Here is a 258,238-nt window from a genome sequence, read left to right on the forward strand (position 1 = left end):
ACTGAGTGAGCTGGTAGTGAAGTTTTAAGACCAGAATTTTCCCCAGTTATAGTTGAGTAACCAGTTTCTTATCTCTTCACCTCTTAGCTACCTGTCCAGGGAAAAGTTTACCAGCTCAGCTTACACCACAATGGTGTCCATTGAACTGTTTTAACATTGCCCTGGAGGGACTGGACGTGTCAACATAATCAATTACTGCATCTCGGGAAGCAATCGCAGAGAAGCTTTCTAGGTTATCTCGGTACTGAGGTGTTCAGGGTAAAGCCTCTGTCCATTCCCTGTGCACCCACCCAGCAAGAACAGCATGTTCCAGAGTGTTGTAATGTCACATGGTAATCTTCTGGTAATACTGCTGTATCCAGAAACATCAGGATCTCTTATGATAGGGGTGTTGGTCTTTGGCAACATGAAGAACTTATTTCCCATTTTTCTTTTTTCACCTTGTGGCTTGGTAACCCTGCTTCTAAGAGGAGAATGATGATAGACTCTCTTCCAGTGCAGAATAAAGAAACCTGATTTCCTTATTGCCGCATAGTTTTATTGGAGTGTTGTGATGACAATACTGGTATGTCTTATTTGGAGGTGATTTGGCTCATGTGGACAGCGTTGGCATTACTGCCATTTCGCATGGAGCTGAAAGGCCTAAAAAGCTGATTATGCTGAAGTGTTTGAAGAAGGGATTCGGGACACAGCCCTGAGAGCATTATAATCCTGCTCAAGCACAATGTGACTTAAAAGCCCACTGTTCCATTTCAGTTGTTTCCTCCTTGTGTCTGGAAACCTTCTTTATCCTTCAGACCAAAGTGTACTTCTTATTTTGAATAGGGTGATATGAGGTCTGAAAGAAATATTGTTTTCACCTGAGCTTACTCCACAAATTAGCTTTTTAAAGAGCTACAGAATCAGAGCAAGTCTCTGTTGGTTCCGCTGGCAAAGAGTAAAATGAGTAGTATTTAGGTCTTGAGAATATAATTCCATCTGAGCTGGTTCTTCAGCCAGGTCTGTAATGTTTAGTAAGATGAGTTCAAATGGGTCACATTACCTTGGGTGAGCTGGCTCACAGGGGGGCCCTGTTCTGGTACAAGCTCTGCAATCTATCCACAGAGGAGGATGAATGCTTGAAATGGTCAGCTACTTTATAACAGACTTTGATCTGCTATGAGGGGGAGGTGAGGGTCACAGTGGGAAGAAAATGGTGAAGATGATTTATGGTGCAGTAGGTTTTAGAGATCTATATTATCTTCAAGGCCCTAGAGCAATGGGTGTGATAAGACACACATCCAGATACTATCTTGCCCTGAAGACCTTGTCTGCTTTAAGTCCCTTAACATGAAGTTAAGGATATAAGACAAACACCCTAAAGCAGAAGCTTCACGGTGTGTCACTGAAAGCACCATCCTACTCTCATTAGTGCTCCATAGTGCTCCCTTGGGGAATCTGGTGAAGAAGCTTAGGGTTGCTCCTTGAGCTGCCACCTCCCCTCACTGCTAAACAGGGGTTGTGGGATGTGTTCAAAGGCACCAAAGGAATTAGGGTCTAAGCTCCAGTTGTTGGTTTTCTTGGAACTCTGTTTTCATTCCATTGCCTTTTGTTATATTAGTATCTTTTAGATCATTTTACTTATCTGACGGGCTGTCACGTATAATGGTGCACTTCTGGGTTGAGTTATTTCTTTTCTGAAAGGTTCCAGGACATTGTTTCAAGAAAAATCCTTTCCTGGTTCCTCTGTTATCATAAAGAGTCTTTTTGAAAATTTCTGCTTTGCCATGTATACAGGGCCATGGCACAGGATGAGGAGACCATCAGGGCTCTCACGTCAGCATTGCTATTGCCTCTTTCTGCGGAAACAGATGTTAGAGCACTTGTGCGCTCCCAGGGCCAGGCCTGGAAGAAAGACAGCATGAAAAGAGGTGGGGTGGGAGAAAACTTAGGCAAGCGCAGCTGGGGAAGATTTACTACCCAGTAATCTGGGTGCTTCCCAGACTGCTGAAGGGATTTGTATGCCAAAAACATACATGTCTAACAGGGTCAGGAAGCACCTGATATCCCTGTTTCACAAACCTGTCACTATTAGAGCTATTGTCAGCGCAGCTACTGGACCCAAAGTGAGTCCTTCATGCAAAAGAATGACAAGAAAAAATATTTATATCAATTCTATTTTAATTTTACCAGGTCTGTGATAATTTTCATAAAATTTTTCTTTTCAATACCTCCCAGCTGTTTGAAGGAGGTCTGAGAGGGCTTCTGTTTTGGTTCTGATCTTAGACACCAGGACTACCAGTTCTGATCCAAGCTCCTAGTTCTGTGACTGTATTTCATCCAATGACTTAAATAGAAAATGCATGAGGACTCCTGGAAGCAGAGATGGGACTGGGTCTTAGTCAACGGGACTGGGTCTTAGTCAACAGGACTGGGACTTAAGCATGGATAAGTCAGTACTCTTCTTATTCAGGCTCTTTTTACCCCTTCACATCTTGCATTCCTATCTGCACAGTGGCCTGGCTTAAAAAATGGAGCTGAAAAATAACCCCATAACAATCATATCATTAGAGCCACCACCCACAGTCAGGAGGTGGACTGGAAACTATTTACGTTGAGGAATACCTAGAATAGAGCTCTCTCCAGGCCAAATATTTATCCTACCAGGCTGAGTGATTTCTGTCTCCTATCCTCTAATTTATTCCTAGTTTGGCACCTATTTCCCCAAGAGATCAGATACGAGCCTGTTCAGACGCAGCCTGAGCCTGGGGTTTCCTGTGGGTTAGTCCTTGGCACCTCCCTGCACAACATTCAGGATCACTCCATCATGCAAGTTATTCAGCACCCTACAGAGTTAGGAGAAGGAGCTAAAGATGCCATCTGAGGTACCTCTCTGTTTGTTGCACTGAAGTGTTTGTCTTTTAATCATTTCAACATCTGAATTGGAAGGCGAGGGTTGGATTCATCTCACCCACGTTAGACCATCTGGAAGATAGATGCTTGGTCCTGACTAATCATTTCAGCTCTCTCTATGTGCAGTGATGGCATATAGGTACCTCCAGGGATCAGTTCTTTTCATGTATCTCAGATACCTGTTTTAGTGTGATCAGAGTCTGCCTCTGCAACCGCCTGTCTCTCTGCAGTGAGTTCTTAGGGAGATTGTATCATTAATTCACACTGGATCTCCACTTCTAGGTGGGTTAAGGTTGGTGGGATATCATTCATTTCTACAGTACTCCATCAGAATATGGTCCATTGGAGTCCATACATGATCCACAGTGGACAGTATTCAGCGCCGGTTGACAGTGTACACGGAACAAGTGTACAAAACAGCTGCTAATTCTTCTGAGGAGCTCACCATTGAAAATCTACCAGAACGGGTTCCATATAGATATTGGATAATAAAATACTGAGCCCTGCCAGCATGTTCACATTCACATTATATTGGAGTTGAAAGGAGAAAATGGTGGTCCAAGATCTACACGTTAGCACACACGGCACAACAAACAGATTCCCAAAGGAGGAATGATGTGGTTGTAGCTTTTGCAGTGTCTGAAGTTTAAAAGAGAGTCTTTTACAACACTCTCCAGGCATAACTATGCATCTATACATATGTAGGGCACTGAAAGAATACAATGATTCACTCAAGGGCAAAATGATATCCCACTTGCATAAGCTGTTCATCCCTTAGGCACTGTGAGATTATGCTGTCTTTTCCACCGAAGCCTCACTTGTGGCATTTAACCAGATCTAATGCACTTGATATTAGACAAACACTGGGAGTTACAGTACCATAAAGATGCAGAGAAGGCAGCTTAAAGCAGAGGGATCTTACCATATTAGGAAAAGTTGTATTTACTGCAGTGTAGCACTTTGGATAGTATTTGATATTATTAACAGATAGTTTCTGATATCTTTAAAGGATATGCAAAGGTACTTAAAAAGGGCATGTTTAGTGTCTGGGGGAAAGGGGTCATGCACACAGTTTGTGTTGAAACAGTTGCTTTCAAACGTGTCTAATTTAAAACAGTGTTTTTAAGAATTCTGATGTTTAAGACTGGGAAGTTTATCTATTAACCAGCTTGATTATCTCAGAATAGGAGCTAATGGCCCAAATCTTCTAGTACCTGAAGGGCAAAAGTATAATTCAGGAACAGTTTGCAGTGGTGGCTGAAAGCCATGTCAGTACTGCTTGGTCCTAGACCAGCTGTGTGGTGATCTACTTTCCAGTTTCAACACAGTAGCCTTAGGGCTGCTCTTGTTTGCACCAGTTTCCCAAATCCCCAGCATTGCTGCTGCAATTGCCAAGAGCACAGGGAGACACATGGGAGGCATGGCGGCGGGGAAGGTGCCCTCACCAGAAAAGCCCGCTTTCTGGAGCATTCCTCCAAGACCTATGTAAAGTAACAAAGTCATATGTTGAATTAGACTGGCAAAAGATGCTTATATTTTACAGGTTTTTCATTTTGCCTTTGGAGTACCCCTAGAGGCTTTTTGTATTAATTTTTCGTAACGCTATTTTGTTTTGTATGTTTTTGTGCTCAGTGGGGTTGTACTAATTAATATGGATGACTGCGTTTTCACATAGTATTCCATTGCAATGGAGAAGCTGGGACATGAATAGTTTTCAATCATTAATTGGATATCTTATATATGAGGTACTTTTAAAATATTGCTGTGACGTCATTTAAAAAAATCATAGAAACAGAAGTTTTATTTTCCTTCTCTGAACCACTCCTTTTTTCTCTGACAAACATTGATTTAGCTCCCTGCATTTTGCAACAAGAGGTGAAATGACTGTTCTGTCTTCAGAGAGGATGGGCACTGCAAAATCCTCATGCTCCTGGGCAAGTATCACTGATGTTAGTGCAGGTCTTGGAACAGGGCATGTATGTACATTAAGTGTGGATGGGAGATGTTTAATGCAGTGTAGAGGAAATTCTTTATCTTTTGGTAGTATCTATGAAGCAAATTTGTATTAGAACTGTCTGGGACATTTCTGAATAAATGACAATTTATCAAATGCATATTTTTGCAAAGGTGTATCAACACAATTTTAAACAAAAAAGAGAGAGAGAAAAAGATTTTAACGGTATGGTCACTAAAGTACTGGACCTAGGAAGTAGGAGGTGCCCAGCTGAGGACTTTTAATTGCTTCAAGATTACCTGTGGTAAAAAGCTTTCACTCACTGCATGCAGATCTAGATTTGAAGCTTTGTCCCATATCCTGGGCAGTGTCCTAACCATTTAGACATCCACCTTCTTGGTGGAATTGTCAAAATTTTCACTCAGTTATGCTTTAATGAATCTCTTTGAAAGGTTTTAGTTTCATCCTACTGTGTAGTGGAACTAAGCTGTAAAACCCCAGTAGATGCCACACAACAGATTTGTCTTCTTTGAGTTTGTTCTGTTAGGAGTGGATGTAGGTGGGTCTACATATGGGAATAATTTTAAAAGTCCTTCATGGTGTCATTCCAAAGATGTATACCTGTAAGTGTAAAACATATACGCTTACATTGCAGCCTTAGTAAATATGAGAATCAAACATGTAGCCACACATATTTTAGTTTGTTTCTGGTATTAGTTAACAACAGCTCTTTCCAGAGCAAATGCTTTTCCCTACAAACACATGTAAAAAAGATACTCAGCAAACATCATAATCTTAGTAGCAAATTTTCTGCACACAAAACCAGTTTTTCCATGAATAAAGTGTAATATCTTATGCCGTTACAGGCCCAGAAATAGAAGCTTTAACCTTTTGAGTACAAGAAATCTGCAGCCTATCAATGGAACCCATAGCTAGTTGTCTGCCTAGCTCTCAAGGTAATGCATGTGGAAGGCATAAGGTAGGTTATTTTTAGATATTTTATGCAGTACTGTTACAGATAAAGCATCTCAATTTATAAGGAGAAGGATATGAAAATTAGCTCTGGCAGCATTTTTAAAAATCCCCTTAAATATTGCGCTTCCCCCCCCTCCCCGGTAATGTATGTGACAATTCCCAAATTCATATGTTCTGCAGAGGGTGTGAGAATTTTGCAGACACAAGTTTTGTATGAATTGTGTAACTGATTCATGGTTTGCCACCTACATGTAGATCACTGTCCAAAATCCTGCTGATATTACTTCTATGTGTCATCAGATAATTTTACATTGAACTACAGATAGTTTTATATTGAATCACAAAGACCCTAATAACTTCTTTGAAAAAATAACTGTGATGTATAAACATATCTGCATGTGTTTATCTCTTGTTTTAGGCTTTAGTGTTGTTCACAAATGTCCCTTGATAGTCACTGCATGAACATCTATCAGTAAAAGTTCTGCTCCAGGTCACACAGAACACAATGTGGGAAACTTCCACAGTGGAACTGAGCAATTTGTATGAAGATTAATACTCATGTCTAAATCTTGACAGTAGCCTTTTAATCACATTTGGAACAAAACCATCCACAGGATGAGAAAAAGGGTTAATGACACATCTTCCCTGGAAACAGCTCGGACAAACATGGTTCACCCCATAATTTCATTTTTAAAAACCAGATTTATAGATTACATCTCACTGAATCAATTGTTCCTGTAAATAGAGAGAAAATAGCTATCTTTCCAACAAGAAGCAGCTGTGTTTTTCCAATACTATTAAAATTTGAATTAATACTAAAAGGAACAAAAAAATGAAAGGAGTAAGTGGATTATAGGCATTACTTGTTCCAAATGACATAATTCCACCACAGGCTCCGCACTAAGTATTTATGGTAAAATGATACTTCAGCTTTAAACTATTATTGCTGAGCTCTTATTCATATTTACTGTAAACTCTTCTCTATGGAATTGGTAATCTCTCTCATGAACAAAAGAAAAAAGCAAAACTCACCATGAATAAAAAGATTCTGGTTTAAAAATGTGATTAATTAAATCTCAGCTCTGCTCTTCACAAATTTCTTTCATGGAGGTGAAGGCGAGTGGGGACCAGTATAATCAGCTGGTCTGACCTTCTCTGTCTGCAGACTTTTGCTCAGAAGCTGGATTGAAGCACATTTTATAGGAAGACACATAATCATTTCTTGAAGACCTAAGGTTGTGATTAACTTACAGCCTCCTGATAAGCTGACGTTTAACTACCTTCACAGCTAGGAAATTACATCTCATTTTAGGGTTCAAAGTTGTATTTTTCTCCCTTTATCTTCAGTTCCAGCTATTGGATGTTCCGATGCCTTTGTCTGCAAGACTGGAAAACCCACCACCATGTGAACAAAAGCTTTGCTCATGAATCAGATCTTTAAAAAGTCTAGTACTACTCTCTAGTCTCCGCAACATAAATTGTGTTTTTCATGACCGGAATTATTTGTGGGCCCTTTTGTACGCTCTGCAGTTTCCACATTTTTACTCAAATGGGACTGTTGAGAGTCAGATACAGGGTTCTGGTAATGGTCCTAGCAATGCTGTGTTCAAAGGCAAAGTGCCTTCCCATCTTGTTCTAATGTTACCTTCGATGCATATGCAAGCACCTCATTAAATGCCATGACCACAACATTGAAACAGGTCAGTGAAAAGGCACTTGGGTTTTTCCAGTGACTACTACTTCAACAAGTCTCTTTCCCTGTAAGCACAGCTGGTGTTCTTTGTACCCAAGTACACTACACAGCACTTGCCTGTATTAGAGTACATTTTGCAGGACTGTGATCAATAACTTGTCCCTAATCTCATTATTCACTGCCTCACCCATCTTGGTGGGATCTTTATTCTACAGCTATGAACTGTATGTTTTATGGTTCATTGATAAAAACATCAAATAACATTGGAAAAAACTCTTCTAGGAGGTTTAAGGAGACAGCGTGGGTGCGGGATCTAGGACTAAGTATGAGGTGAAACTATTTCATTAATATCTTAATATGCAGTCCTGAATGGAGATCAGCTTTTTATCTCTCCATCGGCTTACACTGCACTTTCAAGTCTTTGCTCCTGTTAGCTTTTGTTGAAGTTTTTGAAAAAACTTTTGGCTTCCTCTTGACTTATCTGCACAAAGGTGGCAGATGGATTGAATCTTTGAACCTACCTTAATAAATAGGTTAGATATTTTCAGGTAATGGTATACACTACAGAAGGCTTAATTGTTTAAATCCTTACTTCAGTGCAAGTTTCAGCAATATAGCTATTGCATCTGGAGGAAAATATGAGAGCAAAAGTCCAGGGAATGACACCATATCCCAACTACCTTTATACCATTCAAATAATCTCCAAATGCTATGAGACACGACTGAATATTTTCACACTCTATTTACATATTTACAATGATTTTTTAAAAGTCTGTTAGGACCTTATATATTGTAAGGACTGTAGAAGAGTTAAGATGAAACCTGTGAGCTTTGCTGTACACTCCTGGGGATGGGCAGTTGTACCAGAGTGACTTAAGTAAATGAGCTTAGGACAAAAGAAAAAAAAATATTGGTGAAGATGAAATGCAGAAGAAAGAACAATAAAAGAGGGACTCTTTAAAAGCAGTAGCGATTAAACTTCTCCAGAACATGAAATAGCCAGTAAGTGGTCAAACAATGTGATCAAACTCCACATGGGTTTAGCTTGTCTGTGGTTCCATAAAGAAGCATAAGAATCAGGCAAGGCGCTTTCACAAGCCTCCTGTACAAGGGTGGAGGAAGAGGATGAAACTATAAGAACAGCTGAAAACTCAGGCTCGTGAAGGCCAGAGGATTCAGTTTGTTGGGAAGAGTTTTGTAAAGGTCTGCAGGAAAAGATGGAGTACTGCTTGGTGAGTGGGGTAAGGACAGTCACTGAATACGAACAGCAGTACCAACTTTTGTGAGGGTAAGCAGAGCAGGGAGAGAGTGCCCAATAAGCACAGTAATTGCCCCATGATGCTGTGGGAAAGTCCAAGAGGTATGAGTAGTATTGCAGTTTATTGTACATGGAGTATGCTACTGTTGAACTTCAGACCCTTGCTAAGTCAAGATGCATGTTTTATGATTAGCTGTGCACTGTCCTGCAACGATCAGATTTAGAATAATGTTTTCCCTAGCATGTCAGTTCTCCTTGTTGCTGGTCTTACCAGTAATCAAGCAAAATCTCTCATGAGGTGAAGACTGCAGAGTACTGCTGTGAGAAAGTGCACTGACTTATCAAACAGCCAAAAGAAATAGGTGCATGATGGGTGATGAGAAAGAAAATGTGAGCAAGGATCTAACCTAATTTGAATGCTTGCTGGAGTACCTCTCCGGTCTGTTTTAGTAATGTGTGGTTTAGACTATTCTTCACACGTGCTACATAGACTAAAACCTACCTCTCTTTCTAATACTTTGTGCTACACAGATTGACCAAAGGGAGGGATTTAGACATGATGTTGTCCCTGAGACAGTGATTTTGCAGCCAGAAATGCTTCTCCTCCCCTTTAATATAGAATAATATAGAAGACCAACACAGAAGCCTATGAGGCATTTTTCTCCTTTACCTCTAATGACACAGATGCCTAAGGTTCTTAGCCTGAAAACCTGAATTTACCTCTGCTTCTCTCTCCATGTAGGATGAATGATTCATTTTGTTCTCTGATGCTGTTTCCAGCTGTAAAACTGTTACATAAAGGTATTGAGGCCTTCTGCATTTTATTCAGCTTTGGGAATTTCCCATGCTCGCCACCAAGACCTACGTAGAGTGAACTTCAGGATGATTTTGAGTCAATTGTCAGAAATGCACACAGAACATTTTTTTTTATATCTATCTGTGCTATTTTTCCTTAATAGTGGGCCTTCTGATATTTAACAGAGTCATCCCACTTCAAAATTCAATATGTTTAAACTAAATACTGCTTCATCTTGTTCATGAAAGATCTAATTTCGTATCAACATGACATTTACTCCAACCCAGTTCAAGAAGACTGTCCTGTTCAGGAGGGAACCCAGGCATCTGTTTAAATCACAAGACCATCAATGGGAAGAAGGTACAAAGGTTTAACTAATGAATAGGAATGGACCACACTGGGAATAGGCTAATCCCCAAAATAATTAGATTTCTTCTTCTTGTCTATTTTTAAAAACAGAAGTGTATATATTTCTTTTAGTTGTGAGGTTCTTTGTGTTAGTTATCTTCCTGGTTCTCATCAATATTTTTTATTTCTATTTGTGAGTCTTATACTTGTCTATGGACTCAAAGGTACTTAAATATGTACCCCCTGACCAGGCAGGCCCCACACACAGGCAGCATCTGTTCAACACAGTGAGTCTTCACAGAGCTGAGGGTTGACCTGTGTAGAGACAGGTAATGGGCAACTGAGGTCATCTTTTGCTTCCTGACCCAGGTTTCCTTTCTTTGTAATAGACTAGGATGTTGCTTTGCTCCTACCACAATGATGAACCATTTCTGACAAGGTGATTTCCAGTAGGTGAAGCTTTCCAGTTTATTAACATTGTTTTGACTTTGGAAAACTGATAATTAGGATATGCTGAGATGGTATACCTGACACTTTCTACCATTGCCTCTAAAGCAGGAGAAAAAAAGCCAGGAGTTATGGAACACTATTAAATTTAGTTCAGAAAGTGTTAATAATAGACTTTATATAAAACCAAAAAGGTATTTCAGTGCACTGTAAGCTGTTATTGAAACAGATTAAAGGCACTCACCACAGCATTCTAGATATCATACTATTCTCTGTCAATGTGTTATTAAATAGCATTGTGTATATGACAAATGTGCTCTCTAAGCATTGAAATGCTTTGTTTTGTTTGGGGAGGAGGGGATATGCAGCAACACAGCACTATTGGGCCATATTTTTAGCTGCTACAAATTAACATAGCTCCACTGGGAGTAGTGCCAGGAATTTAAAATGAATGTTAAACTTACAGTAGAATCAGCTACTGTGGTACTTCAATGATATGGAGGGCTGGGGTGTAGGAAACATTTGAAAGAAAGCATAATAGATTATCCGGGGATAAGCTTTGCTTCAGTGCCAGGTGAACTGAATAAAATATTTCAAGCTGCGAAATATTGAATGTCTGTAATATGTTTCAGTACTTGCATTATAAATGTCCTATAGAGGAATAGCTGGTGCATACAAAAATCATACCTTTCTAATACAGTAGAATTCCCTGTGTGCAGACTCTGAAGTTATGGCTAAAAGCCCTGTTGTTTATAATCAGCATGAGGATTCACATACTCTGTAATGAAATCCCTGTTAAATAAGCCATATGGTCATTACACTCTTGTTTAAAGCAAGAGGAAAAGTCTTATCCTGAATCAGAAATCAGATAAGAGGTATAAGATTAATCAGTTAACAAATTTCCTTTTTCAGATAGCAAAATGAGATAGCAAAACTCGTGTTTTAAAATTAGGTAATAGAAAAAAAAAGTTTGGAGCCATAATATTTTTTAAAAGCTAGGAAGTAAAATGCAATATACATTGAAAGAAAGGTACTTAGCTATTCATACAGTGTAGCTGAATATTAAATGAATTGTATCAGCACTGAAAAAAGCATTTGGCACCATGGAGGACAGATCAGCAGAGTCACTGCCATCCAATGTGAGGTCCTAAAAGCAGACAAGGTTAGAATGTTGAAGGAACAGAGTAGAAAATACAATTGAAAGTAATCTAATATTGTGTAAATCAATCTTTCCTGGAATGCTGTGTTCAGTTCTGCACAGCTTGCCTCAGTGGAGATATAAACAGGAAGAAGAGGGGTTCAAAACTGGGTCAGTGACACCAAAAACACCAGTGGAACTCATCACCACCAGTCATCACTAAAATCAAGACTAAAAATAAAGAAAAGAATTAATCTTATGGTAAATGAATGATGAAACCATCCACAGTTTTAGCAAACAAGGCACTGTCACAACTCTGACAGAGCTTTGCAGGGGAAAACCAAGTAAGGAATTATCATGGCCAGCTAGCGTTCTTTTCAAAGGTCATAAGTAATTTGCCCCAGCTGCTTTCAGTTCACTGGATGCCCCAGCAGTTGGGTGGACAAGACCCATCTCTGTAAACCAGGCACAGGGTTCAGGTCCTTGGTAACAATACTAATTTGGCTGTAAATCTCAAAATGCTGGAAGAAAATTATTACCAAAGGGAAACTGAGGCACTGAAGTAATCCCTTGATTTGTAAAGGGGAGGTTTCTTAGAAAAAAAACCAAACATGGAGGGCATGATACCTGTCAAATAGCCTAGAATAAAAGAAAAGCAAAACAAAATCGTAATCCTGAAAGAAGAAACAAAGCCTACAGCCCACTAGCTGGTTCAAGTGCTTCTGGGTTGGTGCGCAAAATCCACTCCTACATGAACTCATCCCAGGCGTTGCTGGGAGCAGGATCCCAGTAGTGAAACACAAAAGGTTTTTTATTCATTCTTCCTCCCCCCGCCCCAAATTATGTCCATGCCTTAGAGTTCTGGTTTTAGCCCTTTAGAGAGTAGAAGTGAAACGAGGCATTTCACTCATTTAAGATGTAACACTAATGTGCAGTCTTTGCTGGTTTCTTTTAACATACAATTATGTCTTCCTTGATAAGATTCAGTTAATTGGTGAGATAATGAAGTAGCTATTCCCCAGGAATTATTATGTAACCTATGTTATCTTGTCTTAATACAATGGGAGATGCTAAAGTCAGAAACCTTTTGTGTCTTTGCTGTTTTCAGCTCTTTTGCATGTTTATTTTCCATACTAAATGTTCAGTATTATAAAAAACTCTTAAACCTCAGGCGTGTGGTGTTTTAACAGCACATCACTTCACTGATTTGCTCAGTGAATGTTTGTTTTGTTCTTATTAATTACAAGTATGCATGTAATGATACACTGGTTTGATTTCATTACGTTACAAAGGCTTTCTAAAGCCATTGCCTAAGGAGTATAATACAATCTGCTGAGCCCTGGGCAGAGTGATTTACAGACTGCTCTACATTAACCTGTAGTTCACGCATCACTGAGTGTTTTCCTCCCCTAATTAGAGACTAGCCAATTGCACTATTTATAATTACTTAATATGACGAGGATTTATGTAGAGAGATATTAAATAAAGAGAGATTTAACAAAAACACAGAGCACAGACTAAACAATTAGCAGAGCAGTAAGTTTCAGGATACTAGGGTCTTCAAAATGTACTTTCTATTAGTTTGTTCTTTTGTTGTTTGAGACTGCTTTCTCCAGGTAGAAAACACATTGGCATAGTTACAGAAACCCTCAGAGTCTTCTATAGAAAACACTGACAGAAAATCTTCTTGATATGAATAAATATGTTGATGCAGATAACAGTATTTCAAGCTCTACCTCTTAGGAAATAGGAGTGATTGTCCCATATTCAAAGCTGTCACTAAATTCTGCTACAATACAGGATTATTGGGGGGTGGTGATGGCATAACTCCCCTTCAGATTTCTTTACATCAGTTTCTGTGAAGGTAAGTTAATTATTTAGTCATACTGAAATTTGAAAACAAACAAACAAAAAAACACCTGAAAAAAAACAGGTTTAGTGTTATGAGATCAGATGATCAGACGCGCTCTTGCTACTTTCCTGTGGAGCAAAACTATTTCTAACCTAGTCCAGATCAGAGCTGAGCACTTCAACTTACTCAGCTTTTTTATAGCCTTCTTGCCTCCAACAGATTTCCTGTTGCAGGGGCTAGAGCAACTCACATTGGGTCAATAAGCCCAGATGCTTGAATGATTCCTTCTGCAGAAAGCTTGGATTAAGCAGTTAATGATATGATTATGCAAGGAGTTGTTCCCTTGCTCTCTGATGCAGTCTATCTATCTGGATGATCCAGGTGAAAAAAAAAAAAAAAAAGTGCTTAAATATAGTGTTTCCCCTAACCCAAGCCATACTGACAGAACCAGGGTGCAACTGCCTGTGACGTTATGCCAACAGATCAGAGCTGAGCATCTGTGAGTGTGTGAGGGGAGAGATGATATCCTGATCAGCTGCAGTTGGTTCAACATGTCTTACCAAAGCAAAGGACCTAGCAAAGGAAAATATTTCTGTTCTGTTTTCAAAATATTTCTAACTTTTCTGGGCAAATCATATCTGCAAAGTATATCAGAGGATAAAAGCTGTTTTGCATAAAATCTGATCTGGAAGTATCTTGGGAAGGACAGAATAAGATCTACGTTCAATGGCAGAAACATGATATATAAACAAAGCTATGAAATTTTAAATCCTAGCAAAAGTAAGAAGAAGAAGAAAAACATTTTGGAAGAGCCAAGACAACAAACATAAAGCACTATTACATTTCCAAAATGAGAAACAAGAAGCTCTGGACGTTTTTGAAATAGCTAAGCAATAAAAAACATAGTTCATCATTTGCCAGCACCTTTTTGGAGTGATTTCAAACACTCCTCTTTAACGTTGCTCAACTCCTAACATTTACACAAATACAAATGGATAAAAATGTACCACCACGAAACTAGGGGCTGAAATCTCCCACATGTCATAGCTAATCTGTGCTACGGCTTTCCAGAGACGAGAGAGAGACAAGGCCCTGAGCAAGCGGCTTCAGATGAAGGAGCATAAGGGTTCCTTGTGACCTCCATCTTTATGCTGATTCTGTACAGTGCCATTTGCTCCCCAAGACACTACTGTTCGCTGAGACACCAATATATGTTACAAGTGAGCAGTGGCTGTATATCAATTGTCCAGCATAAAGGAGCAGCAGAGGCGAAAACCCGTATTCAGCAAAGGCATGGGTAATCCAGAAGAAGTACAAATTAAGCTGTAGCAGCATATGTAGTGTATTTAATTTTGAAAAATGCGTATATAGGTCTCAAGAGAAGAGATGAAGCTTTAAGGAGTAGTGGGCAGACTGTGGCTGCGTGTGGGCAGCATGTACCCTTCAGTTTTGTCAAAAAGAAGGTGTGGCATTGTCCCTCTTCAGGAGGGTGACTGAGAAAAGAAACAAGGCATCCAACTAACAACTGTGTCATCTGCCACAAGTTATTGAGAAATGGATATATGTATGTTTGTTGCCACATTTATGTTTTTAAAAAGATAAGGCTGTATGTTTAGCTTCAAAGACAAAGTTACACTGCCATCTAATCAGCGTATTTCCTAATACTATCCAGCGCAATCTCTGTTGAGTATTTCTAATCTGCCAATGCAAAGCACTGTGAAAAACACTGACATACTCTGGCCTAATTCAATATACTGGGACAGTGGACTTCTTTCAAACCCTGTAATGCACATTCAGTTAAGAAAATATACAAAATCAGCAGAGACTTGCTACCAACACAGTTCTGTTGCAAAGCAAAATGAGGGGACAAAGCCAAGACAGTTGGGTTATGTCGGTCCTGTGGACTGATGGGGGGTGTTGGAAGGACACACAGCAGGGAGGAAGTGAGGGATTCTCGTGTTCAGACTGCTGACTTCCAGATGTCTCAACAGCTGGCCTCTCAAATGGTATGACTGACCTGAAAGGAAGGTCCAACACTGGCTGGGACAGGTAGCACTGCTGGAGTTCATTGACATATGCTTTCAAAATAAACACTTGTATTTGTGAGCCCTAGAATAACATCATAGTGGCAAAAGATTAGGGAAGAAACAAAAGCTCTGAGCCCTGCTATATGCTACTCTTCTCCTCAACAAGGTGTTCTTATGAATTCTTTAACTTGTTTTTGCCATTCTCTGTCTCTCTGTACACAAAATGAGGCTAGATAACTTAGCTATTGTACAGATGCTATGAAAGACTGATGAAAGTTGCTACATTAAGGAAAACTACTAGTTTCATAAGCTGTTGTACAAGGTATGCCAAAGAGTTTGGGCTAATCACTGCTCCTATTTTTATATCATACTTCTAAAGTCTGTAATGTTTCACAAGGGTAACCAAGATCAACATACAGTTTCTTTGCTTCATGCTGTGTGAAATGCTTATGCTAGAAAGCCAAGGGTTTATTTCATATATTACAAATATCACAGTGATCACATGAATACTGCCTTTGATACAGAGGATTTTCCTTAATAAAGGGTGATGTGTTTGGAGTGTTACTTTTGTCACCTAAATCGGTCTCTTGCAAAACATCATATGTCTTCCTAAATGTGCTCAGAGAATTTGTGCCAGATATTCCATGGTTATTATTCTAAAAAGCAAGTCTCCTTTCTGAAAAGATAATTTCTTTTTTAGAAGATAAACAATGGAAGGGTAAAGTTATCCCAAAGGTAAAGTAAGGTCAAAGCTGTTCAGAGCCGTCAAATAATTTACCCTGGAAAAAGAATACTGGCAGGCTGAGCTAATCGAAGAGTTTGGTTGACTGAACATTGGCTAACACACTATAGCGCTCTATTGACTTTCCAGAACTTGTCGATCCCTTCAGCCTCCCCTGCCTTACTGTAACCATGAAAGAATGACACACATCAGGAGCTCTGCTACAGTTCTAACTGCAAACAAGGCAAATATTTCTGAAATACTGCTCAGTGCCCTTTAAACCTTAGCACTTCCTCAAGCTGACAAAAAGCTTTCTAAGACTAGTAAACTACTTGGAAAAAAAGTTTCTTTGCTTTCCCAGAGCAGCTCTGGAAAGTCATGTGGTCTTGACGTGCCTGTGAAATAACATCTGTTGTAAAAAATCCTTTTTTTTCCCTTTCTCTTAATCCTGCCAGTTGTGTAGTCTTGATTATATGTTTGCAAAAAAGGGAATAGTATTTGTGATTTAGGTTACATGTGATCTATACAGCTATGTTTTTCCAAAAAGGGAGTGCCCATTATTAGCAATTGTTATTGCTATACTCTAATGCTCCCCTGATGGTTTACAATCAAGAATTTCAATCTCAGCTTGTGTTTCACCTTTACTCTCAGAGACCTTCCTTTGCTAGCATTTCCTGGCTGCCACAAATCTTTCTCCCATTCTGCTGAACGAAGATCTTGTGGCTTTGCTTCCTTCTCTTCACACGAGCTGCAATCAGCTCAACCTTTTATATAGTCTCTTCAATTTAATCAAGTAACATGCAGTCAAGTGCTGTACAGCTCATGAAGTAATTAAAATTTGTAAGAAAGGGATCATTGCGGTCAGTGGCAGATATGGGGAAAGAAATAACTAGCCATATTCAATTAGAGCCAGAAAGAACTCCCTGAAAATCTCCTGTGCTCTCAGAGAAACCAGATGATTCAGGACTTACATGGTGTGTATAGCTGTCCTGCTATGCTGAAAAGTAGGGAAATTATAGAGTTGCTGGGCCAAATCCTGCACTCACCAGACCATAAATCTACAATCATTTCATTAGCCTTTGTGGATTTATGTCACTGCAAGGGAAATCACAATCTGACTTTCTGTTTTCCCTGCTTTATGTGATGAATAATGTGCTCATCATAAATACCGAGTGTCGGGAAAACCTAAGTGTTGCATCACAGGGATTAGAATAGAAGTCCTTTAAAGTGACTGGGCAGCAATTAAGACAAATAGCTGTTCCTGATGAATACACACCCTAATGTCTAGCTCCCACTCTTAGCAAAGTAGAATGCAACACTTCTTTCAAACTTTACTTTAATCGGAACAAAAAGAAACTCCGGTTATTTGCCTGTCTGCTTTTCCTAAGGGACTTGCCCTAGGCAGTTTTGAAATGACAGCATAGAGATTGTGGAGAGAAATAAAGAATTTAAGATGACATTTTTAATTTCCTTTAGCTAGATTTCAGAATTTTATGAGACTAAAATGTTGTAATCCAAGGATCCAACTTCAGGTGTTTTAAGCTTAAATGAAGGCAAAGACATAATAAAAAGTGGGACATTATATTGACCCTTGTTCATCTTTGTCACAGTTCTGGATATTAAGTGATTTTTTTTAAGGTAAAGAAACAAAGTATTTTATATATGTGAACTCTGGATGACCTCTGATACTGTATACCACTAATACTAATACCAGTACTAAATACTAAATAGCTATGTACTGGACAGTGTTTACAGGAGAAGTCCAGGGTCAGTCACCTGCAGTTTGGCCATTTGAAGGCTGAACTGTGGTATGAAGGTCACTAGGGTGGTCTCCAAGGAAGGAGCAGCTTGATGCAGCGAAGTTTGGAAGAGGATCCACGAAAGGATTCAGCACTGGTGGTGGTGGGTGCATCAGACCTGAGTTCATGCCTAGTCTACCTAGGCTCACAGGTCTCCAGTTTCTGACCAGTCCTGTCCTGGGAGCAAAGCAGGTCATCCTGAGACTGTATGTGCTGAAAGCAATACTTCGGTTCACCGTCTGAAGCGTGGCACAGACAGTGTTATTCGGCGCTTAGTCTCACTGTGCTGCTTGTAGAGCTCTGTGACCTGGTTCAGGGAGGAGCAGGGAATTAAGGAGGGATGCACCTACTGCATTTTTTAAAAATTATTTTAGAACATCCCAAAACACGTAAGAGTTGTTTTTACCGCCAGATTACTCTGGTCTCTGGTTTTTGTGTCCAAATGTGCAGGAGCTGTGAGTCATTAGAAATCAGTTCATAAACCACTGTAAGTTCTTGTTTACCTAACAGTCAATTATTCCTATTAATCACTTTGGATAAACACTTTTAGTGCTAATGACATATTTCCATAAATAGTATACCTAGCAGCCATTACAAGGCCAGCGACTAGTCATGGTAATAGCATCCTAAAATATCATGGATAATATCTACTATCAGCCAGGCATGGATTTACTGGGCAAATGCAGATTTATAGCCCCTTATTAGCACAGCATGGTGTACCACATACTCTGCTACACACTGCGGAGCAGGCAGTGCCAGGCTTACCACCCATTTTAGAAAACTCAGGAACAGAAAAGGAGATGCATTGCAGGTCATCATGGTTTACTAAAAGATGACAGGTTGTGGCAAATAGCGTTTTGAAAGGCAAACTTCTGCCATAGCAAAGCTGGGGATAGGGATGTTGCAGCACCTAAAGGAGGAAAAATTGTCTTCACATCTCACACTGCGCTGACCTTATGAGAAAGGGAGTAGAGGTTCCTGTTCCCTGCCAGACCAGCCTGCAGGTTCTTGCCATAACTGTCAGGCTCCAAGGGAAATCTTTTGGGGTTTCTAATCTAAGGCATATTTCTAAAAGCATATGGCTCATTGCTGTTACAGTCAACCCTTCCTTTTGATGTCACGCTGGGCGCTAGTGTCAAAGGTTCAGGTCACTGTTCTAAAATGCCTTTCTGCACTGTGATATTAAGTAACTAAGTGACTGAGACTGATTTTATATCTCATGTCATGGCTGAAACAAAACTAGGGTAGTGCTGTTGGTAGTGTGTGTAAGTTTCCATTTTTTCCCAATAAGAGGTATGCACCTTTCTTTATGAAATCAAAAGATGCCTCATACTTTTACAGAATTCATTAAAAATGAGAATAAAAGTAGTTAGAATCTGGATGATGCAAAATCCATACCTTGATGAAGCTCAAAAGTGCCATGGACTTCTAGCTTTTACTAAACATGTCTACTTAATGTGCTGATTTATATTTGAGATCATCTGCAACTCCAATGACATAACAGCAAACATGCATTTCAAAGTGCCTGATGTTAATTATTCTAATCCTCTGTTAAAAGACTTTTAAAAATATAACACGTTCACCCAATTGACGGAATTTGTATGAGCATTAGCTGCAGAAAGCAGACAATGACTGGTGTCCCAGCCAGAGACTGCACAGGATTGGTATTAGCAGAAATCTCTGTTTATCTGGAATAAAAGTTATTTCTTCATTTAACTGAATTTACTTGAAATATTTCTAGACTTGACAAAAATTCAGAATAAGATTGTGAATGAAAAATAGGCATGTTTATCAAGCAAAAACATCACAGAAAGATCTTATTTTCAGACTGATTCTAGCTGTTACCTTATGTATTCAAAATCGGGGCTTTTGCATGCCGAAAATCCACACGTACTAAATACCTTTTGATCAGCTACGTTGCCATTCTGTTGTACTGAATTTCCAAGGGGGAAATCTTCCTTAAGCTGAAAAAACACAGTACAGAGCTGTAAGTGCATGCACAAGAGGATTACAAACCAGATAAGCTTATTTTGAACAGGCCAAGGATCTCACATTTCACATACCAGTTTTTTTCTTTGCAAATTATAAAAGTCCATTCTATTTGCTAGGTGCATCTCATATAATTCAGAAACACACTTTAAAAGAATTGACTGGATTAAATGTGAAGTCTCAACAAATCTGAACATGCCTTCAGATGTTTCTTAACTGCTTGGATGCCTCATCTGATATAGTGCTCATGGCCATTTGTTCAGAGAAATGTCTTTCAATCACTCTATGTAATAAACTGATAGAAAGGTGATCAGCTTGGCTATTGGAGTTACATTCTCATGCCTTGAAAAACTGATCATCATTTTGTATCTATGTATGGAAAGCCTGAATTCTGCTCTGCCACACACATGTGTAATAAATGGATCTAAAGTGATTTGTGATGATGGTGCTGCAAGCTGGCTTCAACTTCTACAGGAACATCAGCCTGAAATGGCAACCTAGGTCAACACATCCATTTCCCTGTACTCGCAGGCAGCTGAGTCCTGAATGGGCTAAAAAAATCTAGTTCCTGTTATAATACTGCCCAAGCTTTTATAGGGAACAAACAATATCTATGGGGCGGGGGACGGGACACACCAAACCAAAATATCTATAATGACCTACAGAAAGGAAGCAGGATGAATAAAAGATATTGATGATATTGTAGGTTCCAGCATAGCAGGATTTTTTTTTCTTCATATTCACGGGGCATCTAGGACAAAGCCTGTGTCCCTCAATGTAGAGGAACACTATAAAACAAGCAAAAACACCCTACCCATTCCACTCGGATTAGGGGAAAAATTCTTACAAATACTAAAGCTGGCTACCGGTTTAACTATAAGCTTACTTCAGGTGGCACCAGGAGCAGTGCAGCACTGTACTTTTACATCCTGTCTAGACACGTGGCCTATTTCCAGTTGGCTGGCCATTAGAGGAGCAGAACAAAAGTCAAACCAAAAAATCTAGGAGCCAATTTATACATCAAGAGAGAAAATAATAAAAAAAAAATCCTTCTTGGCCCAAAGGCAGCCAGTGAATGCCCTGAAGCACATGATTAATACAATATGATACTTGTCGTGAGCAAGCAGTGATCCAATTTCCTTTCAAAACTGCTTGGAGACTTGGACCCAAAGATTCATGTCTGTCCAAGACTGCGTTGGGTACTGGAAGGCATAACTTTCAAAAGAGTTTTCTGCAAGTATAACTTCTCTCTCTAGAAACAAGAGAAGCTTTTATCTCTGCAGAACTAAATACTGATCTAAAGAGATGTTTCAAAACCTGAAGTCAGCAAAATAACTACCCTGTGCCCAGAACTACCTGGTAGCTGGTCACCTGGGAAATGCAGTCAGAGAGCAGAGGTGCAGGCAAAGGAACTGGGAGGAAACACTTCATAGCATCATGTACAGTGCTCTGTAAAAGCCCTCCACAAAAGCCCCGTGCCCTCCTGTCTCCATATCACATCTTAACATTCATCGCTTCGGCATGCTTTTACTCATAAGACCAGGACACAAGATGTATGAGTAGGATGGGGTAGGTTACTGGCTTTCTAGGAAGTCTCATTTCATGTTCTACCACATTTAAATTCTGTGGTGAGAGGCATTTTACATCGGCAGAAAGAGATAAAATTGGCAGTGGAGATCATAGCAAAATGTGATCGATATGTATTTGGGCACATATGAGTGGTTATTTTATTTCTGTAGCATCCTGAGCACTTTTTTCTGACGTGTTTACTTTGCTTTTATGATTTATTAAGGTTGTCCTTTCCTATCTGATTACAGAAGTGAATCAAATATAGAACCTATGGAAGATGAAGGTATTACCCTCATCTAGACTAATGTGTTTGGGCATGTGGGTGTATTTGTGTGTGTGCGCACTTGTGGGCAGAAAAAAAAAAGAATGAATTGTTTCTCTTTCTTCTAGCTTGGGAAGAAAATATCCATTATTTTTATTAGAGTTAATATTTGTTTCAAAGAACACTGTTTATGTTGCAGTGGTGCCTACAATTCCAATTGGAGATGAGGGCCTATACTCGGCAGGCACCGTACACATCTATAACAAAAAGGATGCCCTATCCCAAACCCTTACCATCTGCACAGTTAATGGGAGATAACACTGGATACAATAGATCAGAGCAGAATGAAGAAATGGAGATGCTGTTTAATCAATGTTTAATCAACATAATAAGTAACAACCTTAAATGAGCCAAAGACTGACCTTGCAGTGCCTACTCAGGGCAAGGGGTTATACACATACACCCCTGTTTCATACTGTGTAGAAGGAATTCTCTTCAGAAATGTCATTTCCCTTTCTGGCCATTATTTGTTGTCAGTGATGTCAGTGACAAAAAGAAGAACTATTACTACTTTAGTAATTACATCTTACGAAGAGAAGAGAATGATTTACCCTGACCCATATGATCATAATTATTTTTTTTTAGAAATGGAGTCTTCCTGTATAAATAACATTTTTTATTTCAAAAGATGGTAATGCGAATGGCAGTAGAAAAGCAAAGGTGTTCCAAAGGAAAGGGGATGTACAGTCAGATTTGCTAGAAAATTTATACATGTTCATTTTCTCTAGATAGGACTAGATAGTTCAGGAAAATGGTAATTTTCTTTATACATCCTTAATACTGTCAACTTGAATACAGCTTAGATTGGTTATAGCTAAAAGTCTCATTCAGTGCATGAGATGTGTGGGAAATACTGACTTTATGGTACATTTTTATTCACTTCCTTTTGATGGCAGAAATTGTTGCCTCAAACCAATTTCTAGCAGATGATTTTCACGCTACCAAAATCACAATGACTGAGCAGAAGTAGTCCCTTACGTTGTCTTTTCAGGCATTTTGGCAGTTGCCAACCTGTTGGAAGCTGCAGAAATTAATATATTTTGTGGTAAAAATTCTTTCTAGACAGGAAAAAATCATTTGCCATAATTCACAAGCTAACACACACCTTTAATTTTGAATGTGTTGCATTCTTGAAAATTTAAAAAAAAACCCAAACTTTTATCAAAAAATAGGCAGCTTCTTCAGTTTTATAAATTAGAAGTATCTTTCTCCAAATATATATTAATAAAAGAGATTTTTCCTGTACATTTCATACATAGCTAGTGACTCATGAGTTATAGCTCTTAAGTACCGTCTTGGATAGCCAACATCCCAAAATAGAGAGGCAAGCCATAGAGAGAGAAAATGCCTTCCATCTCCTTCTGGACAACCTTTTCCAAGGAATTCCTGACAAATGAGAAGAAAAAGGTTTCAGAAAATGTAGTTTTTCCCAGGGGTCAGGGGGTAGATTTTCATTGAATTAATTATTTCCTTATTTCATATGCCATAATGAACCACAGATTTCTCTAGCAGTAGTACCACAGGAGCTGAGGTCGGGTACTTCATGCTCCCCTTGTCTATCCTTCTGCTCAGCCTGCTTCTCCTGAGGGTCCCCACTCATGGAGTCCCATCAGGGATGGACCTCATGGAAATATACTTGGAGAAGTGATGAGGATATATATAAGAATGAACACGGTGTCAAACTTAATGTTTCTTTTATTTACTGAATGTAGGAAAATATAACTATATTGCAGCTATATATGTATGTAGCAAATTCAAAACATCATGTAATCATGTAATCATGTAATCCAATACTTGGAGTGCATAATACCACAGTATGATGCAGGGGCTAATTTAGGTCCAAACGTGGGTGAGGTTTGCCTGAGGACATACACGTGACTGCAGAAAGACACTGCTTTCTGGCTATTTTTTGAACTTGAAAACAATCCTTTCCAAAATATATAGGCTTGCATATGTACTGGGGAAAGGAAGACATGTGTCATTCATTGGATAAAAAGATAGACTAATTATCAGGCAGTCAGATGGCAAAATACAAACTAAAATCCACAGGCGAGCATTCAGCACAGATCAACACCTCCCGTATGGCTCCCACACCCCAACAGCAGTAAAAACAGAGCTACAGAAATGAAATGCTGCAAGGGTCTCAAAAAACCATCTAATCCATCTTCTTGCATTGAGCAAGGAAATTTTGGGACAGTGCAATACAACCTTATTCCACTGAAAGACTGTATGGACAAATGGTTTCAATAATTTAAAATTCCTTTATATGCAAAATGAGCAACAACAACAACAACAACAACAAAAAAAACAAACCCAGAGCAAAACCCTAAGAAATTCACTGAAACCCAAACCACAAAAACCTCAGAAGAGAGAATAACCACAACACACATCCTGACTGCTGCAGACACATGTGGCTCTTTAATGTGGTTACAAGTAGAGCATGCGATGAGAACCTTTTATTGTTTTATTGCACATGGGATCATTCACACACATACTGAGCAAACCAAAAAGTACATTTCCATAGCATGTGCAAAAAACCCAGCATCTGACACAGACTGTAAAATAAGCTTTGCAGTAATGGGCTCACAGAAAGCAATATGATGGACAAGTTTTGAGAACCTGAACAGAATAGAACAACATTCATGACAAATCAGTGCCAAGAAAAGGCAACTGATGAATCTGCACAGGCAGGGATGCAGCTGCCATGGGCTGGGCGTATGTGGGGCGATGCAGGTGCTCCTGCCCTGCCACAGCACACAGACCACGAGCTGTCCTGGGCACTGGCAACAAGGAAGGGGTCCCAAACCCTGTGAATGCTTGTAAGTCTGATCCTCATAGACATTGATCTGAAACTCCTTTAAAGGACTGTAACTCCTACACTTGCTGAGGACTCAGACACCTGTAAGTCAAGGGTCTTCCTTGCGTAACGTTTGATTTGCACGGGCACACCCGAGGAACATTGCTGTGGCACCCTACAGTCTGGGGGTAAGTTTCGAGTTGTCCGCCTTTGCACCACAGGGCTGAGCATACGACATACCACCTGCTGACTGCTGAGGACAAATGGGAGAAGATGGCATTACTGTACTTTATGGTTTTTAATTAATTCCAGATTTCTGCACTAGGTCCTATAAGACCCAATAGGCTGGGGTGGAAGCCTTCTCATGCATTTGCAATTGTCAGCAGAGAATATATTTGGGGTTGTCTGCTCTGTGTCCAAAAAGAAAATGAGTCAGTATGTATGTACTTAATTAGTGCTGTTTCTGAACAAAATTCCTAATTAACATACATGGCAGTCTGATTTAAAGTACGGCTGTTGTTTCTGCTTCTTTATTTTTTTTTTACCTCCCTGAATAAGAGAAAGGAAGAATCTTGAGTTTCTTTCCCTTAAAAATGTTACTGGTGAACACTGACCAGAGCCACTTCTGCGCTGATGCTGTCAGCAGACAGGAGGTCCAGTTTTCAAAGAGCGCTGGCCTCTTCGGCAGCTCTCCAAGGATGCCCATCGAGAATGGCACCGTTTGCATTCTCAAGGGCTTCACCTGTGCAGCTTTTTGGTGCCCTCCCATGTGAACTGTGCGTGATGAAGTCTGCTCTGAATTTGCCACAGCTCAGCCTCCTGAAAACTCGACATTCATGGGGGATGTGAAGCCAGAATGAGAATGGTGAGGACTGGGGGGGTACCTTCGACTGCAGGCATCAGCTGCCTGGTTCTGCAAGCTAGTGGGTTTTGCCTGTCCCCTTCAGATCCAAATCCAGTTCAGTTACCTGGTCAAATGCCTGATACGGGTACAGTAGCAGAGCATTGCAACTAGATCTTTACTTAGGACAGTTTATGAGGGAAGGGAAAGCTTTCTACCTTTGAAATCTAGCTTTCATGCATTTGCACAACTCCTGTGGCCATCAGTGGGTGTTAAGGGTTTTTCTCCTGGCTGGTGCTTTGAAATTTAACTCTCTGTATGTACTGGCAATGTAATAGGCATGTACCTTTCCTTTACATTTACATTTACAAACTGACATGTTTGGAATATTATGTGACCTAGTTATATAAGGCAAAAGCAAAGTATATCAATGAACTGAGCACATAAAATGTGGGAAATATGTTTGTGCACATATATATAGTGTGAACAGCAAATTTAACTACATTCTCTACAAGAATTACTGAACTGCTGGTAGCAAATTTATTTAAATTAACCCGGCTACTTGAGATTTAACATTGGGAAGCAATAAGGATGGGATTGTCATTTTCTCAGCTGATATATAACTATCTTTCATATTCAGATTCTGCTGGAATGTTAACTTGAAATTTGAATTTCAGGCCCTTTTTTATAGACTAGACTCTGAGAGGTACCTCTATAACAACACTTTCCCTCCTCCTCGGTTCCTTCAGTTGGAGATGATCTCTGCCTGAGTTCTGCTCTTTCTACAATACCTCAGATGCATCTGGATGGCCCAGAGAAAGGTTGCAGAACCCAGAGGAACTGAAGTGGCTTTGTTGTATAACGTGAAAACACTTAGGAAGCCTGTGAAGTGGGTGCTGTGCACTTAGTTTTACCGGAGTTTCATTTTCACAAGATTACAGAACACTGTATTTCAAATGATAGACCAGACGGGCTGTGTTTCAGTGACTGCACAGATTCCCTGCTCAGATGTTCCCAATGGCTCTACTTTCTAAATGGGAAGGATTTTACCCCTCTCACCATGAACTGTCACTGCCTACCGCTATACATGCAAAATCTTTTTGAGGATTCATATTTTTTTGTCGCAATATTTACATAGTGTTTGACATCTGCAAACTACTTTCATAATCTTAAGAAATATATTCAGAAAACCATATATTTCTAGGCACTTTCTTCTGCAAGAAGCCCTGTATAAATCAAAGGGTGGGGTTTTTTTTTTGCAAAATAAAGTACCACCCAATGTAGTAACAGTATCAGAGTCACGTAGAGCAAATGACCTAAATACTCCAGGATGAGGGTGGTTGTTCCTGGCATGCAATACTTACCCCAGGAGTCCTTGATTTACATCTGAGGACAACACTACATTTCGAGAACAAATTAAAGATTTCTGGGGTCTTTGTAAATTGTCATTGTAACTACTGCGACTACAGAAGATATTTTAAAATATTGAAACAAGAGGCTTCTCCTTCTTCTGAGCAAGGTTTGGTCCTTACTGGAAAAGTAAGCCAGAAGACGAAGGGTAGTATACCCCTTGCAGCTGACCACTTTGCTGAGCATAAAATAGAAAGTATATACCATAGCGATGTATTAATGGCACTCAGAGTCTGGTACTGATCTCAGACACAGGGATAATTTACTGTGAAATCATCTCCTCTGGAGGGGCATAAGCAAGAACTGATTTTGTAAAACCTTTTCTATGTATTTACCCAGGATTAAACCTGATTCTCACTGTGAAACTATCTTGATAAAGCAAAGGATCCTAAAAGGTTAAAACAAACATGGTTTGAGACAGGATATTTTTTGTCCAGAACACCCATATCCACATGAATTGTCAGCTACAAGCACATGCAATATGTGCTACAATCAGAGTCATGACCACAGTGGGGCAAGAGGGGCACCAGATGGTGACAGACATGAGGTCCACCACCTCGGGGTGCTCCGTAGGTCTGGGGCACACTCTGGAAGAAGCATCTGGCAGCTGAGAGGAGCACAGAGGGCAGCGAGACCAGCAGGGAGGGAGCTCTGGAGAAAAGAGTGCTGGGGGAATAAAGCAAACGTGTGCGGTGTACCAACATGTCCTGCCCTGTCTGAATACAATAAACAGCTTTGTGCATGGATCTGCAAGCCCTGTGTATAATCAGCACTCGCTTAACTTTATCTTATTAAAATAATTTTATCTGGGGAGAGAGGAAAATCCATGAGTGTTTACTGCATCTGCAATTCACTTGCATGAACAAAACCTCTAGTATTGCTTTACACGCCATTTCACTTACCTCTGTTTTACACTATTGCAATCCCAGTCATTTCAGCAGACATTTTACACCGTAACATCTGAGGCCAGAGTGGGTCCTGTACAACAGACTTTAAGTATCATGCTCTTGGAGGGAATCTTTCATCTTGTGGGATGAAAATTTTTACTGGGAATATGCAGACCATAGTTTTTGTACACATTTTAAATGCTGTGTATAATGGCATCACAGCATCTGTGGAAATGCAAGTTTGAAATCGCTATGCTGAAAGTTTCAAATATTTGTGAGATTCACCATTCAGAGATTCATTCGATGTAAATTCCATGAGCAAAATGGCTTGTTCTCTGCAGATTACCTAGATTTCTTATTTATGCATACCCCTTCTCACACTGTGTGCATTATACTTAGTCTTTTGTCTAATGTGTAGGTCAGTAATGTATTGTTTTGAGATTTTCTTTTTTAATTTCTCAGTCCACAGTATTTGACATTCAACCAAGATTAGTTTTTGCATATTTCAGTGTGGGTGATGATTGTATCAGAATCTTAATTAAGAGGTTCCAAGATGAAATTTTAACCTCTGTCATGCTTGGCTTGTAGCATTCATGGACAAAGTCGGTGTAAGCTGTGCATCTTTATAAGGGAACTTCTTTTCCTTAAACTTTTTGCGTTAGCAACATGGTCCTCTGTTAAAACAAAAGTTTGCACAGGAAAAGTGAATTGTGTAACTCCACTAGCACCATCCCTCCCTCGCTCAGCACTGCAGCCTGCTGCTCTTCATTCCACATCCTTAACTGCATGCTGCAGGGTGGCGGTCATTCTTCTGCTAAGAAATGTCCTCTGTAATGCTCAAATGTTGTTAAAATGTGGGGAATGTGTCTAAAACCACTGCAGCCAGCTGTAATGAAGGGAAGTCCACTACAAACATTTCTTTTACACCATGCTCCTCACTGTAGCACATACATTTATGAGACCCCCCCAGGCACTGCATGACATTGTGAGGACATAGTGACTGAAATAATGAGTAGCCACTGTGCAGTAACATGTCATTTTACAGCAGGGAACCTGTGCATGGTAGGCATGGTGCCACACAAAGATCGATTAGAACCAGATGGTAAAAAATGCATTGCCGCTGGCACCCTGAGGAGCTGGAGTGATTATTAAAATGGTAGACCAGTCCTCCTGAAGCATACACACGTTCCCTAAGGCACTTCCTGGTGTGGTCCAAGTTCCAGATGTAGGTATTGGGATGGAAATGGTTGTAGTTGATCACACTGCTGTATAAATCATATTGGTGGTGTACAGTGCAGTACAGAGGTCACATGCCTACCAAACTCCAATCCAGGTAAGTGTTCTTATGGTCCCTTTTCTGGTCCAGAATTCAGAAAAGCTGTGTTCAGTTCCTGTCTCTACTACATACTGCCTGTACCACTGCTGTATCATTCTTGTGGGTAAAGGCCTAATCCAGTGGCAGTCACTGGCAAAATTCCCACTGACCTGCACAGAGAGAGATTTTAATCCTTAATCTTCATGTTCCTCACCCAGTATATAAAGAAGATATTTCATTTCTCCTAGTACATCTGTCTATTGTTTCTTTATTTAGACTATAATCCTTTCGGACAAAGACTCTTGCTAATTTTGGCTTTTCTGTAAAATTAATGTCAGTAATAACCTGTGTCATTCCCAATTCAAGTAACATCAGCATGTGACAGCCCAAACATCACTACCACAGGTTTCTGAAAATCAAGCGTGCTTACCAATGGGTAGAAAAATACAGCTAAAAATTTTTCAGAGGTTTATGTGATCATGCTGTGGCATGCAAGCTGTCCTGTCCTATGGTTAGCCCCCTGGTGCTTTTCCCACACCTTCATGGTCAGCACTACATTGGGTGCCCAGAAAGAATAAAGATGTTTTCCTGCAGTTCACTGGGAAGTTAGAGCGGCTCAGCTGCCCCAAGGACATAGAACAATTAGATCATTCTCTATAAACTACTCTCACAAAAGTCTGATCATTGCAGCACAGCTGATGCTTTGTAAAGTGGCCATTCTCAGTTGAGCTAGATTAATGTGCTTAAGAATATTAAACTTAATCTTAGATAATATCTAGCACAAAGGCCCTCAGTCTCAGCTGAAATCTCTCTGGGTTACAGTGATATAAATAATACTTAAATAATTACTGTGGGAATTAACTGATATTTAGCAATTTCAGTTTTATTACAGCACTTGCCCTTTGAAATCTGAAGATGAAGTGATAGATTCTATAGGAACATTTGATGCTTGTGGAAACACAACTGTAATTAATGATAACGGCAAGATCTATTGAGACAAAAACGTGATGAAATCTCATAGTAAGTTTACAATTAAAAAAGATTTGCAACTTTAACACATTTTAAAAGCATTTATTTTGTTCATTCTAGACATTCAGCTAAAGTTTTAAATATGTAGGTACTGAAAGCATTCTCTTTTTTTGTCCAGAACTGCTGAATTTTAAATCACATTTGTAGTTCTCCCTTCAGTGAGACAATCCATTCTACTAGTGAGACCATGTATTTCTCCAGTCTAGTAATATCTTCTTCCAGTGTGATAGATTTTGTCTTACACTACAGTACAGAGTGAATAATTTTCCATTGTAAGTAGGACTGTTTTCTCACTTCAGCAGAAAAAAAATGCTTCATTTTCATCCCACCAGCATTTAATTCACTTTGGGTCTATTTTTCATTCTAGCTAGTTGTGTAATTCATGCCCATCTGTTTCTCTGCAAATCCAGTGATCACTTTTATATTTGAAATGTGTTCTTTTTGTATACTGCAAGAAAATGTGCTAATAGAATAATAGAATAATATTCTAATGTGCATGATAAAATAATCAGACATAATAGAATACTTTACTGACCAACTGACTATTCCAACTTGTTACAGAAGGCATCTAAAAAGGAGCACTAAAGAGTTTTCTTAACACCCATGAGGTTCACAGTAAGTGCAAAAATTTTCTTTGGTCACAGCAAAAATGAAAGCACTTGTCAGGAGTGCCAGGTTCATGCTATGCATTCACAGTCAAAGGCAAACTCTAGTTTCTAAATGCAAATGATTTGATATAGTCTCTCAGTTCTAGAAGAATATATAAGAACAAGGAACAGAAAAAATCATAGCTTAAATATGTTTTGAGCACTAGAACAGGCTGCCCAGGGAGGTTGTGGAGTCTCCTTCCCTGGAGACAATCAAAACCCACCTGGATGCGTTCCTGTGCCCCCTGCTCTGGGTGTGCCTGCTCAAGCAGGGGGGTTGGACGAGATGATCTCCAGAGTTCCCTTCCAACCCCTACTGTTCTGTGATTCTGTGAAATCCACATGGCAGCATTCTGCTCAGATCATGAATAGCGGGAAGCAAAATACACAAAGAAGGAAAAGCAAAACAAAGGAAAAAGGAGATACAGTTATTCAGCAGTAAAAATAGATAAATGATTCTTGGGGTCACTTAAAATGGAAAATTAGATCCTTTAGTTTCAGATGAAAATATGAATGTAACTTGAGATGTTGCAGAACATCTTTATTATCATATATTATACTGTGTTGACCCAACTTGCCCTAGCTCTTGTCCACACCAATGGGAAAAGACTTCTTTCTGATCTTAGAAGCACTTCTCAGCTTGGGCTCCAGCTGCTGAGCAAGAGTAAGATCTCCTTACCTCGTTCCCTTCCCACGTGAGAGTGACCAGAACAGCTAATAGCTACAGATGTTTGCGATCATTTTTTCTGTCCCATATTCAAGGGGAAGAAGGAGAGCATGGTGTGTCAGAGACGTACCACCTCCAGGGGCTGGTCCTGGAAGGAGTCGGTTACGCAGCACACTTTGCCCAGAGCTACCACTGAAGACACAGCCTAACCTTTGGTTTTTTGGCTCCTGTGGCAGTTAGGTAGTTAGGCTTTCTCTTTTCAAACTTACAGGAAAAATCAGCTGCTTTATTGAGATACTTCAACTAACATCACATGCTGGCAAATAGTTCTTTTGGGAGCAGGCTACCACTTCACTGTCCTTCCATAAATATAAAAGATATAGAGGAGTTCTGCTCTCAGCCCTCTCTTTCATTCAGCAATAAGCTATTGGCTCCCTAGATTCATGTTTTCTACTGCACAGCTCCTGGAGCAAAGCCAAAGAATCATTCCTAAGCAACTTTGAACATACAGTAGACTTAGTTTTGCCTGTTTTGAGGCACCCTTACTTTTTTTTCTTAGCCCATTTTTCCAAGGACACAAAGCTTACAAAATGACATCTTTTCTTTCTTCTTTTAGCTGGCTAGCAGTCAGTTTTCCCCCTCTTCCTTCTCATTATTTTTGGTACTCCTTGACCAATTTCAGCCCAATATGATTCTGCCATATATTATACATATGCAATATATACTACGAATGTCTACATTGAAATCTAGATGCTGATTAAAGAGGAAAGACCTACTGGTGCTTCCTCTGAAGTAAAGGCAGGGAGAATCTAATGTGATCCCTTTAGCAGCAGGCATGTCCCAACTGGCCAGTTAGCATGCACATTTTACCAGGCTATGCAATTAAAAGCTGAAAAAAGAGCTTGGACTCATAAGAAGTGCTTATGAGGGGAGAGCTCTGTTAACACCAGCAGGCTGGAGGACTACTGCAGTGTGAAGAGAGGGTATGGCACTTCGGGAGGAGGCTGCATGTACTGCAGGGGAAGCTAGGAGGACAATATGTATCAAGGCAGCAAGGCAAAGGAACGTAAGGATGAGCTGAGTGTATTATGGTGAGGGTATTTTAATATGTATAATACATAGACCCGTAAGAAACCCAGCTTCACCAGTTCCATTGGCTGTGGATTAACTGCTTTGGCGTAGTTACCTCACCAGGACTTCAGCAGTGAAAAAGAGACCATGGCCTGGAGATGTCAACAGAACTTAGGCAATTGAGTCTGCAGTATGGGCCTTCCAGGACCAAGAAAGACCACTAACAACTTCAGGAGCAGCCCCAACCATTCTGATTCAAAGGGATCCCAGAAACCTCAAATAAAACAATGAGTTTTTATTTTCCCTGTTCAGACAAGTCAATCTGGGACTAGATTGTGTACCTTTTATGTTGTGAAACTAAATTTTACCTGGCTCGTTGCTTTTCCATTTTGATTTCATGGCTTGATTCTCTGCCACCTCCATTTGTGTAATTACATTGCTTCTTAATTTGCATGGATCTGAACTGAGAACACAGAACAGCAGAACAGGAAATGATTTCGCAGTCTTGCAGGATTCTCAGGCTTCCCTCACACCTTATCTGACCGAAATTGAAGTTTTTCAAAAACATCAGAGGAAACAAGACAAAACCTATAACTTCATGCTGGAGTAGCCCTGCGATGTGGGCATTCACACAGGATCTGCATCACCACCTGAACATCCAGAGGAGTTAATTTAGAGGGATTCAGATCCAAGCTTACAATAGTTTATGAATGCTAGATCTTTATATATAGTGTGTGCATGTAAACGTACAAAATGCACAAACACGTATCTATGGATCACTTATCTGTATGGTGCGTGATACAGAAAAATCTGCAAAAACCGTCTTCCCATCAAAAGCAAGCTTTTTAAATTTTCAGATTTTTTATGTATACATGTATTACATGCAGGTTTGTTTGTGTGTGTCTGTACATACATACATGCATAAGTATGTACAAGATATGTGCATATACAAAAACCTGAAAGTGTTGTCATGCTTGCAAGTATGATTACCAAACAGCCAAGTCAAACTGAGTGCTTTTGCATGCAACCCCCAGTGCAGTGAGGTTGGACGCCTGTTCACCTCAGCCATTGGGGAAGCCACAGGACTGGGACAAGTGTAGCCCCATGCAGATAAGGTGCTTTACTGTTCATGACCTATTTTATTTTTCCAGCGAAGGTAATCTGTCAGGGTAGCTGATTTATAGGATGAGACGGTGATTGCCTGTCTGAGCAGGTCCAGCGTCCTAGCAGGCTGTAGCAGCCCTTGGTTGGATTCTTCAGCCAAAAGGGAAAGCAGCACAGAACAATTAGAGAGAGTTATATTCCTGCTGAGTTGAACTGATGGGCAGATAAGCTGCTGCATTACACACGTGTCCTTTAATAGATTAAATAATTAAGCAATAGGTGGACATCTCTTCCTTAGAGTTTAAGATCATTAAACAAATTTACTTGGAAGCATTCCTAGACTTGCAATTATTCTTATTAGATTTAATAGCATCGTAGGATGGTGTGGGCAGTCAACATCTTTCCTGATGCATTTCAAGTGATGGGCTTCATGCTGTGTAATTTGAAGTCAAGTCACATTACTACTTGTCATTATTTTTTTTCCACACTGAAATATTTTGCTCTCAGCACCATACATACATGATATCTTAGTGCTGGGAAGCATTTGTGCTATCTGCCTTTCAACAAGCACTCCTTATTCACCAACAATTCACTTGAAAATTAAATAGATCAATAAAGCAACAAAACAGTTGATCAGAGGAGTGGCCCTTGCACACTTCTGTTCTTTAGTAATGGTCATCAGGCAAATATATAGGTGTGACTTTTCTACACGGGAATAAAAAGAAAGCTAATTGTACAGAATACCTATATTAAAGGTAGAGGTCTTCCTGTCTCCTTTGGAAGAGAACTCAGGCTATAATGAAATAATCACACTTTATCTCCAAAATGACAATATTCTATGCAGTGCCTTAGCAATTTCATAATATTGTTGTTACATCAAATTAGATGATATAATAGGATTCTTTTTTTCTCTACCAGTACTCACTTCACATTTAGCCAGAACTTCGCTGAGATCCACCTTTATTGCAAGGTGAAGTATGGTCCAGCACAGTATCTTTCCTTAACCTCTCTGAAACTACTCCTTTGTGTCTGCTAAACCTTCTCATAAGGATATTTTGGCCCACATGCCCTAGGGCTCCAAAGCTATTGTGGCTACCACTGACTATCCAGCTGCTTTCCCTTTCTAAAAGTTTCTTCTGATCGAGACCCTGATTTACAACTGACCTTTACTTGGCACTTAAAATAAAACAACAAAATGCTGGGATGTATTTCTGTTCCTCAGTTTCTTCCTCAGAGTAAGCATTGTCTAAGCTTAGATCAGATTCCTTTTCTGTTTCTAATATAGGGCTCTAGTCAGTCCATACACTTCCCTCTATATTGTGCTGATTAAGCTTCCTCTGAAGCAATCTGTTGAAAATCTACTTTGTATATTTGCTAAGCCTCTATTTCAGGTGGTTTTTATGATCAGCCAGATGAGATGATCAAAACTGTCAGGAAAAAATCCAGTGCTCCGTTCAGATTTGAAAAATCTGTCTTGAGTAGCCACTGTTTCTTTCACTCAGGGATATCCCATTTGATCCCATCGAAGGGGTATCCCATCAAAGAAGTTCAGAGGCTACATCTTTTCATCACCATACAGGAAACAGGATTTTTCCCATTACCTCATTTGACGAGGAAGCACAGGAGACTGAGGGTTCCATGTTCAAAGTGGAACCTATGGTTTAACACAGAGGTATACGGAGGAACCACAGAAACTTCTCCAGATGGTCATATGAGGTTTACAATACCCGCTTTGTGGCAGTAGAGCTGGAATAAATATAGAAGGGTAAGTGACTGTAATTCCAACATGAAAAGTTTTACCTCCTTTGGTTCCACCCATGAGGAGCAACAGGAACCACAAACATTGGTATGGCATTTTAAGTGGCGGGAATCCTTACTGCCTTATCAGTAGGAGCATTGGCAGCTGTTTTCCCTCTCCTCTCTTGCACTCACAGACTTTGTGCCTCTCTTCAGTTGATTAGCATTTTGCATTTTGCCACAAGATCATTCTGTTTCTATAGTGATCTTGGCACCACTAGTGTAGGCTCATTTCCTATCAGTCATGGTTTACTTACGTCAATGAGTGCATTATTTTCAACTGCTTTTCTTTCATTCCTGCATCATGTAGGTCATTATATTTATACGCAGCCAGTAAGACCAACAAGTTTCTAAAATTGCCAGAATATTTAGAACACTCTGAAAAACTGTACTATGTTCCTGCCTATTAATGTGCCATTATGTTGGGAAAACAGAGCATAAGTAAACACTAATTAGGAAAATCAGTAGAAAAAATTAGACAATTCCAGTACAGCACTCAGAAACAAAAATCTAAAAGATATGGAAGTTAAAAAGTCAGAACATGCTAGTTTTAGAGAGACAGAAGTATTGAGTCCTAAAAGCTACACCAGGAGCTTAGCAAGAACAAAGAAAGAAGGCTAAGAAAGTCTTCAGAAAATCCATTATTGTTGTTTCTGCTTAGCTGAGGTTCTGGCTATTATTCACCGTAACATGCATATGGCAAAGGGCAGATCTCATGTTCTGATCTACCTTTTAAGAAGGCAGCTGTAAATCAGATAAATGAGCCTTTCTAATTCTATGTACTGAAAACACTTCACAACTGTCTGCATCAATCTGTCTTTTTAGCCTTCAGTAGCCGCTATAATGATTTTTTGTTCTTTTGGATTATGAGTGTGTATGATGAAGGAGGCCTCTGTTTCCAAACAAGGAGGGAATTCAAGAATTTGTCACTGAATGGGACAGCTAGTGGATAAAGGCAAAACTTTCCCTAGAAATGATCTATTGTTCTTCTAGCACAACTAATACAAAATGTACGGATGTAGCTTAGCTATGACTAAGTATGAAAACAAGGATGTTGTTTAGACAGTTTATTTAAGTATGTATTAATTTCTCTTATTTTAGATCATGTTTTCTATAAAAGTATTGGAATTCTATATTATCTTGAGGCAAACCTTTGCAAAGGAAATTAAAGCATGTAGCAAAAATTTCCAGTTCAATGGAAGACAACTAGAAAAATGTGAAGTTCTGTAGTGAGGATGGGTAGATATGAAAGCAAGCATATTCCTTAATGACCACTGTGCTTTACTTTTCAGTAACATGCATAGGAGGGAAAAGGCTAATGAGAATGAGTTTGCAGGGGTAGAAATAGAGGTATAGGTACTGAATGTCAGGTTTATGTCACTTCAGTTATAGCTACTGAAAGTTAGGTTTATATCATTTCAGTTAATATGAACCTGTGAAATCAACTTGAAACCCCAGAGAAGGTTATTTGACTTTGAACCTGAGTCCATCTCTAACTGGCCACAAATGCTGCCAGCTGTTTTATTGAAGGTACATCTGTTGGAAGCAGACTTAAGGACTTTACAAAGCCTCTCCCAAAGCAGCATCTGTGGGAGGAGAAAGGTTTCTTTTAGCATTTTCAGGCCAGGGACCAGTCATCGTTTGCATTTGTGTTTCTCTCAGTTCTTGGAAAAAGTTATTTCTTTCCTGTTGTAATCTTGCTGGCTAAACTGTGCAAGAACAGTTCTTTTTGTTAAGTAGTAATATAACCTTCAGCAAAGCTGTAAGAAAAAGTGAACCAGAGGGGACAAGCAGCTTAAGCTCTTATTTTCTAGCACTGTGGAACCCTGAATTGAATTTTTTATAGGCCTTTTTTTTTTTTTTTTAATAGGTCACTGAAAAATACTATACTGGGCTTAAATTGGAGGTTGGGGTCAGGTCTGCACTTGATGTGCATTGGCACTGTTTTGTTCTTTTGTCTGTTCATTTCGTACAACAGCTAAGAATCTGGTTTCCAATAGATAAGAAATTTTATTATGTTAGCTCTGACAAAGTTCAAGTATACAAAACAAGGTGAAATCACTCTACACCTAGAACAGCTTGTGTTCAGATTCTCTAAACTTCATATTGACAAGGTGGGACTGAGGCTTCAGAATCTTAAAAAGCCTTGAAAAAAGCCCTGCCACTGCTGCCTCTTTTCCAAAATAACCAATTTCATAAATGTAAATTCCCAACCCAAGGTGATTTTGCTGTTGGAATCAAGTACCTCCAAAGCTAGCTTCTAGCCTGCTTGGCAATGAGACACAGGTCTCCTTGCAGATCTGGGCCTGAGAGAAAACATTGCTGAAGACAACTGGATTAAGCATAACGATATCACAGACAGACCCTGAAGTGGAAATGAGATACAGATTTTAGGCAGAGTCTGTAACTAGATATAATACCTGATTCAAGGAAACTTCTCATGAAAGAATCATAAAACAAATCTGAGCTATTTCTAATGAGAAAAATGAAGGAAGTAAAGGAGGTACACAATAGTAAATAAATAAATCTCAACCTGAGACCCAGAGCTCACTATGTCAAATGACTAGCAACGCTGCAGAATAATTCAAAGTAATATAGTTACACCCTGAAATTTAAGAAGAATAGAGAACATCAATACACAGTTCATTTCCATTTTTATCTAGTGCTTTCAAACCAGACAAGTGAGAGAAAAGACAAACATGTTGATCAGGAAAAGAGGAGCAGGCTTTTATGAAGATTGATAAGATTGTAGCAGGTAGACAAAAATCAGTATTGAAATAAGGCAGGATGTGAGTCACACTTATTCGTAGGTTGCTGTGCGAGTTCTGTGACATAAACAAATTGCATTGGTCAGGCCCTATACAGACACGCATCCTGAGCCAGCCTGAAATTTGTGGTTGCCATCATGCGGTACATCCTGGCTCCTCAGAACTAGACAGTGACAGCAAATCCACCTGCTTTGGAAGCACTACCAAAGGAAAATCTCTGCTAGCTGATAGAAAGATATTCCATATGACAAATGTTTGAGCAATATGATGTTATCAACATATGCATTCACATTCATTACAAAATTACAGTATGTTAGTTTTCTTTTTCAAGAAGACTAATTTGATTCCCATGTTCCTCTGCCTGTAGCATGTCTTTGTGGAACAATCTTTTAATTTTTTTAAGTAACTGATTTCCCTGAAATACCACTTCATCAAAAAGTATACATGCTATTGTTAAGATGCTATACTTGAAAAAACAGTGTCCAAAATAATGTTCTTATAGCTTGCATGGAAGATCATTTTTCACTATGGAAGGTCAAAAATGGCCATTTTTGTTTCATTTCTGTATCCAACAAAATGGTGAACAAAATGTCTGCTCCTCATACCTTTCCGGTTGGAAGCTGTGTACAGAAAAACAGCCAGTAGCCTCAAAAACAGTTGTCCCAACAGTTGGGGCAGTCATGTTTGGAGCTGAGAACTGCTATGGATAGCCATGGAATTTTCAGGCCTTCTGCCCCCATTTGATTGAAATTGAATGTTGGACTCTTCACTGCCTCCTGGAAGAAGGCAGGTTCAGACTTCTGATTTTATAATTTTTGTTGCCTGCCTGATAATTTCACTTGCTAGCGTGCTCTGTGGGCATTTGAAGCAGCATGCTATCAGTCTGACTAGTGTTCCAATGTCTGAAGCATCCCGAGGCAAATTATCAGACATCAGTATTCATGACAGTTTTCTGCCACATATCCATCTAAAGACACATAACTCAGGAAACAGAATGGGAGCTTTACCCTCTGTCATGTGCTTCATTTACAGGTGGGACAAACCAAAGTGCTTCCTGTTCCCTTTGTTGCATTTCACTCTCCCTCTGCACAAATATTAGTGTATTCAAGATGTGGGAGAAGGCATCCTTGTGCAATACAAAGGTTTTTAGCCACAAAACCTCTTATTAGTGTCGCCTTGAGCATCTCCCATCCACAGTCTCAACTTCTTTCTTCAACCGGAAAATAATTAGCACTTTTTCTCTTGCAGTAATTGATAAAAGTCTAATAATTTCTTTCTCTAATTTTCTTGTTACTCAGTTCATGTGCTGAGACGGTAATTTATTTGCTTTGATATTGGTTACTTTTTGTCACTGTCACTTCACAGGAGTTTCCAATACGCTGCTGGTTATGTTTTTACCTTTGGTAATGACTTGCTTTAGCGTGAATTCCATTTTTCTTTGCACTAACTGGAGTCTCTTCTTGGCTGTCCCAATTCTTTTCAGAGGGTATAAACTGTCTCACACAATGGATAAACATGCCCTTAAAAGTGGAATATACCATGTACACGTCCCATTATGCTAGTGATGATTAGCTAGGTGGGCAATGCTATGCAAGGAAGAGCAGCTCTCCTTTCTCTTAAATACAAGCCAGTGTCATAAATGATATGAAGAAACTTATCTCAAGGACAACCCTACCAGACTAAACTGTGCCTCTTTCACAACATTTAATTTGTTGTTTGTTTCTACTTCTGTGTTGCAACATGAAGCTGTTACTAAATATTTTATTTTATAGCTTTCATTTTCATATTCATATTCTAAGGCCTCCTTTTTTTGCCCAACTACTGACCTGAACTACTCAAAATGAAGTGCTGGTAAAGATCAGTTTAGGGCTAGGCACTTTAATAGGGAAACAAATGAAGCAATATTATATTCTAGCTCAGAACCTTTGAACAGCTTACTGTAACCATATTGTTGCTCAAGTCCCCTTGCTGCAATTACAAAAAAACCCAGCACAACAAAAAGAAAATATTAGGCTTGGCACAGTCAATCACCTTTGAACAATTTGTTGAATTCTGAATTTTCTGCAGGTTAATAATGCTTGTCCATCAGAATGCGAAATGACTTATCCTGTGACATGTCTAATTGCATATTTTCAGGATCTTCTGTGGAAAAGGCCCATGATAATAATTAACACCTAATGCTATAAACACCATCGCTTTGGGCGTTGCCTAGCAACCAGCATCCCGTAGGCTTCCTAAGGGGCCTCAAATAAAGGCAGGAGAGGGAACCTTTTGTTCTGCCACGGGTGAGAAGCAGCTTTGTTCTAGGCTGCTGCTCTGTTCTGGTTGTTTCTAGAGTGATCTCTGCAAAACAAATCTCCCTTAAGAGGCTGCATGTTGAAAAGCCTTTTCAAAGGCTAAACAGAAGCCAAATGCTGGACATGCTGATTTTTTTATACTTTGGGATATCTTTTACTGTCAGAAATCAACCACTATCCCCTTGTTATCAAGCCTTGTTTCCAGAGGAAGTGTTTCTGTGGTTTCATTTCTACTTCTAATTGGAACTTTCCCCTCCATGACAGGGCTGATTTTTTTCCAACCAACTGTTTTTTTGGACAAACCATACATTAAATTTAAAAGAGGACTTGGGCTGTGAGGCGTTTTTATACACATACTGTTGTATCTCAGCAATACTGCTGAGATACAACGCAGAGTAGAACAATCTTCACTGAAATGCAGTCTTTCCCAGCTGTCAAAGCATTCCTTTTTGATAGTGCCATTTTTTTTAAGTACTAGTTCATTTCCAGTGCAATCTCTTTATCCTGGCACAGGGACATCTAAATCTTATTTCATTAAATGTATATATTTACTCAGATGGTCACTTCAGTAAGAGCAAGAGGCTGGAAACCACTATTCCAGGGGTTTTTTTCTCAGTTACAGTTTCTAAACTGTTCTGTGGTCCTTAGCAAGTCACTGAGCTTTCCTTCATGTTTGATTTTACATTGAAATAACTGCCTAAATGTCTTCAAACTCCAAAAGATATTGTGGTGCTTAATTAGTAGCTACTATGTTATTTGATAGCCCTTAAGGAAAAGTCACCAGTACCAGGACATATTTAATTTTCTCATAAATAATGCAGAATTTATATAGTTTTAAACTAACACATGCAGCACTATTTGAATAGAAAAGATACGGCAAAAATTCTGATTTTAAAGTAATAACTTTATTGACAGGACTGTGTAATATGTTTGCTAGGATCTGGAAGAGGTTAGACTAACTGATTAGTAATCCAGTCCTGTGTGTCTGTGAATCATATTTTTCAGTTGTTTTAAAATAACAAAGATCAAATATTACGTAAATATTCCTCATTCCAAATCCACTGACTTTTGTTTTTTTCTGTCTTTGTCCTGCAGCAAGATTATTCAGTCTTTTGAGATATTTTGTATAGTCATTATATTCATACAGATTCCTGGCTGCAGCAGATCTTCTGACAAGCTTTGGTTTTAAATTCATGCCCAGTCTTGAAATCTCAGAGGAAATTGTCAAGGCACAGAAGGCAGGAGAGTCCCCAGCATCCATTGAGAGCTGATGAAACTAGGGAGCCTAAACACCCTTTTCGTTTTTGCAACACAGCTAGTTCATACTCATTTTTTGAATTTCATTCCCACTTAATTCCCAGTAAGGTAGGCAAATGACACATTGGGGACCAAAGTCCCATACAATCTAACTGATGGTGTAAAACATCTCAGTGTTGAGGGACATGCTGAGCAAAATTCTAATGAAAGATAATCTTATGGATATCCAGAATCTAAACGGCATAGCAAAGGCAGACTCCCTAATCCCTGACTTAAAGGTTTTGGTGCAGTTTACGTTGAAAGATGATTGTGCTTGACAGGAAAGACTAGACAGGGTTATCTCTCTCCTGCTCATTGCTTTTCCTCTGCCTGCCTCATTTACATGTAAATAAGTGAATTTTGCACACATGCTGAATGCCACATGAATTGTAATTTCACCTTTTTTTCACTTGTGATTTCACAGTGAAAGTCTGTCTTGCTGTTGTTTTTTTTTTTTCCTGATTAAAACATTCATCAGCACTTGTGCTACCCATAAACTTGAATCACAGACTTGCACCAGCCACCTGTCTTTAGGTCACTATGAGTCTTGGCAATATGATGACATTAGTTCACTTTATGGAACACACACACTCTCAGCTCTCTTGTCTTTTCACAGAATTATTTTTCAACTTTGAGAGTATAAATAAAGTCACGTTGCAAAAGTTGAATTGCATCAGCGAGTAAGCGCATCACTTTCCTACAGGCAAGTAAATTTGTTCCTTTTTTCTAGCAAATGCTTGTTTTCCAGAAGGGAGTTAACTCCTCAGCACAATGATTTCTGTTCTGTGTCAGCAGCACAGGAGCTAATTCTCCTGGGCTGTGGTTCTACAGTGTCAGTGATGGAGCTAACAACCTATTGAAGCAGTTTTGTTTCATTAGCAAGGGAATTTCTCCCTAGTGGAGCATTTCAATACAAACAACATTTCATTACCAAGTCCCCATACAGGAGTTCAATCCAAGTGGTAGGGTAGTTACCACCTTACCGAGACTGATCTTTCTTGGCAGTGAACTGATTAACCTCCCTTGAGATTTTATTTCTACAATTGCAGAGTAAAGGTCCTCTCGAAGCTGTTTCATGTGCTGAATGCCCGCATACAGTGCCTGCACTCACACAGTGAACCCTCAGAGCAATAGCTGAGCTTTGGCACAGAGGACAGCCTCCACTGTGTGCACTATCATTTCAATTCCAGCTGAGTTTCTTTTAAGATACAGTGGTCCATTTTGGCAGTGGTACAGCTTCATCCCTACAGGGGGGGCATTTAGCAATCCAATTTTGTTCATAGGATGTCAGCAGCATAAGAAATTTTCAAAATTAACCTTTTGCATAATGAAAAGGGAGAAATGCCAAAATAGTGAGGATAGCAATCAATGGATTCCTTCTAAAAAAAAAATCTAAAAAGGAAAAAAAGAAAAAAAAAAAGAAAAAAGAAAATAAAGAAAAAAGAGAAAAAAAAGGAGATTCTGCAATAAAGTGATTTAACAATCACTGATTAAATTAATTTCATGGTGTGGTGATTTGTGGGCTAAGAGTTAAATTCCAAAATGAGGTAGTGTACTTCCCAGCACTGCAGATCACTGCATAACTCCTGCCAGTGAAGGAACAAACTCTTCCACGTCTGGCAGTTGCAGCATGAATTCCCCCGACTCCTGCCACTACAGCCAATGTGATCACAGCAGCATGCATTGCTCCTATGTCCAGAAAAAAAAAAAAACGAAGTGTTTTTTTGCTTGGAAGTGCTGATGCCTGTAAAAGTACATTAGTCATCATGCCTGCTTGGGGAAACTGCTTCTGAGAATTCTTGATTCCTGCACTTTTACTGCTTCAGTTAGCAATCTCTTGTGGATCTACTTCACATTCCTTACCGGTACCCATGAGAAGATGAGTGAAAGGAAGAAAGAAGATAGGGCTTTTAGCTTTTCTGAATATTTTCATACATTTTCAGTCCGATAATTTTAACTGTCCTATACCTTCCAGTATTTAAAAAGCTGTACACTCTTTTTTACCTAGACAGCAAATGAATTATTATTTTCTTCCTCATAGGAAGATACATTCAAAACAAGCAAACGTTGAACTTTTTCAGACATTCCAGCATAGACTTGAAATATATTGATGCTCTAGTATAATCTTATGGATTTCAGCTCTAGGGAGATCAGTGTGTGATCTTTTCTTTTTGCATAACACAGACTGCAAGACCTCTCTAAAATAAATGTTTCAAATTCATAGGCTGTACCCATTTTTAGCTTCTGGATTCCATTCTAGGCTCAGATTTCCAAAAGTTAGGCATAGCAAATGCCCAAATTTTAGATTCTAGTTGGAGCTAGCTTTCCCTCTTCATGTGTATAAATGAGGTCTTATTTAGAAACCTCCTGCTCAAGGTTACCTTTTTGAATTGTCACCTGTAATTTTTAGACATTTTCAGGATGTTACAGTATTGGCAGAATGATGTCATTCAAGATGAAGCCTCAGAGTTTTCTCTTTCTATGCAATAGATACTAAAGGATCTTGTAATTTTGTTCTTTAGTACAACATGAGGCTTGCAGTAGGCACTATCTAATACTTCGTTTTATGTTTTAAACATTAAAACACAATTTATAACATTCAAATAACCTTTCCTGAGATGTCAGTAATACTGACACACAGAACGCTCTATTTTGACAGTGTTTTTCCCCTCTGTTTGTCCATTTGTGCCTTTCTAAGCAGATTATAGCCAGTTTTCAACATTCGAATCATGTGAATTACATCACTAGCTTATAGTAATATGCAGCACTGTTGAATTTATGCACATAAATCAACAATTCTAACACTACTTATTTATTAGCTATGCTCCTTGTGCATAGTCAATTAAAGTGTCTGTTGTGTTGATGCCTACTGGAGATTCCATTTTGTTCTCAACAGTTTGATTTTTATCTCCTTTTCACCTTTCTTTTTGATGCTAGTTTAACATCTCCAGAAACAGCCAGCATGCCTTCTAGAATATTGATTCTTTTTCTACTGAATTTCCCCCAGACAGTGGTGTGCCATCTTCCAGAGAAAGCAACCCCTTCTTCACAAAACCCAAGCTAATGGTTCTGTTATCAGAGTGCCAGTCCCCAGGACCAAAGTTTCCTGAAGAAGTAATCAGTGCACTATTTGAATCATGTTGCTTGGCATGGCTTGATGAGTCCTAGATGAGGTTGATGGCAGAAATGCCTTAAGTTAGCACTAGGGTGACCTTTGAAAAGATTGTGATCATACAATGATTAATTACTTTTTCTCATATATCAAATATTCTGTAAAAATTTATTTTGGGACTTCAGAGTCTACTGTTTGCTTTAAATTCAGACACAGGCTTATTTTGTATGAAAGGGTGAATAAAATACCATTTTATGTTTTTCTGTTTCATACAAGGCGGTAAAGCCTCAATACACTGTATGATTTAGATACATAGCAGTCTGCCTCCCTGCCAATGTAAAGCCAGGGCATGCATTTTCTATCACAGCAGTTGTGTGCTAATGGAGGGAATGAGCACCATTTAGTCCAGCAGCTGCATCCTGTAAGGTGTGGACATTCCATCACTGCGTGCCAGCTCTCTAATCATAGGAAAGAAATATATTTAAAGCTCAGTTGTAAGGCCTGCTCCTAGGCTTGGCCTTTCCTTTATGTCACTCAAGCCAAATAAAACTGGAACAACAGAAAAAGTTAATTGCATTCTGTTTGCCAGCTACGTGCTAGTAGTAAAACAGTGAGCACCTTCCTCAGAGAAAAGCAACTCCTTTGTCTTACTGTAGTGATAAAATTATCTGTAAAAGCACAGGCAATTTCTTCTCCTAGAAGGCCTCCGGCTTAGCCATGCATTAAAGAGGTGTTTTACCCTGTGTAATACAGGGATAGCAATGACTGTGCACTATTGGAGCAGTCACAAAGTCGCATGTGTCTCTCTCTCTGAACTAATTTATTATGTGTGTAGATGCTTTATTACTGAGGGTTTAAAACCAGTTCTGAGAAGGACATCAATAGCATAAACAGAGTAACCAGAGAATAGGACCTTGTCCAGTGATGCAGTACTAACAAACAGGAAAAAAACCATTTCCTACTTTGAAGATGATTCCAAGTCCAAATGTCTTCTTCATGCAGCAAAACCTCAAAGACATTTGAGCCCTACCACCATCACTGACGATGCAGCAACAATTGCTATGCAGCATGAGAATCTACTCCCAGTAGCAACTGGTAATATCTAATACAGATTTTAGTGCTCTCATGCCAACAGTAAGCCTTGTTACTGTCATTAGGGGAAAGAGTGAAGAAACACAAACATGCAGCATAGCCTCATACAATTACAACAATTGGTAATATTTTCAAAATGTTGTGACAATTCATTTCATGGCATAAAAAAGGAATATAGAGCATTCCTTCTCCAACACCGTGCCTGTCATCTTTTTGACCACAACAGCAGGTCAAACTGCTTCCAATGCTTGGATGATGTGCTTGGTATTAGTTGTCGGGGGGTGGGCTTTTAACTGAAGTGTTGCTGGTCCACCACCTATCCTATCAATTTTTTGCTGGCTGAGATCTGAGCACCCCCATCTCTCTCAGAAATCATTCTATATTTATCTTCAGATGAGGAAAAAAAGATCGGTTCTCAAGTCTGAGATGGAAAGCTATGACTAATCTAATATTCATTTTTATTTTGACAGATGTACACTTGGTAATGGATAAAATATCAACTAAACTAGAGTTTATGATCTCAGCAGAGCAAGAGATAAATGGTGCAACCTTTGCTACATCATTGCTATGATGGGGATGGAGTTAAAAAAAACAGTACTTACACCGTATGTTGTGCGCATGCTTTGTACCAACTCAGTTAGAAAGACACATAAATAACTGTGATGGTCAGCAGACGATTCTAACACAACAGGGAAATACTTGCAATGGTAACAGCAGACAGGAATCAATAAGAGAAAAGATATTCTCAAACCAGTTAAAAAACTTCAGTGTTTAAAACTGTTTTAGAGAGGAGTAAGTATGACAGAGTCTATTGGAAACAAATGACTTTTCATTGAGTTTCTCGATGGCAAAGCACCACATACTCTTCAAAATTTATATAAATAATAATTAGGAGTAAAGTATGGTAATTTGCTGCCAATAAAGCAAGCAAACAACAATATATCCTAAAACCAATAAAATGGTATTAGAATTCTGGAAACTTAGAAAAACAAGTTGTTTTAGGCTCTGTGTCATCAATGGAGTTTCTCAGCTTCGTCAGTGGAAAGGATGCAAGCACTCAGTATAGTTATAAAAAGTATAAAGCATGAGTAGTAGGAGAGCTGGGTGATTTTTAAGGAAAAATTAAAACAAACCCTAAACCCAGAAAGCATCTGTTTGACTGGATTTTATGTGCCCTGTAACGGATCCTACACACTGCCTTCTGCTCCCTTTGTTTAGTGTACATTTACATTACAGTTACAGTTTATTCTACTAATCTCCCGTCCTCGGTTACCCTTCCAGTAAAGGGGGGAAAAGTTCATGCATGTTTTTACTTACATCCCTAGGTACAGCATGCTTACAAGAACATTTGCTGTCTTTGATCAAGGCAAGGCATTGGCCCGTTTCTGCCTGGTCATGATGCCAAGGGAGTTTAACATGAACCTGGCATGAGACTGGCAAGGCTCCGAGGAGCCTGGTGTTAGTGGAAGTTGTGTGTGGCTGCAGAGTAAACAGTTGCAAATTCAGCTTAAAATAGATGTAAGTTGGTTCTAGAGGAGGGTACATTTGGATTTGGCTTCAGTGTCTAGCTCACCAGGTAGGTTCCCATTGCAGGGGGAAAGCAGTGGGAAGACCCATCCCCTGGAGGCAGACAGTGCGGCACAGACGGACAGGTGCTCCTGGGAGGAGACATTTAGCCTGTGTGGTAGTGGGTTCAGCTCAAGAGCCCAAACCTTCATCTGGAGGAGCTAGAACAGGCTCCGGCTGCGGTACCGGCCTGGAACCAGCCCGAGGCCAGGGTGGGCTCCAGGGCTGGGGCTGAGAGGCACTGACATGCTGGGCCTGACACACTGGGCCTGGGTAAAGGTCCATCCTCACACAGGCTCTGAAGCCACCCTGCCTTGAAAATAAGCCAGAGGCAAGGGCTGGTGGCAGAAATGTCCTCCCCCAGCCCTCCACGGGGATGGGGAGAGAGAGGTGGCACCCTCTGTCAGCACCCCCAGAAGGAAAGAAGCAAAGAGATGCCCTTCCCTCAAAGGTTTCAGCTGGTTTACGGATCTTGCCGATCAGGTGAGCCAAGCCCACTGCAAAAAAACCTTTTTTTTTCTCCCCATCCACAACCTTTCCTTCCATTCTCCTGCTCCCAAGCCGCGGGGGAGGGAAGGGAGGAGAGCGGTGCCTGCGTGGGGCGCGGGCAGGGCGGTGGTGGGGGCACTCCCCTCAGCCACCATTGCGCGCCGGCAGCCCGCTGCGGGGTCCCGCTCCCCCTCCTCCGCCTGGCTCTGGGCCGCCTTATGGCGGACGGGGACGGGGTGGGTGGGGAAAGCCGAGCGCCCGCCGGCGGGAGTCGCTCGCCTGGGCCGGCGAAAGGGGCGGCTCGGCTTGGGCAGCCCCGCCTAGCGCGGCGCCGGAGGGGTTAAGCGCCCCCGCTGCCGGTGGGCTCGCTGCCGGCGGGGAAGGGGTTAAGCGCCTGGCGGCGGCGGCGGCGGCGGCTGCCGCCACTCGGCTCCGCGCCGCTCTCCGCGCCGGAGCCGTTACAGCGGGAAGATGGCGACGGAGGGTGCAAGCGGCGAGCCGGGCTCCGGAGAACGGGAGGACTCAGCGGCCACGGCAGCGGTAACCAGCTTGGCGGGAGAGGGGGGCTCGACCCAGTCCGGGCGAGGAGGGTTCCCTGTGGAGATGGGACGAAGCGGCGCTTGGTGACCTGCCTCCCCCGCTCCGTCCCTCCGCCCTCCTTCTCCCCCGGGGCGGGACGGGGCTCGGCTGCGGCGGGACCCGCCGCAGCCGAGCCCCGTCCCGCCCCGGGGGAGAAGAGAGAGGAGCGCGGGGTCTCCCTCCCCGCCTGCCTCCCTCACCCCCACAACGGGGGGCGGCGGGTTCTCTTCCCCCATTGTTCCTTCGGGGTCGGCGTGCGGCGCCGGTGAGGGGACACGGAACGAGGCTCCGCTCCCCGCTCTCGCCTCTCTCACACCCACCCCGCTTTTCCCGCCGCTTGCCACGGCGGGGGGCGGCTGCTCCTCGTCTCTTCGGGCGGGCTGAGGTGGTGACAGCGGCGGTGGGACCTGTCAGACCGGGGCGGGAGGGAAATGCTGATCTTTAACCCTTCGCGGGGGTCTTGCGTTCTCCTGCCTGCCTGCCTGCCTTCCTCCCGTGTGGCGCTTTGGGCGCCGGGGCAGCGTCCTTTCCCTCCCGCCCGGTGTGAGGGGACGCCTCCGCTCTCCTAGTCTGGCTCCCCGATTTAAAATATCCCCAAAAGCCGAGCAGAACCCCCACCCCGGCAGTGGCAGACCTCCCTCAGCTCTCCCTCGGGCGGCGCATCCCGGACCCGCCTGGGGACCGGGCGGGCTGATCCAGCCCGTGTCAGTCTCCTGGGTGACAGCCGCCGTGAGAGAGGGGTGGCCGGGTCCAAAACCGGGCTGTAAGTGCTCGGCCTCCCGGCGACGTGCAAAGTTTAGGGCAGTAAAACGGCTGTGGTGCTCGTTTTGCTTGGGATCGTCGCTGAAGGTGATGACCCCCGAAGGGAGGGGACACTAGCTTCTGTGAAATTGAGGTTATTGCTGGCATTTTTTTTTATTATTTTGTTTTCTTTCAAACAGGCACTAATTCTTATCTGAAACCCTGTTCCAACTGTGCACTTAATCTTCTTTGCGTGTTTTAACTTCTGCAGTCTTGTGGAAATTGAGTTTTACTTTAAAAAAGTAAGCCTTACACAGTGAATATTTATAACGTCACTGTCTTTTCAAACAATGACATAACCATGACATAAGTGAATATTAAGGTAAGAATTCATAAAAGCAGACTATTAAATACTTTAAAGCCCTAGTTTTGAGTAAAAAATATTTATACTAAATTCTTTAGTGTACTCACACTATTACTGCCTTAAGCTTCAGTTTTAAAAGCTCAAACAAGTAGCTCGTAATCAAGTAGCACTCCAATATTGTCCTGTTTGGCAGTGCAGCGCAACCCACTCGTGCAATTTGGTGTTCTCATTGTGGAAGGTAGGAGCGGTAGATCTACACTGCACACTGCTTTTAAAATATTTTTATTAAATGGAAGAGATGCGAGGAAGTAACCTGTGTGTTGCTCCCTAGCAAAAGTAATAGCTATACTTAAGCAATAACAAAATATTCTTTATATTACTTTTCTTTTTAATTTGCTTTCAGTCATCAAATATTTAATATCCCTTTTCTCCTTTTTTCCTTGCCAATATAAATGTTATATTGTTGATTTCATCTTATCTCTCATACAGGAAAATAAAAAGAACTCGTCTGTGCATTGAAAAGATTTAAAAATATATTTATACAGTACTCCTTTTGAAGGGTTAGTATAAATAGCGTATTTTCTGTCTTTAAACTCAAGATACAGAATTATGAATCGAATCGTCTTGCTCATCTTACTTTTAGGATGAGAGTAAGCAGGTCTATCTTGTAAGTCATGCTAAACTTCAACTTGTAACAAAATATTGTTTTCAGTACAGTTTCAGATTTTTTTCTTTTTTTTTTTTTTTTAGTCCTCAGAATCCTGATTGCACAAGTGGTGCAGTAAAAAACTGTTACAACAGTATGTGTAATAGTAATAAGTTAATGTGTAAATTTAATGGTGTAAGCAGGAGATATATAACACAGGACAGTGTAGTAGGGTTTCTTGATACTAAATGCTGTCATTGTGTCTTGGTACACTATCAGTGACATCACTGGAAAAAAAAAGACTTTTTTTGCTGCTTTTAGAAGCACTGTAGAAAAGGATTAAAAGTGCCCCTCTCCCTCCATTTTTCACATTTACCAAGGAATTTGACTGAAAAAGTCTAGACTGTTCCGTAGTGTGTTACATTTAGGAGCAAAGCCGATGATCTTGTCATTCTGAGTTTCCTTGGATGGAGCACAGCATTTGGTAAGCCCACAATTTCTGTCCCGCAAAATATTGGTATTTTTATGGTGGTAAGGATGACAGGGAAAAATGGCAGGGGAGTGGTTCTGGTCGTTTTTCATACCTGCATGACTTGATTGCACTGAAGCCAGTGAAACTGTGTTGGTGCAATTTGTACTAGAATTGAGAGAAAACATATGTGTGTGTTTTTTTAAAACATCTGAATGACTTCCATCTGCATAATGTCTACCAATAATGATTATATAATAGCAAGAAATAATCTAATTTGACAGTCTTTTTGTTGAAACATTGAACATCAGCCTGCTGTGCATAGAGGGCTGGCTTGTCACACGTTACAGTTTCAGTGTAGCTTTAACAAAGCCTATGAAAAGCCTGTTATATTGAACACAAAGTTTGTTAAAATCATTCAGTAAAATTTCTGGGTCTGATTTTGCTTGACCAGTGGTCAACAGCATAAACGTTATTTTCCTCTGAAAGACAGTATCTTCCACTGTTTGTAAAGCTGTACATATAGAGGATGATGGTAGAGTGGAAGCTTGGCTCTTCTACAGTGAGTAGGGATTTTGCTGCTGCCTTCATCGGTTAAAATTCTGTTGAGAATGATGTGTGCATACCCAAGAGGATCAGTCTGGGTTGCTGTGGGTCACATAACAGTACCAAAAAGTTGCACTACAGAAAAAGACTGTTAATATTTAAAAAATTGATAAATGGAGAGAAATTCCGTGATACTTCATGGTGACATTGTGTAGGATTTTATGCTTAGCTTGGTGTATTGACTATCTATCGATCTTCAAGATGGCAGTTCTACTACAAGCATTCTGGTCAATATAGTGAAATACTAAATAATGGTTTGATCAGATCAATTATACAGGCTGCTTTAGATCATTTGGAAAGATTCTTACCTCAAAAATATTGTAAGTAGCAGAAAATAAGACCATAACCCTTGAAAAGAAAAGACTGTATCTTATTAGGGACTACATCCTGGAAAATGGTCGCTTGCAAAAGGACTTGGATAAACTACCACTGTCCTCATCTGAATACAAGTTCTCAGTGTAGCGTTATTGTTCAGGAAAGGTATTTCCATCTAGACAGATGCGCGATGCTGTTGTGTTGCAACACATAGGTGAGATGCAGAGACAGCACAGTTCTGTTTGGTTTAGTCCTGCTGCTCCTCTGTTATTGAGAGATTGGTCTTGATCCATTTTGCAGTGATATACTTCAAACCTTTCTGCCTCTCCTCTCCCTACCCCAAACTACAGCATTTCTGTGCCTTCTACTCCATGACCTGCAGCACAGCCTCTCTTTCCTTGTTGTGAAGGTCCCTGGGGGATGAGAAGAGAAAGCTCTTGAATGTAATCCACTTTGTAAACGTTCCTTTCTCTTCCAAATGCGGACTTGTCACACTGTCTGTCCTTAAAGGTGAAGTGCAGAGGGGCGATTCTGTGAGCCGGATGTGTTAAAGTGACATGGAGGTGCAAATATGTAGGATGCGGTGTGTCCTCTTGTTTTCTCAACTGCTCTGATTTAATTTGTGTAAGCTTGCTTTGGCCTCAGAGGTGATATAGCAAGATAGGAATAGAGATGGAAATGGCGACGGGAAGGAAAGAGCTTGGGAAGACAACTGTTTGAGGTCTGCCTCAGCACCCACTCCTACCCAAGAAAGGGATCAGTTGATTTACAATACCTGTGTAATCCTTGAATATGTAAATGGGAGGGTATCGGGTAGGCCCAGGGAAGAGGCACTGCCTCTACAGTATGTGAATTAAAGCTTTCTTGGGCATTGATTTTTGGTTCTATTATAACTCAGGGCAAGGTGTAAAATTCTGGAAGGCTTAAAGTTAGCTTCTGGAAAACTTCTAAAGATAGCTTCAACAACATGTACCTCTATCTGGATCTAATCTTATATGATTTGCCTTAGAAGTGACTTATATGAAAGCACCTTTCTGAATAGAAATTACCTGTTAAATTTAAGTAAGTGTTTAAATATGGTTATTGAAGGGTTGTGGGCCTAGATCCATAAAAAAGGCTTAGTTAGCTAACTTGCACTGAAATAAAAGATGACTAAGTACCTTTGTGCCTGTTAATAGATTGCAAACATGTTTTAACAGCTATGACAATATCTGGGTATGTGTAAAGGTCAGTGTCTTACTAATTTTGGAGGGGTCGGGGGCTGGGTTTTTTATTTCCAAAATAAATTTCCCAGTTTTGAGGTATATTTATGGTTAATGTTGAAGCTGTTAAAAGTTTTGCAGTTAGCTCAAGCCAAAAAAAAAAAACAAAACCAACCAACCAACCCACAGCAACTAAATGAAATCTCCCCCATATCTTTTAAAGAAAACCTTTGAAAAACATAGAAAGGAAGGGAGCTATGCTTGGGAAAGAGGAGGGCAGAATAAGCCAGTAACTTCATGTGGTGAACAATTCAATAAAAGCCATTGAGCTAATGGGTGGTCATAATTAAATGCATGTACATTTCCCTCATGGTCATGGTCCCTCGGGTATGATTATATGAAATTTTATATAAGTCCTGGATGTTAACATCAGATGATATTCTCTTCAGCAAGAAAATCAGTCTTGTTTGAGGAGCAAGTTCCACAGCATTGCTTTTCCTTGAAAGATATTTCTCTGCTTTCATGTTTGTTTCTGTTGCCAAAAACATTCCTATAGATCACATCAAATGGCCATGTGTTTCTGTGTCAGATAATTTCTGGAGAAGCATAGGGTCGTGGACTCTTACCCTAGTTTCAGACTAAAGAACAAGCCTTCCACAACCAAAACAATAAACTGTGGTTTTCCCTGAAATATTAATGAATACTGCATGGATATTATATCCACTTCTTTTAATACTCTCTCTGTTTGCAGAGCTTTCTTTATTAGGAAAGGGTTAGGATTCATTTGACCACATACCCATGTTTATGTTGAGCTAGGTCTTGAAACTTCCTTTTGTAGTTGATGGAGTAAAGCAAATAGTTAGGAGGAATAACCTGTTATAGAAACAGGTTTGTGAGCTTCTCTGTTTTCGAGTGAAGTGACTTAGACAACTGACTCTTGAAGGAATGGATGGGGTTCAAGACACTTAAATTTAGTCATCTACATGTATGCACAGCGTTTAATATCCTGTTACAGTCAGTGGAAATCTGTCTGATATGTCAGTGGAGCCATGAGCAAATGGTTCTAGTGGCTGGTTAGCTTTCTTGGTTCGTTTGACTAGGCTGATCAGTTCTCAGTTGAATATAAAGGGATGTTAGGTACCTAGCTTATATAGCTGACACCTCCCTTTAGGTGTCTTAGTCCTATCTTGAGGGCTTCCTTTAGTGGTCCATATGTGATGCTCTGGGGTATCCCAGCTGGCCTTCTGCTACCAGTCCAGATGGCATGGATGATTTTCCTAAGTCCTGCATCACATCTACTTATCCCCAAAAGATATCACTGATCCCCTGGATGTTTCAGATCACACTAAATACTTCTATGTAGGCAACTAAATAGAATTAGCCAAAACAGATCTTTATATTTGGTCAGGTGAGTTGTACCTGGGGGATGTACTTGATGTTGTAAAATGTATGGAATCAGGGGTGTTTCCCTGCCTGGTGCAGTTGTTTCATGGGTCTGACAGGTGTGAGGCCATCATGATATTAAAAGTTTACTTTGTATAGCCTAATAAGTAATACCAAACCTTTTTATGTTTAAAACCTCATCTCGGAAGTCTTTGTGAATCCTCAAGAGGATTCTTGTGTGTATTTAGTGGAACTCAATATAAAATATGTAACAAATGCAGATACGTACCTTTCCCTTGCCCTCTGAAAGGGCTCTTTTTTTCCCTCTTTTTTGACAGCTTTTACCTATGTGTTTTCCAGTACACCATTTCTATACTTCTCCCCCACTGTCTTTCCATTTCAGCCCACAATTATGCTCCACAGGTTTCTTTCTCAAGCCCTGGGTTATTACCCAGCTCCATCTTTAAAAAGACTATGTAGTTGCTTTCTGAGCAGGAAGGAGCTTGTTATCCATGGTCATTTGTGATTAATCTACAGCTAACTTGTTTTTTGCCTCTGTTCTGCTTAGGGAAAGTACAAAGCTGTGGCTTTTATACTTTACCTATTCGGCCTTCTGAAGGCAGCAGAGTTTATAGCAGCTGCTGTGGTAACACAGTAAACAGCACTCTTCACTCCTGAAGTTGCCAGTATGATCACCTGGGCTAGGTCAGCAAAACCAAACTATTGGCACTGCCAACCCTCACAAGCTTTTTTTTTCCCCCCCGAGGGAGGGTGGTGGGATAAGTATAACCGTAAAGACTTTTTTACCATCTCTGATCTAAATAGCTATGCATGTGGGAAAGAGACCCCTCAGTGCCTCTTGGTGACCGTCCAATTTCCTCCTCTTTCTGCCTTTTCCAAAGACGACTGAGGTGGGAAAACGCCTGTCCAGTTTGATCACTGCTGTCCTAAGTCATCCTTCTCTTGCTCAGAAGAGGTGCTTTTGTCTTCTTTTTAGTTCATTGCAGAGCTTCATTTCATTTTTAGCAATGCGGGTTGCCTGTAGTCTTTTTGTGATGCATACACAGGTAGCTGAACGAGTTTTAGCTAATGAGCGCTTTGCTCTATTGTCAGTAGATGTGCTGCCAGGCAACCCACACCCCTTACAAAACTGATCTGAAAAATAACATGGAGTTTTAGGGACATAGAGGGCTGAAGTTGTAGTCTTTTTCAGGTACTTTGTTCTAATAAATCAAATAAACCAGACATTTTAAAATCCAAAAGAAGTAGAGAAAAATATTCTCTTGTGTTTTGGTTGTGTATGCCAAATGTGACCCTGGGGCAACATATTCATGTATCTCTGTTATAAAACCAATATAATGGATGGCTCGGTTACACAGTTGTTAAATTGTTGGTTAAATTGTTACAGCTTGGCTCTCTACCAGAGGTATTGCAGCTAAACCCCAGATGACGCATAAGCCATGAGCTACTAATGCAGTCTTTATTTTCTGGAGATCTAAGACTCCACCGGAAGATGTTAGGAAGATTACTTTCCTAGATCTAAACAACAGTTTTCTCTATGATTTAGGCAAACAGTGCTCCATCTGAATAAAAACATCAGGCAAGCCTGCCGTGACTGACATCTTGATCCCCAGAAGATGGCAGGGAGTGTTTAAGAGGAAGGGTACTTTTATTTCATCATATGCTTTATCTACTCAAATCTTAAAAATATCTTTACAACTATGCTTAAGAATATATTAAATCTCATATATATTAAACGATATATTTTGGTCCAGTTTGGGTAAGTTACATTGTAGCTTCATAAGTGCTAATGCAGAGATGTGCATGGGGAGAAGGTGTGGTAGCTTCTTCAGCAACTGCCATGCACACTCTTACCCTCTGCGAGGGGATTCAAGGTTGCTTATCCATAGTGAACAAATCTAAGATGTCCTTAAAGTACTGGAAAAAAGTGGTCGTTCCAGTTTCAGAATTTGTCAGAGCAAGTTATGATAAGAAAGCATCAGTGGGCATAGAATTATTGATAAACAAGACTTGAAAAATTATGGCCTTCCCTTTCATCCTAAAAACCTCTTAAATTCTTTATTTCTCTTTTTCTATTTATATGTCTTTTCTGGTTGATTTTGTACATCAGTTTTGGGAAATTTTGTTTGTTCTTAGTACGTATGTGAAGACTTGTTGATAGAGTGTGGGTAATAGATTATGTTTTCTGTGCTTAATAAATCAGAAGGCATCAAACAAAAGTAGCTGATGGCAAATTGACAGCAAAGGTGGTGATTCTTCGTTAAATGTGTAGTCGTGATGTGGGAGGTTGCGGACGCTAAAATTACACAGAAATTCAAAAAGGAACCAGGCAAACTCACAACAGGTATGTCAGCCAGGGGCTACTATGTGCAAGATCACAATTTGTGGCTCAGAAGGTACATAAGTTGAAAATTGCTGGAGGCTGGGAGAGTGTTTCTGGGAAGTATCATTATGTGCTTGTCCTGCTCTGGTACTGATTTCAAGGCATCCATTATTGGCTCCTTTTGGAGACAGGATGCTCAGCTAAGTGGGCTTTTAGTCTGATATGCTAGAACTGTTCATATATGAAGTGGTTTTGCTAGTTCTTATTTCAAGTTTTTCAAATGAAAAATATAAAAACTAAGTTGCATATCTTGTTGGTATGTCTATTAACATTTTTTTGTGTTTATTTATATCTAACTATAAAGTACCAGAGAGCACTTTTAATTGTTTGTTATTGCTGTCTTTTCATATGTTCTAGTTCAGGGTGTGTACCTGAGCAAAATTTACTTTAATTGCTTGATCAGACGCTTAGTTAAAAAAGCTCATCACTGCATCACATATGTTGAAGAATGCCTCTGGTTTGTTAAAAATGTAAGAATGTTTTCATTTATGTCTGTGAAACTGCAGAAATGAAAAGTCTCACCTGTGATGTACAATCAGTCTTTTGACAAGGAGCTGTTGTGTGTTATACCTCCTGACAAGCTGAATTCACACTGGAGAAAAGAGTAGGATCATGTTTCTTGCACTGTGCTTTTGTGGATGCCCCTCTTAATTTTGTCCCTGTCCAGCAGAAACCTTGGGTGCCTTTTTTGTCAGAGGAGGCAAGCGTATTTTAGAAAGGGAAGAGAATGTGGTGGTTAAACTGCTGAATGGAGACTTAAAAGACTGTTACCGAATATTGTGTTTTATACTCCTCGCTTTCTGCATTGTTTGGAAAAAAAAATCTCTGCATCAGTTTTCCATCTGAAAAATGGAGACAGTTTTTCTCTATTATAAAGGAAGTTGCGGTCCTTGAGCTATTAGATATTTTGAAGTGGTTCATAGAAGAAGTAGGGTGGATAAGTGGGTCTGGCTATCTGACTGAATTAAATTTAGTAGCCAGAAGTGCTGAGAGTAAAATCTGCTGCAGCCTATCAGGTAAAATCTAGTCTACTGACACTAGATGTCATGAGGAACTGTATATGTTTAGTAACATCTCACTTTATATTTGCCTATAGATTGGTCATCTCTGTATAGAATTGTGAGGAGCTCTGTGAGAGGCTGCTGCAGTGTATGCTGGGAAAAAGCCTTCAGAAAAACCATTTGTTTTTCTTGATCCATTGGCATGGAGTGCAAGAGGTATTTTTTGCATTAGAAGAATAGCTGCTAGGCAGCAAAAATAGAGGATAACTATTGTTCAGTCTAGAAATATTGGTTAGAGTGGATGTCCCTGTCCCTGAAATGGTTACACTTAAGAGAAATCATTGCTCTTCTTGTTGATCCACGTTGTTCACGTAAAGGAAGAAGCTCAACCCAATGTACTTCAAATGCAAATAGGTAGAGTTCTGGCATTCAGTTCTCACCAGCCATTTGTGAACCTCTGTGTTTTAACTACAAAGTAAAAATGGAACACAGAGTAAATCTAATACAGTTATATAGCTTTTAGGTAGTTTTGATCTATGGCCTTCTAGCCTGAGGGAAGAAAAACTGTTTTGCCCTCCTCTTGCCTTGAGAAAGCAGAAATGGTACTTGCTTTAATTTTTATTGGATTTTCCTGCGACAGCATTAAGCTCCTGGGTAGCTGAACTCTTAGGTTTTACATCCTTCAGGGAAAACAGATAGTATATCTAGATACACAGTTCAACTAATTTGGCAACTGGTTACTTCATAATGAAGATAGCTGAATGTCTGTGTCTCAGAGCTTTGTTAGGAGACATATCTACGTCATAGCAAGGACTCTGGACTCTTATATTTCCCTTGCAGTGAACAGTGTATTGGAAATCAAGCTTGTCAGCTGAATCTAGCACATGGAATAAACATTGTTTTCTCTCTCTTAAAATGATCCCTGTGTAATTTCACTTAGCGTCTACTAGTGTTAGCATTGTGGATACTGGTGAACAAGAGATTTGTATCAATCTTATCTTCTCACTTTGATTTTGTAAATATTAATAGCATTCCCCCAACCCTACCTCCAAAATCAAGACTTCCAGCCTTGTAGTCTTTCCTCATACAGTAGTTACTCCTTCTCTCTTCATCCTTTTAGTTGGCCAGTTCTATACCCTGAGATGAGGGCGGTACTTAAAGACGCGGGTTTACCATGGTTTTTATATAGTGGCAAAATGAGGATGTTAACCTTTTTTGTGAGAAATTATGTGCCAGCTCCTGCATGCAGTAGATGTCCCTGCCACTTCTCTGTCCTTTTTCCAGGTTATTGGTGAAGAAGTGGAATAAAGCTGGACCCGGAGGTGCCCCACTGCTTACCTGTCTCCATCTTGAAGAGTGGTTCTTAACCATAGTGTTTGCTTCCTATCCATGAAGTGTCTTTTCATCCAATACTGTTGGATAGGAGCTTCTATAATAATATTTGATACATAACCTTGTCCAAAAATTCTTGAAAATCCAAATATATTAGTGTCCAGTAGATCCCCTTTATCCATTTGTCTATTGACATTGTTACAGAACTGTAGCAGTTTGTGAAGTGGATTTGTTTTTACAGAAGCCATACTGATATTACCTGCATACAGTGTTTCTGCATATGCTCAGTGATCTTATTGGTCAGTATAAACTCATTCTCCTGCTGTGCTGGTGCTGGAAGTCAGACTTACACTGATCTTGGTAACTGTAGAGTGAGAAGATAGTTTTTGCTCTGAACTGTTGTTTGTCAGTGCCTCTTAAACCTGAACTTACCCTTCAGACAAACAAATGGGACTGCAAATAAAGCATACGGATAAGATTTAATGTCTTTTCACGAGTTGTGCTCCAAAACTTCACAATCAGCCCAGCATACTGTGATGACTTGGTAGTTGTTTGCAAGCAAGGCAAAAGTTACAGCGGATTAGGTGCGCTATGGTTTAGGTTCTTTTTCCCTTTCTTGCCTTCATCCCTGACGTGCTATTTCAGGACTGCTGAATTGTTTTGGTGTCTGTGAGGCTGCATATGGGAACCGTTAGTCACAAAGCTAGTTTCCTTACCATTCATCCTCATCGTTCACAAGACTTTGCAGGATCTATTCCTTGCAACAGAATAGGATTTGAAACAGTATCATACTGGAGGGCTTTTTGTTTCTTCACTTTAAATACAAAAAATCAGATGATTTGCTATTAATTTTGACTTTATATACTACAAATGAAGTGTCATGGTTCAGCCCCAGCCCGCAACTAAACACCGCACAGCCGCTCACTCACTCCCCCTACCTCTGTGGGATGGCGGAGAGAATCAGAAGAGCAAAAGCAAAAAAAAATCTTGTGGGTTGAGATAAGAACAGCTTAATAATTACAATAAAATAATAATGGTTATAATAATAATAATAATGATAATATAATAAAAAGGAAAAGGGAAAAAGGAAAAAAAAACCCAAAACACAAATGATACAACCCCTCACCACCCGCCAGCCAATGCTGCCGGTCCCCAAGGTGCAATTGCTGCCTACCTCCCCCCGGCCAGCTCCTCCCAGGTAACATACTGGGCATGACGTTACATGATATGGAATATCCCTTTGGCCAGTTTGAATCCACTCTCTTAGCTGTGCCCCCTCCCCTCCCGGTTTCTTGTGCACCTGGCAGAGCATGGGAAGCTAGAAAAGTCCTTGACTAGTATAAGCACTACCTAGCAACAACTAAAACATTGGTGTGTTATCAATATTATTTTCATACTAAGTCCAAAGCACAGCACTGTGCCAGCTGCAGTGAAGAAAAATAACTCTATCCCAGCTAAAACCATGACATGAAGCCACCTCAACTTTTGATGGTTATAGATGGTTTGAGGAACCCATACTTAGGATGCTGGCATGTCTTATGTTTCAGATCTACAGTAACTATGGCAATCAGTTAGTTAGTGTGTTCATCAATGTTTTGTTTCTTACAGAAAAGAGAGTTTGATGTGGATAACTTGAGCAAGCCAGAACTGCGAATGCTTTTGAGTATAATGGAAGGAGAACTAGAAGCACGAGACCTTGTAATTGAAGCCTTGCGGGTAAGTTACTGGGTTGTTGTGGTTTGCTTTCTTTCTTTAGTTCTCTTTTGCCACTTCCTTTATTCTGTGCATAGAATATTATTACTGGAAGAGTAAATTGTGATTTTTTAAAAATTTAGGTTGACTAAATCTCAGTAATCACAAAATATGTTCTTGTTTAATTGTTGCCATTCAGTAATGCTGTGTAATTTTGGTATAAATACCAACAAAATTTCAAAGAAGTTAAGTGTGAAAGCTGCAGAATTACTTCCTCTTTAAATTCGTTTATATTGTACAGTCTATTATTTGTGAAAGGAAGGAATAACTTCAAAGGAAAATTCAGTCCATTTGTCATTTATTCTAATGGACTATATATTTGTGCATCTAGTCTATTCAGTGCACTCATTTTCTGTGAGACGGAAGGAGGGACAAATTGGATGGTCATATGCACTTAAGGAAAAGTTTTTGTGGTGTTTGTTTGCTTTTTTTTTTTTAATAAAAGGTGAAGTACAGGACATATACTCTTAAGAACACTCACAAGTACTTCATTAGATTTTTGCTGTGCTAGACACATGTGAGGGTTGGTTTTCTGCTTCAGAAGGTTGCAGTCTGAAAGGCAACTTGGAAAGTTGACTAGAAATGTACAAACAAAACTGTATTTTAAGCAAAAGATGATAAATTTTTATGACTGTAATGACTTTAAAATTGATCCGGAACAGAATAAAATTTAACAGAGCTGCCAAACAGGCTGCAGGTTTAAGGGAGAAAACAGCCTTACATGGTTTGAAAATATTTGTAGCATCATAGCTGGATAGAGGGAAATTATGCCCTTTAAGGTTTCTTAAAGCAAAACTTCAATTTAATAAAATAAAACTAATACTGCTAAAAATTAGTATGTGTAATGATTGTCAAGTAGTTTGGGAACATATTCCACTTGTAATGTCACAGTAACAATTGTAAATGCATTTTTATTCTATTTTAATTTGTTTTGTGATGGCTTCAGATCACTTGATGCAAATGGAGCTTTTAAGTAGCTGTCATTGATGTACCTGCATTAATAACTAAAGACTTTATAGGTATAAACCTCTCTTATGAAATACAATTTTCATTTTGTAATCACAATAAGACACTGGAAGCAATATGTTTTGAGGGGATTACTGCGCTTTGAAGTTATTTGGTGTTTGGCCTTCAGGTATAGGCATATGTGGAAATGTACTGCCTTTTCATCTAGCTGTTTTACAACTTCACATCTCATTTGCCTGGACTAGGACTTGTTATTTTCCCTGACTGCTGGTTAAGGTTTTGTAAAAGGGGAAACAATGTGCACACCACATCCAGAATCTCTTTTTTTGACACTTCTAACTTTGGAGGAATGCAAATAGAATACTCAGACAATTTTCTCTAATACATATTCATGAACAGGCAACTACACTACATACCAAATAATGGATGTAGTCTACATCAGATTCCCATGCACCTGCTAAAATGGATGGCATGTACACAGTGTTTTTTGATAACTCATATAGATCGATACGAGAAAAAGGTCAGTTTCACCTAAGGTATATAAAAGTTGAAAATTGGTTTTGTTTTGTTTTTTTTTTCTTCTCCTGCATCTCAATTTCCAGTTCCTATATTTTGTAGTAAAAGGTCTAAACAAAACCCACGTAGAACTCTGATCTTCCATGCTGCCTTCCTGGTTAGCTGTACTAGTACTGGAAAACTGAAGAAATGCAGCCTGATATCTCGGAATATGATACTTTCACATCTTCTGGCTTCTTACTTGGGAAGCCACAAGTCAGCAGTGTTAGCAGCTGGAGTCTCCAAGCAGTGCACAAAATAAGCCACTAGATAGCCAAATATAGGTCTTCTATAAAAGGGAATAACCAGAGAATTCAATTGGAATTTTGTCAGATTTGGTACTTTGGTTTGTTTCAACAAATTAGCATAGATACTTTGTGTATCCTTAAAGCAAGAAGGAAATGGTTTTCATATAAGGGAAAAGACTTCTTATGTTATTTCTAAAGCCGATCAAGCTCTGTTTCAAAATTAGGAAAGTTTGTGAGTGTGTATTTACGTGTGTTTGGGGCATTTGTTATAGGTTTTTTTTAATCCTACTAGTACTGCAGGGCTGTTTCAAAGCCTAATTTCTCTGATAGGTCAAAGCCTGATAATTTCCAGCCCTATACTAAATATGTGTGTTGTCTTTTCCTCTTAAGTGATCTTCCTGTCAGTTTTCAGTCACTGTGTTATATGCATTTATTAAGCAGTTTTATATGTTCTTGAGCTTTTTGTAAGACAATAGAATTGGACCTTTTAATCTTCTCTTAGAAAGTAACTTAATTCTTGTGGCTGTCATCTCAGATTTTTCTCTATAATCACTTCAGTTTACCTACATCATTCCTAAACGTGTGTGCCCTTATCTGTACTAATTTTGCAGGGTTTCACTGAGCATTTGTAAAAATTGTGTGATAAATAGTACTTATGTATCTACTGGAAATATCTCTCCTGGAAAGTTCTGGCATTGAAGTGAATCAGTCTTGACTGATCACAAAAGAACTGATAATTCTGAATATAATTAAAGACTGACTCACATGGTGCTACTCTTAATCTGCACCTAACATGAAGTTTCTCCTTGTAACAAGACCTGTTTGATGCTTCTGTTAGCCTGTCCTTTTCCCATAGCATAAATTCTTACACTGACCTCTCATTTCCCACCTCAGTAATTTTGCTTGAAGCCACATCATGTGTTTTACTGAAGATCTGAGATAGATGTGGTTGATTTTTCTCTATCTGTAAAGCCAGTTTTGCAAAAAACCCCACACCTACCTTCAATGTCCATAAGTAGGATTTCTTTTCAGGCTGGCTCTTACAGGAGTATGGTTCTCACAGTGCCAAATGTTTTTTCTTTTGGTATATGTGTTGTATCATCATAATCCACAGCTTATCCATGGTATTCCCTGGTAGAATGGAACAGAGATTTCTGAGAGAGTTAAGGGGTAAGAACTAGGGGGCAGGAACAGTATTTTTGGATAAGATATGGAGCTGGAACTTGTGCCTTACTGGTTTTGGTTTTTTTTTTTTTCCTATGCCACGTTTATAGTGTATGTATATGTATTATGGAGTTCTCACTTAAATAATTATTTAAATTGTGTTTTAAATTAATTCTTTTAACTTATTTTAGAAATTTGAAATTAGAAATTTAGAATTTAGAAAAATGAGAATTTTTCAGGATTGCAGTTTGATGCTTCTTGATACATTGTAAAGGTGTAATTGCCTGTGTGGGTTCTGATGGATTAAGCAGAAAACACTTATGATGTCTTTGTTTTTGAGGTTTGAGCCTTAGTTGAGCAAGCTCTACTACTCAATTGCCCATAGAAATAGAAAATTAATAATCTGAATGTGTTGTGGTTTTGTCTTCTGCTTTTTTTCATTCTCTTATTTTAAAAATAGCTGTAAAATTATGCAGTTTCTGTGTCACAGGTGCCAGTGAAAGAAATGAAACTCCAGAATAATACCATGTATCAGTGCTGCTGTGATACTGCTTTTCAGAGAGGGAGACGATATCCTTGGCTTTCAGAATTGTGTTGTCTTCAGATGCTTGTCTTCCGGTGGTCCATTTACAATGTATTCATTGTATCATTTTGTATTTTATGACTTTCAGTCAGAGAAGATGGTTACTAACTCCTCATTTAGTACTTTTTATGATGTTGCATAACTTCTGCTTATTTAAAGCATATTTTCAAAAAGGTACAGTCCAATGAGAAAAAAGAAGGGCTTCAGAGTTTCTTACTCTGCTTTGAAAAGATTGAACTAGGGAATTTTAAGTCTGTCCACTGGATATTGTTCTAACTGCAAAGTGTCCATTCTGTCTATTCCGTGTAAATGAAAAAATAAAAATTAAAAGTGAGAAAGGCCAGTAGTTCAGGATTATGTGAAGAAATCTTGTTAAATTAACTAGTCATCCTGGGGGGCAGGGGAAAATAAGTTTAGTTAGTAAAGTTAATAGTGTTGATGTAATAGATTTTTATCAAGGCACTTGAATTTGTGCCACATGATAAATTAGAACCAAACCCAAGGTGTCATATATAACAATTAACTCTTTTAATTGCATCTTTGTGCATAAGGCATTGTAGAGTTTCCATATTTTTTTAATTATACAAAGTTTTGATACCCTAAAGTCTTCTTTTGAAACAAGAACAAAACTTCAAATCCAAACTGCAGTTATAAGAAATATGCAGGTGACATCTATATTACTTTCATGTTTTCACAATACATTGTTGTTGTTCCTTTATAACATGCACAACCGCAGATACATAAGGACACATAGCACTCCTATTTCTAAAAAAAGGCTGTTGCTTCCTGCTTCAGCGATTGAAACTTTATCTAACTGGGTCAATGTCTCCTACTATTGCTGTGAAAGTAGTATGGTGCTTTGATATAAACAGAGAAAGCTGAGGGGTTTTTTGCCCTTAGCATGTATAAATTTGTTATAGTGTACTCTGGCTTGTACAGTACAGAATTCAGTATTTTGCTGAATTAATCTCCATCCGAACACTGTTTCTTTTTCGGGGAACATTGGCTGTCTGGGATTTGGAAGTCGGAGAAAGTCAGATTTGGAGAAAGTTACAGTAATTATCAACCAGAGCAATTTAAGTTGCTGGATGAGTTAAGTCCTGTGAGGACCTTGGAAGAGCAGACCTTTGTCATGCTTAGGGTCAAATTTCCGGATTCATTTTCCCAGTGAACAGTTAATTCGATGTGGAGAGCAGCACCAGGATTCACCTCAAAGAAGATGATATTTGTGTAAATCTTTCTCATTAGCACTCTGATTTTGTATAACTGCTATGCCAAATGACTTAAGATGGTTCTTTCTGAATCTGTAGCTTCTTTATTTTAGTAGATCCATGATCAGGGTTGCACTGCATGTGAAATTAAATTCAGATTAGCGTTTAAATCATTAATTTCATTAATGAGAAATAACATGCCGTTTAATTGCTGTTGGGAATGCATATAGTTAAAAAAGGAGGGAGACTTAACTATAGCTACCTCCATCTGTCTCAATTATCCAGATAAACTGTCTGCCTGTAATAAGGGGATAATATATTCCTAATGTGGAGGTCATGTGGCCACATAATCAAAGCATAGGTCTGGCCTTCCACAACTGTGTTCTCAAATTCATTTGTTGTTTTTCTTCTCCAGCTGTAAAGTGGTTGCCCTATCTGCTGGCTTTCTAGAGGATTTTTTAAAGTGTGTTGACCGTCATGATGAATTGAAGTGCTAGTGTTAGCTGTCAAGCATGGAATTACAAATACTAAATGATGGTTTTAGTGGTGATTCTCTCATAAAGCTAAATCATCAGTAGGTTATTTCTCTTCTAAAATGTTACACCCAAATTATTTGGGATTTTTGTTTATTTTAAAAATAATGTTATTTGCCTATATAAATTTCATTAGGTAGTAAATGCTAAAATGAAAATTTCTAATATACTTGCTTCTAATGCAAATTCTTATCATACTGGATCCTTTAATATACCACACTGAATAGACTTAGAACAACTTCGGATTGTTGGGAAAAACTACCAAGGAAAACAAAAAAATGGCTAAAAGAATTGTCAGTACCAACAAGGGATATATTTTAATTTAATTAAGATTGACTACAGTATCAATGACATTGCTGTGGAGCAATGCCTTTTCTCTGAGCTTACGTGAGCTCCAAATTAACAAATTCTGTGTATGGGATGGCCAGGTCAGGAGGACGCTATGAGAATGGCAAGATGAATTTGCGTGTAGGTGTTTCTTCAGTGTTGTAAAGCCCTACTGTATTTAATTTTTACCATAACTACCTACGGCAGGAAAGCTTATCTTCTGTGTATGTCCTTGTACTAATGTCTGTTGAATCTTTTAGCTGGTTTCTGCAAAATCTGACAAAATGCTAAGCATTTCAGAAATAGATAGTGTCATATAACCAGGCAGCTGGGTAAGAAAAGCTATACTGTTGTTAGGGCCTTGCTTGAAGGAAGGGCAGAGATTTGTGGTGTCTGTTATTGAGCACTGTATATGAACTGTATAATACAGAGTTAGGGAAAATCAGACTTCATTAATTTAGCTGCTCAGAGAATTTAAGTTAGGCTATCTTAGCTTATAAAAAGATGAGAAGAAAAAGATTTCTGCTGTGGGAATTAGTTCTGCCCAAATTGTAAATACAGTCTATCTCCCTGAATCTAAGCATTTTGACAGGCCTGCAGGCTAATCAATAGAGCTGGGAGTGAATCATACTTTCCATATTACGTCCACATAGAAAATCCATACAAGATAATTTCTGACTTCCCCTAGCAAGGCATGTGATTTCTTGAAGAGCGGTGGTTGAATTTTGTAATGATGGTGTGGATATTAATGTAATGAAAGAGGTAGGCCAAAAGACAGAAATTAATGCATCGTGTAATAATGCCTTATAGCTACATTTAAGTTTAAGAACGTATTCTATTGGCTTTACCTTAAAAAGCTTCCAGTCTAAGACAGTTTTAAAATAAGGATAAACAGCTTTTAGGAAGTGTAGTGATTACTGTGTAGATTACACAATGTTTCTTTAAAATAGATAGCGCATAGTATGTTGAATGCCAGTTTTCAGGTTCCAACTCTCCTGCTAATCATTTTAGAACTACCAGGATATCAGTATTCAAGTCCATGAGAAATTCAATAGTTTAAAGCAAGTCATAAAAAAAAAAGACTTTCAGTATTTGTTAGGAGGATCTTTTGTTTTGAAACTATTTGATTGTTTCAGAAATTTCTTAAATAACTAGTTGCAATGAAAAGACACTCCATTTCCAAGGCTATAATGGTATAATCCAACATTACTTCAAAACTCTGCTCCATTTTCCCCAGAAGTGTATAATAATCAAATTGAATGTTGTTTTGCAAAGTGTTGCATTTTAGAACAACAACAACAAAATGTTTCTGTGTACTAACATTCTATTAGAAAATTCTGGTGATATGAGTAGCTTATAAGATGTTGGGGTTCATTATGATAAAGGCCATTGTTTACACATCTATGTAATATGTGTGTGTGAATGAACTACTTGAGCGAACCTACCTTAGCATTCAGACCAAGAGTGCACTTTTGAAAAACTCTCCCCTTGGTCCCCACGTAACTTTGCTTTGATTTTACACTCTCAGACTGTGTAAACTGAACTGAGAGCAGAGCTAGCCCTAAGTAACATCTCCTTCCAAATGCCAGGGCCACGGGCACATTCCCAGTACTGACTGTGTTGCTCTACAGACTTGTTCCCGTTGTGCAGCACTACCTGCTAATGTTGACATAGCCACTATATACCTATAAATGCCCTTTTCCAGGGTTGTTTCTGTAAATATAGTAGGAAATACGAGGTGATTTGGCCTACCTTTAAAAAAAAAATTACCTTTATAACCCTATGTTCACTTTCTAGAACCAGAAATTCCCCAATGCTTTCTACCATTATGATCATTCTTAGATTTAAGACAGACGGACCTTTCTTGTGAAATTGCCAGATGGGTCATTGTAAAATGCACTTCTGGAGTCCCTTTCTCCCCAAAGGGCAGAATGCATTTTCTGCTCAAGCTAGTTTGTTTTCAAGTCCTGAGCTGTGCATTGTGGAATGCTATTATTGGTAAACTTGTCTTTCAGTTTCGGCCGACAATGATTAAGCACTGAACAATACAGTTTTATTTTAATCTCATTGAAAACATGAAGTACTTTGATAACTGTATGTGTACATATGTCTGTACTGCTTCTGCAATTCTTTAAGTGTATGTGAAGATCAATCAATATTTAAAAAAAATCTGACTGTATCATAGTTTTCATGACAGTATACTACATAATAACGTTAGGTTTTTGGTGGGTAACAGAGAATGATACTGGAATAACTATGCAGAATGCAAAGCCTTTCATGCATTTTCAGTAATCATTTAGCTGTTCCTTGAAAAAAATTTCAGGTATATATTAAGTAAAATATTTGGCTAGAGAGCTGTAGATACTCGCAAGGTTTCCTTGCCTAATTTGACCTTCCCAGTGAGTTCTGTCTAGCAAAAGAAGTTTCCTTCACTTGGCCAAGGCAGACTTTTGACTACTGCAGGTTGAGATTTTAGTTAAAAAATTTTGATTTATCAGTTAAGAGTTTTCATGTCCTTTTTAAGTTATTTACTGTCTTCTGCATCTTGTGATGAGGCAATACTTGGTTTTATGTGTATTCTGTAAGTTACATGTTAAAATAGAATTGTTGCCAACACCATAATTGTCAGTTGTGTATGGATAAAGTTTTTATCCTGAATTATTGCACAAAATCAACAAGAATTGTGCTATAAGACTTAGTACTTCTAGAACAGACTTCGGGGTTAGAGGGGAAGAAACCTGGGAGCTATCGGGAAAAGGGAAGGGATCCATGTAGGTAGGATAATTACATGTATGTTAAGCGTAATCTGTCAAAGGAAGCTACACCACCTATAAATTATGAAGACCCTTACCTGCAGTAATTGTGAGTTGTAGTGAATTTAAAAAGCAAATCTGAACATTTCCTATATGTATGAATACCATGGCACTCTTGTACCGAAGAATGGAGCTAAGAGCATGCAGAAGGCGGCTTCAGAGGTTTCTGGCAGCCAGTAAGACAGCCTGTTTTGTAGCAGGTGTCTTTGAAAAATGGTGATTATGTAGAAGGAGGAGCAGAAGATGTTAAACTGTATGTAACAGAAGGTTATTGTTGTAGACAATATGATGGCAGTTGTTGGCCTTGGTGGCAGAAGTGAACCATGAAATAGAAGGCAGAAAATGCCTTGTTTGCAGCATTGGCATTTTTGCAGGTTGCAATTTCTTTGCACAAACTTATTTTTTACTGAATTTTTGGAAGGTAATGATCTGCAATTTGTGTCCTTGCTCATCTGATCACTGCTTTTTATTTGTTTACTTCAAGTATGATTGGATACGCATTTTCTCTGCTCTTAAATATAGCTTATCTTTATCTGTCCAATGATTCTGGTTATGACTAAAGCTTTTACTTTCTTAATATTAGTTTATTGTAATTTTCTCGACATGGCTGTCAAAAAGTATTATTTCACTATTGCAAGCTATTTAAAATTGATTGCAAGGAAACTATGAAATATGAATAAACCTCAGACAGTTTAGTAGATTAAATGATTTTTCAGTGCTTAGTTTGCAATGATTTTTTTTTGTCGTTTATTTAAAGTTTTAAAAGTAATGTAGCATGCTAATTGAAAAAGCATTGTTAGACACAGCCTTAAAGAATGTCCAAATTTAGATTTTTCTTTTCTTCCATGTCAATCATGTTTTATGTATTGTAATTTTTTTTAGCTTATATTAAGTCAGCTAAATTTATTTTTATAAAATTACTTGACATGTTTTGGTACACTGCTTTATTGCCGAACAATTCAAGAAACTAACACTATTCCAGTAAATATCTGTATGGACCTCAACTTTTGGGAATTGCATGACTGGTTACAATGTAAGAAAATAGCTTTTGTTGCATGACAGCAAAACCCAACACTGTATTGTGAAATTAAAGGACAGTCTTATACCTTCTCCTTGATACTGCCAGATTCCATGTTGTAATAATTTGGAAATACTGTTAGTAGTATTGGTGGGTTGGCTTTATATGTAGTATCTTATTTAAAAGGTCATTTGAGATGCCTGTGAAAGCATTTACTTTTCTTATATTTAGTGGGTTTTTTTGTAGTAGTAGTTCTATAAGTGTGGATAACTAACAATAAATACTTTTCTTTGCATGATGAAAGGTATCAAGTGAACTGTATTTGGATTTTCCTTCAAGTAACACCTTTATTTCTTGCACTTTGTTATGAACAGAACCAAGTCTCACCTTTTCCAATACATGTTGGGGATGTAGCAGCAGCAGTCTGTGGATGGATGAACTTTGTTCATCTGTGGGATCCTGGTAGTTTGACACACTTAAAGGCCTCTTCTAGAAGCTACTGACAAAATAAGTTTTCAGTAGCATTACATCACTTCTTGTGGTAGTTGTTTCCTATTTGCCAAACGGAGATACTAGGCACTGAGCAAAGCAAAACTTTTGGTAAACCATATTAAGAGTCCTGTATATGTGTGGTTTTACTAAGCTTAAGCTTCACTGCTCGGGAAAATACCCTTCTTCCAGGTTCTTCTAAAATGGGAGACTACAAGTATGAAACTATGAGACTAGTTTTCTAATACGAAAACTCTATGTCCTTGCATTGTAAGCATCCTTTTCACTCTGTCCTTCGCAGCAGTGACCATTAAACTGATAACAGTATCTTTTTGTTTTTCACATAAGATCTGAACATCTGTATTGTTGCGAAGCATGTGACTGCTAATTTAGCTCAAAGTATTCTGGTGGTTTCTTATTTGGAAAATTGCTTTGCCTTTCCCCCTTGACTCCTTCTACCCTTGTTTGATCTTTCTGCATAATCCAACATAAACTAGTGAGTAGAGATACACTAATTGTAAAAATAATAATAAAAAATTCCAACATCATGTTGATGTAACTGTTTCTTGGTTTCTGCGATCTTTATGAGTAATACAGCTGTGACTTCATTGTTAGAGTGCCTTACTTCAAATGTTTTATCTGTTTGCCATTGTTACTCACATTGCTGACAATGAGAAATGTAACTGGGTAATCCTATCTGTATTATTTTAACTAAAATTTTCCATTTTTAGTTAAGGGAACGTATACAAGGTATTTCCTCTGTGCCAATAAATGGTACAGTTAATTTTGCTGATGGTAACACTAAAGTACAACTGATAGCAACGCTTCTTTCTTTGTTTGTGTATCTCTTCAAGTTACCGTTGCTGAAGAAAAAATATGTAAGGTTTGTTCTTGGTTTTTTCCAAATAAATTATGATAATAATTTATAAAAAAAAATTCTGAATAAGAGATTTGATTGGGGTCCTTTCAAATCCAACATTGTGAAAATACTCACATAGCAGCAATTACTTTTGTTATGCTTGGGTGCATGTCTTCCCATCCTTTTCTCCCTCCCACTCTGTTTTGATGCTGTTCTGACTGGCAGATAGGTCTTTCCACCTGCAGCTCTTCCAGAGGGAGGCATCTGTCTTAGCAGCTCTCGCAGTGTACTAAAAATACTTAGCCGTAGGCCTTTTATAAAAGCCAACATTCCATTTGTACAAATAAATGGAAAATTTGAGAAAATAGAGCAACAATGATTATAGTGAGTTCTCTCTGAAATAGCAGAGTAAAATTTTAACTAGCTATTGTGGAAATATAAGCTGTTATATGACAATTTTTAAATTGGTAACTTTTAAGTAATGGTATCAGTAGAGAGAGTTCTATCTGGAAAATTGCTTTAAAGTTTTAATAAAGAGCATAAAATCCAGAATACACAATGTGGATGATTATTCTGTTTATTTAAAATGTTCCATTCTAGAAATCAAATTTATTTAGTTAAATCTATTAATTCATTCAGCTTCTTCATTAGGGGTAGTAGCGAGAATAAAATTCTTCTTGGAGGTAATATGTAATACTCTCACAATTTACTGTTCATTGAATACTGTAAATCATTTGAAAACATTGAATTCTCTTACTATACCTCAAATAAATCTGTATTGTTAATAGACTATTTCAGCTGGAAGGGACCTATAACAATCATCTAGTCCAACTGCCTGAACAATTTGTGGCTGACAAATTAAAAGCATGTTATTAAGGGCATTGTCCAAATGCCTCTTAAACACTGCCAGGCTTGGGGCATCGACCACCTCTCTGGGAACCTGTTCCAGTGTTTGACCACCCTCTTGGTAAAGAAATGCTTCCTAATGTCCGTCTAAACCTCCCCTGGGGCAGCTTTGAACCATTCCCATGTGTCCTATCACTGGATCCCAGAGATAAGAGGTCAGCACCTCTTTCTCCACCTCCCCTCCTCAGGAAGCTGTAGAGAGCAATGACGGTGCCCCTCAGCCTCCTTTTCTCCAAACTAGACAAGCCCAGAGTCCTCAGCCGCTCCTCACAGGATGTGCCTTCCAGCCCTTTCACCAGCTTTGTTGCCCTTCCGTGGATGCATTCAAAGACCTTCTCACCCTTCTCTAAATTGCGGGGCCCAGAACTGCACACAGTACTCCAGGTGAGGCCACACCAGTGCTGAATACAGCGGGATAATCGTGGCTTTTGACCAGCTGGTTATGCTGCTGTTTGCCCTCTTGGCTGCCAGGGCACACCGCTGACTCACACTGAGCCTGTTGTTGACCGGCACCCCCAGATGCCTTTCTGCAGGGCCACTCTCTAGCCGCTCTTCTCCCAGTTTATCCTTGTGCCTGGCATTACTCCATCCTAGGTGCAGAATCTGGCATTTGGACTTGTTAAATTTCATCCCATTAATCATTGCCCAATGCTCCAATCTATCTAGACCCCTCTGCAAGGCCTCTTGTCCCTCAAGAGAGTGAAGAGTACCTCCCAGTTTGGCATTTGCATTTGGCAGATGCAAACTTGCTCGTGGCATATTCAACTCCTGCATCCAGATCGTTGATGAATACACTGAACAGAACTGGCTCTAGAATTGAACCCTAAGGAGCAACCACTGGTGACCGACCACCAGCCAGATGTAGCCCCATTCACTACAACCCTTTGAGCTGTGCCCTTCAGCCAGTTCCTCGCCCAGCACGCCGTGAACCTGCTCATCCCACAGTTGGACAACTTGTCCAGAAGGGTGCTGTGAGGGACAGTATCAAAAGCCTTACTAAAATCCAGAAAAATGACATCCACCATCTTCCCTTCATCCAGGAGGAGGGTGACCTTATCATAGAGGGATATTCAATGAGTTGAACAGGCCTTTTTTTTTGTGAACCCATGTTGACTGGGCCTGATGATTGTGTTATAGACTCATAATCTGCATACCTTTTCATTAAAGTTATTAAAGTTTGGTAATCATGTAATTGCCATGCAATAATATGAGATGGTAATTTAACTGACAATTTGATAACTTAAAAATATGAAAATCTAAATGCTGTAAATGAAAAAGAAATGCAGATTGATTTAATTGAAGCTTTTCTGTTATGCCTTTGGTAGTTTTTGTCTCCTACTGACCTGAAGAAACTTTTAAACTGCTAAGCATAGAGGTTAACATGGTCTTTTTGGTTGGAGGTAAAGTCAGATTTCATTTAGTACTTCAGAAGAATGGCTGACAGATTTCCATGCAAAGAATCCTGAACTGATTTGCATGAATTTGAACTATAAATTTGAACATGTGAAAAAGTCTAGGTGACAAATGGTTATTTAAAGTAATCAGAAAGCTCAAGTCTCTTCTATTCATTGAGCCTCATTATCAGTATGAATATCTGTATTATTTTCAGAAATAAATGTCTGGGTGGTTAGATAATCAAAGCATTGAACTGTGATACTTCCCTACGAAATATTGGCCTATAATTTTTGAATGTTTAAGCATCAGACAACAAAGCTGCCATAAAATAGGTCTAATGTCATCTTTATATAGAACATCTGGATGGCTCAATTAAAAACACATGTTGTGTCAGGACTTGAGCTTTCTCTTTCCTCATTTAGAAACTTGGTGCAAGGCCTGAGTTTCACCTTTTACATCTATAAGAAGTGAGTAATATTTTGTATTGAATGTATTGTTTTTTCTTCTTGGTACTGATCTGTTAGTAACTGATCTGAGCTTTGTAAAGTGGCCTTTTCATTTTTAAATCTGCAACCTCAAGATAGTGGATTTTCATTACCCGAAGGCAGAAAATTAGTAATGAAGAATTGGAAGCATATGTCTGTGTCACGTCCCAACCCGAGAGGAGGAGGGAAAACGACCAAGGTTCTAATGATCCCCTCGGAGTAAATTAAAGTGGAATGACGACACCAAGCAGTCAATTAAACATTTTATTTCAATGCAGAAGTAAACTTGAAAACATGAAAAGCATTAATGGTGGGAGTTCTTATTAAGAACTTTTGTAAAAGAAGAAGAGGAGGAACAGAAAGGGCGGGGGGGGGGGGGGCAGGGAAGAGAGGGGGAAGATAGGGAGACATCCCCACCCTTGGATCCAGTGCTGATGATGACAGATGCGACGATCCTCTGATGGTGGGCGCGCACCAGTCTCTTTGTTGTAGTATCTTTTATAGTCTAAGCCCCACCTTCAGTTATGCCTCCTGTGAGCTTATATGGTTCTTGTTCCAGAAGTTTCGCGATCTTTTGCGCAGGCGCCACTGTGATGGGTGGTCACGAGGGGTCTTTCAGGCAGCCATAAGCCCCTTCCTCACATAAACTTTGTATGACCTCAGCAAGTTGCTATGTGAGGCCCAGCAGAACCTGGGACTGCGCATCGTCCAACATGCCCCCCATGCCCTGTGTCCATCAATTTCCCCGCCTGCAGTTAGCTACATCCCACTTTACAAAAATGTCTGAGACATTAACTCTTTCATTCCCTTACAAGTCTGTCTGTCCTGTCTGTACCTCTTTCTTTCATGGAGGTTTTTTGCCAGCTAATGGGGGAGAAAGGGAAGTAGGATGTGCTACCTACCAATATTGGGGTAAACTGCTGCTATTGGGTGATATTCCCTTTTTTATGGAGTCAGACCCCTAAGGAAATTCAGGCTTGATCGTTACCTTAGCAGTATAATTCTTCCTCAGCTCTTCTGTTGTAAGTCAGGATTGCTTAAGTGTTAGTTAAATGTTTGTCCTCCTATACACAGAGGGATTCGAATTAATTGTTAAGCATGTTGTACTTTTGTTACATCTGCTTTTTAGTGCAGAGAATAGGAAGTTGTGCTGCTTTTTGCAGACCACTTTAATGTTTGGATACTTGGCATGAAATAGAGAAAACCGGGTTTGCTGTTGTTTTCATCAACTGCTAGGCAAGAACTGACCTTTTATGCCTTATAATGATGGTCTTGTATATCTTCTGAAATGGAGGTTACTGTGGATAGCCTTGTAAAACAACATACAGTCTTATATTCAGAGCTGTCTTTTTACTTGCAAAAATGCTTTTTAAAAGCTTGGGTTTAAAGCTATGTGATTCTGAGAGAAAGGGACACTTTGCAAATTACAAATTTTTTGAAAAGTTCTATTGGTTCTATTGGTTGTTGTGAATGAGAGAATGATGCAACTTTTTGTTGTTACTCTTATTTTAATGGTTCATGCTTGGCATAACTTTTCTAGAAAAACTGATTATATCTCCACTTTCATGCAGCCTACTTCACTGTAACAAGTTTCCTTGATGTATTTGCATGGCTTATGACTGTTATGAGACACTTCTCCAAGATAGTTCTGAATGCTTTTTATGAGTGTGTGTGCCTTACATAAAAAAATTACTAAATGGGTATGTTTTCTTTTCTTTATTAGTACCTCTACCAAAATACTTGAATTCTTTCATGATCCCGATCAGTTATCTGTAAAGAGCATTTTTTTTTAATAGTGTGAAACAATTATATATGTCTGTCAGAGCATAGTCAACCTGTATGTTGTTTTTGTTTAACTTGCTGGTTGCATCCTCCTATTTCTCAATTTTTTCTACTGTTTTCACTCTTTTTGAACTGGCAGCCTGTTTTGATCATCTACCTTCTTCAGAGAATTTCCATTTTTTTCATCCTTAAAGAGTATACACAGGTTTTTGTCTTATGATACTTGACACTTAACATGGAAACAGACAGTTTGAATATATTGGTCAAATATTTTTCGTATAACATTAAGCCCATTAAAATCTAACTCACTTGTAGACTTTGCATAGCTGTGCACTGCCATAGTGCTGAAGAATTTAGACTGTAGTTAAGAATGTAAGGAGAAATTGAGCATCATGTGTTCATTGACAGAAATCATGCTGCAGGATACCATTTCTTCAGCAGGCATTGTGTTAATATTTCCATTTTTAGTTTGTTCTGTAAAACTTTACATGAAAGTAACATCTGATATGATACTTTGAAAACATTCATTTACACCTGCATTAAAAAAAAAAGCCCACAAAACCTGTATTGTAACAAAATCGCTAGTGTTCTTTAAAGAGTCATTCTTAATTAATCAGAGTAAGACATCATATCCCCACCCCAGTATTTTGCACGCATCTCTGAAAGTACTGCTTTTATTGAGGATATACTCATTGATAATTCTCTTGTGCTTAAATGAAAAGCTCCAGCAAATAATTTCAAGGCACTGTGTAATGCCACTGAATAAGATTTATAAATATGTTCTCTTTCAGTCACCTTCCTCTTTTAAAAAATCTATTACCCTTTCAATTTTATTTAGAATGAAGGGCTCACCCTTGTCTTTAACATAACACATAAAATAAGCTTTTACTGCCTCCTCTTCTGTGCTGGTTAGTTTTAGTAAACTTTTTACCACTCCCTAATGCATATGTCAAGAGAAAATATTAATATGAACCTATCAACATCTGTTGAACCAATTTTAGTATATGTGGAAAAGGAAATTAATCAGAGGAACAAACGCTCTTGAAAGGAAGGAAATTTTGTTTAAGGGTTCTGGGGCAGCCTTAATTCAGTTCCATTGTTCCACAGCAGTGTAGGACATACAGTCCTATTTTTGATGTTTATCATCAGTCGCTGCATGGAAGACTTGGACTTGCTGAACTCTTAACTTGGCAGGTAAATGAAGAGGAAACTCTGAGATACATTGAGGGAAAAACGGAGTATTAAAAATGCTTAAAAATACTGTTGCTTGTATATTCTGTTACTGATAATGTAAGCTGATTATGAAAACTCATTTCAGCAAATGTGTGCAACTAATATCAATGTAGGCTATTACCAAAAGAAAACTATCAATATAACCTATGTTATGTGATCAATTTTTCATTATTGGGCTTATTTCTTGCTTATATATTAAATGGTCATATTTGTTTTTCCTTGCTTTTTTTATGCTTTTTCCCTTAAGTGTAGAATAAGATGGATATTATTTGAAGATGTTCCTACCCCCTTACAATCTTCTTTCAATAACGGGGGGGGGGGGGGGGGGCGGGAACCCTAATTAAATTTCATAATTCTGTTTGGTCACTGAAAAAGCATTTTTTAAAAAATTTATTTCTGAAGTGGAACATAAGAAACGAGTGACTGCAGGCCAGTTCTTATACTGGATTTGCAGCTGTTCCCACAGCCCATCATCCAGCTACCTCCACTCATTTTGTTCCTCTCACTGCACAGCCCCCTGCCAGTCTTCATCTGCCAGTAGATAAATGGGGTCAGTGACTGCAAAGGGTCAGCTTGAGAGATGGAGGTATCCAGGAGGGAGCTGGCAGAGAGGTGCATAGAGGTGGCTTGAGTAGTGTGAAAAAAGTTGGTATAGGGGTGAACGAGGTGTCCTTGCAGCGTGTGGTAGGAGACAGAATCCCTGGGAGTGTAATAAAAGAAGCAGTTTATCTTACAGCCTGATACTCCAGGTTTTTGTTGGCTGGAGACCTAGGAGAGAGAACTTGAGAGTAAACCTTCCCCTTGTGTTGCACAGTTGTGTAATCCTTAGGATTGTTCAGTACTGGCTTTTTATTTTTGCAGATATCACAGAATAAACGTTCTGTTTTCTGAGTCAGAAAAAGTATTTTCATCATCTGAAGCAAGATATAAGACTTATTCTACCAATAAGTACTTGGTTGTTTTTCCTTCCTTTGGGAGCTCATTTCTGTCATTTGTTACTTGAGAAGATCACTAGCATCTACAAGATAAAAAATAACAGTCCTAGAAGAAATCTTTAATCATAGAGTAATTTAGGTGGGAAGGCACTTTGAGAGATCGTTCAGTCCAGTCTTCTGCTTAAAGCAGGGCTAACGTCAAATGTGGATTGGGTTGCTGATGGCCTTATCCAATCTAGTTTTGGAAATCTAGTGACAGAGGTTATATGTTTTCCCTGGGCAACACATTCCAGTGCTTATCTGCTCTCAGTGAGAAGAATTTGTGTCCAACTCAAATTTCCATCATTAGATCATGGGACGATTGATACTTGTCCTGTCAATGTGCAGACCTCTAGCATATTTCGCCCTAGTTGTCTGTTTCACACTGAAGTCCTATTTCTACTTAAGCTCTGCCTTGAAGAGAAGCTGTGTTGTACCTTTTGATCATCTTTCACTCCTCTCTGAAGATGTTTTTCAATTCAACTGTATTTTTTTTAATATAAACTTGTAGTCCATCCTTGATCTAACGTAATGCTATAGTCCCTAAAGAAACTATGTGCAGGAAAATAAAGTTGACGGTTTATAAATTCATATAGCACCTTTCACAATGCAGCAGTCTTGGTTACCTCCTACAATGGGTGCATATTTTGTCTGGTTTTGAAAATTTTCTGTTTGAAAATGCATTCAGTTATTCACAAATCAACATTTTAAATGTTATTTTCTCTATATATTGCTGTGCAATTGAAGTTAAATTATGAGACACTGCTAATGCTGCTTTAGCACAGCCACCAAATTATGCACTGACTGTTTTAAAGGATTAATTACCCATATGACATAAGACACTACATTCCCCAGCTAATGAGTCCCATAAAAAACAGTGATATTGCTACTGGTTCTTATGACCTGAAATTCAGCACTGAAAGATTATGTAAGAGAGAAAATTATCTGATTCTAGTATTTCTACTCTCTCCTCTGATGTACTTTACTGAAGTGCAAAGGGACAGAAGTACTATTTAGGGGCTGGAGGAATGATGTAAAAAAACCCAAGCCTAACTTGTCGTTCTGCCACTTTGTGCCTAAGTTTTAGGGAACTACTCATTGTTTCCCTTCTACCAAGCTTCTGCTTTATCTTTTATTCTGGTATCTTCATTTGAAATCATGCATCCTTATCCCATCATTTTATTTTATATTTTCAGTCCTTGTATAGAAACATGGAAACATTTCTTTTAATATTTTGCATTTAGCTCCCGTTTGAGTTGGAAGGACTTTGCTGTTTATGGTTTGAGAGTCACCAGTCTGTTCTACCCTGTGCTCGAGGATATACAGTTATGGCTTCAGCCCTACAGGGTCTGTCATCCCAAACCATGTGCTGTTCGAGACCTATTGTTTTTTCCACAGTCTTTAGCTTTCAGATTTTCCTGTTGCCACTTTAATTCTTAATGCCAGCAGATTGTTTTGATTTTCATTCAGATGGAGGTCATGCCTTCTATATAGTTGCATCTTTTCTTTGGTTAATGAGTCCGAACACCTGGTCCCATTACTATTTTGGCAGGTGCACACTGAGCCATTGCCTTGCTTGCTCTGTTCATTGCTATGCATGTTAGATAACATTTCAAAGAATACATTCATATTGCATACATACAGTATGTGCTGACAGGTCATCTAGTCATGGGTCATAGAAAAAGCTAGAAAATACACATTATTTCACTGGTTGTCTACCTGTGTTTTCTTAAAGGCGTAAGTGGTTCCCTTTGTCTCTGAGATCAGTTAATCTATTTGGCTTCTCTTTTTGCTGTTGGTCCCTGGATTTAAGGATTTAAGGATGTAGGCTCTGGTGGTCTTTTTTTATTATTTATTTACAGCTGAGCTGCTACATCAGTGGTTTTTCCTTTACTTTGATGGCTCATTTTCTTTATACAAACTAAGTGGTTTTACACTGCTGATAATTTATATATGGATTGTTCCTCCATCTCCATTTAAATTCTTAACCTCCTTGGGTTTGTCATATTGTTTGGCTGCTTAGCACTTTAATCCATTTAGGGTCAGGATTTGATTTTGAATTTTTCCTTTACATGAAAGTTGAATTTTTAAGCTGCATACTGTCCTGTAACTTCAGTATATAGAACCAGGAGCTACAAATATAGCCCCTCCTGTACTGTAATATTACCTTTGGAACTAGCTTTTTTTTTGCTAATTAACCTAAGGTAAAAATTAAGGTATTAAAATAATAGACTAATTAGGTGTTATCTGCAAGGCAATTTATAAAAAATAACTGGATTCTATCAGTTTATTTTTGCCTCTTCAGTCAATCACTACCCGACCCCATAAGCTTAGTTAGACTTTAGGTCTGAACGAGCTTTTTCTGAAGTTATGCCCTAAAAACCTGGTTTTTTAATAAATATTTTCAAGTTCTATTTATACTATCAAATTGCAAAACAGACTAAAAGTATTTCAAGCATCACAATATGTAGGCACATTTATTTCTGTTGAAGTCAAATTCTCTTTTAATTTCCCAAAACATTTTGATTTTGTAGACAATATATAGGAAAAAGTTGGGCATTCACTAAGGTATGTTATTTGTATTTAATCTCTAGAGAGTTTTTCTAAAATAGGTGTTATGTTTTTCTTTGGTTTCTCATGCCCTGAAATGAGTGCTACCTTTTATGACCTTTTCATATGTTACAATTTTAACTTCAAGCATTCCAAATGATCTGCTAACCAATTTGGTTACCATTAGGGCCTGTTCCTCCTCTTTTGTATGCCAGAATTGGCTTATTCTTCAAAACTGAATTTGAACCAAATCACAGATAAATGTTTTATCCATTTGTGGAGGAATTCCTCTTTCCAATGGTGTTTCTCTGCACTGTGTTGTTTTTTTCTTTTTCTGATTTTTTGAGACATAAAGAGCTGCTTTGGTGACTGTTTTATTTTTTAAGGCAACAAGCCTTCATTTTCTTCCAAAATTTGTGCTATAATGGTTTGGTTTCTCCCTTCTGCTTTCTGTTATATATGCAAGCACAAAAACACCACAAAAAAATTTAGAAAACATTGGATCTTTCTGGTGGGTTTTTTGGGGAGTTTTTTGGTTGGGTTGGTTTAGTTTGGTTTGGTTTGGTTTTCTTTCGCCCCACATATTAGATAGGTCTTAAGCCTGAGATTTTGGAACAATATTTTCAATGAAGATGGTTAGAAGTCAGTACTTTTCTGTGGCCTTCCTGTGTACTGTGTATTAAATGTATAAAAATACCTCTCTGAAACTGATCTTGTTTTCATTTGGGCTAAAGAACCAAAAATTTCTCAAGCAAAACTACCTCTGATCTTTACTGTGTAATATTTTTTGTTATGACTATAAAGTCTTCTACTGTAGTTTGGAAATATAAGTATGTTTTAAAATAATGGTTTGGAGAAACGTGATGGTTAAGTTCTTCCTGAACAGAGATATGAGAAGTGTCAATTTCAGAAAGGTCTTGGTAGTACTTTTGCTGTCTTCCTGGCTGCTATTACTTATGAAAATCTCTGCGTGTGTAAACATACCATCAATTTTTTAATTTGAAAAATACTTATTTTGGTACTGCAGTAAACACACAGAGCATGTTTTCATATCTTTTACTAGCATCATTTTAACACACAGAAATAGAAGAATTTATTTTAGAATGTTTTTCTTCCCTTTCCTCTCTGTGTATCAGCCAATTTACAAGATGTTATTTTAGTGATACTTCTGAAACTGCTCCAGACTGATATTTCTGTATGGAATTGAGAAGGGGAAGGGGGTTTTTTATGTAGTGAATTGTACTGACTGTAGTGAAATCTGTGTGCAACATATCTGACTATTTCTTTTAGAGATTGTAAATGAATACTTAAAGAAAATATTTATAAATCATAAATAAGTAACACAACATTCCCTGTGGCCTAGGTCTCTTCTGTGTGTGGATGTATCCCAAAGAATGCATTTAGTTTTATTTCTTTGTCTGTTTTTTCGTTAGGCCCGGCGCAAAGAGGTTTTTATCCAGGAACGATATGGAAGATTTAATCTGAGTGACCCATTTCTGGCTCTTCAGAGAGACTTTGAGGCAGGTGCTGGTGATAAAGAAAAGAAGCCAATATGCATGAACCCTCTGTCCATTTTAGAAGCTGTAATGGCTCACTGCAGGAAAATGCAAGAAAGAATGTCAGCTCAGTTGGCTGCTGCTGAAAACAGACAAAAGAAGGTATCCTGCTACCAACTTTTTTTCCTTTTCCACCTTCTGATTTTTTCTTTCATGCCACTTTTTAGATTTGCATCGTTGTCTAACTTGGTTATTTTTACGAGTATTAAAATGTTATCGCTTAATTGTTATATATGCTGATATGTTATATAGGTGCTGATTTTCTGGTGATTGTGTGCACACCTTATTTGTTCCAAGAATTTAGCTCTACTTATGGAATAAATGAAATATAACTGGTACAAGTCAATAAGTGTATAAGTGGATAGCTCAGCGTGAGCTGAGAAAGCATCATCACAGTATAATTTTAAACCAACACCATTGAAGCCTAGAGAAGCTACTGTTATTTTTGTTCTAACTTAAATAGCATAAAATAAATAATTTATTTGCATTTTATATTGGGTGACTCTGTTTCATAAAGCAGTAAAAATGAATTATAACTCTAAAAAATTCATTTTTGCATATTTAGAACATTTGCTGTAAAGGAAAGTTATTTTGGAACAAGTGTGTTGCAAAAAAAAGTCTCATACTGAAGATAAAAAATGTCATTTTGAAAGAGAATGTTTGGTTGGTTTGCACATATTTCATTAGTATGTAAGCCATACATTCCTAAAGCATAGCTAAATACAAATATGTTGGGGAGGGGGTTATTTTTGAATAATTAGAAAAGGAATGATTGCTATGTGTTGAATTATCCTCACTGGGTATAAGATGGATAGAACGTCTTCAGCAGCTGTGAAATAGCTTTTTGGTGACAGTTTTATATTGATGTTTTAAAAAAACCAGATAATGCTAAGACAATTGACATAAAATTGATTTTGGTAGTAATTGCTCTTTGGGAAATAATATGCACACAAAAGTACTGGAAGTGTGCTGGAAATACATGCTTAAATTAGCAAACCTTGTGATCTTAGCTCTGTGGTTTGGTTTAGTTTAGTTTAAGCTCTGTTAAGACTTCAGAAAAACAGATACAGCATTCAAAAAAATTAATAGTTCTAGACTGAGTGTATGATATGTAAGTCTTAAAGCAGTGCAATGGCCTATGTAGTGAACTGTTACTTGTACTTACTAAGCACTTCTTTTTGAGGACTCTTAGATGTTAATTTTCTTTTTTGTATGCTTTGTAAGTAAGGTTTGTATGCTTTGTAAGTTTTGGAGAAGGCATTGTCTCAGCACAGAAAAGAGCGAGTAAGCGTGCTTATTCTGCCTGAAAAATTATATTGGGAGAGACCCTGACACATCTGCCTGGACAATTGGATTAGTTTCGTGTTCCAGTGCATGGCCACAAGCCTGTTCTTGTACCTAAATTCTTCATCTATCTCTTGCTTTTAGTATATGGACAGATACATGCATGTAAGATGGGCTTATACATTGAAAATATGTCTCAAAGTCAGGGTATTGATATGTAAATTCATTTCCATCCTTTTTTTGGCCCAGGTTTATTACCAAAGTCTATATCTGTAAAGCTGCATGTACAGGAAAGAGTGTTCTTGTCTTTTACTTCCTAGAAGAATACATGAGGTTTTTTCTTTAAATCTTAATTTTAAGTAGTTTGATCTGAATTTATTTTGCAGTTTGATTCTTACCTTGAGAAGTATCTAAACCTCTAGTACACTCAATTCTGAAGTCTGTAACTTTCAAGCTAAGCCTTAAATTACTACACTTGAAAGAAGGTGTGTTGCTTTGAAAGTGTGTCATTATGCTTCTACTGTTTTTAGTCCTTGTAACAACTAGGAAATTTAAATAACACAGGATTTGAAAACAAACTGCGTGGTGTTGAGCAGCTGTGTGCATGACTTTACAGGACTTACATCTTCCTCTTTCAAAGCCAATTAGAAATGCTATTTGAACAGGACACCCTCTCCAGCTTCTTAGGTTTGTGGCAATAGGTGACCTGTCTCTCAACCACCTGCATTCACTCACAAACCACTCATTCAGTGTTTTACCTTCCCTTAGTTCCGCATTTTTCTGTCTGTTCTCCACTTCTCAAATCCCTCTGTGGAAGAGGGTAATGAAGGTATTTTGAGGGATTTCTAGAAATGTTCAACAAAGGAGGGTGACCCAATCTATTAAAAAATGTTAAGCTTAGACAAATGTGACCTAAATATGGAGCCAGCTGCACCTCCTCCCTCCAAGAGTAGTTCCTCCTCTAAATGTGTGATGCCTCTATCTTCATGTTTGGAATTCCCTTACTGTCTCATGCTTACACTAAGTAATGAAGTCTGTGTACAGCTGTGTTTATTTTCTCTGGATAGTACTGGACTTTAAACGGACTCAGACTGAACGCCCATTCATGGGGACTTATTATTTGTGAAATAGTGACCTTAAAAGTATTCTTTGAATAAAATTTTTATTTGATCATAAAAGCAAGTCATAACAATGTGCCAGAATGTAGAAAAATGAAAGAGGTGCACAAATGACTGTCAGTCATAGGCTTACCATATACCAAACACCTAATCCCCAGATGTCATCTGGTTTGTGTTAAGTATCCATCCTCTTCCATCTCTTTGAATGCTTTTCCTGGAGCTGCTAATGAAATTAATTTTGAGGTTTCCTGGGAACTCAGAACCAGATAATCAGAATGACAGTTCTTGATTTGTCAAGTGTTTGCAGGGGTTAGTATTGGGATACATGCTCACAGACAGACACATTGGTTGGAAGAAGGCCCATTGATATGATTTAGTGTAACCTTGTGTTTAAAGCAGATAATCACCAGCAGTACATCTGGTCATCTGTGAATTTGTCTAGCTGAGTCCTGAAATGGCAATACTGCAGCCTTTCTGCACTACTATCGTTGTGAAGAACTTTTCCAAGACTGAGCCTCTTAAAGGGTGATTTTTCATGTTAATCTTTTGTTATGGGGCCCCACCTGCCACTACCAAGAAGAATTTGACTCTGTCGTTGTTGTAAGGGCCCTTCAGAAGGAGTGGTATGTTGCTGTTAGGTCATCCTCAGTCTTTTTTTCACTAAACTAAGCAAGTCAAGCTCCCTTGACCTTTTCTCACAAGGCATGCACTCTGTCTCTCACCTTTAAAGGACCTTTGCTGGTTGGTTCTTTGTGGGACACTATAATTTGTCTCAGTATCTTTTTTTACCCCTTTTCAAATCCTTCTTGGACACATTTCCAGATGTTTACATTACTGATATGATTTAGTATATGTATATAGTACACTTCACAAAATGACATCGTAGTTAGTTCATAAACTCATAAATAATTACAGCTAGTTCCAGATCTGTCATCTAAAGGAAAAAATGCCGTGTAAATATTCAGAGGGTTTTGCTGTTCAAGATGATGCAGCCAAAAGAAGGGCAGCAGGGAATGATAGACATAGGAGACAACATAAAATAAGAAACTAATGCTGCTCTTGTCAATTTGAAATCAAATAGAGGGTATATACATGTAGTAGGGATTTTTTATTTATATGCAATTCTTACAAATAAGATACTATAATAGTATGATAAGCTGATTTCATCCCAGTTATACATTAAAATCTGCTTGTAATTATTTGAAAGTAGTGTAATTTCACAACAGTTAATTTATAGAACCCATCCCTCATCTGAAAGCAAAATACAGGAATAATAAAGTACAGAAAATCTTGATAAAAACATTTTCACTCTAATCTTATTGTATTTCCAGGCTTTAAAAACTGTATACATTTCTCATGATTTTTGTATCTGTTTCAGCAAAAAAACCAAACTGTTGGATGCTCCACTTGCTTTGAAATGCTTATGAAGCATCCAAATGCTGTTGGATGCTTTGAAAAAAACAACAAAATGCTTGAGAAAAAAATAATTGTTTTTCTGCATGTGAAGAACTGTGAATGGGACCATTCCTAAACGCAGTGTCATCATAATAGCTTGTTAATTTAATTTGCAGCTGTACTACCATTAACATAACTGACGAGGTGTTGCTGCTGATATTGTTTGTTTAGCAATGACTGATAATGCCATACCTTATTTTTTATATATTTAACACTTTTTAAGAAAGGGTGGACTTGATTTTGTGAAATGCCTTGTAGAGAGTGTATTGATTAACCTGGAATGAAGCTATAAAACCCCATTGGAGCCCCTTCACTGCTAAACAGGTTTTGAGGTGTTTGAAGCCAAGATGACATTTATAATGTTGGTATAATTTCCCATAGTGATTTCTTCCTCTTAGTTCACTGTTTCTTATGATAATGGCATGATTTAAGGAAGGAATTTTACTATTACTATAATATACACGACATAAATATTTCCATCATCTTTTCATGCTTTTTCCCGTTCTTCTGAAGAAAACAGAAGATAAATTTACAGCCAGGTAACATGATTAGCAGTGTTGGGAGATTCAGACACACATTCATCTGTAAGTGTAAATTCATGCAGGATTTATTTGTTGTTCTATTTCTGTCATTTCGCTTCCCTTTTTAAGGATTTTCTTGTGTTTGAATTCTACTTACTATGTGGGAAAAAATTATTCTGGGGACAATGAGCTGTAGCAGGTGGGATTTATTTCTATTACAGTTGTAGACTCTCTGCCTCTCATACTCATCTCTTGATGGCATGAGAGTCAACTCTATGGTGTAACTGGAGAGTAACAAAACTGTTATTTAAAAATGGTATTCGTATTAACTTTTGTTTAAATGCAGTTTAGTTAAAAATGAACAGTGATGTGGAAAAAGCTTCCAGAGGTAAGTAATTTCATCTCCTGTTGGAGAGGACAGGGAATAGTGTGCTGTAGCAACAGGCTTCTGAAAAGCTATTATATTGTAATGCCTGGGTTTTTTTTTTTCCCTTGTGTCTGTCTGTTTGTTTTTATCTAGCAACCAAGACAATATTTTAAGCATTGAGTGAAAGGGGAGATATTCCATAGCTATTACCAATCCCCTAGGCCATCCTGTTTCCCACATTACAGTAAATATATTCACAACACTTAAACTCTGAAATTAGTGTCATTTTACCATGACACTATAATCTGAATCTATAATCTATGATTCTTCCTTCATCTATTAAAGTGAAACATTTATTCCAAGATCTTAAATATACTGCTATGTGCCACAGCTTTTCTTAGATTGTTTTTGAGCAGTATGAAATGTTCTTGTATTGTAGAAGTATGAAACAGTTTCCTGTTGCAGTCAAAATCAACCATTCATGTTTTTGAGCACTTGATTTTTTTTTCATAAATACCTGAAAGTATTGACAGTTGGTCTTGATGATCTTAGAGCTCTTTTCTAACCTTAATGATTCTGGAATCTATTCTATTTTAATATTTTTCCAGAAAAAATGCCCACTTAAAAAATGCACTTTAGCAGTACAGTTCTGTATTGTTATTTCTGTATCAATCTGTATGTACATATGAAGCAGAACTGACAAGGCTAAACCAATAAAAAGAGTAGAGGAGAAGGAATGCTCAGCAGTTTATTGGGGTTTTATTTGTTTGTTTGTTTGTTTTTTTATTATCAGTCATTCAGGTAAGACATATAGGAAGCTACTGCATCAGTATGTGAAGGGAGGAGCAGAAAAAATCTATTTTTCTTTTGTTTTTGTCTGACTTGTGTAAAAGTTTTCTTCGGAAAATATAAAGCAATTTTTGGGTTGCACTGTTACTAGTAGTTATTTTACAAAATGGTGCATTAGCATATTTTTCCAGTGCTTTTCTAGAACAGGGTCTTTGAATAAAAGCATAACCAGCAGGCAAGACAAATTAGAGGCGATGACTGTATGAATGAGGGGAAAAATTATTCTTATCCATTATCTAAACATAGTAGGTAATTTTTTAATTCTAGCTTATAACATAGTTTATACACCACTGATGTCAGTGAGACCTTTCGCTGTTAGTAAGTAGAAGAATATATTTGTGCCTGTGCTGAAAAGTTGGCCTTAGAAATGAATGTCTTATTTTAACATTTATGAATAAGATATAAGACACCTATTATGGGCATGATGGACTGTGTGTTTCAACCCTAATCTCCTTCAGTCTGAGGAAGACCTAAAACATAAACATTTAATTTCTGGGCTCGAAGATTTTTTGCAAAGCTCATCTCTTGCTTGTGTCTGGTTCCTTTGCTGAGAAGAGGACTTTCTGTGATGTCTAATGTCTAATTTCTGGAGAAAAGGTAGCTACTCACTCAGGAATCACAAGCGTTTAATCACTTTGGGGAGCCTCTGTGTTGTCAACAGAGGAAAGTAGATGGGCTTACTTAGTTTCTGAATTGCTCTTCAGAGATGCCTTTCTCTTTCTTTTGCTTGTATGAGATTACAGGCTCTTGTGTTAGATATCACAAATCACTTTCCTGCAGTGGACAGGTTCATTTTAGGCATACTCTCAAAGGCTAAAATATTGATGTCAGGTTAATACTAGGTTATGTTGAAATTCTCCATCTTGTTAATGAGAATTTTTCTTCATGCTTTCTCACAGTTGGAAATGGAAAAATCTCAGTTACAGAATCTTGAGCTGGAGCACAAAAAGCTATCTGCTCGTCTTGAAGAAGAACGTGGAAAGAATAAGCATGTAGTGTTGATGCTAGTGAAAGAGTGTAAGCAGTTGTCTGGCCGAATTGTAGAGGAAGCCCAGAAACTGGAAGAAGTGATGTCAAAATTTGAAGAGGAAAAGAAAAAGGCTACTGAATTGGAGGAGTCTCTTGCAGCTGAGAAACAAAGAAGTACACAAATGGAAGCTCAAATGGAAAAGCAGCTGTCTGAGTTTGACACAGAGAGAGAGCAGTTGCGTGCCAAACTTCATAGAGAGGAAGCACACACCAGTGACCTCAGAGAAGAGAGAGATAAAATGATCAAAATGATTGAGCAATTAAAAAAGGAGAATGAAAGTAAAGCTAATCTTTCTCTTAAAAATAAAGATAAAAATAAAGATAGGATTCTTGTTTCTGTATCTGTTGAAACAGAAGAGCCAAGTTCAAGGACTGTTGCCTGCCAAACAGATACCGCAGTGATGGAAAGTAGCATAGAAAATGTTAAGAAGTTGCCTTTGACTGTGTCTGTAAAGCCTTCTACAGTGAACCCACTAGTGTCTGGCAATACAAAAATGAATGTGTGTGCCAATGCAGCATTTGTGAAGCCTGTCATTGATAGGCAATCTTCATCTAGTGAACTTGTCCCTCCCGCAACTCCTGTTCTTACACAGAATCAAAACAGAATTGAGGAAAATGGACCAAATACAGGCTCATCACCTGATTTACCAAGTAGCACTCCCCCTTTTTCAAATAGTACTTCCCTTTGTACCCCTGCAGCACCGACCGCCGCAGCTCAGAATTCCTCGCTCACGTCTATGCACAGTTTGCATTCACCGTCTGCCAACACTGCTGGGCATCCAGGCCTCAATCCACGAATCCAAGCAGCTAGATTTAGATTTCAAGCAAATGCAAATGATCAAGACCAAAATGGAAACACAACCCAAAGCCCTCCCTCAAGGGATGTATCCCCTACTAGTCGTGACAACCTAGTTGCCAAACAGGTAGCTCGGAATACTGTTACCCAAGTCCTTTCGAGATTTACGAGCCCTCAGAGTGCCGCTCCGTCACGGCCAGGGACGTCACATTCAATAGAAGTTGGGACTTACCCCCCAGTCGGTAGAATGAGTTTAAAGACTCCCAGTGTATCAAGAATTGACAGAGGAAATCCTCCACCCATTCCTCCTAAAAAACCAGGGCTTTCACAAACTCCTTCACCACCACACCCACAGCTTAAAGTTTTAATGGATAGTAGTCGATCCCCAAATACAAGTGCAAAAACTGACAGCAAAACCGTGACCTCACCTCTTTCAAGTTCACCACAAGGAATCAGGGTAATAAATGAGGAAATTATTTCTAAGTCCTCACCTCAGCTGCCACCAAAACCTGCTATAGATTTATCTGTGGCACCTGCAGGCTGTGCCATACCAGCCATAGCCTCATCTCAGGTGGGTGCCTGGCCTTCCCACTTCCCTGGACTGAACCAACCTGCATGTTCAGAAAATTCCTTTGTCATTTCCACCACCATTGCCTGTAGCTCCTCCATAAACCCTGTTAGTGCTTCATCCTGTAGACCATGTGATTCAGACAGCCTCCTGGTAACAGCATCAGGTAAAGGGATTGATATGCTACAAACTGTCTCCCTCTAAAAGAATGTTTTGGTTTTCCTATTCATCTCTCGTTTGCTTTATTTATCTTTTTATACCTTTCTCTTTTTTACTTTCTAAAATATGAAATTTTCATTTCTATTTTTTCCACATTACAGGGGTATGGGAATTCTTTTGCTTCTTTAGGAATGTTACAAATTAGTTTGCTTCCTCAAGGAGGTCTCCAAATTGAAAGCTTTTTTTAAAGGTAAAGAGGACTAATGTTTAAAGTAAATGGGCTGCAGATTACAGTATATTGAAGAAACTCTTTTTTTGTTTGTTTTGGGCCTTTTTTTTATTTTGGTGAATACTATTACTTTAGACTTCAAAATGCTTTCTCAGTCTGAAATTGCCTCTGCTGGTGATCTTCAATGGAATATGTATTTCAGTGCTTTTTGAATCTTTTAGAAAACAGGGCATAGCTGGGGCTCATTAAGGTATATAATTGCCGGGATAACTGCAGTTTCAAAAATATCACTTCAAACCTATAGAATGTGTTTCATTTTTATTTCAATTTTTCTGTAGTTCTTCTGGTTTTAGTTGTAAGCTTTGTTAATAACTGTGTGTGGCATCTCACACATTTACTTTAACAGATATCAGCAAAAGTCTGCTCTTCGAGAGTTAAAATTAAATGTTATGTTGATAGTCTAAGTCTGGAGTCAGTGCATGTATCTGCTATTCATTTTGCATTGTGGTAGGGCCTTATTTGTGTGCTTAACATGCTGCCAACTTCAGAGTATCTTCATGGTGGCAGTTAAATGAACAAGGGTGGCCCTGATCTACCTTTCAGTTAATTGTACATCTTCCATAAATCTTTTTATCAACATTTTTCCCTGCTGGGATCAATAACACTAGAATATTAGGTAGAAGCCCCTCTTTAGCCTGACTTGCACTGCAGTGAGGAAGACAGACACACAGATATGGAACACTATAGGCCTTCATCCACGTTGAAGAATGTTTGAATGGTCTCAAACTTTCAACAGTAATTCTTAGTCAGTTATGGTACTTCAGCTCCTCATCACTTTAGTCCCTGTATCATCATCTATAGCGTATAAAACCCCTGCATGGCTTGGTAGCTGCACCACTGTCTGATAAGGTAGTTGAACTCACCAGCCTTGAAGAAGCTGTTCCTTAAGCAGTGTGTGGCAAACTTGTATCTGTGTATATAGGAGATTCCAGGGTTTACATTATTAAGGAATTTTTATTCCCTTTCCCCTTCACTGAAGATTTTCTGCATGTTCCTGGAATAACCTAGTCATGTTTTTAACATTTGGCTGTGGCACCATACTGTCAGAATCCTCTCTCCTTTCTGAACTGTGCCATAAAAAGTATGAGCTCAGAAATCTTATCTTCCATTTATCTACTATTTCTCAGAGTTAACAAATGTGGGATTTTATTGCTGCCTCTTAGTTTGCTGTTTTTCATATGCACGTCCTGAATTTTCGTCTTAAACTCTTATTCCTAGCTGAGTCTGATTATCACATCAGATAGATAATTACTTTCCCAGTATTCCAGTTATTCTCTAAACCTCATTTGCTTTCAGGTGTTATTAGGCTCCATAATGTAATAAAAATTTAATTAAAAAAAATAATCTAAGATTTTATTACCATATAGCAAATTATTGTCAAAATCAGCTTCAAAGTGAATAGTTTTTGTAGGCAAGAGGCTGTCTTCCACAAATCCTGTCAGCGTCAATTAGGCTGTATATTTCAGTTGGTCTTGCAATAACTAGGTTATGTTTGGTAATAATTTGAGACAGGTATTTATTATTCTTTTAAAAAAGCTTCAATATTAAAAATTAAATTATCACTCCTTGACTTCATAACTCCATATATTGTTATTGCTTTAGTTTGTGCTTCAAGGATAAACTGTTTCCTTAGGGACAATGAGGCTTTTAAATAGACCTCCTCCACCAAACAGTCAATTTGTGTTTCTTATGAAATTTTTGACGGTTCTCAGAGGCAATTCTCAAAGACAGGATTTTTGTCAAAAACTGTTAGTTTTTGTAAATTGTGCTGGTTTATGTGTTCAGATTGCCTTTCTTCATTTGTACTCCATTCACTGGATTTTGGAAGGGATGGAAACATTTGGGTTCCTTTAATCTCCTTATGATCCTTGCTCTGAACATTTGGCGCTGTTAGTAAGTGACACTGCTTTTTGTGAATTTTTGCAATTGCAAATGGGAAACGTACCCCATCTGAAGTCTGCAAAGAAAGATTGCTTAAACTCTAGCTAGTGGTCTGCTGTTTTATTTTATTAATATAGAGATGTTATTTTAATATCCCTCCTTTACTGACTACAAAAAGGCTCAAAGAAGTTTAATAACTTTATCTGAAATATCCAGGTAAATATTCAGGAGATCCTTTGTCTTTACCCAAACTAATGCTTATATTTTATTGCACTTATTCTCCAGTCCCATTTTATTTATGTTTTTTTTAAGGGAACTTAATCTATTTTGGCCAAGTGTTCTGGCAAACTGCAGAACTAAAAAAACTTTAAGCAACAGATGTTATGCAAGTATGGAAAGGCATTTCCTTCAAAATTTTGTGCTGAGAAAAACACCATAGATTTTATAAATATAGATGTAATATATTTGTCTTAGAAAATAAAAGAGAAACCAAATTTAATAACACTGTTTTCATTAAGGTAAGGATGTCAGTAATGCCTGAACTCATGTCACTTGTCCGCTCTTTTTTTTGTTTCTTTTTTAAATATGACTTTTCTTGAGGTGAACAACATCTAACAAGCTACAAATGCTACTGAAACCCCCTTCCCATATCTATATTTGCATGCCGTTAGGCACAGATTCAGTTAGTTTTATTAATGTTCTGGTTGATTTTAATCTGTTTTATTTACTTTTTTCAGAAGATGTTTAGAATTTCGATTTTAATTTCGGTTAAAGCAGAGCATGGTGAAATCTTATTCATATTTTATTGTATAGTAAGTAGTGAGCTTCAATCAGAATTTTTTAATAGTTTTAAATGACAGTAGAAACCAAATTTAACATAATAAAAAAGGCATTGAAAGAATCCTCCATTTTTATATTTTTTGTTTTTTCAATAAATTAATGTTTCTTTCTTCTTACTGTGGAGTCAGAAGAATTGATAATAGCCTAATCACTAAACTATTCTATTTATTAATTTTAAAATAGTTTCCTACTTACTTCAGATTGTTTTAAGAACATATCAACAGCTGGATTTTCAGTAAGGGAGTGTCTTGGTTCTAGAAAGAGCAAACTTAAAATCAGAGCACCAATTATTTCGGTTACACCTTCTGCTAAATTAATGCAACGATACCTTCTTTTAAAGACGGGGCATTGTACTGCATGTTACTATTTTCATCCCTGTTAGGAAAAGACACCAGCTTATGTCATTAATGTTGAACAGACTGCACGTAGAGAAATTACAATGAACATTTATGGCCTGATTCAAAATCTGCGACAGTGTTTTCATTAACTTCAGCAGCCTTTGAACTGGTGCCAAAATGCTTCTGCTCTGTTTGGATTTCTACATTTCAATGGCTGTAAGACTTCAAAATGGAAACGAATGTAGGCAGTTGGATTTTCATACCCCTGGGATTTCTGCTTTCACTTTCTTCTTGGTTTTGCGCTTTTTATGTCACTCTTCACTGAAGTATGGATTTTATTTTGCTCATTTCTATAATGATTGATTTATTCTCTCAATACAATTGGCTTCGAAGATAAAAGGGGGGTGGGGGGAAGGAGGGTTAGGGACTGATCTGGGCTCTGAAATTAACCACCTCACATTCTGAAGCTGATGCCAGAAGCTGTTTTTGTCTATCCCTCTGCCCTTCATCACTGCATGCCCTACAAGCTTTCACAGGTGCTTCACACTTCCTAACTTTTTGCATCTGTAATGGTGTACCTTAATTATTGGCATTTTCTAATGTTGGTGCATTTTGTTGAATGAATTCATCTTTATTATATTGCTTTGCACTGATAATAGAAGCTAAAGTTATGTTTATGTTATTACCTGGTTTTCGTATCTTCTTCAGTCAAATATTTTCATCTAATGATAACCTAGTGAATATAATGAATTTCATCACTGAATTGCAACAACATATTTTTCATTTCAAGGAGTTGAAATGAAAGTTAAGATACCACATATGGGACACAAAAAATTCCTTTTATTTTTGCATTTCTTTAATGATGCTTAAAAAAAACCCCTGCAAACAGCAAAGAACTTGCACTATTTTCAATAAGGAAAGGAACCCAGAAATACTATTCATATTACAAAGCTGCTTGGCAAGGTGAACTTCATGCTTAAGGCTTAGTGTCAGGCTCCCCAGATACCCCCAAATAATTCCAATCTCACTTGGACAAAGAATGTTAACATCTGGAGTGCCACTCAAGCAATGTCCACTATCAGTTAACTACAATGGCAAGACAGTAAAAACTACACAGGTATCATTTTTAAAATGTTAATGTAGATAGCAACAGCTGCAGCACCTTTAGTTTCAAAGAATAACAAAAGGTTGGAAAAATAAAAATACTTTTATAATGGAAAGAAAGAACAGAAGTTATTCTTCAGACTTTCGGGGATTTTGTAAGAGTTAACTGTTCTCAAATATTGGAAGTGGAAATAAATGTATTTTTTTTCCCATTTAAAGGATGCAGTTTACTTTATAGCTTTTTTTTTTTTTTTACAAACTTCAGAAAACCCTCAAAATCCTCTGATTAAAAATATTGGAGAAACAAATCTTAGTAAGAGTATTAATAGTCAGAAGGTAGCTTCAGAATTGAAGTTATATGAAGATGGATGGAGTTAACTTTACAGTTTATCGTTGGTTTAAAGTTGGATTTATAAGGTAACTTCCTAGTTGTAGTGATGACTTCTTATAGTCAATATCAAATAAATAAGTTGAATAATACGCTAACATTGTGAAAATACTGCAAATACATTTCCTTTACATACTAAACTAGTAAACTTAAATTGAAATGACAGATTTAGTTTGCTGTAGAAACAATTATGAAGATACTCCAAGCATTTATTTTTGTTGTTGTTTTGAACTGGGATCAAACTATATGTTCTTTATTGGGGCTGCTCAGATGATGGATTCCTGTCTAAGCCTGGATCTTAATTAAAATTTGCCCAGATCTTGCAAGGTTTCCAAATCTATTGCTTCTATAGAATTCTATTTGGAACTTCAATATTTAATTTTGTTTTTCCAAAATGCAGAGCACATCATCCCAGCATGGTAGAGCTGCTGCCACATGCTCTTTCTAGTTCTAGGTGTTGGAGGTTGGATAGCACTTGGTCAGTTTGATGGAGCTGGAGGTAATGCCCTGCAGCTCCTCTTCAGTCTTGGGTGTTGCAGAACCACAGGAAAAGCTGTGTAAACGTGTGTTGCATTGTCAGATTTAAGCTTCATATAATACCTTATGTGCGGCCACAGAACACAAAGTTATTTATTCATGGGAGAAATATAATGTGGACTTTCTCAAGGTAATAGTGAAAATAAGAAGAAAATCTTTCTCCTATTTTCTCTTGCAGTCCTTGATCAAGGAAAAAGGCACAAAATTTTCTATGCCTTATGCAGCAAACTTCATATTCTTAACAAACTCCCTACTAAAGCTGATAAGTAATGAACAGAACATTAAACCAAGATAATTCCTAAGCTTTCAAAGCTTTGACTGGAATATTATTTTTTAACCGGGTGACTTGAAAGCTTTCACTCGTAAATTTTATACAACCTGTTATTTATTCACACTGGAGCATTTTATAATATATTGCTTAAGTATTGCTAAGTAAAAGGAACATTACCTTAAGGTACAGTTCAATAATAAATATATTATTGTATTATTTGTGTAAATTATTTCTACAGTTTTTTGCAAACTTATTGAAAGACACTTAAAGTTATTAAGGACTCTGCACTTCATCTGTATAACTGCAGGTGAGATATAAAGTTTGCACTAAGACTGTAAAGGAGGATGAAATTTCATATGAAAATAAGTATTTTGTTTTGGAAACCTTTCTTTAGACACTTTAAAAAACCTTCCCAGCATACTAGCAATTAAATTAAAACTTGTATAAAGCTTTCGGTAGTTTCTGAATTTTAATAGTATAGATTTTTTTGAGACATCCAGCTGCTACTACAGTACTTAAGTTTCACATTAACCTTTTGTAATGAAATCCTGTTCATTAGCATTAACAACCGCCACCCCTGTACAAAGATTTTATTTTCAGAATACCTTCTGATGTATAGACAAAGCATCATCACAAAACTTGGGCTAACCTAATGAATCCTGTCATTTTGAAGATCCTTTTTATTTTTTAAAAGAACACAGAAAATGCAGAGCTTTATTTATGTGTCTTCCACCTAACTTCTGGTGCTTTAACTCACAGGCTGGTCTTCCTCCCTAACCCCTTTGTTAACAAGCGGTGGTCCTGTCCCCCTGGGTGGCAGGCCCACCCTTCTTCACCAAGCTGCTGCCCAGGGAAATGTCACTTTATTATCAATGCTGCTTAATGAAGAAGGACTGGACATTAATTACTCTTGTGAAGATGGCTATTCTGCCTTGTATTCTGCTGCTACAAATGGACATACAGGTAAGTGTTAAAGTGTTTTGTTAAAACATTCAAGTGAAATAGTGAGAGCTTATTTCATAAGCTTTAAATAGTAAGTTAGGCCAAATGCATGTTTTTAAATAATGTGAAATTGAAACTGAGATATATAGATTATATGACAAAAGTCATAGTATAGCAGATATATATATACAAGCAATACTTCCAGAGGCAGGATTTTGGAACACAGAAAGTATTCTTGCTTGTGGTAACATTCTGCAGGAACATGCATTCTAATTATCCACTCCCTTCCTATAAAAAGCCACCAAATATCATCACCCCATGTGCTGTGACAAACTAAAGATCTTTTGTAGCAAAGATAACTTGAAACAAAGGACTTCCCTCTACAGGGAGTAAGCAGGAAAGAATCGGTCATTACCAGTGTTTTGATCTTCTGCAGCAGCGGTGAAAATGATCAAAGATGGTTTCAGAGTAGTGTGTTACTTGGGAAATAAAATGAACTGTCTTCATTTCTGAACCAGACTAAATAGCCTTAGTTTGTTCTCTAGGCTCTACTGAGACAGTTAACATTTTTCTTTTCCCCACAACCCTAAGCCTCAGTCTCGAGGACGTAGCATCTCTGAACCTTTCAACAGGCAGTCTTCATATTTTATGAATATATTTATGAAATGAGTCAAATATGTTAGTTACAGATAGGAATTTCAAGGATACAAACTCCAAGCGATAGTTTCCAGACTGTTAACATAAGGCTCTCAAATAGCAGCTTTCTTTAAAATTCTAGTATATGTTACTGTAGTTTTTTCTACTTATGTAAAAATATCCTAGATTCTTGTATTGCAAATAATCTTATTGTGCTGTTTTAGGCACTAAAGATGAAATCCATCAATACCAATTACAAAAATTCCATTAATTTTTAGTAATGTCAAGATTTTATTTCACAGGAAAAGGTGGAACATAGTGCCTTTAAAGCCACTGCTTTCAAGAGTACTTTGTGGATTTATTTAACAATGTATTTCTTAGTGACACAATTGGAAAACCCTGATCCAGTGTTCAAAATAGTATTTAGAGTAATTATTCTGTTATTTTTCTCAAGTATTTTAAACATCAAAAGAAAGTTAGGATCCAAAATCCATAGCTAAGCAGTTAATGTACATTTCTCTGACACGTTCAGGGTTAATTTTGCTGCCAGACAAAGGGATAGTAGGAATTTTCTCTTTGTTCAGAATGGTATATTTTGTCTTTGCTTGCTGGGTGCTATGGTTTGCTTTGTAGGAACATCTGGGCCTTTTCATCTGACAGATTCTTTGCAGTTGCCAAGACCCTTAAATATTAGAGTAGTAGTTTATTTTATTTTCTTCCTTTGGCACTTATCTTCTTTTTTTTTTTTTTCAACTTTTTATCTTCAGTATTAGGAGTCCAAGTTTATTATACTGTGTGGAATTATTTTTCCGCCCTCACTGAATGGATGTTCTGTAGATTCTTTTACGCTTACATCCATTTATCATTGTTGGTGTTTGTAGGAGACCGTAATTGACCCAATTCTTCTTTACTCATCTTGTATTCCTAAAATGTTTCGAAGCAAATGCCCTTATTTTCAGTTACAGTTACTGAGCAGCTCTTACTGCGAGCAGAGATAATTTGGTTTCTTGTTTTATTGTCAAAATTTCAAATAAGAGAGGCTCTTGACAGAACTATGGAAACACAATAATAAAAACAAACACGTGCATATGCATTCTGTAATTGTTTAGTATTTTTACTTTTTAAGATAAAAAATATATTACAAAGGTTTTAATCTTGCACTTCTATATAGTTGACAGGATGTGAAAAATACTTTGTTGTACAAATCATCGCTTTTTAGCGACTAAATGGATCGTATGAATTCTGAATGAATCACACAGCAGCAATATTGGTGTCTCCTTAACACATTACATGAAAATAGAGAGTAGTAGGTTTATAATGTTTTTGTGAGTAACTTCAATATATAATCCTTTCTTTGTTACTTTCCATTTGTTCCCAAGTGCATGGATAGATGCAGCTCTTCAAAATAGAGACTTTTAAAAACAAATTTATGTAAAAATATATAGGTCTAAAAAGGGAGTATAGGAATAAATAACTTATTTTAAGAAGTCCTTTTTAATAGCTTTTTTTAAATAACCAGGTGGAAAGAGATTACACTGATGTAATTTTAACCAGGGTAAATTAATCTATTGTACAAATTTTTTCATTGCATTGAACAGGATTGTCAATGGTAAGTTACTGTCTTTCGGCTGTTTTTTTTTTCCTTAGAATCATAGAATCATTTAGGTTGGAAGAGACCCTTAAAATCATCAAGTCCAGCCATAAGACTTAACACATAAGCTTACCCTGGTGGGTGATTACACTGTGATTTAATTTATGGAGAATACTTTCAACCTGGAGTTGGTGACTAAATAGATTTGGACACTTCCAGGACTTGTTTCTTCTAAGTCAGCTAACCAGATTTTCCAATTTCTCCTGGGAAATAGTTGGCCAGAAGAAAAAAGTAGCTCAAGACTTGTTAAGATCCAGCATAGTGAGTACCTTACTTCAGAAGCAACCAGGATGTTGCAGAGTGTCCGGGAAGAGTAGAAAGTGAATGATCTCCACACGTTTTCTGTGAAGAAATACAGTATTTGAGATGTGTAGATAACTAGAGAAAGGTAGAGCACATTGTAACCAGCATGGTGGCAGCAGCTGTTATGTGCTCTCAGCCCAGTCTATTGAGATAATTCAGTTACACAAGGAAAGAGAGCACTCAAATATTCTTTCCTCATTTGTCCTATTTGCAAAATGTATAGCCTTCCTGTTCGTAAACAGTTGCCTTCTGAGAGCTGCAGCTGAGGGTTTTTCCAGCACATGCAGCTCATAGCAGCTGCTTTGTTTCCTGCACACGCTGTCCCCAGTTCTGTAGGTCTGTGAAAGAGAACTTCACCCTAAAAATATACACTAAATACTTTCTTTGTGTTTGAATGGACATGGGGAAACTGTTGATTTTATGATTTAACCACTAGATTGGGAAAGCTGAACAGATTGTTTTGTCAGGCCGTCTTGGTTTGATCCATTAACAAAGCAGAAGCCGTTTCAGTCTATTGTGCACTTGATAACATGTACAGCAGTTCACTTAGCTAATACATCTGCATATCTGTATTGTGTTGCCAATCCTGACCATTCTCTGCCACGCACAAGGTGGTTGAGAAAGAGAGAATGAAATAATAAGAGTTCCTGAAACTGAAAGATGTGAAGAGAATAATAATGATATCCTTTGGACTCAGCTATGTGCTAATTGTATGCATTTATGGTATAATCAATTCTCTTCTATCCTGAGTATTTGGAGGCTGTGGCACCCTGATTGATAGGAAAAACTGGAATGATGTGGGAAGTAGAAAGGAGTGAGGTGCAGAGACATACAGCTACATGGAGTCAGCTCTGCCGAGCCACTGGATGTATCTGCATGGTGTTTGCCAGCACTCTGGAAGAACTAACTACCCAGCTGTGGTGGAAAGCAGTAAAGTCTCCAGGTGTTTGTGCTAATAAGCTTCCATGTTTTGCTTTTGCTTTGACCAAAACCTTTAACTGAGTGACAACATCGGTGTCTGTCTTGTGCCTGCCCTTCCACCCAGTCCCCTCCGCTGCCGATTACTTCTGTGGCAGACAGCAGTGAACTGGAGTTAATGAGCCTGGAATGATCCAAATCTGAATCAAAAGTCCATCCAGAGGACCCAGGCTTCTTGGAGATTATTGCTCTTTTGTTTGATATGCCACCAGAACAGGTCATGTAGACCTTATTAGATCAAATGGTATGCCTCATGAAAGTAGCTGTATTTCCTCATGCTTCCACCTATCCCTGAGAACAAACGGCTCTTTTCAGTGATCTTCATCAGCAACAGTATTTTCACATAGATAAGCTACCTCCTGAGTGATCTGCCAATCAATAATTGTGAGTTAACCATACCTTTCTAGAAAGGCGGTCTTGTTCTGTGCGTTCTTCATGACTTTTGCATGGCTAATATATGCTTTATGAGGACACCAAGGAGCATTCTAGCCAAATACTTGAAACTGCTAGAAGAAAATTTTTCACCATCCTTCGTAAAATTTAGAAGTATTTTAGGATGTCAAGCAGGAATTTGTATTTCCAAGTTGTTTGGTATAAGACTGGGATTGACAATGGAAAGAGGAAAAAAATGTCATTGTTAGCAGAGTATTTTTTCTGTTATAAAGTGATTGAAAACATAATTTGATTTTAAATGGTATTATCTTACATGTGGAAATACTAGGAAAGTTAGTTAACTTCTTTCTGACTCAAAAAAATTATTAGAGATGAAGTCCTGATTGCTTATCTTGACAACCAATTTTAAAATAAATCATTTCAGATCAGATTACTTATTTAAGAATTTAAGAATCTTAATTTACAATATAATAGTTTAAAGTGTTTTAAAATCTTATTTCTTAATGGTAAATTATTTATTCAATCAAATCCACAGCATTTGTATTAATAGTTGAAAGAATTGTAACAGGAGTATATATGTTCAGGAATGTTTTAGATTAGTCAGATTTCTAAGTAATTCTAAATATATGCTTCTGATATCTGGAGATAAACATCACTAGCAAAGCTTGGCTCCGAGATCTTATCCAGTGCTGTAAGAGTGCATTAAGCTTGCTAGAAATCAGGTCACGAGTTTATAATTGGTGCTCTAGCTGAGCCTATTTTCGAAGTAATAGTTTCAACTACAAAAGACTTGTTTTATTTTGATCTAGAACCAATTTCAAGAATATACAGCAGATTAAGTATTTTCTTCAAACTTAATTGCATCAAATGATATTCCAATTTGTGGATGAAAAGCAGTCTAATTACTATGTGATTAATTATCTTAATTTAGCTGTAGAGCGGTGGAATCAGGCTGGTACTATTTTTAGCATATCATTTTGGAAATATATGAATGGGAATGGTTTTGGGAGGTTTGAGGCTGTCAACTTATTAGTCATTGCAATCCCATGTCAGTGTCTGAAAACAAGACTGGCCAGCCTGTTGTTTGAGTTACGTGTACCTTGTGAGCATCTCTCCTGTGGCTGTCATATTTGGGATGTGTCACGTGACTGCCAGTGGGACTGTGCTGCCTTTGGATGCTGCAGGATAATTCAAATTCCCCACTTTGGAGGCACATAAATTAGCTAACACTGTGAGATTTGCCAGCAATGGGCACGAATTTGGATCCCAGTAGAACCCAGCCCAGGTCCTTTTTGCAGGGGAGTGGTGGCGCCCCCAGGGAGCCATTCTCACCTCGCTCCTGCAAACTACTTCCTGAGCTTCTACTTTGGTTCGCGAAGGTGTGCGGTGTATAGTCAAAAAGACTGGCTGCTGTTGCCCCTTGAGCAGATTTTAACTTCTCTAGTTTTAGCCACTTGTTTTTGTTGCATCAGTCTATGTTTTCTCTCAATTTATAGATTGTGTGAGATTGCTGCTGACTGCAGAAGCACAAGTTGATGCTGCTGATAAAAATGGCTTTACACCCTTGTGTTCAGCAGTTGCTCAGGGACATGTCAAGTAAGTGAAGTCTTAAGATTTCGCCCGTGAGCTATTACTCAATTTTATATTCTCTTTACATTATATTATATACTTTTTTTCTGGACATTACTGTTGCTTTCTGAGGTATAAATGCATTTAACTATAATTTATTTAAAGCATCTACTGAAACTCATATTCATATGTAATTCTGTTTTTAATATTTTCCATTTGTTTTGTTTCCAATTGCAGCTCTTAAGGTTGCTGAACATGTATTGTTAGTAACCACAATAAGATACCGGTCTACGTGGGTGTCATACCTTTGATTTTCTTAGTTTTCTTCGAGATATCAGCCATAATACAGGATTAACAGAGAAAGAAGAAAAGAAATTATTTTTGCACTGATTCTTTGAAGCATAGAGAGCTATGAATGTCATATTCAGAGACAAAGGAACATTTATCTGAGTATTATAGATACTGAGTGACATAGAATCAAATACTTTAAACAACAAAACAGGTTTTTTAAGGTTTAAGGTTTTTGTAACTTTGAAAAACAGAAAATAACTTACGACAGAATATTTCTAAGAACACTTAAAAATGTAGTTACAATAATTTCCTTTTCTTTTTGAAGCTCCTAATTTTATAAACATTGGCGTTATATGACAGCATGATTGGAAAATTCTGTCTTCTTTTTATACTGAGAACCAGTACACAACAATTCATCCAAATGATTGGGTTTTTCCTCCCTTTTTCTCCCTTCATCAGAGGAGCTGAAGGCTGATGTTGCTTTTCTACTCTGCAGCTTTACTGTGTGTCATAGAATCGTAGGAAATAGAACTGAAAGTTGGAAGCAACCACTAGATAACCTCTTCCAGACCATCCTCATCCAGATAAAACTATTTTACAAATGCAAAAAGTCTTAAATAGCATGAGTAGGAATCTTTATTACAAACCTCACCTTTGTTTTATGTGTTTTGCTTATCTTTCAGTTTTTGATTCCTTTAATATTGCATTTTACTATTTGTAAGGGTTTTACTCTGATATGGTAACATATAGGGGTTATAGGTCTTTGAGTGTTATTATCCTGTGATAGGCCCTGACCCAACAATGAGGAAGAGTGGGATTCCTGTCCTTCTTACAGTCTTCCATGAGTATATAAGGATCATCAGAGATTCATTCTTGCCACTTCTTAGAGGACTTCAAGTGTATCAACTAATGGGCATCTTTTACTGGAAGTTTTAATCCAGAGGTAGCAGATTCCCATAGGAGTCTTGAGCACAGAAATACATATCTAGTTAAATGTTTCAGTGTTCTACAAAAAATCTGTAAAATTACATGTGACAAGACAAACCAAAAATACACCCTTCATATTCTCTCACTAAAATAAATATCTTAGACTTTGTTTAGATAGGAAGTTATTTATTTCTCTGACCTACCCTCACAACACTTTGCTACATATCATCTGCTGTGTTATGATATTGCAGACTTTATATTCTTTTTCCCTTAGAGTTATTTATGTTGTATGATATCCCTAAACACTTTTCTTGCTTTCACTTTTTTTAGACACCAAACATGAACCAAATTGCAAAAATGAGCATGGAATAATAACTGGGCGAGCCAAAAATATCAGAAAGACTATGAATGCTTCAAGCTGCTTGATTTGTTGATCACTACAAAGTTCTGGCTCAGAAAAATTCTGTAATAGGCAGAATGTGGGGCAATTGTATAGTCTGTCCCGTTTCAAGTGTTGTGTCTCATAGTCTGCGTTACTTGTATGACAGCACTAAGAATCTGGGGTTAATGACAGCACTAAACTACTATCAATTACACAGTACTTGCCTGTGATAGATTTGCTGGCCAGTCCCCCGTGACCTGTCAGTTAACCTTATTCCTGAACTGGCACAATACTGTTGTTCCAGCCCCAGTTAGAGAGTCAGAAAGAAAATATAGTTGCTTAGGGTTGTTCAGTAGTATCACCAATTCAGAAAATGCTTTCAGGAGAAACTTTCAAAATCATTTCCCATGTGGTCCAGGCCAGTCTGACCTTACCTGACCTTGAGGTGGAAAGTCAATGTAGCATTTCCAGAATCACTGAATACAATGCCAAATAGTAAAACAGATATTTTTAACATAGCAGGCTTAAAACTCAATCTGCAGTTGCTTTATGGAGATGTCTTATAATAAGCCCATCTTAAGATCACTTTTTTGACTTTTGTGATTAGGATACATGTTGAACATTTGATAAGGTAGAGCATTACTTCTATCTGTATTTTTTTCTGTTCATCTGCAGATTTTCTAAAAGTGCAGCTAAGTAATTTATATTAATGTTATCTGTTTTACTCTTTTCTAAAATTGGTCATTTTCTTTTGAACTTGATTGATTTTCTGACTAAATAAGAGCTTACTAAAAGGAGATAATTTTTTTTAATACTTGTGAGTTTTTATCCGTGATTTCTTATACACTTACACTCTTGTATGTATCTTACATTGCTTTAAATATTTTGTCATCTTGTTGCTATAGTATGGTCTCCTAACCAATAGTTATGTGGCATAGAATTAGGTGCTTTGAGGCTTTATTGTTGATATCCTTCTATTTTTATGGACTAATAAATATCTAGCCAGAGAGATGGGGTTAACGCTTGTTTAAAGCCCTTGTTTGAACTGCAGAGGGAATGGACTGGAATTAAGATTTTTCTAAAGTCTTGAAAGTTGCTGAAAAGCTGTGTTTGGGAAGGGGAAGGGAGACAAACCTGGCACAAGAATCGGGAAGAAGGCTGGGCGTACTGCTACAGGGTTGTCAGGAAGTACAGGATCTTGGATCCAAATGCTGGTCCCTAGTGAGTCACTCTTCAGCCCTCCACCTAATCTGCTATGCTCCCTAATCCAGTAGCTGCTACCAACATGCCCCAAGCCATCCCTCTGGAGTAGCCTCCGTTCGGGGATCTGAATGGTAGGTAGTGGCATAGCTGGTTTGCTGTCCCTGCCTGTTTACTTCCCTAGGCCAGTGACCCTTTTGCTGGTATCTAAAGATAGTCCTAGTCCTTTCTTTTTTTTTTTTTTTTACTTTTTCTTTTTAAAATTATTTTAAATATCATTAGTGAGGAAAGAAAAGGGTTTTTTTTTCTCAGATGAAGGTTTTTCTTAAGCAGCTGTCATCAAGTTTTTATTAGCCTTGTGAAATTAAATGTTTTATATTCACAGTTTTTAAATGCGTCTACAGTAGTTCAAGATTTACATGTTTAAAGTAACCCAATTTTCTGTCTTGATATTTATGTGAATGTATAAAATTCTACCTTAATCATGTGTATATGTGATGGATAAAATCATAAGTAGATATGGATCTGTAAAATCAGTACTTTAAAGAATATTTAAGTGTTGTAAGTTATAAAGAGTTTTTGGATGTTGACTACAAGATAATTCTAGTATCTTATTTCTTGCTGTAGGTGTGCAGAATTATTAATTATGTATCAGGCTGATATTAACCATGCTGCTGAAAGAGGACAGACACCTTTGTACCTGGCCTGTAAAAATGGAAATAACGATTGTATTAAGCTATTGTTGGAAGGTGGAGCAGATCGAACAGTAAAAACCAGTGTAAGTTAAAACAGTCTGTAAAGTTAAACTACCTGGTATAGTATTGAATAATTCCAAACAGCTAGGAAATATTTACATTTAAATATTTATTGAAAGTTTTCTTTAAAGCTGGAATAAGCCACGTAATTTAACATTAGTATTTTGTTCCTTTCATCAGGCTTTCTGCATTTTTGTTTTTAAGCTGTGTATTGTCTCCAAAATCTGAATTATGCAACTTCAATATTATTTTACATATTTCAGGTTCTGCCTGCAGTTTACTGCAGACTTCTCTTCAGCACTAGATTTGCAAAACAGAACTCTTCTGTTTTGACTTATTTTTAAGGTAGGGAGGTGGAGATAGGGATTTTGCTTCCACCTTTTATGCTAGGGTGCTTTATTGTTGTCCTTGAGGGGACATCTGCCTCCAAATTTGCCGGCCAGTATTGTAAAGCCTCATATATCACAAATAGGAGAATATGGCAAAAAAATGTATATGCAGGAGAAAGGGAAGAGGACTGTCTCAAAATTGACATCTAGGTATTGCCCTTTTCTGGTGCTTTCCTGGAGTTTTTCTGAAGACTTTGATGTAAACATGACAATAAATGTGGGATGTGGCATGTAGGCTGTCCAGAAACACAGCACAAAGAGTATTAGCTTCACAGTACCTTCTGCTCCTCTATTACACTGATTTCTTTTTTTAATTCATTTTTGGATTTGAAAAGTAAATATATTTTACTTGAAACGAGAGGAAGTTATGATGTCAAAACCATGAAAATATCTGACTAATAACTTGAGTAATGCAACGTGAAAAAAATTATTGATCATTAGAATTGTCTTAGTTTGATACATGATAAGGAAACAGTCTATTAACCACATGTAAGTCCTATATCAGGCTCTTCTAAAAATTTTGAAGCTTCTCTCTGTTGGACTGTTTGGACAAAGCTGTAAAATATTATTTCTGCTGCATGTTCTTCCCTCTCTTTCTTCCACCCCAAACATATTCAAGCAACTCTGTTTTCCCAAAGGATTATTATGTCACTCTTGTTTATCTTATTAATTTCCAAACAGTGTTCCATTCAGATTCATTGCTGATGAATGTTCTGCAAACATTTTTCTATGTGTTTGGTGGAAGTGTGCTTTTTGTTTTGGTTTTTGGTTTTTTTTTAGGATGGCTGGTCACCAATTCACGCAGCAGTGGATTCTGGTAATGTTGACAGTCTCAAGCTCCTTATGTACTATGGAGAGCCAAACAATGGGAACTCTTTGACTGATGCAGAGCCTAATTTAGACTACTTTGTTTTGGAGAAGAGAGAAGACAACTATAGCAGTAGAGTAAAGCCTGTTATTTCTGCAGATCTCATCAACCATGCTGACAAAGAGGGTTGGACTGCTGCCCACATAGCAGCATCAAAAGGCTTTAAGGTCAGTCTACATGAACAAGTTAGAGTAACCTGATAGAATATGGGCAAGATAAATCCTTCTTTTTTATCTTTGAAGAACTGAAACTTAGATGTTAAATCTGTTTGTTTACTACTTTATTGTCACACTTGATTTAACAGAGACAGAGAGGTAATTCCAGTGGATAATTTACCCCAGAAACTAGGTGTCAAATGGGGTGAATTGTCATATTTAAATGACTGTTTCTTTTGGGACAACAATAAAAAGGAAAACATGATTACTTGAGATGCAGATTTTCAAAGTTAAGGTGAGGTGAATCTCACCCTAAATGCCAATTTGTTTGGTGTCATGTACTTAATATAGATATTAGATGGACATAGTTTCCAGTTACAGTTAGGGATGATTTAACTATGAAGAATTTTTCCTGTGGGAGGGAGGGGAGGACAAGAAATTTGAGAATCAGATTTGTGCAGTAATACATTGTTTAATTTGTTATTTTGGGCAGCCTTTTTAGCGGGCAATGAATAAGTTTTTTTGAGGGTTCAGATACCTGATGACATGGAGGATGACGTTACAGGTCTTACTGATGATAAACAGGAAGATTTCTGGAAATTTAATATTACTTTAAGGATTTGACATCAGAAGCTTTAAGCTTCTGTCACTGAATGTTGAAAGAATTTTTTTTTTATGACAGGTGTCAGTCAGATCTTACTGTGAAAATTTTACCCAGGGAAAAATAGAGGATACTAAACACAGAAGAGAATGGATTTTAGGAAAATAGAGTCCAAGACTTCAAAAATCAGCTTGTGATTACATGCCTAATTCAATGTCTATCATTATGTTTGCTTTTTTCCCCTGATAAATTCACTGTGATAAATTCAAAATAGGCACAGATTTAAGATTCAGTTTATTAAATTATGGGTTTTTAGGAACCAGCCACTGCTTACTCTGTATTTTGCATTACAAACAGAGTCAATGTTCCATTACCAGCGTCTGTTAGGCAGGTACAGACTCTTAATTCAGGTTCCTCTCACCTCAGTTTAGATGGAGTTTAAGGTATTTGTTATAGTCTGTGAATACTTATATAGTGTGCGATATGTTGCTTCTTTCTGCAATAATACAATCCTCAGGAACTTTGAAGCTAGGTTTTATTTACTGTCTGAAAGAGGCTTTGGCTAGGTGTCCTCTCTGAAGGCTCTGACACTGGAAGTCTTCACATATACCCTTCATGAATAACTCATGGTTTTGAGTTTCTCAGCTCATTTCAAGTCAACTGTTTAATAAGATCTCCATTGAGGGCTGAGGATATTCTCTTACTTGACAAAGGCAATATATAGCTGGCAGTCAGATTCCTGATTTTGATGTTGCCAAGACTTTATATAATTGTATTTTTAATTAAATGCATTTATTGATTCAAGAGATGTTTGGGATATTAAGAAGCTAAAGAAAGCTTAAAAGCTCTCTTCAAGTACTGTTAACACTTCAACTTCATTCTCTAATCCTTTATCTGCATTGCATGTCATTCATGAGACTGCATGATAGTTGCTTATAAACAGTGCTGGGACTTGCACCCTTTTCTTTTGTGATTGGTAGGTGCCATTCTTTACAGATGAATTATGCTAGGACATCTTACCTGCTTTTCATAGGCAAGAGAGCCAACAAAACTTCTCATTTTACTAAGAAAATAAGCCTCATTTCTTTGTTCTCTCCCACTTCTTTCTTCCCTCTTTACTTCCCACTTTCAGCCTCATGGTTCAGCCCTCTGCCTTCTGCTGTCTTTGCTATTCGTTTTTGTTGCACCCATTTGAGAGACAGAGTTAACTTACTACACTGGCAAGAAAATATGCTTTTTTTCCTGGTTAATTTTCTTCTGGCAAAGTTACTGAGCTAACTGATTTCTTAAAAGTTCTTTCAAGTGCTGGAACAACAATCCAGTAAAATTTCATCTCCTCACGGGGAAGTAGAGCTTGAATGACTGTTATGTTTATGAAAGACAAAAGTCTTTCTGTTAGAACAGCTACAAAATAGGTAACAGTAGCCAACCCTGCAATGAGCCATGATTCTAAATCTAAATTCTTAATAGCTGCTTCTCTGTGTTTTCAAGGTTTGGTTCCTCTGCTATGATTAACCCCAGAGGTTATCAATACAGTATTAACTAGTATCATTTCTGATGGCGTCTTTTTTTAATACGAATATCTGTCCTTGAAAGGCAAGTCTGAGGATGACAAAACTTTCATGAAAGCCACCTGTTTTGTTGCTGAATGGATGATCATTAGAAATCAGGACTTAATCAGTCTTCTGATCACTGATCAGACAACATTTGAATGTAGTTTTGTGAGGGCTTTCCCCCCCCATCCCACAGTGTGGGAGGATTTATATAATTTTTTTTAATGTTACAGCATGATTATACCAATCCAAATTTATCTGCTAATACCTTGTTTCTAATGAATTGTAATGAATTTTTGCTCTTGTTGAGAATATTACTTTCTTTTAAGTTATTGTCATCCACAAAATGTTTGTGCTCTGACTTCATTAAAGTCAATTAAAGTCAAATGCATTTATTAAATGCATTTTGATTTCACGGCATTGTTACTATGCTTGCAGAAATTCAGGTTTACCTTCCCAAGAGGCTTGCAAGGTGATTTTAAAATGTTTTTCTTTTGCTCTGTCCTACTCAGATGTCAGGCATGATGGAAACTCCTGCGTGGTTAACTGCAGAGTGAAAACTGGTTTTATGGATTGCCATCTGAATAGGTTCATTAATTAGTTTGTATTAAGCTTTAGAATTGCGTTTTTAGTGTTGCTTGAACATTGAAGCCAAGGTGTTCAAAACAGGGTGTATAACTGGGCTTCTGTTTCCTTATGTGAATACTAGTGACTATACTGGTGACCAGATGTTAAGAATTTCTCGATTCAACTGATCAGCACTTGGTGCTTGGAGACTGTAGAACCCTGGCTGTGTATGTTCCACTCTTTCAAAATCTTGATTTGAGACTTCCAAGTCTGCTGTAAAATATTTTTACTCCTGGCTTTGAACTCTGTGAGGAACATTATTTGGATGCTCGTATATAGCAACTCCGTAGCTGACTGTCCTTGGAAATGCACGTGTAAGAATTTCAGTTAGGAGTCTAACTGCCTATTGGTAGAACTCTTTAATGCAGCAAATGGACAAGTAAATAATACGGTTCTTACCTTTGCAGAACTGTCTAGAAATCCTTTGTAGCCATGGTGGACTAGAGGCTGAGAGAAAAGATAAATGTAATCGAACATTGCATGATGTTGCTACTGATGATTGCAAGCATCTCCTAGAAAACTTAAGTAAGTAAATGCTATCAGCACTATATAAAAATGTTTTTAGTAAAGACCTTGTGGGACAAAAAAGAGAAATATTAAAAGGGTAGTTGTCACTTTTTTGGCACCACAAAATTAAGTTTTCTTAACCTAGCAAGTTTCTATTCTCCAAATTTTGCAAAAGCGCATGATAAAATTTTGTTGGAGTTTATAAAATGACGTATGCCTTTGTTTATAAACCATTTGAAAAGATGGTGTATATTGTACATGTGCAAACATCCATATTCTCTTAAAATTTCTGAATTTAATATTAGTAATTACTTTTCCAAAGCTATTACCTTCTTCTTATCTTTTCTTCAAATTCTTGCAGGAAAATCACTTAGTGCTGGATATCTGTCAAATTTTCTCAGGCTATGACAATCATCTAGTCATATCTGAATCTCTTTTTAGAGCATAATTTTATATGTCATTTCTTTATTGTTGAGGGGATTGTTTGTTTTATTCTTCAAAAAAAGTCTTAGAGACAACATCAAACAGTTTCTTGTTTTCCAGCATTAATATCTTCTCTCAGAAGATTGTTCTTCTGTTGGAACCTGTTTTCTCCTTCCTTCTCTGTGAGTTTTCTCAAAATTCAGTAGAGCAGGCTGACCTGTGTATTTCTTGAGTTAGAACTTAGTCCGTCCACTCACAAGTTCTGTGTTTTCTATTTCTCTGTATAGTCAGAAGTATTGTCTTTGTAGGCTTGTATGCTTTGTATTTTTCCACTTTTTTGTGTTTGTGGTGTAGGATGTAAGGCTGTGGGTAGTCAAGTTCACTGATTATCCACAAATTAGGGAAGCTTTCTTTGTGCTGCTTCTGATTTTCCTTCAGCTATTATAATATCTAGGTTCTTACCATTTTACTGTAGGTACAGAAGGGGACACAACTCACTTTCTATTAGAAGCTCTTCTGTGGTCTACTTCTTTATCAGACTGAAGCCAATTTCTGATGGCTGAATCTGTAGCCTGTTAAATTGACACTTGTATTATTTTCATCAGTCCTAGTACCCTGTTTCTCTGGTCAGGCTTTGCATGACTCCAACTGCTTTTATCGGGTCAGAACCTTTGGACTTCATTTCTCTTCTCTTTCATTTGTTAAGCCTGTATTTAACATCAGTGCAATCATAATTAGCTTTTTTGGCCCCACAATATATGATCTGTGGAAGCTTGGAAACACCGCTCTTCCTCTGGGTATATGCCTCAACAAGTCAAGGCTGCATTTTGGGTAAGCTGAGTATGTACCATCCTCTACCTTCCTCACAGTCCAGAAGGGTTTCCACTGTAAAGAATTGCATGCGTGTAGGATGGGAAAATGTGCTCCAACAGATCTGAAAGACTGGGGACCAGAATTGCCAGCTCTGCCATAGAGGACACATGCACCAAAATTTAGGCAAACACTGTACCTCTGTCCTGGGGCCTGTTTCCTTGTAGAGAACCCTCAGTATTTCTTATAGTCATTGCTCATTTCCCTGAGGTCCAGCCATCAGAAGGGCAAGCCTTTGATATATTTCTCACAATCCCACATCTGAAGGATGCCTTTGAGTAATCTTTTCCCTATGGTAGGCTAGTGGGTTTAAATCAGAGCTTTTCTGACATCAGAACAGCTTCACTGGCTTGTATCAGCTGAAGATTCAGCTTCTGATCTCAAAGGCAAAACTAAAATCATGTTGCAAGATTTCATAATAAGCTGATACCCTTGTTTTTAATTTCAGGGGTAATTTATGAAAGGTATTGTTTTGGCATTAAAGTTAGAAGATTGTTTCATTTTCACTTTTAGTCATCTAAATAATCCATTTAGACTGCTGCTGCTTCTGTTGACTTACATTCCATTTTTCAAAGAGCAAGATTTAAAATAACTTCATTAAATTAATTTTGCTCCTAGAGTGCACGTATAAATTTCCTACTTTCTTTTTTTTTGACATTTTGTCGATTTATTCTATAGCAAATCAAATATACGCTTCCAAGTGAATTTTCTGTCTTAGCTCTTAGCTTTTTATTTAAAGATATTTGGCTCAGCTAACTGTGTTTTCCACTTGTGCACTAGTGCCAGAAAATTCCTTTCTGCATTGATAATAAAAATGTGCACAACCACAATGAACTGAAATGTTAATACACTACCTACCATCTGTCTTAATTTATAAGAACTAGTCCGTAAAGAGGAAATAAAAGATTAAGTATGTTTTGTCTTGCTTCCTGTTATTTAAGCATAATAATACTGGTATTTTGTAATGTAAAAAAAAGATAGATACCTTGATATTTTTCATCACTGCTCTGATTTTGTGGTGGTGATCTGTGCTGCTCTTTAACATTTGCTTTTCCTTAGCAGCAGTTATTTTGTAGCTTTCCTTTGCAATATAAGATGTTATTGGTCTTTAATAATAGGACTTTTAAACTGAGTTTTAGAGTTTTTCTCATTCTCGGTTTTCTGTTTTTCGACAGATGCTCTTAATGTACCTGTAAGGATTTCAGTCAGTGGCATTGAACCAGCCCATTGTGGTACAGAGGAATTTGATACAGAAAACACAATATGTGCTTTAAATATCCGCAAACAGACATCATGGGATGATTTTTCAAAAGCAGTGAGTCAGGCAGTGACAAACCATTTCCAGGCAATCACTTCTGATGGATGGAGGAGCCTAGAAGACCTGTCATTTAATAGTGCTGCAGAATCCAACATTGGCCTCAGCGCAAGCAGTATATTATCTGTCAAACTAGGTATCAATATTGGTGTAATAAGAAAAGCAAAAATTGGGGGATTTCTTGAATTTGTGAAATCTTGTAAGAAAGAGAAAAATATCTTTAGATTTCTGGATCTTTTAAAGCTTAGACTAAGACCAATACGAGCTATGAAACTTTGAACAATGCTGGCATGAAAGCATTCTTTGCTTTTAGCTATGTGTATGGTACAATTCATGAAGCGCTTTAATATCATCTCGGGGATAATGAGGCCCTATGTTTATTAGTCCTTTACTCGATTTAGTACTCCAGAGGAGAAATCTGTATTATAGGTGAAACAAAAAAAAATTCGAAGCAAAGCCCACACTATGTCTTTACAGTACATCCAGAATGTACAGTAAATCCAGACTGTAAATCATGAGCATAGGTAGAACAGAACTCCTCCTGTTTTGTATAACTTCACTTATCAAGGTGAAACAGACAAATCTATAATGATGAGAATTTGGCCAAAATGTGGTGGTAGCAGTAACAGTTGCATAGGATTCTGAAAATTCATGTGCTTCATCTTAAATCTCCTTCCCCCTCCACCTGCCCACCACCCCCAAAAAAATTATTCACATTACACTGGGCAAATTATCTTATTTTAGTTTATTTTACATATAAAGGTGTAAAGACAGGCTAGGTATTAAACTTGTGTCTCAATTGACAGAAAACATTAGTATCCTCAGTCATGTATCAAATAATAGTATGATTTAGTACATGGGACAGGTTTGTTTGTCAAATTTTTCAGCGTATGCACACAGTCTTTGTAAGCAAGAGAATATGCTTGAGCATAGGACACTTTATATAGATACAGGGAATATCTCTCTTATCTTTTCTTTTTAACAGGAAACATTTCATGGTCAACAGGTCAGATTTTTTCCCAGCCACCATGGGACTTCTTGAAGAACAACAGAGCTGAGCACATCACGGTGTTTTTGTTTGGTAATCTTCAATTCATAATTTTCAGATTTGAATGTTAAGACACTCCATAAGAAATACATAATTTCAAAATCATTTGCTACTGGTTTTGTTCTGCAGTGTTGCTTGATCCTCAGAAATATCACATCCAATTAATCGTTTAACTAGATTTCAAAGGGTGTACAACATTTAGAAAATATGTTGGCACATAAAAGCCCTACTACCTTTTTCAGTTATATAATAGTACCCATTTTACTCACGTCATGGAAACCTGTGCATCTATGCTGCTAGATAGCTTTCATTTCATTTCTTCACCATTTTAATTTACATAGCCTGTAATTTTAGGAGTTCACTGTAGAATACTGCATGAAAAGCATATGGATCCACCATACACACTTATAAACGTGAGACATTTAGGGAAGTTATTTGTGTATCTTTTTAAAGGACCTCAAGAAGGCTGCCTAAATAGTGTGACTTATGCATCTATGATCCATCTTCAGACACTTCAGAATTACCTCCGCCTGGTAAGTACTGAACTAGCTTCTTTCTGCATGCTATTTATATTTGAAAATACTTCTGTAATAGTGTTGACTAAAAACAAAAAAGATCTTCTAGTCTGTGAAAAAAAATGTCAAGACAATGAAAGCTGTTGTTTTAAAATAAAGTTCCCCCTGAATCTTACCCCAGTAACTTCAGTCACATGAGGGCATTAACTTTTTTCTTTAAATAGCTGCTACCTGATTAACTGAATTGCTTAAGAAAATATAGTCAAAGCTCTGAGATATCTTATTGCTTTCCCAAGTTACTTCATTCCAATTTTTGACAGGAAAGGAAATTAGAATAACATTCACGTAAGCAATTATTTGAGACTTGAATTTTATTATTAGCTTATATATGTATCCTGTAACTCTTACAATTTATTTAATATTTCAAAATGCAATGATAATTGGATAAAGAGTTAACTTTCATAGATCATTTATTTTAACATTGCTAATCAAATCAGTTTAAAAAAAAAGAATCCAAGTCTATGAACTTTCAAGAACAATTTGTTGTCTCTCTGCAGGTTGAACAATACCGTAATGTCATTTTCCATGGTCCAGAAGGAAGTTTGCAAGACTATATAGCATATCAGATAGCGGCCTGCATGAAGGTATTAACACAAACATGCAAAGTAAATAATTTCATTACTTAGAGTTTGAACTATTTAACCAAATCTATAAATTTTCAACACAGCAAAAGCAAGTGGCTGCAGGATCCACATGTGAAATTGTTAAAGTTGAAGTGGACGCTGGTTTCTCCAAGGAGCAGCTTGCAGAACTGTTCATCAGTAGCGGTAAGGTTATTTCAGCAGGACTGATTTTGGAAATTTTTAGGAAAAGTTTTAATGGTACAAAGTAAAGAAATACATTAAAACATTTTGCATAGTGGGTGGCATGTTTTAACAGAACCCATAGTTTTCCAGGTGCTTGGGGAATAATGATAAAAGTATAAACTGAGGTAGAACTAAGTGTGACAGTCCAGTAGGGACCTCTGCCAAAAGTTCATGCCATTTGTAGCAAAATTAATAGTCCTTAATTTTTTTTTCTGTCTCATTCCTTTTTTCGCTTTTTTGTGAGCCTTTAAAAGTTGATTGCTATGGTACAGACCTACTGAATCAGAAATCAAGGTCTGTTGTTGCTATATTGTAGCTGTTCTAATGCTTTTTTTTTAAAATATGTATGAGAAAAGAAGCTATAATTATTACCTTTTTGGGAACAAAAGAAGCAGTGAAAGAGTTCTTCAGAAGTCAGACCACTTGCTTTTGATATATGCTTGTTTACTAGATACTTATGTGTGGATCTGAGCCAATTTTTGTCACCCGGGCAGGCAAATGTTAGTGTGTGTTTGTATTCTGACCCATTACTGCAGGACAAAGTTAAATTTCTGTTAAAATGAACAGTTTTCTCTTAATGGATGTGAATAGCTACATGTAGGTTAAAGTCCCATTACTTGGGTGTTCCACAGTGAAGTATTCTCAGAGCGGGTAGTAGGATGTACCTCTGTAAATTCATTAATAATTAGTAAGAGTGAAAAAAGGACAAAGTAGCCTAAGGTGAATGACAGCGAAAGTGGGCAAATTAAGTATGGAAGCAGAAGAATGGGGTCATATGGGTCAGTCAGAAGTAGGAAGGAGAATATGAAAAAAAAAGGAATGGAATAGTGCTAAAAGCGAAGAAAAAAGCAATATTTTCTGTGGAGGGCATTTTCATGGGCAGATTGTGCTGCATTTTGCCCATACTCATGCACTGGAACTCTGATTTCTTTTATTTTGCCACAGTATTAACTATATAGTAATAATATAGTATATAATATGAATGTATAATATATAAAATAATATAGCAATGATATATAATATATCATATTACCCATACAATAATAATATAAGAGCCTGAAAGGTGATATGCTGCTTCCTTTTCTTTGGTACTGTTCAAATTAATTTTGGCTCAAATAAGTTTTGCTGTTTGCAAGCGGTTTTCAGATATGTAGCTGCTTTCACCCCTTTGCAGCTTTCTTCTATGCTTTTTCTATTTCTGTTTTATGAGTGTTTAGGTTTTTTGTTGACAATCATTTGCAATATAGTTTGAATCTAGCCTTGGTAGCAAGACCTCATTTTCATCCAAAAATGCTGGGCTTTTCTCTTATTATATGGCCTCTTCTACAGCTCTAGTATCTTAACTTTACCTCTCATTCAATATGGTCATTCACATTAAAAATAAGTGTGATAAATGTCATTACTGCTCAGAATAACCTTGCATTTCAGGAGCTGTGATTTTCATATTTCACCTTCTGTATTGAAAGAGGCTGGGCTTTAGGCATCTGAAAATATACCGATTTCAATTGTACCAATGCAGCCCCCCGGACACATTCTCACGTGCTACCATGATGAACCTTTGAGACAGCCAGAGCTTTGAGAGGATTGGCCCCTACCTTTTTCCTTCTCAGTATGGGCAGACCAAAAACACCAAGAGGAATTTGAATCTCATAAGCAAAAGTTTTATTCAAACAAACTGGAATTACTAACGTTTTAATAGAAAAAACTACAGTTCAACAAGTGGAACTGAATGCTGCCTTCTACCCACTGTGCATTTGCAGTGTGGGGCCTATTCTTCAAGAATACTTTCATCCTTTAGCTTTCATTGGCTTTCTTCATTGCAACAAACTCTGCATAGTCCCCTCTGACAACACCCATGCTCACACACAGAAGTAGAGCCATCCCATGGGCTTGTACAATGGTGTGCTGTGCTCCATTCTGTTTGTTAGCATACTTCCTGGTGTAACTTCAGTCTATGTCAGTTTTTTCTCCCAGGAAGTCCTGGTCACAGTTTGGAGGATAGCTTGGGCCAGAGATTATTCCTACATGTCATTTTGAGTGCCATCACATTGCTGGGAGAGAAGAGGAGACCATTTAGTCTCTTAGAGGCAAGAAAATCATTCATAGTCTGGTTTGTTTACTAGCCACTGTCTCTTAGGACAGCTGCTTCTTTTGGATGCTTTACTCTGTGTCAGCAGCACACTCCTCTTAATAGTCTGTGCTTGCATTTCAGTGTTGTGCTACTGGTTGAGTCTCTCATTTTCCTGCCTGCTGCTTGCCCCATTCTTCTGCCGCATCTCCTCTCCTAGGAGAGCACTCTCCTCCTGTCTCTAAATGGTTCCATCAGACGCAGAGGAGGAGCCTTGACCTCCTGGCTATCCAGCTATATCCTCTTAGTAAAACAGGGCAGAAATATTCAGGAAACTGCGAATAAATAGCAGTCCTCAGCCACAGTCAGTTGCTGTAAATTTTGGCCTATTACTCATAATTTTTCTTAATGACCACCTTTAGTACTGCCTTCAAAAAGTTCTGAAAGAATACAAGGCACAATATACTCAAGACAAGTGTTTTGTTTAATATTTGTATTACAGCCGCATTCATCTGCGATTTACTGTTACAGGCACACTTGCAAAGGCTGCGTCATTTTTAGGCAATAAGATGTTAAAACTAGCTCTGGTTATTTGGGTGATTCTTAAGATATTGAAGGAAGTTTTGAAGAGAGGGTAGTAACAAACAAATAGACAATCTCATAGAATGATTGAGTTTCTTATAAACACGGAATATTCTGAAACCTTTTATAACTACATGGTATAAAGAGTGCATGTTAAAAGTTTAAGATGAATTACCAGCAAATGAAAGAAATGGTTTCAGAGGTCTTTGCTATCTTTTCTGTTGTATTTATCTTCAGGGTCCTGAAATTCTTCCTATCAATGAAGATCCCGTTATAGCCATTTCAGAAATTTATTTTAATAATAGCTTTCAATTTTTTCTTATTGTACAGTACGATATTGTTTCCATTGTTTGATTTTATGCTCCCAGTTTTGAACATGTTATACAATCTGTCTGCTTCTGTGAACAAGTTAAAGGCAAAAAATAAAAAACAAATCCTTTGTTGCATTAGTAGCAGTAAAAGCTGTATACATAAATAAAAGCTGTATACATAAATAAAAGCCAATTTTCATAAGTGGACATTAATGGGATTTTTGTATTTCAGCCTGTCTGGTCCCAGTTAAACAGCCTCCTGTAAGCAAGACAACCATTGTGATTTTAGAAAATCTGGAGAGAGCTTCTTTATCTGAATTGCTAGGAGATTTTCTGGCACCTCTTGAGAATCGGAGTTCGGAAAGTCCTTGCACTATCCAAAGAGGTATTTAAAGAATTTGGGATGGAGAAATGTTTTTAGGACAGTACGGTTGTAATATCATAGAAGATAAACAGGAAACAGAAGAAAAGTATAACTTGTTCCGTTTTTATATTTTATTGCAAACAATTCTTAACCAAATACAGCATGTTTTAAGGCTAATTTATGGTGGGTTTTTTTTCTTTCTAATAATGTCACTGCTTCTTGCTTTTTTATGAAATCATGTCAAAGCTTTGAGTATTTCAGTAAAACTGTTTATTGTTCATTTTTAGCAAATGGAGTTTCTGGTACCTTTTACTTTCATGAGAACTGCTTTTTACTGGGGACAATTGCAAAGTGTCATCTTCACGGCTCTGACCTGCTGGTTCAGCAGCATTTCCGTTGGGTTCAACTTAGGTGGGATGGAGAGCCAATGCATGGCTTGCTTCAAAGGTTTTTAAGAAGAAAAGTTATAAACAAGGTAAGAACTTGAATTGGCTTCTGCAATGTTGTTCATCACCAGGCCTGTGAAACACGTATGATGGTAATGTCAAGAGCTGAGCAGATAACTAAGTTGTTTCAGGAAAAAAGCATTCATTTCTGGGAAGATACAAGCTGTGTATCTGTAAATGTGTGCTTGGCCTCATGTAGGAAGGTGTGTGGCCATGGCTGATTAGCATAAACACACAGGTTGGCTGCAAATAATGATGCTGTGGATACTTGCTTATCCACTGTTTGAAAACATCCTTTAGTAATATTTTTTCATCTTGTGTGTGAGCATGACAGTAAGAATTTGTTCAGCAAAAATAAAATCCCTTTCTCGAGGCATTTATTCTATATATCTGAAATAAGAGAGTTATATGTCCTATGTGTCTTGTCTAAGTTTTAAGCAGCAAAAAGAGTTTTCATGATTTTCAAATCAAAAAGGAAAGAGGGGTGAAAATATATCACTGGAGAAGTTGTTTTGAGCCATAGGCCTGCTGAAGCTGGAACAGAAGTCCAAAAGATAATAAAGACGGGAAGTCTGTTTCAACATTAATAAATAAATGGAGGATGGGAAATGAAAAGGAAGATGTGGGTAAAAGCAGAACTGTGGAATTTTGGAAGTTATTTGGAAGAAAACCATTCCAGTGTGATAGCAGCAGACAGTCAGGCAGTGTTAGATGTTGGGAGGGGAAGTTTAATTGAAACAGCTGCAAAGGAAAATAATCTTGGCAGCAGAGTTTTGAACAGGCTTAAAAAGGGAGATTGTTCTTGGAATAGAAAAAACTATCAGTAGTAAAGAGTCCTGGACTGGGACAACAGACCCACTGTCAGTTCTGAGTGTTCAGCTGTATGTATCTTGGTTATCCTTGGGGATGTCATCTCCTGTACCCTCTGCCACAGTTCTCATCTATAAAAGCTTACTAATTCAAAGAGATCTTGAAGAGGAAATGTGTGGTAAATGAACACTTCAGTTATGATAATAAAGAAATTTGGAAAAATTCCTAGGTATTCTTCAATAGCAAGAACAAGAATACAGAATATTAAAGAAAAAAAAAAAAACCAAAAAAAAAACGTGAAATGTATCAGCAAAACTCTTAAGAGGTTACTTCTCTTAGATTACTTTTTTCGGGTGCATAGTTATTTTTAAGTACTTTTTTCTGCATGAAAAGGTGTTTTCTTTTTTCCCCATGTGCTTTAAATCTTTGAGTCCCTACAGAGATAGTAAGCTGAAGCCATTATGAGGGGTCATCTGGTTGAGGGTATGAATGGTTTTCAGAATCCTTGCAAAGGCTGGGGAGGGTAGCAATTGCCTGTAGGCACGTATGTGGGTTGGCTGAAGCTGGTATCTTGCAGATACGCTATAGTGCTGGAATGAGGTATAGGCCAGAGGAGAGTGCAATAAAAGTATGTAGCAGAATTTTCCTCCATCCTCTTGAGGAGAAAGATTGTATTCTCAAACCTACACTGAGGAATATCTAGTGACCTAAGCCCCCTTATAAAAGGACAGAAACACTTTGATTATAGATCATTCAAGATCAAAGAGGACTGACTTCAGCTGAGCACAAGGCCAAGAACTACAGCAACACAGACAGTTGCAGAAGCAGTGGTATTCTGACTTGTTCACAGACAAAGGCCGGGTCAAACTTACTCTACAAAACTTCTTTGGCTACCAGAAATTGCAGCATCATGTAACAGACATTGTTTTCAGGCTATTTTGTTTAGGCTTAAAAGCAATCCTTAGTTTTATAGGTTAGAGTTCAAAAATGTAATAGCTTCCTACCTCTGACTGAAGTTAAACAGAATTTGGGGAGTAATCTCACTGAATTTGTTTCCTCTGAAGCATAGATGCAGATCGTAGCTATCTGGAGAAAAAAGACGTGTGTCTTCCTGTATCTTCCCTAATTAAATAATGAATAAAAATGCCCAGTGTGCTAGTACTTTTTTTTTTTTTAATATATAGATGTGCTTATGCAAACCCAAATGCCAGTTGGTGCGGGGCTTAAAATAGTGCATTCCAAAGCTAAAATTAGAAGAAAGATTAATCTGTTTTAAAAATCAAAAAGAAAGTAAAAACACACTTTCTGTTTGAACAAGAGACTATTTCAAAGATCCTTGCTCTGTATTCTGATACCTTGTTTGTGCCTTAATATTCATGTTTTCAGATGAAAAGCTCTTTTCCCCTTATTTTGGAATATTAGGATATATGGGAAGTTTAAATTTTTTTTCTATATTACCTTTATATTGTTCACCTGTAGACTGTGTCAAGAAGCTCTGGCTTCAGTGCTGGCAAATACTATCCCTATTGCATCTTTTAATGCTCCCTTTAATTCAGACTGTTCCAGAGGATAATCCTAGGATTAGGATGATGAAGGCTGTAATTTGGAGTCAGATGAAATAGAAGATTTTTCTGGCACCAAATAATTTGCCTTTAACAAGGCATACTAAAAAATGTAGGTCTTAGAGGAAGGCATCTTTTCTTCATTGTTACTAAATCTAAAATCAATACAGAAATCCACTGAGAACATGCCTGGATCAGACATTTCTGTTCAGTGTGATTGTATGTTCTGTTACCTGCCTTATTTATATGATATACATAGCTTAGGATATGGTAGGTATCTCTTGTAATCCTAACCTTAAACAGCATAGGGAAAGCACTGCTGCCAAATTTGTGTCTCAGTTTCCCACAAGAAAGTAAAGGCATGTCAATTTATTGATAAGGAAATACCTTTTAAAGTGTAGTTGGGGAAATAATTTAATACAGCAAGACTTCAATATAATCCATTTAAAAAAAAAAAACCAAACAAACAAAAAAAAAACCCCCAGCAAACTAAACCTTCTTCAGGTTTCAAGGAAAGTGTTTGCAGCAGAGGTATTATGTCAAACATCTTTTCTCTCTGCAGTTCAGAGGCAAAGTACCTCCTCCATGTGATCCTGTGTGCAAGATCATAGACTGGATCCTTGCTGTTTGGCACCAGCTGAACTCTTGCTTATCACGTCTAGGAGCGCCTGAAGCACTTATGGGGCCAAAACATTTCTTCTCTTGTCCTGTGGTGCCAGGGCATGGCCAAGCGACAGTGAAGTAAGATTTCTGTTTCCTATTTGACACTGTTCAGTACCAGCTAGATACTTATGACAAATGTTGCAGTTATATTTCTTCCAAAACCCATCTGACTCAGCAACCTTGAAAAGTTACTGAAAATTTTAAGTTTTTGTTTGAGATTTAATTACTAGAAGAGCAATTCTGAATGACACAATGGGAACTGGGTGCCTAACACTGGTCAAAAGTCTTGTTGTGATCTTTCAGATATTTTCTGACACAGAGGTTGCAAAATATTACTTGTACTGGAATGGCTAATATTGCTCAACCCTTTAAAGGTTTTGTTCTTCATTTCAAGACAGCATCGTAAAGAGAGCTGTTCATTAGTGAACAGGCCAAAATAAGATTCAAGACTTCTGAGCTTGAAAAGTTGGTAAAAGTTTCCTTTTGAAGTTGTATATGAGAGAAATTTGGAGAATGATTTCTCACTCTTTTAAGTATCTGGTATAATTTTTAAACATACATACAATTCCACAGATGTATTAGCTTAGTAAATAAGGCAAATATATACTTTTTAGCTACACACATGGTTAGATGTCCAGTAACATAAAAGAATAATGAAAATTTTGTCTTTTCTTGCCTACAATTGCATGAACATCTGTTTACATTCCAACTTCTCTGCAAGTGCTAGCAAATGATACAAGAAATACTTACAGAATTTTGAAATATATTAATTGCATGCTAATATATTGCTTGGCTATATTAGAAAGGTAATGAGCCCCTACTAAGATTCAAACTTATTGAGAATTCAAATAGTAACGTTGGTTTTTGGAGATGAAACATTACTTTTCTCACCCTGCTTCATAGCGTTCTTCTGAATTGCCACTCTGTTCCCTCTTTGATTTTTTTCTCTTGTACTAGTTTCTGCTGGCCCTTCTTCCTGGGTCCTTTGCTTGGTGTGTACAGTGGCTTTCTCATCTTTTGTTCTGTCTGCATATCTTGATACATTTTGCTTGTTCATTTTCCTTTTTTTTCTAAAGGACAGATTATCTAATATCCAGAGTAATTATCAAAGTTTAAATGTGAATGTAGCACTGACTAGAAAATTTATGGGTGCTGTGAAATACAAAAAGAATAAAGTATACCATGCATCTATCTCCTGTCTCCCTCTTGAATCATATCCTCCAAAATGTCTTAATCTTTGATTTATTGCAGTGGCATTAGTAGAGGACAGAAAAATTATTCTCTAGATACCTCAATTATGCATTTCTGGGTTTGTATTTTCCCTAAGTGTAACTTTGACAGGATTCAAGATGTTTATTTTGAGCACAACCCCAAAATGTCTTTTACTGTAGTGATATGATATCTGACTCCTCATTTTAATGTAGTTTTTGTCCACTAACAAACAATTAAAAAACACAGCCTCAGTGAGCACTTACTGGATGCTTTTAGTTTAGCAGCATGATGGCTAAGAGTGTAGTCATATAACTATCAATAAATAGGTTTAATTAGCAGCTCACTGGTTGCTGTTATTTTAGTCTAATTAACTACTCCTGTCCTCTTGCCCCTCCTCTCCGCTGTGCTGTTCTGCTGCTTTCTGCATTTGTTAAAGCTGCACTGAGTCAGTTCAATTCATTAAGACAGTAGGTTTGTTCCTGGCTAAGTGTTAGCACGAGGCAAGTGGAAGAAGCAGGCAGCTGGGGAGAGAGAAGGCATAACAGGGAATTGTGTCCTGCTGTGTGCTGTTTCTTGTAGCTTCACACGTTTCGTAGAGTAGAACGAATAAATGAAAATATTAGATACATTTTTTTCTTGTTTTTGTTCTGGGGAGTTAAAGATGATCCAACAGTAAAGAGTTTTGCTTTACAGCTCTTTTTCACGGGCGGGGGAGTGCTATACATTTCCGAATTATCAGATATATCAAAGAACTGGGGACTTGATCAAGATAAGGACAAATGAAAAGCAAATGTAGGACTGAATTTAAGCACCAGGTTGGAATTTTACCAAGAGAGGATGGCATTGTACAGCCCGTTGACTGGACTGTTAACTGTTAGATTAAAATGGGCTTAACTAATTTTATCTTTGCAGTGTTCATTTCTGACCATTTATACTAGCAATATTACAAAATGTCAAAAGCTTACATAGGCAGAAATCAAGAGATAGAGTTCTTTATCACTAAAATGAAAGCAATGTTTATTTTGGTAGCTTAACTCAGCTAACAGAAGCAGACTGTGTGTATATGGAACGGTATCTACAACATCATACTAAGGAAGCTTCAAGGAGCATTTCCAATATGCATTTTACATCTTATTTTGTCAACTGTATTAATTATTTTTCCAAGTAATGTGACTTTTAATCAAGCTTCTACCAGCACTTTGTAGCATGGTTATATATCATAAAAACTCAACTTATGCTTTGTAACTAACCAAAAATACATCTATCAAATGATTCATGCATTCTAACTTTAAAAAGCTAAAAAAGAAAAAAACTGCTTTTTTTTTAACCAACAAAAAAAAATCATAATCTTTTGGATAATAAGATGGCTTCTGTGTATCAACATATCCAACAAAATGGTTCATCGAAGTCAAACAGACATTTTAGCCTTCATTTTTTCTGAATGGATTTCTGCAAAGCTGAAACACAGCATTGTAACTTGTCATTTCCTGTAGGCCTTTAATAGAAACCCTCTGACTCTCAATCTTACCATCTTCCTCCTGGAAGAGGATATAAGGAAAAAAAAGAGTTGGATTTGATTTTAAAAAGATTGTCTCAGTGTCTGTTATAGATGTGAGCTGAGCCTTAAGCCTGAAACTCCTAGCCTTTATCCCTTGAGAACTATAAGCTGTAACAAATAACATTTATTTATCTCCTAATACAAATTTTTCACTTCTGTGCTGAAACAACATAAGATTTCTCTCTCAGAAAAGCAAAAGTTCCACAAGAACCATGTCCCTTTGAATCAAATTTTTGTAATCAGACCCAGTCTCTAAACCAGACAATCTGGAATATCCACGGCATCCTGGAAACACAGTTCACCATAGATCAAATAAACAAAAGGAGAGTGAGAGCAGGGCAGCTGTACGAATAGAAAGATTTTGTAAGCTGGACAAGTTTGGAAATGGAAGAATACTGGAAAGGGTGCAAACATAACTGAATACCTCCTTTTTCCCACCCTGGCAACAAATAGGCTATGAATGAACACCTGCAAGCATGGAAACTTCTTCGTGCACTGGCAAAGGTGAAAGGGGATTTTTCTGTATACACGTGAGCACACATCTTTCTGGGACAGTCTTTCTTTAAGCTTTAAAATGAAAAGGATGTTTTATCAACCTTATCTAAAGGAGAAAAAAGCATTACATGGTAAACAGTTTGCCAAAGCAACCTGAAGAAAGTTAGGTCAAATAATTTAATATAAAGCAAACACACAAACCCTACCTTAAAAAAAAAAGGGTTCCTCTCTGAAATGGGGTACAATAGGAAGTCCAAAATATATGTGCTTCCTGAAAATGCAAAATCTAATATATTACCCAAAGTATAAAATCTTGAGTTTTGTTAATTGTCTCTGAAGTTAAGAGATTGTTTGTGTGCCTACAGGTGGATGTCCAAGTTATGGAATGCTGTGATAGCTCCCAGAGTGCAAGAAGCAATACTCTCCAGAGCCTCTGTGAAAAGACCATCTGTACCAGGACAAACAATAGCAAAAAAAAATCCTAGCCAAGGTCAACAGGCTGTTGTTAAAGCTGCTCTCAGTATCTTGCTGAATAAAGCTGTTTTGCATGGCTGTCCTCTACCCAGAACAGGTAACAGTGAGCAGTCTGAAAAGCAAGTAGTTGTACACTGCCGAAGTGGGCCTTTTAGCGTTTCGTTCCTTTTTTAAAAACTTACACAAAACATAACTGTAGTTATGATGGGAGGTGAGTGGTTAAAAGCATTTACAGTCACTTAACTAAGTAGTTGTATAAGGTCGTCAAATTGCAACATTCAATTCTTCTTAACGTTGTTCTACTTTCGTTTCAGAGCTAGATAATTATATAGCAGATTTTAAGGGAGGAAGTTTTCCTTTATCTGTGGTTTCAAACTACAAAAATTGTAGTAAGAAAAGAGGTGAGAATGCTTCTTGGAGAAAAGTGAGCACAAGTCCTCGCAAAAAGTCAGGCCATTTATCGTCGCAGTCATGGAATAAGCAAGAGACAAATACTGAAGGTAAAGCTTTCTATTTTCTATGAAAGAAGGTGTGGGGATTTAAGCTGCATAGATATGAATCTAACTTTTCTTCTACATCATGAATTAAAAATTCTCAAATTACACTCATGTTTATGTTTACCAGTAAAAATTGTTTACTTTTTCCCCCCAAAATTATTTCTTTGTGACTGCAAGGTATCCTAATTATACTTTTTGTTTGTTTGCGTGTTCTAATGCCCTTCCTGTTGTCTGATAATGAGGTAGGCTTTGGCTCAGAGGGTGGAAGACTGAGCAGTGGTTCCATCTCATATTGCATGGAATGATGCTCTATCATTCTCTTCCTCAATACTGGACGAGAGAAAGCTTCATTAGTTGATTGGTACTCCTTAGTTCTGCACCAATTTTACAGTGTATCTACTTTTGGGGTTTTTTTTTACATGTACTTTATAGCTTCACTACAATAATTTCTGTTGTCTGAATGCAAGTAAAAATAAATGAATACATGCATCCTCAGACCATGCATCCCTTGTCCAATCTTATTAAACAAACTGAGTAGAAAAATCCAGAAGCCTTGTAGTGGAAGGAAGAGATCTTTGGTTTTAAACTGAAGATTTTTTATTTTCACTTTAATTGCTAAAAATAAATGTAAAAAGCCCCATGTAGTCACAGATACTGTAGAGTGTTTAAGAAGTTTCCACATCATTTTCAGTATGCTGCTTGACCAAGAAGGCTTTATATGACTGGGTCTATGCATGTGTATAAATGTGAAAGTTATATTAGTAGCTGACACTTTTGAAATGTCTTTTCACCTCAAGATCATAAGCCATCTAACAAGCAGTTTGCTATACAAGGGTAATGTCTGGGTATGCGCAGAAGCAACATACCATTCATCCAAAAGTACACATCTGTCTAGAAGGAAAACTTAGGAATACCATAACCAAGTACAATACTGAACAGGAAAACTACTAGAGGACAAAATGAAATTACTTATTTTTGCTTTCAGAAATAGGTACTCCTTCAGAGAGAAGAGTTATGAAGGGATTTAGAGAGAGTCTTACACACACACACACTTCAGAAACGCTGCTAAGATTCTAGCCTCAATTACCTCATATATAAAAGACTGAAGTACTTGATATCTGGTACTTTGTAATGTTAAACTGAGCTCTTCGTTTCATCAGCTCTTGTTCAGAAGGAAGTCTGCTTTTGCTGAACTGCGGCTCTAATGTCCTGATTTGGCTTGCTAGTTCTCTGAATTGTGAACTTAAATCCTGTTAAGAGGATTTAAGAAATCAAATGAACATAACCTGAAGTAGGATGGCTGATACTGTATCTTGTTCCTGAGAATGTTCTTGGAGTCCAGTTAATATTTGTCAATGTAAGTTAAAAATGGGATGGTGAATTTGAGTAGCCTTCCATTTCTGACTATCAGAATTGAATCTTGTTCTTGATTCCAAAGAAGTGTAAGTTGTCTGATTTTACTTAAATGAAGCAAACTTAAATCTTTTCTGTTGACAAGTGGTTTCTCTCTGAGAGAACTGGTAAAGGTGGTTCAAGGGCCTTGCACAGAAGCTTCATGTTCTGTCCTCCAGGAAAGCTTGGGCAACTCATGCCTTATTTGCCATTTTAGCAGTTCCATGTGGCCCTAATTCTACTCTGAGAAGTTTCAAGCGATGTATTCTGATCTTTAACAGACTCTATTGATATAATTAGCCAGTAAATGGGATCACATTTTCCCTGTTTATCACAGATTTTAGAATGAAGAAATCAACACATATAATACCACACTAATAAGTCAATCTCTCTTTTGTGCAGGTATAAAGTCTAAGACTATGTCACAACCAAACTGTAAGAAAAGAGCTTCTCTCGCCACAAAGTAAGTTTTAACATCTGGTATTTGTAACACTTAGCAAACAATAAAGATGATAAAATTATGTTGTAAACCAGCACATTATAATGAATAGATGAAGAGTTTGTATTTGGTAATGTTTTGGTTCTACATCTGAAAAAAGGAATCCTTTTTCATATTAATTTCTGAGAGAAAATAAAATTTATGTATTTCAATATGATTTTAGAATCCATTTCTGTAATTCAAACCATGTAGCACTACATGTCTGTTTATGTAACAGAGTAGCCTATGACTTAAGAATATTATGTAACACTTACTCTGCCATGAAAAGCCAACCATGTGCTTTTTTCACTTGGCATTATATTTTAAAAAGTCCTCTGGCTCTTTTAGCTTACTGAATAGCAATTCAAAATTATATTGTCCATGCACTTCAGTCTAAATGATACAGTGTTTCTCTAAGAAAGTGTACGAATTAGCCAGGGGGAGCTGCATTTGAGACTGTACTGCAATCTGAAACCGTGGTTACACCACATTCACAGGCGCAGAGAGCACAGAATACTTATGCTTCCAGTGTGTCGGAGTTTTTTTAAGTGTTTGGAATTAAGTCCAAAAAGGAGAGTGCAATAAAATAGATTGCTCCATCTTAAAAAGAGGAGAATCTTTGGAGGTAGTGGGCAGAAGAATCCTTTGTAAGAATTTCAGATTGTAGAGAATGATTTGAATAGAAAGAAGATCTATTATGCTATAAAAACTATTAGCATCTATTGCTGCCACTGAACTAGATGTTATTTTCTTTCTGTCTGTGGTAATAAAGGTCTTTTGGAAAGGAATTATTATTTTCCAGGTGTGTATAATGTTTATTTTTAAATTCTGTATCGTAGCTTAATTTTAATTGCTCTCTTGGTTTGCTTTTGGGTTTTTTTTTTTTAACCAGATCTTCAGAAAAGGATCAGTTGAGAACATTAAACCTGGAGCAGAGGCTGTCCCTTGGTTCAGATGATGAAGTAGATCTTGTGCAGGAACTTCAAAGTATGTGTTCCAGCAAATCTGAGCCTGATATAAGCAAGGTAAACACAAGGTTTTTAAATAATTTATGTCATTACCATATGCAGTTGTTTGCTACGTGTTTAAAATAAATTTGTAATTTACAAGCACTGCTTGAACTGAAGAAAATTAAATTATTTGGGAATAAGCCAAAATCAACTAATACATTATACATTTGAGGGTAAGTGTTCTGGTTCAATGTACGTTATTTTACATTACACCTTCAGTATTTTTTCTTGTAAAGGTTTTTGCAGTGGAGGCTGAAATTTGTAAGTTCATAAATGCTAGAGACAAATGCTAGAGCCTTCTCTGCATTATTGTTCCCCGTGTTATCTTTCATGCTATTATTTTTTCCACTGGGAAACTGTTTTGTATTCTTAAAGACACAGAAAGTTTTTCCTAATATGCATTGCACTGGATTGGCCTAATTCTTTTTCTTTAACAGTAGCAGAAGAGGGTGAAGGAGGCTTGCAAGGCTCTTAGGTTTGGGGCTAAGTTCTGTGCTGGAATGGGTTTGGGCAGGTTATGGGAGGCCTGTTGGAGCGGAGAGTAGAGCTGTGGATCTCTCTCACTTTTCGTGCTACACCAAAAGCATCCAGCTCTCTCCATCGCTGTAGCTATTTATTCTTTTCCTCCTTTCCTCCTAGCACAGCTGAAGTAGATGACTGTGACAGCAGGCTGTGTTCATACTGGAGCAGCTGATCCATCTCTTTTGAAACACAGATAGAGTCAGTCTTAGGCTATTGTCCACTTAGGCTCTGCATTACATCCTCCAGGATCTCCCTGAACGGCAGTTCCATTAGTTTTGCTTTATTAAGTATTCCGTTTATTCTTAGAAGTCAACCAAGTTTTTATTAAAAAAAAAAATAACAACTGTGTTTGGGAAGATATTTCAACCTATTTAATTAAACCCTTTATTATGGTGTTTTGTTTTGGGTATTATTTTTTTTTTTTAAGTACTTAGAGTACTTGCATGAGTCACATGCACCAAGCTGGCAAGCTGATCACTAGTCAGTTAGCAGGGATTTACCATGTCTATCTGTGAAAGAATGGGATGTGCTTAAAGAAATGGCAACCAACTTAAAATTGTGTTTAATAACATGAAAAATATAATTGCTCATTGTTGACAATTCAAGGAAATATGGGTTCGATAAGGAAGGAGATAGATGTCACTGTCTTTTGTTCAGTTTCCTCACCATGGGTGGAACCATCCATGACTGGAATTTCTGTTGTTAATTCCCTAGCTGCCTAATAGAGCCTTACGGAAGTAAGGGTGCTGTTGCATGTTTTCTTTGTGTGATGTAATTTCAGGCTGCCATCAAAATAAGTACTTGCACTCCCTAATTTGTTCTTTCACTCAAATATCTTCCTGCTGCCTCTGTCATGTTGGGATTGAGTTTTCAGTGAGGGCAGAAGGCTGATCAGACTCCATCTACTATCGCATGGTCACAAGGCTTGACAGAAAACAGTAGGGAGGAAACATGGCAGGAGGAAAGGGATCATTCCTTTCTGTGTTGCTCCTGGAGCTGGATAAAATATAATGGGAAACTGCCCTTCAGCTCCGCTGAGTAGTATTGCTCTGGAAAAGTATGTTTAATCTTCCTCTGATAATAGCCGATGTGAAACCTCTCTCTTCATCTGCCATCTCCCACAAATGCACTCAAGAGAAAAGGAAAGATATTTTTATCGTTCTTTGGATATTTATGCATTGCATTGCACAGAAACTACAAGAAAATAAAATCAAGCTTCCAAAATTTGGCAAATTGAAATATAATCTCTGCTGTGAATAATTAAAAAAAAAATCACCATTTTCTTATCTTTTTTAGATTGCAGATTCTAAGGATGAGCTATTGATGTTCAATAAGTCTCAGAACAGTCCTGTATTTTCAGCAAGTGGTACTAACCCAACTAACACAACAGCACAAAAGGTAGGTGAAGCGTAGTAGGATAGGGGAGGTGTCTTGAGTTTCTCCAAAATCTGAATTCCTGATTGGATCCAAAGAATTAGTGTTTATACTTTGTCCCCTGTTTATTAGAAGAATAAACCGTCATGATTCTTAGGAAACTTGCTGGACACACCATGCCAAGTTTCTTCCACGTGTCTTAATGGAAACTAAAGATTTATTAAACAATGGATGTATTTACTTCAGTTTTCATGTTTATATAAAGCCATCTCCCTAGGCCAAGTATTGTTAACATTACTTTGACATTATAAGTTATTTGCATCAGATATTGAGAGAAATAAAAGCCCCAGGTTCATTTTTCCCTCCAATTAATATTATACAGTAAGTTTGCAAAAGTGCAAAAGTGTTTTAAATTCTTGATGTAAAATTGCTGTCTCGTGGGGTTTTTTTGTGCCTCTAATTTTAGCGGTTACCCAAATATACATGATTTCAAACCACTGTTTTCCTAAATGTTATTATCCAAGTAGAACTGAGCTGCTCTGGTGTCAAAGCTCTCGGTGGTAGAAATTTTGAAATGACGTGATATTAGCAGAGTTTGTGAAGAATAGCATTTTCTTTTTTTAAGAAGGGATTGGGTTTCTTTTTTATTCCTAGCTATTTGTAATAATATACAGTTGTCTTGCCATATTGTTTACAAGAAATCAAAAGTAACCCTGTGTTGTAAGTTTGGTGATTCTGGGAAAAGATAGTCTAAATGTAAACAAGCTTTACTAACTTCATAGCAGTTTCAGAGTGGGAAGACAAATTGAATACTACTGAAAGATATAATAGGCCCACTATCTTTTCCTCTTCTTTTCAGAAATTGAAATTGCTGTTTGTGGGTGCTAACCTCCCTACTAAATATGAAGATTAAATTATATCCTGCTTACTTTTCATTCTATGGATAATTAAGTAAAAATTATGCTTTCTCTATTGTTACACTTTTATCCTCTTTTCTTTCTTGTTCCATGTGTTTTTGAACACCAAGAGAGCTTCAGAGCACACAGCTGAATTAGCCTTAGCCAGAATCTGTTGTCTATGTTCCCTCACTAAGCCTTCCGTGTTCCCTTGATAGGGGTCCTCTAGAGTCCAATCCAGGCGCTTTTATCTGACTGCGAGAAATTGTTTTCTAGAGACAGTCTATTTTCTGCAGGTACAATGAAGTAGCCCTGAAAATAGCTTAACGTGCACACCTAAGCATTGAAAAAGCTAGGTTGAATGAGATGACTCGCCACCCTTGCCATCATATTTTGTTGTATCCAAGTATTCGGAATGTTAGAATTTTTTCTGTAATTTTACTGAAAATCCAGAGAACAGTCTCTGCTGAACAGAAACAATTTTAACATTGCAGACCCACATTTAGATATACTGCTTCTGAATATTTCTCTAAGTACGTTAATTTCAGACATGCCAAACCAGTAGTGATGCCTAAATAATTTGGTAAGTCAGCTGACTTATTTGTTCCTACTTTAAATTTTTCCTAGTGAATTTTTTTCCTTTAAAATCCCTTCTAACAATATAAGGCATAACTGTATTGACTTTGGAGGTAGACAGGCTTACCTACCTTTGAGTTTTTCAAAGAACTTAGTCAAAAAGTTTCATACAAAATAAAAAATTGATTTCCCGTATCTTTGTGGGGAAATGTTGGCCAAAAAAAAAAGGAAACACCGCCCAACCTTTTGCTAGAGGGGAAAGAAATCTAACCGAATTACAAGCTTTGTTTCTGGGTTTGATCACTACTGCAACAAATTTATCAAAAATCTGGAAGAGCACAGTCTCAGTTCAGAAGCAGAAGTCAAACTTCTAGAGGCAATTGTAACAATGATAAACCTCTGCAGCTGCAAGAATGGGTGTCTGAAAAAATAATTTGAGGTTAGAAAAGCATCCTTTTCCAAAGATAAATAGAATTCTGTAGGTAACAAGCAATGAGGTAACAAAAGCATGAGCAGGGGAGATCTTATCAACAGTAATGAGACGAATTGCTTAAAAAGGGCAACATACCCATAATTAATTCTTTTTTTAATCGGCTAGAAGAAAAAATGCTTTCAACTAGGTGAAGGAGAAAGAGAAAACTGATGAAAGATGCAAAATCTTTGATCCAGGATACAAACAAATTGATGGAATCAAGGATTAATAAGGAATAGACAGTGATGAATACTGTTTTCCATGCCACCAACCTTTACGTGATGAGCAGTAGCTGATGGTGAAAATGAACTTTTCAATATTGCTTCCCAGAGGGTGATCTGGATTCAGCTGATGCTAACAGTTAAGGTCCTAATTCTCCTTTCCTGCCAGTGGGAAGGTGGGCATCTCGCATGAAAGATGTATGTTAGCGACCATCATGAAATGGCTTAACTAACCTCTTTCTCCTTGACTATAAAGGAACAAAAAGTGACAACATACCTACTTTGGCACTACAGGTAGAGGATTAATATTGTCCAGTTTTTAAGAATGTAGCTTTTTAGCACAGTTTGAAATGCTAAAATATAATTTATAGGAAAATAATCTATAAGATTATAGATTAAAATGTAACTAGCATTTCAACTACCATTCTTGAAGTATTATTTTTGTCATGGTTATTTTTTTATTATGTGTAACCTTGATGGTACAAAAAAGTAAATATCTTTAAGCCATAAAGCTGAATTTTCTGCTCATAGTTACCTAAATTGCCATTTTTTCCCCCTTTTAGCTGTGGCTGCAGCTGTCATTTTTCCATAGTAATGAAAGGAAGAACATGTATTTTTTTATTTTGGTACTTCTGAAATTGAGACCTCTGAGGACTTAAGTTTTTTTCAATGACAATGCAAAAAACCCACTGACTTATTTTGGTACTCCAAGGTGCTGATGATATTTCCTTTCAGTCAAAGAAGCAAAAAAAGAGCCATAGTTTGTTCACCAGGTAGTAAGACGCTGTCATATTAAATTGCAAAAACTTGTAAATAACAAGGGTTCCATGAGGCTGGTAGGGTTGGCTGGTTGTTTTTCAGGTCAAACGGCAATAATTATTAATACAGAAAATGCTTTTTTCTACTTGTAGGATGGAATGCGTCCTCTCAGCAGCAGTCGAACGGCGGAAAGCAGCAACAGTAGATCAAAGACAGATTTGGGTGTTTCAAGAGTTAAATCTTTTCTTCCTGTTCCTAGAAGTAAAGTCACCCAGCCTTCTCAGAATACTAAAAAAAGCAGCAGCAGTAATACAAGGCAAATAGAGGCAGATAATAGCACGAAAAGAGAGATTTGGAATTTGCACAAAAAAGAACAAATAGAAAAATCAAGTAAATAAACCTGCCTACCATACAATTTTCTGTGTTCATATAATCTCTATTGCAAAGAACCAAGTACTCATATATGTACATATTTTTTAAAAATAAACTGTTTCCCTGTAATGTAAAGTTTGTACAGGACCACAGTTTTATTTCTATGTGAATCAGCTGGAAATTATATTGATTTAAACTTCAGAAATGGGCAGTTTTGCCACCTTTATAGATTTTTTTTCTTCCTTTATTATGAAAATGACTCATTTAAATGATAATATTCAGGGGTATTACCACAGGATTCTGTTTGTGTATATACTGTACATAAAAATATTCTATTACGTTCATGTGTTAAACTGCATTCAGATGAGTTGCACAATATGTATAGCAATGGCTTAAAGCTATTGTACACGCATTTTAAAGACATGTTTTTATCTTCACTTAATGAAAAATTAATGGAATGTGGCAATAACTAAAATGATTGGAAATGCAGATCAATTACTTTCAGCTACAAGCCATATTAAATACTTTGATTTCCCCATCATCTGCCTGCTGAATTGTGATTTTGTTTCTCCCAAGCTTCTCTTCATCTAAAACATCATGAATTTCCGTTATAACTTTTATCTTTTAAAAAAGGAAAGAGATTGAGAAATTAAAATGCAATAAAAGTTATTTTTCTCAGACTCTTATTCTTTGATAGAACTGAAGAAAATGTGACCAGTTATTGACTTAGTTTTTCTTGTATACTGTAAAAACTTTTATATGCTTCATTAGTGTTTTAAAAGTATCCGAGAAATAATAGTGTTTTACAGAAACAGATTTTACTGAAAAAAAAATTTGAGCACAAGCTTAACTACAGTATTATCAGATAATGTAGTAGCGACACCATGAGTTACTATGTAATTATCAATTTCTATTGTGGATTTAAAGTGTAATTGCTGTGAAATTATACTTGAGTTGCCGTTAAAATTAAGTCTTTTTCATTTTGCCCCCCACTTCAGAGATAGACCGAGTTCCCACGAGGGAGAGTTTCTATGAAGGGAGTATTTCCCCCGCCTCTCCTTACGGCAGCTACAGTTACATACTTGTGAACTGTAATAATGTGGAAATGCTCGCTGCCTCGATACCTCGTCTCCTTTGCAGAGGGGAGTGCAGAGTTTTCCTGAGATCAGACTTAGGTGCCCTCTGAAGGGCTATCAGGAGATGGTTTTGAGAGCTACAGGCAGTAACGTGGTCACACCTGTAATTGCCAAAGTAGCGTTGTCTCACATTAAGCCTGGAAGAGGAAAGGATTACCTAACTGTTCCCGAGTGCTTCACCTTTATATGTAAAACAGTCATCCCAAACTCATGTCAATAAAATTTTTGTACCGCATGTCGTCTTTCTGTCTCTTATCTGTGCTTTGTCTCTATCGATATAGAATATTAGAAGCTTATTTCTGTCATCATTTCCTGCACAATATATTTAGAAAGTACCATGTCTTTCGGTAATCGCCATTTTATTAAAACTTCCAGTTTCTTGTGTGATAGTAACATATAACCAAATGCTGATGATTTCTCTAGAGATTGATTCCCCCCCCCACAGTAGTTTCGGTGCTGAAAAATGGGATACTGCTTTTGCAGTTGCTTCTTAGCAGAAAGAGCCAGCTGCGAACCGCCGTAGGCCAGAGCAACGGGTCTCACAGCAACTAGGAACCCTCACGTGCTGAAGCGATGTGAGCACAGTGTGGCAGCTTGTGTGAGGCGCTCGGGCACCGATTTTGTGGTGAGGAGGAACACAAAACGGAACACTTCTTGTACTGATCACACAGGTTACAACATCAGGATTTGTAATAACAATTTATTATTTTTTTTTTTTAAAGAGCTATAAGAAAAGAAGAAAAATCCAGATGTGCTTCTAAGGTAGGTTTGTTCTACATTGAAAATACACCTTGGAAATGTCAGACCTGACTTAGATCAAGAGTTAGCGGTGTGTTTCTGTGTGGGAAGATCTTAGGCACAGTGTCCTAAAGCATGTTTTGAGACATATTTTAAGATTGTATATTGTCTGTGAGAATCAAAAGTCTTCTGTGCTGTACTTTGAGTGAAAACCTGCAGAAAACAGTAACTTTGATCATCTCTTCATGGTTTGAAAGTCAGGTCTCTACTGCTAAATTTGGCATTGCCTTTCAATGCCCTCATTATCCTTTCTTTTCAGCCTGTCCTAATCTCTCTCCATCTGCATCTTTTAACTGGTTGACTTCTACCTGCTGTCGTTTTGTTTGTTTGTCTCAGTTCAACACAAGTCGGGATCTTCACACATCTTTAATCGCACGGTATTTTGCAGATCTCCTAACTGAATATTCTCTCATGTAGTAACTGTTTAGCTCTTATTAGGCCATATCAGTTCCTGCCCTCAAATAGTGAAAACCACATAACCATGAACTAGTTTGCGTGTGAACATACTGGCTTGTCCGTTGGTTTATCCTTTGGATTGTGATAGATTGTGCAGAAGCAAGGCAAGGCTCCGTGCACAAGTTCAGGGCTTCACCGCGTCTTCCGGTTCTTCCTGTGGTGCTACAAACAGCACTCTTCATACGTGGCTGGTAGAATCAACTGCTCTCATTTGGGGTTAGTAATGGGCAAAATCCTTTTTATTCATTGCTTCCCATGTCTTAAGCAGAGAGATTTTAAGTGTGCTAGCTATGGTGGACGCTGCTCCATGCTGCACTCTGCTTCCATCTAGTACCCCTTTCCACATCTTTAAAAGAGGTGAGGTAAGTGAAAAGAGAGGTACCCTGTCTATGTGGAGGAGCATCTCAGAAAGTACAGGGAAGATTCTACGGTTGCATCTATTCCACAGGCCACTATGTCAGTGAGAAGACTTAATTTAGCCCCTGACTGCACTACATTCCTTGTACACAGGCTTAATCTCTTCAACCAGAGGAACATCAAAGATCATTCTCATCCACCAATGACCTTGGTGAGTCCTAAACATTCCACCTCTCCGCTTCAAGTCAGTCCTGAAAATAAAAGCTTTCAGCATGTCTCCTATGGTTCTTATTTCCTGACAAAGAACACGGAATATGTTCCTTAAGAGAATGCCTGAGTCCATCAGACAATATTTGCTCCCATTAATTAGTTGCTGAGCATGAGCTCCAAAATGAAGTGTGAAAAAACGTGCTCCATCATTCAACAAAGGCAGCAACATTCATCAACAAGAGCAAAGTCAGAGGGCCTGAATTTCTGAGGCTTGTCTCTTCCCGTGATAAAGCTTGAGTGATTTACAAAATAAATCAAAACCCTTTGTCTTTCCAGTAAAACTGGAGAAGCAGAATAGCCCCTGCAGGTGGGAGATGCTTGTGGAAGGAGCCAATTTGGAGAAAGGAGGAGGGACCACTTTCTTGGTGCTAACTCTGGCTAAAGTGATGTTTGTGATGTTCAAACCATAATTCAGAGACTTTAGAAATACAAAGTGGAGTGTTCTTCAGAAACCTGAAGTCAAGCGACTGTCGAGACAGTGCAAGGTGTAGATGTGTTTGTGCTGGGCTGTAGCAAAGGCAGACTCAGAAGGCAAAAGCTTGCTTTTGCGTACAGTTAAAATACTGGAAAGAAATGACTTTTAATTCCAAGGATTTAGAGAAACAGAAGGAAGTCTGGATGAGGAGAAATATTTCCTCAGTGCAGTGGTAGTCCAACTGCACTTCGGCCAGTATTAGCTCACAAAGGCGTTGGGATGCGGTCCCCGATGTCATGGAGTACAGGCCAGGCGTGGGAGAAAACGGAGCACAAGTAACCAGCAGGTCCATTCCAGCTGCAGAGGTGGCACCAAACTCGCAGGCTCGTCACAGAGACCAGAGCCGTAATTGTATGGCCCTGAACATGAGTGACTGAAATTCATTTTTATACAGTATGTTTAAAAGGTTTGAGGAGAGGACCACAGAAAAACCCATTCACACATTAAAACTTTGATCACAATGAGAGGAACTTGTTGAGAGAGACAAGAAAAAAACAGGCAACAAAGTGAAACATCACTTGAAAATTTCCAGGTACGTTTACAGGGGTTGTATTTTGAGAGTGAAGTAAGTCCTGGTGAATAATATTAGTAAAAATATTGTTTATACTAGGAAAAGGAAATTGGTTTTGGAGACCATGAGGGATTGTAAAGGAAACGTGTTACCATATTGCATTGCACGGTGCTTAATTTGGAAGGGTTTTAGACAGCAATTAATCAGCCATTAGTGAACAAGTGTACACACAGGTCTAAAGTGCTCCCCTCCCCCCATTAAATCATAGGCAAGTAATGGTAGAGCTAAAATACCAAATCTATATCAGAAAGAGGAGGGGAAAAATTGCCAGAATGCTCTTTAGATAAAATAAATAAAATGCAACAGATTATGTCGTTCTGACCTGACCTCCAACAATTAACGCCAAGCCAGAACTAATCCTAATGTGAGGAAATGTTTTTAAAGGAACCTTTGCCAAGAGCTGCGACATTTCAGAGCAATAACGTAAAGCTGTTGCTTGAACAAGGTAGAATTAAGGAGGTGCGGAGGCAAGCGGGTGTTTAGCAGCTCTGGTACTGGTGCAGCAGGCTGAGGGACGTGAGGCTTGGGGAAATGGAGGCAGAACTTAAAACAGGCTTGGGAAACAAATATTTCATGACGAAAATACTAAACCTGGTAAAACATCACTTAAGCAACTGTGAAAACAAAATTATTTTTGGCCCAGCAGGTGCGTTTCAGCCCAGTGAGCTCTTGAGCAGTTCCCACTAAAGGTGGTTATCATTATATTGTGTAGTTAGTGTGTATGCAAGCTTTAAGGAGATGGCTAAATGTGTAGCATTCAAGTTTGTTTAAGCTAACCTTGCTTAGTCGTTCCTGTCCTGACCTTAGTGCTGTATGAGCACTTCGGCTGCCCTTCTCTGTGCTTAAGGAAAGGCACAGAGCATTTGCAGGGCAATTGCACTCTTTTCAATTTTTTTTGTTTCTTCCAGGCAGGCTGTAAAATCAAATCTTCATGTGTAGCACTAGAGTCAGCATGCTCGTCTCCTTGGCTGTATATTACACACCCCCACCCACCCCTTTTAATAGCACAAGCGTGTGTTTTTAATTACCAAGTGCTTTGGGAGGGGTATGCTTTTTTATGTAGCTGTTTTAGCAAATGTGTGAAAAGTAAAGCACATGGAAAGAAAAAGTCTCTCAAATAATACTCATCCTGTATTTATGAAGGGCATTGTTTTTATTTTTCTTCCACTGTGCTTGGGTTATAGCCCCATTTTTTTTCTTTTTTTTTTTTTTTTTAAAAAAAATTCTCCCTCTCCTTGCGCTCCATTTTCCACCATGAGCAGCATGTGCCGCTTCCCAGCTCAGCTTCAGGCAAACAGCCCTGGGAGCTGTTACCCCACTGACAGCAAGTACAAGAATGCTTATTCTAGAAGGTAACATGCTCTTCTCGCCCTTTGTTGGGAAGCAGATGCTGTCCTCCTCCTCGTTATGCAGGCTGGTACCGACTTACCTCCTGTTCCAGCCTGAGCTCCACAGGAGCTGAAGCAGTAATTTTGGACTGAAAGAAATAGCACGTTCTTCTCCAGCCCTTTCCCACTCGCCCTCAGAGGGCAGAGAGAGCAATTTCTGCAGGACCTTGCCTGGGCTCTTTGGGACAGGGAGTATGGTGGTGGTAGCCAGGTACTGATGGCAGAAGCTGTTTCAATGAGCGTCAGGCAGCGTGTGTACAGGGCAGGGGGGCAGTCAGTTGACTGACCTATTTTATTTTTTCCTTCAAAGCACTCCTTCTGGGTGTTTGTATCAGCAGCTTCCACATACCTCCCCTCTACTATGTGCTTCTCTTGTATTTACCTCTTCCTTTCTTGAAATGCCTCCTTGCCCGCTCAGTCCACCTTGCCACCTCCTAACTCTCGCTAACAACGACATCCCAAAATTAACGCAACTAATTGTGCAAGGTTTGAAGTGCGCACTGATTCTGATGATGCAGTGGTTCTTTTCTGCTGATCTTTCCGTATCATCTTGTTTATTTACACAATAAACTCTCCCGCATGGTATGTCTGCTCCTCTGAGTAACATCCTGAAAAAGAGTGATCCTCGGCATTCCTCCTTGGGCTTGGCCGCGCTGCAGCAGCCCTGGCCTCCCGGCCAGCCCTGGCCACGTACACGGTGAGGACTTGTACAAACGGAGAGCTGGCTGCGTGAGAAAAGTGATACACAGTGTGAGATGAACAATTTGAGGGGGCGAGGGGAATGGAGATGGGATTCAGAAGTGATGCTACTTCACGATACCATTTGTTTTCAGTTGTTACAAAGGCAAGAAAAAAGCTTAGTAGCAGAGAAATAGCGGCATGGCAAAATCAAGGCTCAAGGGCATCCAGAACTCTCTGTGAGCAGGAGGCATCGCTTCATGGAGAAAATTAGGCAAAGCAAGGAGATGTTCATGCAGACAGAAAGGAAAGAGATCCAGGTAAGCACCAGAAGATAGACAAGAATTTAAAGTCCAGTATGAGCGACCGGGGCAGGAAGACGAAAAAAGCGTATTTGCAGAGGAAAAACATAATGTGGGAGCAAAAATACGTAACATGGGACAGAGCTAGAGGAAAAACGAGAGTGGGACAGGGTGGGCAGCTGTCCCAGCGTGAGCACCGCAGCTCGCCGCGCAGCCTGACCCAGCAGCACCCCGAGTGGCTCCAGCGCCCCGCGCCCAGCTGTGCTGGCACAGGCTGGGGCGTAGCTGCTGCTGCTGCTTTATGCCTAAAGGAGTTTATTTTCCAGACCTGCATGTGATGCTCTTCGCAGCTTTAGGGATGAAGCAGTGAGAGAGCTACAAAGCTCATTTACAACTGCTACGTATTTGTAAAGCATTTGAGCGATGGTGCCGCTAACCAGCTGTAGCAGGGGACTAGAGAAGTCTCTTTTTAGACCCCCTCTTTTGCCAAATCCCTGCCCCAGGGGAATAAAGGAGGCTGTGAGGGAGCCAGCTGCTGCTCCCTGCAGTCTCAGCAGGAGGAGGCAGGCCAGCGGTGCTCCGGGCCCCGCAGCACCCCCTGGTGCAGGCAGGGCCAACACCTGCCATTTCATCCACTGGTGTGGTAATAAATAAAATGTATTTATTAAAAACAATGCACGTGTTTTGATAGGCAGCAATGGCTGTAGTGCAAGCAGCAGAATAGGTCTGCGGTGGCTGCAGTGGGGCGGGGGTTGTTGTAATGCATAGTACAGGCAGTTTCTTTTTTCTTTTGCTTTTTTTATTTAAAGAAAAAAATAATCTAAAATGTCTGTATCACTAGAATACTTTAGTGCACAAACACAGCGTCGGACAGTACCTGGCCTTCCTCTGGGGCTGCCCTCGTTTTTAACAGCTCTATCATAATGTGACATCAAAAACTAGTAGCAAAAAAAAACCCCAAAAATCCAAATATAAAACTTTTCGTACAAATATATTTTTCTTTATAGTACATAATCACTCTTAAAATACATTATTTCCTTAGTAAATGTTTGCAACAATATTAAAATAAATAAAATATCCTAGAGAAAGTTCAGTTTCATCATAAAACTGCAAACCAGAAGAGTATAAAAATTAATTTCACTATTAAAGTCTACTTCAGAGAGGTTTCTTCTTTTTTTTTTTTAGGCCAAAGTAAAAAAACCTGTAACGGTGCCAGACCTAAGCAGACTATTAGAGTTCCACTGCCAGGAGTCTTACCTTTCCCTAGATACTAACGTCAGCCTGCACTCATCCCGCTGCGAGTGCGTGCGGGGTCGGGTTGACAGTCTCCTAGGTTTTAAGAGGAAATACCAATTCTCCCTTAACCGTGGAGACGTGACAGATGTTGACTGGCTTGCAAGTCAATATCCCCTCTTCTTTCATTCTCACCTACGCACTCGCAGCGGTGCGCTGGTATGAAAGGGCGTTCGGCCTTTTCTGCTAAGTTGAAATTACAGTTGCTGCACGAAAAACAGAGAGGAGGAAGTTTTCTGTGCGCCTTGCTGATATCGTCCCTCAATTCGTTTGCAGGAAGTGAATCCAAAGGAGCTTTTTACATTCTGATTTTTCTATTTCCACCCAGGTTTGATTATTTTTCTCACATTCATCCTGCTGTCTGGACCTCTCACCCCAACAAGCACATTTCTAAAAGTTTTCTGAAACGATTATGTCGGGCAAAGCAGGTTGCTTCTGCTTGCCATCTCATTTGTACCAAATTAGAGCAGCTTTTCAAAGGAAGTCTGGTTTTACCATTACAAGCGGCAAAACTTCAAAGAATTTACTAACTTGCACACAATTAACCATAGAAAGGAAGTAATTCCCAAACGCACGTGTAGTCACTGCGGTGAACACCTCCTGCAAGGTTCAGTTCACGCATGGCTCCCACAAGTTCAGAAGTGCTGGTCCCGTCATCGTGGGGCACTGCTGACGATTCACTCCACAAAGAGGGTGCCCACACCACGTCTCACAGCCTGGTCTCCTGCACTTCCTCCTCCGTCTCCTCTTGCAAGGCAGTGATTTTGGGTCGAGGTTTGCGTTTGCTGGAGTTTCTGTGGTGTACCGGGAGAAGCTTAAGGCGATCGGCGTGGCTGATGGCTTGCCTGAAGGAACTCTTTTCGTTCAGCAGCTTCTGAATGGATTCGTACTGCCGCAATTTATTGTCCTCGATCACCTGAAGCAACATATCCCTCCGTTAGATGGGTAATGGTGGTGCTGACAGAATTCAGCTCACACAATTAATGGAGCAGGGAAGAGAGATGAAGACATAGCAGAGATCATCTTCTAACAGGAAAAGCCTGGTTTACAGTTTGCAATTTCTAATTACAACCAAAAAAACCAGATGTTAAAATTTTAACATGTGGAAAAGATGCCTATTGCTCGAGTCACAAAATGCCATTGGACTTGCTGGTTTCTCCTTGCAACTTGATTTTTACCTCCGAGATTTTCTGTTGAAGCCTCCATGGCATCTCCCCAGCACTGCTAAATTGCCAGGTTAAGAAAGCGTTAACTGCAGAAACCAGTTCTATCGCAAGCAGAGGGAGAAGGTGCCAGGCCTTCTTAGCTTTCTTCTTGCCAAACAAGGAAGCGCAGCCGGCCTGTGTTTGAAGGAGACAACGGGTTTTCCCTGCACGGCTGTGCCAGCCTCCCCTGCCAGGCAGCAGAAGGGGAAAAGTCAGGCTCCTCCGCTGGCACTGCACTGCCAGCACGCCTTGGGTGAGGGCACGGGTCTGGTGGGAAAGAGCTTTTAGCAGCTCTGTTGCTAAAATGTTGTTTGGACGGCGGGAAGCCTGCTCCGGGCAGAGGCTGCGTGCCTGCCGGGGCTCTGCCGACAGCCGAGCGCAGCACGGCCAAAAGGACGTACAACCTGCCTGTTGACTAGCCTGCTTCAGCTTCAGACTGTATTCCTCCTGCTGTGCTAATACACCCAAGCAAATGCACGTGGAAAACAATGTTCCACTCTGCTAATAAAATGAAGGTCCTCTCTTATAGAAGAGTTAAGAAAATACAGAGGAAGGAACCCTCATTTTTAAGAACAATTACGCAACCTGCCTTTTATTTCCTTTACTAACCATTTTCGTGTAACAAAGGAAATACGCCAGGAATTCAATACTTTGTCACCTTGATTAAATGAGAAAGGAATATTCAAGTGGCTTGATGAAAGAAACCCGCGATTCTCACCATCCACTGTTTTCCCAGGAAACCCCACCCCCACCCCATGGAGCCTCCCATTGCTCAGGAGCAAGCGCATTAGCAATGGTAGAGGCCTGTGAGGTGCTGGGGTTTTTCTGGAGCTCCTGAGCCAATCGGCTATCAAAGGCACCTGGATCAGCAGCTGGGTAGCCTACACAACCGTCCTTCTGTTTTAAAGGAGGAATCCAGCCCTTCCATAACGTGACCCAGCTCATCTGAACGCAGGTGTCTATGACAGCTCATGGGAAAGGGCAAACAGGAGGCTGCTGCTCTTCTGCAGGCAACTAGGTTGCTCAACCGCCCTGAATGACCCCCATCAATCCAGCCAACTTCATCAGTTCTGCTTGGTGTGTTTTGCACATTCATCAAATATAATGAAACAACAGCACACGAGACCTCGAGCAACGCTCACCAAAAATCGCTGGCACTCCAGCATCGCCTCCAGTCTGTGTTCGGAGAGTATCACCGTGCAGTTGGCAAACGCGTGCTTCAGAGTCTTCCTGATCACTTGGGAAGTTCTGAAAAGCAAACAAGCATCGGTGTTTAGACTGCAATGTACATGCCAGCACGGCTCATCACTTTACTGATGGTATTTAATAGCCTAGCTCCATGTTGTAAAGTTCACATGCGTGGACACCAACACTCTGCAGTGTCTCAGCTTGCTGCCTTTCTGCTGTAAAAGTGCATATCAGCCATAAAGCTAAGGTGGTAACTAGGCTTCCCTGATCCCCCATGCAGAATTACTAAAATACATTACTGAAATCAGGTTTAGTAACAGACCAGACAAGTTGCAGAAGGTCTCTTTCAGTGGTGCTGCCTCACTGATTTTCTTATTTAATGTTAGAAGAAAGAACAAATGATTAAAACGTACACAGGGTCCAGGTGAGCACTCGGTTCATCGAGCAGCAAGATTTTAGCTTTGCTGAGAACTGATCGGGCAAGGCACATCAGCTGTTTGTGGCCGTGACTGAGGACGCAGCCTCCATCCACAAGAACGAAATCAAGCTGGCCAGGAAATTGCTCAATTACAGACTTCAGCCCAACCTGCCGGACAGAAAAAGGACAGGAGAAATTGGTGAGATACAGTTACTGCTGACTGTGGGTACAGCAACTGATGCCTTCAACTTCCTTGCCTTTCATGTCTGACAGCTAAGAGAAAATATAAACCGATGAAAAGGAGAATCTGTCCTATAAAGACTACAAGCTAGTAGCTGTGATGTGGAGGATGTGAAAAGCACTGAAATATTTGAGTCGTACAACATGCTAGGATTTATGTTGGATAGCTGAGCGTTAATGCTTCATTTGTTTGTCACATACAATGAGTTTTGGCATTTTGACCAAAACGTTCTGAGTTAGCAGGCTAGAGAAAGTAATATATTTGAAACTTTTTATCCAGCAGTGATGTACGTCCTTGGAAATGTTAAGGAAAGTGATTTTTGGAAGGAAACTGGGCCTCTTTGGTTACTAGGAGGGTAAAAAGAAACGACCAACATTCACATGCTACGATACAGCAACAGAGAAAATAATCCAGGACACCATGGCCGTTGTCCCTGTGGCTCTGAGAGCGTTTCCATCTGCTCCTTTTGCCGCCCCGAAGGTCTTGTGCACTTTGTTCGCACTAATGGCATCACAGCCTTCCCGCTAGCGCTGCTGACAAAATGTTTAAAGGGGTGCCCATGCCAAGTGAAGCTGCTTCACTTGGACCAGAAAGCAGGATCCAGGCCGGGAGATGTCTTCTGACTGTTTCTTCCAGTGCTCCTTTTTGCTGTCATTGGGAGATGTATTTTGTACACCTCAAACCAAAGCTTTGCATCTTCCGCAGGTCCAAACCGACTGTGCTCCTAATCAGCAGTGTCTACAGAGCCATTTCTGTGAAGTATGAGAACTCGGAAACATATGTGAGTTGCATTGCTCCAGAAGACGTTATAAAAATGCGATGCAACCCGAGTGGTTTATGAAAAGCCCCCCTTGGATTTTTTAAATATTAAGGATCTGCAATTCATTTTCATTCCAGGGCAAAAAAAAAAAAAAAAAAAAAAAATTGAATTCTTCCTTTGTGTCTCCATTTTACATGGAAACCATTTTAAACTGGGGTGTGTGGGTATGTCTGTTGAGTTTCTGAAGAGCTCATTATTTCATTTACAAGCAAATTAAGGCCACTGTTTCGTTCTTCACGCCTCTTTTGAACACTTATCATGTCCTTTAATGAAATTTTGCAACTAATGGCTGGAAAAAGTGCTTTCTTCTTAAAACTGCACAAGGTCTCTCTGTGTACCTGCAGGGTCCAGTCAGCTGACAGCAAGAGTAAAACTTAGCCTCAGAAGCTGATGTAAATCTGACCAGATTCAAGTGCTGAAACATGGGGGCAATAAAAAGTGAAACATCTGACGGCTCTTCAGACAACGCCTTGCTCTCTGCAGCTGATTGCGAGGGGCATAAAAAGATGATGCTGATTTCAGCAGGATCCTCTAAACCCTCAGCAGCCAGCCGTGGGTCAGGTATAAGCTGACAGCTAACTTACTTTCTGTGCTGTGCTCCTGAAGTTACACTGACTCACTGTCGCTAACAAGACAGATTTCAAGAGCATAAACTTTGTAAACAGTCTGATCACTCCTACTAAAAAGTTTTACAGCTCTTTTTCTTTTCTATTTGCTTTGCTCTCTTGCCTGTGCAATGAAAAACTCTGCATCACACATGGATTTGCCTAATCCCTTAATGATAAACACTTCAAAGTAATTTTTTTCATGCCATTGTAAATGAGGTTTAGCCCTTTAAAATCCCCAGCTCAGTTCACACACGCAATGAAAACAACCCTCTAAAGCAGTAGAACTCGCCTTTTTCAATAAAAGGGATGTTAATCCCCACTCCATGTTTTCACCAGCCTCAGAGAAGCAGAGGAGTACAGCACTGAGCACCTTGTTGCCTCTGCTAGGGCCAGCTCGAAAGCTCCTGTCACACCATTTAACCAAAAATGTCATGATGTTTTTATTTTACAGTAAATTACTTATAGAAACTGACTACTTTCCTCTTTTCCAAACACGGGGAAGAAATCAGATAAACCCAAAAGAGAGAGCAGAGACAGAGTTAACCTCCTGAATGGGCAGGAGGAAGCTTTTGGATTACGCCCCACACCTGTAAGCATTTTCTGACACTTGAGACTTGCTGTGAACAAGGAAAATGGCACCAGTTCATTACTGAGTCTGTATTAATTAGGTCATCCCTACACTGGAAAGAGAAATCCGCTTTCTAGGCTGCAGCTCTTTCCCTCCCGCAACTCTCATCTGCCTTTTCTCCAGGCGTGACGTACACCTGTGCAAACTATTCAGCGCTACCAGAGCCGATAGGTGGCATCTGACAACCGCAATGCCTGGGGTTCAGCTCAACATGGAAACAGAACTGTAAAAGTCTGGCCCCTCATCTTGAAAAAAAATAAATGTTGCTAAGACCTCAACATAAAATGAGAAGAAAATTTCCTGGTTCATAAAATCTAATATTACACGATTCTTATTTTCCACGGAGGAGGCAGCTGCCCGTGACACAAGCGGTGCGTAAGCCTGACTGCGGGGTCGGAGAGTGCTCCTTCTCAGCTGGCTTTCTGACGGCCTGAGAATTGCAACTGGAAAATACTCTGAGGAAAGATTTTTCTAAGCTGGATATAAATACTTCCTATTGGAATAACACCAGTCTTATTTCTGGGACAGGCCACAGACTTTTTTTTTTTTTTTCTGGCCTCCAAAATATTTACTAGTCATTTTTACACATCTTTGTAGAAAAATGCCTTGCAGAGATTCCATATACTTGCCAAAGCATTAAAATGAGAAAAGATTACAGGATGTTTTGCTGTATCAGCTTCCTCCACTTTTCTTTCTCTCAGAGTCACCCAGCAGAGCCAAACACAAAACCTCACCCACACTAAATCACTGCATGAGGAACCCAGACTGTATGGTACGGAAGTTTATATTTTCTTTTTTTTTTTAATCTCTGACAAAGGCACCTTTTTATTAAGTAATAAGGAAACACGGTTTATAACATAGCATTGTTTTTCCTCCAATTTTTTTTTTCCTAAGACGCTACATAAATGTAACATACGACAATCACTTGACCTACACTGCACTCTGCTGTAACCACTTCACCAGAGGGATACAAATAACACTGAACAGTTTTACCTCTTCTGCAACTTTCCATATTTCTTCATCATTCCACTGCCCATAAGGATCCAAATTCATCCGAAAAGTTCCAGAAAATATGAACACTTTCTACGAGAAAAAAGATATATAGACACAGGTAGACAGATACCCTGAAACATTGTGTAAAGCATTATAAATTATAAAGTACACAGAGAAGGAATAGCCTGCCGCCGTTACCAGATAGAGCTTATTGCAGGCTACTAAAAATTTTGGAAAACATTGTTCCAAAAAAAGTTATTTTAAAAGTCCTTCACTTTCAGAACTTCAGAATCCTTCAGAAAAAGTTCAGGTTTCGGCAACTGCCTTAAGAAAAACTCACTCAAACTTGTCTTAAAAACAGTAAAAATCACAATTAAGCAGTTTTCAGGATAAATGATTCCCTGTATTTCCATTTTCAAATAAGCCCTTTAAAAGCTATTTTTGATTCTTTACTATGTAAAACAACTTCAAACAAAAAACAAGATCACTGCCCCAAAGCGTGTGTTCCCACAATTTTGTTTTGATACAAAAAAATTTTCTTGGATATTTGTCAGTATCCAGGGACAGTGTCGTAAGTAGGTTTTCATCGATGAATTTTTCTTTTCCTAATCAATTGTAGCCAAATACATATTAGCATCATTCTGTTACCTGACGTTTCACCATGTCCCAGCCCTGTCTCAAAAGAGGCTTTTTTCCCTCCCTCTCTCTCACTGTCACGTCACTGAGATGGGACGCAGCACAGCCTGATTCACGACCGTAGCAGCAACAGCCCGCTCGCGCACAAGGCTTCCCAGACTGATGCTAGAGCCCTTGCTCTCTCCCTGCTCTGTCCCACGCCCCTTCCATCACACACATCTCCCTGCACTGACAGCATATCCATCTTGCACTGTCATTTACTACTCAGTTCTGCTTTTCCCATCAGTTTAGGCAAGCAGATTTAAGTGAACATCCGTTAGATACACGTCTCGTAGCTCAAAAAGCAATGACTCAGTCAAAATTAAATATTTGTTTAATCTCTTTTTACATGGGGTGGGTGTGTCAGATTCTGGTGACTATTAGGTTCTTCAAGGGACACTGAGGTTGCACAACATTTCTTCTGAGATAAAACCAAGCTGCTGCTTTCTATGCCGCGAGGTACACCTGCCGCTTGCAGCAGGGAGAACTTGCTCTCAAAGAATTTAAAAGTGCCTCGTTGAGAAATGTTACCATTTGCTTGCTCGCTCTTTGTACATAGGGAACAAACACCAAGAGGAAAGATTTGAGACAATTATTTTATTCTCTTTTCTCTTCCTGAAGAAAATATTTATTTAGAAAAAAACACGTTGAAAGGCTAGTGATTCACAGCCACATAATTTCTTGGAGCCTTAGTTAAACGCTACCAAGAGCAGTGAAGGACTAGCTGCACCAGCAGAAAATGGCTGAGAGAATATCCTTAGCATGTACTTTCCAGAGTTTGGCCAGCCTACCACAATTTCCATCTGACCTAACCCGGGAACTTGGCATTCTTTCATCAGATTTCAAAGTGATTTACACACACATTTACATTATTCGCTTAATTATGATTAATTAGAAATTTAAACATGGCAGGGGAAAATAAATTACATTAATTAATTTCCTTAATTAAGATATGTAAGCCATTGCCAATAACTTATTTGGTGTAAGAGAGAAGGAAGTATCTGAATCAAGAGAGCAGAGGAGAAAAGCAGCTGCACCGTGGTGTCCGCGCTCGGTGGGGTGATGGGACCTTCACTGCGCTGCCAGCAGCACACCGACCGAGCTGCGGCAGAGGCAGCAGCACTCACGGCTAAAAGTCATTGAAGCACTTCTGGTAGAGACTAGGGAAAAGAGTAGACTCTTTCTTTTGTAATCATGATTGTTAATCACAATGAATGCCCCAGTGAAGTACAGCGCAGCCCTTTTCCCATGCCCTGCACTGGTAGGTGGCGTGAGCAGGGCGACATACTTGCAGCAGGATTAGATTCTTCCAAGTAGTGGGTGCGGTGGAAATAATAACATTGTGGAAACAGTGTCAAACATGGGTTTGTTCACATGGGTTTGAGCACCATACATTTAACTAATGGGATAAGTTTTTTCATTTCTCAGTGGTAAAGAATAGATAACTGAACAAACCAGTTTTAAAGAAGATAGAGCTGAATAACATTCCTGCTGAAGTGCAGCACGCAAAGAAATAAAGAGAACTACTTCAGAAACTGCTGTTCTTTCTAATAACTGTGCTTTCAAGAAGCAGGGCACTAAAAGCAAGCTAGTCCCAAAAGTAGATTTTTTTTTTTCACAAGATAAATATCTCATTGTCCTGAATTCTCGTACTTTTGTCTCCATTTCAACACCTCCTTCCTCCCAGCTCATTAGAAACCACATAGGGTTCACTTGAGTAAATATCATGTGAGTCACATGGGCAGTTTAGAATCCACTTAAAAAGAAGCAAAAAAAAAACCACACCACCCCCAAAATTCTTAAAAGCTAGAAGTCTAACATGAAAAAACCAAAAGTGAATTCCATGGACTTTTGTGTTGTTTATAAATATGGGAGAAGTAAAAGTAAGGAGAGCTTTGGAAGGGGGAATGGATGGCTGGGGAGACTGGCAGCAAATCTGGAGCCGTTTCGTTCTTGGTCACTTGTTCAAACTCACTCAGGATGATAATGGGTGTGATCACACAAGAAATAGTTTCTCAGACCTGACATCCACCCACAATCAAAACACTCAGGAATACAAATATGGTCATGTTTATGTTCTGACCACCACAAATACTGTAAATCAACCACTCTGAAGGGCATTAATCACCCTCAGTGGCTAGAGCCTCTGCATATTGGTTACAGTGTGGGATACACCCAACCTGCAGCGGTAAGATTCCTAAGTGATTTAAGTGTTATGTGGGAAACCAAGACCCTGGAGTACCTAAGTGAAGACATACAGAAGAGTAAAGGATCGGTTGACAAGAGGCTGCTAAGGAGGGTGAATATCCTGGCTGTGAGTAGCTGCTGTTGCAATGAAAGACAGCCCGCATGCAGGTCCTCAGAGAGACCCACGGACCCTCAGACCCTCGTTCCCATACGCCCCAGGGCTGGAGAACGAACAGAACACCCGCTGGAACCAGCCACCAGCTCCACGCACAGAAAAGTTAGACTAATACCAGTATAACCTCCATGTAGCCTCATCCACTACGTATATATTATTGCAACAATATCAATATGAAGGAAAATCAAATTGCTACGTGAATGCTTTAGTATTAGGTGCAGAGTCAGAGGTTTTGTTTTCGTAAGTGTCCTTTAGGGCCTTTACATTGACATTAAAATAATTACAGACAAGAACAAGATCATGGGAGCACTGAAGACCTTCTGCAAGTTTTCTGGGACAAGTTCTGTAATGTTCTCCCTTGAACATGCTAAAACATCTGCCTCCCATAGAGCTTCCTGATAAACACAAGTGCTCTGCTCCTGGCAACACCGAACACTTTCTGGTGGAGAAAACAACATATACACTGCCCAAAATGATCATGCAGGGTTGTTAACTAATGTCCCCAGGTGCTCTGTGCATGGGTCTGGTGCAGCAGATGCTCCCTGGTGTGGTGACCGCTGACTCAACTCGATGCCCTGCAGGAACCCAGCCCCTACAGGTCCCTCTGCAGGACCACCTCTGGGGAGCGGCACTGCTCAGGAGGCTGCGCCGCGCAGGAGTGCCCTGGCACACTGCAAAACAGCCACCGCTACGACCTCCGAAAGTGAACAGCCCTGGAGTGTATGAGAAATGATGAAATGGTGCTGGAGACAGACAGGCACAGAGACAGATGGATATAATGAACAAAGTGAGATAGCTACTGAAAAAATTGGAACGACAAAGATAAAAGTTGCGAAATTTCACTTCTTAAGTAAAATAAAGGAGCAAAAGTGATTTGATTTTTTTTTTTTTTTGTCAGCTGACAGTCCCACAAACTGTAGTAATCTTGTTCTCCACGCTAAGCTTGATTCTACTCTATATGGAGTATTTACACATAGAAAGCAGTGTGATATCTGCCAGGATGCGGTGGAATAACACTCAAGAAGACACCAGAAGTCATCCCAATCCTTTGAGATAGCAGCATCTTATTGGTCTCAGGTTTGTCCTCATTTATTTTAATGGAAAATTGGCTGCAGGTCTCCTGCTCTCCATTCAAATTTCTGAAGGCATTTTCTCAATTTGACTGCACTAAATACTTCAGGATGCAATCTGCATGAGGACCTGTACGCAGAAGAGCTTCCGTGTGTTGAAAGCAGATGCAGCTGGATGTCCTCACCCTGGAAATGTGGTGGGGAAACTCTTGCAGAAGAAGCATCAGAAAAGACTGCCCAGAAGGAAGGACTGATGGGCTTCAATTATACTTCAAACAGCCTGTTGTTGCTGGAGTAATTGCTTTGCATGAGAATGACAAACATCCTGTAGGAGCAGCCCTGTGGTCAGGCTGTGCTGAGTGCTTCAGCAGCGCCGGCTTGTGAGGAGCTGCAGGAAGGAACTTCCTTGTGGATGCTCGAAGAGATGATTCACCCCTTCACACCTCTGCAGAGTGCTGACAGATGGATCTGAGATACTGAAAGCAATAGGTTTTTGCTTTTGCTCCAGCTCACTCTGATCCCTGACCACCCCGCAGGCAGCCCCAGCATCACCCGCGTGGAGCAGCCAGCAACGCGTTAGCATGCTGGGTGTGCACGAGGTGAGGCTCCCACAGATGAAAAGCACATCTTTTCTTCTAAATTGGGAAATTTAGGGATAAGGAAGAGAAGGAGAGCGTTGGAAAGTTTTCACGAGGAGGCGTGCCTCAGGTAGAGCTCCATTCCCCTTTTGTTAGTGAAGCCTCTCCTGCAGATGGCAAATATCCATGTGTTGCTGTAGGCCAGCCTCCCCGGAAAGGAAAGGCAACTTTCTTTTTTTTCCCCATTCTGAAGCAATAGGTGAATGGCAAAGAACAGAAGTCTCCTTTTGTTCTGCTGGGAAAGGCAGGGTGGTATATGCAATTTCTCTTCCTTGCTGGGAAAGTGCTGGTGAGAACTTCATTTTGTTCTGAATGTGGGAACTTTTGAGGCATAATGTGCAGTTCTTTGGCAAGGCTTTGGGAGCTGCAGCCGAAGCACACAAACAGGCTGGCAACTCCCGTGACCCTCCAGAGAATGGAGGGCTGGGATTTTCTGGCATTGATCCATGTATCAGGGACTTCCAAACTGAACTAAATGTATAATTTTAACAATGAACTAACAATGCACCTCACTAGCAAAGGGCAAGTTACACTGCTCATGTAATAAATGGCTCTCGCCTTTTGCTGATGGCTGCAGAATGATGTTTTCTATTCTATTAGTGACTCTATAGTGAATACTCAGCTATGAGAATTATTAATCATATTTTTCACTGGGACAAGGAGGCTACTTGTCACTAAACATCCAGTTTTCTCCCCAGTCCATGCATTGCCAAGGACAGCTGGAGAAGGAAAGCAGAAACGCTGCTGGGCAGCCACATCCCAAAGGAAGAAAGGGCTGAGAGGAAAAGGATGACTATGGGAGAGACAGGGAAGCCCCTTCCAATGCAGAAAGATATACTTGGCTGTATAGCTATAGCAGAAGAATTTCCCAAAGGAGGCATAGCTTATACTAGGAAAAGCATCCTTCATCCTGTTCAGCCATCCTTTGGAGGCCAGCTGCATAATGTACCTGTCCTCCAAAATAAATAGATGCAGCTGTATTTGCAGTTCGCTGCACAGCTGCCTCAATCTGAAGGGGAGGCTTTTTTCATGCTTGCAACCAACAATCATGCTGCAGAACTGAACCAGCAATAAAAAAAGGTATAAAAGTTTACAGGAATAGATAGCCATGAAAATGTTGAAGACAGAAAGGGTGATGACAGGTCAGCTATCAAAGGTCGGCTTGCCAAGCAAGCTTCAGCTCAGCAGGCAGCGTGTGACCAACCAGGCAGTCGGTAGAGCTCAGGCAAGAAACAAATCCAACCAGTGAACTCACCACTGCCCTCTTGGATCTGTTTTATTGGGGGTGTAACTTGGCAATGAAGAAAGGGTCCATTCTGGGAAGGTCAAGGTGTTAAAAAGTTGCTGCTTTTGAGGAAATTTCAGAGCACGATTGCAGAAATGCACAGAGAGGAGAGAGTTGTGCCTTCTTTGCATGTCTACTTTAAATAAATGCTACTGGGGCTACTCCGGGATAACATTTTTGAAAGGGAAGCTATCCCAACCCAAAACTGATCATTAAGTAGAAAAATTCAATTCTGAGTCCCTCTTGTGTTTGCAAAATCAAAGCCATTGTGTTTCCAGCATCTTTTAACAGCTACCAAAGCCAAGATGGTGCCATCAGAAACAGCTCGGTCAGAGCTAAATCCCACCTCCATGACACTGAAATAGATCAGGAGTGACTACAGCAACTGAGTGACAGTCATATTAGTGACTTCACTACAATTAGTTTGGTTTCTTGTAGTATAGTAGAAAGCAGAATTTAGCCTACATACCCAGCAAAGGGTGAAACTGAAGACAGACCTCTGCTCTGCTATGATGATTGCGGAAAAGAAAACAAGTATTTTGAAAACGTAAACGTGACAGCATATTTTTCAGTTAAATCAGCTGGCTGCTCCAGTGTCTCTCCAGCTATGTTAAAGCACCTCAAGTAGACAGTGCACAATAGCATTATACCACATGTATGTTCACTGCAGCTCACCAGCTTTCTAAGAAAGCAACCACCTTCCTAAGATGGCAGACTATCTGGGAACAAACCAATGTGCACAGAAAGCAGCTGGCAACTCCTTTAGTTGGGGATAGGATGGGGGAATTGCACAATAAAGGTTTGACAACTGACAGTCAAAAGGAGATCCATGGTCACCCTGGTGGCCCTCTCCTTGGGTGTCAATAAGTGGACCAACCAGGGTGACCAAGGATCAAACCATACTTACCAGTCTCTGGGGCTAGTAGCCAACCCTCAGAAACCAGAGTTTGTAGTGAATCATTGCATCCATCCATCCATCCATCCATCTATCCATCCCACACCCTTTTTCACAAAATCTTTGCATTTTGTTTCCCAGCATAAAACAACTAAATTCCAGCCTGAAGTAACTATGCACATATAGATATAGAACCAATTCAAATAAAGGCACACAAATGTACAATAATCTCATTACCTGAGGAATCACTCCAAATGCCTTTCTCCACTGCTGCACGCTGACTGTGTTCCAGGAGACTCCATCAATCTGGATATCCCCTTCTGTATTCAGCAGTCTTAAAAATGCAAAAAGTAGAGTGCTTTTTCCTGAACCAGTTCTTCCTAAAAGGCCCACCTGCAGTGCAAATCATAAAAGCAAATACTTAACACTGCTCACAGATTAACCACAGACCAACACAGAAACAGTTAGAAATCTCAGCAGTGGAGAACAATCCACATGGATCTCAATGGGATAGTAAATGTCATTCATTTGGGAATGATAAAAGCCCACAGCAAGGGCTGAGAAAATCACTGGGCTAGACTCTTCTTTGTTTTGTCAGAATTAACCAAAATGAAAAATCTACGAAGATCTATGAGAAACCCTTAGCTGAAGAACAGAAATTTGCTTTTATATTATCTTGTACTGATTAGTCTAGCTTTTTGTGCTTTTCCCCTTTCTTTTGCAATGAAGCCCTCGTCAACAAAACCCCATCCAGCAGACATAAACCAAGTAAGGATTACACTTGAATCACACTAGTAAGCTACTCCATTTCCATATAATTGAAAATAGAGGGCCTGACTGCGATCAGACCGTGAATTTGTAGTGGGGTAGCTTGAGCCTGAGGCAGCGGTCACAGTACATAACATGCTTTTGCCCACCCCCAAGCAGCAATGCAAGTCCTCAACCTGCCCAGCTGGTGCTGCCATTCCTTACCTCTTAGGTGGGAAGAAACATAATACACAGGGGTTTTTTGTTAATGTGTTTCCCTGTGGGATTGCACTGAACTATTGCTGGAACGAGTAATATTTGTAGTAACCAGCAAATGCTGAGACACTGCCTTTTCCAACAGCTGGGTTTAATAAGGCTAATGACGTCCTGTCTGACCATTATCTGCTTTTGTAGGGTGACAATATACATGTGAAGGTGAAAAAGGGGTTTCTTCCTGCAATCTGGCATCTTTTCTGTAACAGCGACTCAGGCTTCTGAACCAGATGAGCAGCCTGCATCACGTTGCACCGACCCAACCTATTGATTGGGAAGATTTGTATTCCAGTCTACGAAAAAGGCATGAGGGAGGACCCAGGGAACTACAGACCTGTTAGTCTAACCTCAGTTCCTGGAAAAATTATGGAGAAGACTGTACTGAGTACTACTGAAGGGCACTTAAAGAATAGTGCAATCATCAGGCACAGTGAAGAGGTTCACAAAGGGAAAGTCCTGTTCAACTCATTGAATATCCCTCTATGATAAGGTCACCCTCCTCCTGGATGAAGGGAAGATGGTGGATGTCGTTTTTCTGGATTTTAGTAAGGCTTTTAATACTGTCCCTCACAGCACCCTTCTGGACAAGTTGTCCAACTGTGGGATGAGCAGGTTCACGGCGTGCTGGGCGAAGAACTGGCTGAAGGGCACAGCTCAAAGGGTTGTAGTGAATGGGGCTACATCTGGCTGGTGGTCGGTCACCAGTGGTTGCTCCTTAGGGTTCAATTCTAGAGCCAGTTCTGTTCAGTGTATTCATCAACGATCTGGATGCAGGAGTTGAATGCGCCACGAGCAAGTTTGCATCTGCCAAATGCAAATGCCAAACTGGGAGGTACTCTTCACTCTCTTGAGGGACAAGAGGCCTTGCAGAGGGGTCTAGATAGATTGGAGCATTGGGCAATGATTAATGGGATGAAATTTAACAAGTCCAAATGCCAGATTCTGCACCTAGGATGGAGTAATGCCAGGCACAAGGATAAACTGGGAGAAGAGCGGCTAGAGAGTGGCCCTGCAGAAAGGCATCTGGGGGTGCCGGTCAACAACAGGCTCAGTGTGAGTCAGCGGTGTGCCCTGGCAGCCAAGAGGGCAAACAGCAGCATAACCAGCTGGTCAAAAGCCACGATTATCCCGCTGTATTCAGCACTGGTGTGGCCTCACCTGGAGTACTGTGTGCAGTTCTGGGCCCCGCAATTTAGAGAAGGGTGAGAAGGTCTTTGAATGCATCCACGGAAGGGCAACAAAGCTGGTGAAAGGGCTGGAAGGCACATCCTGTGAGGAGCGGCTGAGGACTCTGGGCTTGTCTAGTTTGGAGAAAAGGAGGCTGAGGGGCACCGTCATTGCTCTCTACAGCTTCCTGAGGAGGGGAGGTGGAGAAAAGAGGTGCTGATCTCTTATCTCTGGGATCCAGTGATAGGACACATGGGAATGGTTCAAAGCTGCACCAGGGGAGGTTTAGATGGACATTAGGAAGCATTTCTTTACCAAGAGGGTGGTCAAACACTGGAACAGGTTCCTAGAGAGGTGGTCGATGCCCCAAGCCTGGCAGTGTTTAAGAGGCATTTGGACAATGCCCTTAATAACATGCTTTTAACTTTGCCAGCCCTGATTTGGTTGGACTAGATGATTGTTATAGGTCCTTTCCAGCTGAAATAGGTCTATTCGATTCTAGTCAACCCCCTGAAGAGAGGAGAGCTCTCCCCTTTCCTGCATGTTTTATACATGCTTCCCTACAGGGTAGAGACAAATCCTCTCTAGTTTAAGAAGCATGCTCTAGTTCTGGAAATGCTACCTCTGAGTCCATGGTTCATCACTGAAATTGGATCGAGTTCCTAAACGACAGCCATTGAAAAAAGGATCTTTGTTTTAATTGCTCTGCCCCCTCTCTGTACAGTACAAAAGTATCTTTCATTCTCCATACTCCACTGCTTCAAGGGATTTTCCAGGAAGTAAATCCATTAGACTGCAGCAGCACCTGCACCTCCACGCTCCAGGAATCACAGGTGCCTCTCTTCCAAAGGCAGAGCAGTTTCAGGACGGTGCTACGGGAAGTCAGATCCCTGGCTTCAAACTTGGTAGATGAAACATTCAGTTCATGTAAACCAAGACAGATCTACCAAACCTGGCAGAGACTGGTGCTATCCAAACTAGGAGCGAGGAGCTGCCTCATGGCATGGCCAGGGAGCCGTCACTGAACCTGTTTTCTCATCTAAATGGGAGAGTTAATATATCTTCTTCATCTATATGGCTTCAGCTCAGGAAATCGTGCAAGCCTTTCTTCCCACCCCACTGAGGAAGGTCCTTCAGCACGAACTTAAAGCAAAGTGTTAAACCTCTGCCTAATTGCTGTCCTGAAACTAAAGCTCTTCCTTGAATGGAACCCTAAACACGCATGAAGATTAATTAGAGGTTTGTCAACCTTCTAAAGAATAGAGCTGTTTATGGTTTGTTATGTAATAATTCGGGGTGGCATAGAGCCCTCACCGAACGGGCGAGATGGCACCTCCACCCTCCAGCTGCCAGAGCAGCGGTGCGTTACCCTTGGCACAGCAGCCGGTATTCTTTCGTGCCCTGCTCCACCTGGGTCAGGCTGCCCCCAGCACCTGCGCTCACCAGCAAGTTTCCTCTCCCCAGGAGAAGGCGGTGGATGACTTCAGGCACAGGAATATGGCTTGGGCAACTGCTGCATATGTATTTTATCAGTATATTCTGCTCCTCATGGCCAGCAAACAACCCCACGGTGCTTCACTGAGGTGTTACATAGCCTCAAGATTTCTAGGATAACTGAGGCAGATTTTCCTTGCTTTTTTTTTTTTTGTTTGTAGCCAATAATCCTACAGATGAGCTCTTTTTAAGAAGAGACACAAGATGTTTCTTTTCCTCAGGTGCTTTGGATGATTACTTTGCTTTGTGACAATTTAGTTTACAAAAACTTACTGAACTCAACCTACTCTTTAGTCTATGAATAGGTTTATAATGACACTTCTGTAGTTAAGCTTAATAGAAGTCAGATAAAACACAACAAAACAGTGTCTCACCCTCTGCCCTGAACTTATTGAAAAAGAAATGTTTTCTAACACAGCAGCTCCTCCTTCACCGTATTTGGCTGTAAGGTCCTTCACAGTCATTTGGCCCCCAGATGGCCAGTTCTTCTTTTCCTTCACATGTCTGTTTTCAATTACAAGGGCATCTGAAAGCTGATTATTCTTCTGTGGCTTAATGTTTCTTGTCTCTTCTGTTGGCATGTCAATAAATTTAAATATTCGTTCGACAGACCGCATCTAGGAATCAAAACAAACAGTGTTCTAATTGCAATTATACTTAGCTATCAAAACAAATGAAATCAAATTATTCCTAGTTCCTAGTCAGAACAGTGAGTCTCTTTCCTGTGTAAGTTATATCATGATATAGTTTTCAAAGGTGGGTTACTTATACAGAGCTCTAGATTCTATTGCTCTTGTACTACTGACATTGGTCCAACATGTGATTCCACTTGCGTTTTTTTTTTTAATGGATATAATAGTTCTTTCTACTTTAAAAATATTTTTTGAAAACTGTAGATGACCTGTATTCATGAAAACAAAGGACGATCATGAAAGCAATCTTAGAGTCTTCAACTCCTTCCTCCTGTAATGGGTTGCCCAACCCAAAAACTGAAGTTCCTTGAATAATGATTGATCTCCAAAGATCAGCAGACTGTGTGGAATTTGAAATATGTAAAGCAGTAGCATCAAGTAAAGAGGAACAATCATCAGACATTAACACCTGAGTATTTATGAGAGATTATCTATAGTTTTTACAAAAAAAATCAGTAGGAACTTCCATTATAATTAATTTTATATCTGTAGTTACATATATTAGGTGAAATAATCAAGTCCTGTAGTTCATGAACTTCAGACAGAAGTTACTAGTACTCTTGGTGAATTTTCAAAGGAACATGGGACTAGAAGGGATGCGCTTGATCTTTTTTTTTCCTAAATGGGACAAGGGTCAATTAATAAAGAGTTAATTCATCTCCTTCACTAGAATTTCACTGCTTAGGTGGTCAGAAAACATATTTTTAAGTTTATGGAACAGTTTGTTCTTGTAAATTAATTAAAACTAAATTCTAAATAGTTCTTCTTCCCAGCTGCTTTCCCCATTAATTTATGGAGGGCTGCCTTAGATCCAGTCACCCTTTGTTCTCCAAGACTAAAGAGAATCCAGGTTTAAGCCTCTTTCTTGACATATGTTCTCCTTCTCCAAACATCCCAGTTCAAATTAATCTTTTCTGTCTGACCAGAATGTACACAGCATTTTGGATGATGTTTCACAAGGACGTTGTACAAATTGATATTTTCCTGTCTATATTAGGAATATCTTGATTAGCACATCCTAGGATCATATGCTCTTTCTTCACCGTCACATCTTATATTCACCCTCTGATCAAGCAGTGGTCAGCCAAGCTTTCCTCCATCTTAGCCATTTCTAACTGAGGAGATCCTTACTTGCAACAGAGGTTATTCTTAGCAGTCCCAAAATTCAAACCTACACTTTGACTACTGAAATCTATTTTATATCAGCAATTTGAGGTCGCCTAATACCTTTCAGCTTCCAGCATCCTTCATGCTAACATTGCCTTTCAGCTTTGTGCCTTTGGCAGATTTCTTCAACACAATTTTTTTACTTTGTTGAAAGCATTAAAGATTTAAACAAGCTCAGTCACAAATCTAATCTTTGTTGAGCCTCCCTACAGCTTAATACTTACAGCTTAATGCCATTTCCTTTCTGTCCAACTCATTAACTAGTTTACAGTTCTTGTAATAATCCTGATCTCCTTCATTTATATAATTTCTGAAACAGAGCCACAGCCAGTGCTTGCCTGAAGACAAATGAGATCTACTACATTACTTTTGTCTGGAAAATAAATCATCGAACACAGTTATCAGGTTAGTCTAACGCAACCCTAATGTCAGCAAACCTGAGTGCATCTTTGATTACTTCTTCAAATTAGTTTCTAAAGACTGCTGCCATCAGACTAGCAAACTGATGGTGGCATCAATTACTTCCTATTTCTCCTTCATAACCAAAAGTGACAGTTGTTATTCTATCACCTGCCACCACCACTGCTAGCTTAGTGGATTCATCTGAAGTGGCCATTATCAGATCTCCAGCTTCTCAGCCAGTTCTCCCTGAACCCTAGGATGGGATGCCTGGTCCCACCTGGTCTGCATGCATGGCATGGCATTGTTCCAGTCCAGATTCACATGTTTAACTGAAATGGACAACTCAGAACCCAATCACATTTAGCTGAAGGTTCTGATTTTAGATGGACTGAGTCATGGGTGATGTATGTGTCCCTCTACAGACTCTACAGGAAATTTAGGGAGACCAGGATTCTAACTTAGGAGCTTCAGTTATGTGCTTACAGCTAGGCCGGTTTTTGCATATAATTTCCACCTCAGATGTTGTAAATCCCATTTCTACCTTCTGCTTCACTTTCAGATCCCCAGATTAAACACTGTCCTTTTACTGAAAACCGAGATCAAATATTCATCCAGAATTTAGGCCTTTTTCAAGTCTACCTCTGATTTTGTCAAGTGTCTCTTCTCTGTCTGCTTCTTGAGCTTGAGGCATAGCACGTTTTGGTTAGCTAAACCAGTCTGTGGAGGCTGTCATTTGTAATATACCTTTGGAGAATGCTGTTCGTCCTGGTAGTCCTAGGGTCTCCAAAATTTCCTACTGTTTTTCTCCTGCCATGCAGGAAAGCAGTTTCAGTCCCTCACTTGAAGAAGACATGACCTTAGTCTACATTTAGGTCCCTAAGTGTCTTAGTCCAACTAACTTAATTAACCAGATTCCTCATTTTACCAAAATTTGACCTTTGTAAACAACAAGAGTAAATGATAAGATAGTGTCAATTCTTATTGGTAAGAAATATTTAGCAAAATAAATAAACAGATAGATACAGTCATAGATACTGTATCCAGGAGTATCTGGGCCTTATTATTAGCATTTGTTCTCTAATCCATATTCCCAGTAATATATCTCTCTTTAGTGGCATTATGGAAAACCCTTTGTACATATTTGACCTTCTTAAACTGCTTTTGTAATTCTTTCTGTAAAGTGATTTTACTTGATATACTACCATCCCTTCCTCCTGTTTGATCCAGATTAAAGTAGTTAGGTGGATTTTCCATGTGGGAAATATTGGAGTATTTGCTTACATCTCAGCATCCTGAAACACAACTGTGACAGAAGTTTTGAAGAGCATGCTAACAGCCAAGCTTATCAACTACAATTTCCATCTCAACCTCTCTGCAAGATGGAAAGGCATGGTCATCATCATACGAATGTAATCTCATTTTGGTGATACAAATGGGAAGACCTTGGATCAGACTGACTATTTTCTTCCTGTCTTTAGTAAATCCCCACAATGAGCACCATGCATTTATTTTAATCAGTGTTTGATGGTACATTTGTTTTCAGAAATCTTGTCTTTTTAGAAACATTGCCACTTCAGAAATGAAGGTCTTTCTTGGCTTCATCAAGAACTGTGAACTTTTGTACAGGCAGGGATTCCTTACAATCACCTGAGAGATTCTACCATTATGTGGTAGCTAAAATCTGCTATGAAGCCAGCTGGACAAAGAGCCTTCCCTTTCAACAGAAAATTTCATCTCTGTCCCAGCTCCCCTGACAGATTTATCAGTCACATCACATATGCAGATATTTTAGACAGCTTAAAACTTTAAATCAATTCAGAAGGATGCTTTCCTGGTTCTGTAATTTGCATTATGATTTAGATACGGGCAGAATGTAGCATAAATGTCAGTAACATCTTACAAAGATAACCATTCTTCCTTGCACAGGTAGAAATCTTCTGTCATTCATAATGACAAGTATAGTGTAGGTGACAGCAAGTTTCTTATCCATTATTCCCATCAGCACTGTGCCTGCTCTATTCATATTCTCTAACTAATGCTTTAGAATAAAGGAGTATATTTACTACTTTCATCTAAAAATGTCTAGAGCATAATACACTATTTTTAGCCTTGCCTAATTGTATTTTACTGAGATTTTAATAACATTGCAAATTCTTTAATTTACTTTCTCATTAATATCACTTAAACTCTTCTTGATGTTGAAGAATTCATAATAGAATTATGTAATGTATCTTTCCAGAAAGTGGAAGAAGTAATTCTTTTACAAGTAATCTAATTCAATTCATTTCATTGGGCCCTATGTTCTCTTCTGCTAGAAAGAGAACAGTTACCCTCTCCAGACCAGACACGCATAGTAGTTAATGACCTTATTGCAAGCCACCACCTCCCCAAAAACACGCTTTCTGGAACATGCACCGTGCAGCTGAGCGATCCTATGAGAGGTTGGTCCAATGGCTCATGTTGTAAAAAAGCCTTGTGCATTGAGTCACTGCAAAAACTAGGCCAATGCAGGCAGACCATATGGTTTACCAAGGTTTCACATCTTCTGCTGTCACATTTTGGGTGCACTTATAGGACATGTACTCCTTTTCCAAAATGCAAAAATGAAATATTTCATTCATGTCAGACTTGTACTGATCTTTGTGCTCTTTCTCACACTGCTTTATAGGCAGAAAAGGAAATGTTCTAACAGATTTTTCTTGGTTCTGTTCCCCTCCTGATGACCAACACCTCACTTTAAGAATTGTCATTCTGATGCAGATTTTACAGTCAAGTATTTTAGTTTAAATGAACTTTGGGAATTAACAGTGTTCTAAGGATTTCTGCTGACATTAGTAAAAAGCATATTAAGCTCATGTCCTAGTTAAAAAATTACCAGTTACACAGGTGAAATAGCTTGGGAAAATAAAAGCATGAGAACCAGCCATAAAGGCACCATTATTTTTCACAGTCCTAATATTTTCTTTGATCCTCTTATCTACCGTGTACTACTTTAATTCTTCAGCATCCCTGATGTACAGGGTGGGACACTGTGAGGTTTAACAAGTGTGGTTTTAATATCTCTTTGCGGGATTCTTTTTATATCTCCTTACATAAGTAATCTTGGCAAGAGTAAAAGCATGGCATTTTCTCTTTCCCTGATAAAAGGAATTGTCCTTCCTAGTTATAGCACTGCTACTGCAGCACACACATCAGTGAAGGAGGAGGTTATATTAAAACAGTCCACTGGGACTGGACTTAGACAATGGTGCAAAAGCAGCAGTTACTGGAAAACTTACTCTTTCTTTATGAAGGAAAAAAATAAAAATACTACAAGACTGCTTGGAGAGATAAGAAGACTGAAAACCCGCTAAAGGGATATTGGCAGAAATGATCAAAGTGAAAAGATAAATCTAGCCTAACTGGTAGCTTTAAGTGAAACAATGGATAGCTGTCAGAGTGACCATATATGTTTTAAAAAAAAAAAAAAAACAAACCCAAAACAAAACATCAAAACAGCAGATAAAGTATCAGGGCTGTAGAGAATGAAATGCCAAAACCATTATGGGATATTAAAAGACAATGGAGATTTTTCATTTAAAGTCAAACCAGTTCAACAGAAATTGCTTCAAAGAGAATATATATGTATGTAAAAACAAAATCCAACCTAGAAACTCAGATTTCTTCAATATCTATGCCAGCGTCACAGAAAGATCAAGAAGGAGATTGTGTGCAATAAAGTCAAATTTGCCACCTACCCATCTCTTTGGCCAGTATTTCTTCCAGTACAATTTTTCCTTCTTCATGTGATCCTGCTTCCCTATTCTCCTGCCTTCCTGCCTTTTGCTTGCATTTATTTCACTGAGGTCCCACACCTTGCATATCTAATAAAACAACTCAGCACAAGCTTAGTATCATCTACAAATTGCAGCAGCTATGGCTTCGGACATGGGCTCCAACCACTTGCAGAAAACTCCAGCTTATCTGACAACAAAAGGCTGCACCTACAAATGTGCTATACACTCAGGCATGCTTGTGTGGAGGCTTATAAGCACAGATGTCACAGCTGCTCAAGGAAGGGCAAGAGCGATATCATCTAGAGCGGTGCGTGAATATCTGTAACTGGAGAGACATGGAGATGTGTCAATACTAGCCAATCTGGTCCTGTGGGGAGCTTCAAAATACCCCTTGAGAGAAAAATAGAGTATAACCAAATAGAGTACTAGGTCAGGCACACATGCCAGGCTTTGCAGGACATCTGTAACCAAATAATTATAAAAGTCGTTAAAGAGGGAAGCGCTAAATGTAGAGAATACAAAAAGCAGGAAATAATACATCTGCATCACCCAGTGAAGCAGTTTAATTATCTCGAAACCATGAAGCTATTCTTATTTGTTTGGCTACATAAGCAGGTTTTGAATGTCAGGAAAACCATCCTGCCAACAATATCTATTAGATATCTGGGATACCTAAAAATCCATGGGATGGGGGTGGGGAGTTCTCCGTTGCCGAAAGACGTCCAGAGGATCCACCTACAAACTGATGCACCTTAGAAAGGCTGTCATTAATATAATATAACCATTGCTCCAGTACATTAGTTTGTCTTAATATAGAGAAAAGTACTCATAAATGTCTAACACAACCTGAGACTTTCTTTTCAGGGAAAAGGGAATTACTTCCTTATTGCTACTAACAGATGACATTTTAACATCAATGTATTTTAAAAAAGGGCAAGTTTTTCATTAAAACACTAGTGTGTCCAGCACCATCTGAATCTTACAGTAAGACTTTCAGTTGCTGTTGTGAAACACCTTCAGTTTGTATTAAGCCATATAATACGTGCACATGATTCTCATACGGAATGTTATACTTAAAATGACCACATTGTGCCTTACACAGCTAAGACGGAGTTTACAAATGAGAGCTGATTGAACGTCCTTGTCACTGTCGTGCCTTACCGACAGCACGTTTTACTTCATTATCAGTCACACAACTGCTGTTTGGTGTGTCTTGCAGTTACAGAAAACAAGCCCTTTCACAAAGCGCCTGCCCTTCAAGACAGGCTGTTCTAACAAGCAAAGAGTCAGCATAAAAAAAATCGGTGGATAGGTAAAAAATGGGTCCCTGAATGGCAGTCAGCTTTCTGGTCTATCATCAGTCACACATGTAAACAAGAGATTAGATGTTGTGATTAATTCCCAGTTTTGGGGCACTTAACGATTTCCTTCAGGATAAGGCTGGTTGAATCACTTCTTTAAAAAGAATATGTTGAACTGGCAAATATTCCTTCACTGTCACCATCTGCCACAATTATTTTTTTTAAAAAATGACAGGTCATTTCAGCTAATCAGGATTTAATGGTCTCTCAGATCTGCTGTAAAAGCTGTTTGTTTTCCAGTACTGAAATGGAATGTCTGGTGTAAACAGAGAAGTAACTATTACATTTAAAAATAACATCTAAAACTTTCATAAATTTAAGCTAAGGTATGAAGAAAGCTGCAAGAATAAACAGATTCTTTTATGAGTTTCCTGTCTGCTTCTCATATCTAAACAAATGGGTGATGATGAGTTAACGTTGTGAAATATTCTGTTTTAAAGCCAATCCTAACTAATTAACTAACTACGCAAATTAGAGGGGTAAATGGCATTATCTCAGAGGTTATTTTACACAAAACCAGATGAAGACCCCCAGGGAAGTCTAGGACAGATTTTAAAATCACTATTGATTTTTCATAGAAAGAGCTTAAAAACATCCATCCTGACCTGCTGTGCAAAGTCCTTAAGTAGACTGAGTAAGGTATATTTTAGACTTTGGTAAGGTATATAATCACAACAAAACAACTCCAAGCCTTTTTGAAGTTTCCCATCCCCTACATCTGCAATCTGAATCCTCAAATGTAATTATTTGCTGTTGCTTATTCTAGTCCAGGCAAATTTTTGATCTTAGAAAAACTGTTTGTGCTGTGCCAAAGCTGGTAGGTTGCTATGAAAGGTATGAGGGGAACTTTTCTGACACATCTGCCTGATATCCAACTCTGAAAATAACTCACTGAACACCCATAATCAACAAAATAAGGCAATTTCTCAAAAGAAAGCACAGCACAGTGCATTTTATGCTTACCAAACTATCCACATCTATGCTTGAGTTTACTGCCCACTGCAAGGTTCCCATGATGTTCATAGCTAAAGTAAGAATAATGCCAGCATGACCTAGTCCATCACCTGCAGAGAGAAAAACACATTCCATTTATACGCAAAGAAAAAGCTAATAGAAATCAGAAAATTAGTAAATTCTCTTCCTCTTTTTATGTAATGGAGAAAACATGGATTTATTGGTTACACAAAGGACTGAGAGTTTAATCATGAGTTAAACATGTGGCTTTGGCACTGAATTCACTAGAAACCCTGATCTTGGTTTGGCAGAAGAAAAAATTAAGTCTTTCTACTTAAGCTGTGAACAGAATCAGGCCTCTGCAATCTTGACTTTGCCTTTTTCCAACACACATGAATTTGTGAAATGGCTCTTACCTGACTAAAACACCACAGCTAACCACTTTAAAATTCAAAATATTTGCACTGGTTTACATTTTCATTTCCTGGATAAATAGAGGACATATTCTCCTTACTGTTCCACAAAGATGCAGATATAAATTCTTTTGCTTTAATTGTCTTCTCTAACAGTAATGGGATTTTCCAGGGTTTTTTCTTTATGAGTTCATACAACACAATATAAGCGTTTAAACTACCCCACTGTTGATTTTTAATCTCACTATGTGTTAAATGGAATTGAAAATTTAAGCCAAATGCCTTTCTATGATTTCTCCATTTCTTCTACGGCTTTATTCAACAAACTTAATTATCAGAGTAATTATACAAGTAAACAATAAAAGCAACATATTCCTCCTGAAAGCTGACAGATCAAGAAAAGGAATTTAGTGTTGCTCCAAGAACCTATTACCTGTAACAGTAAAGTTTACAATGGTGGCAAGATGACAAATTTTCACGTTTTTTAAAAGTGTTTCTAACCCGTTTTCTCAAATAAATATCCAGAAAGACAATAAAACAAGAAACTGTTAGTTTCCCTAAAAAACGCCAAACTACTAAGCACACAAAGTAAAAAATGAGAAGGGCAGCAGGGGATATTGTTTCCCTATGAATTTTAGGGGAATTAAAACTCTCCTTTGTAACAAAAGTACTGTAGATGTGTATTTTCATATAGAAGTATTTGTGTGGTCGGATTTTTTTTTTCCTAAGAATCAGGAGAGTTCCTTATACAAGAAACAGAGGATAGCAATTCATACACAGTACAATATTCAATAAAATGTACACTTTTATGTAACTCCTTTTCAACACTGAAGTATAATCAAATGAATTTGGATATTATTAGAACCAAAAACCTCCTTCACAAAATCAGCAAATTCTTCTTCATCAGCGACCACAGTATTGAAACTGCATCCAGATCCTGCACACAAAGTTCAGTGTGAATGGAATTTGCAAAACTTCACATTGGAAAATGGATCAGTGGGATGGGAATTAGAGAACTGGATGACTATTTCTGCTATTGGTGTGGCTTTAAAAGATCATTACAACTTCACATGTCTTAGCCATTTGCAAATAAGAGGAACGTTAACCTCTATTTACTAAAAAACATTGAGCTATATAGATGATAATCAACATCCAATCTTTTAAGTACACTAACGTGGTTACATTAATGTGGTTTAAAACATGTGAGATTACTTTTACAGCAATTACAGTCAAGAAAAGGAAAGTTCTGTCCCTTCAGATGTTATTTTCAGATTAATCCCTTTAAGGAGTACCCTACAACACCCGACTGCAGATAATAATGGTGTAATTTCTATTTTCATTAAGTTGTGTTTACTGTCATGACGTAGTTAAATCAGTGACTCTGATGTACATGGAATTTTGCAACGGTTTATTCCCCTCAGAAATTTCTAAAGCTGAGCTCTTAAAGAGAAGCAGCAGACTTCCATTTCAGCACTCCAGTAAAGTTATTGTACCTGTAGTTACGATAGAGATGAACGCCACAGCAATAAAGAAGACAACAAATATCATTTCTATCCTCATCTGGAACCAGCGCAGCGTTGACAGGTAGAGGAACCAGTTTGCCGTGTGTAGGTTCAGGGCTTTGTGAAATAAGGTCTCAAAATACGGCTGCCGCCCAAAAGCTCTCAGTGTCCACAGCCCTTTTAAGCTTGTAATAAGGTGGGTGAATATTGGACTCCGAGCTGTAAAGTGTTTAAATCAGAAACATCATAAACACTCATAAGCAAATACTTTTGATATAATGCAAATACACAGCCCTATGGTCTAACTCCCAGCAGTATAACTATTGTCAGTGTTTAATTTACACATGTTGTTGGAGTACATGACTGAAGTAATCCTAGCACAGGATATACAACAACAGTCTTTGCATGAATGGGTTGAAATTCCATTCAGTGTATTGCCAGGAAAGGATCACATTGATTCTTCATATTTAGCGTACTACTTGGGGAAGCTCTTGGCCTGCTCTAAGATGCCACAAGAGAAAGGCAGCTCCTCCCCAGCCAAAATGAATTCCTGCCATTCTGATAACTCCATCAAGTGAAGTTTTTTAGCACAGACAGAGTACTTCAATGCTCTGGATTCCACTGTACTGACATCGTAATTTTAATCAGATCTTCCATTACATAAAAAGTGGTGAGCTAATGCTGCATCCCTGTGAGCATCAAAGAAATTTAGATTTAGATCTGAGGAACTTCAGAATTACACTTAAGTAAAAGGGAAGATGATCATCAGTGTTTAAGATTCAAGACTGATTTGCTGAGGATCTGCCAGTTTGTTGTAAAGCCAGGCCACAGTGCCTGATCTGCAAACCCACACTTCAGGATGAAGTTTTCCATTTTATTGGGAACATGTTAGTCTCTTAATGGAGGGAGAGGGAGGAAATTTAATTAAATAACTTATTCAGAAATAAGAATTCTTTGCAATCAAGATACATCCATTCTAAATTTTTCTTATAAACAAACAAACTCATAGGGCACATATCAAGTCTGACCACAATTTTTCAAGTTGTATTTACTCTCAATAAAACTGTATGTCAGGACTTTATTTGTTTTCAGCTGCAGTGGTGATAAAGCCCAGCTTTAAAAAGATCTTCTCCATTGCTCTTTGGTAGCAGAGCACTCGGTATTGGCTGAATCAGTAACAGCACTGTCTTTAAGGAGATACGTGTTCTGCTCCCAGAGACAATGGCATCTTGCAAGAGAAAAGGCAAAGAAGAGGTGAAAGGGTGAATCACTTCTCAATTGATTTGTTGTGGATTTAGAAGTCTACCAATTTTGCTGCTCCTACCTTCAGATTCCAGTTGTTTCAGCTGCTGAGAAGTGTGGAGGAAGTATGCCCTTAACACAATAAAGGCTGCTATCACAGGCACTGATGCCAGGAAGATGTAGGGTTGTAATATTGAGACTACTGTTATAGCGCCAATCACAATCAGTATTAACTGTAGAATGAAAGAAAAATACTATTGATATAGTAAACTTGTCATTTTATAGACTAGAGATTGGTGATGAATCTCTTTCCCATGGTAACTACGTATTGTTTCAACAAACATAAAGTGCTAGCCTAAGCAGGATTTGCAGCTGAGAACAAACCTCCATGAAAAGATCATGAACAACTGAGACCGGATCCATAACCTGCTCAAATAAGCTGCCGTCTTTACTAATAGATGGAGGAAGTGTCTTCTGTAGTACAACTGGTATTGCAGGCTTCTAAATTAGGAAGCCACACAAAAACAAGGGCAGCCAGGCACTCACTCTCCAGTTAAAATTCTAAGAACGACACTGGCAATATCCGCAGCCACCTCCCAGACCTAACGGTCCTGTCCCTGTCTTGTCTGGACTAGGTGTGCCAGACTGTCAGGACCTGAGTGACAGTCTGCTGCAGGTTCTGGGCCAAGCAGGTTTTTTTGAGGGTTAGAAAAAGTGGGAAGTTGCACTTCATCACTTGCTTAAGGGACTGTAACCCATGTAAGAAGCTAACACTACTAGTCGTCCTGATCAGAAGACATAAAATAAGTCATAAGAGGACTTGTGGTATGAAAAATCAGCAGTCTTAGGAGAAAAACAGATGTTTTACAGTGACAGATGACTCAAAAGGATCAAAATAATTCCAGAGTTAATCTATTTAACCCACCAGAGACTACTACCTTTCTCATAAGACCTCATCCCTAGCAGCTCCAGACAGATTCAGTTAAATCAGGCCTTGGTCTTTATGCTACTAACACCTATAGTACTTAGACGGCTTTTGTCTCATACCTAAATCTAATGAAAGTCAAGTATATCAGTGTACACAGAATAGCAAAGCTTTGCTTTGTATCAAGGTGTTACCTTTCATGCTAAACAACTACTTCAAACTGCAAAATTATCATCCTAAAGCAACTGCAGATGGACAGTTTGGACAAAATGATGAACATCGCATTGAAATATCACTGCAAATAACCAGTCAGCAAAGAAATAGATGGAAAGCAAAACTAATTTCACATTAGGAAGAAACCTGCAGTTGATGCTTTTGCTACTACATCCAGATAAATTCAAGGAAGGATTTAAATTCCCAGTACAGTACTCCAAGACAGAGGTCTTTCACAAACCAGTAAGCATGTTCCAGGTTTCCTACCCTTTGTTTTCATCAGAAATCTGAGCAATGCAATACCAGCATCAAGGTTTACGAAAAAAAGATTACTGTAACAGCTGAACTAGTTAAAGATTTCTTTCACTGTTTTCCTCCTTTCTCTTAAACGAATGGTGGCACACATGGGTTATGCTTGTGCGGGCTGTATAGCACTGGTCTGTAGCAATGCAAGAATGGATTTGCCTTTACTCATTATTTCAAATGGCATAATTTAGTACCTCTTGTATCTCTAATTGTTAAGAATTGAATTAGTTGTTCAATTGATATTGAGCCAAGTTATACAGCTCTCACATTACTTGAGATTACACAGTCACACAGAGACTATTTTGATTCCTGTTCCAAACTTTTACTCAAATTTTGCAAAGGCCACCATGACGCCATATCATTCTCTCTGCTTGTCCAACAGTTATTTCACTAAAAAGTTGAATATGAAAAGTTGTGTTACCTCAAAAACTCCAAACACAATATAAGTGTAAAGTCAAACAGAAGGTGACACCTTCTATAAAAAGGCAGTAGCAAAAATCAACATACAAGCCAGCTACATCGGCATATGCTCGGGGAATGGCAGCAGAGGGTTCGTGCAGCCCGGTTAAGAGCCACAGTGCTGAGCTGCAGTGGCCCCAGGTGCTGAGATTTCAGGCCTGGGACAGGGGCCAGATGGGGGACACATTCCAGTGCTTCCTCTGTGTCGCCAGTTTGGAAAACACAGCTGGTGGTGGAGACAGCAGTTCAGCAAGGGTTCAGGGTGACGATGACTTCGGCAGCCAATCTGGTTTACCAATAGGGGTTCATCATTTAAGGAAAAACAGTCATGACCATAGGTATAAATGTCCATCTCAGTCTTCTACCAGTGGGGTCATAATCTTTTGGACACCCTTCATGTGACATGCTCATCCCTACGGTTTAATACAGTCCCACTCAAAAGGTGGATGTTAAAACTAGTGGCAATGCTGCTGCCATTATTAGCTGGCTACAATTCATATCCAAAATGTACGCAAGCAGGTCAGATGGCTGTCAGAGAAAACATCACAGTTGCTATCTCTTGTTGTTGATGTAAGGGTTAATACCACTTCTTCTTTTATGGGCAGCTGGGGATATCCCACTGACTGGAGAGTAACCCTGGCCTCTTTCATCCTGAAGCCTCATTCATCCTGGATGAAAAGACCTGCTCCCTAAAAGGGAAGGTCTCCAATATATCTAATATCTATAAAAGTCCTAGAAAAACTATGTCATGACATCCAGAGCTGCAACTGAGAAGGAGGCAGTGTCCCTAAACAAGGAGTTAGCTAGAGTCATCTACTAGCTCTTTCTCATAGAAGAGGGAATAAGAACCAGCTGTAAAATTTTGCATCAAATTCTTGTGAAAAGCTCAGAAGCCAGAAGAACAAACTTATGCAAATGTAAAGGTTAGCCGAGACCAAGTCTCTATCCCCACAAGACTTGGATTTAGGCATCCCAGTACATTTAGAAGCTAAACTTCTCTATCAATGTCTGCATCTGGGAAGGAATAACCACACTCACCAGTACAAGCTGAAGTAGCTTTGCAGACAAGGCCTTGGGGTCCTGGTGGACCATGAGGCAGCAATACACCCCTGCAGCAAGGGAGGCCAAAAGGGCGGCATTGTCAGGAGATCAAGAAAGGTGATCCTTCCCCTCTCTTTAGCGCCAGTGAGACTCTATCTGGAGTGGGCTCTCCAGTACAAGTGAAATACAGGCATACTGCACTGAGTCCAGTGAAAGGTCTCGAAGATGACAAAGGGACTGCAGCATCTCACATACAAGGACAGGCTGATAGAGCTGGGATTGTTTAGCCTTCAGAGAAGGCTTAGGGGGATCTTATCACTTTGTAGAAGAATCTGGTAGTATTTATTACATTTATATAAATTATTAAATTGTGCATATATGCAAATAATTTTCATAACTTATGTATACATTTACAAGTTGTATTTTATTTATCTAAATCCCAATAGGTATTTGGTGTGGAGCAAATAGGCCTGAGCCAGATTCTTCTCAGTGGCACATAGTGGGAAGATAAGAGGTGATGGGCACAAGCTAAAATGCACAAAATACCATTTAAACATAAGAAAAAGAATTTTATTGTGGGGATGGTCAAAGAACAGAACCGATTGCTTAGAGAAGTTGTGGAGTCTCCACCCTTGGAGATATAAGAAATTCATCATGGCCCTGAGCAATCTGCTCTAGTTGACCCAGTTTTGAGCAAAGGGGTTGGAGAGGACCCAGGCCCTAGGAGAAGGTCCCTTCCAACTTCAACCATTCTGTGACTCTGCAATAATCAGCACGGATGGAGAAAGTCATGTGTATAACTTCTCTCTATCTTTCAGCAGAATATGACTTTGTTCATTGGCAGAATTTATGGAATTCTGAAGCTGCCAAACAAGTCTGAATCTGTGGAGGATCAGAAGAAATATCTTGTGAAGGCATGACTGGTAAAAAGTATTCAAGACAGCAGGTAGGTTCAACGATCTTCACAAGAACCTGGAAAGACAGGGCAACTTATCATGCATGTCCAGGAGCCTCTGTGGTTGAGACTGAGGAGACAGAGGTGAATCTATGGGACATTAGAGTATAGGTTAGCCTCTGAAAGGCATCAGAACAGAAAAGCCAAATCTAGGGATTTTCCTTATCCTTGAAAACATTAAAAACTAGTCAGTTTCTTGTGGAGAATTTGAAACTTAGAGACAGACTAACTAAAATAACTTTGGAGTAACATTCCCATGACAGATCCAAACTATCAGAAACAAAATGGCCACACAAGAAAAGACAGTAGTGAATCCTGATAACATCAATGACATTAATGATTCAGAGAAGATCTCAATGTCCCTGTTTACTCATTCAGCAGATCTGCATGATGTCAGCAGGACCTGAAGTAGAGCTGTAATGTCCTTGAACCTCTTCATGTGGAGCTGCATTGGCCTCTCTAAAGTCATAAGCCAAAGTTATCAATTACTAACACAGATAGAAGGAAAAGGACTCAGTTTTGATCAGACCATCATGTTGGTAGGGGTTGCAAAGCAGAGCAAACTCACAGATGGAGACAGGCAATCTGTGCAGCAGAGTGTTTGGGTGAAGTCAGGCCTGCATATCTCCTAAATAAAGGTAGAGAGAAACAGGAGTGCCAGGGAAGCTTTTGATTTTATTCTGGGAACCAGCTCTACCTGAGGAAAAGCTGGTGTTGCAGCATTAGTGGTGGAACAGTAATGGGGAGTGCTGGGATCCACACAGAGCCACAAAATCTCAGAACAGGCAGGATGCAGAGCAAGTAAAGGCAGCCTCCTTGAGAAGCACTGGAATTCCCTCCATCTCTGTATTTCTTCAATGTTCTCTTCAGTGTGGATGAATTGGAAGGTCATTAAAAATTCAAGATTTTGCAATGCATGGAGTTTCCCAAGAGGTATGCTGGAAACAAGCCTTTCCATTCAAAAAAATAAAAAGTTTGCAATTCTACAACTCTTAGGGATGTAAAATTCCTCCAAGGAGTAGAGTCATCTAAAGGTGTCCTCCATCAAAAATAGTTACCCAGTGCCTGACAGACTCAGCCTAAATCCCAGAGACTCATGGGAAGCCACAAAGAGGTGAAGGATAAAAGACAAAATTAGGCAGTCAACATTGTGAAGGGGAAAAAATAAAAAAGAAAAAAAAAGAGAAGAACTGCCCAACTGAGAGTTGAAAGCACATCATCATGGGTCAAAGTCCCCAGTAAGGCAGGCCCGGAAGAGTTTCCAGATAAGATAAAAGAACAGAAAAAACGAGACAATAGCCAATGAAAGAGAAGAAGGAAATTAAGGGTGATGCTAGCAAATTGGGAACAGAAGAGGCTAAGGAGGTAAAGTAATGAAAATGACTGAATGCAATCAAAGGTTCGCATGAAAAAAATATTAATCTTAGCCAAGATAACTGAAAGAAACTAAGGAATGCCCTTTACACTTTGAAGTTAAATATGGGCAGGGTAGGGACACTTGTACTGGGGGGGTCTGCAGGGCAAAAATGTTTCTGACCCTGAGTACTAAAAGTGGTTTGCACAAACAGTGGAGGTACACATATAGGCAAGTACTTAAAATAGAAGCAATGAAGCAATGACTTAGAAGATAAGCAGCTATGTAAACGGATATACAGACTGAAAAAAGGACGAGGGATTTAATTCCAGTTGTTACTTCTTTTTATTAATATTTCTTTTGCATGATGTATGACCAAAACTTTACAGTGCTATGAGACAGCAAAATTTAGAATTTTTATTCTACAAACCTGAATGAAGTCAAATACTGTAAGTGGAAGTAAGTCATCCAGTACCGCTGTATCTTTTGAGAATCTGTTAAGCATACCACCTATGGATTGAGAAAAAAAAAGAAAAAAAATAGTCAAACATTTTAACACCTGAAAAACTCCACATTTATTACTTTAACAAAAAGTACAACTCTTTCTGAATACAAAATATTAAGGATAAGCACAGGATTTTTTCTAGTACCAGCAATTCCATTACAGTTTAGTGGAGCTACAGCTTCTTTCCCCATGGAGAAATTTGGCTCCACAACTTGTGTTTCAGCTCTTGGAATCTCAGAAAAAAAAATCAGGAAAATGTAATAAAAACAAAGGAACATCATTAGACAGGACAGAAGCAGAGGCATAAAGCATAAGGTCTGTTCCCCTCATGCAGCAGGCTCTGCTAGTACACAGATAATTTGCACATCAGCATTTGTATGAGTTTGTACACCTGTTTCTTAGCTTCTGAGCCAAATTACTGTATTAATCACCAGGTAACAGAATTAAGAATATAATGGAAAAATTAAGGAGAAACCCTAAGTTGTATTGTCATTTACCAGTGTCTCCTGCAATCTAGTACGCACCAGTAAGAAGGGTATGGGATAGGAATTTCACGTACAGCAGGGAGATGGAACTTGTTGCACCAGTTATATAATGATCTCTGTGTCAATTCCAGAGCCAAATTTGAAGGCACACTAGCTGATGTTTTATGCCATTTTAGTAGGGCTACTCATGAAATAAAGCACTATTTATCATCCACACCCGCCTCCTTATCACTCACCACATAGCTGACTATATCTTTTCTACTGCAGTTTTAGACAAAGTCTATTCATTAGAAGTAATTCTGGTTTTATTGCCTCAAACAGTTAACAGTTAATTTTCTCCAACTAAGGTGATATTTCAGAATCAGAATTGACAACTGAAATATGTCACACTTAAAGTGCCGTCAAGGTTCATGAAAAGATTCACAAATTACTTTATGCGGCAAACTTCTAACATTCAGCTTGACTGAAAATGTAAATGTAAATGTAAATGGAAAGCAACAGTATCCCTTAACAGAATGAAAACTGTTTAATTGAAATGAAACCCATACACGAATCAATCAGTTCCCATCTCAGTTACCTGCTTTCCAAGAGTTGAATGTTGACATAGGTGCATGAAGAACTGCGTGCACCATCTTTTGATGAAGAATTTTAGACACTGTTATAAGGGTATGCACAAGTGGCAAACCTCTGATGAGTCCCATGGCCAGCAGGGTATCTGCCACTCCAACATAGATATAAATGATGTAGTAGACGCTAGTGTCAGTGACAATCACAGGAGGTTTGTCAGAGGTACTGTTTTCTGATTGTGTTGCATTTGCTTTCGAAGCTGTCCTGTATGGTGAAAATTAAAAGTAAATGCATTACCGGAAAATGCAGGTTTTTCTCCTTTATTTTCTCTACTAAACAAATAGTATCACAACATTCATTTGTTTTAAAACTATGTTAATGGTTTGTTATATGTATTTCCGGTCATTTTTTAAATCTTCCTGTATGTATGAACCATAAATTATGAAGTAACCCATGTTCCACTGAAGCAAAGTTTCTCACTGTGTATTCAGGGGGCAAGGCAATAAATGGCTTATTCAGCTCCTCAAATTCCTTTGGTGATTCAGACACTTATCAGCATTTGTAGTAATTCCTAAAATCAGTTTCAGTTGTGCAATGAAGGGTTTTTACCAAGTTGAAAATTAAGCCCCTGGTATATAACTGCAACCCCTCCAACAGTTGTCTCCAAACTGCTGTGAAACTGTACTGCTTCGGTAGTCTCTTGCAAATCTATTGCCAGTCTAATCACTGACAAAACTAGCCTAATCAAGGAAAACACACCCACTTCTTTTAACCAGAAAAAATAGTTTGAGTGTTGAAAAAAGTGGAAGTAAAATGCTTCAGGTGTACTATAAAAATCAAAGGCTTTAGTGACCTATTGTAAGGGGATGTCAACATAAATCTCTTCTCCTCCAGATCAGACCTAGGTCACCATATGCTTTCTATACTCAAACATACAGACTTAGTGCTGCAGGACTAAAACAGGGATGAAAAGCATTAACCCAGGAAAAGCCATGCTGCTGCTCAGGATGTTTTAACCTTCATCTGTCTGACCCTGCAACTTCTGGGAAATTTTCATAGGTGAGCAAAGGAAATTGTACAAGTGGGGTCTTACAGAAACTGCTCACTTGAGATGTTCCAAAGTAAATGGCTCACCTGGCACCTCTGAGAGACAGTGGTGAACCACAGGGTATTCCAGATAATCAAGCCCATGTATCTCTAGTGTGAGCTGACCCAGGAAATGTCTTGCGTGCGTTGTTATGTGCTCAATAACAAGGCATAAACCATTTGATTGTTAACACTTAAAGAAGTACCAGCTTAAGATACTACCTACATGAGGTATTTAGATCATCCATCTATGAACCATTTTATTGAATATAAGCTAGTGTCTATCCATATAGACTTCTGGCAGAATTTACTAATTATTTATAGCAAAAATCACTATAAAGGAGACTCCAATCTCTCAATAAATTATCACCACTACTTACTTGTTAAGAAACCATAACCCAGCAACAGAAGCAGCTACCTGTGGCCAAAGAAAACAGAGTCATTTTTTTCCTTGTCATATTATGTACTTTTTCTTACTTATCTTCTTTCACTGACTTTATAATTGTTTGTAGAAAGAGCATTATAAATGGATGGAAGTCAAACTCCCCTGAAGTAAAAACATTGTCATATCTGCTCCTTTTTCCACAGAAAGCATTTAGTGCATCCCACCAGGAAAGCTACATTTAGTCTTGTATTACATCAGGCTCTCAAGTGCCTAAATATTCTTTTATTGTTTTTTTACCACACTGTTAACGAAGGCTTGCTAATGCATGCCTAGTGTCAAGGAACAGTCACTGTATGCTTTAACATATTTTAAGTTTTAACGCCTAATATTTCTTGATGGCCCTAAAAGAGTAAGACTCTCAGTATCTTCGAAGGCAGCTATTCAAACATAACGTCAAACCTTTAACACATATTTTTGCATTGTCGTTCTTGCTAGCTGATATCTACATTTGATATATCTATTTCATATTGATTGACTGTTAGTTTTACATAATTTTCCTTGGGACCTACAATACAAAACAATCCATTCTAAATCTAAAATAGCATCTCTAGCATTTCCACAATAATCTCATCCAGTTGTGAAGGGTGTCAAAACCACTTTCAATTTACTTGTCACTAGTCTCTCAGTTCAGCACTTGGGTGTTCATTGTCTCTTCATTGTCTAAGGTCAGAATGGTACAAAGTGTTAGCACAGGCCTCATAACAACTTGGCATGGTATTTCATCTCATGCACAGAGATTTGCTAAAGGTTATATAGTCTATGCTATGACTGAATATCTTCCAGCCCATTAATTTATGAATAGGCTTTTACTTAAGCAACAGTCACACTGGAAAGTTTAACTTGGATACATTCTTTGTCATAAGATTTGTTCTTCAAAGAGAAGATGAGGCTTTTGAATTATTTAAAAAGGTCTTAGTCTAATTTAAAAGCAAAAATTTGTAATCAATGTATGCTGAATATCTGGGGATAAATCTGATATACCTCAAGGTTAAAATTTCCTTTTTCCTACAATCCACCTTCAGCTTTGCTGTTGTAGGATACGCAGCCATTTTCCACTACCATGAAAATAAAACATACATGATAAGAACAGCTACACATCTAAATACTGTCATGCTTTTGGAGGTGCTTTAAAAATTTCGGATCTCACATTAGATCTAAGCTCCAGGTATTATTCCTGGTCCAAAAGAACTAATTTAAATCACCAGCAACATAACATTAGTGTAAAGTCAGTCATATCCTTCTCCAGGTTTGATGACACTAGAAGTTTGATTGCCACCACAGAACTACCAAAAACATTCAGCCAGAAACTAGTCCTATATTCCCAATGGAGCCTTCTTTCAGTTCATATTGAAAAATGCCAAGAGAAATTGGTACCATATTTTATGGGTTGACATATGAATACAGTCTCATTGATCTCCCAGTTTTCTCTCCAAAACATGTTCCTTCCCTCAGAAAAACATTTGATTTAGGATATTAATTGTAAAAGAGGACTCTATGAGATTCTGTACGTATGCTAAAAGTCTTTCCTAAATTGGGAGGCAAGACAAAAAGCAGGCAATTTCTGTTGCAAGAAAAATAGACTGGCATGGTCAGACAGGTCGTCTTCAGCACTTTTTCTGACAGTGTTTTCCACTGTGCTTGGAAAAAGTCTTCTCTGCATGCTGCAGGAACACTTCATCCATCTTTAAATGCCATCACAGGCGTTCAGGTCTCTGCCTTTCTCACCGCTCTTCTTTCACTGCAAGCAAAGCTAGTAACATTTTTGAAAGCAATTCTCCAGAATTTATGTATGTGCTCATCAAAAAATTGTCTAGTAATTATTGTTGTTAACCCTCAAAGCTCTACAAAGATATCTGTTAATGGAAAACAGAAGATTATTCACCTGTGAACAAGAGACCTACATAGGGCAACAATTCTTATTTACAGTACCACAGAGCAGAAAATAACCAACATGATTTGAGAAGGTGGGTCTTCTGCTGCCATGCACTGATCACTGATCTTTGGTGAGAAATGCTTATCTAAATAGTAGAAAAGTCATTGCAATGTCATTTAACAGCAGTTACCAATAAGCAATAGGTACTAGCTACTGTCTTGATCCTTTATCCATTTATCCTTTTATCACAAGCAACACAGTTTGAAAAAACATCATTTGCAGTAACATGACCTCAAGCGCAGATTTTCTTACCTCAGCTAAGAAGACAGTCACACATAAAATTAGAACAAAAATCAAGTTTTTGTGGATGGTAACATATCTGAAATAGGTATTCCATGTGGTAACAGTACCCATGATTTCAGCATCATCAGTAAAGCATTCCTGTCAAAGAATTGATAAGACCATAGTCAGAATGATAATAATATCTATATTTGAGAATTTCTGCCACATGAATCCTGTCTTTCTTTCTGCTAATTCACTCCAAATAATTGAGCTGCAGAACTCAAATTGGCTGATAATGGCTGGAGAGGAAGGTACTGCCTGGTTGAGTCATCTTTGATATAGCAACACAGTTAGAGATTACTTGAAATTTTCAGAGAACATTGAAAGAAACAGACAAGATTTTTCCAGCACTACTTGAAGCCCAGAAAAGGTTAATCAATAGCTATTTTCTTTAAATGGAGGTTATTATTGTGCTGTTACAGTAAATTTGTAAATACTCTGAGGGGGTTCTTTTTCTGCTGAGATCAATAAAGCAAAAGAAAAAAATGGGCAGTGCTTCAGCAAATTATTAATTTAAATATGAGTTTAAGTATTTCTTGTAGACTTTTTTCTACCTAGGAAACTACTTCAGAAAATTTTCCTATCCTGTGAAAATCAGTTGTCATTTCTGAGAATGAAAGGAATTAATTGTAACCACCAGTTGATAGTTATTAGAAAAAACGAATTTTTATCCAGCTCTTGGTATAAAACTCAACTTTCATTTCATAATTCCCAGCACATCCATAAAAACAGAATAAAATCCAGCTTACTCATCTGTTCATTATCTGTATCAGAACATAAGAGCTAAGCAATTTGACAGTTTTGTCAAATTTAATCAAATTCCAGTTTTAAAAACTGTCCTAGTACTTCAAATGTATTTTATTTTTCACACGAGCCTTAACATTTCAAATGTCAATTTTACATATGTGTTTTAAAACTATGTTTTTCCATGTTATGGTTTCAACTTTAATTTTAATGAGTAATCTTAAAGGTAGATTAGAGTGCAGCAGATTAAAATTCTGTGTTGAAAACCTCAACAGATAGCATTCAAAAAATATTAAAACATCAGGCGAAATACATTTTTGAGGATTTCAAGGATTTCAAGATTATATCCATTTTAAAAAGAATTTATAGATATTCCAAAAAGATATTCCACAGAGAAGTACTGCATTAGAAATGACATAGTTGGGTAGAAAAACGTAGGAGTAGTATATGGCACTAAACTATCACCATATCTAGAACCAAGATGAATGTAAAACAACACGCACCTTCAGATCCTCTTCATTGATTTCATCAGTTATGTCCAAGACACTGTCACGAGACACGCGCCTGGTGTAGATATCTATCTCGGAAGACAGGTTTGTCTGAGGCACCACAGACATTTTCCGAAATGTTGTACTTCCCTTTTTGGAAGAGTTTGGGCCATAGTTCGCAGAGGTGCCCGTCATCAGGTTTAACACAGATTGCCTTCTCTGACCTTGCAGTATATGGTCAGTGCTCAGGATGTTACTCCGAAACAGACGCATATCGACCTGTTCCAAGTCAGGTACCAGCGAGAGCCTCCTTTCTGGTGGGTCGTTGTAGCCATCTTCTATCCCATTGACCTGCATCCCATTCCTCTGCACTGAGAACTTCCTACCTGCATTAAGGGGGTTAATAATTATGGAGTTCTTCCTTATGTCATTAAAATCTGATGTTTGTTTAAAAGAATTCTTCTTTACTTCATTTCGTGATCCCATGCCTTCTCCTTCAATGGAAAATCGTCGGAGAGTCTCGGTTAGAATTGAATTTCTTCTCTCCGCACTGAACTGATCAAAAGAATCAAATCCCATCAGCTCTGAGCTGAAGTCTGGCCGTTGACCTTGAAGTTCAGAAAATGTTCCATAGAAATAGCAGCTCCCCTCATGTAAAATTAATATTTTGTCAGCAATCTTTAAGTGTTCCAGTTTTGAAGTAACCAAGATCCTAGTTTTATTCGCCATCAACTTGCACACACAGCTATAAAAGATGAAAGTGTTATAAATTACGTTGTTGTCTTCATGATTAAATGTTGGGTTTATCCCTTTCAACTTTCAGTCTATTTGCTTTTACCTGCCCCCCTCCCAGTATGAGCAGTCTCGGGTGCTCCCTCAAACTACAAAGGAGGTGGTAAGGCTGAGATGTGTAAGGGGTGACTACTTTATCACAGGAACCCAAAAAGGGGGAAAATTTTATCATTTTTAGGTCAATCCAAAAAGCATAGTTCAACATGAAAATGAAATATTCCTTTTAATCTTCAGGTTACTTAGATCTTTTGCTACCAAGCTTAAAAGTATGAGCTCAATTTCAAAAATTCAAACTTATGGTGACTGAAAAGCTCGTGTATGGCAGTGTGTGTCCTTATTCTTCTGAGCTACACCACCAGGACAAGCCAAAAGCCTCTGGTTTTGGCCAACCTTCTGCCAACCTCTTAGCCAGCAGGCACTTCCAAGTGACCAGTCTTTCAGTGATTGGTAAAACAAGACAAAATATAGTTTTTTGTAAAATCTTATACTTACAAACCGGGTAAGTGTTTTAAAATGAAAGCCTTTCTGGTACACAGACACACCAGATATAAAGCCATGCACTCTAGGAGTAATAGAGTATAGCAGGCTCAATACGTTGAGATGGAAGAGAGAGCAGTAATGCTTACACCCAGCCCAGGCTTGTTCCCAGCTCAGTACACTGTCCTACTGTTAACACAAAATACTCAGTCACAAGAATCCCTCAAAATAAACATCGCCAAAAGGTATAATTTTGGTCATTTCAGTATTTTTGTACTGTTATTAGATTTCTGTTCTTGGTTTGACTTTGTGCTGTTTGGTGGGATTCTTAAATACAATCTATCAAAACATACAGTACCTTTCAAATATCTCTTTTTCTGTAAAAATGTCTAAATGTCCAAAAGGAGAATCCAGGAGATACAAATCAGCATCTTTGTACACTGCTCTGAACAGAGAAAATGGAAATCACATTAACTTTCACAAGCCTTATACAGTTACATAAATATAATTTTAAAATAATGCCTTTACAGTTTTGTCTCAAAAACTTGTAATTGAAAGACTTTCCTACAGCATCAATATGGAGCTGGAGTTCAATGTTAAATGTGCTTACAAGACACCTTTCAATCAAGCCTTTCCTTGCTGCAGACCACGGTACAAAACAACTCAGTTTTCCATTAATTTCTGTGCAAAGGAAGCTGTACAGCTGCCTTTTACACAGGTTCCTCTAAAGGTCTGTTTATGGCCTGAATCTTACAGTCTCCATCAGTGTACAATGACCATTTAAATGGGAATTTAGTACCTACTGAAACATCTACTGGTGCCTGAGGGAATATTACATATATGTAAATAAGTGTGTGAAAAGACTCGGGTCTCAGCACTTAGTTTTAAAGGTACTTGGAAATAACTGGTGAGCAAAGACAACGGTATTAGTGAGCCACGATCTTGCAAAGATTATCTGAAATGAGACTGTACAATGTTTTGAGTTCAGGACATAAAAAACTATTTGCAGCATTAGGACATGAAGCTGTATGTGCCTGGACGTGGCTCACTGAGACCTAAACCTGTGGTTAAGAGGAGGTTTTTTAAATCCATTTGAAGTTCAAAAAGGCCCCTTGCCTTCTTCTGTGAGTACGAAAATCATGATGTGATATAAATCAGGGTATAATTAGTAAAGAAAATTTAGGTAGGTGCATTTAGGTACATTTTAAAGTACTCTGAAAATGAGTTTTAAAATCATTATGTTAAGCAATGTGAAAATATTTAACCCCCAGGAGAAAAAGCCCTCAATTATAGTATACTATTGTAATAAACCAAGCAACTTTATTGAAAAATCCTGTGTCACGATGGATTTCACTGACCATACATTATGATGTAGTGGCTGCACAACAACAAAAAGTTCATACTGTTCTTGGCACTTTCATCAGCAAAAGGTTTGCAGGATTTTTCTCCTGGAATAATGGTAGCACTCAGATTATTGTTTTCATTTGTATGTTGGACTTAGTAGCTATACATGACTGGCTTTACGGTACCGGGCCAGTGAGCTAGCTCAAACCCAAGGCATGCACTGTGTTTTTCTCTTAGTTCTTTCTTTCCCCCAGTTGCTGCAGGCACTGACAGTGCTTTGTAAGACTGACTCAGACAATCTCTGTCTGCTTCTCATGACAGCTGGATGATGGCACTTCCAGCAGGGATTCTCATTTCACATGACTTTGCACAGAGTACACCAGAGACGTGTACACAGCCAGTTCAAGTAAATAACGTCCAGCTTATCGCTGGTGCAGATGGGTACGGCTGAGGGTTGTAATCCTGAATTTTCTCCTCTAGCTTTCTCAGAGCTTCATCTGCCACCCACACCTCAGCACCTGCACACCTTGCTGTATGCTGAGGTTAGACTGGAGCCCAAACAAAACGTAAAGCAGATACAGCCACTGTCTTTGGGACATTTAATTGTTTTAAAAATAATAATTATATAGCTGACAATAAATATCTCAGTTCTGTGACCGACCAGTAAATGAGCTGTGACCATCTGAAAAGTGACAGACATGATTATTCATAGAATCTGGGAAACACCTCATGTAAATACTGCATTTTAAATGAAAATCTAATTGGGTTTTGTTGGTTGGGGGTTTTTTTTGCTCTGAAAGCTTTGCCTGCTCCTCCCTTCCTCCCCCTCCTCTCTTATCTTACTGTGTAAAACAGAACCATCCATATTCCTCTTCCCTCTCACAAATCTGCTAGAAAGATCCTCACTGAAAGCCTCCCTGTTTTAATGAACCCATCTTTTAGTCTCACACAGACATGCACATCTTTCATGGGATGCCAGTGTGGATCACCCTAACGTGATTTTACTTCTATCCAGTGTTTCTGAGCATGGGAACCAGCACGGTTTGCACTTGGCACAGAAATAAATGGGGCCATTTACACATCAGAGATATCATTACTGGATTTCTTATGATAGCAAAGTGATTCTGCTGAAACACATAGCTAATTTATAAGACAAACACCTATGTTATTGTTCTGTAGACCTTCAAGATTACTTACTAATGTTGGAAGGTCAAAGAGACAAGGCCAGACCATTATTCATAGGTACTGACTGGCCATTGCTTTCCACTTTTTCTTTTTACAACAGAAAAAGACCAAAACTATTACCAACATTTTTTTGAAACATGGCATTTTTCTCATTTTTGTTACCTGCAGAGAGCAAGCATGTCATTAATCAATATATAAACTGCTTTGTAGAAGTGTCATAGCAGGGAAAGGCCCTGGACTGTTTCTTATTTGTATCTTTTTATGGGTTTCTTCGGTACTTAGAAAGCTGCACTTAAAGGTCTGAGTCTCCAAATGGCATCTTGCATCAGGGAGGGAAAGACTCATCTTCAGCTAAACCGTAGCAAGTGTCTGACATCAGACTTCTAAAATTCAATAAATATTCAGGTGTATCACAAACACAACGGCATAGCAAAACTAAGATTTCTGATAGTAAAATGAAGTTCCTGATATAACTGGAGGACATTTATTTAGCAGGACTTTCTCCACATGTATTTAAGTGCTTAGTCATAACACTTTCCTTATACATGAAACAGTACGCTACTTAGAGAGCAAAATACTCACCTTGCTAGTGAGATTCGTGCTCTCTGGCCTCCGCTCAGAGTGATTCCACCTTCGCCCAGCACTGTATAATCTTTGTCTGGGAACTTGGAAATGTCCTGTTAACAATTTTTTTTTAAGAATCAGACATGTATTTTCCATATCCAGGAAACTCAAGCTACAGACTGGACGGAAGCATAGTGTACAACAGTGTACAGACAGGTTAGACAGAAGTTGTAAAAAGAAAAAGTCCCACAGAGGTTTATTTCTTTCATTTGTTTATGTAATCAGAAACGGTGATAAAACATATTGTTCTATTGCAGAGAACAATCACGAGCTGCAAGATCTCAAGAACAAATATTTGTCTTAATTGCTAGACCACCATAAAAGCAAGGAATGTACCTTCATACAGTATCAATCCAAGAGGTCAACCACTCCAGTTTTCTGTCAGATAACAATGATAAATGTGCTTGCCACTGAAGTTAGGAAGAACAAGAAGCAAACTCTAGATCTGAGCTCTTCAAAACCCAGAGAAATTTATATTTCAGGCACGTTCATTAAAAAAAAGGTTTGCACAAATTCCTAGCAAGGAATGCTAGGAATACTCAAGGTTTGCAAAAGGTTTGGGAGCCAGGTTCCACTGCTTGGGCTGTAAGTTACTTACAGCTTACAATTGTGCTAAAAAATTGATCTTCTGCCAGTGATAAAAACAGAAAAATACCATTTCACTCTCACATGAGACAAAGAAAGGAGAAAAGGACATCCTTGTGCCCCACTGGCAGAGGCGGCCAGACTTTTTCTTGAGAGAGTATGTAGCACTGAAACTGAGGATCCACGCAAGCCACAACAATTCATGGAAGTGGAGACATGGAGACTGGCTTGCGTGCCTGAAAGGCTGTCTAGGTTTTCTACTTTTACAGTTGCTCTAACAAAAAATATTAATTCCGCCTTCAAGTTTTACCTGGCCTATGTCCTTAAGTCAATAGAGTGACACCACTACCACTGTGGTGGTGGTGGTTTCAGGGAACTTTTCCCAGTAACGCAGGCTGGATGACCTCCCTGTGTCGCAGGGCACCTAGGTTTCCAGCGGGTATGACTCCAGGGCAGTTTGCCGTGCACTGAGCTGGAAGCCCCCCGCTCAGCAGCACCAGACTGCCGCTCTCACTGCCTGTGCACATGCTCCTGCTCCCAAGGCAGGGATCTCCCGCAGCCAAGGAAGCCGACTGAGGCATCTGATACCAGACAAAATCGGCTCCAGTGTTCTCATGCTTTGCAAAGGTTTTCCTTTTAGTGTAACTTCTGGGGGAAAAAAGTGGCATGCAAAATCTCTCAGAAAGTCAGCTTCTGGGAGCAGGCTATAGCCAGTGCCCTGGAAGAGGAATCCTGTTTTGGGGTCTCTCTTCCCCCGGGCAGCCAAGGGGCATGTAGGAACTCAGCTGTCTGCACACACTCTGCAGCACCCACAGAAATCCTGCAGCTGCTGGGAAAAAGACTGGAAGACATGAGAAGGACTTCCAGGGCAATATAACCTGGGATTCTAACTTGAGCTGCTCTCTAGAAGTTCACATTTCATATGAAGTCAGATATAATCCAATTTTGATCATACCTGCTGTGATTTTGACAGCTAGTCACTCTCTGTGGGGCAGCCTTTTGGCATTTGAAGCCTCTGAGGTTTTGCAGAATAAATAAATAAATAAATGAAAATCCTTCGAGAGAAATGTTTCCTTCTTCCTCCCTTGTAAATTGGCCTGACCTCAGGAAAAGAGTGAACAATGCTGTTCAGCTCTGGGTCAGTGACAGATGAAAGGTCCAGCCACTCAAGGGCTAGAAATTGACTGCCTGGTCTGTCAGGAAATGGGAGATTCTCCCAACTCTTTAATTTGATAATAGCGTTTACTTCCTGACTTAGAGGATTCTGACCTTAAAATCAAGATGCTCTTGTGTATGGAAAAGCTATTGCAGGTGATTTTTAAATTCTTCTCATGTTAACTATTTACTTTCCTCTTGTGAAAGGAGAGCCACACAAGCAAATCCCTGGTACTAAGGTAACAGCTCAGGTATCTGCAGAAGAGCAGTGAGAAAAACAGTGTCAGCAACATATTTAAAGGACGATTTTCTGAATGTGATAAAATCGTCTCCCTATAAGCCATGAGTTATTTAGAGAGAACATGTCAAATTCTGGCATAAAAGCTTTTCTGGCATTTATTTGAGATGACCTGCTCAGATCACTTGTGGTTTCACTGTGCATGTGGGAGTCATGTTATTAATCTGTAACTTTGACATTTACCCAATATCTTCACCTGAACATTGGGATTTGCGTGGTTAAGTATCTAGATATCTAAGCTGATTTCAGCTGTTCCCCATTTCTACCAGTACTGTTGCCTGTAATGGTGCTGGTGACATTGCTGTTTCCTGATTCTACTTTGAAAAAAGCCCAGGTGAAGAACTGGGCCCGGTGTGTATTCCCCTGCAAACAAGGTAGAATCCTAGCCCTAATAAAATTAATTCCAGGGCTCCCATTGTTTTAAATGGTGGAGAGATTTCATCAGATATATTTCTCTTCAGGTGTGTCAACATGGAATTTTAATCAGACTTTTAATGAGTTCCCCTTCTGCTCTCTTCTACCCTTCACCTCAGGGTAATATATGGCATGGAACAGACAAAGAACTTCTCAGGCTGTAATTATAATAATTTAAAAAATGTTTAGTAATTTCTTTCAAAGGTGTAAGCAGAGTGATGAATTCCAATAGACACACAATACTATTTGTTGGAACATGCATCTCCTATTGTAAAAAAGTACATAGGGCTGGTCCAAATACATCCTTGCTGTCATTTTATGCAGGAAGTGAAATCAAGCCAGGGACAAACCTAGTGTAATGATGCTGAACAGCACAAAACCCAGCATATTAATAAAGTAGCCACTGGATTTTCTTTAACATATCTATTTCTAAATGCTTAAATTGAGAAACCTATTGGTAACTATTCAGAGAAGAAACCCCCCACAGTTCAGACATTAATTACTTTCATGGGTGCTTTTAGTATCAGGGGCTAACAAATGTTGCACACCCAAGGAGACGGCACCCCTTTTAATATCTGTTTGCATTTTTAACAGTGTAAATGTCATATTCACCTACCTCGGCAGCAAAGGGATGACCCTTATAATACCATTGGGCTTGGAATGGAAGAACATAGCTGAGATCATTTAAGGTAATATCTCTTTTAAGGGGGAATAGGAAATACGGTCTCTTTAGAAAAAAGGAAGCCTCAGAATGGACTTCACAGGCCACGTCTTTTCTATAGAGACTGTTTGACATGAAAATCATTTGATAAATCATTAGCAACAGTTAACATAGAAAATCATGACAGAAAATAGTTTCTAAGAACCATGCCTTTCAGCAAATAGTTGCTTTATATATCCAACGCTACTCAAACTACTCAAGCAGTTCTAATGATAGAACATATGTATTTTACTTATGGGGCCCCTCTTCTTTCCTTAAGTATGACCGTAAAGATGTGGCTTTCAATTTTCCCTCTTCTGCCTCCCCTCCAAAAAGATAAAACTGTCATGAAACTGATGGAACAGAGCAGCAGTCTTGGCTCTCTCCATTTCTTCTTCACCAACCCCTTCTTCTATTTAATTTCCTTTTTTTTCTGCCATTCCAGTTTCTTGACCATCTCCATCCCCTTCCTTTTTTCAATGCCATTAACATTCCCGGGGTTTATTTTCACAGTTCCCAGAAAATCCTCCCATTCGCATTGCTACCTCCTTCTCACCTACCAAAGTACTCCCTTTTTCACCTTCTTCTTTCTCTCTGTGTTTTAGAGAAGATGCCTCTGAAATAATTTCGCAATTCCCCTCTGTAACATGGACTATTTGCAATACATTAGAAGAAAAATACTGAAGCCTTTATCATATAAAATATCAAGGAAAGCTGAATATAGGTTAAGCAGAAGCAGCACGAAGGGTTTCAAGCAGGAGCTCCAGTACTGTTCCAGCTTATTTGATAATTTTCCTCTTTAGTTATAAGAGGAAAATTTACTGTTACCTGCTTTCTCACTAACATGATTGTCTCTGTACTTCCAAGCAATCATACTCAATTCTGCTATACCAATGAGGTAGAAATGCAACTGAAACAAACCTCCAGATCTGAATTCAGTTATTACTAAGACTCTTTAGATAATTAATTTGAAACGTTACTTTGCAGAAAGCATAACTTTCAGAAAAGAAATTATCTTGAAAGTAAGACAGATGTGAACCAAACTGCAAAATTTGAAGTTTTAAAGTTTTGAAATCAAGTCTTGCATTTCAGACTTATACCTACTAGGGAACATTTCTGATAATTTTTTCAAGATGAAGAATTTCCAATAAGTTTTTTTGTATTTTGCCTTTTGGGTAACCAGCTTGAACATACTTGAGTCCTCGTTTTCCTGGGCCAGAAGCCAGAAAACCAGATCTCTTTAGTGTCTTTCAAATCAGAAATTACTTTTAAAAATTTTATTTTATTTAGGTAACTGCTCTCTCTGCCAAAGCTTGTCATATTTCATCTGAACCATTTATGAAGGATTCACTATCCAAAAGCATAAGCTTTGTTTTTGCAAGAGTTTGTGACCTTGAGCAGGGTGTCAGGCTCACCCAAGACTCACACAAATGCTGGCAAAACTCACTTTCTCTATGGTGAAACATTCCTGCGGAACAGATTTTTGAAACATGAAGTAGTTGGTATGCTGCATGTGGGTAAGTTAAACACGGGGTAAGTGAATTAAGTATGATTCCAGAAGTGACACAGAAGATAGGACAACATCCAAGGTAATCAGTCCAGAGCCCTCTACCTAAGAGAGGGAAAGGGGTGGGGATTGCTGTCTTGACTGAAACAGGCTTTTAACTAAACAATATCAACACAGAACATTGCAGAAGGGCTCTGTTAGACATATTTACTTGATTGCTGATAATCTCGAATTCAGTGTATTTGGGAGTTTGAGTTTATTTTTTTCTCTAATCAAGACGTTCCCCTGCTATAAAGAAACTGTGCTATCCTATTTACTTCCAGTTCCCCCAGGGAACTCACTGTGTCAGCAGCTTTACAGCTGACCTGCCCATGATTTTGGGCCACAGACAAGAATTTCAGTTAGAGGAGTCTGCTCATGCCAGCGGATCATACCAGTGCAAGGTGGAAAAAGTATAAAAGTAGCCAGCTTTTGGGCCCACGTGTCTGAGATGCAACAGTTGTAGTGGAGATATGACAAATATTACGTAGACTTTCTGCCTAGAAGAGGCATTTATGCTATTCTGGCTGTTTACATTAGGATGAGATGAACTTCACTTTGACATGCCTGTTGCTCTCCCCCACTATGAAGCAAGGCTAAGCAACTTGCTCTCACATAGTTTAAACTGTAGACATGTACCTGATTAATTAACCAAGCTACCTCTTAATATCCTCTTGCAGAGAACTACTTACTACAAAGCACTCAGTTCCAGACTTGAATCCTTACTGTTCTTCTTTTCTACACACTTTGTAATCTGCCAATATCCCCTGTGAAAAACAGGGCACAAGGTATTTCACTCACTGACATAACCACCTCTTAACTCCTACGAATTTAGTTATCTGCTAAAAAAAACCCCAAACCACCTATCCAACCAACCAACCGAAAATAAGCAAACCCAAAACTAGCCTGGATAAAAGGGGCTGGAGCAGTACAGTGGGATGCAAGGATATGTATTTCTGTTCCAGGGCATCCCTGGCATTGCAGTGAACTCTTCACCCAGGGGCGGATGCCATCCTTTGCAAGGAGACGTCGAACATGCAGGAACACAAACCAGGGCTTGGCAAATTGACGGTCTCTTTCTCTGATTAGGTGTCTGAGACCTTATCGATACTTACAAGTATCTGAAGGGTGGGTGTCAGGACGATGGGACTGGACTCTTTTCAGTGGTGCCCAATGACAGGACAAGGGGCAATGGGCACAAGCTGGAACACAGGAAGTTCCACTTAAATATGAGAAAATTCTTTCCTGTGAGGGTGCCAGAGCAGTGGCACAGGCTGCCCAGGGAGGCTGTGGAGTCTCCTTCCCTGGAGACATTCAAAACCCGCCTGGATGCGTTCCTGTGCCCCCTGCTCTGGGTGTGCCTGCTCAAGCAGGGCGGTTGGACGAGACGGTCTCCAGATCAAGATGATCTCCCTTCCAAACCCTACCATTCTTTGATTCTGTAATTATTCTCTCTATAATCTAAGTTCTTAGATAAAAATTAATTTCACAAACACCCTGTAAAACCAGCTCAAAAAAATACAGAATCTGGTCACAAATTTCTTTAGTACTATTATATGATTCAATTTCACATGGAAACACTTCCTCTATTTGCATGCTATGTTAAACATTATATTCAAGAGCAGCTGGTGGCTCTCAAATCAGAACATGTGTTTACTTTAAGAGTGGTAATCTCTTAAAGGTAGTTTGCCATTATGTGTTTATGGCCTCTTAGGTAACTATTGAAGGATCAAATGAACTAACCAGTTGGAAAAATATCTCTTACCTTGTGAAAAGGTAAAAACAGAAGTCATGGAAGTATGGTTTAAAACGAATTAATTACTGCACTCCTTCAAATGGGATACGATGCTTGTTTATTTTTTAGGAAGAATAACTATAATGGCTCTGCTTCTGCAGTCTTGACTAGAGGAACTCATTCTCGTAGCATGACTTTGTTCAACATTAACAGCATTTAGATACAAAGATTCCTGTTTCAACAGCCCACAGGTTTTACATTTTTGATTTAGCAAGTGCTAAAACCAAACAAAATCCAACACCCTGTGTATAGTAGGCTACTAATACTGATTTTTCAATCTAAAAAATCTGAAAATCAAGTCACATTCCTTCCCCATTTTTCATTACATCAGTAATAAGGATTTTGCAAACCCAATTGGCTAGTCCTACAAATTCCCATTTATATTCATGCTATCCCTGCCATGACATTAATACAACCCTTCCATCTCTGGGGAAGTTACACTTGTGGAATTACTTCAAATTTAGTTGCAAGTTTCCATAGACATATAAATTCAATCCAGTTCACATTTCCCAGTGGCTTTTGCTATTGAGCAATAACAGTAAAAATCAATGAATTATGCAGGACGGTTTCTCAGAGTTAAATTTGTTCATACTTGGTCCTTAATTTGAAATGCTAGGCGAAAGTTCACCTTCTCTTGCTAATTGATTTTTATCATGAATGTGATGAAAAGTACTTGATAAAAAGGGTAAAACACCTTGTGAAGAGAAAAAAAAGGTAGCATAAGCCAAGGCAGCACCAATCCATCTTATCTTACTTTTTGAGTACCTTTAAGCTTGCCTATGGGGAATGCTTTTAGGAAATGAGTTCAGAGTCCACACTAATTACATCTTAGCTTCTCTATATTATAGCATGCCTATTCAAGATTTTAAAGGTAATAGATTTGTGATAATACATGCACACTCAAAATTAAACTCATTCAAACAATTTATTTCAAAAAAGCTTCTGAATAAAGGACAAATGGTAAGGACTACTGATCTGTGCTGGAATGGTTTGATCTAGAAGCTGAAAGCCTTAACTTCCATATTTACAACCTGGGACCTTTGTTTTAGAAGGCATGTTAAATTAGGTAATTACCCTGCTTGCTTGCTAAAATATTCACTATTTCTCGAGGAAAGAAAAAGTGGAAGAAGGCAATGGAGAAAGAACAAGCAGTCCTTCTCCTATGGCTTTCTGTATAACTTTATTTACTGTGGTGTTTCAGAGAATGCATCATGTGATTTAAATGTATTGGCATTCCCTTGAGTTCAGCATCACACAAGAAGAAGGGGCAATGTCTATGCACCACTTATGTCGCACTGCAGCCATATTTTGTTTGCCCTGAGCTTTCAGAAATATTTTTTGCCAGTAAGGCTGTTCGTATGGGTTATCAAAAATGTTAAGGTAGCTCTTAATTAATCCCTTCATCTCAACTCCAAAGCAGTCGTTCTGTTCTATCACCTTCCCTCCTCTTAACCTCTGCCCATTTCCTAACTCCAGTAATTAAAACCACATTGTAAAACATGATTTTACCTCCCCTGATGCCCTACTTACCCTCAAAGGAAAAATATAATCTAGAAATGTAATCATAATCAAGTCCTGAATCATTTTACACATACAAAGCAGGCTACACTACCATAAAAATACGCATATAAGCTGTACAAACAGAAATTTAAAAAGGACCTTAGGCATGCTTTTACTGATGGACATAGAGATGCATTTGAGAACCCTTCTCACGCTTCTTCAGTATTATATATCTACACAGTGTAACCATGAAATTATGACAAGCAGTGTTGCTCAGACCTCACTGAGCCTTCGACACACACTGCCTTTCATTGTGCATCCTTCCAAGAACTCAGATCTCATACACTCAGGCAGGGTTGCACCGCGATGTCCCTTGCCCTTGCTACCCCTAAAATCCAGAGAAGGCTACAGAGCAGAGCAGTGAGGCCCAAGGACCCCGAAAGGAACCTATGACACTATACTGTTGCCATATGTGTGCCATCAAGTGGCACTACACTCAAAGGAGCACCTTTAAAACATGTTTCCCACCTGTAGTCTCACAAAATAGTATCTACTGTATGACATGATTCACTGCAGCTGACTGTTCATCAGTCACGCACGTATGTGACGGGCATTGGGTGAGACAACAGTTATGTTATGCATGAAAAAAAAGGATACTTGAGAGGCACAGTGTCTGAGATCTCAGGCACAGACTGAGATCCTAATGTATTGTGCACTACACAAACACACTCAATACTCTATCTTGGCAGAGTATTTATGAGGGATGCAGTTCTCCAATATATCATAATAATTTTCTTTTTTGTCTTCATCTTCTGTTTCACAATATGACATCATGAATAGGTGTACTGGCGCAAATGGAGGGTAGGTGAATTGCAGCAAGGCAAGAATAAGAAGGTAAAGGCAAAAATCTCTTAAGCTGAGTATACGAGTACACCATGTAGCTACCTGAACTCTTTGGATTAAAAAATGCCCCACTTTAGTGTTCTAAATCATTATGAACTTATGTGAGCTCATAAAAGAAATAAAAGAAAATCCTTTTGTTGCTCATAGTCTTATTGTTTTCCAGTAATGTTAATTGTGAATATTCAAATTATTAGAAGAAAAAAACACCTTTTTAACCTTCCTTTTGATGCTTCCATACACAAATGGAACAAAATGTAAAACTGCAAGAAAATCTTTTAGAAAAACATCAAAAAAACCTTCTTCCATCCAAGAAAAACCTACCAAAGCCCACCTGTTCTTTAGGTAATGGTTAATATAACCAGATTTGCCATTCTTTACGACTTCACAGAATAAAAATCTAACACATAACACATTCTAACCTATAAATAAATATCTGATTTCCTATCCAGTGAAAATTTTGTTCTTGGACACCTAAAAATATGGAAAGGTCTGTGAAATATTTACTTGCACTTTCGATCTTTCATAATTACTTTGAGACAAATCTACCTTCAAGCACGTAGCAGCACTAAGGAGTCTGTAAGTGATAACTCCTCAGCAAATCAACTGCGTACCAGTCCAAAAAGTCAGGCAGAAAAATTCAGTGTTGACTTTTCTGAAAACTCTCATGCACACCAAATTAAGTTACACTTGCTTAATATCATTTGTGTATCTCCATAGACCTAAAACAAAGAGCAGAGCACCTTGTATGAAGTCACCCAGCTTCAGCATCCTGTTCTGCTGATGGACAAGAACAGGCTATTCACGGTGTGTCAGGAAGCCCCAAACCTATGTATATGGTATGATGTGACTCACATAGAACAACCTGAAGTATTTTATTGGCACTAATGAAGACAAAGGGAAAAACACATCGGATTTAGGAACTGGACTAGATCATCAGCATGCTTCCCCTATAGGGTGATGGTGGAGATGGCAAAGCAAAGGGGGCATTTCACAGGTATGTTACTTTTTGCAGTAGTAACACATCTATTTGCCCACTGGGTTAAAGAAGATGGCTTTGTATTCCCCAAAACGTTTTTGCAAGCATGGAGCTTGGAAGTAAGTCTTACTTAGCCACTGTTAAGAGCTGTATATTAACTGACTTTCAGCTTATGTGCAATAAGGAAATAAACTCTCTTTTATCACCAATCCTTGGTTCACCTTGAAGAGCCCATATAAGACCTAGGCTCACCAACAGGCCTACTTTCAGGTGGACTATGTAACTACCTAGGAAAGTTGCAGAGAAGGGGGCAAAGTGAACTCCCTTAGGCAAAAAACCTCTGGTACCTCTCCCCTCTGGAGAACATGCACAACCCCAATCCAAGAAAGCACTAACCTTTGCTGCCAAAAACCCCTAAAAGGTCACACTGGGGAATAAACAGGGAATTAGTATTTGAAGTCTATCCTTCAATCTGCCCTACTAAGTCCTCTTCGGTAACTACGATGTGAAAGCTAATGAGACTAGAAAGCATAATGATAGCAGTAAGGTAACGCATTTGGCTTCCTTCCAGACCATTCTGCTTTCTCTTCAGGCCAGCCCAATTTATTCAGCTTCAGTCCAGAAGAAAATGCCCTTGTAAGAATCAGACTTGATCTTAAATAATGAGCCCTGCTAGGAGGTGAGGCATATCATTCTGCATAGAGCTGCACCACCACAGATCAAAGCTGGCTTGATCGAGCTTGTTTGGAGAAGAAAGGAACAGCAGCCTATCGAGACACCAAGCCGTCCCACCAACACTGAAACACCAAGCCAGTGAGCCATGCCACTGACACTGAGACACCAAGCCGTCCCAGCAACACGAAGACACTGAGCCATCATTAACCAGCTTCTGCTCTAGGAAAAGCCTGGGCTGGGAAGCTCCTTCGGGCAAGGACAGCTCTGAACTGCTGAAGCCAGTTGTTTCTCAGAGCTTTGGCATTAACTACAACTTTTAAGACCGGGATTAAGGACTACTCTCTTCAGAAAGCCTGACACAGAAGTTGTTAACTCTCTTGTCTTCCGAAGCTTTCAAAGCAGATTTCCAGCAAACCACAATCCAAACGCAAGCTGAAATGACCACAAACATATAAGAAGAGATTACTTTATCAATTAACTATACCCTGCTCTGAGATAAAGCACAGTAACCTCGTCTTACTTTTAAACAGACTGGCTATTGTTTTCTTGCTTGACTGGCACTAAGAGAAAATATTTTTCACTGTGTGGCCCAAAGACAGATCCTATTCAGCACAGTTAAATATTTATTGGTTTCATCTACACATTACAGACAAAATGCCTGATCTTAAGGCACAGCAATAAGGGTGGAAAGGTCTAAAATGCTGGCTCCTTTTGTATCTTGCAATGTGAAAAGATGTCTTTTCCTACACTACCCTCTGGCAACGTCAGTCACACACAAGGACATTTCCATGACATTGTACTAATTGTGGGTTATGTAGCACATAAAGATCAATCCTGCAATAATTTCCAGTGTGAGAATTTTCAATGTGCACACAGAAAAACCCAACTTCAGTCAATATATTCCTCTAAATAACTTAGGCTTCTGGCAGAGAGTTCTAATTATCCCTGGAGCCATTTTTGAAGTGCAAAAGAATGGAGAAAAACAAGTTCATTTCCAAGATTGTAAGGGAAAGCTTCTTCATGGGGAAGAAACGCAAAAAAAAATTTTACATAATTTCTTTAACATTAGTATGTTTCCCCAGGTTTTTAATTAGCAAGGAAGACTAAGAAAGCTTATTTAGCTCCTGTTGTGTAAAATACAAGAACCGGCACCATCAATGTATCTATCTCCCAAGGAGCTGGCAACAAGCAACTTGCAATTCGACAAAACTGGGATGCCAGGCTGAGTTCCTTACATCTCAGAAACGTCTTGCTTACTTTAAGCTCCACTCCCTGACTTATTCTTTGGGGTTTTTCACTTGGCTTGTGTCACAGGTCTTAAAAGTCCTAGATGACTGACCTCTTCCAGTTGGCAGGCTTTGATGACGCTCTTGTATCGGTATTCATCATAGGATACACCAAAAATTATGTTTTCTTTTATTGTTCCAGGCATGATCCAGGAGACTTGAGGTGAAAAGGATATCCTTCCACTGTGTTTAAATTTTCCCTGTGAAGGCTCCAGTTCTCCCATGATCAACATCAGAAGAGAAGTCTGAAAAATCATTAACATTTGGTTAATATAACAACCATAAGAAATGCTAAACGCAATGAGAGTCACTCTGCTAAGTCACTTAAAAGGTACATTTGTCTTGTAAAGAGTGTCCCTGTAAGTACCAATCTAGCACAAGCTGCAATTAATGGAGATTTTCATAATACATATGGTTCTGAAAGGCCTCTGAAATAAGAGAAACTTATTCAGTGAACAAAAGTTGTGTAAGGCGTGCTGCTGCAAAAGTATATATTTTTAATTAAACTTCCGGTAATTTAACAAGGTAAAAATGTGAGTATCTGTGAGACACATAGAGACAGAAGGTATTAGCATTTTTGGAGAATGTTATTTGATTTTTAATATTATCAGTGACGATTTTGTTTGTTCTTTGTACAACACCATTCATGTTTACAATTTTGCTAGTGTTCATAAGCCTTTTTTCTGTATTGCCTTGAAAAATGCAATTTCTTTGTGTATGTTACACAACTGCTCACAGACATCTCAGTGTGATCTGAATTTTCCTGTGTAACTGTTAACTCATTTACGTGAATATGTGACTTACGTATATTTACTGTTTCCCTTCATAAAAGAACTGATTGCCATTTCAGTACTAACATGTTATAATTTCAAAGTTAATCAGTAGCTTGTAATAACCTTGTCACACATCACTGGCTACTAGATCAAAGAATAGGATTGAGAAATACAAGGAAAAATCTGTTACAGATCCATTCCAGTGGTGTTCTTATCGCTAATAAACAGTCAACAGAGCTGGGACGCAACAGCCAAAGATCTAAAAATCTGTCTAAGTCACAGTTTCGTGCTGTTAAGCCCAGAGATCCTTTGACAAGTTATACAATATGCAGGGGGAGGCTCACAAGATTCTTTCCATTATACCAGAATCTGAATTTTCCAAACTGCTGAGTAAGAAGTTTCTGATCTTACAAAGGACAGCTGCTTAGTATGTTTTGCACACTGGATGTTAAACTACTGTATCTTCTGCCATATAACATAAATGGAAAAAAAAAAAAGCCCAAACCCAACCCTATCTAATATTGAAGCAATATTAAAGAGTTGATGTCAGGCTTCATACCTGTTAAAGATAAAATAAGTGTGCAGTCAAACAGGCCTGACAATTCTTGGAATATACAATAACAACCTTAAGTAACATGAAGGAAACCTTACATTAAGAGTGTGTAAGGAAAAGTGAAACTCTCTTTATTTTCTTGGGGGGGGGGTGGCACGGGGGGTGCGTAAACCCTATTTTTTGTAAATCTTTCAGATAATATAAGCCTTTTCTCTTTATTGTCTTGAACAGTGCAAATTTGTTGTATGTATATATTCACATAAACTGCTCAGTGTGATCTGAATTTTCCTCAGTTTCCTAAGTAGCTGAATAAAGGAGATATACATAGGTCCTTCAGCACTTTCTAGCTGATAGTTTTGTATTACAAGTATCAGCTTTAGCAATAGCCATTTGAGATTATCAGCAACATAGGAAGACTATTCTGTTAATTCAGAAGTATCACAGTAAAATATACCTCAACATATCAGCTTCAGGAGAACCTCATGTCCTGAGTACCTTGCTCTTTCCTACTGGTATCATTACTGAAAAATAATACAGAAGCCTTGATCATATTGGAATTGATGGGTCCTTTGCCATTGACTCCAACAGACCAAAGATCTTACTGAATGCAAGTAAAAGAAATCAGAATACATTCACCAATAATTTGTTAAACAGGAAAAGAAAAGTTGCCAAATGCATAATGAACGTTTGACTTTCACCTCTCCTCAGAAAACCCTGTCAAGATGAAAGACCCATCTAATTACTTGCTGTTCAAAGTGAGTAAGTGTATCACAGGTCAACTCATTTTATCTTAATGAGGTTAATTGGACATGTTATCTGCAAACTAAATGTATTAATAATGTTTTGGGGTTCTAAAATGATGATTAATCTAAACCACAGCTTCTCTCAGAAAACCATCAGCTTCCATTTCAGCAGCACCTCCCCAGGCTTTCACATGGGACTCAGGGAGCCTGTCTGAGTGAGGAACTGTAGGAACCGGAGCACAAGTGACCAGGTATACTATATGTCCAGGACATGTGTCTTAGTTACCTGGCTAATCCATGCCAGGATTGTAGGTTACTTACCATCTTGTGTTCAAATTTTTCCTTAAAACATTAGCAAGGCAGGAAAAAAAAGAAAAAGTCTGCTTTCTAGCACACTGAGTCATCTGGTTATCTACGCTCAGTTCTCCAGTTTATTGTTTTAAAGGCAGAGAGTTTCTCACCATGAATATTAACTTTAGGTTTCCGTCTGCATTATTCCTGCAAATCTCCTTTTACTTCCTATGGACAAATAGTTTTGTAATTTAAATTGCTATTTCCTTATTAAGTCTGTATCTCTGTATGTACAAAAAATACCCAGCAAACTTTTTTTCATGTTGGACACCGAGTAAAACTTCAAATAACTATCGGCCATTTTATTGAAACTTACAGTTTATTCATATTTTCCTACAGCCATCATTTTTACAGCGAGCACAGGATAGCAAGAATGAAGTAACAATGCAGGTAACAATACAGATGACAACACAGTGTTATTCCTTAAAATTATTAGGTCTTTTGTTGAAACAACAGAAATAGAAATACCTTGCCTGCTCCAGTAGATCCAGAAACAGCTAATAACTGTCCCTTCTCAATCTTGAAATTTATATCCTGAAGAACAGGAGAGGCATGAAGGGGAAAATTACTGAAGAAGAGATTGTTGTCAGTGCTAGGAGCTTTGCTGTTGTTGTTTTCCTGGTTTGCTTTTATAAACAGCTCTCCAATTCCCTGCAACATACACAGATGTTTATTTCTATGTACATATAAAAAATAAATAAAACATGCATATGCAGATATATATATCATACTTCAGACTTATGAAAACACATGAACTTACTTTTCTGATGTTACTTTTCCTATCTATAACATATTTATTATAGTCTTAAATATATATATATTTAATGTGTGTATTGTACTTGCTCCTAAATATGTGGACACAAACAAAATTTGCTTATTATAGAACTGCTTTCCAATGTTTATACATGCTGCAGCTTGATTCTGTTCTCAGGCTGGCTTAAACCAGAAGTAACTACTTATTACAGGTCTTAATATTTATTAAAAGGTCTCTTCCAAAGTTTCTCAGCTGTAGCTAATTTGATGTCATGCATTAATTACTTGCCATATATCCCTTGCCTACTGATATCTGAAGCCAGTTAAAATGAAGGCGTGTAGGCTTCCCTTTTTAGAGAACACCAAGGCAAATATCAGTAGAAAAGATACACTCTGTGTTTTAATTTACTTTGGGTAAAAGTACTAACCTCATCCCAAAAAGCTGTTACTTTGTCCAGCTCAACCCCAGTGGTTGTTAGATTATACTCCAGGGCTTTATATTCTTTTTTCAGCAAGAAATCCTAGAAACACCATGAAAGCAGATGAGAGGAAATGGTAAGGGATGATGGCTGTATCACGTAAAGCAGTACATATATGCCGACACTGACCAGTGGCTAATATTTCTGATGGTGCTATTGCATTGTAGTGTCTTAGAGAGAGGCATAAATATAGCTTATACATCTTTCAGATGCAGAATGAAATGCTTTTGAAACTACCAATTCTTTCATCTCTACTGAAAACATTAACTACAAATGTATTTGGTTCTGGTTTAGAAAAAATATCAAAACTTGGCACTTCCTTTGCTTTCAGGACTTGGATCAGGCAGCATCGCCCCCCTGACCTAAATGCTTCCCAAATAAAGCTTTGGTTCTGGAGCAGGAGGTGGAAGGTTGCACTCTGGTGAACAGTGAAACAAAGCAACTACATGCTACTATCTCCCTATTCCAAAACTGCAAGAGTTTAAAAGAGTTAGAATGATGTCTCTACCAGCAACAACAACAACAACAAAGTAGATAATGATCCCAGTACAGAAGCGCAGCACAGAAGTAGTGTAATTTCAAATGACAAAAGTCAGCAACCCAATGCTTGTGTTGCCTTTTGGGATAGTATCAGGAAAACAGATTAAGCCTGTGCTAATGTAGGAAAGACAACTTTTCTATTCCGTTATTTTGTTAAGGTTATGCGGTCTGTAGGTAACATCTCTTCTAAATTGTCTTTTTAAATTATGTGGAACCAAGTAGGTCTATGTGGGCAATACAGTGGACAAACTAAGTAGATGGTAAGGGGAAAAGACAGTTCTCCAGAATAAAATTGCAAATTTCCCAAGTAGAACAAGTAGAAGGGAAAAAGCAGATGATTGAAAGGGCAGGAACTGAAAAACTAGAAGGCAAAACACAGTTTATGCAAAAGAAGGAAATGATAGCTAGGCTTTCATAACAAAGGCAGTGGGGTCATCCAGTGGAGTTGCTGGAGCAGTGATAGAGAAAGTACACTGATCCTGGAAGACTCCATGGTCTAGAAAACATGGGTCTAGCTACAGGGCAAATACATACCTGGCCCAGTGAACTCTCTAAATTGATGAGGAAATTAAATCAGACATATATGAGTGCTGAATTATTTTTGTTTATATTTCCTGTGACAAGTAAATGGCATCGGCGTTCTGGAATTCTGTGCAGTCTGCTTATGGGCTCTATGCTGAACCCGCCACAGAGAGATGTTTATTTATGGACTCCGGAGCACCCACAGAGCTAATACCCCAAAAACAAGTGTTCAGCAAAGTGAGGACAATGGCATGACAACTGGGCTTGCCAGTGCAGTGACAGCGCATTGGATACACTCTTCCAGGAAACAGGAGACACAGGATACCTCCACCTACGCCTAGGGAATCTGAGAGCACAAGGACTGCCTAAACTGGGACCCAACAAGGCAGCCTTCTGAATGTCAGATAGAAAGGTTTATGGCTAGATTTCTCAAAATTTCTGCCCAGTTGAAAATCATAAAAATCCAATACCTGCTTCTTATTCTATATTAAAGTTCAAATTTCTGATTAAGACCTTTAAGTTCCATATTATGCATTTTTACCACACTAAAAATAATAAAATGTGTATTTTACCATTGAAAACTCTATAAATATGTAAAAAAAAAGAATTAAGGTTTCACCCTGAAATAGAATAAGAATTCTTTTCCTGAGGAGTGATTTCAAAACAGCAGATAAAACAGATAGACTTAATGAGGATTCACCCTGATTTGACTCTGCAGATAAGCCTCTCATGCTGGTATATGAGCAATTGATCTCAGTAGGTAAGGTAGGTAATAATTATTTGACCGGTACCTTAATTATATTTACTATTCATAATGAATGAGATGCACATTTGCATAAGATGCACAATCTCCGGCTGTTCTTGCCACTATTAGCTAGGAAAGAAAACCTGTGACTGCAACTACTGGAAGCTGTGCTATATAAAACATGTACTAATTTTGTACTTCCTTTTCTGAAGGACAAACATCTCTTAAGCAGCACAACTCATGGTATATTTTTATTAAGTTCCTTATTCTGCAGTGAGAAGAAATAAATGCCACTGCTTCAAAAAAAGGAGCGTGCAGGTAGCATGAGACTCCTGTGGTTATGCTGCCTGGGGAACCATATAACAATATCAAGATTTATAATGACATTTCATGGTGCGTAGTCAAAGCAACATATAGTATATCTGGAAAGTCTGCATAAATGCTGTGTGCTTTTGTTGATCAACTGACAAGATAACATGTATAAAGAATTACCTTACGTACTTTGGAAGATTTTAGTGTATGTACCCTACCTGTATTTTGTTTATTGCTCCAATAGAGTCATACCAGGTCTGTATGGACCCGGGGAACTGCCTGGTCACTGCCATTCGAAGAACAATGCAGAAGGAAATGGTGGTAAATATTTTTCGAAGAATAATTCCTTTAACCACAGCATATTGAAGCACAGCTAAAAACACCACAAAAAAGCCTGAAAAGAAGAAGGCTGAACTGTTGAAATATCTCACATAAGCAGCCTTTCGGGTTAGCTTCAGTTCAGTTCTGTTAAAAAAAAAAAAAAAAAAAAATTAGTATAGGATTCCACAGTTTACATCTTACAAATATTTTGGATGGAACTGTTGGTAAGACAATTAACTCAGAGGCTTATTCATCCTTGTTATTTTCTAGGATTGCAGTTAAAAAGCAAGATTCAAACCACTTTTTGGACCTAAAAAATAATTGGAACCAAATTTTGGTACCAACGTCCAGAGATGTCAACAAAATAACAATGATCTATGTCATGATTTAGATATCTCATAAACCACAAGCCCCTACAATTCCTGGCACATCCATCTTTAAGTATCTAATGCTGTGGTATATGACACACTCCTAGAAGCGTCATCCCATACTCATCTGGTCATCTAGGTAGATAATTCCCCTACAAATAAGATACTTTGACATCCCAGGTTTGCTATACATGATGATAAAAAACCTAAGAACAATCCACAATCTGATTATAGCGTAATATCCTTTTGCAAAGCACCCTACTAACAGCTTCATCCATAAAGTAAGGTATCAGTTAACCTCAGCCTGAAGAGGTGGAAGGCAGAGTCTGCTCTCCCCATTCCTTTCTCCATAGAAGCTCAGTCCATTGAGCAGCTTGCTGACCGCTGTACGGTCAGGAATGTAACTGGTGATTACTCTTTGCTGCTTCCACAATGTCTATGCATCTTATAGTAAGCTAATAAATAAAAAGAGAAACAATCCAGGGAGGGTAATTCATTTTCTGAGTTGATAGCCCTAACCCACAGTGCTGAAGCTTTCTATTGAATGCTCTCATTTTGACCCCATTCACTTTACATTCCCCAGGTGCCCTGCAGCTCAGCTTTGCCTGAACAGAGGCACCTCTGCTGCAGTGAAAGAGCAACTGCTCTGCTGCAAGAGCAATTAACTGGGGCTAGAAATGGAGCTAGACCCCAAGGTGCCCATTCACTGGGTGAGTGCTCTAACCACTGGGATACTGTGCAGAAATTCAGTCACACTAGTGACAGTAATATCTGATGTTGCAAGGCTGAGCACCATAATCTTTATGTGTCTTCTGGCATTGAGCCAGCGTCTGCATGCAAAGTCCATCCAGGATTTTGGAGGTGTGTGGAACCCCCTTTCAGCTCCACATTACATATGCATAAGACTTCCACGTGCATCCAACATCTTACCAACTTTTGTCAGCCAAAGTGTTCTTAAAAGTCCCTCACAGAAAATCTGAGCTCAGGCAGTTTTGGAGCAGGTTGCCTAGCACTTCTTAAGTCTGTATTTCAAAAGAGATGCCTGAAGAAAGTAGTCAGGCATGCAGGTCACGACCACGGTAGTACCCACTGCCCTGGAGAAAGGGCCTTGTAAATCCCTCCAGAGCTTGTATAAGACTGTGGGTGGCAGCACTGAATAGGAATAACAGAGATTTGGGGGCTTGGTGCTTTCCTAGTCCCACACAAATGCCTGGGTAGAACCCCCCTGTGCTGATGCACACAGATGCTGCTCCAGAGGGGGAGGATCAAAGTACTAACCCTTTTTGGTATGCTCTCAAGTACCAGCCACAAGCAAAAGTTTACCAGAGGTGGGTCTGTCTGTGATACAGGCTTGAGAGCTCTATAAACTAAGAACTCATTTGGGACAGGTCTTGCTGATGCAATATGGGCACTTGGAGAGAGATTTAAGGGGCACTATGAGCCTCATGCATGTCTGCACTGTAGACCAGTGTATGCCCATTTTTGAAATGATGCTGCAGGGATCAGGTCAAATACATGAGCTTGAGATTCTTTGTTTCATATTAAGATGTATCTTCTGCTGACAAAGCATAGACACTGCCATCCTTGGACTTCACGTTCTCCAGTGCTATGCTACTGTTCAGGGGAACAGTTTGGCACTGTGGTTTTTTACTTCCCCGAATACACTGCATAGCCCATAGGACTGCAGGCATGTTTATTAAGAGACCTGTTATGAACAGTTATTATCAGTACAGAGACTTCAGAGGGCACACAGGAGATAGCCCATATTGGTCCCTCTGAAGTGTCACAGTTCCCTGGGGGAGTTTGCCTGGGGCAGTGTTACCCCTGCAGGATGGCCAACCCTGCCAGCTCAAGTCTACCAGAGTAAGGGCACAGGTTTATCTAGTTCATTAGAGTTGATTAAACTGGGTTGCATCAGAAAATGCCAGCAAGTAGAAACAGTTTGGTAATGACTGAGTTATAATGTACTGTTGCTAAAATACAGGCATGGCTTCACACACAAGGTCTCGTTTCCTACCAGCTTAACAAGCCAACTGATTGGAAGGCCCTGCAGAGCTGGCTCAGCAAGCAAAATTCAATTGAAAATGACATTCCTGGGTTGACCTGCTCTGGTGATGTCTTCACCAAGTGACCCGTTGGATCACTCAAAAAAATATGGTATTTTGATGCAGAGACATAGAAGAGAGATACTTTCATCTTGCAGTACACTGCTAGCATTCTTGTCTTTTAAAAATTCATGCATAATATAATAAATATTTCATTCCAGCATTACAAACTCACTATAAATTATTTTAGAAAATATAGATCATAAAATGACAGTCCTTTTTCCAGGTTTCTGTGACCACATTGTGGACTAAAATTTATTTCATTCATTTCTACAGGATTTGCTCACAAGATGTGGTCTCAAATTTCCTAAAAGCAATGCATGTGACTAGTGACACCAGGGGAATCCTAACCTGGTTCCATCTTTGAACTGAAACTCCCGGCCTGGATTCAGACTGAGTTTTCTCTGATTGTTTACAGTCAATCATTGCAAATTTAAGATCTTCCTTATTCTGAAGCTAAAGAACACTTCACTTTCCCTGGATTGTCTTCAGAACGCAGCTGAACAATAAGGTGTTTGTGTAATAATATCATTTCATCTCTTTTATTTACATGATAATATGACACTTACATTTCTTTTATTTTCTTTTATTTTCCCAAACACACACCTGGCACAGAATTTTAATTCTCTATAAAGGACTAAACAAACACACGGGACAGCTTTAGTGCAGCACCATCCATCAATCAATATGTCACTTCTCCCTTCCCCCAGGACTGCCTGCTGGTAACGAAGACCTTCTCATAGCTCTCAGCTAACTAGGTTGGCTCTTTTACCTCATTTCTGCTTCAGCTCTGGTAGTTCCAGTTCAATCTCAACATTAATTGAAGAGATAAGCATTATAAAGGCTATCTACAGACAATAAATGTTAATGCAATCGTGCAGGATGAATACATGATGCTGCGGTACTTTAATCCTTTCGCAGATTGCATGTAACGTTTAAAACCAGCTTTATTGCATTTCTCAGAGAGTGGCTGCAGAGCACTCATACCCTTTCCTCCACTGCAGAATAGGAAAGTCTGTAAAGCCTTAAGTAACCACCATCACAAAAGGGCTTTTTATTGTAAGATGAGGATAGGGTTGGCCAGAAACAAACACAGATGCCACAATTGTTTTACCTGTGCAGGCTAACCACTGAAATATCATTATAACAAATGAGGAAGCAAATAAATAAATAAATAAAAACCCCTCACCTCCATAGTGAACTTGACAAAATGGGAAAAAAACCCAAGCTGCAGTGTGGGAATGTATGGTTAGTTTATGGAGGATTAATATCTGTGTGCTTTACTTCTTAACTAACAAGACCACAGATTGTCTTCAGAGCCGCCTAATTTTTTTATTTTTTTTCCTGAGCTTATAAAAGATTTGACTAACAAATGAGAACACTTACTCACGGATGCTTTCAATCATTTTTTCCATTGCATCTTCCCAACAATAGGCTTTAACTGACTGTATGTTTTCAATTATTTCTGAGGTGAGGACAAGTCTCTCATTGATCTTTCCTGCCCTCTTATTCCTACAAAGTAAAAAGGCAGTAGGTCAATCTTTGTCTTTTTCATCCTGTACAGTTAGTTTGTTACCAGTTACATCTAATGAAAACACTTTCCCTATATGCCTATGCTTAAAATTATTATTTTAACAGAATTATTATGAAGAATGTGAAAGGAATTATTAGAAATCTAGTATTTTTTTTTAATAAGGAGAAAATAAAAACTCTAAAAAGGACAGATTGAGTCACTAACAAGGAGTTTTGTTTCTACAAAGCATTGTCACTATTTACTGCACATTAGACCTTTCATTTTGTTAAGTTTAGACAGCCGCTGCTAAATAAGTAAAGGCTTGTCCATGACTTTCCTGACACAGACAACACTCTTTGGACTTTTTTTCTTTAATAATGTCATAACTAGAGACTTTTAATCAAGTGGTATAAACTTCTTAAACCAAGGTGTTTCAGGAAAATATATTGAAATATTTTAAAACAGTCTCATCACCTGTATTTCATCATCATTTGTCCCAGCCAGGCTTGGAAAAAGGCCAGGACTATTAGAAAAGCAAGTCCAGAAAATGCAGAAGCTTCTAACATATCCCAGAGCAGTCCCATCAGCAGTGCCACTTGTAAAGGTGCAATCCATACAAAATGAGCCAGAGCAAGACCCTGTGGAGGCCCACAGCAGAAAATAATAATACAAGTTACAGATGTGCTCTGAAAGCTACACAAAAAGGAAGAAGTCATTAAAGTGACACATTGAAAAATGTAATGAAGAATGGTACAAATATTTCCAGTAGTAAAACGAGTTTATAAAGGAGGATCTGTGATCCTGAGCACATAGCATTCTGGGTGTTAATTATGACAGTGCAGCAATACATATACATTCCACACTTAAACTTTGATTCTTGTAAGGCAAAGTTCAGTCTGCACTTGTCTCTTCGCTATGTATATATGCATAAGGAAAAATACCCGCTTTGTAAAAGTAAACAGAATTTGCCATCAATGCTGGCTTTTTCAGCCACTGCAAGATGAGAAAAATACACAGAAGGATCTTCTGAGAGTGATTTAATGCAATATAGGAGGCAAATATTACTTTGGTGAAGAGATGACTGTTGTGTGAATACAACTAAACCAAAACAGATTGCTGGCTACTTCAGTCATGTTCCTTCACATTGGGGAGACCTTGGACTGAATCCTGTGATCAGGCTGCGCAGGGGTCTGTGTTACTGCAGCTACACTGCTGCAACGACAGGGCACTTGTCCTAGCTTGTTCAGCACTAGCTGACATGGCTTTATACAGTAATATAGTGCTTAAAGTAAATACACCCTACAGTTCCAGCCATGTGTCCACAGTCCCTCTGACCTTGCTTCTTTTACAGGAAGCAATCCTTGTGCTACCAATGGGCCAATTAAATAAGCCTGCTGAACAGAAGTTCATAGAATTTCCAGTCCCCAAAGCCATTAGCAGGGGTTTACCTCTGTGTCTTTCATTAAAGAGAAGTTTTACAGGAGACTCTGGAAGTATTGTCTAAGACGGATGTGTTGGGAATGATTCCTAATAACATCTTACATCAACACTTAGAGTTTTCGAAGAGTGAGTGGGTAACAGCAGCAACAGGATGCTGAACATCATTGATTGTCCAATGGCAGGAACAGATTGGATCACCGTAGTAAAAAGGTATGGTGGTCAGGAAAAGAGGATGGAAGGACTGAAGCAGCAAGTTCTGACCTCTGTGAAACCAAGTGCATAACCCAGAGATTTCCTGGCAGGTTCTCAAGGGACAGTAGAACAAGCATGTTTTTATGGTACACCTGGTTTTTAGCTTTCCTCTACTAATCAGCATAGGAGATAAAGGATGCCATAAGTATCAGAACAAGTATTTCCATGACCGCGTGCCAACATATTTTCTTAAGGTAGTAATTCATTTTATATCTACAATGAGTACTCAGTACAGTCCATCATTTATGCTCCTTCCTTCCTTAATATGTCATGAACAGCTTGAAGTATTGCATTTGTATTTGATGGATCAACAAGTGGATTAAACAACCAATGACGTACCTCATCAAATTTGTTCAGATTGTTGGAAAGAAGACTGACCAATTGTCCAGTACTTATTTTATCTAGAACTCTGCTTGACAGTTTTAAGATCTGTAAAAGAAAGCAAAACCATAGAAAAACGGCCATGTAACTCATCCCCATAAAACAGAACAAATAAAGATAAAAATAATAGGCAACGGTACAGTAGTATAAATAACAATTCACTTATCTGCTTATGTTACAGAGAAAGTCTCATTAAACTTGTTATTCATGTCACTTCAATTTCATACAGCCATTAAATCGCTTTACAAATATTGATTTATCGACTTAGTCCTTGCTTTCTCTTGCATATTTTATGTATATAGATATATATGCAAATGCAAGTGTTAATTAAGCATGCACGCTGCGTGCTGCTGTGCATCCTCAAAAATCTCCTGCTGGGCCTATCTTGACAAACATTTTTGAAAAATGTCTTCACAGTGAGCTTTATACTAGATTAACTAACATGTTTGTTTAAATTAGCTGCTTTTGGCATTGGTAAAACACCTTTTTTAATCTTTGGATTTGTGAACATGCGATGCACCAGTATCTGTTGTTCTTCATGCTATAGAGATCTCTCAGAGTATCATTCAAACTCAATCCCTTCTATGTTATATTTATTGTTTAAATCTTCACCCCTAATCCTCTTCTGAAAATATTCTTTGACCACCAGCATATGTTATTCTTCCTTTGCAATACACGTGCAGAACAGGAGCACAGTGGTAGAACAATTAAGGCATCTCACTGCATATCGAGCGAGTCTGAACTCACACAGAGGCTGACTTCAGTCAAACCACCTGTAGAACAGTATTTAATTCTTTGGACTTAGGAAATGGAGGGCTGTCAGAAACTGACATTAGCCACATTTTTCATACTTTGTGTACCTTGACTAACAAAACTATCAATCTTTCAACAAACTGGCCTAAAAGTTATGTAGGCTACAGACAGAGGTTTTGCTTCGAGTGTAAATGAAACAATTACCTTCTTATAAATCAAGCTGAACATAGCTATCCTCATTTGCATTCCTATATGATGAAGACCAAATATAGCAGGGTGTATGAGTAGTGTTCTCACAAGGAAGAGAAGGCACAAGCCAATGGCCAGGTAGTAGGCTATGGATCTTTCACTGGAGTTGTCCGGATCATAAGAAGCTATTATTCTTCCCAGCAGAAGGGGTTGCACAGATTTGGTGACTTCCTGCAGATGGAAACGAGAGAAAAATACTTTTGGTCAGTAGTTTGTTCGTTTTTTTCAAAAGGGTTAACATTTTAATTTCAAGTCTTACCAACTGAGATTTATAGCTTCATTTCTTAAATGAGGAAGCCGGGTCTGTTTGCTGTGCAAACCACAGGAAGTTGCAGTGATTGCACAGAACAGTCAACTCACTGCTCTCTCAATCTGTGATTAGCAAACCTAGTTTGTAAATTTTGTTTTATTGTTTTCTACTGGTGACAGCTGAGATTAGCGTCCACATTTGCTTTGCAGAGCTGTAATGGATTAGCCACATCATATGGCTGAATCCAGTTTAGCAGGCTGGATCTCTGCTTTGGCCCCTAGGGAACAACTCTCACTGCACTTTTACTGGACTTACAGGACACAGGAAGACTCAGAGCTCCTGAAATGAACTCCAACAGAGCAACACAGTGAGGATATAGCTAAAACATAAAGTAAATGGAAATAGCAACAGAATAAAAGTATAAACCATTTGGATCGTCCTACCCAACAGTTCTAGACATGGAATCCATTTTTGTACCAAATTTTTGTACCTCCATTTTTGTAACAAAAACAGGATTAAAGAGCGTAAATGGTAGGGGAAGCAAGTTTAATAAACATCCCAGAGAGAAACCAGTCCCTTCTATGTTGGCAGCCCTAGCACTTCCCATCCCGGGATGAGCAATATGGTAGAGAACCAGAGTAGAAGAGGAAAAAGAGGGGGTATCAAACAGCTAAATTGCAAGGCATCCGAATGAACTGCTATAGCCCTGACTTTACCTTAGCCTGCTATTACATTTGTCCTCAGCCTCCTTTTCTTTTGTAATTAAACCCCACTAGCGTTATCTCACCTTTGCCTTCCATTTCCCTCCTAAAACTTCATCCTTTTCCATCTCTGCCTCTTGCCCCTTCTTTCCTTCCCCAATAACTGCAAAAATCAGTTTCTGTGCTGTGGTCTAACAATTTGCTTCATCTTCTGCATGAGCTTCTGAAGGGTATGAAGCGTGTATGTGCCCCTTTGCTTCACTGCCGTATTCAGTGTAAAAATACTTAGTGCTAAGAACTTTTATGTCTGTCTCCTTAGCCTTCTTTCTGTGTGTCTCAGCAGAAAGCATCTGGTACTTCAAAACCAGCACAAAACTATTGAATTCTTTTTTTGTACAGATGTGTTAAATTCCACCAAAAAGTCATTAGTACTGCCTGCATGTTGAAAATGACACAGACCACCATACAGAACTGAACTAGTGAAGTTCAGCTGTTATTAATGCTTTACAGTGATAACAGATTGGGAAAATCCCCTTTAAGTTTTTTTCTTTCTCCTTTGGCTGCCTTTAGGTCTCTTATACAAGAGCAATCCCAAGTAATTCTACAACCTGTACTGTAACCCCTTTTGAAAGTCACTGTTGGTGGAGCTGATATTCTGACATTCATCATTCACTTTTTCCACAGAAGTGATGAAATTTTACATCTCAACTAGCATACCTGTGCTACGCACTATATTTCCCAAATCAAAAACCACTCTGTCCCAACACAAATGCTGTAAACCTGGAGGCAGCTTTGACAAAGACTTCAGTGTTATTACTGGCAAAGGGAGGAGTGTTTATTAAAACACACATGACCCAAGGCAGCTGTGCTTAGACCATATGCACCCTGAAGTGGCAAACCAAAACTCCCCAAAACTCACAAAATACAGAACAGTCACCTCTCAAGGGCAAAGTGGTGCTTTCATGCTCTCAAAGATTCCAAGATAAGCTTTTATAGATAGGCTTAAATTAGCAAGGGGTTTTTTGTATTATTTAGTCTTATTCAAAATGCCACACTCTGCTGCTGTGTTTGTTGTGACTATAAATGTATTGCATACATGCCTAGCCCGCTCAAAAAAGGGTGATTTACGGACTAAAGGTAGAATAATGGCTGGCAATAAGCCAAATCATTTGTTATCTCATGGGGCATACAAATCCACTGGTTTACAGTGGAGATTTATCAGCTTACTTACCAAAGATATTATTATGTAGTCCACATACAAATGAAAGCAGAACTACTTGCTTTTCATTTTTCCTCTTGTAGCCTCAGAATTACCCACTGATATAAACATGGATAAATAAACTGATTAGAATGACCTGCCTAAAAAAAAGGAATGGAATTTGTGCACCTAACAGAAAATCCAGTTTTCAAGAGTCATGGTTTTTTTTTCTCCTGTCCTTGCTCTTCCCACTGCTTTCATCATAGGCCATTGAGAAACTCAGAAACACCCCCCTCACAGAAACCTTAATTAAAAGAGCAAAGATCTGAAGAGACATGAGAGTATGACACAGGATACCATGCTAATCTGACCTGGTATGGCTATTCTCACGCAATGAGAATTTTATGTTATGTGTATCCCCCCCATATGCTCAATCACTCTGCATGTGAGGACAATTATGCACATCTCTGTTTTGGCATATGCCCAAGAAGTGCTTCAGGACGTTCATATCTCTCCCTGCCTCCCCACTCACACCCGTGACCTATATGCGAGAACTTCAGGAAATCCTCATTAGGGTCCTTAGGGACATGATACTAAAACCATTTCTAAGTTAACATTAGCAGCTGCTGTGCTGAGTGGAAATATACATTTCATGGGATGAATATAAGAGAAAACACATAAGTAGAATCAAACTGATTGTCACAGCAAAGTACCCAATTTGTTAGCCAGTGTTGTGCTAAAAAGCCAGATTTTTGTTTCACCGCCATACCACCTTTTCTTTAAAATGCAAGACACATCTGCTGATGAGGTGAAGCGTGGAAGCTGTTTCAAACAGCAGGGGAGCAGATATATTAAGTGCAGTAACTCAACAAGCCTAACACTACACTATTTATGAGGGAGAGTCATAGTACTCTAGGGGGCCAGAGCGCAAGTGTCCACCCTGCAATAACATCATTACCTACGGCGCGTGAGGGGAAAGGGGGAGATGGAAAAACTACTAGACCTAATGAGAGCAAAGCTGTGATGCCAGTTGCAACGACAACTGCACAAGCAGCAGGGATGTCAGCAGAGTTTAAACCACACTCCAAGAAAGGTGCCGTGAAAACAGCTTGGTGATTAGACAAGAGAAGAGCTGAAAGGAAGGTGAAGTTCAAAAGAACACACAACTTGGTTGCACCTATGCCAATACGGCACAACATCCTGTCCCCATTCAAATTAATGGCAAAGCTCCCATTAATTTCCGTGAGCAGGGCCTGAAAAGAACACCAGCCGCTTTAGCAGCAAGTTTTTCCTCTTGCAGCTTTCAATAAGATGGAGACTAATGATAATGGAATCAAGAATCTAAACTAATCTTTAATCTTTCCATGCTCATTGCGAAAGGTGCAGATTTTGTTTCTTATGTGCTGAATTGCACGTATCTGTGATTTCTTAAAGAAATGTAAAAAAAAGGTAAAAACCCAAACAAAGAATATGACTCCAAAATCCTACAGTCCTGTTCTGTCCTCCCCTGGTCTAAAATTGTACTCTGTTAAAAAAAAGTCTGCACGGAGAAGTCAAACCTGCACAGTTCCACACGTGCATGCCCTCGCACACCTCACTTGCCTCTACTCTGGCGAAGGAAGTTATCCTCAAAACTGCCCACAGGAGCCCTCAGACACTGCTTAACTTTTAGCAGGAATGCTTTACTGCAGCAGTTTCAGCTGGCAGACTCTGCAGGAACACATATTCTAGTGTATGGTAGGCTAAACCTGTAGAACTACTGGGGTTTTTTAAAATACAAACCTGACATGAATAAGGAGTTGCTGGCTCGGTGAGGAAAAAGGTTGAAAAATTAAAGGCAGTAATGAGATGGCAGAAGCAAGTAAGACAGAATTGTGTAGGAATCCACAAAGTAGAGGGTCTTGTACCAGAGAAGTCAACAAACAAGGTGAAGAAGTATAGAGAGAAGGGTTATTACCCAGCCCCGTAGATACCAAGAGGCCCTGTTAACTGCCCTACCTGGAGAAAGGCGAACAATTGACTCATCAACTTCCATTCTAGGCATGTTGCCTCCCACCAGCCCTGCACAACAGTCAAACAGCACAGGATTTGACAGAGAAAAGCCCTCCGGAGTGAGCACAGAGAGCACCATAACCACCATCTCCCTTCCTTTCTCCTTGTGCAGCCCCTGTGTAGCAGAGGGAAGCACGGCACTTGTCTTCGAACCAGACCTGCAGCAGTGGTAACTTCAGACTGAGGCGAAAGGCAGTGAGAGGAGACCCAAGGCTCTTCACTAATGAAAAGAACCCAACAAGTTAGAGACTTAACTGGGAGAGAACCAAGCTGGCTTGGGAGCTAATTTCTTGATTCCCCTATTTTAATCAGGATTTGTGTACACACGCGTATGAGTGTATCTATCCATGAGAAAGAAGCAATAAAATTAAATGTAAAGAACTTTTTCACTCTAGGTTTTATTTTTATAATCAAGCTTGGTGCTGAGAAATTTCAGAGTTGTTCTTTATGAGGTACATCCAGGAAACAGTCTAAATGGGATTGCAAAAAATTAAGGCCTATAGATGTTATCTTCAATTCATGAAGCAGCATGACAGACAGGTACATCCTAAATTCTTTTATAGACTAGAAATGAATTCTGTGAATGCTGCATTTTCAAGGAAGCAATTTACATTTTCTTTAGAGAATTTCTTCCCTTTTCTTTAGAGCATTTTAATATGTGGCTTTCTGATTCTAGTACTGATACTTATTTCCCCTGGACATGGTGTTACAAGAGAAAGCTGCCAGTTTTTCCATAATTCTTAGGGGAAAATCCAATCTGAAGTGAAATTGTAGTCCATTATTGCTTACCCAAATCAAATTAACAGTGATCTAAACCAGAACATTTGCATTTGCATCGTTAGCAGTCCAAATTAATACACTTATGAATATTTTACAGAAATTTCATCCCAGGACCCCAAATAAATTTATCTATTTTGTAATCTGCAAGATTAACCTGTCTTTCATGCAGCCGCCTTAACAAGAGGGACTCCATGGAAGTCTGTTGAGGTGGAACCATTCCAGCATAAAACTAGCAGAAGTCAAGCTCCAAGTTTGGTGCTTAGCTTGAAAAACATTCTTTGACCTGAAACACTGCCTGATGCATTAAAACTTTTCAGCCTTAAAAAGTTCCCTTTTAATGCTGAAAAATCTGCATGTAGTAAAAGGCTTGTGTTTTAATTTTCAGGATGTTCTTATTTATGTGTTCCAACCATTTTATACAAAGCTGTCAAAACTTGAAGTTACAGGTGCTGGTGTGATTTCACCTAGCATACATCTGGCATGGCTGCCATAGAGCATATTATGATCTTTCTTCATCTACCTACTACAAGATCTACCTGGCTTGAAATTTCCCTGCTACAGAGGAGTCAGTAGCAAGTTCGTGGGCATGATTACAACTCCAAACTACTCTCCCCTCCTGCCTGGGAGAGAGGTTGTTCTAATGCACATGGAAGTTTGCTTTTCTATAACTCTGCTATTCTCTTAGAATCATTCCTTGGGACATTCGATAGAAAGAATTAAAAATAACTTTGGTTTTATAGCAAGCAACGTGAGCTTCAGAGAATATTTGTGAGCTATTTTCCACAAATTCTCCTTCCACTCTTCTTCTGCCCAATCCATGATCTCAAAAGTACAGCTGAAGTAGATCACATTCAACACTAATGCCAGTGGAATTAATTCCTTTCTGTATCAGCCTTCTGTATCAAAATAAAAAACTGACCTAGAGATCCATCTCACATCTGAAAACACTGAGTACATCTGACCACTTTGGGCCATTTGGGCTACTATAGCTGCAGTTTCTGATATCACAGCATTTTGAACAGAGAAGCATGGAGTTTAGTATCTCACTTTGACTAGTAAATTGAAGAAATGTGAAAATAACATGGATTTAATGTGCACATTAGTTAACAGCAATTAGCAGATTTACAGTCTGGCTATCCAACACACCTAGTGAGACATCATTAATAATGAACTATTTTCACAGCTCCTTACCCCAGCGATAGGATTGTCAAACAGGTGACATTTGGTAAGTCAGGGTAATCCTAACTAATATGTTGGAAAGGTGATAAACAAAATCAGTTCAGACTTTCACATCAAGTTCCTGATCGCACACTTTGGAGCACTAACAGCACCAAGATCCAAGCATAATTTACATGGGTTTTTATGCAGAATTGTTTTACCACGAATGAAGACAGCTCGTTTATTGCAAGCATAAACCTGAATAAAGCATTTAACTATGAAGCTGACTGATAGTCACTCTGACAAAATTGATCAAATCATGTGAAATTGCACTGTCATTTGGTTTAATGTAAGGGTAGAAAATTCTTTAGAAACTGCTTTCAAAATGTAACATGAGAAAACAATTACTTTAGTTCAGCAGTGTTACAAAAATTCAGGTGCTCTACCTGTATTTGGAGAAGTATATGCCAGCACCGAACACCACACACATTTCACAATTATTAATATGTATGTTTTAAAGATATTGATACATTATCAGAAAATACTTTTTTGTTTTATTAAGGTCTCTGAGTATCTCTATTTGTCATCTTCAAAAGCAACACACAGCAAAATCTGTTGCTGTTCACAGGATTCTGTATTAATTTAGCAACCCCTAAGACCTGTATCTATTTACGGAACACTAAAAGTTTACTGAAGAGAAGAAGAAATCTTACCGCTAAATATAATATTATTCCATAGAACATAAATTTCCAGAAAAAGCATCGCCGAAGAGCATTAATAAGTTTGGGTTTTTTCTTTGAAGTTGCCAGCTCTCTGTCCCACTCTCTGAAAAGGAACCGAAAAACAAGACCATTAAGTTGTGTGAGCAAATACAGGGGTCTATGGCTCCGACATACTTCAATTCACTCAAGTATATCCAAGGAGATTTAGCTAAGGTGACTAATGAAAGAAAGCTTTGCGGAGACCCCAAAGGCCTGGCCTTCATTGACTTGATAGATCAATAAAAGTTCAAACCTAGTTCAGCCACATATTTGGCAGTTTTAAATACTCAGCCATACATCACCCCACAGGGAATTAATTCATGAAAAGGTCACATTGTGTGTTTTAAAGAAACCTGCTGTACTTAAGACCAAAGCACAAATAACAGGCAAATAAATGTTTTGGATTTCTTCCAGTCTGCAAAAAAGAAACACTAACAAAGCATCAAAAATGTGACTTTTCTACTGCCCAGCATTATTTTTAATCTGTGTTGCTGGGACAATAATTTTCTATTCGATAATAAATTGCTGATCAGAAGCAATGCTATATACAGAAAGCATATGTTTAGTCAAAATTCAACTCACAGATTAAAGCACTCCTACAAGTTTCCTCAGCTAGCTCTTTTCTCCATTTTTCAACAGAATATTAAAGAACCAGAATATTCCATCTATAAACTATCAAAATGAATTAAGCATACCGATGTTCTCAATACCTTCCACCAGTTTTGAATACATACGTTACACTGCACTTAAGTTTAACTGGACTGGCACAACAGCGCACACATGAGGTGTCCCAGTACCCCAGGGAAAGCTATTCCAGAGGCCGGGGAAGAGGGACCAGGTTTAGGTGTTTGTACCTGTAAGAGTTAGTCCCAAGTGCAGCAGTTTCTGAATTAGGACCTGCTGAAACAGGGTAGAGAAGAGAGGAAGCCTAAATGAGGAAAGTGAGGGCATGATTTCTGCAGGAGCAATTAAAGTCTTTCAACAGTGGTATCAAAGGAAATTAAGAATGTTATTTTGTTGAAGAAAAAAATAAAACAATGTTTTACACGGATGTTTTGGGAAGAAAGAGCAGAAGAATGGGGAACTAACACTGAAATGGTGAGTCTAGCCTCACTAGTCAACGGACAGATGTCACAGGTACCTCTTCATAGTAATTTAGAGAATCTAGGGGATACATCTGCACCAGGGATCCCAGTCAGCCCCAAAGGACAACTGTGGCTGAATGAGGACACACCTGAGCCAGTCAATGGGTGCAACCAGCTCACACCCAATGCTATTTAAACATTATATCCAACAGCTTTTTAATGAAAATCACAGTGTGATTCCTGAAACAGAGTTATTGCATGGATCTTCCATACCTTTCTAGTTTTTCAGAAAGATTATCAGCAGAGTCCGCAGAAGGGATTTGATAAATATCTGACAGCTCCAACTGTCGTCTGTAACCTTTTTTCAAAATTGGTTTTGTCCATCTAAGCAGAAAAAAAAATAAAAATCACCAGTTTCTGAGGTTAATTCTGGAGTTCCATTGTCTCGCCCTGAATATTTTGCCCACTGCACCCAAGTGCGTCTATTTGCACATGCACACACATACACACACGCCCACACATACAATCTGACATAATACAGTGCAGCTCTGCGTTATATATTTATAAAACTATATTGACAAACATAACAGTAAAAGAATAATTACGAACTGTTGCATTTTATCAGTTTTGGGGTGAGATCATGCCCCAAACTTCCTATTCAGTCAGTAGCAGACAAACAGGGGAATGAGACCTTTGTTCCATATTTCCAAATATGTGCTATGTCCATATAAATTAATAATAAATCAGAACTAGAGTAAATTGGATGCATAAGTTTCATTCCTGCAAGACAGAAAATCTTCATATAGCTTGAGTGTTCCTTTGACAGCTTACATTGCAGTATGCACTTAACAACACATGAGATCTTTCACAGGACTCCTCATAAGATCTTCATTACATCCATCATATGTAAACATTTTCCATTTCTTTTTTCAAATTTACAGGGCATGCTGAATTAAACCAAAGCAGGAAAAAAACTCTAGAATAGCTGCTCTGTAGAGAAAAATCTTCATAAGCCATTACTAATTTTATTGAACAATTTGGTTCCTGAAAGGCCTACAAATCCCCGAGTGTCAACTTGTACCAAATTTTGCAGCAGGTTCTGTTTGCAAATCTTTTTGAAAGCACACAACTAAACCAAAACATAAACAAGCAACCGTAAGAACTAGTAGTCTGAAACTATCTTCTGAGTTTCTGCTTTACTGCCATTGTTAAAAAATATTTCCTTAAAAAAAAAAACCTGCCTGCAAAAGAAGTAGCTTGTGGTTGATTGCTGTGATATTTCTATATGTAAACACAGCTTGTAAAAAAAACCCACGTGATTTATGATTATGATAAAAGTTATGATCTGCAAAGCCTCAATCATTTCAGAATTTTTTGTTTTAAATTCTCTTTATAGACAACAATTAACAAAATTGCAAAAGAAATGCAATAACGTTTCCCATGGTCACTTAGAAAATACAAACAGCTTACTGGAGATGCTTACCCATATGCCTGTAAGAACATGTATCATATACACAAAGCAATCCAAATTCCCAACTGTAGCCTCTGATGGAGCAAAGAGGTTGATACAAAGGTAAAAGAACATGATTAGACACTACATGTGTGCAAAAAGACCTTAGCACAACAGTCAAACCCTATTTGCGTGCATCTGCGTGCACACACACGCGCACCCTAACATTTACTTTAACGAAGTTATGAATCGTATGAGACACCAGTCTATAATCCCCGTAATTCAGTAAAGCACAAAGATATTTCCCAAGCGAACAGTTATATCACAACCACTGCAAAAAGAATGTGTTGTAAGAAATTAGAAGATTATCCTTCATTTCTGCAATCATATTATGGTTTCAGACGAGTCATATGGGCTTCATCTCAGTCTTTGACACCACCATAGCTGAGAAATAACACACAATTCGTGGTACGTTACAGCAAGGGAGCTAGGAGAGTCCACTTTGGAGAGTCGTTAGTAAAACATCCATAAACTTTACTACTACTGGAAATGGGGGTCAATGTTTTCAGGGAGGTAAGACACATTAGAAAAAAATCTTCTGGATTTAAAGTAATACTGTAATGTGAAAGTCTTTCATGGCCACTGCAAATGATAAATCAGGTACTGATTTGTATTTTGCCAGCTTCTGATGGCAGAAAGGACCAATTGCCACTGGCTTTGCACCCATTTTGTGGAGAAGTGGCTAATCCCTGTCCTTCAGTAACAGAAACTCTCATGGACTGGCTTCACTGAAAGTTCTGTATGCGCAGATATTTTGACAAAGATAAAATGAATACAAGTTACGGGATACTAAACCACTGCTGCAGCTAATGCAAGTAAGCGACAGTACTTCCTAAGCAACCTCTTTAATTCCAAATACTGTAGCTAAGTAATAACCTTCCTGAGCCCCTTAATAATGCTTTGAGACAGCAATAAGCAATTCCCAACTTGTCTTGACAAAAAATAAACACTTTACGGTTTCAGGCCTTGTATGTTTTGGGAAAACATTTTTTATTGCACTGTTTCCCTCCACACATTTAATTTTATTTATACTTTTGATTAGCACCTACCCTGGCATTTTGCCACTGCCTGAAGTAACAAAACGTGACTGCATTTAGAAAGCAAGCAGAGCAGCTGTTTCATCATTTGGGGAAGGCAGCATGCTTAGCGGATCTCCTGCACTCCTAGGAATGTCTCTTGTTCTGCTTGGTGCTTAACCGGGTACCCTTATCAGTGCCACGTAAATTATGTGGTCCCTAAACCACCCTACTCTCCCAGGTCAACAAGCCTGACACAGACTTAGCACAGTCCGTGTCCTCATACCTCTGCTCATTGGGGTAGCTGCAACTATGGTAGATTAATTCCTCCAGCTGGCTAAAGGAGCCGTGCTGACACCTTCCCCTGGGAACCTCCTAGTCTGCAGCCAGGTTCCTACCGCAGGCTGCTGGCAGGGCTTGCACGGAGATGTTCATCTCCCAGCTGCCCTTGCCTTGCTCGGAAGTCCCACCCTAACTAGATCTGGCCAACTTGCGAGCCGTGCCAAGTGGCTTCGGGTTGGAGTGATAATCATAGGAGGAGTTGGCCTGTCACGTGCTGTTTGTCTCAAGGCAGATTTTCAACAGCTGCTTGGGTTGTGCTGTCAAGAACTGTGGGAGACAGTATATTTTTTATGAAAAGGAATATACTAGGCCTAGAACACATAAATACCTCCAGATTCCAATAGCATCCAATCCACCATTATGCTCTGGATTCTTTGCAAAGCTTTAAAATGCAAAATGGCTACAAATTCATTTTAACTGGCAATATAATCTGTAGTTATCAATGATTCTTTATCACCAGGTAACGCAGGTGAGTCAGAGTTTGTCAATGAACACGGCTCTTCCAATTTTTGTCTTAACAGAAAAATTATTTGCCAGTGTTAATTCTGAGGTCTTTCTGCTCATGTTTGCTGAGAACAAGAAATTCCTTTTGAAAGGAAGAGAGCAAGAAGGAAGGGAAACAGATTGGCTTTATAGCATTACACTAGCAAATGCCACCGGATTACTGGCTGGCATTTAATGAACTCTTTCACAGAGAAACCTGTAGTGCTGTCAGAGTTTTGCCACTAACTAGGAATGTTATTATGGGTACACACACATGAAACCCAGCAGGGGACAAGTTTCAAGGGTGTACTGTAAGAAAGAAGGAAAACAAGTTCCACCTCTACTATCGATTGCCTGTAGCAAAAAATACCTCATGAGCTTGATATGTAAATATCATACACATAACATACTGTTTTAACCTTTCTTTTGGTAGATTTCTAATGACCATTTCTTTGTCATTCACTTTAGCTCTTCATCTATCTTATCTATGCTTTATCTATCTTATCTAATCCTTAGATTTCTTACTACAGCTATTTCTTTCTCCACCATGTTCAGCCTCATCCCACTCAAGCAAATTGTACTGATAGGACAGATGTCTTTGGCTTTCCAGAGAGTATTAACACAGACTGTTAACTTGTCAATAGGATTTGACTCTCCCTTAAGGCTGCTTTGCATGTCACTGAAGACAGAAAGAGCCTCCGTGTTGCTAAGCTAACTGCCCGGATCTTCCAATCCTGGGAGCAGGGATTCCCTGGCTCCACCAGACCCCCTCGGTCAAGAAGCCCAGGGCGTTGGGACAGTGACAGAGCAGCAGGGCTGGGCGATCCAAGGCCTGCAAAGCAGAATGGCTCTCCTGCAAGGGTCCCTGGTCAGGCTGGTACCACCTCAACAGGTGTCCTGTGCACAACACAGCAATATCTACTGAGCAGCACGAAGGTGACCATGGCTTCACCTTCTTCTTAAGAAAGCATTGATACCGGTGCACAGTACAGTTAGGAATCATGCCTGCAGTTCCTAAAGAACTGGACCTAAATTTTGATGGAGGCAGAGCAAGAAAAGCGCCTCTGGCTTTATCTTATCCCTTCTTTTAACAGTTAAGGGGAGTGGGGGGTGGGAAATATAACCAAGCCATTATTATGACGCTTTGGAGCTTAAGTTTTACAAGGTGTTTGTAGAACCACGAATTGCTACCAGCTGCAGGAAAAGACTGAGGTACCATGTAGATCTCAGACATTCTCGAGAAGTCAAACCAGATGGGAGTCTCTGAGAGGCACTGCACTCCCACTGTCTCTCAAAAGATATCCATCACACCGGCAGCAGAAAAAATTGCAAATTGTTGCTTACTTTGCAGTGGAGATGGCAGCTGTACCACACTCGAAACATCTTTCTCCAGAAGAGTGCCTGCACCACCAGACATCTTCTCTGAGCACCCCACTATGCAGCCGTAAAGGGTGCACCTAGCTCTGCAGGGTCACCTTGCTAACAGACGGGACAAGTCAGCGTGCCCATAGCACACAGCTGCCAGGCACCACAGCCTAATTCCTGTGCCTTGGTTACCCTCAACAGAGTAAGGTTGCAGGTATTTTGTTTCAAATGGTAACCTGCTGAAACGGCATGTTGTATATCCTGAAAACTATATTAAATCTTTAGCATTTTCCCTTTAAAAACAAGCAGATGTAACACTTTGAGCTTAATATTTACAAAAAATTATTGCAGGGCTTCAAAAATGGAAAGTAACTGCAGACCCTACCCATTTCTGTGTTGTTTTTCTTTTTCCCAGATCGCTAAAATTAAGATTTAAATTTCTTCACTAATAAACAATTCTTCACCATGAGGTATTATTTGACAGAGAAAATATTCAGCTGCAATATCATTGATTTTTCCACTAGCTGTGAGCAGCACCATTTTAAGAATAACCAATGTTCTGCTGAAACGCCAGGATTTCAATAGCAAATCTTAATTAGGATAACTCCACAGAAATTCTTGGGGAAGGCTTGCATTTTTATGCTCCTATTTTGTAAAGTGACTCTTATTCAGATTATTATCTAATCTCTAAATCTGTCTTGAGATTCAGATTTTTAGCAGAAATGAAATACTTTTTTCCTTACAGTTAGTAAGATGGTCAAAGATTTCAGCCTGCAGAACTACTGAGAGCTATTTTTGAGGAAAAAATGAAGTACATTAGGGGGTACAAAGATATTTAAGTAGTGTTAAATGCAAGGATAGAATACATTCTGTCAATTCTTTAGATACCGAAGTGTAATATATATGCCACAATTTTTTTAACAAAGTCATCAAAAGAACACAGTGGTGATGATGTGCTACGAGCAGGGTTTGCAGGGCTGTTTCAGCATATACCTACAGTGAGACTGGTGAGGACACAATGTTTCTTCACCCTCAGTCTTTTCCTCAGTTATATATCCCATAGCAAGAATAAGATAAACAGATTTCTTTCACCTAGTCCTTTGAAAGACACTTAAAATGGACAAGGAACACGGCAGAAAGTTTGCACCAGCAAAGTTGTGCAATTCATGACTGAATTGCATTTGAAAAGCTCTCAGATGTGTCACTGAGGTGATACCAACAAATTTCACCCAATTTAGCACTCCACTGTCTTAGCCACGCATGTATAGATACATTTCATAACAAATTAGCAAAAAATTGCACATCAGGTGCAATGGCCCTTTCCAAATCTGTAATTTGTTCCAACCTCAGTGACTGATATGTGATCAGGTATAAACACCTTCGAAACCGGTGAACAGACTTGTGGCAGTTTGAACAGGGGAAGAAGAGGAAGGTGCGAAGTTTTTGGGTTTTTTAATTTAAATACCAAGTATCAAAATGTAAATCGCCACGACAACCATACGGAATTAATCCTGAATTATGTATTGCTTCTCCTACTACTTGGTTTTTGCCATCTTCTCTGTATCCTGGTATCTTCAGCCTGACCCTTGTAAGTTCATGAGAAAATGTCTCCTATCTTCTGATTTCCAAAATGATCTTGGGCTTTGAGCAAAGCAACACTGGGTTTTTTTAATTTCTGTTTTCTTTGTGTTTGTTACCTCCAGAGAAATAACAGCATCCCAGATTTTATAGATTAACCTTAAACTGAGTTAAGTTGAAACAAGTTAAAGTGAAATATCAGATTGTCTCCAACACAATAAAGGTTTATATCCTTTATTTTAAAAGTTGAAAAAAGTTTATAAAAAGACAAATACCAACATTAAAACATAGGATTGTACCTGAAACCAAGTACCTTTACCAGCTGTCACTTAGGATTTTCTCCTAAGGCACAACCTTGCCTATGGGGTCAAGGTATTGGCATTGCAGCAGGCCACCCAAGTGCTGCCTTTCAGGATCGATCCCCTCTCCCACCTACCGACTCCTGAAGGAAGGATGCTTAACCATATCTGACAAGCAGAAGGGTTCTGGGGTCAAGGGAAAAACAATGTAATTTCAAAATATGTCTTAAAAGCCTATCTATTCTCTCCTGATTTTGGGAGTTTCATGACAATGTAGCCTTGGTTTAGCTACTTGCTGACTGTGAAAATGCTCATGAGCAAAAGGATCTGCACATGAGACGAGTGATATGTAAACACAGCCTGCCAGTTCTTGCTCGTCTCACCCAGGGATACGCCCTCTCTCATGGAAGGCAGATGAATTCCATCTACAAGTTTACATTGCAAAAATTTTGTAGTGTGTATCACTAAAGCCTGTACATACGCTAGAGTTTAACCTTTGATGTATTTATTTTTGAGGACAATGTGACACTTTATTATAGATGTTAGGTTGCCACCATCCTGCCCCACAACCACTGGACCTAAATACGTATGCTGCAGCGCAGGGGGTGAAGAAAAAAACAAAAGCAATCAAGATAATGGCAACCTGTAGAACCCTCCTGCAATAAGTCACACTATTCTCACCAGTTTGAAAATTAGCATGTTCAAAAATTTAGATATTCAGAGACTGAGACACTTTTGTCGGAAAGAGGTGATAACCGTTCGCTGTAGAAATACTCTGAAACAACTTTGTCATACCAGAAAATACCCTTGTGCGATTGAAGTCCTGGGCAGGAGATCTCAGGTAATCTGTCTGACTCCACCACATGCTCCCAGGACAAATCACAATCTTTGTATTCCCCACTTTCTTCTCTACAGAACTAATAAGGAAACTTCTTTCTAGCCCATCCTTTGTGCTATCTACTTAGAATTTAAGAAACAGACTTCCTTATCAAATATTTTCCAGTGCCTAGTACAGTAGACTTCAAATTTCTGTTAAGGATTGTAGAAGCCTCTATAATACAGATAATAAACTACTTTCCATGCCATTGCCTACAGTATTAAAACAGAATTCAAGGATTATTTTTTATCCCACTAAAATCAAATAAGCATGGAGAATAAAAAGGTACAGACAGGTCTGCAAATCTTTCAAATGCTTGATCATTTCATTTTGAATAGCAAGATGGCAAGTATTCCTCCTGCAGGAGGAAAAGAAGCTTCACATATATTTCAGAAACTCAGATGAAACTTGCTACAGGGAATTGTGCTTTAGAGGTATAAAGCAGCCAGAGAAGGGCACTGTGCTACGCAGGGTTTGCGCTTCCAGTCGTTAGACTAAAGAGCGTCTGTCCAGGCTGAGCTGAGGACACAATTTAGCCTTATTATTAGAGAAGGGATTCCTGTGGCTGACATTATTTCAGAGTAGGAGACTCAGCATCCTTTCTCCAGTTCACTTCGAGTTTCATATTTTACCTTAATAGAAGTCAAATTTTCAAAAGGAGTCCAAAACTTGCACACACATTTTGAGCCATCTGGGGGCTGACTTTCAGAAGTACTGAAAGCTTGCTGTTTCAAACAGGTTTGAAGGGCTGGCATACCAGCGGGTCTCCAAGGTCCACTTGTGGCAATAGACAAAAGACCAGGCAGCCTCATGGGGCCAGAACCTGTGCTGCGGATGCCTCTGTGCCTGATTATCACTAGCAGCCAGGATTTATGATTGCCTGGGATCAGTGAAAGGCAGGTCCTCAGGACTAGACCCATAAAGGACCTTAGGAATAAACAGTAAGAAATTTGCCTTATGTAAGTGCCTAAGCCAGCTGTTGGTGTGACTGACAGCCATGAGAAGGTGGACTGAATTGCACAGGGTGATGGCACAATGTACACAGAATCTCCCTACTGAGAGAGGAAAGATGAGCAAGATGCTACAGCTAGGTATTGATAGGGGATGCTCCAGTTACATGTTGGATATGACGATTTGTAGACACCTGCCCTCCAGAGTGAAATTTCTAGACATGAATTAAGCCTTTAAGTTTCCTATAAAATCTCTGGATTTTTAGGAACCCAGGACAGTTTCAGGTGAAGTTTTGAGGGCAAATGTACACATTAAATCGCAAACTTCTCCAGGAAAACAGGCACATAAATCCTTCTCTATTCAGGAATCAAAATCCTAAGTACCCGTTTAGTATTAAATCCTAAGATGCACAGTTCAAGGATGGAGCAGGGACTGCCTGGGGAAGGTCTGGGTTTAGTTCCTTTCTCTGAAGGGATTCAAACTGATTCTCATGAGAATGCCTTTCCAAGCCAGAAACTACCTCGGTCAAGGCACTCTCAAACTTGCAATTATGACTGAATGAAGCTAGAAAAACTGAAAGAATAACCATAACTGTAGCTCATGGGCTACGTACTTTCAAAACTTAAGTCCTGGATTCTGTTATCCACCCTAAAGGCTATTAACAGACTTCATAAAAAGTGTCCTCAGAACAGAGATCAGGACGTGCAAACAAGTTTCTTACCCAGCAGACTACAGAGTCAACTCTTGCTCTTATGCTTTGAAAAGATTAGCTGAGCCAGAGATGATAGAGAATTAAAATACCTTCATTACCATACACTGGTAACACTGATCCTACCTCCTAGAAGAGGTGAGGTGTAGAACTGAATTCCTTTTCTACCTTTCCCAGCACACACACGGCAGAGGAAGCAATCCAACATTTAACCCCTACATGCTAAACAGTTCTTGGAACCACTGGACAGCTGTATAAAAAGCAGGCAGGTTACTTTTTCTCTGGTTTGGAAAGAAAGAAGCAACTAAAGCAGGTCTGATGGACTGAGCCCATGAGAAGACATAGCACGAATGCTGGCTTAGTTTCTATTTCTGATCTGGATTTAATAATGAATCAGGCACCGAACTACTGAGTCCTGCCAAGACAGTTGTCATATTTTGTACATACGTATACGCTTACAGAGTCAGACAGGAGCACAAGGATTGCCTTTTGTGAACTTGTATTTAAATATATAAATTTTCATGTTTCAAAAAAAAAATCAGAATTGCCCAAAGTTGTAGCCGCTTCTGACACTCCAGCAATAACTCAATGTTAACCCAGCTAAAAACGAATTAATTTATTAACTTGCCTTAATAAAACCATAACAATACTTTCTGATCACAGTTAATCTACAGTAAAAGCCAGGTAATTGCAAAGTACTCTGATGTTGTTTGCTACAAAAGGTATGGCCTTGACACTGCAAAGCTCCAAGAATGTAACTAACTCCTACAAAGACAAAAGTGAAGCTTCACAATGAATATGAAGTTAAGTGTACGACCATCTGACTGCTTCTGCACAAAACTCTATTTTCTTTAAACAAGATAAAAAGTTGCCGGATCACAGAGAAATGTCTTGCATGTGGTTGGGAACAAAAGATGGCAACTCTGAAAGTGCAATAAGGAACATAAAACACCAAAGAAATCCTGAAACCCCAAACACTTTGTATCTAGCGGTTTGTAATGAAAGGTCTCAAACTTGTCTTCACAGCTCATTTCTTAACCATCTTAACCACCAGAACTCAGTTTCTAAACAAAAATTGTTCAAATTTTAAGATGCAAGTTAATTTCTAATGTCTAAATACTTTCAATCACGACCACCCCAAGCAATTCTCTTTTTTTGTCCCATCAGTGTCGCTAATCTTGGAAATCCAACAAAAGGTAACATTTTCCATAAAACACTACTCCTTGTACACACATGACAGTTTCTCACTTTTTGGCATAAAGAATTAAGAAAAAATGTACAAACAATATTGAAACGGGTTTAAATTATTCAGTTATGAGCAAGGAGCTCCATTCTGGCTTTAACACATTCAAACCTATCCCTCCAGCCCAAACAGGACATGTTATGAAGCAATAAAACCTTGCCAATAGGTTTACAGACATCAGTATCAAGACGCTGATAACAGCTTATACAATATCAATTAATGATATTACATTTATCAACAAGATTCATAACTACTAATACTTTAGCATCACTTCTGCTAACATGACTTCCAGCTTATTATATACAGGTTAGTCCTTCACACACAATTGTGTAGAAGCCTCCTATAAAAGTTACCTCACTGAAGCATTCAGCAGTGTTGTACTTGAAAGCAACTATTTCATCATCATTGGAAAAAAGCGATCTTTTTCCATACCCTCCTTTATATTTTTATAGAAAAAGAAAGAAAGGACTACTTATTTCAGATATAATGTCCTTGAGTTGTGCCTCACACATTGTCATGGAAGTAAAGCATGTACTAAAGTGCAGGCATGATCTGGAGTGCTTTACTGAGTAAGATCGGTATCAGAAACCAACAATGTGTGTAGATTCAGTTAAAACACTAACAGAATATTCTGACATCTTAGAAAACCTTGTTCCAATCTCGCTCATTAATCACTGCTTTGTGGATGTTTCCAGTTGAGTGGACAGGTCCCTTGTTACCGATATGTAGCAAGTGCTTCTGACTTTGTAAAGCTCATCACAAATAATATACTTCAAAGTATCGTGAAATTCTTATGCCTTGAGGAATCTTTGCTCTACAATAACTTACCTTTTAATAACCTTTAGTGCTGATCTTGATCTACTTTTAAGAGACAGAAACTGATGGAGACCTTGAAGACTGAAGGGATCCTTTTCAAAACAAGCTAACATATTTCACTGCTATAAATAATGTATGTTTTTAAAATGCTTATTTATTTAACTCCTTAAGAGAAAGACATCCTTGCTGCCAATTTGGATGTAATGCATTTTCTTATCTTGTGGCTTTCACTTTTGTGACCTTTTAAATTATTTCATATATTTGTGAAGAAACAAAGACATTCACAGTGCATGTGGTAAAACGCAGGTAAGCAGAGACTTTGTCATTCCCAGGAACATCGTTCTGGAGGTATTAAACTGATATTAGATACTTTATAGATGCACACATGCAATTTTGGCTGTTCTTACCCAGTGAACTGAATGTTTATGTTAATAGCCTGGTTCTTGTATGAAACAATGGTACTATAACATTTTGTAAATGGATTTCTAGTCAATATTCATCATAAACACCTCTTTGACTTCATATAATTAATTATTATCACTTCAGTTACAGGCAGATAGCTGGCACAATATAATGTATCGTGCATGATAAGCATGATTCAAATGTCATTTAACTGACTTAAAGACTTCGATTTTAAAAGACAAGGTCAGACCCAAGGGTGGTTAATTACACAATGAACATGAACTGCATCTGGTTCCAGCCACGGGAACTATAACTATGGTAGGAGTCAGAAGTATATTTGATTTATCTTATTGGAGTTTTTCCTTGACACCTTCAGCTTCACAGGTTCTAGGAGAGCACTGCTCTGATAGAAGATTTACATAGAACAAGTGGCTCCTTGAGCAATGAAGTTAATATGCAGCCTTATTTCCTACAGATTTCTCTCTTGCACTTGACAGCAGCACTGACTGAAGCTCCTGTGGAGAATTTGTAAAGCCCATCATCCACACTCCCAGGCTCTAACAGCATCTGAGAGCAGGTACAGCTTCTTTCTCATTGCAGCACCACTGGAGGACACCTCTAGGATCCTCACCTTTACCTGGATGTTTACAAAACTTTAGGAACAGGTTACATTTGGGATCCTTCCCTGCTATCACATCTGGCCAAAATGAACCAAAGTGGGGGAAGCAGGCAGGCAGAGAGATTCATACAGACCCGCTTGCCTTAAGAAACTTTTTAAAAAGTTCCAGGCCAACCTGCTGAAAAGGAAACCTATCCCAAAAGGATTAAAAAGTGAGCTAAAAGGCCCAAGTTGCTCACACAGGGACCTCGTGCCAATGTTACGGTTTTACATCACATGTTCCCATTTCAGTCACCATGTTCGTGTCTTACACAAGATTTCCTCGCTCCCCTCCCTGCTGTGCAAGAGACCCTCAAGGAGCAAAAGGGGGAACCAGCACTTTGGTGAAAATGGTGGTATGTGGGCTAAAGCCAGAAAGATTATTTGCTCTTTCCACTTGGCAGTGTCATTTCTAGCAATGTCATGTAAAACATGTTCGGTCTTCTGCGTTGTCTTACGAAGTATGCTGTGCCCAGGCGTTGGTGTTGGCTCCTTCTCTTTCTATTTGAAGTTGTGACAAAGAAAAGGCACCAGGGACTTCGCTTGTAAAAGAACACTTTCAAGGCTTACAGGGAACTGTTTCCAGTAAGATCCTGTGTTACACTCACACACTGAGCAAACGCTGAACACCCAAAAAGCCAAAAAGAAGGAATCCTTGCCCTGAGAGCATTTCCCCTCTGCTCCCCCCGACCCCGCCCTGTCTCACAATTTACAGTGAAATAGCAGATTAACTAGTTGAGCAATTTACCAAAGGTTGCTCAAATTATGCCATAAATTTATCTGTCCGGGTCCAGCGAGGGTTTATGGCACCTGAGAGACAGAGACCATTCCTGGTGCTAAAAACCCCAGCAGCAGCAACAATAACAAAAAAAGCGAGGTCTCATCATTCGGCAGCACAAGCGAGGCTCCCCCCGCTCTCCCCACGGACCTTTCCAGAGCTAACTGGTGCCCAGCGCTCGGCCTCTTCTCCGAGGGTCCCTTCCCGGGGGTGGAGGGAGAAGAGGAGCCCCGCCGAGCCCCCCGCACCGCCACCGCCCGCCCCTGCCCGCTGCCCCGGGGCGCGCCGGGGCTCCCACCTGAAGAAAAGTTTGGAGAAGATGTTGGCCTTCTCCAGAGGGGACTTCTGCATGGTGCCCGGAGCTGCGCTGCGCTGCGCGGTCGTTGCGCGGGGTCGGGCGGCAGCCGCTGCCCGCGGACGCCTCGCTCGGCCGCTCCGCTGCGCTCCGCGCGGCTCTCCCACCTTATCCGCCCGCCGGCGCTGATGTCACCGCCCGCCTCCTGCCCCGGCCCCTCTCCCCGCCTCTGCTTTGCCCAGGTTCCGAAGCGGGAGGGCCCGGGGACCCGGCCCGCTGCCTCCCCCGCCTCCCCGCCGCGCCCGGCACCGCACCGCGCCCCGCCACCCCACCTGCCGCCCCACGCTGCGTGACCACCCTCTCCCCCCAGCACTAAGCCCCGCGCCCGGCCAGGGGCCGTGGGGGGAGACACCACCACCCCCCGCCCCGGGGCGCGGACACCGCCCGGCCCGCAGCCCCCCACCGCGGAGCCTGTCCCGGCCCGCCCGCTCGCTCGCTCGCAAACCCCCAGAACCCTGCGATGGCCGGGCTTAAAACCGAGTTTTGGCTTGGGTGGGTGCCCCCCGCAACGCGCGGTTGCCCCCACACCTGTGCGCGGTCCCGCGGGGCGGTGGCTCAGGGCGGGGGGCGAGCCCGGGGTCAGCAAACGCGAACGGCTTCAGCTTTTCAAGTTTTGCGGCAGGCACGGCCACCTGCGCCGGGGGGCGCGGGAGCGGAAGGTGCGTCCTTCAGAAGTTTAGCCCAAACACTCCGATTTAACACCAAAGCTGTTTCGGAAGCGCGGCACGCGAGCCGCACGGCCGCGATCCCCGCTCCCAGAGCGCGCAGCAAAAAGCACGTTTAAAAGAAGACAAAGATGACAAGAAGCAGGAATAGGAACTTGTGTTTTAGTTCTGTATAAGACTTAATTTTATTTAATACTTTAATGTGATATTTACACACTCCGGTTTCCTTTCGCTTCTGTTGCTTAAAAAAATATGGATGGAAAAGGTCACGCAGCTACTCCCCGCTAAACTGGCTCTGTCAAGAGGCAACCGCGCTTCTCCGTGGATTTATAGATTGCGCTACAATTTAATCCGCTGTTACTCTTTGCAAACTTTTGCAGACACCTTTTATTTCACCACCTCTCGCTACACCCCACTGCGTTTCCATGAAGAATTTCTCTCTGCCTCAGCAATTCTCCCTCGCAGACCGCGGGTAGCCGAGAAGTGCCCCCTTACCCTGCCACCGCGCCGCGCTCCTTTGTGTCTCAGACCTCCCTCGGATCCTTCCCGATCCTGCTTTATTAATGACCAAACCAGTAAGAAACAGGGGGCCGGCAGGACTCCAGGAAACTGTCCGCACTCTATCATGTCCTCACACAATGCGGAGAGGCAGGGCTAAACCCGCGCGGGCTCCAGGACAGCAGCGCGGAGCCCTTCGGCATCCTGCCACCTAGTGGGGCCGGGCGCGGGGCGGCAGCCCGCACCGCACAGCACCGCACCCCGCACTGCACTGCATCGCACTGCAGCCTGCACCACACCGCATCACAGCCCGCACTGCACCACAGCTCGCACTGCACCCCGCACGGCAACCCACACCACAGGCCGCATTGCACCCCGTACTGCACCGCACCGCAGCCCACAACTCACTGCACCCCGCACTGCGCTCTGCACCATGCCACACCCCACACAGCACCCCGCACTGCACCCCACACTGCAGCCTGCAGCACACACCACAGCCCACACCGCAACATACTGCAGCGCACGCTGCCCCGCCCCCCCGCACTGCTCCGCAGCCCGCACTGCCCTCTGCACCGCACCACAGGTCGCACTGCACCCCGCACCGCACACTGCACCCCGCACCACATCCCGCGTTGCACCGCACCGCAGCCCGCACCGCACCACACCCTGCACTGCACCCTGCACAGCACCGCAGCCCACGCCGCATCCCGCACCGCAGCCCGCACCGCGGCGGGCGGCAGGAGGCGGCGGGACCGGCCGCCAGGGCAGCTCGGGGCGGGGGGCCGGGGCGGCACGTCCCGCCGCGGCGGTGAGAGGCGGCGGCCGCCCGGCTCCCCCAGCCCCGCCGCGCTCAGCCACCGGGGTGCGAAAGCGGGAGCCGAGCCCGGGATTCAGACCCCTCCTCCGCCGGGGCCAGGCCACGGCCGTGACCCCGCACGCTCCATCCGCCTCGGAAAGCCGTTCTTTGGGTAGGCCCTGACGCGTGGACCACCTAAGCCTCCAAAATTCTTTCACTTCTTTAAAAAATGGTGAAATGCAAATTTAATGACAGACTTTGAAACTGAGTCCCCTGAGCAATGCAGAGCCCCCTGCTACAGGCGCTTTCCCCTCCCAGCCTTCGGATCTCTGGTGCAGGTGAATACGGCAGAAACTAAGGATGGGATTAGACTTTTTTTGGAATTTACATTAGAAAGTGAGGTATGTTAAGTCATTTAAAACCTTTCCTGGATCAGGTCCCAACTGTTTAAAATGTCAGTGGCTAATGGAGTGTTTTTCATAATGGTATGTCCCTGTCGCTGTACCACCAGAGCTGACTTAGGAGCATTTGTAGCAAATTTGGGACTAACAAAGACATCCCATCAGTCATTGTTGATTATGTAATTTTTTCACATGAAAAATTCCACCACCCTTTATATGTCAAGCTCTCTAGATCCCTGATTTTGGGCATTTCTTCTCTGGACGTAGAATGTCTCTTTGCCTGCTTCCCCAAGGACCAGCTATGGCACCAGAACCCAGGCAGTGACCATCTCCCTGCTCTGTGATCCTACAGCCTTGCAAATAACTCAGCTGCTATCACACACGTGCCTGCCCCGCAGTCACAAACTCCTGACTAGCTGTGTTTTACAGAATTGTTTCATGTAATTTTTCTCTTGACTGGTCCCACCAAGTTTCCACTGGTACTCTTCCTTGCCTTTTTTTTTTTTTTAACATTTTGTAATTTCAGAGCAACCATTAGCCCTAATCTTCTCAGGGGCCTTAAATGTAACTCAGCTGACATGAACGTGAAACATGCCATTAGCATTACTGTGAGTAGGAATAAACCGTAATATTTCTACTCTCTCTAGGGACTGAAATGCCTCCAATTTTAGTATTACTGATGAATTTCATTTACATGGTCTTCTTTCACTTCAACAGAAATGCAACCTCATATGACAACAGCTACTTTATCCTTTAATTGTACCCACATCTGCCGCCCATCTGACTTTACTCTGTACCTCTGAAGAAAACTTAGTGCGGCTGAGTTGCAGAGCCAGGTAGCCAGCGAAGCGGAGGACGAGTAAAGGCTGGTTACCCATGCCATCACTGCAGTAACCCTGGCCATCACACCTCTGTGGAGGTATCTCAACCAGGCGAGAACCAATGTGCCATGGTCAGTCTGAAGTCACACACGGGGGAAACAGACTGGCTGGGTAGATGCTTGCATGTTCATGGCAACTTGAAGTGATTTATACCCTGGGGGCTGTAGCCCTGGTCTCCCTCCCCCCCTTGGGTGCATGTTCCCATTCCCCTCCAGGACCACGAGACTGCATGGAAAGCTGTTTCAGGCTCCTGGTCTAGCTGAAAACCCCAGCAGAGTGATGTGTTTTCAGTGGGATCTGAACTTAGGAGGAGGGAAACTCACTCAGTGCCGGTGCCAAGTAAGGGTACAAGCCCTGTGGCAAGCGGGGAGGCAGGAGAAAAGCAGGGCGAGGGGAAGGTTGGCGTTCGCTGCCAGGGAGTCGCCAATGGACTTTTGCCTCCCCTTGCTTAGGTACAGCAATACTTTAGGGGTCTGGTGCTTTTATGGGTTTTATTCAGCTGCTGTATCAAGAAGGGTAGAAGAAATTAATTATATTTGAATCTTTGAATATATTTGAAGCTAGTGTCAATGGACAAAAGGGTAGAAGTTGTTAGTAGAAAGAGAAAGCCTGTTCATATTAAGTATCCCCTCCTTAGAAAATTAAGCTAAAGAGCTGCCAAAAGTAACACTTTAAAAGTCACTGATTTTTTGTTGTTGCTTAAACTGAAAAAGTGGGTTTTTTCAGCCTCGTAATTCTGATCTTCTGAAAACTTCATTCTTTAAAATAACCCTGACCAAAAAAAAACCCCAGCCCTTTGCTGCAGGGATAGGGAGGCAGAAAACAGGTATCAAGGTGAAGTTTTCCTTTGTTCGGTGGTTGAAGCAACCAGACCTATCAATCAAATTTCTAACCAAACCCTCACATTTTTCCAAATCTTTTAATTAACTGGAAACTATTTTGGTTGCAAAGTTTCATTCAACCCCGAAGTAGTCCTGTCAGTTCTCCAGATTTTTTTTTTTTTTTTAATGAAAGCAGAGAACTTGATCCACGAATCTGACAACGGTCTTTCCCTCAAGCTTCCCTGTGCCCAGCTGGACTGTGGCGCACCTGGGTTCACTTCCTCATTCCAAGTGATTTAAATAATGGTGGGAGGCCTTGGTTCAAATCCTCTTAGATGAACGCCCTTAAGATACGGGTCAGGTACAGCTCCTCAATATCTCCCGTGAGATGGCTTAACTTCATCGAACTTCCAACTATTCTTGGGAGCAGGGAAAGCAGTCTGGCCACGTTGCCATAGGGTAGGGCTTTACTTCACCCTACAGTTTTTATTACTCTGTCTCAGAGTGGCTCACACACCAAGATAGAGACAACCTAAGAAAAGGGTTCAAAATAGTAAAGCAGTAACAATGGAAGAACTTTGTCAACTAGAATTATATGTATAATTTAATAGTCAATACCAGCATTCTACCTGATGGCGTACAAATATCTATTTTTAGTTGTTGAAGTCCCCACAGTACTCTTCAGTTGTGGATAAATTAGCAACATCTTGCTTTTCATATTGCTTATCAGTTTTGGCTTACACTTCTATGAATTCCAAAGAGCTTCTCTATTCCCAGGAAATATAGTGAAAACTGAACCATAGCCAACATAAAAGCTACAGCAGCATTCATTTTTTAAAAAGTAAACTATTCACAGATATTTACCAGGCAAGTAGATTTTGAGTCCACATTCGTAATACTTTTAGAATACAGATGGACGGAATATTTTATTTCTGGATGCAGAAGACACCAGCCTGACAGCTGCTGGATCCATTTAATCATGCAAAAACTGTATCCCAATGCATTGTCTTAATACTGCTAAAATTGCTTCAACCGGTGTTTTCAGTATTTGCAGGTTAACATTCTTAATCTGTGTACACCGGATACTTTTGGCAGGCCAAGTCATGTATGCTTTCCCACACTGCATCATCAGTATCTGACTATGTCAGTTCAGCGCATGGTCTCAATAAATCCTGAAAACAGTTTAAGAGCCCAGGGAAACTATGCAGATCTTCTAACAGGCATGTATTTCTGTGATACAAGGTATGGAGCTGGGAGGTGAAGTACTGTGAAGTACAAGACCTTTCATTCTGGAGAGGCAAAATGGGCATAAGACCACATTTTGATAAGTTCTTAGATGGAAATCATGAAAGGGAAAACAGCGATGAATACATCACAGGCCTGATGTACAAACATAAAAATAGCTGTGTGTTGGTGTTTAGTGCAACTCATACTGAATTTGCACAGGTTGATTCTATAGACGCTCCAGACCAACTTCTTCAAAGCACTTCAAATTGCATATAATTTTCAACAAAAATTATATCACACTAGAAGGAACCATCAGACAAAAGTCAGTCATGTTCATATGCTGCCATTCGGTCTATGAAGTTAGTAACAGCTGCAAGAACACCCTTTTAAACTAGAAGGTATTTTTCAGCCTTTTGAAATTATTGACGCACAACAAAAGGAGTAAAAATGTATTATTTCATTCAGAAGCTCAGGATTCTGTAACAACCACAAAATGCCCACAAAATGTCTATTGAATTAATTCAGTCCATGACTTTGGGCTCCATCTGCTATGGTGGTCACTCAGGACAGGAGAGGTGGTGTGTTCTGTGGAGTTACTGGGCACCAAAGCCAGCTCAGGTCGGGTCCCTGATGCACTTGCACCGCTTCTTGTAAGGAACCTCCTCCACTGATTTGAGTCGTTCCTGCTTTAGTTATTCCCATAACATGAAACTCAAATCCCAAGTTACAACAATTTAAAGGTATTTCCATTACAATCTCTACTCCTAGACCCTTCAGGCCAGACCATCAGGTTTAACATTGTAATGAACTCCTCCCCTTGCCACTGCTCCAGCTTAGACTTATCCGCAGACTGCCATCCCCATGGGAAGTACCTGCTCCAAGTGGAGCTTGATCAGTGAGCCACAGTCTCTCTAAGGGTACACCTGCTGCGGCATAGAGTTATCCCACAGCCACAGTCACTTTGAGGTGCACCTGTTCCAGCATGGCCTTCTCCCTGGGCCACAATGCCTTCAGAGATACACCTGCTCCAGTGTGGCCTTACCCTCAGCCACAGTCCCTTCAGGAGTGAACCTGCCCAAACATGGCCTTGCCCATGAGTGCAGTCCCTCCAGAGGAGTACCTGCCTGTCATCGCCTTATCCATGGCCACACACTTTCAGATGTTCCAGCATGACCTCATGCGCAGCCACTGATGCTTCAGGGTGTACCTGCTGCAGCATGGACTTATCCACAACTGCAGCCACTTTGAGGTGTACCTTCTCCACCATCAACAAAGGGATTGGGCCACAATCCCTTCAGAGGCATACCTGCTCTGGCACAGATGTAACCACAGCCACAGACACTTCCAGATGTACCTGCCCTGCTGTGGACTTATTCACAGCCACAGATGCTTTGGGGTGTCCTGCTCGCACTGGACTCATCCACAGGTCACAGTCCCTTCGACTTGAGTTCACACTGGAGTTCCAGCTTGTCCAGTACAGCAGCACAGAAACAGCAGGGGTGCCCTGGCCATCTGCCAGCCCAGTCACACAACACAGTCAGACGACCAGCAGTACAGCAAGCAGCAAAAGCAAAAGTCAGCCACTAACAAGCACTAGACCCTAATATACAGGAAGGCAAGCAAGCGCCATGGCAAGCACAGGAGCCTGCCAATTAATGGCTAAACAGCAATAACAGCTATAACTGTGATCTAGCACATTCCGATCAAACACATCGTTGCCTTGAACCCTTCGAGCCCCACGTTGGGCACCAGAAAGGACTGTCGTGGTGTAAGCCCAGCCGGCAACTAAGCACCACACAGCCACTCGCTCACTCCCCCCTTCTGGGATGGGAGAGAGAATCAGAAAAGTAAACATGACAAAACTTGTGGGTTGAAGCAAAGACAGTTTAACAGGTAAAGCAAAAGCCACAAGCACAAGCAAAGCAAAACAAGGAATTCATTCACTCTTTCCCATGGGCAGGCAGCTGTTCAGCCATCTCCAGGAAAGCAGGGCTCCATCACACACCATGGTTACTTGGGAAGACAAATACCATCACTCCAAACATCCCCCCCGTCCTTCTTCCTCCCCCAGCTTTATACGCTGAGCATGATGTCGTATGGTATGGAATATCTCTTTGGTCAGTTGGGGTCAGCTGTCCTGGCTGTGTCCCCTCCCAGCTTCTTGTGCACCCCCAGCCTCCTCGCTGGTGGGGTGGGGTGTGAAGCAGCAAAGGCCTGCACTCTGTGCAATCACTGCTCAGCAGTAACTAAAACATCTCCACATTATCAAGACTGTTTTCAGCACAAATCCAAAACATAGCCCGATACTAGCAACTAGGAAGAAAATTAACTGTATCCCAGCCAAAACCAGCACATAGGGGCACACTCTTGCACTGTACAGTTGAGAAAATATATTTGATTTTTTGAAGCTGCAGTAGAAAATGAGCCAGAGAAGTTTTTCTGAAGACTTCGGGGTTTGTTTGCTTTCAGTCTAGAATTAACATGAGAGGAGTAAAGAGCCTGAGAATCCAAGTCTGACAAGCTTGCAAGGTTTATGTTTCCAAAGCTAGCTTTAGCTTCTTCCTCTTCATACTGTCACGTAATAATCCTAGAACAATGATATTATTGAGGTTAAAAGGGCAAAAATCCAAGACTGATACCTTCTGTGACTCAATAAAAGGCACATGCCTGCAATCTTAAACAGTTGAGCAACAAAGAATATTGAACCACCTAGAGCATAACCAAAAGTGCTTAATTATTTACAACTGCTTAAAAGAGAAAGAGCTTGAATTTCTGACAGAGCACTAAGATTGGCATCTTCTTTACTGGAATCTTACCGCAAAGATCGCACAGTATAATCTCTGCCATGTGAATCCATGCAATGCAATGAATCCTTAATCTACTGCTTTTTGAAAGTGTGCTTAGTTTGATTTATGCTATTCTTGCCTAAAATAATTCCATATGAGTCCAATTATTTTCTGATCTTATTGAAAAATGTTTGAAGTTAACACCACCGTTATTCAAGTTACAGAAGAACCGTAAGACTTGGTCTTTTTTTCTAGTCTTGAAATAGCCTAAAATTGCCTCTGCAATTGCCTCTTCAGTAAGGAAGTTGTCTAAACCTTTAGAATAAAAAGTAAAAAAAAAAAAAAAAGAGGTATAACTTTGAGTTCACTGTGCGGGGAAAGAGGGCAGACAGTGCTCCACATGAAGACAAAGGGCTGGGTGACATAAAATCCCCCATTCTCTGTGTAGTTTTCTCAACATTCTCAGCCCACGTCCATCCCATTTCCAGAGGACATGCTGAGATTCAGGTTAGTAGGTTAATGCCCCATGCTTAGTCAGGCTTCAGAAAACCTATAATGTTTTCAACTACAAAAGAACAAGGATTGGGTTCGCTGACTGACATTTTCACAAAGGATTTTCTCCCAGCCAAAATGAGAAGTGATGTCTTTTTTTTTTTAATGCTAGCTGACAGCAGAATATTATGAGTTACTGATTTTAATTAAAAACCTTTCACATTGGACACAATGGAAAATTTATATGAGGTGAAAAGTGTTTCTTATCATGGGATCTTGCAGCTACTTGTACTAAGCCAAACAGGTGCAGCTGTATTTTAAACAGTTAAGATTTTGGAGGCTAAAAGCAAGACCTTTGAATTTATGTTAAATTATGTAAAGCTATGATTTACATAAGTGACAGTAAAAGAAACCCACTGTTATCTAGCTATGGAAGATAACTGCCTTTTTTTTTTCTTTCTTTCACAAAATACTTTGTGACTTTCCTGCAAGAAAAAAAGCTTACATTACAGGAAGGTAGGAGTTATGTTAGACAACCACAGCACTGTGATATCAGTGACAAAACAGGTATCAGCCTTGAAGAAGTTGTCCACAGAACTGGCTGAAATAAGCCTTCCTCCACTTCAGAAGGAATCCCTGAGATTTAAGAATTCTGATGATACTTTTTACCAAAAATTGCTAAACCACCACAACACAAAGCTTGATCATCAACCCAGCCTGCCACTGTTGCAAGTAAACCTGCAGAACAATTCAGTACTGCACACCTCCAGATGCTGCAGGCCAAAAGACACTTCCCAGTGATCTAGGAAAATTAAGGCTTATTGTAAAATAATGGCTACCACAGTTACACTGGAAAATTAAGGGAGCAAGGGACATTAAGGGCATATAAAGCAACTCAGGCCCCTGACTTTTCACTTAGTTATTTACTAAAGAAACAACCTTCACATACTGAGGATATAATGGCTGATATGTAAGGGAATAAAAAGCTGGTCAACCAAAGATTAAGGAGTTTTGTAAAGACTTAAAAAACTGGTGATGAAATTCATGCTCCACTAAGCTCTGACCATGAACCTGAACCACGATCTGCCACGCTGTACAAGACCTACCTGGGTGATCATTCCAAGATAAGCCTTCCAAGTTTGCTCTGCTAAAGCTGTTCCACTTCAAGACAGCCAGGCACCCACAGTCATGAGCCACTTAATGGAACCCAAGTTCCAACCCTTTATTTGAACTTTATCTTTCAAATGAGAAATGATGGTGGGTTTTTTTTTTCTGAAAGGAAAGGTACTCTTTCACAGAAGAAGGAAAAAAAAACACCAAAACCCCCAAACTTGTCAGGTGTCTCCGTTTCTTCCCAGAGAAGAATGGGAGAATGGATAATCTCACTGTTTTCTTTGATATGAGACTAGAGAGAGTTGGTAACAATGGGTTTTGATAGAAAATAAGAAAAAAAATTGACAAATTTAACAGCATTGAGCATTGAAATGACAGATTCTAACAGTTCTAAAGAGTTTATGAGAGAAAGCATTTTCAGATTAGACTCCAGAATCTGCAAAGGCTCCTTTAAAAGTTAATTTTTATTTTTCTACCCAGGAGTTTCTATAATTAGCTAGTTACAATAAGGACTATTATATTGCTTAATGTCAGCATTAAGTGGACAAATGTTACCCAAATATGCTCCTAATTACCTCCCAAAACAGCCAATATTCACAGTATTTTTGAAGTAGGGCTTGAAAAAGCCAGGAATACACAAAAATAATTGTAACTGACACATTGGTTTTATTACTTAAGAAATGGAAAATATTTGCAGATATAAGAGTTATTTCTAAGTGCATTTATCACAGAAATTAAAAATAGGAATTTAATACTCTACCCTTGGATAGACTTCTCCCTTGCTGGCATACAAAAACTTAATTTACACCTCCCTGTGCCAGTATGAAAGGAACAATATGATCTATTCATGCACTCTAATGGGTTATAAATTAGTATAACCATTGAGGAAAAGAACCAGCTGTGGGTCTAATTGTAGACAGCACAATGAACCAAGAGTGGACAACACAAGGTGTAAGTCTAAGTTTTGAGATAGAAACTAATAATTAACATATTTCATTATAGAGAAGTATAATGATTTCTCATCAAATACTTGTTTCAGTCTCATTCATCTTTTCTCAGAAACAATGCAACAATAGAGTAGAATTTAGAGAACAATTAAAATGATATATTTAAAATACTACATGGGAAAAAGAAAGACTATTAAGCACTTCTGTTTACACTTTTGCATAATATATAAGAGGAAATGTTTTTCTTATTCAACACATAATTAAGCTGCGAAAGTCAATGACCCAAGACTTTGTTAAGCTTACAAGGACTCAGGACACAAACAGATATTTACATAGAAAGGGAACTATTTAACACATTTACACTGGTTATTTATCAAAATCTGAAATGCCTTTGTCTTAGGACATTCTCTATTGATATGAATTTAGGAGGCAACATCTGGTATCCACAGACCTTTCTGTTACTGCAGCTTTACTCTTTTCACTGTGGCATCCTGTACGGGATCCTGGCTAGGGTTGGCAACCACAGTAGGTCGGTCATCATATGCATTGGGCTGCATGAAACTAAAGAAGTTTTTATTGACACAATATTGACACAATCTTATTCTGACAGAAATACAGTACTACTTTAGACTGCCCTTTTAGAGCTAGAAAATAAGGAACAATACCTGAGTACTGGCAAGAAAACTAAAGAATAGGAACACTTATGCATCCATTGGCCATAAAATATTTTCATTTTTGAAATCAGAAATAAGAGATGTTTTCAGTTTATTTACTCTATCACGAGTTGTCTTCCCTATTTTTGTGGTACTACCTACAGTCAGCTGAGTCAGGATTCTACTGAACACAGACACATAGAAAATTATACCCTCTTTCCTCAGACTACTTCTGGCTTGCAGATAAGATACAACAAATAAGTGAGACAAGCTTTCAGATTGTGAGAAAACCTGTAACAAGAGGCAGCAGCATGCATATTAGAGGCCCCTCTTTCAGCTCACCCTTTCCCCAACCTCAGCCAGCTTTCTGCTTCTCTGAGTAAAGCAGACCAAACATGCTTTTGAAGAGCAGGTCCACCCAGTTAGGGCACACCTGCAAGGGTAGGAGGATGCCTGGGATGCATAAGAAGAGAAAAGTCAGAAACAGTAGACATTTGTGATTTTTAGAAAGAGGTGTGGTGTGATTTCTTACCTCCTTCCTTAAGAGACAAGATAATTAAGGATACCAGTAAAAAGACCAAAGCTAAAAACAGTTGAAGGTTGCATTCCTTGAACTCCATACAGATGCTGAGGGGAGAGTAGAAACACTGAAGGCTAGAGAAAAGGGAGTAACAGAAATAACTAACTTCTATTCTTCAAAGACTAAGCCAGGAAAGGAAATTAAAAGACAATTTTTAAATGGACACCATGCTAAAAGATATAGCTAAAACTCTACTGGTATGGATGATACACCTTATTTCGTGTATGTATTGATGAAAAAAAATTACTATAAACAGTAAAAAAACTCCAAACAAACCCAAAAAACCCAAAACTGAAACCAATATATCTACCTTGAGCGATGTCATAGGAATTCTGAATACTGTACATAGGAGAGGAGGAGGATTTCTTAAGCCATAAGACATTTCTTTACCATTCAAGCACCTTCTTGTCTAACTACAAATGTCTGTATTCTACTACAAATGCCTGGGGGAAAACTCACTCTCAAAACAGAGGCTAGAACATCGAGTGCCTACACCCAGTGTAACACGTTCTCTATCTCCAATGAACTTGAGTTGGTAGCTTGTCATAAATACTTGCTTCAGCAGACGGGAACAGTAAACAGATTCCATTGCAAAAAGAAGGCAACCTTTTAAAAGCAAACACAGAAAGCATAACTTACCACTGTCCAGACATGGCTGACCCTCGGCGAGAATCTTGTTAATGCCAGAACAAAAAGTTGATCTAAAAAACCAGTGAAGAAGGAATATCCACCATATAAGAGAGCTCATGATAAGGCAATGCTGACATTTTCTATGTAGCTGTATCAGTTGTAAATGCATAGAGACCAATTGATTCTCACTCGGGGTATCCCCCAGGAATATATCCACAAGAAATTAAATTAAAACAGGTCTGGATCAGGGCTGCACCAACAGGGGAGCAACTACTAGAGTGAGATTTCCATTACTTTCAGGCACTGAGTTTCTATTTAAAAAATATTGTGTTCTTCTAGGAGGATGACATTTTTTTCCGAATCATTCAGCCTCACTGGAGCTAGGATCCACACCCGTTGCAGTCTTGCAAAACCCAGAAAGCTTCAGATATCATTTATCTAAAAAGAGCCCTTAGATCCTACTTCCTGCAATTTTATGTATTTTTTTAGTACTGAAAGAATGAAAGCAGAGAAAGGTAAACAATAGCCTATGTAACCAAACCAAAATGGATGTTTCTGAAGTTTCCACTGCAACTCAGTAACAGAAAAGCACATGATGCAAAACCCAGCCTGATCAATAAAAAAATATCTTTTTTGCTTGATTAATCTCTGGATTAATTAGATCTATTACTCCCACATACGATGCCTTTGATTAAATGCATTTTCAAACAGCAGTTTCAATGCTGTTAACTGAACACTACATTACCGAATGGAAAACACTGCCTTTCTTTATACTTAATCCACTGTTCTCATTATACTTCTGCCATTTCTGTTTTGATCGTTAACTGTATCACTAGATGTGGCTTAATAATTACTCGTTGCTTCTAGAAGCCTTAGTGTAAAATTCTTCCTTATTCCTCAGGTTTTCTGGAAAAAAAATGTTAATCTTTTTTATAACGTCACCTGTTGAAAAGTTTTAATACTATTTCAAGAGATAGTTGCAGTTTTAATAGTCTCCCAAAAGTATTGCAATAAGTACAGCAGTGAGATTAACAATTCAATAGAGCAATCAGATGTTTAAGTAGCTTGGCCATAGCATGAGAACCCATCTGTAATAAAAAGCAGTCTCTTCCCAGAGGTCCTCTCCAATACCAGTGTAACAAGACATACACTACTCTTTTGCAGAAAAAATCCCCAAACCAAGGTCCGTATTTATCATCTTGTGCTCAAATTTAACACAGTTCCTCACTGGACCTGCTGGCAATTTATTAGATATTGCATACTTTAGGTGATTAATAATATGCACTCACATCTGAAAATATTCATGCTGCCCTTTGTAAAAGGTTTAAAAATGTCAAACAGACATTTCTCAGCTTTTTATATTTATAGTAGGTCAGGCATTTCAAAGTCTGTTTTAGCTTTGTAGTCAAATGGCTTTTTTGCACTTGTATAGTTATATCTTTGTCAAGTTGGTGTAATAAATTGGGAAATTGCATCTTTTATTAAGGAACAAATTAAGGTGGAACTGTTTGATGGTGTTGAGCTACATGCTTCCTCCACATTTACAGATCAACCATGGTTGTAGCAAATCTTGAATGTCTAACAATTACATCCCCAAAAATGTTAAACAGAGTGCATTACATTTGAACTTAGATCACTGGTTGTTACTGAAATTGGTAAACATGGGTTCAAATTTACAAGATCATGAATACATATTTTTTCCCATTCTTTCCAGGTAAGTTTTTGTGAGTTGATAGGAAAATACATATTAAAAGAAGTCAGATTAAGAAAGGAAATAGACAACAAAGGTACAAAAAGAAATACCTGCTTGTTTGCTTACTGTTACAAAAAGGAACAATGTTTTACAGGAAGATAAACTTCACTGTCATGTCCAATGTTTCAGAACCAATAAATCTGTAATGCAAGCAAAACGATCTTGATAAAGAGAAGAAAGTTTGTGAAATTATACTTAACAAATACACAAGACAAAGGACATCATACAAGCAATGTAAAATAATACAATGTGAAATAAGGTAAGACTGAAACACAAAGTAGGAAAGAAAAAAAAATCAGGGGCACCAATCGGAAGCATGAATACCCTCCTGGTTATGTGGAAAATACTCTGGGAATTCAGATTCAATAATTCAACAAAGTAAGCAGGCGTAAAAATGTAAATGGAGTAGTGAAATGTATTAACAGAAGTGGGGTATATAGACCATGCAAGGTAGTTACACTGTTAGTTTGGCACTGGGGTTATAGCTCAGCTGGACCACTGAATCTGTTTATTGGGCAGTATGGTGTAGGTCTTTTCCCGAGCCAATCTTTTTCTTAAAGAGTGCTGTTCTTAGTTTTTTTCTCCTGTAAGACCTAAATCTTCAAATACATCTAAAAATGACAGTTGATCCCCCTATCTATCAAAGGCAAGAATTAGAATAACTTGCAATAAAAAGGACCAGAAATGTCTTCCCCTTCTAAGGAGGGAAGTACTGCAGGTCTCCCTCTCAAGACAAGTTACACAAAATATCTGTCAAGAAAGTTATAGGTATATTATATTTTGTTTCAGTGCAAGGGTTGGTCTAGATGACTTCTTGAGGTCTGTTATGACAAATTAACACCACATTTTGAGAATACTTCCCCTGATTCAGTTATGACATTGTGTCAAGTGTATGAACCCATTCCCATCCTCAGATATAGTCTTGTTACAAGCTTTAAGAAACACAGACAAAAAGATGTGGTCCCATTCTTAGCCCTGGCACAAATCCAAAAACTGCAAGCACACACCCATCTGAGCACAGATTTAGCCCACCACATCTCAAATTACCACCTCCATATATCCCATTTAGAAAATTAATGACATAATAACAGGGCTTTTCTCAAAAATGCCAGACTATGATTCCACATGGAGATGGGACTTTCAGACACTTACCACCTGAACAGTCTCTATATTGTGTATATATCCTGCATGGAGCTACAGGCATAATGTGGACATGATGATAGCTCAAGAATTCTTTGTTCGCTCCCTGTCTTACCTGCAGAAGATAAAAGAAAATCAGTAGATGGATAACTACTAATCATCTCCTCAGAAATTCTTTAGCTTCTCTCTAACTTCCCAGGTTGTGAACTTTTTGCTCAATAGCTCTAAGTTTCAGAGACATCTAGAGAAAAAAGAATTTGTATAGGAATTTAAGCCAGATGCCTCAGCATAAAAAAGTCCACTCACACTTGAGCAAGACAAGCCAGAAGAGTCATTAGAATTTCTGTTGGCAGCATTTAAATAAAGTAAATTATGTCAGCAAAAATGGCAAACAAGAAAATAATCCTTGATCCAACAGGATCATTTATTGCTTTTTCTCTAATAAAAATAAAGAGTCTGAAATTAGGCAGTATGGATACTAGAAGCAAGCACTATCACTAGAAACCACCTAGGATAGATCTGGGGATCCTGCGTTTCGAGCACTATGCACTCTCAACCAGAAATTCTTTGTTCTTACCCTGACACTGCATTCACTACACCACCTTTTGTCTCACAGATCTGAAGAGCGTTGGGAAGCAAAATTTCTTGGTAGCAATCCAGGAAAGATGAAAGTTATAATGACAGGTCTAAACAAGCACCAAAAGGCAGAGTTGTAACGGCATGTTCTGTGAATACATACATACTCAATAACTAATATTATGTATTATGCTCCCTGTGTTATTTAGAGTTCTGCCATCCTAAAATTGTCAGTTAATAGCCATGACATGACATGACATGACATGAAGCAAAATGCCCCTTTGCTGTTGACTACAACATGGTTTTTCCATACAGTGTGTCACATCCCACCTGAAGAGCGGTGGGGAGTGACCAAGATTCACAAATCCCCTCGGTGTGGATTAAGGTGAAGTATCACTCAAGCTCTGTACACAAACATCAACTTTAATGGAAGATTTCTACAGAATAAGTATTCTGTACATGTTGGCCCTCTCACAATTATATCTACCTAAGCTGTGTGGCTTTACGGGAAGTCAGGGTAGGCCTTGCGTTACTTAACAACTTTGAGAGAAGAGAGGAGAGACAGAAGAAGAGAAAGAGGGGGGGAGAGAGATCAGCAGTCCCAGATCCAGCATCGGACCTGCCAAAAGGGGTATTCGGTGTACAGAGGGTCCAGCAAGAGTGAGCCAGAGCCCCTGTTCATGGCCACCGCCTAGGCACTTCTAGAACCTTCCACTGCTTTGGCTTCTTGGAGTGGTTGAGACATCAGTCAGTCAAGAGGAGTGACAGTAGTGACACAAGGCTCCTGCCGGTGACTTGCACTTTGTCTCTGACACCGTTCACGGTACAGACACCTGGGGCTCGTCCCTTACACATTGACTGGCGGCTTTGTAGTCTCAAAGCTATAACATTAGAATGTACTACAAAATGATCAGCAGATGTCAAGGGCAAGCAAAACAAAAGACTATTTAGTAAATGCACACAAATAAAAGGGCCTGAATAACAAGCAGATGTTAAACAGACGTCATATTTACATACCAAAAGTAGAAACAATGCAAGTATGAAAAAGTGATAAATTAATTCTAAATTATTTGAAAGCATAAACATCTTTAATACTATCTGATTCCAGATGTAATGAAGAAATCCAAATCCTTTTATCCACACTAAATCTCTTCAAGCCTAAATTATGCTTAAAAGATCACATTAATTCTTTACAAAATTAGTTTCTTTCAGCAAAAACTGCTGTCTGCTAATTTATTTGTAAATACTCATGCTATGCTGTTTAGGCAATGTAGATGAAGCTTAGATGAGGTTTGAACGTCATATTTAACACTTTTTTGAAAATGTGTTTTTCCAGCTTGCATTCTTGGTACAGGGCATCAAACATACATACAGAAAATGACAAACCCTAACTTAAAGGGATTAGGATCAAAGACTTTACAAGTATATTTAAGAGTCCTGAATGGAGTCGAGGCTTACAGAAGAATAGAATTTTCCTGTACTCACGACCTAAATCTATACACATACACATTTCAAGAGGTAGTTTTAGCACTAGCCAATTTTTCCTACAAAAAAAAGGACTAGCCCAAGTACACAGGAAGTTCAATGATGTATTTCCTGCTATGTCTTCCCCTATCTCTGAACAGGTACAGTGATGGTTTTAGACCGCTGTACAGAAGAACACACATTTAGGATCATGTAACAGTCTACCATCCTCCACTGTTATTTTAAATAAACATCTGGCAGGGTGAAAAAGCAGCAGAAATCTCAAGAGCTGCTCTAGATGAATGAGTGTAATATGCTGTAATGGTATGTTACAACTAAAGATGAGAAAACAGCAGAGTTATATTACAAATACAGAAACTAAATTTTGTTTTCTCTTAGAATTGGAGTTCTCAGTACAACTGGGCCAACTACTCCCATCTCCATGGCTGACAATCAAATTTCCAATTGCAGTTTTTGTACTAGGGTACAAACACAAAACTAGACTACAACACAAAACCAGATCACACAACATACACACCTCATGCACTAAAATTAATAATCACAGAATCACAGAATGGTAGAGGTTAAAAGGGACCTCTAAAGATCACCTTGTCCCACCCCCTGCTTGAGCAAGGACACCTAGAGCAGGGAGCACAGGACCGTGTCCAGGTAGGTTTTGAATGTCTCCAGGGAAGGAGACTCCACAACCTCTCTGGGCAGCCTGTTCCACTGCTGTCACTGTCGTGACAATAATCATAATTTTCCTGCAAGCAGGCCTAGGACCAAATTACCTTATTAAGAAGTATGCAGCAAAACTTCAAATTAGAACACCTTTATTTAAGCCGATTTGCAAAGCAGTACAAGTGACTTTTGTCATAACACTGTGTCAGGACCGGGCCCAATATGAACAGGACCTGTTAAATTAAACATTGTAGTATTGGTAAATATTGTAGAAAATAACTACAAAATCATTAAAACATCAAAAAAAAAAATTGTTACCAGAAGTGAATGTGTTGACATCTATTAGCCTGGTATGACACACTTCAGGAGAAATCTATGTGACTTACTAAAAGATCCTTATCCTTGTTACAAAACTTAGTGCATTTAATTTAGTTTCTCAGAACTATATAATTACTTTAATTTGAAGATCTCAAGGTGCTTTGCAAAACTCAACAGATTAGGTAAAGTACACACAAGCAGCGTGCTGAGCACCACTGAAAAAAGTCACCTCTTAAATATATAGTATTAAATACTTTCTGATGTGCAAGCATCCATGGCTCCTATGGAAATGAGCAGATAAGTATCTCCATACATCGAACTCAAGACTAAATGTTACCTCTAGGTGGGTACAGAAATCCTAATGTAAAAGATCAGTAGCCACGCCTCAGTGTTTACATACAGCAGAGTAACCACCTTACGCAGCAATAACTGGTACTCAATGCTTTCGAGCCATCCCAGACTAGACCACTGGTGTTCCTGGCACTCAGTACTGACTGGGCAGCCTGCAAGCACTATCTTGGAGGTATAGGCTAGGCCCAAGTTTGGTGATGCCTTTAGTGAAGCAGGTTTAAGCTGAGCCATTCAGCAGATAGTAACTCCTAGCAAATAGCTGACAGCATTTCCTCTTCCTGTATCTCATTTCACTTGTGTCCTTTGACTGAAACAGTACTAAGCATATAACACTACAACTTCAGCACAACCTATACATATTTTCTAGAAAAAGCTATTGTGGAATGATGGAAACATCATTTTTCATTACATTTTAACCACCATGAAACTGGCTTTCTGTAAATATTTACAGCACTACAAGCATTTGGAAAAGAAAATATTTGTCTGCTGTGGCAGTCTCAGTTCCTATTTTCTTCTACTCCAGTATTCCTATTCCTGTCATCACATTCTAGTGAACATTTTTCAAAATATATTTTCAATATTGTACTTTTTTAGTCCAGGTTCTTTTTAAAGATTCAGTGTGTAAAGGCTGTCTCGGTTCAGTATAAACACAGCTTAGTAAAACATAAAAATTCCATTCTTAATGTACTGATCTGACCTTATTTTAGCCACAGCAATGCCTAGAGATGCATGTTGTGTTTTTAATTTGTCTTGTAGGGAAAAAAGACTGTAAACACAATTCCTTGTTTATTTTCAAAAGCCCTATCAAAACTGTTTTGCAGCAGTCTCATGAAGAGATTGAAAAAAGGGGAATAAAAATAAACAAGGAAATAAAACATGTTAGAAGTTGTTTACATGAGTTTATCTTTCTTCAAATTTGTTAGCTACTAAAGTAGCAGAGGACTCAAGGAAAAAGAGATGACTTGTTATGAAATGGAGAAAATCTCAAAAGCTCTTCTGAATAGCCAGTACTACTGAGCTGCACAGGAGTCTGCCTTGTCCATTGACCTCCTCTTCTCCTCCTGACATAGGGAACCTCGTTTGCCTTCAGTTTGGTAGAAATCAAACATAACCTCCACTCTCAGTACAAAGACCAACTTCCTTTCCTTCCCTACCTTGTCTTCTTCCTCCTTTGGATAAGTCTGCATGGAAACTTAATGGGTACTGTATAATTAACACAGCTTCCTTTCTTGCTGTGATGCTTTAAGCAAGATCAGCTGGAGAGGCAACAGACTCCCACGCAAAGGAGGGAGTGAAATAGCATGCCAATGCTTTTCAGAGTTGGGATGGAAAGGATGGTTAAAAGTAGGAATAAACAGGGAAGCAGATTAGGTGAAACCAGTGCATTTGTATCTCTGCTGAAGTCTTTAGACTTACTTTTACTATTTGGATATAGAATCATAGAATGGTTTGGGTTGGAAGGGACCTTTAGAGGTCATCTAGTCTAACCCCTCTGCAGTGAGCAGGGACATCTTCAACTAGAGCAGGTTGCTCAGAGCCCCGTCCAACCTCACCTTGAATGTTTCTAGGGATGGGGACTCCACAACCTCTCTGGGCAACCTGTGCCAGTGTTTCACCACCCTCATTGTAATATTTTTTTCCTTAGATCCTATCTAAATCTACCCTCCTTTAGTTTAAAACCATTACCCCTTGTCCTGTCACAACAGGCCTTGCTAAAGAGGTTGCCCCCATCTTTCCTATAGTCCCCCTTTAAGTACTGAAAGGCTGCAATAAGGTCTCCCCGCAGCCTTCTCTTCTCCAGGCTGAACCACCCCAACTCTCTCAGCCTGTCCTCATAGCAGAGGTGCTCCAGCCCTCAGATCATTTTTGTGGCCCTCCTCTGGACCCGCTCCAACAGGTCCATGTCCTTCTTGTGCTGAGGGCTCCAGAGCTGGATGCAGCACCCCAGGTGGGGTCTCACCAGAGCAGAGCAGAGGGGCAGAATCACCTCCCTCAACCTGCTGGCCATGCTTCTTTTGATATCCAGTGCTTAACTTTGAAAAACTCCAAACCTAATAAGAACTAGAATATAAACACTCCTAAAACCTATTATATTAAAAATGTGAACACTGCAAAGCCAAAACTCAAAAACCAATCACACCAAAATCCTTTATTTTGTATTTTTCCCCACAGCACTATGATACAGCCTTTAATTATATTGTCACCTGTATCTAAGCCTGCCCAACCCACTCCAGATAACAGAAACCAGATACTAGGGAGAAAGTCAAACAAACAAAAAACAAACCAACCAAACAAAAAAGAGCCCTGCTAGTACTAGTCATTCCTCAAGGGCTTTCCTGAACTCAGAATCACAAATTAGATATACTGACACGCAGCTGAAATTTCAACTTCGCAGGAAAATAAGATTTAAAGCACACTGTTTCATGTCTGTTCTTCTAGATGATAACAACAGTAAGAACTGCCTAAGTGTCACTGCTGCAAATTAATTTTATTAAGTCAACAATTAGGTAAACTACAACAACAAACTACGTAAGCTTTGCTACTGTTGGACAGGAATTCAACCAGCTTGCCAGTATTCCCTAATAGTGTTGCAATCAATTATTTTTAAAAAGGCCAGAATATTGAACTTTAGCATCAAACATATACTTTGCATGTTAGGTAGAAGGTCTGCATTTACTAAAGCATCACAGAATCATAGAATCATAGAACATCCTGAGCTGGAAGGGACCCACAAGGATCATCTAGTCCAACTCCTGTCCCTGCACAGGACAACCCAAAATTCACATCATGTCTCTGAGGGTGTTGTCCAAGTGCTTCTTCAATATCATCAGGCTTGGTGCTGTGACTGCCTCCCTGGGGAGCCCGTTCCAGTGCTCCATCACCCTCTGGCCTAATACCCAACCTAAACCTCCCCTGGCACATCTTCCTGCCATTCCCTTGGGTCCTATCATTGGTCACCAGAGAGAAGAGATCAGTGCCTGCCCCTCCTCCTCCCCTTGTGAGGAAGCTGTAGACTGCGATGAGGTCTGCCCTCAGTCTCCTCTTCTCTAGGCTGAACAAACCAAGTGACTTTAGCCGATCCTCCTATGGCTTCCCCAACTTCGTGGCCCTCCTCTGGACACTCTTTAGTATTTTTATATCCTTAATGTACTGTGGTGCCCCAAACCACCCAAAGTACTCAAGGTGAGGCTGCACCAGCGCAGAGTAGAGCAGGACAATCACCTCCCTCGACTGGCTGCAGTGCAGTGCCTGATGTAGCCCAGGACATGGTTGGTCCTCTTGGCTGCCAGGGTACACTGTTGGCTCATGTTCAACTTGCCATCGACCAGAACCTCAAGATCCCTCTCTGCAGAGCTGCTCTCCAGCCTGCTAAAATCAGGCTCCTCTCCATCAACTAAAATTTCTGGTGCCACAACTCTGGATGAAAACAAGCCAGTGCTGTAAGAAGCATAATTGCAAATAGCTAGGAACTGCCAACCCATGGGAAAAAGGAAGGATTTTAAAGGTTGTGATGGTAATGAGGCATTCAGTAAGTAGCTCTAATTGGAATGAGAGGAAGGAGATTTTTGTCCTCCCCTCCAAAATAAAATTCATTAAATTATGTGGAAAATATAAAGCTTTTCTGAAGGAACATGTGGTTGATTAAAAAGTATTAAAGCACCTACAAGTTGGTTTTGTTTCATTCCGTGGGAGAGGACAATAAAGTATTTAGCCTGGGAATACAATTCACAAAACTTAGGACAACAGTGGATTACAAGGGTGGAAAAAGACTACTACAGAGTGCTATCCCAATTGAGCAAAGGATTGTTTTTCTTTTATAAACAATGACTGTGAAGTTATCACGGAGGAACATCCCACTGACAGGACCAAGTGGTACAGCAACAACATCAGAGAAATAGGTCCTCATCACTGAAAATGACCATTCCTCTCTCTTCTCCAAGTTATGACATATCACTTGTCCACTTGCAACAGATACAACCACATTGTAGTCCCAGGCCTCACACTATTCCCATGATATTAATCAATATGTCTCAATGTCTCTTTTGACATAATGCCAAGTGGTGATGAAAATAGGGCTACTTAACACGCTTTTAAGCAGAGATACTAAAAAATGATGAAACATGTTGGTGGGAAGACAATGTTCTTGACTACTAGGCTATCTACCTGAGAGTGGCTCAACTCACAGAGGGACATTTGCCTATTACAAAAACCTGTCCACTTGAAATGACAAGCCTGAGTTCACTGCCGAAGGGGACTGTGGATATTTTGCAGAAAGTTATCCAAGGGGTTAATCAGAGGTTTTTACGATTGGCTGGTGTGGCCAAGGAAATCTATGATCAATGGATCATTAGTGCAAGCCATGTGGCCCCATTTCCCCCCCATATACATTTGGATTTCCAATATATTCCATGATAGTTTGGATGATCTGGTTAAAGGAATAGGTACTTCAAGGAGGAACATAGGAAAGAAGTATATGGGACAGAAGCAAACATGTTCATTGCAGAGCTTCGTAGCCAAGCAAATGTGACTCCACAAGTTTAGTGCAAGATAAGTTTTGTAGGAAAGCATTATGATAAAGAAATGTAGAGCAAACAGCTGTTTTGGCAGCTTATGCATCTGCATTGACAGAGAAGAAATCATCTCTTCGATAACCCAAATAGTTCTGATATATAGGCTGGTTAAGACTCAGTGCATTTTTATAGTATCAAAGTGGATAGGAACTGCTGAGGATTTTACTGCACAAATTAGACAGGAGGTATGGTTTTTAATATACTAGTCCCTGTTGATAATTGTGAGATTTCATGCGCTGAGATTAATGGGACTAATAACAGGGTTTCATCACAAGAGAACCGCTATAACTATGGCAACAGCAACTTGCATGAAAGAGTAATGTCAGTGGTTAGAGACCTGGGGAGAAAAAGATGCACATATGTGTACAGGATCTTCTGTACCAACATGATCCAGTATGGGCACACAGGAGGCTGGATATGGCCATTTAAATACTGGGGATTTACTAGAGGGAAGGAACCTTCCACTGCAATCTCAGTAGTCATTGCTTTAGACAGTCAAACAGTCAGGGCATCCCCAGTGCACAACCACTCCCACCCAGCCAGTTAGGAGCTCATACGGCTTGCCATTATTGGGCCAGCTGTGACAGAGTACCTGGAAATTATGATAAAAGTATCTTCCACAGTTAGACACTTCTGGACAAAAGTTTGGAGAGCAGCATAAGAATGGAAGTATGAGACAGCTGGAAAACAGTGCACCATCTTTGGATGGTTCTCCCACAGAGCATGTTCTCATGTTCCAAATGTTGGCATTTGTAATAATTTTAGTTCATAACACTGGAAATGTGGACAGTATAACAATTACCCTTGAAGAGTTTAAAGCAGATGTAAAGGATTTGCTGACTTTGCTGGAAGAGATAAATGAGGTAAAAGGAATCAGTAGCAAAGTTCAGTCAGCACATCCTAGGAATTCAGTGAGGGGCTGAACAGTCCCTCTCAGAAGAGGGGCTGTGAAGCTTTAGGAGCTCTGAATTACTGGTATCACTTTGGAGAGCAAACATCAGAGACTATAATGTAAAACACCATGCTGACTTTAAACAAACTCAAGCAAAACAAATCCAAGAAGACAGTATATGTGTGGGAGTTGTCACAATACTCAGAGACTACTTATGGCTAGGTGGCCATAAAAATAAGAGATAATCAGAGACTTAATATCTTGTGGTAAACCTATGATAGCAAGGTGGTTCAGTATGCAAAAATGATAAATAGATTGCATGTTTGGCTAAGAAAAGAAGAAGAAAAAAAAAACCACCAAACACAATAAAGCAAAAAGAGCTTTTGATTCTGTCCCTTTTCCAAGAAGCCATATTCCTTCT

General features: G+C 39.2%; 2 protein-coding genes across 3 annotated transcripts; one reads left to right on the plus strand and one right to left on the minus strand.

The window, feature by feature from the left end:
• Positions 1-48,229: 48,229 nt before the first annotated feature.
• CTTNBP2 (cortactin binding protein 2) lies at positions 48,230-136,442 on the plus strand. Of its 2 annotated transcripts, none has more exons than XM_064446794.1 (23): positions 48,230-48,505; positions 60,616-60,723; positions 82,284-82,508; positions 88,900-90,559; positions 96,960-97,163; positions 102,600-102,699; positions 106,100-106,250; positions 107,397-107,651; positions 110,828-110,945; positions 113,396-113,671; positions 114,521-114,616; positions 115,037-115,116; positions 115,656-115,742; positions 115,826-115,925; positions 119,158-119,310; positions 119,577-119,764; positions 122,670-122,848; positions 126,401-126,606; positions 126,824-127,009; positions 128,801-128,861; positions 129,769-129,901; positions 131,705-131,806; positions 134,859-136,442. In XM_064446794.1, exons 1-23 carry the CDS (start codon positions 48,437-48,439, stop codon positions 135,102-135,104), a joined length of 4,983 nt encoding a protein of 1,660 aa, XP_064302864.1. In that variant the 5' UTR covers positions 48,230-48,436; the 3' UTR covers positions 135,105-136,442. The 2 variants fall into 2 exon arrangements, with proteins under 2 accessions (XP_064302864.1, XP_064302873.1); XM_064446803.1 differs by having other exon boundaries at positions 114,542-114,616.
• A 5,855-nt stretch (positions 136,443-142,297) lies between these two features.
• Positions 142,298-233,689, minus strand: CFTR (CF transmembrane conductance regulator). Its single transcript, XM_064446816.1, has 27 exons — positions 233,525-233,689; positions 220,473-220,583; positions 219,067-219,178; positions 212,170-212,385; positions 211,171-211,260; positions 209,614-209,777; positions 209,013-209,138; positions 205,051-205,297; positions 202,663-202,755; positions 201,950-202,132; positions 199,115-199,306; positions 187,187-187,281; positions 184,434-184,520; positions 182,822-183,551; positions 181,545-181,673; positions 179,295-179,332; positions 177,839-178,092; positions 176,702-176,781; positions 171,101-171,251; positions 169,768-169,995; positions 167,871-167,971; positions 159,884-160,126; positions 156,066-156,221; positions 148,904-148,993; positions 145,609-145,781; positions 145,150-145,255; positions 142,298-143,718 (listed from the first exon to the last, which is right to left on the minus strand). The coding sequence occupies exons 1-27, from the start codon at positions 233,575-233,577 to the stop codon at positions 143,512-143,514; spliced, it is 4,455 nt and encodes a 1,484-aa protein (XP_064302886.1). The 5' UTR covers positions 233,578-233,689; the 3' UTR covers positions 142,298-143,511.
• Between the last annotated feature and the right edge of the window lie 24,549 nt (positions 233,690-258,238).

Source organism: Phalacrocorax carbo, chromosome 1 (genome assembly GCF_963921805.1).
Source record: "Phalacrocorax carbo chromosome 1, bPhaCar2.1, whole genome shotgun sequence".
NCBI classification, from domain to species: Eukaryota; Metazoa; Chordata; class Aves; order Suliformes; family Phalacrocoracidae; genus Phalacrocorax; species Phalacrocorax carbo.

Coding starts and splice junctions, on each gene's coding strand:
- CTTNBP2 (XM_064446794.1), top strand. CDS start 48,437: ATGGCGACGGAGGGTGCAAGCGGCGAGCCGGGCTCCGGAGAACGGGAG. Junction 82,509..88,899: donor CTGAAAACAGACAAAAGAAG/GTATCCTGCTAC, acceptor GCTTTCTCACAG/TTGGAAATGGAAAAATCTCA. Junction 115,117..115,655: donor TTCAGAATTACCTCCGCCTG/GTAAGTACTGAA, acceptor GTCTCTCTGCAG/GTTGAACAATACCGTAATGT.
- CFTR (XM_064446816.1), bottom strand. CDS start 233,577: ATGCAGAAGTCCCCTCTGGAGAAGGCCAACATCTTCTCCAAACTTTTC. Junction 171,252..176,701: donor CAGTATTTGACTTCATTCAG/GTTTGTAGAATA, acceptor TTCATTCTACAG/TTAATACTGATTGTGATTGG. Junction 148,994..156,065: donor CATTTGGAGTGATTCCTCAG/GTAATGAGATTA, acceptor TTTTTCTCGTAG/AAAGTGTTCATATTTTCTGG.